Source organism: Ochotona curzoniae, unplaced genomic scaffold, assembly GCF_017591425.1.
Source record: "Ochotona curzoniae isolate NIBS_2020 unplaced genomic scaffold, NIBS_Ocur_1.0 contig_605, whole genome shotgun sequence".
Lineage (NCBI taxonomy): Eukaryota > Metazoa > Chordata > Mammalia > Lagomorpha > Ochotonidae > Ochotona > Ochotona curzoniae.
This window is the reverse complement of record NW_024466491.1, coordinates 1,741,287-1,965,227: the sequence shown is the minus strand read 5'-3', so window position 1 is coordinate 1,965,227 and position 223,941 is coordinate 1,741,287. Positions and strand designations below refer to the sequence as shown.

The 223,941-nt window shown below is 66.9% G+C and overlaps 19 protein-coding genes and 1 long non-coding RNA gene across 54 annotated transcripts in view; 12 read left to right on the top strand and 8 right to left on the bottom strand.

The window, feature by feature from the left end:
• Nucleotides 1-8,011: 8,011 nt before the first annotated feature.
• On the top strand, nucleotides 8,012-18,838 carry GNA11 (G protein subunit alpha 11). Its single transcript, XM_040990510.1, has 7 exons — nucleotides 8,012-8,258; nucleotides 13,959-14,143; nucleotides 15,391-15,545; nucleotides 15,641-15,769; nucleotides 16,470-16,599; nucleotides 16,683-16,836; nucleotides 17,484-18,838. Exons 1-7 carry the CDS (start codon nucleotides 8,123-8,125, stop codon nucleotides 17,672-17,674), a joined length of 1,080 nt encoding a protein of 359 aa, XP_040846444.1. The 5' UTR covers nucleotides 8,012-8,122; the 3' UTR covers nucleotides 17,675-18,838.
• A 2,176-nt stretch (nucleotides 18,839-21,014) lies between these two features.
• Nucleotides 21,015-31,070, top strand: GNA15 (G protein subunit alpha 15). 2 transcript variants are annotated; one of them, XM_040990509.1, is made up of 7 exons: nucleotides 21,015-21,321; nucleotides 26,906-27,090; nucleotides 27,862-28,013; nucleotides 28,103-28,231; nucleotides 29,774-29,903; nucleotides 30,357-30,510; nucleotides 30,773-31,070. In XM_040990509.1, the coding sequence occupies exons 1-7, from the start codon at nucleotides 21,168-21,170 to the stop codon at nucleotides 30,976-30,978; spliced, it is 1,110 nt and encodes a 369-aa protein (XP_040846443.1). In that variant the 5' UTR covers nucleotides 21,015-21,167; the 3' UTR covers nucleotides 30,979-31,070. The 2 variants fall into 2 exon arrangements, with proteins under 2 accessions (XP_040846443.1, XP_040846441.1); XM_040990507.1 differs by having other exon boundaries at nucleotides 27,859-28,013.
• A 1,791-nt stretch (nucleotides 31,071-32,861) lies between these two features.
• On the top strand, nucleotides 32,862-39,622 carry NCLN (nicalin). Of its 3 annotated transcripts, none has more exons than XM_040990480.1 (15): nucleotides 32,862-33,211; nucleotides 34,480-34,670; nucleotides 34,955-35,099; nucleotides 35,344-35,438; nucleotides 35,788-35,868; nucleotides 36,005-36,108; nucleotides 36,286-36,374; nucleotides 36,622-36,761; nucleotides 36,854-37,032; nucleotides 37,176-37,263; nucleotides 37,387-37,425; nucleotides 37,531-37,694; nucleotides 38,311-38,364; nucleotides 38,465-38,543; nucleotides 38,855-39,622. In XM_040990480.1, exons 1-15 carry the CDS (start codon nucleotides 33,028-33,030, stop codon nucleotides 38,912-38,914), a joined length of 1,692 nt encoding a protein of 563 aa, XP_040846414.1. In that variant the 5' UTR covers nucleotides 32,862-33,027; the 3' UTR covers nucleotides 38,915-39,622. The 3 variants fall into 3 exon arrangements, with proteins under 3 accessions (XP_040846414.1, XP_040846416.1, XP_040846415.1); XM_040990482.1 differs by having other exon boundaries at nucleotides 32,972-33,211; nucleotides 34,480-34,664; XM_040990481.1 differs by having other exon boundaries at nucleotides 32,972-33,211; nucleotides 37,534-37,694.
• On the top strand, nucleotides 34,543-63,010 carry CELF5 (CUGBP Elav-like family member 5). 22 transcript variants are annotated; one of them, XM_040990483.1, is made up of 13 exons: nucleotides 34,543-34,547; nucleotides 44,449-44,722; nucleotides 48,316-48,398; nucleotides 56,038-56,089; nucleotides 56,935-57,063; nucleotides 57,745-57,824; nucleotides 58,561-58,707; nucleotides 58,992-59,133; nucleotides 59,485-59,631; nucleotides 59,763-59,825; nucleotides 60,101-60,181; nucleotides 61,401-61,544; nucleotides 62,502-63,010. In XM_040990483.1, the coding sequence occupies exons 2-13, from the start codon at nucleotides 44,470-44,472 to the stop codon at nucleotides 62,627-62,629; spliced, it is 1,449 nt and encodes a 482-aa protein (XP_040846417.1). In that variant the 5' UTR covers nucleotides 34,543-34,547; nucleotides 44,449-44,469; the 3' UTR covers nucleotides 62,630-63,010. The 22 variants fall into 22 exon arrangements, with proteins under 22 accessions (XP_040846417.1, XP_040846425.1, XP_040846428.1 ...); XM_040990493.1 differs by lacking the exon at nucleotides 34,543-34,547 and adding an exon at nucleotides 56,506-56,510 and having other exon boundaries at nucleotides 44,578-44,722; nucleotides 56,038-56,092; nucleotides 56,919-57,063; nucleotides 61,401-61,484; XM_040990496.1 differs by lacking the exon at nucleotides 34,543-34,547 and adding an exon at nucleotides 56,506-56,510 and having other exon boundaries at nucleotides 44,578-44,722; nucleotides 56,038-56,092; nucleotides 56,919-57,063; nucleotides 59,763-59,831; nucleotides 61,401-61,484.
• Nucleotides 63,011-85,078: 22,068 nt separating this feature from the next.
• NFIC (nuclear factor I C) lies at nucleotides 85,079-108,695 on the top strand. Its single transcript, XM_040990479.1, has 9 exons — nucleotides 85,079-85,173; nucleotides 89,862-90,393; nucleotides 100,582-100,653; nucleotides 102,014-102,088; nucleotides 102,640-102,763; nucleotides 102,981-103,105; nucleotides 104,866-104,991; nucleotides 105,187-105,371; nucleotides 108,366-108,695. Exons 1-9 carry the CDS (start codon nucleotides 85,144-85,146, stop codon nucleotides 108,381-108,383), a joined length of 1,287 nt encoding a protein of 428 aa, XP_040846413.1. The 5' UTR covers nucleotides 85,079-85,143; the 3' UTR covers nucleotides 108,384-108,695.
• Nucleotides 108,696-112,820: 4,125 nt separating this feature from the next.
• Nucleotides 112,821-114,288, bottom strand: SMIM24 (small integral membrane protein 24). The gene is made up of 4 exons (XM_040990309.1): nucleotides 114,180-114,288; nucleotides 113,867-113,978; nucleotides 113,707-113,772; nucleotides 112,821-113,256 (listed from the first exon to the last, which is right to left on the bottom strand). The coding sequence occupies exons 1-4, from the start codon at nucleotides 114,244-114,246 to the stop codon at nucleotides 113,139-113,141; spliced, it is 363 nt and encodes a 120-aa protein (XP_040846243.1). The 5' UTR covers nucleotides 114,247-114,288; the 3' UTR covers nucleotides 112,821-113,138.
• A 3,812-nt stretch (nucleotides 114,289-118,100) lies between these two features.
• On the bottom strand, nucleotides 118,101-121,599 carry DOHH (deoxyhypusine hydroxylase). 3 transcript variants are annotated; one of them, XR_005884868.1, is made up of 6 exons: nucleotides 120,575-120,879; nucleotides 119,358-119,646; nucleotides 119,100-119,176; nucleotides 118,758-118,995; nucleotides 118,297-118,671; nucleotides 118,101-118,242 (listed from the first exon to the last, which is right to left on the bottom strand). XR_005884868.1 is itself a non-coding variant. In XM_040990478.1 (5 exons), the coding sequence occupies exons 2-5, from the start codon at nucleotides 119,629-119,631 to the stop codon at nucleotides 118,352-118,354; spliced, it is 909 nt and encodes a 302-aa protein (XP_040846412.1). In that variant the 5' UTR covers nucleotides 119,632-119,646; nucleotides 121,574-121,599; the 3' UTR covers nucleotides 118,101-118,351. The 3 variants fall into 3 exon arrangements, 2 of the variants coding, with proteins under 2 accessions (XP_040846412.1, XP_040846411.1); XM_040990478.1 differs by lacking the exon at nucleotides 120,575-120,879 and adding an exon at nucleotides 121,574-121,599 and having other exon boundaries at nucleotides 118,101-118,671; XM_040990477.1 differs by having other exon boundaries at nucleotides 118,101-118,671; nucleotides 120,575-120,878.
• A 985-nt stretch (nucleotides 121,600-122,584) lies between these two features.
• FZR1 (fizzy and cell division cycle 20 related 1) lies at nucleotides 122,585-133,686 on the top strand. Of its 2 annotated transcripts, none has more exons than XM_040990476.1 (14): nucleotides 122,585-122,722; nucleotides 129,735-129,820; nucleotides 130,397-130,522; nucleotides 130,606-130,669; nucleotides 130,744-130,871; nucleotides 131,543-131,625; nucleotides 131,815-131,998; nucleotides 132,091-132,156; nucleotides 132,331-132,433; nucleotides 132,519-132,703; nucleotides 132,788-133,021; nucleotides 133,106-133,210; nucleotides 133,328-133,420; nucleotides 133,515-133,686. In XM_040990476.1, the coding sequence occupies exons 2-14, from the start codon at nucleotides 129,752-129,754 to the stop codon at nucleotides 133,554-133,556; spliced, it is 1,482 nt and encodes a 493-aa protein (XP_040846410.1). In that variant the 5' UTR covers nucleotides 122,585-122,722; nucleotides 129,735-129,751; the 3' UTR covers nucleotides 133,557-133,686. The 2 variants fall into 2 exon arrangements, with proteins under 2 accessions (XP_040846410.1, XP_040846409.1); XM_040990475.1 differs by having other exon boundaries at nucleotides 129,735-129,862.
• Nucleotides 133,687-134,488: 802 nt separating this feature from the next.
• CUNH19orf71 (chromosome unknown C19orf71 homolog) lies at nucleotides 134,489-137,216 on the top strand. Its single transcript, XM_040990473.1, has 4 exons — nucleotides 134,489-134,725; nucleotides 136,391-136,629; nucleotides 136,726-136,851; nucleotides 137,009-137,216. Exons 1-4 carry the CDS (start codon nucleotides 134,643-134,645, stop codon nucleotides 137,185-137,187), a joined length of 627 nt encoding a protein of 208 aa, XP_040846407.1. The 5' UTR covers nucleotides 134,489-134,642; the 3' UTR covers nucleotides 137,188-137,216.
• Nucleotides 137,217-137,313: 97 nt separating this feature from the next.
• On the bottom strand, nucleotides 137,314-144,401 carry MFSD12 (major facilitator superfamily domain containing 12). The gene is made up of 10 exons (XM_040990472.1): nucleotides 144,081-144,401; nucleotides 142,014-142,224; nucleotides 140,866-141,001; nucleotides 140,598-140,780; nucleotides 139,717-139,809; nucleotides 139,259-139,351; nucleotides 138,682-138,852; nucleotides 138,372-138,466; nucleotides 137,717-137,847; nucleotides 137,314-137,601 (listed from the first exon to the last, which is right to left on the bottom strand). Exons 1-10 carry the CDS (start codon nucleotides 144,382-144,384, stop codon nucleotides 137,579-137,581), a joined length of 1,440 nt encoding a protein of 479 aa, XP_040846406.1. The 5' UTR covers nucleotides 144,385-144,401; the 3' UTR covers nucleotides 137,314-137,578.
• A 4,513-nt stretch (nucleotides 144,402-148,914) lies between these two features.
• On the top strand, nucleotides 148,915-153,769 carry HMG20B (high mobility group 20B). Its single transcript, XM_040990308.1, has 10 exons — nucleotides 148,915-148,974; nucleotides 149,306-149,350; nucleotides 150,391-150,490; nucleotides 151,200-151,403; nucleotides 151,776-151,896; nucleotides 152,124-152,173; nucleotides 152,353-152,425; nucleotides 152,790-153,005; nucleotides 153,180-153,312; nucleotides 153,408-153,769. Exons 2-10 carry the CDS (start codon nucleotides 149,322-149,324, stop codon nucleotides 153,418-153,420), a joined length of 939 nt encoding a protein of 312 aa, XP_040846242.1. The 5' UTR covers nucleotides 148,915-148,974; nucleotides 149,306-149,321; the 3' UTR covers nucleotides 153,421-153,769.
• A 2,257-nt stretch (nucleotides 153,770-156,026) lies between these two features.
• Nucleotides 156,027-159,218, top strand: GIPC3 (GIPC PDZ domain containing family member 3). Its single transcript, XM_040990202.1, has 6 exons — nucleotides 156,027-156,218; nucleotides 156,590-156,775; nucleotides 157,068-157,248; nucleotides 158,368-158,480; nucleotides 158,836-158,917; nucleotides 159,016-159,218. Exons 1-6 carry the CDS (start codon nucleotides 156,027-156,029, stop codon nucleotides 159,165-159,167), a joined length of 906 nt encoding a protein of 301 aa, XP_040846136.1. The 3' UTR covers nucleotides 159,168-159,218.
• Nucleotides 159,219-159,956: 738 nt separating this feature from the next.
• On the top strand, nucleotides 159,957-160,788 carry LOC121163167. Its single transcript, XR_005884867.1, has 3 exons — nucleotides 159,957-159,981; nucleotides 160,276-160,366; nucleotides 160,553-160,788. It is a non-coding gene; the product is annotated as an uncharacterized LOC121163167 (long non-coding RNA).
• Nucleotides 160,789-162,123: 1,335 nt separating this feature from the next.
• On the bottom strand, nucleotides 162,124-165,830 carry TBXA2R (thromboxane A2 receptor). Its single transcript, XM_040990471.1, has 3 exons — nucleotides 165,723-165,830; nucleotides 162,865-163,680; nucleotides 162,124-162,541 (listed from the first exon to the last, which is right to left on the bottom strand). The coding sequence occupies exons 2-3, from the start codon at nucleotides 163,639-163,641 to the stop codon at nucleotides 162,293-162,295; spliced, it is 1,026 nt and encodes a 341-aa protein (XP_040846405.1). The 5' UTR covers nucleotides 163,642-163,680; nucleotides 165,723-165,830; the 3' UTR covers nucleotides 162,124-162,292.
• Nucleotides 165,831-168,062: 2,232 nt separating this feature from the next.
• Nucleotides 168,063-175,510, bottom strand: CACTIN (cactin, spliceosome C complex subunit). The gene is made up of 10 exons (XM_040990201.1): nucleotides 175,407-175,510; nucleotides 173,353-173,761; nucleotides 172,350-172,445; nucleotides 171,930-172,075; nucleotides 171,134-171,296; nucleotides 170,598-170,712; nucleotides 170,136-170,328; nucleotides 169,638-169,760; nucleotides 169,157-169,458; nucleotides 168,063-168,628 (listed from the first exon to the last, which is right to left on the bottom strand). Exons 1-10 carry the CDS (start codon nucleotides 175,508-175,510, stop codon nucleotides 168,138-168,140), a joined length of 2,142 nt encoding a protein of 713 aa, XP_040846135.1. The 3' UTR covers nucleotides 168,063-168,137.
• Nucleotides 175,511-177,212: 1,702 nt separating this feature from the next.
• Nucleotides 177,213-196,951, bottom strand: PIP5K1C (phosphatidylinositol-4-phosphate 5-kinase type 1 gamma). 6 transcript variants are annotated; one of them, XM_040990466.1, is made up of 19 exons: nucleotides 196,858-196,951; nucleotides 190,619-190,650; nucleotides 189,700-189,792; nucleotides 189,251-189,381; nucleotides 188,089-188,206; nucleotides 187,447-187,599; nucleotides 186,095-186,394; nucleotides 185,630-185,835; nucleotides 184,895-184,978; nucleotides 184,325-184,373; nucleotides 182,851-182,935; nucleotides 182,475-182,636; nucleotides 182,203-182,341; nucleotides 182,081-182,113; nucleotides 181,858-181,962; nucleotides 181,308-181,416; nucleotides 180,637-180,714; nucleotides 178,080-178,163; nucleotides 177,213-177,940 (listed from the first exon to the last, which is right to left on the bottom strand). In XM_040990466.1, exons 1-19 carry the CDS (start codon nucleotides 196,949-196,951, stop codon nucleotides 177,938-177,940), a joined length of 2,058 nt encoding a protein of 685 aa, XP_040846400.1. In that variant the 3' UTR covers nucleotides 177,213-177,937. The 6 variants fall into 6 exon arrangements, with proteins under 6 accessions (XP_040846400.1, XP_040846401.1, XP_040846402.1 ...); XM_040990467.1 differs by lacking the exon at nucleotides 180,637-180,714; XM_040990468.1 differs by lacking the exons at nucleotides 178,080-178,163; nucleotides 180,637-180,714.
• A 6,016-nt stretch (nucleotides 196,952-202,967) lies between these two features.
• Nucleotides 202,968-212,947, top strand: TJP3 (tight junction protein 3). Its single transcript, XM_040990306.1, has 22 exons — nucleotides 202,968-202,985; nucleotides 204,461-204,517; nucleotides 204,607-204,722; nucleotides 205,323-205,425; nucleotides 205,591-205,942; nucleotides 206,160-206,263; nucleotides 206,629-206,794; nucleotides 206,891-207,018; nucleotides 207,913-207,952; nucleotides 208,355-208,439; nucleotides 208,532-208,688; nucleotides 209,058-209,166; nucleotides 209,414-209,645; nucleotides 210,056-210,267; nucleotides 210,487-210,582; nucleotides 211,190-211,260; nucleotides 211,405-211,615; nucleotides 211,691-211,791; nucleotides 211,951-212,062; nucleotides 212,105-212,259; nucleotides 212,526-212,572; nucleotides 212,796-212,947. Exons 1-22 carry the CDS (start codon nucleotides 202,968-202,970, stop codon nucleotides 212,896-212,898), a joined length of 2,775 nt encoding a protein of 924 aa, XP_040846240.1. The 3' UTR covers nucleotides 212,899-212,947.
• A 68-nt stretch (nucleotides 212,948-213,015) lies between these two features.
• APBA3 (amyloid beta precursor protein binding family A member 3) lies at nucleotides 213,016-218,357 on the bottom strand. Its single transcript, XM_040990459.1, has 11 exons — nucleotides 218,125-218,357; nucleotides 217,037-217,627; nucleotides 216,911-216,950; nucleotides 215,948-216,093; nucleotides 215,772-215,858; nucleotides 215,489-215,650; nucleotides 215,214-215,387; nucleotides 214,915-215,127; nucleotides 214,672-214,791; nucleotides 213,334-213,474; nucleotides 213,016-213,241 (listed from the first exon to the last, which is right to left on the bottom strand). The coding sequence occupies exons 2-11, from the start codon at nucleotides 217,598-217,600 to the stop codon at nucleotides 213,170-213,172; spliced, it is 1,719 nt and encodes a 572-aa protein (XP_040846393.1). The 5' UTR covers nucleotides 217,601-217,627; nucleotides 218,125-218,357; the 3' UTR covers nucleotides 213,016-213,169.
• Nucleotides 218,358-218,640: 283 nt separating this feature from the next.
• Nucleotides 218,641-220,137, top strand: MRPL54 (mitochondrial ribosomal protein L54). The gene is made up of 3 exons (XM_040990464.1): nucleotides 218,641-218,768; nucleotides 219,363-219,519; nucleotides 219,943-220,137. Exons 1-3 carry the CDS (start codon nucleotides 218,651-218,653, stop codon nucleotides 220,073-220,075), a joined length of 408 nt encoding a protein of 135 aa, XP_040846398.1. The 5' UTR covers nucleotides 218,641-218,650; the 3' UTR covers nucleotides 220,076-220,137.
• Nucleotides 220,138-222,959: 2,822 nt separating this feature from the next.
• Nucleotides 222,960-223,941, bottom strand: part of MATK (megakaryocyte-associated tyrosine kinase) — a 6,267-nt gene continuing 5,285 nt past the window's right edge. For all 3 annotated transcript variants that reach the window (XM_040990462.1, XM_040990463.1, XM_040990460.1), the window contains 3 exons: nucleotides 223,697-223,892; nucleotides 223,419-223,505; nucleotides 222,960-223,318 (listed from right to left, as the gene is read on the bottom strand). In XM_040990462.1, the coding sequence (XP_040846396.1) occupies nucleotides 223,064-223,318; nucleotides 223,419-223,505; nucleotides 223,697-223,892 (538 nt within the window). In that variant the 3' untranslated portion in view covers nucleotides 222,960-223,063. The remainder of the gene's footprint in view (nucleotides 223,319-223,418; nucleotides 223,506-223,696; nucleotides 223,893-223,941) is intronic.

Here is a 223,941-nt window from a genome sequence, read left to right as displayed (position 1 = left end):
CCGGCCCGCCTCCCCAGGGCCGGCCCCCCGCCGCCGTGACCTTGGGGCACCCCCCGGGGCCGGCCTTGCCGGATGCGCCTCGGGGGGTCCCTCTCTCCAACCCCACGACGCGGGTACGGGGGAGGGATGGGAGGGGGTAGCGTGTCTACACCGCCTGCCGTGTCATGGCCGCGCGCCACGGACGCGCCGTGTGACCTTGGCTCGGTGCTTCTCGGTTTCCTGCCGTGTGCAGTGGGGTGGGGGTGGGGGGCAGCGGGCGCTCCGCCATTCCACCACCGCGCAAACACACACAGAGTGGGCGCCTACTGTGTGCCAGGCCCCAACTCCGCCACTTCCCTGCTGGGAATGCCCCAAGACAGACACAGGAGCACCAGAGGGCCCGCTGGCCACCACCGTGGACCCCCGGGTGTGTGCGCGTGAGCGAGCCAGGCCAGAGGGGCTGCCCGAGGACGGAGCCTGGTGAGAACGTCCATCTCTGGAGCGCTTGTGGCCACTTGGGGAGCACCCTGAGTGACCCGAGCAGCTGTCAGCAAGACAAACACCCCCCCTACATCGCCTCCACAGCCAGCACTGCGCCTACCAAAGCCAGGAGCCTCTTCCACACGGGTGCAGGTGCCCCTGGAGGCCTTGGGCCGTCCTCCACTGCTGTCCCAGGCCACAAGCAGGGAGCTGGATGGGAAGCTGGGCTACCGGGATTCAAACCGACATTCTCACAAGCGATGCTGGCACCTTGGGCTGGCTGAATCCCCCTGAGCGCCGTCCCTTCACCCTCCCCTCCACGTGGCAGGTTGTTGTAAATTGCTTGACGTTCTGGAGGGGCCACAGCTTGTAGCAGTCACCCCAGCCTGGGGCCCTGGTGGCCTTTCCCTGGGGGTGAGGGGGCAGGAGGGCTAGAGCTGACCCCCATTCCGGTTGTGGGGGGGATGCTGAGCTGTGACCCCAAACAGCAAAGCAGCAAGCGGGGACCGGCACGGCACCCCATGTCAGGGTGCGTGTTCCAGTCCCACTCGGTCCTGCACATTTGAACCCTGCGTGAAATAAGAATAATGATGCTAACCCAGTTAGTGTGTGGGGGTCGCTACAACCTTGAAGGGCCAGCGGACTTGTCTGTTCTGAGTTTGAAAAAATATATAAAGTTTTATTCCACTGAAAGGCACAATTTGAAGGAGAGGCTCTTCTGTCGGCTGGTTCCCTCCCCAAGTGGCCTCAAAGGCCACTGAGCTGAGCAGATCCAAAGCAAGGAGCCTGGAGCCTCCTCCGGGTCTCCACATGGGTGCAGAGTCCCAAGACTTTGGGCCGTCCCCCACTGCTTTCCCAGGGCATAAGCAGGGAGCTGGATGGGAAGCGGGGCAGCCGGGATACGAACCGGCGCCCCTATGGGATCCCAGTGTGTGAAAGGCAAGGACTTTAACTGCTACACCATCACGCCGGGTCCCTAGCAATGTCTTAAAGACGAGAGAATGCGGGATGGGATGGCTGGGCCAGGGACAGATCTGGGTCTGGGTTCACTGTGCATGCCGCCCTCGGGGGTGACAGGATGGCAGAGCCAGGCAGCAGGAGGCCCTGGGTGCTGTACACAAGGCCTGGCTTTGTCCTGGCAGTTTTAGGGCGAGGGTTTCCCCAGTCTCCGTCCCTCTCTGATGGGGCCAGGCTCCACGTGAGTCGTGACAGCCACGTCACAGTTCCCAGGCATGGCTAGCATCGAGCGCTGGGCGGCAGGACGGCCCCCTGGCTGACGCCCCCCCTACACCACGCTGGGAAGGAACGGGTCCCTTGGAACACCGGCGAGGGACTGTGCCACGCCCATCCCCGACCCCGCGTGCCCACCACCTCCCTGTCTTCCTGTCCCTAGAGGCTACGGGGGTCAGGCAGGGGCCATCGGGCAGCCGGGGTCCAGCAGGCCTCTCACAGTAACAAATGAGCATGGAGATCCCAGGCCCCGGGGGCAGAGCTGGGCGCTACTGCCAGGTAATGGATGAGGCTGCCGGGCCATTCATCAGAGGCCGGGAGGAAACAGGTGGCCGTGGTACGCTGGGGGGACCTCCCTCGGCCAGGCCTGCAGGACGATGTGGGGCGGGGGCTGCTGGCCCGGCCTCCTGGGGCTGTGCACCGTGTGTGTGTGTGTGTGTGTGTGTGTGTGTGTGTGTGTGTGTGTGTGTGTGTTTACAGCCCAACCCCTGGTCCCGAGGAGTCGTCATTCATTCATTTCTCAGATGAGCGTGCATGGAGCACTTGCTGTATACCGGGCTACTGGGCACGGGCAGGCCAGGGGACATCACAGCTGTGACCGAGGTGACAGCAGCGTTACTTGCACAGCTGAGAAAATGAAAATCAGGGTGGGGTGGGGACCCACACTATGCATCGCAGGCACCGGGATCCCATGGGGGGGCACCGGTTCTAATCCCGGCTGCTCCGCTTCCCATCTAGCTCCCTGCCTGTGGCCTGGGAAAGCAGTGGAGGACGGTCCAAAGCCTTGGGACCCTGCACCCGCGTGGGAGACCCAGAAGAGGCTCCTGGCTCCTGGCTTTGGGTCAGCTCAGTCACTATATGTATGTGTATATATGTATATATATATAAATAAAAATATATTTATTTATTATTTCACTTCATTTTGAAGGCAGAGGGAGAGAGAGAAAGCTCTTCCACCCTGTGGCTCACTCCCCAGCCCTGGGCTGAAGCCAGGTGCCCCCCATGGGCTTCCCACGTGGGCAGCGGGGCCCCGGGCGCCTGGGCCTTGCCGGGTGCTTCTTGGTGGGGAATGGGGGACACAGCAGCAGGAGCAGCCACCCCGGGGGGACCCAGCCCAGCAAACACCGCTCCCCGCCTTCCAATGAATGTAACGTTGGCCTAGAGATGTGTATATATGGAAATAAATGCAAATATGCCCTGGGCCCTGAGACACATGACCCCACGTGGACACGGGAGGATTTTGGAAGTCCTGGGGTCACTTTGTCTTCAGACCTGGACTGTCCCATGCAGCCCATGGGGGGAAAACTTGGATTCCAGGTTAAAATTCAGTTGCATACACTTCAGCCCCAAGGGCCAGGTGTTCTATGGAGAGCAGTGGACCTGAACATTCCAGAACCTTCTCGAACGTTCTAGAACGGGGCAGCTACTCAGTCCTAAGGGATCCTTTCTCAATGACCTGGGCGCCGTTTCTAGGGACATCGGAGGTTGACAGATCTGGGGGTGCACCTGCTGTGGAGTAAGATGGGGCCTGCGGGTCCCTCCCGAAGAGGGCAACGCGCCCCAATGTCTGTATTACCCGGGCAGGGGCTTCTGTCCGGCTGTGGTAGCCCCAAGCACACAGAGCCCGCGCTGCCAGGGCTGAGCGGTCACAGGCGGCCCCTCTGTACTGGACGACACCCCTGCACCTTCGGGGCTCCCCACCCCATCCGTGCTGCAGTTCCAGCACAGTCCACGCGAGGGCAGCGTCTTCCAGCACCTGCACCCCAGGAGGAGCTGGGGTGAGCCGGCCAGGCAGGGTGGCTGCCACTGCAGGGGACCCCTGCATCTATCCCCTCCCTGCGCGGGGGGCCTTGGGGCGCACAGTGAGCCCGGCTTCTGTCTAGATCCACTGCCCAGCGCCCAGCAGTCAGGGGTGCCACCTACTCCTTGTCCCCAGACACGGCCCAGCGTGCTCCCCTCAACCGCCCAGGGCAGGGTCACCCAGGACAGAGCTGGCATTCTTAGGAATCGTCTCCTCACACATTCCATTCAGAAATGGGAGGCACTTCCACTCTTAAAAAAAAATGCATAGCCCTGGCGCAGTGGCTCATTGGCTAATCCTCCTGTCACACACGTGGGGATCCCACAAGGGTACCAGTTCAAGTCCCGGCAGCCCCACTTCCCATCCAGCTCCCTGCTTGTGGCCTGGGAAAGCAGTGGAGGACGGCCCAAAGCCTTGGGACCCTGCACCCGTGGGGAACACCCGGAAGAGGCTCCTGGCTCCTGGCTTCAGATTGGTTCAGCTCTGGCCGTGGTGGTCACTTGGGGAGTGAACCAGCAGGCGGAAGATCTTCCTCTCTGTCTCTCCTCCTCTCTGTATATCTGACTTTGCAATCAAAATAAACAAATCTTTAAGTGATAAATAAAGGTAAAATTGTCTTACTTGGCTGACACAGCCCTCTGTCATGTTCCGTGACCCAAGCTTTGACCCCTAAGTTTTTCCTGCACCTGTTGCATTTCTCTAAGCTCTTTTTTTTTCATTCTATCTAAGAGAATTCGGGCTATGCTTGCCCTCCTCCATGCCCACAGGCAGGCAGGGCTGGGCCAGGCTGAAGCCAGAAGCCAGGAGTGCCATCCAGCCGGGCACTGGCTGATGGCTGGCTCGGCCGTGGAGCCAGGCCTCAGGTCCCGGGGAACCCAGCCTGCCCCACAGCTAAACGGGCCACATGGAGACTTCCACCAAGAAATTCGAGTCCCGGCTCCTGCCTCAGCGTCCTGGGGGGCAGCAGCGACACCGCGGGTGCGTGGGTCGGTGCTGCCCATGGGAGGCCCCAGGGCACTCCTGGCTCCGGGTCTCACAGCCGTGGCGGCCACCTGGGAGCCAACCAGGGGCTGGAGATCTCTTATTTCTTCTGTTTCTCTAACAGTGATATTTTAAAAAGTTATTTATTTTTATTGGCAAGTCAGACATACAGGGAGAAGGAGAGACAGGAAGATCTTCTGTCCCCTGGTTCACTCCCCAAGTGATCGCAATGGCCAAAGCTGAGCCAATCCAAAATCAGGAGCCAGGAGCCTCTTCTGGGTCTCCCACGCGGGTGCAGGGTCCCAAGGCTTTGGGCCGTCCTCCACTGCTTTCCCAGGCCACAGGCAGGGAGCTGGGTGGGAAGTGGAGCCTCTGGGACTCGAACTGGTGCCCATATGGGATCCTGGCAGTTGCAAGGTGAGGACTCAGCCACTAGGCTACCGCACCGGGCCTTGTAATGATGATTTTTTTAATGTAACTCTCTTCTGTCTAGGGAGCAGCTCAGGGTGGGAGGTCAGAAAGGAGGAAGGGTGGTGGATAATCCTGTTCCTGGAGAGAAGGGCTGGGCCTGTGGGTGCCTGGGGGTGGGGTGGGCTGTGACAACTCCAGTGGCACCTGCCCTGGGCCCTGCAGCCTTGGTTCAGTGTCCGGGGCGACCTGGTGTCCCTCGGAGGAACCCGTCCGCCTGCCCGCCTGCTCTGCCTTGCACCTGGGCAGGTGTGTCCCAGTCCTGGCCTGTTAGAGCCGGCGGCAGCCGTGGAGCTGGGGGTCCCCGTGGGCCGCCAGGGCCCTCACCCAGGAAAGCACAGGGCGTGCTTGCACTTTTCTCCCTGTGTATCTTCATGTAAAGGGCACTGGCAGGAAAGGCAATTGAAAGATGAATTCGTTTCGCTGTAAACTTTTTAAAAAGATTTCTTTTAAATTTATTCTTTTTTTAAAAAAATTGATTTATTTTTTACTGGAAAGGCAGAGTCACACAGAGAAAAATCTTTCATACTCTGCTTCACTCCCCAAATGGCCACAGTGGCCGGAACTGAGCCAATCCGAAGCCAGGAGCCAGGAACCTCCTCTGGGTCTCCCACACGGGTGCAGGATCCCAAGGCTTTGGGCCGTCCTCCACTGCTTTCTCAGGCCACAGGCGGGGAGCTGGATGGGAAGTGGAGCCTCTGGGACTAGAACTGGCACCCAGATAGGATCCTGGTGTGTGCAAGGCGAGTATTTAGCCAATGCGCTGGGCCCTGATGTAAGCTTTTCTTTAAAAATCATCAATTTAGGGCCCCATGTGGTAGCCTAGCAGCTAAAGTCCTCGCCTTGTACCCGCCTTGGTTCCATATGGGCACTGGTTTGTGTCCTGGCTGCTCCACTTCCCATCCAGCTCCCTGCCTGTGGCCTGGGAAAGCAGTGGAGGACGGCCCAAATGCTGGAGACCCTGCATCCGCATGGGAGACCCGGAAGAGGTTCCTGGCTCCTGGTTTCAGATGGGTTCAGCTCAGTAGCTGTTGCAATCACTTGGAGAGTGAACCAGAAGATGGAAGATCTTCCTCTCTGTCTTTTCTCCTCTCTGTATATGTCTGACTTTCTAATTAAAAGAGAGAGAGATGCCATTTAGAAAAAAAAAAAAATCCATCTGAAAGACAGACAGAGAGGGAGAGAGATCTTCCACCTGCTGGACCCCTTTTCAGATGCTTGCACTGTGAGGCCAGGCGGGAGCCAGGAGCTCCGTCTGGGTCTCCCACATGGGTGCAGGTGCCCAGCGCCTTGAGCCCTCACAGGGTGGGCGTCAGCAGGCAGCTGGGTGGGGAGTGGAGCAGTTGGGGAGCCCCACGCCGGGCAGGGCCCTGGTGTGCCAGTTGGAGCCGGCCGGGTGGTGCTCACCCCAAGCTGACCCCGTACTGCCTCCCTCGTGGCCTTGGACCCTTCCTAAGTCTCGGCTCCTCCAGATCCAGGGGGCCAAGGCCATGATCCAGGGAGGAGCCCCCCTATCCCCCAAGGCCACTAGGCCCCGGGTGGCCCAGACTTTGTCCTTCTGGGTGGGGCAGCTAGCGTCTGTCAGCTCCTGGCCGGGCTCCAGGGCTGCCCCCGTTTCCCACCGCAGCCGGCTGCTGGGCGGCGAGCAGACACCCGCCCCTGTCTTTCTGCACCTGTACAAGGCCCAGACGCAGCCTGGGGTGGGAAGGCAAGGGTGTCTTGGGGTTCCTCTCACAAGGCCTGTGGCACCGGTTCAAGTCCCGGCTGCTCCCCTTCCCATGCAGCTTCCTGCCTGTGGCCTGGGGGAGGCAGTGGAGGATGATGGCCCTTGGGCGCCTTGGGACCCTGCACCCGCGTGGGAGACCCTCCCTGCCGCTGCATAGCTTCTGTCTTCCCAATCTATAATCAATTTATCGCTTGTCTGTTGCTGATGGGCAGGAGATCTTCTTGGCTTACAGCTCCCCTCGTGTATTTGTGCTGTGTCGCCAAGGTGCGACTTTGGGGTCCCCCGTCCTGGCTGGGAGTGTCAAAGTAGCGTGCTGTCCTACCCTCATCAAGTAATTAATGGAGACTTTGACCGCGTCTCCCCAGGCCCTTATCTGTGCAGGAAGGAGGGCTGGGCAGCAGGATGGGTAGGCACCCACGTCGGGGGAGCCAGGGCCTGGGGCAGGGCAGGGCAGGGCAGGGCAGGGCTGGGCTGGCCGTCAGTCCTGCATGCCTAGCAGCATGTTCCTTCTCTGGATCAGAACATGCTGAGTGAGCACCTAGGGCAGCGGGGTGCCACGTGTCCTTCCCCAAGGACGTGGGGTCACGTCGGGGAACATGGTAGAGCAGCAGGCCATAGGTACTTTGTTGCAATGTCCCAATGCCTGCCCTAAGCGAAGCCAGCCAAATCGGGTGCATGCGTGCATGCGTGCCGTGGGCCCGGTGCACGTCCACACATGGACAGAGATGACCACACGCGGTGCCACCATCGTGCCTGACCCAGGCCTGGCTTCCAGAGTTGGTCCTTGGCTCCTCCACGGCCATGGAGCGGGCCAGGCTGTAGCTGGTGTGGACAGGTGGCACAGCAGGGGCCTCGGGCCCGCTGGCCAGCAGCTCTTCCAGCAAGGAGTGGCCTTCCGCGCCTGCTCCGTGCACACAGGCTTCCCAGGAAACCCTGAACTGCTGCCCGCCGCCCCCTCTTCCCTGCCTGGGGAGTGGGAGGACCCGAGCGGAGCCGAGCGGAGCCGAGCGCACCCGAACCGAGCGCGCCCGAGCCGAGCCGAGTGCACCCGAGCGGAGCCGAGCAGAGAGGAGGCGAGCCAAACCGAGACAAGCCGAGCCAAGCGCTCCGAGCCGAGTGCACCCGAGCCGACCCGAGCGCATCCGAAGTCGCTGCCCCGAGTCCGCCACGCTCCCACAATCCCCGGCGGCCCCGCCCCGGAGCCCCGCGCTGCGCAGGCCCCGCCCTCGGCCCGCGCGCTCCTCCCATTGGCCGCGCCGCCTGTCCGTCCGCCGCGGGCTCGGTCGTCCGGCGCTGGCGCTCGGTGGCGGCGGCGGCGGCGGGGACGCGGGTTCGAGCGCGGGCGGCGGCGGACGGCGGCAGGCGCGGCCGGGCGGCGGCCGGAGGGGCGGCGGACGCGGCCGGGCGCAGGGCCGAAGCGGAGGCCGAGAGCCCCCGGCGGGCGGACGGCCGCGACGATGACGCTGGAGTCCATGATGGCGTGCTGCCTGAGCGACGAGGTGAAGGAGTCCAAGCGCATCAACGCCGAGATCGAGAAGCAGCTGCGGCGGGACAAACGCGACGCGCGGCGCGAACTCAAGCTGCTGCTGCTGGGTGAGCGCTGGCCGGGGGCGGCGGGGCCCTGCGGTGGTCAGCCTGGGGCCGTGGGCAGCCCGGGGCCTTGCAGCGGTCAGCCCGGGGCCGTGGTCAGCCTGAGGTCCTGCAGTGGTCAGCCCGGGGCCGTGGGCAGCCCAGGGCCTTGCAGCGGTCAGCCCGGGGCCGTGGTCAGCCTGAGGTCCTACAGCGGTCAGCCCGGTGCCGTGGTCAGCCTGAGGCCCTGCAGTGGTCAGCCCGGTGCCGTGGCCAGCCTGAGGTCCTGCAGTGGGCAGCCTGGTGCCATAGCCAGCCCGGTGCCATGGGCAGCCTGAGGCCCTGCAGTGGGCAGCCCGGTGCTGTGGTCAGCCCGGGGCCGTGGGCAGCCCGGTGCCGTGGCCAGTCTGAGGCCATGCAGTGGTCAGCCCGGTGCCATGGCCAGCCTGAGGTCCTGAAGTGGTCAGCCCGGTGCCGTGGGCAGCCTGAGGTCCTGCAGTGGGCAGCCTGGTGCTGTGGCCAGCCTGAGGCCATGCAGTGGTCAGCCCGGTGCCATGGCCAGCCTGAGGCCCTGCAGTGGTCAGCCCGGGGCCGTGGCAGGCCTGAGGCCCTGCAGTGGTCAGCCCGGTGCCATGGCCAGCCTGAGGCCATGCAGTGGTCAGCCCGGGGCCGTGGTCAGCCTGAGGCCCTGCAGTGGTCAGCCTGGTGCCATGGTCAGCCTGAGGCCCTGCAGTGGTCAGCCCGGGGCCGTGGCCAGCCTGAGGCCCTGTAGTGGTTAGCCCGAGGCTGTAGGCAGCCTGGGGCTGCAGGACACTGGCTATGGTCAGCTTGAACCGTGCAGTGGTCAGCCCAGGGCTGTGGTTAGCCCAGGGCAGCAAGACACTGGCCACTTGGGGCAGCTTGGCAGTGGCAGTGGGGTCGTGTCAGCCTGGGGCAGCAGGGCCATAGCCGTGGGCAGCCGGTGGGTTCTGGGTTGTGGGCAGCCCAGGGCAGCATGGCAGTGGCCGTGGGCAGCCGGTGATGGCGGGGTCGTGGGCAGCCCAGGGCAGCCATGGGCAACCCTCTCCTTCATGCCCATGGGGTTCCCTCTGCTCCAGCCACTGACAGGCTTATTCCTCCCTGAGCCGTTACCTGAGGGGTCACCTCATCTGAATCCTCAGTGGTCAGTCCAGCCCTGCTGCCCTCCAGGCCGGGCCAGTGGTCCGTCTCACCCATACATGCCGGGTAGCCCCAGAGCTAGCCAGCTGCTGCCCACTCGGCCCGGCCAGGTCCCTCGCCTGCTGGGGTTCTTGTCTAGCCCAGCGCCCTCCCCTCGCATGCTGCTCCCCGATCTGGCTCCCTGCCCCTCCTGGAGGGGGTTCACAGGGATGTTATCACCCCAAATAAGAACCCCACCAGCGTTTATACAACAGAGACCCCCCAGCCGTGGAGGGTGAGGAGGGGTGCAGGCCACCGTGTGTGTCGGGCCAGCAGGGTGCCCTGTCTGAGGGCAGGGTAGTGGGCCTGGCCAGCCTGTGGGGAGCATGTTGCCAGAGCTCAACCCTGCAGTAGAGAGGAGCCCGGCACCCAGGGGTGCATGTGGTGGGGGCCGCAGCACCCGCCTGGCCCTGTGTGGCTCCACCCCCGCAGCCTCCACTGCCCACGCCCAGCCTCCTGTGGATTTGAGATGGACCCAGGGTCAAGGCCGTGGGCCTGGCGCTGATAGGGGCCCGCCTGGGCCCCTCGTGCCTGGGGCGTGTGTGTGTGTGTGTGTGTGTGTCTGTGTGTGCACGCTGTGGAGTGGCCCAATGGAACAGTAAGCTGGGGAGCCTGTCCCCAAGTAGGGTGTGTGCAGGTGCCAGGCGCGGTCCCATGGCCCCAGGAGAGCAGGCGTGGACATGGGGCTCCTACGGGGCCCAGCAGCCTCGGGTCTGGATGGAGGAATCTGTGCCCCGGGAGTGGGGGGGCTGCAGCCCCCTGGCCCCCAGAACCCTCAGGATGTGCAGGCATGGGGGCACGCAGGGCTGTGAGGGCGGGGGAAGCCTCAGGCCTGTTCCCCACAAAGTTTGCCCCAGGAGAGCAGGCAGCTGCTGAACCCACCTCCTGTGTTCCCCATGGCCTGTGCCAGGGCAGCTGACCCTGGGCAGGGTGTAGGTTTCCACTAGACTGCCTCTGGGGGCTCGGTTGTCCCCTAGTCCCTCTCCTTCAGGGGGCACCTGCTAGCGCTGTGGGCATCAAGGCCGGTCTGGGCACTGCAGGCCAGTGGAGCAGTGCGCCCATGTCCACCATGCCCACCCAACCCACACCGGCACCTGTCATGATGGCCTCAAGGCTCCTGGGCTCTCTGGGGAGGCAGAATTATGGCTTTTTCCTTTTTGTTTTTTCTTCAAAAGATTTATTCATTTTCACTGGAAAGGCAGATTCGTAGAAACAGATCTCTGTCCCCTGGTTCACTCCCCAAGTGGCTGCAATGGCCGGAGTTGAGCCAATTTGAAGCCAGGAGGCAGGAACCTCTTCTGGGTCACCACACAGGTGCAGGGTCCCAAGGCTTTGGGCCATCCTCCACTGCTTTCCCAGGCCACAGGCAGGGAGCTGGATGGGAAGTGGAGCAGCCAGGACTTGAACCTGCATCCACAAGGAATGTCACACTTGGGGTGGAGAATTAGCCAGTTGAGCTATTGCACCAGCTCCTCCTGTTGGTTTTTAAAAATATATTTGAGGAGAGATCTTCCATGCTCTGAGTCCCTCCTCAAACGTGTGCCCAGTCAGAAGGCAGGAGCCGGGGGAGCTGTGTTGGGCATTCAGGCATGCAGGGGTCCAAGCCCTCGGGCTCCCCCAGACAGGGGTCAGCATCACGCCCTGGCCCACTGAGCCTCAGAACTTCCATCTGTGGGCCCGCTGTGGGGGTGATGTGTGTGTGTGTGTGTGTGTGTGTGTGTGTGTGTGTGTGTGTGTGTGTGAGGAGCTCAGATTTGGGGTGTCCTGTCTGCCGTGCCACTGCACCCCTGTCACTGAGTGTTCAGAGAGCCTGTGTGTGGCTGCACGCTGATACTCCGGTGGCCAGCAGGAGTGGGAACTCGGTGTCCTCGCTCCTGAGCCACAGGGCCAGGCCCTGTTCCCTTTGCCCCGCCGTGGCGGAAGGCCCTGGCCTGGGGAGGCTGCAGGCTCCCATGGGCCTGCCTGGCCACTGCTCCCCAGCGCTGCCCATTGGTTTGCCTGTGATTGGAGAACCCCCGACCCTGGGTTGCCAGCCCAGGAGGCCCGCGTCGGGCCGGGCCTGCTAAATAAAGCGGGGTGGTGGCTCGCTCTGGAGGCTTCCTGTCCGGCCCGTGCTGGCCGGGAAGAGGGCAGGATTTGGCGTGGTATGGGCGGCAGGCAGCCCCGTGGGGAAGGGGTGGGGCGGGGACCGTGGGAGCAGGAAGTGGCCCTTTGTGGCCTGGGCGGCTCTGGACCCCCTGGCGGCCCCTGGCCCAGGCCTCTGCCCCGCCCCTGTTCCAGCTGAGCCTGCAGTGGCCATGGAGGAGCCCAGCACCACGCTTTCCTGGCCCCGTGCTCCCAACTCCGGCTGCTGCGGTTACTGCCGACGAAGCACTTCCCCTGTGATGTTGAGCCGTGGGAAGTTTCACTTGCTGATTTCTATGGGGGCCCCACGGTGGAAGGGGGTGCCCTGTGCCCTTCCCTGTGGATGGAGGGTTTCCTGAGGTGCCCCAACCTCAGGATGGGGATTTATGCCTTTGGGTACCCGGCTGTGTGGTCTCCCGGGCGCAGCTGTGGCCAGGAGGCCCCAGGGCAGTGTCACCAGCTCTGGTCATTTATGAGGCTCATGCTATCATCCAATCCACACACTCTTCCCGCCGCGCTGCCTGGCCCTTCAGGGCTGTGCCCAGTCCCCGGCCGTGCATGGTGAGGCTGGGTGGGCTGTGGATCCAGTGCAGGTGCTATTTCAGAGGCCCCTCAGGAGCTGTATGGCTGCAGGTCTGCTCTTGGCATGCCCTGCCCACGTGCCCATGAGTGCTGTGTGTCCATCGAACCCGGGCACCTGGGTCCTGTGGGTGCATGGTGCAGTGGAAAGAGTATGGTGGACATTTGGCCTGGCCACCTCGCGGCATGCCCTGGGCACTTCCTGGTGCCCCTCACCCCCTGGATGCTCTCATTGTGGGCCCTGGGTGAGCCAGGCAGGTGTTCCTACCCATATCTCGGGGCTACAGGGCACCCCCAGTGTGGGGATAAAGGAGTGTGGGCTCCGGGAGGCGGATTCAACCCTGAACTCTCTGCCCTTTGCTCCTGGGGGTCTGCTGGCTCCTGTGTCCACACCCCCTTCTGTGTCTTCCTGGGGAACTGGGTCCATGATGAGTGGCCGTGGGTGGGGGCCGGTTCTGTAAAGAGGACCAGATCGGCTGCTTCTGCAGAGGGGCCACAGGGGACTGCCTGTGACACAGGAGGGCCTTAGGTGGCGTGGGGCCCGCCTGTGACATGGTATAGGGGGTTCTGGGTGGTGTGGGGCCCGCCTGTGACACAGGAGGGGCTCTGGGTGGTGTGGGGCCCGCCTGTGACACAGGAGGGGCTCTGGGTGGTGTGGGGACCGCCTGTGACATGGTATAGGGGGTTCTGGGTGGTGTGGGGTCCGCCTATGACACAGGAGGGGCTCTGGGTGGTGTGGGGACCGCCTGTGACACAGGAGGGGCTCTGGGTGATGTGGGGACCGCCTGTGACACAGGAGGGGATCTGGGTGGTGTGGGGTCCGCCCTGTGACACAGGAGGGGCTCTGGGTGGTGTGGGGACTGCCTGTGACACAGGAGGGGCTCTGGGTGATGTGGGGACCGCCTGTGACACAGGAGGGGCTTGGGTGGCGTGGGGACCGCCTGTGACACAGGAGGGGCTCTGGGTGGTGTGGGGTCCGCCTGTGACACAGGAGGGGCTGTGGGGACCGCCTGTGACACAGGAGGGGCTCTGGGTGATGTGGGGTCCGCCTGTGACACAGGAGGGGCTGTGGGGACCTCTCTCCCTCCATCTCCCGTGACGGGTGCAGGACGGTTCCCAGCTCTGCCTCCGTAATCTAAGTCCTGGGTGAGGGTGAGGGCTCTGACTGGGGACAGCCCACCCCAAGGCCCCCTCTTCACGGTGTCTCCTGGGGCCAGTAGGCGGCCATGGGACCAGCTGTCTGGCACCTGTTGGTTCCTGGTGCCTGGAGAGACAGAGTGGCCATGTCCATCTCTTTCCCCCACCAAGTCCCGGACCCACACGGATGAGGCAGAGCTGTGTAGGTGCCCACCTGCTAAGAACCCAGAGCCCCTCTGAGCCCAGCCACTGCAGGTCTAGGGTGCCCAGGCATGAGAAGCCACTCGCCAGTCTTGTTGCTGGGTGACCGTGGTGGAGAGCCCTGGGGGCTGTAGGGACTGGGCAGGGCCAAGAAATGCTAGGTTGGTGTAGGTGTGCTGTGTGACCACAGGGCATGACCAGCCCAGGCACTGCCCACAGCCTCATCTTGGGGCCTGGCATGGCTGAGTGCCCTGGGGCAGCAGGAGCCCCGAAAGTGGAGGCCGTGGCCCAGCACTCTGCTTCCTGACTGGCCGCTCTGTGCCCACGGGCACCTCCTCCCCCTGGATGCCCATCGCATGGCAGGGAGCAGGCGTGAGGGCAGCAGGTGTGGTGAGCTGGTGGGGACCAGGGCAGGGCTCGGGCCCGGGAGCCCCCCCCCCGTGCCTGGGCTCACGCCTGTGCCCGCCTGTGCCCCTCCTGCCCCAGGCACGGGCGAGAGCGGCAAGAGCACGTTCATCAAGCAGATGCGTATCATCCACGGCGCCGGCTACTCGGAGGAGGACAAGCGCGGCTTCACGCGCCTCGTCTACCAGAACATCTTCACGGCCATGCAGGCCATGATCCGCGCCATGGAGACGCTGAGGATCCTGTACAAGTACGAGCAGAACAAGGTGAGCGCGGCTGCACGGCCCCGGGACGCGGGCACAGTGACGCGGCCCCCTCCACCCCTGCCCCTGGGGGACCTCGAGGCCCCTCCTGACCCTGGAGTTCCCCGTGCTGGGCAGTCTGTGGAGCTCACGCTGGGTGCTCAGTGTGAGCACTCCCCGAGCACGCGTGTCTGAGCTGTGTGATGCCCTGTGCGGAGGGACCCATGGTGACCCCTCCCCGGATAGCATGCCGAGTTCTGCCCTCCTGTTGGCTGCTGCGACTGAGTGTGTGCAGATTGTGTCTGTGGACAGGGATGTGTGTGTGTGTGTGTGGACAGGGGTGTGTGTGTGGATGGGTGTGTGTGTTTGTGTGGATCGTGTCTGTGGACAGAGGTGTGTGTGTGTGGGCACAGGGCTGTGTGCGGGCTGGTGAACGTCCATCCCGTGCCGTCCGGGCTCCGTCTGCCATCCCGGGTGGTGCTGCTGCCCCTGGGCAGGGCCTGGTTGCTGCCCGGGTCTTGGCACAGAGCTGCTGTGTCCGCTTTGGTGGCAGTCAGCAGGCGCTCTGCGGGTGACAGCACTGCCTGTGTCGAGTCCCCGCTCCTCAGCTTCCGGTCGGCTTCCTGAAGGCTCCGTGCCGAGCTGGAGCTGTGGCTCGTGCGGAGGGCTCAGCTGGCATGCCGGGGGAAGCTGAGGAGAAGCGTGTGGAGCAAGCTCTCGCCTGGCAGCGGGGCTGGACATGGCATGGGACTCCAGTCCCACAGCTGCCCACGTGGACTCGGCCGAGTCCGTGCCGTGCAGTGGGCCGCAGGGTCCTTGCTGGCGGGCGTTGAAGATTGGCTTGTTTTGATTCGAGAGAGTTCCCTCTGTAGGAGAGACAGACAGAGAAGTCTCCCATGTGCTGGCTCACTCCTCAGACGCCCACATAACCAGGAGCTCCATCCGGGCCTCCCACGTGGGTGCAGGAGCTGTCCTCCGTGTCCCTCCTGGGCCATCAGGTAGCTGGATGGGAAGTGGAGCAGCGGGGAGCTGAGCCAGCCCCTTGCCTGGGGGATGCCAGAGGCTTAGCGAGCTCTGCCAGGTCGCCAGTCCCGTCCCCCTCACTTGGACTTGGAGAAGAATGAGTTATAGTTTGTTCCTGCTGGTGCCTCCCCGCCAGCAGGTGCAAGGGCCGCCCCACCCCGCCTCTCCCTGGCACACCCTCAGCCCGGTACCCCGTGAGCCCCCCTGTGAGCCCACGGCCTCTCGGTCCGCCCCCCCCCCCCACGCAGGCCAACGCGCTGCTGATCAGAGAGGTGGACGTGGAGAAGGTGACCACATTTGAACAGCAGCACGTGCAGGCCATCAAGACGCTGTGGGAGGACCCCGGCATCCAGGAGTGCTACGACCGACGGCGCGAGTACCAGCTCTCGGACTCGGCCAAGTAGTGAGTGCCCGGTCCCGCCCGCGCCGCTGCCCGCTGAGCCCACCCCACTGCCCTCCCTGGCGGGCAGCCCACTGAGCCTGCCCTGCTGCCCACAGCTACCTGAGTGACGTGGACCGCATCGCCACCTCGGGCTACCTGCCCACCCAGCAGGACGTGCTACGGGTCCGCGTGCCCACCACGGGCATCATCGAGTACCCCTTCGACCTGGAGAACATTATCTTCAGGTGCCCGCGGCCGGGGCTGGGGGATCCCGGCTGGGAGGGAGGGGCCGAGGCCGTGGGCCTGGGGGGTGTCAGTGTGGGCTCCACGTGACGCTGCGCCCGTGTCGGCAGAGGCAGCAGGATCAACAGCTCGGGCTAGGAGTCGCTGGCAAGAGCGGCAGAGCCGGCTCCTTCCCAGGCCCCAGCCGCTTCCACTCAGCCCCGGGTGCCAGTGCCCAGGTCCCGACCAGGGAGAGAGCCTGTCCGCTCCTGGTGGCCGCACGCCGGCCAGCTGTCCTGGCAGACCCCTTGCCAAGTGGGTGCCTGCCCCGGGTTCCATGGTAGCCACCCCAGCCCTCCCATGCTGGTTGGTGCTGATGCTGGCGGGGAGGCAGTGGCCGTTTCCCCAGCCTCCTGTGGGCTCAGTGAAAGCTGGCATCCCCTCAGGGCAGGGTGGTGTGGCTGGCACCGTTTGCTGGTCTTTCAGCCTTCTTGGCCTGTGGTCCGAGGCCATAGGGCGCTGGCCAGGTGGCCCTGCTGGAGGGCTCCAAGGGCAGGGTCCCAGCAGCCAGGCAGCGGGAGTGTCTGTGCAGTGGTGCCCGGTGCTGCAGGCGGCTGCTGGGGCAGGGCACAGGCCCTCTGCGGTGTGGTGGGCACAGACCCCCGGAAGCCAGCACTCCTGGGGACGGCCCTCCCGTGCTGAGCGGGGGGTGCCCTTTTGCAGGATGGTGGACGTGGGCGGGCAGCGCTCCGAGCGGAGAAAGTGGATCCACTGCTTCGAGAACGTCACGTCCATCATGTTCCTCGTGGCCCTAAGCGAGTACGACCAGGTCCTGGTGGAGTCGGACAATGAGGTGGGCGCAGGGGCCCCCGGGGGCGTGCCGGGCAGGGCGCCTGGACCCCAGGCCCCGTCCCAGCCGCTGTCCGCCCCCCCCAGAACCGCATGGAGGAGAGCAAGGCCCTGTTCCGCACCATCATCACCTACCCCTGGTTCCAGAACTCCTCCGTCATCCTCTTCCTCAACAAGAAGGACCTGCTGGAGGACAAGATCCTCCACTCACACCTGGTCGACTACTTCCCCGAGTTCGACGGTGAGCAGGGCGGGGCGAGCAACGGTGTGTGTTGCGGGGCAGGGAGGGGGCGGGCAGGGAAGGGTGGGACAGGTAGGGCAGGGGCAGGTGGGGCAGGAAGCATACGGGGCAGGGGGCTGCTGGGGCAGGGCAGAGCAGGGCAGCAGGGCAGGAGGCATATGGGGCAGGGTATGGTAGGGGGCATGCGGGGCAGTGGGCAGAGCAGGGCAGCAGGGCATGGTAGGGCAGAGCAGGGCAGGGTAGGGCAGAGCAGGGCAGCAGGGCAGGAGGTATGCATGGTAGGGGGCAGACAGGGCAGCAGGGTAGGGCAGGGGGCAAGCAGGGCAGGTGGGGCAGGGAACTGCTGGGTCGGGCAGAGCAGGGCAGCAGGCAGGGGCAGGCGGGGGCAGATGGGGCTGGTGGGGCAGGGCAGAGCAGGGCAGCAGGGTAGGGGGCAGCAGGGTAGGGCAGAGCAGGGCAACAGGGCAGGAGGCATATGGGGCAGGGTATGATAGGGGGCATGCAGGGCAGGGGGCAGAGCAGGGCAGCAGGGCAGGAGGTATGCGTGGTAGGGGGCAGCAGGGCAGCAGGGTAGGGCAGGGCAGGGGCAGGCAGGGCAGGGGCAGGCAGGGCACCCCGGGTGCCTCACACCCGCCTGCCTTCCCCAGGGCCACAGCGGGACGCGCAGGCGGCCCGGGAATTCATCCTCAAGATGTTCGTGGACCTGAACCCCGACAGCGACAAGATCATCTACTCGCACTTCACGTGCGCCACGGACACGGAGAACATCCGCTTCGTGTTCGCCGCCGTCAAGGACACCATCCTGCAGCTCAACCTCAAGGAGTACAACCTGGTGTGAGGCCGCCGGACCCCACGGGGCTAGGGGCGCCCGCCGGCCACCCGGACACGGAACCCCCCCCGCCTGGGGCTGCACCCCCAGCCCCGCGCCCACTCCCGGACCCCCCAAGGGGGCAAGAGGCGCCCGCCGCCTGCCCTGGGAAGTGCCTACATTTTTTTTTTTTTTTTAATTTTTATTTGTTCTCTTTTTCCGGGGAAACAAAGGCAGCCTGGCCGTGCAGCGTTGCGGGCACCCCAGGTTCCGGGCGTGGGGGGTGGGCAGTACTTTTCCTCGTGGCGTGACCAATGTGGGGCTGGTGGGGATCACGGAGGCTTCTTAGGTGTGTCCTGGAGAAGCACGGGGACCCCATGGCTCTTAGGCTAAGGGCCAGTCCCCTGGGGTACCCCTGTACCCCCGAGGCCTGAGCCAGGGCGGGGGGGGGTGGTTCCCTGGGGCACCCCTGTGTCCCTGTACCCCCAGGTCTAGGCCAGGGCAGGGGGCACCCCAGGATTTTGAGCACTACAATGCCTCCTTGCTCTGGGGGCTCAAGTTTTCTTTGCACAGTCACAGGCAAAAATGCCAAGTGGCGCTGCCCAACAATTGACTCAAAAAGATCCCAGCCTGGGGTCATCGGCGCCCCCTTCCCACAGCCCCGGTGGGGGCAGCGGCGCTCGGGCGGGGGGGGGGGGCCTCTGTGCCAAGCATCCGCCCCCCGGTGGCGGGGAGCGGCAGGTGCTGCTGGTGGGGCGGGGGTTGGTGGTCCCACCTGCATGGCCAAGGAGGCTTCTGGGATGGCTGTACCGGCAGCTCGGAGGCACCCAGCTCGCCAGTGGCCTCTGAGATAGGGGCGACCAGCACCCATGTGGGCCAAGCTAAGTGCATGTGCCAACGCCGCCCACGGGGTGGGGAGTAGGGCGCCTCCCAGGAGCCGTGTGCCCCAGGGCGGCCAGGCCCCTTGTGCAGTGCCCCCACTGGCGGCTGTGTCCGGGGCGCAGCCAGGCGGCACCTATTTAAAAGTACCCCGTGCGACGCTCCTTTTAATAAACCTTTTGTCCTCGGAGACGCATGTGCTGTCTGTCAGGTGCCGAGGGGCCCTCGCCCAGCGCTGCCTGGCGCCCACTGACTTTTCATATCTTTCTCCTGAAATGAATTCTGTTTTAAATTGGAATAAATTGTGTTCCTAAACTCTGTGGCCTTCTTCCGTGGTGGACTTCCCGTTCCTGGGCCTCAGCAGCTGCGCAGCCCTGGGGTGGCTGTCCCCCCCCCGCTTCCCAGCTCGTGGTCTCCCTCCCCACGCACACGCAGAAATCGTGGCATCTCCTAGCCACCTGCTAGCCCACCCGTGCACGTCTAGGACAGGGCCGAGCCACAGACAGGCAGAGTTTCCGTCCGCTGGCTCACTGCCTGAATGACGGACCCGGGGCTAGAACCAGGGACGTAGCCCACTGCGCCATAGCCATTTCTTACTGCAGGCCTTAGCAGTAAGTTCCTTGAGTACGCTAGAGGCACACTTGGAGGGACAGATAAACTTCCCCTCACAACTCCACTCCCCAAATGGTTCCAACAACCCTGGGTTGGGCCAGGTAGGAGCCAGGAGCTTCTTCCTGGTCTCCCACACGGGTGCAGGGTCCCAAGGCTCTGGGCCGTCCTTGACTGCTTTCCCAGGCCACAGGCGGGGAGCTGGATGGGAAGTGGAGCAGCTGGGACTCAAGCCGGCAAAGCAGTGCCCCTGTGGGATGTGGCTCAGCGGGAAGCAGCCTCCTTGTCTGTGCATCTCTATAAAACTGGCTCCACTTTCCAACCTGGAGCTCTGTTAAGGTTAGGTTCCCCCATCCCCAGATGGCTTCTTGCCTGGGACCAAGGACCCCCAGGCTGTCAGCATCCTCTGGGAATATTTGCCTGCATCCGTTTTCTGCACCCACATACCCCTTCCTGAGGTGTCCCAGAACCTGGGTGCCTGCTGGAGCCCCACTCCTGATCACCACCTAGGATGGGGTCCCCGCACCCGCCAGTGTCAGGGTCTGCATGCCACCTGTGTGTGGACCCCGTGAGCAATGTGGACGGGCTGCTGACCCCGGGGTGGTGCCGAGGCGTGGCAGGACTGGGCCCAGGCTGGCAGAGGTAAGGGGGTGGAGAGCCCCGGGGAACCCCCTGAAGCTGAGGTGGAAGGCGGTGTCCTGCCACCAGCATCCAGCAGGTGTCGCCCGAGGCAGCGCCTTGATCTGACCCTAAGGCTCGAACCCTGCGCGCGTGTGCACTCCCTGGGAAGGGGGGTCCCTAGGGCTCCACCAGCTGAGAGACCCCTCCTGGGTATTGGGGTACCCAGAATTGAGACTGACCTCCCGAGCTGTGTGAGTGGCGGTGCTGGAAGGGAGTGTCATGAGCATGGGTGGTATAAGATGGGGGCAGCCCAGGGGTGACCCTGGTGACCCTGAGATGCTGAAGCGGAGAGGGAGGAATCTTGCCGTAACATCATGGCCACTACAGTGACTGGACCGGGCAGGTGTGTGACCGGAAGGCAGGACCAGTGTGACAGGTCCCCAGGAGAGGCAGGAGAAAGGGGCACGTTGCAAATTCTATTTTAAGAAGTTGTGATACTTCAGGGTCCCCAGTGGTCTTATACCCCAATACTGTCTGCCTTTAGCCCCCCAACACCCAGCTGGAGGCCAGGCAGGCACCCCACCCGCTCACCCCAATAACCCCGCCCCGGTGCACTTCCCACGTGCTGCTATGAATCAGCATTGTCTGTGGGGAAGCCACACATGCTAACCAGACAAGCGGGGGCACACCCTCTCTGCAAAACCTCAAAGCGCCAGCCGCAGGGCTCCCCCACCCCCAACGGTAGGAGGTTGATCCAGAACTTTCTAGAACTTTCTAACTTCCAAGTTCCCATGGGCTCATTCACTCTTCAGATATGCAGAGCTGAGCGAGGCCAAAGCCAGCAGCTCCATCTGGGTCTCTCCCGTGGGTGGCAGGGCCAGGGACCTGCCCTGGTGTGAACCAGCAGGGAGCCGGGGTCAGGAGCTGGAAGCGGGACTTGAACCCCGGGTCCCAGGCGGTGGGCCCATGAGGACTTCAGCACTGGCTCACTCACAAATGGTCCTGTGAGGTTGGTCACGTGTGTGACTGACTAGTGACCCCAACCCCACAGGATATACAGCCGGCGCTGGCTAAGTGCCCCCTCCTGGAAGCCGCAGTGATGTTGGGATCTGGGGAGCTGGGTGTCATCCCCCGCCCACCCCGGGGTGTGGCAGAGGAGGCAGCCCCGCGGTGGCGTCACCTCTAGGGCAGAATGAGGAAGGAGGCCGGGCAAGCCCCGCACGACCAGTGTGCGTGCAGGCCAGCTTCCGCCCCACCCCACTTCATCCAGGGGCCCCGCCTCACCCCTCCCGGGCACCCTGGGACCTGCCAGGCCCGGTCTGGGCAGGTCGGGGCGGTGGGGTGTTGGGGGAGTCGGCTCCCCTAGTGCCTTCCTGCACCCGAGGGGGGTAGCAGCGGGGTCCCCCACGGGGTTATGCCACCCGGCATGGCCTACACCCTGAGCTGGCGTTGCTGCTGGTGCCTGACGGAGGAGGAGAAGGCAGCGGCCCGCGTGGACCAGAAGATCAACAAGTTATTGTTGGAGCACAAGAGGCAGGTGCGAGGCGAGCTGAAGCTGCTGCTGCTGGGTGAGTTGGTGGGCACCCAAACTGCAGATGTCATCACTGAGACCCTGCGGAGCCAGCAGGGCCCCTGTGTGCGAGGGGCAGGCAGGGGCACAGGCAAACCCAGCCCGTCCTACCTGCTTGGATCACTGCGAGCCTAGGCCCGCGTGGGAGGGACACGGCAGCTGCCCAGGGCCCAGGCCACGCTCTGCTGCTACAAGGGGCAGGGGAGGGGGATCCGGCCAGGGTTGGCTGTGGGTAGGCTTTTGCCGACGTGAGGAGCTGCTGCGTGAGCCCCGGGGCCCCAGGCGTGAGCTCACCCTGCACCCAGGCAGACAACATAAGGGAATGCGGTCATTTCCGCGGCAGGAAGGGCCAGGAGGGAACAGCCCTGCTGGGGCGGGCCGGCTCACCGCCCTGCGTGTTTCTGTGGCTGGAAGATGAATCTTGCATGCCTGCTTCATTCACCGAGCACCCACATCAACAGCCGGGGCTGGGGTGTGCCGTGCACACGCAGGAGGCGGCAGGGAGAGCTGGGGGCTCCCTAGGGAGCTTCCCCATGGGTGGCAAAGGCTCCCGGGCATGGAGCTGCCACCTGCCAGGACTGGCAGGACTGCCCCTCGTCCCGCCCCGACCCAACCTCACAGGTCCTCATTTCCTGGGAGACACGGGGTCATATCGGACCCGGCTACCACCTTTAGGAGTCCCAGCCTTGCTTCCCATCCAGCTCCCTGCTTGTGGCCTGGGAGAGCAGTGGAGGACGACCCAAAGCCTTGGGACCCTGCACCCGTGTGGGAGATCCGGAAGAGGCTCCGGGCTCCTGGCTGGCCATTTACGGGAGCCCTCTCTCTTTCTCAATCACTCTTTCCAGTAAGTCTCTCATAGAGAAGGCCCGCCCACTCTGGTCCCAGGCCCGGTACCTGCAAGCAGCCGCCCTGCAGCTCTCCCAGGAGCTGCAGCCAGATTGCGGGCACCAGGCATATCATTGTGAAACCTTTTAAGCTATCTCCTCTTTTATATTCATTTCTCTACATTAAAGATACACAGGATCTTCCATCTGCTGGGTCACGCCCACAGATGCCCACAGGAGCCAAGGCTGAACCTGTCTAAAGGCAAGAGCTCTACTCGCCTCCCCGACTTGGGTGCAAGGCCCCCGGCTCTGGGACCGTCCACTGCCCCCCACACACACCGGGTGCATGGGCAGGGGGCTGGATGGGAAGTGGAGTGGCCGGGATTCAACCCCTGCGCATCCAGCACAGCACACGGGGTGGAGGGCGTCTGGCTGGCAGGACAAACACCCACCCGTCGCTCAGGGACCACTTGCAGGCAGGAAGCGCCGGCCGCACACGGCCTTCCCGCCTCCCATGGCCCTCAGCCCCCTTCCTTCCTCCTACGGCGGTTCCGTTTTCATGCCTTTTTAAAAAGACTTATTTACTTTTATTGGAAAGTCAGATTTACAGAGAGAAGGAGAGACAGAGAGGAAGATCTTCCATCCATTGCAGCCACAACGGCTGGAGCTGAGTTGATCCAAAGCCAGGAGTCAGGAACCTCTTCCGGGTCTTCCACACAGGTGCAGGATCCCAAGGCTTTGGGCCGTCCTCCACTGCTTTCCCAGGCCACAGGCAGGGAGCTGGATGGGAAGTGGAGCAGCTGGGATGTGAACCGGTACCCTTACGGGATGCCGGCGCCATGGCTGTGGTTTAACTTGCTATGCCAGCTCTCCTTTTGTCCCTGGCCACAGTGGTGAGGGGCTTGTTGCCTGCTGTCCCCCTCCGTTTTCTTGGGCTCCTTGCACCAGCTGCTGCCCACCGTCTGTGGTCATAGCCTCCCTGTGTCACCCTGTGTGTGGCTTCGCCTAGGGAGTGTGCCCCGGCCACCCTGGCTGCCGTGGAGCCCGCCCCAGCTCCCTCCTGCACCCACACGGCCTGTCGCTGCTTGCGTGGCCTGCCTGGTCACCCAGCGGACGACACGCATGTGTCTCTACCCCCACGGACCCTGGCGTGAGCATGTGGGGACCTGGGCCCAGCAGGTACTCAGCCAAAGCTTTGTGAACAATGACGGAGTGACTGGACGAGGGTCCCTGTCCTGACCACCCGGCATGGGAAGCCCTCCTGACGGGGCCATGAGGGCGAGGGTGCCACTAGCCTGCCAACACCCTGGCCCCATCACCTGGAAAATGGGAACTGAATCCAGAAGTTGCTTTTTCCTGCTCTGTTTGAGGAAGGTGCAGAGAGTGCTGGGGAGCTGGGGGGCAGGGAGGGGTCCCAGCAAGGCCATAGGGGGCTAAAGGTAGCCCCCATATGGAGTTTCTGGCCCAGCTGCCTGCTGGTGTGCACCCAGGAATCGGCAGTTAAAGGCCCAGGTGGTTGGAGTCTCCGAACCCCCAGGGAGATCCCAATGGGGCTCCTGGCTTCCGCCTTCCATGTGGCCCAGCGCTGGCTGCGGTGGCATTTAGGGAGTGAACCATCTGATGAAAGATCTCTCTCTCTCATTTTTCCATTTAAATATATGAAGCAACCAAGGGCGGCTAGGACCAGCCAAGCCCCTAGCCCTGACCCATGGCTGCCCAGGCGGGCCCCAGGTTCCCATCATGGGCAAGGTGCTGACCCACACGATGCCCAGGGGCCTGGCACGTTGCCCCCGGCTCCTCCCTGGCAGCTGCCTGGCAGGCCCTACTTCCCCCTAGGCCCTTGGGACAGAAGCAACCACTTCCCAATGTCTGGACTGCACGCCCCTCGTGGCATCTTTCTGCCGCCGGCCGGGACCCCTGGTGTCACTGAGTCTAGCTCATTTGGCCATGCCCAGGCCTGTGAGTGACAGGACACGGCAGCCTGCTCACAGTGTGACATCGCCATGGCCCGGCTGCCTCATTTTGCACCCCTCGGCTGGACCTGAGGCCTGAGAGCTGGGGTCCACAGACCACACTCCTTTTTTGTTTTGTAAAAAAACATCTTCCGCCTACTGCTTCACTCCTTAAGTGGCTGCAGCAGCAGCCGGAGCTGAGCTGATCCGAAGCCAGGAGCCTGGAGCTTCTTCTGGGTCTCCCCCGTGGGTGCAGGGTCCCAAGGCCTTGGGCCGTCCTCCACTGCTTTCCCAGGCCACAGGCAGGGAGCCAGGCGCCTAGGTCGTATGCTCTGACTGCTTGGGGGTCCCCGTCCCCCACCAGCTCTCTTTGGGGTAGAACCTGCAGGTCCTAATTTTGCTGCGTGAGAAGCTGCCCAGGGTGTGTCCAGGGGAGCCAAGCGGGGCGTTGGGAGAGCTGAGAGGCCCATGTGGAGTGTCACTGTGGAAACCGCATGAGGAAGTCCAGACACACGGAGGGAAGAGAGGTACAGCTTGCCATGTGGTGGCACATAGTTCTCAAAATACAGGGTGTGGGCCCAGCTCAGTAGCCTAGCGGCTAAAATCCTCACTTTGCACGCGCTAGGATCCCATATGGGCACCGGTTCTAATCCCAGCTGCTCCACTTCCCATCCAGCTCCCTGCCTGTGGCCTGGGAAAGCAGTGGAGGACGGCCCAAAGCCTTGGGATCCTGCACCCGCGTGGGAGACCCAGAAGAGGTTGCTGGATCAGCTCCGGCTCAGCTCAGCTCCGGCCATTGTGGCCACTTGGGAGTGAACCAGCAGACAGAAGATCTTCCTCTCTGTCTCTCCCTCTCTCTGTAAATCTGAATTTCCAATAAAAGTAAATAAATCTTAAAAAAAAAAAAAAATACAGGAGGGCGTGGGTCTGGGGCTGGCAGGGTGGGTTAAGCCTCCAGCTGCAGCACCGGCATCCCATGTGGCCGCTGGTTTGAGTCCCGACTGCTCCACCTCCAATCCAGCTCCCTGCCCATGCGCCTGGGAGATGGCCCTGCCTCCCGCCCCTGCCTCTCACTCTACCCCGGGAGACCAGGATGGAGCCTGCTGGGACCTGGCATCCCGCTGGAACCACACCGGTCGGTTGTCCTGGGCTGCCCACCTGTCGGTGCGTGGGCGACAAAAGCAGCAAGAGCGGGTGAGAGCCGGGAAGTTGGCCGTGAGAGCCGCTGGCAATGGAGGGGGGCAGACAGGCCACAGCAATCGCCGCAGGTGCACAGGCACGGGACAGGCGACTGGGTCATAGAAACCCCTGGTCACGGTCATGACACAGCGCACACGCACCCCCACGCACCCCCAGCGGGACGCGCCCCCAGCGGGAAGCACCCCCAGCGGGAAGCGCCCCCAGCGGGAAGCGCCCATGGGCTCTGGAATGCACAGTTGCATCCACGCATCCATGCATCACGTCACGCACCTACAGAGAATATGTCCGCCTTTGGTGGAACTTTTTATTATTATTGGAAAGGCAGATCAGGTTTGAGAGACAGAGAGGAAGAGCTTTCACCTGCTGGTTCACTCCCCACGTGGCCACCATGGCCAGAGCTGAGCCAATCCAAAGCCAGGAGCCTGGAGCCTCTTCCGGGTCTCCCACATGGGTGCAGGGACTAGGCAGGACTGGTCCCCACAGGCTGTCCTGGTGGGGCAGGGCATCCCAAGCAGGTGCGTGAGTCTTCCTGTCCCCCAAAGGCAGCAGCAGCGGGCCAGGGATGGGGGCAGGCCCTAGGCACCCCTGGCCCAGACCCGCTTCTCTGCTGCCCTGCAGTCCCTCGCAGGAGGGGGGGTTTATGCAGCCAAGGTTGGGGGGTCCCCCTGGCTGACTCCTCCTGCACCCTCACCCCAGGGGGAGACACAGGCCGTCCTACGCTCCCGCTCTCCGGCTCCTGGCTGGCCCCACGCCAGGGTGCCCACACCTCCCTTTGCTGGGGGCGGTCTGCAGAGGCAGGCTCAGGGCTCTGATGTCTGAGAGCTGACTCCCCAGAGCCCCCCCCCCAGCTGAGTGCCCCCCACGCCAGGCCTGGTGGGCTCTGTCCCCTGAGACCTGGCGGGCTGTGTCCCCTGAGACCTGGTGGGCTGTGTCCCCTGAGACCTGGCGGGCTGTGTCCCCTGAGACCTGGCGGGCTGTGTCCCCTGAGACCTGGCGGGCTGTGTCCCCTGAGACCTAGCGGGCTGTGTCCCCTGAGGCCTGGCAGGTTGTGCCTCCTGAGGCTTGGCGGGCTCTGTCCCACCCCTCTGATACCAGCTCCCACCGTACCCCTCTGTCCATCTGAACCTCTGGGGGTCAGCTCTGCCCGCTGCATCTTTGCCTGGCAGGCTGGCACCCCCAAAGTTCTTTTGTCTGCTCGGCTCGGGTCACTTGGCCACCCTGAGCCTCCTTCAAGATCTAATTCCCAGTTTGTCCCCACAAGTCATTGCAGAAGATGAAAGAGCCCCAGGCCCCACGTGACCTGCCCTGGGCTGGGGTCCACATGCTGTACAGACGGGGCAGGGTCTGCTCCCAGCAAGGCAGGGGGCACGGGCCTGTGCTCCCAGCAGGGTGGGGGTCTCAGGTCTGTGCCCAGCGGGGTGGGGGTCTCAGGTCTGTGCTCCCAGCGGGGTGGGGGTCTCGAGTCTGTGCTCCCAGAGGGTGGGGGTCTCGGGTCTGTGCTCCCAGCGGGGTGGGGGTCTCGGGTCTGTGCTCCCAGCAGGGTGGGGGTCTCGGGTCTGTGCTCCCACGGTGCAAGCCTGAGGGGTCACCCGGCCCGCACTTCCAGGGCCCGGCGAGAGCGGCAAGAGCACATTCATCAAGCAGATGCGCATCATCCACGGCGCCGGCTACTCGGAGGAGGAGCGCAAGGCCTTCCGGCCGCTCATCTACCAGAACATCTTCGTGTCGGTGCAGGCCCTGCTGGACGCCATGGGGCGGCTGCACATCCCGTTCAGCAGGGCCGACAGCCAGGTGGGCGGGGCCGACAGCCAGGTGGGCGGGGCCGGGAGTCGGGTGGGCGGGGCCAGCCGGGCCGGGAGCCAGGGGCGTGGCCAGCCAGGGTGGGCGGGGTGGAGAGCCAAATGGGGGCGGGCCTGAGAGTCAGTTGGGGCGGGGCCGAGAGCCAGCCGGGGCGGGGTCAGCCAGGGGCGGAGCCAGCAGCGGGGGGGGGAGGAGAGCCGGTGTGGGCGGGGCTTGTGGTCAGGGCGGGGCCAGCCCGAAGCCCCGCCCTCCCACCCCTTTCCCTCTGGAATCCCGGTCCTGCGGATCTAAAAACAAAAGTTCTCACTTGTTATGATTGTTACTTGAGAATGTTCTAGGCATTTCCTAAGAAAGAAAGGACTTTCTTGGAGATTTTATTCTGAAGTTTGAGAGACAGTAAAGGAACCGTCCGCTGGCTCACTGCCCAAGCAACCATAATGGCCTGAGCTGAGTTGATCTGAAGCCAGGAGCCAGGAGCCTTTGCTGGGTCTCCCACACAGGTGCAGGGTCCCAAGGCTTTGGGCCGTCCTCCACTGCTTTCCCAGGTCACAGGCAGGGAGCTGGATGGGAAGCGGGGCAGCTGGGACACGAACCGGCGCCCATGTGGCATCCCAGCACACATGGTCACTTGAGCTGACCACCCTGCTCCGAGCTGCCTGGGCAGGAGGCCAGGGAGGCTGGCAGGCAAGGCTGGGCAGGCCGCTCCTGTCCCCCCCCCCAGGCCTCACCCGGTCTGGCCCTGCCCTGTGCTCCCCACAGCAGCACGCCAGGCTGGTCATGAGCCAGGACCCCTACAAAGTGACCGTCTTCGAGAAGCGCCTGGCCACGGCCATGCAGAGCCTGTGGCGGGACGCCGGAGTGCGGGCCTGCTATGAACGCCGGCGTGAGTTCCACCTGCTCGACTCGGCCATGTAGTGAGTGTGGGGGTCTCAGGATTCAAGGGCCGGACAGGGGGCTCTTCCCGGTCCACCCTGTGAATCCAGCAGCACCCCCGTCTGTGCAGCTACCTGTCCCACCTGGAGCGCATCGCGGAGGAGGACTACGTGCCCACGGCGCAGGACGTGCTGCGCAGCCGCCTGCCCACCACGGGCATCAACGAGTACTGCTTCTCAGTGAACAAGACCAACCTGAGGTGAGCAGACACAGAAGGTGCCCGGGGCAGGGCCAGCGCCAAGGCCAGCACCCGAGGAGCCGCAGGCTGGAAGGGATGGCACCGAGGGCTCTGGGGGACAGCACAGGGCAGAGGGTGCCCGGGGCAGGGCCAGCGCCCAGGCCAGCACCCGAGGAGCCGCAGGCTGGAAGGGATGGCACCGAGGGCTCTGGGGGACAGCACAGGGCAGAGGGTGCCCAGGGCAGGGCCAGCGCCCAGACCAGCACCCAGGCCCACCCCCTGGAGCCAGCCGCATCAGGCAGGGGCTGGGCAGGTGGACGCTGGGGTTCTGGAATGCAGGGTGCAGCAGCGCTCAAGGGGAGGCCTGCCAGGGAAGGCATCGCAGCTGGTGGTAGGCGACGCTGTTACCCAGCTGGGAGTGTGGACAGTGGAGCCAGGGTGAGGGCAGGAGTGTGGTGCTGGAGCCAGACACAGGGGTACCTGGGGATGCAGTGCGGGCGAGGGGCCGGTCCATGGGCGGGGCGAGCGGAGGAAATGAGACAGGGTGGTTGTTAGTGACCCAGTTTCTTACACGAGTAGACAGGAGGAGAGGGGGTGCAGGCTGCTGCTGTGTTGTGGGGTGTGAGTGAACCTGAATTAACTGCCTACCCCACCACAGCGGGAAGGAGGGTGCACCTGCCGGTGAGCAGAGAGGAAAGCTGAGCGTTAGAACTGGCAGCACCCCAGGGTGGGCCTGCTGTGGGCCACCGTGCCCTCACCTCAGCCTTCCCATCCTGGGAGCCCAGCCCCCCTCAGCCCTGCACCCAGCCCCCCTGCACTCCAGCCCCCCTGCACTCCAACCCTCCTCAGCCCTGCATCCAGCACCCCTGCACTCCAGCCCTCCTCAGCCCTGCATCCAGCCCCCTCAGCCCTGCACCCAGCCCCCATCAGCCCTGCACCCAGCACCCCTGCACTCCAGCCCCCCTCAGCCCTGCACCCAGCCCCCATCAGCCCTGAACCCCACCCTCCCTCAGTCCTGCACCCCAGCCGCCCCCCTCAGCTCTCAACCTCAGCCTTCCCATCCTGGGACCCCTGCCCCCCTTAGCCCTGCAGCTCAGCTTCACTCAGCCCTGCACCCCAGCCCCCCTCAGCCTTGCATCGAGCCTCCCCAGCACCCGGAGGCCTGGACGACCTTCCACCGTGGGGTACGGGCCAGCAGCCCAGGGTGTGTGCTCCTGTGTGTACAGTGTCTGCCGTCCTCCCTGGCACAGCCCGCATGCAGCCCGGGGTCCCCGTGAGCTCCGAGCTCCGAGTGGGCCCCGGTCCCCGTGAGCTCTGAGTGGGCCCTGGTCCCCGTGAGTTCTGAGTGGGCCCTGGTCCTCGTGAGCTCCGAGCTCTGAGTGGGCCCTGGTCCCCATGAGCTCCGAGTGGGCCCCGGTCCCCGTGAGCTCCGAGTGGGCCCCGGTCCCCGTGAGCTCTGAACGGGCCCTGGTCCCCGTGAGCTCTGAGTGGGCCCCGGTCCCCGTGAGCTCCGAGTGGGCCCCGGTCCCCGTGAGCTCTGAACGGGCCCTGGTCCCCACGCAGGATCGTGGACGTGGGTGGACAGAAGTCGGAGCGCAAGAAGTGGATCCATTGCTTTGAGAACGTGATCGCCCTCATCTACCTGGCCTCGCTGAGCGAGTACGACCAGTGCCTGGAGGAGAACGACAAGGAGGTGAGAGTGGGGCGGGGCCTGAGGGAGGGCGGGGCCGGGGCAAGGGGCGGGGCCTGGAGGAGACAGACCAGGCGGGTGGGGGCGGGGCCAGGAGGGAGGGCGGGGCCTGCAGAACAACCAGGTGATGGTGGGGCGGGGCCTGAGGGAGGGCGGGGCCTGGAGAACGACCAGGAGCTGAGGATGGAGGCGTGGTCTGGAGCAGAGGGTGGGGCCGGGTCAAGGGGTGGGGTCTTGAGGAGAGGGCGTGGCCTGAAGTGGAGGACTGGGCCGAAAGGGAGAGGCGGGGCCTGGAGGAGGGGAGGGCGGGCAGGAAGTGTGGGCGGGGCCGGAAGGGGAGGACGTGTAGTGGGCGTGGCCTCGGCTGAGGGGGGGGGTCCCTTCTCCACGGGCTGTGTGTGTGTGTGTGTGTGTGTCTGTCTGTCTGTCTGCACTGAGCTGGCCCCTCCGTCCCAGAACCGTATGAAGGAGAGCCTGGCCCTGTTTGGCACCATCCTGGAGCTGCCGTGGTTCCAGAGCACCTCCATCATCCTCTTCCTCAACAAGACAGACATGCTGCAGGACAAGATCGCCACCTCCCACCTGGCCACCTACTTCCCCAGCTTCCGAGGTGAGTGCTTCCAGAATGTTCCATGCCCTCGGCCCCTGCACCGCCCCAGCTCCCTGAGCCTCAGGCTTCCCCACTGTCTCTGGGGCTAACACCCCCTAGCACCTGTCCCCCGCCCCCCCGCCTCCTACTCCCTGGACCACTCCAGGTCCTGTGGGCTCCTGGGAGCACCTGCCCTGATGCCCTGGTTAATTCGGGCAGCACCCTGTGTGACCCAAGCAGGGTTCTTGAGCCCTCCCACCCTGCACCCCACTTCCCCACTCAGGCCCCAAGCAGGACGTGGAGGCCGCCAAGAGGTTTATCCTGGACATGTACACCAGCATGTACGTGGGCTGTGCCACCGGCCAGCGCTCACGCCGCCTGTTCAGCCACTACACGTGTGCCACGGACACACAGAACATCCGTACGGTGTTCAAGGACGTGCGTGACTCCGTGCTGGCACGCTACCTGGATGAAATCAACCTGCTGTGACAGCCAGGGACCCCACCCTGTGCACCGCCAGGGTCGTCCCAGTGGACTCTGGGTGCTCCGCATGGCCAGCGTGGCCAGCAGGAGGGCAAGGCCCCCTCTGAATCTGTATTTATTTCCCCCCTCGGCATGGCCCCTGCCGGATACACGTTTAAGAACAACATTGGGGAGTTGGCGCGGTGGCCTGGTGGCTAAAGTCCTCGCCTTGCACGCCAGGGATTCTCTATGGGCACTGGTTCTAATCCCGGCAGCCCCACTTCCCATCCAGCTCCCTGCTTGTGGCCCGGGAAAGCAGTCAAGGAGGGCTCAAAGCCTTGGGGACCCTGCACCTGCATGGGAGACCCAGAAAGAAGCTCCTGGCTTTGGATTGGCTCAGCTCCGGCTCTTGTGGTCGCCTGGGGCGTGAACCACTGGACAGAAGATCTTCCTTCCTCTTTGTCTCTCCTCCTCTCTGTATATCTGACTTTTCAATAAAAATAAAATCTTAAAAAAAAATAAAACAAACGACATTGTGGGCTATGACACGGGGTGTCCTGTTTGCCCCCTGCTGATGCCCCTGCTGGGCGACTGGCCCCGGCCAGGTGTGTGCAGTGAGAAGCGGGCGCTCCCCACTGGGAGCTGCTGTACCCCACCATTTGGGCAGTGACCCTGCCGGGCTCCCTGGCCGTTTAACCTGGTGGCAGCAAGCAGTGCCTGCTGGACGACACACGTTGGGCACCTGCTGCCGGCTGGGCTTGGCTTGGGAAGCGGTGGGGGGGCTCAGGGTGCCCACGGGGTGACAGTTCAAGATTCATTCCCTGTAGGGTCCCCCTCCTTAACAGGAAGTGATAGACCAGTAGGAGGGACCCAGTGTGCAGGCCAGGCAGAGCAGGTGGCCAGCCGCCTACCTGGGGACAGCTTCGTCTGCACATGAGAGCCGCTGGCCAGCATGTCCATGAGGGCGAGGGTCACCACCTGGCCTGAACCCAGGGGAGTTGTGGGGGGTGCTTGCCAGCAGGGAGGGGGACGCCGGTGGCCGCTGGCCGCCTGCAGCCACCAACAGGAAACACCTATAATTCTGCTTTTCCGCGTATCCCCTTGGCTGGCCCTGGACTCCCGTGGCAGATGCACCTGCTCTCTGCCCTCCTGCATCCACCCCGGGGGTTCCTGCCCCTCTTCTCTGCACTTTCTCACCTCCAGTCAGGGCTGCATTCCGGGGTCCCTGGGGACAGAGTCGGAGTGTGAACCCCAAGACTGGGGCCCCTCTCTCTGTTCCTGGGAGGGTCCTTTCCTGCCAGGAACCCCAGGACCCCTTCCTGGTCCTGCTCGGAGCCTGGGGCAGCTTCACCTCCTCCAGGAAGCCTCCCAGGTTCTTCCAGCCTCCCTGGGAGGGGAAGCACCCCGGGTGGTGGTGGGGGGGGGTCTGGCCCCTCAAGGAATGAATGATTGAGTGAATGAATGAATGCGCCTGGTCCCTTGCTCTCCGCGCCCAGAGGGGTCCCATGTTGGCGCCCCTTTGCGCCCCCGGGCCCACCAGGACAAGGACACCGGCTGCAGACCCCAAGTCCCACAAGGACCCCCACACGCGCGCCCTCGATGGACAGAGTACCCCAACACTGCGCCGGCCTCGGGGGGCTCCGAGGAGACCCCGACACTGCGCCGGCCTCGGGGGGCTCCGAGGAGACCCCGACACTGCGCCGGTCTCGGGGGGCTCCGAGGGGACCCCGACATTCCTCTCGCCAGTCTGAACTCCCCTCCCTGCTCCTTCCAAGTCCCCTCAGCAGCTGCAGAAACTTCTACGAGGACTACAACTCCCACGAGCCCCTGTGCCCGGGCGACTACAGCTCCCAGCAAACAGCGCGCTCGAGCCCCACTTCCCAGTCCTCCCCCACTTCCGGCCCCCGGCCGGCGGACTACGAGTCCCAGGCGGCAGCGCGGCTCGGGCGCTGCCCGCGGCGCCCGCAGGACCCCGGCGTGCGGAGGGGCTGCCCGGCGCGCGCCTGCAGGACCCCGGCGGCCGTGCACGCCGAGCCGAGCGCCCGGTCGCCGTGCCCGGTTCCCCCGCCGACCACGATGCTGGAGGAAGCGGGCGAGGTGCTGGAGAACGTGCTCCGGGCGTCGTGTCTGCCGCTCGGCTTCATCGTCTTCCTGCCGGCCGTGCTGCTGCTCGTGGCGCCGCCGCTGCCCGCGGCCGACGCGGCGCACGAGTTCACCGTGTACCGCATGCAGCAGTATGACCTGCAGGGCCAGCCGTACGGTGCGTGTCGGGGGGGACCCCAGCCCGGGACCGATCCCGGGACCCCGCGGACCCAGAACCCAGAGCCCCTGGACCCCCGGGACCCAGAACCCCTGGACCCTGAGACCCCCGGGACCCTGATCCCCCGAGCCCCTGAGACCCCCGGGACCCTGAGACCCCCGGGACCCAGAACCCCTGGACCCTGAGACCCCGAGCCCCTGATCCCCCGAGCCCCTGATCCCCCGAGCCCCTGAGACCCCCGGGACCCAGAACCCCTGGACCCTGATCCCCCGGGACCCTGAGACCCCCGGGACCCAGAACCCCCGGACCCCGAGACCCCCAGGACCCCCCAGTTCCCCCTGGATCCCCAATCCCCAGGACCCCAACCCATGCCTGGTCCCCCACGTCACCAGGTACATGCCTGGTCCCCCCAGGTCCTCCGTGTCCACTCCCACCTCCCGTCCCTAGCTGCTGTCCACTGGCAGCCGGTGTCCCCACTCCTAGGCCCGGGGTAGATGCTGTGGCCCGTCCCTGGTCAGCTGGTCACTCATAAGCTCGTCCCTGGTTAGCCTGTCCCTGGTCATCCAGTCCCTGGTCAGCCGGGCCATGGTCAGCCCGGCCATGGTCATCCAGTCCCTGGTCAGCCCGGCCCTGGTCAGCCCGGCCATGGTCATCCAGTCCCTGGTCAACCCGGCCATGGTCAGCTGGTCACTCATAAGCCCGTCCCTGGTCCCGGCTTCCTGCACACGGACCCCATTTCCCACCCCGACGGCCAGCCACTCAGCTGGGCAAAGCTGCGCCTGCATGCGGTCGCCCAGGTGGCTGTCGGGTGTGGCTGACCCCGAGTCCCTGACCCTGAGTCCCCGTCTGACCCCGAGTCCCTGGCTTACCCTGAACCCCCTGGCTGACCCTTAGCTCCTGGTTGACCCCGAGTCCCCGACCCTGAGTCCCTTGGCTGACCCTGAGGCCCCATCTGACCCCGAGTCCCTGGCTGACCCCACTGCCCTGACCCCAAGTCCCTGGCTTACCCTGAACCCCCTTGCTGACCCTTAGCTCCTGGTTGACCCCGAGTCCCTGGCTGACCCCGAGCCCTTGGCTGACCCCGAGTCCCTTGTTGACCCCAAGCCCCTGACCCTTAGCCCCTGGCTGACCCCGCTGACCTGATCCCGAGTCCCTAGCTGACCCTGAACCCCCTGGCTGACCCTTAGCCTCTGGCTGACCCCGAGTCCCTGGCTGACCCTTGGCCCCTGGCTGACCCCGCTGCCCTGACCCTGGCCGCCCCTCCCCAGGCACGCGGAATGCCGTGCTCAACACCGAGGCGCGCACCGTGGACGCGGCCGTGCTGAGCCGCCGCTGCGTCCTCATGCGCCTGCTGGACTTCTCGTACGAGCGCTACCAGAAGGCGCTGCGGCAGTCGGCGGGCGCCGTGGTCATCATCCTACCGCGCGCCATGGCGGCCGTGCCGCAGGACGTGGTGCGGGTGAGGGGGCGGGGCCTGCGGGGTGGGCGGGGCCGGTGTGGGGGCAGGGCCTGCGGGGTGGGAGGAGCACTGAGGGGGCGGGGTCATGGCGGACGTGGTGCAGGTGAGGGGGCGGGGCCGGTGGGTGGCTGGGGAGGAGCCATTACTTGGTGGGTTGGACCAGGGAAGAGTCAGCGTGGTGGGCGTGGCCATAGCAGGTGTGTCATGGTGTAGGAGGAGCCAGTGCTTGGTGGGCGGTGCCAGAGAGCCTGCCCGTCACCCCGCCCTGCCCTTGTGTCCTGCAGCAATTCATGGCGGTGGAGCCCGAGATGCTGGCCATGGAGACCGTGGTGCCCGTGTACTTCGCCGTGGAGGACGACGCCCTGCTGTCCATCTACGAGCAGACGCAGGCCGCCTCGGCATCCCAGGGCTCGGCCTCGGCCGCGGAAGGTGGGTGCCGGGGATGCAGCACCCTGAGCCAGGCTGGGGCAGGAGGGGCCGCGTCGGTGGGCGTCGGGGTGGAGGGCTTCCAGAAGGTGGGGTGCCCAGGGTGCAGCACTCCGAGCCGGGCTGGGGCAGGAGGGGCCGCGTCGGTGGGCGTCGGGGTGGAGGGCTTCCAGGAAGTTCTGTGCCTTGGTCGGTGGGGTGACCCCCACCCTGGGGTCCCCATGACCGAGACTGCATCCCCTACCAGTGCTGCTGCACACGGCCACGGCCAACGGCTTCCAGATGGTCACGAGTGGGCTGCAGAGCAAGGCCCTGAGCGACTGGCTCATCACCAGCGTGGAGGTGAGCACTATGCCCGGGCACCCCATCCACCCCTGCCCCACCTGCCTTGCCCTGCCCTGCGCGCCCCATGCCCCCTGCCCTGCCACCCCACACTCCCTGCCCTGCCACCCCACACCCCCTGCCCTGCCCTGGACGCCCCATGCCCCCTGCCGTGCCATCCCACACCCCCTGCCCTGCCCTGCCATCTCACACCCCCTGCCCTGCCACCCCACACCCCCTGCCCTGCCCTGCCATCTCACACCCCCTGCCCTGCCACCCCATACTCCCTGCCCTGCCCTGCCACCCCACACCCCCTGCCCTGGCTCCCTGCCCCAGCCCCAGTTCCCCTGACCCGCCTCCTCCTCCTCAGGGACGGCTGACAGGCCTGGGCGGAGACGATCTGCCGACCATCGTCCTGGTGGCACACTACGACGCCTTCGGAGTGGCCCCCGTACGTCGGCCCTCCTGTCCCTGGGACCCCGTGGGGTGGCCGGGTCAGGGGTGGCCCCATTCCCACCTTGGGCAGAGGCCCTGGGGCCGGCTGTGCCCTGTGCCTGCTGACCGGCGCCCGGCCCCCCGCCCCGCAGTGGCTGTCGCTCGGTGCAGACTCCAATGGGAGCGGCGTCTCTGTGCTGCTGGAGCTGGCGCGCCTCTTCTCTCGCCTCTACACCTACAAGCGCACGCACGCTGCGTGAGTGTCCCGAGTGTGGCCGCCTTGCACCCGGGCTTCGGGACCCCCTTGCTGCACGTGCAGGCTGGGGGCGTCCCTGCTTCCGGGAAGGTGGGGGTCGCCCAGGGGCAGCCCAGGTCCTGCGCGTCCTTGGACAGGCCGGTGACCACTGACCCCACTTTCCCCTCCCCTGCGCAGGTACAACCTGCTGTTCTTCGCTTCCGGAGGGGGCAAGTTTAACTACCAGGGCACCAAGCGCTGGCTGGAGGACAACCTGGACCACACGGGTGAGGCGGGCGGGAAATGAGGGGATGGGAGGAGCTTGGCTCTCGCCCCGCCCCCAGGGCCCTGGCCCCGCCCCAGCAGCCCCACGCACTCTGGTCACGCCCCTCACCTCTGTTTCCACCCACGCTGGCCCCGCCCTTGTGTCCTGGCTCCACCCTCGGGTCCTGGCCTTGCCCACAAAGGCCACGCCCTCCTCGCCACGCCCCCATCCTGGCCCCGCCCCTGAGCCCGCCCACCTGCCGCCCGCAGACTCCAGCCTGCTGCAGGACAACGTGGCCTTCGTGCTGTGCCTGGACACGCTGGGCCGCGGCAGCAGCCTGCACCTGCACGTGTCCAAGCCGCCACGCGAGGGGACGCTGCAGCACGCCTTCCTGCGAGAGCTGCAGACGGTGGGCGCCGGGAGAGGGGGTGTCCCCGGGGGTGCGCTGGCCCCTGATCCCTGACCCCTGACCCTGAGCGAGCCCTGACCCGACCCCCGCAGGTGGCCGCCCACCAGTTCCCAGAGGTGCGCTTCTCCATGGTGCACAAGAAGATCAACCTGGCGGACGACGTGCTGGCATGGGAGCATGAACGCTTTGCCATCCGCCGCCTGCCGGCCTTCACCCTGTCCCACCTGGAGAGCCACCGCGACGGGCAGCGCAGTAGCATCATGGACCTGCGGTGAGCGGGCGACGGGCCAGGGCCTGGAGGGTGGCCAGGTGACCAGGAACTGGACCCAGGGTGGGTGCCGCAGCCCCCAGAGCTCACCCCACCACCCTAAGCGTCAAGCCCCCCCGAGTTCACCAGCTGCTCTCCCCAATCAGGTCCCGGGTCGACTCCAAGACCCTGACCCGTAACACGCGCATCGTGGCTGAGGCCCTGACCCGTGTCATCTACAACCTGACGGAGAAGGTGCGCCCGGCCCTGGCTGTCCCCCATCCCCTGCCCACCCCGCCAAGCGCGTCCCCCACATCCCCCCTCCCTGCCCGCCCTGTCCCCAGCTGGCCTGCAACCCCATCCCTGCTCTCTCCCCAGGGCACACCCCCCGACATGCCTGTATTCACGGAGCAGATGGTGAGGCCTGGAGGGGTCAGGGGCTGGAGGGGGGTGCCTTCTGGTGGGCGGGGCAGGGGTGGGGCAGGAGGCGGGGCCAGGCGGTGACAGCCGCCCACCCTGCAGCAGGTGCAGCGGGAGCAGCTGGACTCGGTCATGGACTGGCTCACCAGTCAGCCACGGGCCGCCCAGCTGCTGGACAAGGACGGTACGTTCCTCAGCACGCTGGGCCACTACCTGGGCCGCTACCTGAAGGACGTGAAGCAGCACCACGTGAAGGCTGACAAGCGGTGAGGCCACCGGGCCCTGCGCCCCACAGCCCTTCTGGACTGTTCACCTGCTCCCAGCCCATTAGCCACAGCCCTTCTGGACTGTCCCACCTGCTCCCAGCCCGTTAGCCCACAGCCCTTCTGGACTGTTCCATTAGCTCCCAGCCCGTTACCCCACAGCCCTTCTGGACTGTTCACCTGCTCCCAGCCCGTTACCCCACAGCCCTTCTGGACTGTTCACCTGCTCCCAGCCCATTACCCCACAGCCCTTCTGGACTGTTCCGTCTGCTCCCAGCCTGTTACCCCACAGTCCTTCTGGACTGTTCCATCAGCTCCCAGCCCATTAGCCACAGCCCTTCTGGACTGTTCCGTCTGCTCCCAGCCCGTTACCCCACAGCCCTTCTGGACTGTTCCGTCTGCTCCCAGCCCGTTAGCCACAGCCCTTCTGGACTGTTCCGTCTGCTCCCACTGGTGTTGGGAGAAAAGCAGCCAGCAGGCAGGTGCTCCAGTGAGAACCAGGAGGGGCTCTCGCGCCCTCCCAGGTGTTCTGCCTCCTCGGGGGGCCCGACTCCAGGGGACCAAGGTGGGGGAGAGCTCGGAGTCCCCCAACTCCCCAGCAGCCCCCATGTCTCCCCAGGGACCCCGAGTTCGTCTTCTACGACCAGCTGAAACAGGTGATGAACGCATACAGGTAGGTGCCCTGGGGTGCTGGTCGCGTGCGGGGCTGCCCTGCTGGGAACCCGGCCGGGGTGCCTGTCCTGCCCTGACCCCGACGCGCCACAACCTCACAGGGTCAAGCCGGCCATCTTCGACCTGCTGCTGGCCGTGTGCATTAGCGCCTACCTCGGGCTGGCCTACACGGCGGTCCAGGTGAGTGGACCAAGGCTGAGCGGGCTGTAGCCTCATGGCACCCCTTCACGGCACCCCTCTTCATGGCACCCACTCCTCATGGCACCCCTTCCTCATGGCACCCACTCCTCACGGCACCCCTCCTCATGGCACCCACCCCTCATGGCACCCCTTCCTCACAGCATCCCCTCCTCACCGCACCCTTCCCTGCTCCCTCCTCACATCACCCCTTCCTCACAGCATCCCCTCCTCACCGCACCCTTCCCTGCTCCCTCCTCACATCACCCCTTCCTCACAGCATCCCTCCTCACTCACCCCTTCCCCACCCCCAGCACTTCGACCTCCTCTACAAATCGGTGCAGCGGCTGCTGGTGAAATCTAAGGCTCAGTGAGCGTCACCGCCCGGGCCTCGCTGCCTCCTGCCCAGCCATCGGCCTTGTGAGAGCCGAGCCAGCCAGGGACCCCAGGAACAGCGCCCGGAGGAGCCCCGGCCCCACGGTGACTGGGGATGCCTGTGGACTCTGCAGCCTCGGGCGTGGGCATGACCCGGCCTGTGCCCCAACACCACACCTGCCCACGACCTAGACGGTCATCATTGCTCAGCCCTGCTCCTGTGGGCAAGGAGACGGGGTGACCCCCAGCCCAGCGCCCAGGGTGCCCTGCTCGCCTCTGCTGTGCCCAGGGACCCGCCGGCCCAGCCCACTCCACACCTCTGCACTCCCAGCCTTGCCTGAGCGTGCGGTGGGGGGGTGGCTGCTGGGGAAGGCACGTCCCACTGCCCCCCGAGGAGGGCAGGCGGAAAGGCAGGCCTGGCCCAGGTGGGGGCGCTGACCTCAGGGAAACCCCGGTGTGTGGCGTCCATAGCAATAGAACTGGCAAGGGTGCGCAGCCCCGCAGGTGGGTTCTGGGGTGCCTGGCTCCTTGGCCGGCTGCAGCCTGGGTCCTGTGCAAACCAGTAGGGCTGTCCTGGGACCTCAAGTGCACTGAATGCCCAGGGCAGGGCCACTGCGTGGGAGAACCTCCGGGTTGGCCCGGGAAGGCAGGCCTTGGCTGTTTGGGGGTCCCAGGTGCGTGATGAGAAATAAAGCCATACTGAACGAGTGAGGCCCTTGTTGGGGAGCCCCAGGCTGCGGAAGGCCAGGACGGTACTGGGTCATGGGGACTGCGGGCTCCGGGAGGGTTAGGCCATGGACCACAGGGGCAGCGGGCAGCAGTAACCTCTGAGCTGGGGCCCCAGCAGGCGGGCACGGCCGTGTTCGGCTCAAGGGGGCCATGTTGCCTGTGGTCAGCCTGACCCTGGAGTCTCCCTGTCTGTGGGCAGGGTCCTCAGCTCCTTGGGGGGCTCAGGAGAGATGGGGGTGGCTCCCCTCAAGGCAGGCCGGGCCCCAGGACACCAGGGAGGGCAGACCTGGGGGTTGCTGAGGGCAGAGCTGCACCCGGACTCCAGTCCAGGGGAACAGAGGAGAGCTGCCCCCAACTCCAGTCCCCACAGCACCCCCTGGTGGCTGGGCTGGTCCTGGGAGGAGACAGACTGAGATCCTGAAGGGATCATAACCTGAGGGTTCCAGGGCTGTGTCTCCCCTGCCCAGAAGGGAGCCAGGCCAGCATGTGGGGTGCAGGGCAGGGCTGGGGGCGTCTTCCACCTCGGGTCAGACAGGGGACCTGGAGGAAAGCAGGGAGACCACGCGGGGTAAGCTGTCAGAGCTGGCCCGGGGGGAACAGCCCTAGCACTGATGATGTTACTGGTGGGATGACTCTGCCCTGCACCTCCCACTGAACCTGGGGTACAGCCCTGGCAGGTGCCCTGGCCCTGGCTGGGGCAACTGGATGGCTGGTGGCAGGCTGCCAAAGCAGCCACCTGCTGGGGAATGGTTGGGGGGTATGTCTGCTCCTCCCCCAGACATATGGTCCTGTGGTGCACCCAGACGGCCAGCTACAGCCAGGAGCCCCATCGAGGTCCCTGCGCCTGGGCCGTCCTCCACTGCTCTCCCAGACGCACCAGCAGGAAGTGGAACAGCCAAGACTTGAGCAGGTGCCACGTAGGGTGGAAGGGGGCATCTCCACCCGCTGCACACTCACCCCGCACGCACAGACGTGGGGTGCAGAGGGAGGCTCTGCGTGTACCCAGGCTGCAGTGGGGGGGTCTCTGAATGACAAGGACATACAGGGATCAGCCAGTGCCCCCAAGGCAGCACGGTGCCTGGACACCCCAGCCGTGTGGTCCAGGAGCAGCAGCTGCAAGGACACCCGGGGAGGTGGCGGCCAGTGGCTGTGGTCACTTCCTGAGCAGAGGTCTCCAGCAGGGCCCTGCCAGGGCATGCATGCTGCACATGCGAGTTCAGGACTCAGTGATGTCACACACACAGCAGGGGCCCTGGGCCCTGTGAGGGCCTTCCCCGGTGGTGGGCACACACAGGTGCTCATGAGGACCAACTCCTGTCCTTGCCCCTGCCCCTGCCCTCCCCTTGCCTCTGCCCTGTGGAGTCCCAGATGGCGCCCCTGGCTTCCTTCCGCCTGGCCCCTTGTGGGCAGGCAGGGGAGTGAACCAGTAGAGAGAGAACCCCTGTCTCCCTACTTTGGCTCTGTGTCCTGAGTGACACACTTCCTCTCAAGGGTCCCGGATGTGAGCCCACAAGTCCAGTGGGAGCACGCCGGGGGGACGGAGCTGTGTTCATCCCTGCATTCAGGGTGCTGAGTCCCAGAAACCCAAGGACCTGGGGTGCAACAGGCTGGCTGGACCCCACCAGGCCTAGAGGGGCTGGGGTTTGGGGTGGGTGGGCCTCGCGGGCTTAGGGGGACACTAAGGCCTCTGGAATGTGCTAGAAAGAGCTGTGGGCAGCCTGCTGTGTTCCATTGCCCTGGTAACGGCTGGCGAGCTGCTGCTCCCCAGGGGTGCAGGTCCTGTAGGTGGCTTCCAACAGTAGGTCAGCGGGTCGGGGACCCACGGGTGTCCAAGGCCACAGGACGGATCCCCCAGCCACAAGGCAGCTGACAGAGAGCACTGTCCCCCTCTGGTCTCCTTGGAGACACCGCTGCCCCAGTGCCTGCATCATTCTAGAATTTCTATGAAAAGCAGAGTAGTCTTTCTGGGTCTCCCACATGGATGTGGGGACCCCAGCACTCTGGGCATCCTTCGCAGGTCCCTTCGTGGGGGGAGCTACACTGGAACCCGCACTGTGACAGGCCGTGGCAGGCTGAAGGCGGGACCTGCGCTTGGACCCTGCCGTAGAAGCTGCGTTTTTGGGGGGACATGGTACTACACCCCATTTGGCCAGGGCACCAGGAGGTTGGTCTATGGGCTGGGGGGGTTCGGCTCCCCACACCCATGCTGTGTAAGCACCCTGGGCACCCTGGGACAAGGGTGGCCAGGCGGCCAGGTGGCTGGGCAGCCTAATGGCCCTGTCTCTTTCCAAGTTCACATTTAATGGAAATGCAGGAAAATGGAAACGTGAGACCAGGGGCCAGTGGCTCAACAGGCTAACCCTGCACCTGCACTCACAGGATACCATATGGAAACTAGTTCAAGTCCTGGCTGCCCCATTTCCCATCCAGCTCCCTGCCTGTAGCCTGGGAAAGCAGTGGAGGACGGCCCAGAGCCTTGGGACCCTGCATCTATGTGGGAGACCCAGAAGAGGCTCCTGGTTTTGGATCAGCTCAGCTCCGGCCATTGCGGTCATTTGGGGAGTGAATCATCGGATGTAAGATCTTCCTCTCTACCTCTCGCCCTCTCTGTATATCTGAATTTCAAATTAAAAAAAAAAATGCCTTTAAAAAGAAAATGAGATGCAACTCGGGGCGGGCACAGCTGTGGATTGCGGACCTTGGGTGTAGCTGCATCTGGGGTGTCCCGGGGGCTTCTGCAGGGGCCCCCGTTATCTGATTTATTTGAGATTCAGAGTCTTCGTTCCCCTGCTTCAAGCCGCAGCTGCTCGCAGCATCCCTAGGCCAGGCCTGGCCGGACCCAGGAGCTGGGAGCTGCAGCCAGCTCTGCCGTGTGGGTGGCAGGACCCAGGCTGCTACCTTCCAGGGTGGGCGTCCATGGGCAGGGAGCACCCAGCCCCGAGAGCTGTCTGTGTCCATGCTGGAAGAAGCTGTGAGGAGGCCTGTGGGACGACAGCAGGGCCAGTTGAGGGGGTGCAGTGAGGGGGTAAGCCAACGGAGCAGCCATGAGCCTTGGGGGAATGATGGGGTCAGGGGAGCTGTGTCATGTCTTTCAGATGGGTGAATGACCAGGGACACAGCCTGCAGCTAGGGGGCTGCACTGTGACGTTGGGGTCCTGTGCAGTGTTGTGCCCAGAGCATCTGCCCGAGGTGTCCCTGCTGCTGCTCATGCCACTGTGGCCACAGGACTGCAGGTTCCAGGGAGCCAGGGTACTGGGGTGTCAGGGTACCAAAGTGCTGGGGTATCAGGGTGCCAGGATTTCAGGGTACTGGAGAGTTGCAATGCTGGGATACGTGCCCAGGGTGTGGGGTTATCGGGGTGCACACCTGGGGTGCCAGGATTCCAGGGTGCTGGGGTACCAAGATGCCAAGATTCCAGGGTGTGCAGCAGGGGAGCGGTGATATTGGGATGCAGGGGTGCTTGGGTGCCTATACTGGGGTGCATGGGAGGGCTAGGATGCAGTGGAGCTGGGGTGCGCACCCAGGGAGTCAGGGAGAGCTGGGATGTCATGGAGCAGGGGTGCAGTGGAGCTGGGATGTGGTCGAGTTGGGGTGTGCACCCAGGGAGTCGGGGAGCTGGGGTGCAGTGGTCCAAGGATGCGTGGGGAGCTGGGGTGCATTCCCAGAGAGCCAAGAAGCTGTGGTATTGGATAGCCCAGGTGCCATGGACCTGAAGTGCATGCCTGGGGTACCGGCATGTGGGCAAGCTGGGGTATGCGTCGGGCAGCCAGATGCCGGAATGTTGGGGAACTGGGGTGCATGCTCAGGGTGTGGTGGTGTCAGGGTGTCGGAGAGCCCGGGTGCTGGGCTGCTGTGGAACTGGGATACATGCCCAGAGAGCCAGGGAGCTGGGGTATTGGGGTACCAGGGTGTCAGGGAACTGGGGTGTACACCTGGGTTACTGGGGTATCAGGGTGCCTGGGTATCAGGTTGCTGTGGAGCTGGGGTATTGGGGTGTTGGGGAGCCCTTGCTGTGGTGCCAGAGTGCCATGGAACTGGGAGCCTGGGTCCCGTGGTTCTGGGGTGTGAGAGAGCTGGGGTGAGCGCTGGGGGTGCCGGGATACTGGGGTATTGGGATGCTGGTGCCAGGGTGTCGAGGTGCCATGGTGCTGGGGTGCCGATGTGCTGTGGAGCTGGGTGCGCGCCTGGGGTACTGGGGTGCCGTGGGGCTGGGTGCGCGCCTGAGGTGCCGGAGTGCTGGGGTGCCGGGGTACCGGGTTGCCAGCGAGCTGGATGCGCGCCTGGGGCACAGGGGTGCTGAGGAGCTGGGTGCGCGCCTGGGGTACCAGGGTTCTGGGGAGCTGGGTGCGCTCCTGGGGAACCGGGTTGCCAGGGAGCTGGGTGCGTGCCTGGGGTGCCGGGGTTCCGTGGAGCTGGGTGCGCCTGGGGTACCGGGGTGTTGGGGTGCAGGGAGCTGAGTGTGCGCCTGGGATAGGGGGGTGCTGGGGTGCCGGGGAGCTGGGTGCGCTCCTGGGGTACCGGGTTGCCAGGGAGCTGGGTGCGCGCCTGGGGTGCCGGGGTGCCGGGGTGCCGTGGAGCTGGATGCGCGCCTGGGGTACCGGGATGCTGTGGAGCTGGGTGCGCACCTGGGGTACCGGGGTGTTAGGGTGCAGGGAGCTGGGTGCGTGCCTGGGATAGCAGGGTGCTGGCGTTCGGGGGAGCTGAGTGCGCGCCTGGGGAGCCGGGGAGCCCGCGTGCGCGGCCGGCAGAGGCCGCTGCCGAGCCGCCTTTGTGGTCCCGCGGGCGGCGGGCGGGCGCGGGGGAGCCGCTCGGTCCCGCGCCCGCCATGGCCCGGCTGACGGAGAGCGAGGCGCGGCGGCAGCAGCTCCTCCCGCCGCGGCCGGCGCCCCTGGGCAGCAGCGGAGGGCCCGAGCCCCCCGGCCGGCCGGCCGGCATGAAGGACCTGGACGCCATCAAGCTGTTTGTGGGGCAGATCCCGCGCAACCTGGACGAGCAGGACCTCAAGCCGCTCTTCGAGCAGTTCGGCCGCATCTACGAGCTCACGGTGCTCAAGGACCCCTACACCGGCATGCACAAAGGTGGGCGCCCGCCCGGCACCCCGGCCTCGTCGTCGGTCGGCGGCCCGGCCAGCCGGGGACATGGACGGACCGACGCCCCCCGGGCGGTGACTACAAAGGGAGAGGCGTGCGGGGCGGGCGAAGGCCGCGGCTGCGCCCCCTCCAGTGGACCCTGGCTGAGGCCAGCAGGACAATGAGCGAGCCTGGAGCAGCCTGGGCTGGGCGGGCGGAGGCGGCAGGCGAGGGGGTGCCCAGCACCCCGGCTCTGGCCATGGCTTCTCCTGCTGGGGTGCGGTGGGCCGTGCTGCCCAGGAGCGGGTGGGGGGCACTGGACGGTGGCTTCGGGGAGGGGGACCCAGGGCTGGACCGGCTGGTGACCCAGTTCACACCCGGCTGACCCCCGGGGCTGCCCCTGCCCAGTGCACTTGCAAGCTGTTTGTTGAATGAATGATCCAGCGCAGGGGTGAGGAGGGGTGATGCCCCCCGCCCTGCGAAGCATGTGGAGGGGGGAGGTGGGGGAGCGGCTCTCCCATCCCCCTTCCCTCCATGGGGCCTGGGAAGCCGCTGGGGTGGGGTGGGGAGGAGGAGCCCAGCTCTGCTGGGGGGCATGCTGCTAGGTGCCTGCTGGTTCTAGAAGGATTCCCCTGGGCCTGGGGGTCGGGTGCCTCAGGAGGGCAGCAGGGGAGCAGGGCCTGGGTCTGTTGGGGGGATCAGACTGCACTTTGGGATGTCCCCAGGAGGGCCACACCCCTGTCAGCCCTCTGCCCCTTGGGCTTGGAGTGGTGGTCTACCCCTCGAGCGAGGCCTGCCAGTGGGGGCTTGGGGGCAACCTCTGGCCCACACGTACCTGGTTGGGTGGCTCCCCCAGGGTGGCCCTGGGAGCCGGGGTGGGGCACACCGCGGGACAGGAACCAGTGCCAGGACAGGCTTCCAGTGCCATCCAGCCCCACCCCGCTGGGGGGCTATTGGGTCTGCCTCCCCACGGGAGCTGAGCTGGGTTTCAGGGCCAGGCACGTGTTGAGGAGATGGAGGCGCCAGCAGGGCGCCCACAGGCACCCATCTCACCTGTCTCCCAGACAGCAGGAGGCAGATGGTGTCTGTGGGCGAGGAGGGGTGTGACAGCTCCCACCCCAGGGGGCGGCCCCCTGAGATGGTGATGAGGAACGGAGGGCTTGAGGAGTTAGAGCAGCCTTCCTGTGACTGAGGGACCTGAAAGGGCAGGGCAGGGCAAAGGGCAGGGCAGGGCAGAGCTGGACAGGGCATGGCAGAGCTGGACAGGGCAGAGCTGGGCAGGGCAGGGCTGGGCAGAGCTGGGCAGGGCAGAGTTGGGCAGAGCTGGGCAGGGCAGGGCAGGGCAGAGCTGGACAGGGCATGGCAGAGCTGGACAGGGCAGAGCTGGGCAGGGCAGGGCTGGGCAGAGCTGGGCAGGGATGGCAGAGCTGGACAGGGCAGAGCTGGGCAGGGCAGGGCTGGGCAGAGCTGGGCAGGGCAGAGTTGGGCAGAGCTGGGCAGGGCAGGGCAGGGCAGGGGAACCCAGCGTAGCTGTGTGGTCTTTGGGGAGATGGAGTCAGGGTGAGCATGGGGCTGCTCGTATCTGTGCCAAGCCTTGACTACGGATGATGGATCCAGGTCCCTGTGCCGCCTGGGCTGGTTCCCCTCCTGCGCCCTCCTCCAGGGACCTCCCTGGGGTGGCAGGATGCTGAGCTGTCCCGGCCAGGGATGCCCGGGTATCCCAGGCAGCCACTGGCCTCCACGCGCAGCCCTGTGGATGGTAATGGCGTTGGAATTTGCATGTTAATGCTAATATTTGTCTTAAAGTGGAGGTTGTGCTGGAGGCTGGGGGTCGGTTTCTATGGGAACAGTAGCTGCCAGCTCAGGGCAGTCGCCAGGGGCCGCTGTGGGCTGCACGGGTCGGGGCAGCAGGGCCTACTGGGCTGATGGGCAGAGCTGCTTCCCCAGAGGCCATTGTTCAACTCTGAACCGCCATCCACGGGGACCTGTCAGAGAGAGAGTGTGGGGAGGGTCCTACCCACGACCTGCCCCCATGCCCACAGCAGCTAGGGCTGGCCAGGTGGGAACCAGGAGCGCCACCCTGGGCAGAGCAGCTGCGCCTGGCTCAGGGTCTGAACTGAGGACCTGATGTGCCAGCCCCTGCCTCTCACTCAGGCAGGGGACAGGCAGCATCTACCAGGGGTCGGCCCAGGGCGGGAAGCGAGGTGCGGGGGCTGCGTGGTCATCTACACATGTGACCCCGTGTATTAACCACCGGCTGGGTACCAGGCTCAGCTTTAGACCTGGGGGTGGGGTCCCAGCGCTGCTTTCCCAGGCGGCAGGGGTGAGGGTCCCTCCCTGGTCCTGGGGTGTGTGTGTGGGTGGGGGCAGTTCCCAGGGGCTTCTTTAAAGGGGACATGGGACCTTTCACTTTTTTACTCCTGTCCCTGGCCAGTGAGGCCTGACCTTGGAGGTCACCCTGTAGGGTCCCCCAATCTATCCATTCAGCCAGTGCACTCTCAGAAAACATCCCAAGCCCCTCCTGGCTGAGCCCGCCTCTGAGGGGGGACCAAGAGCAGAGGGAGGGTGAGCCGGTAGCGGGTGGGTGGGGCAACACCTCAGGCTGCAGGGGCAAACCAGAGAACCCCAACACGACAGCTGGGAGAGACGAGGGCAGAGGAGCTGTGGGCAGGGGTGTGGCTGGACGACATTGTCCTGCCGAGCTTCTGGTTGCCCTGAGGACACAGGGCTGGGGTGGGGGGCAGTGCCCCTTGCTCTGCTCAGGGCTCCAATCCCTTCACCCCACAAACTCAGGTCTTGGGGCAGAGGGCAGAGGCTGGCTTAGCTTCAGCCTTGAGAGCCACCTGCTTCCTCCCAAACCATGGACGTAGCTGGCATCCTGGCGACTGACACCTGCTGGTGTCAGTGCTGGGGGTGAAGGTGTGGGCAAGGCTGGCCTCTCCAAGACTGGGAGACCCCAGCAACCCTGGGGGTGTAACTGCAGCTGGCAGAGGTTCACCCATCTCTTCTCCTCCCATGTCTGTGTGCCTTATTCGCTGTGGCTGCCCCGGGCAGCTGGGCCAGAAGGGCAGCGATCAGCACCGAGGACAGCGGCCCCAGCCCCGGCTGGCCCCTCGGGCAGCTGCAGGGGCGCTCGTGGGCTGTGCGGAATGACCAGGGGGTGTGTGTCCCACTCCCCCAAGGGGCTGCTGGGCCCCATGGGCCATGGGGGCCACAAGGGGAGGGACACGGATGGCCATTGGTGACCCCTTCCCTGCCGGTTGTCAGGAGGCGTGTGTGTTTTCCTGTGTTATGTAGCAATCACAGTCTCAGTTTCCCCAGCGTGGGTGGGCAGTCCCCTTCCTGGGTGTGGCCACTTCCACTGGGCAGTGGCTGCATCTGCGCTGGGCCCCTCTGGCAGCATCCTCTCCCCTCTGCCAGCGTCGCTGCCCCTGTCCTATCACATCCCTCACCCCTTCACCCCCTCACTCCCTGGCCCCCTCACTCCCTGTCACCCTCACTCCCTGGCCCCCTCGCTCCCTGGCCCCCCGCCTGGCCTCGCTCCCTCACTGGACAGCATCCCTGGCCGTCCTGGCCCTCACTGCCCTCCCCTCTGCCCTCAGGCTGCGCCTTCCTCACCTACTGCGCCCGTGACTCGGCCATCAAAGCGCAGACGGCGCTGCACGAGCAGAAGACCCTGCCCGGGGTGAGTGGGGAAGAGGGCGGGGTCAGGGGCGGGGCCTGTCGCTGGTGGAGGGCGGGGCCGCAGAGGGGCAGGGCAATGGGCTGGGTGAGGACTCTGGGCTGAGCAGGTGCGACCCCAGGTCCTGACCTGCAGGGAGGGTAGACACTGAGGCCCCCTGAGCAGGGCAGGGAGGGTGGACGTGGGGAGGCAGAGTGACTGGAGCCAAGGGACAGGCAGGGGATGGGCAGGGGACAGGCTGAGGATGGGCAGGGGTCGGACAGGGGATGGGCAAGGGACAGGTAGGGGACAGGCAGGCTGTGGGCAGTGTGGACCCCGTCCAGGGCAGAGACGGGACAGGCAGGGGACGGGCAAGCTGCTCAGCTGGCACCTTTGGTGGAGGGGCCCGGCATTTGCTACTGGGCTCTGCAGGGTTGGGACAGAGGATGGTCTCCCAGGGTGATTGGTGCCATCCATCCCTGGGAGGGGCTGGGAGCCACAGCGTGGCTGCCGGCTTCCCCCATGGGGCGCCCACAGGGCAGGGTGTGGAGCAAGGGCGTGAACGAGGCCACTGCTGAGGGTGACAAGCAGGGGCTTGATCTCAGGGCCTGGGGGAACCAGCTTGGTGCTGACTTGGGAGGGTCCAGGCAGCTGGCTGGGGGCAGGGCAGGGCAGCTGCAAGCCTCAGGCTGTGAACAGGCCCGCTGCCTGGGCCCTCTGTGTCCAGGGGCTGGACGCTACTCCCTCTGGGTGGATCCCGAGCTGGGTGGGAGATCTGTCAGGAGGAGGGCAGGTGGACAGATCAGAACAGCGACAACCACACGCCCCCACCCCCAGGGCCCTGCCTGCCTGCCTCGCCAGGCCGCCGTGGCCCCTGTAGGCTGAGAGGACGCCACAACGGCTCTTCCCTGTCAGCCCTGAGCGTCCTCTGTCCTCTCCCTGCAGATTATCCTGAGGCCATCCCATTGATGAGATGCCATCCACGCCCATCTTCACCTGTGCTCATTCACCACCCAGCTGCCTGTGTGACCACTCCCCTACCGACCGCTCTGCCCACCCATCTACTCACCAACCCACCCACCCACCCATCCATCCACCCACCCACTTGTCCATCCACCCACCCACCCACTTGTCCATCCATCCACCTACCCATCCATCCACCCACCCACCCATCCACCCACCCATCCACCCACCCACCCATCCATCCACTCACCTAACCATCGACCCACCCATCCATCCATCCATCCATCCACTGCCGTTTTTCCAGCCACCAAATGTCATCACCATTTCTGACTGAGCAACTTGGCAGACCCAACAGGGCTCCGACTGGCCTGACATCGCGCTGGACCAGCTCTTCCTGCAGCTCTGGGCATCACCACCCTGGCCCCTCTTCGCATTGCCCCATAGCCTGTGCCCTCCCCCACACCATGGCACTATAGGGCTCCATGCTTGTCACATCCCTTCTCGGCCTCTGAGCGCCCTGAGCCCCAATCCCAGCCCCACCCTCTGGAGTGACATGGCTCCCGCCAGCCAGCACATCACCTCCTTCCTCTGCCCAGACTAGAGGGAAGAGTTCAGGAGGCAAGGGGAGTGTGGATGCCCACTTGTGGGGAGGACCACCCCTTAACATGGGTCTCTGGCTGCCTCTCCCTGGACCCTGAGGGCACATGCCCGACACCAGCACCCAAGGGCTTGTTTTTCCTACCTGGGAGATCCAGCCAGGGTGAGGGGACAGGGGGCAGAGGCTGGGTGGCAGTTCATGCATGCCACCCGGGGCTGGAGATGAGCTTAGTGGTATCCAAAGATCTCAGGTTAGGATGGGTCAGCTGTCACTAGTCGGGGCAGCCCTGTCTCCCAGGGAGTGCTGGGCAGAGCCTGTGCCCGTGCGGGGCTCATGGTGGGGAGTGGGTAGGGGCTCTGCACCTTGCAGTGTCCAGCACAGCCCCACCCCAGGGCCCGCGATGCGAGCAGCAGGGCCTGGACTTAGCAGAGGGAGCACTTGAAGAACATTCCAGAACTCGGCTGCCTTAGCTTGGGAGCCACATGTTGTTACCTAGCGTCATGTGGGGGCAGGCGTGGGAAGACAAGAAGGCAGCAGCAGGTCAACTCAGCTCCCCACGCACCCGGAACCTTCCCATCTCGGCATGCAGCCGCACAGAGTCACGGCAATGCCGTCTGTGACATTCCGGCTTGCTCGGAATGCTGAATGCAGCATGCAGCCACTGCCAGAAACAAGTCCCGCCCCCACCCATGCATACCCAGGAGGCGGCAGGGACGGTCGGGATGCTCGGGCCCCCCGCACACACGGGAGACCCCAGCATGGAGTCCCTGGCTCCTGGCCCTGTCCTGGCTCAGCCCTGGCTGCTGTGGGCATCCGGGCAGGGAGCCCGTTGCATGCAAGGTCTAGCAGGCTCTGTCAAATAAATAAAACGTACATTAGATGTAAATGAATAATATTAACAATAGAGAAAGTGCTGTTATGTACCCAAGCTGTTCTTTCCATTTTTTCTTTGTTTGAAAGGCAGATCAGGAGAAAGAGGGAGAGACAGAGAGAGAGCGGGGTTTCGCCCGCTGGTTCACTCCTTACATGTCTGCAGCAGCCAGGGCTGGGCCCGGCAGAAGCCAGGAGCTCCATCGGGGTCACCCCAAGGTTGGCAGGGCCCAGCATGTGGGTCAGCTCCTTTCTCAGCCGCATCCCTGGCAGGGAGTCGGGTCAGAAACGGAGCAGCCAGGCCTCGAACCAGTGGCTTGTTTTGGCTTCCCAGACCACACAGCTCCGGGGCAGCACGTCAGAGGTCACAACTTATGGCCAGACTGGGTACCCTCGATGCTTCAGCCAGGACAAGAGTCAGCTGGGGTCAGGTCAGTCAGGGCAGGGCTATCTGGGGCAGGGTCAGTCGGGGCAGTGTCAGGCAGGGCAGGGTCAGCTGGGGCCAGCTCAGCCGGGGTCAGGTCAGCCAAGGCAGGGGTCAGCCAGAGCAGGGCTACCTGGGGCAGGGGTCAACCTGGGCAGGGCCAGCTGGGGCAGGACCAGGGCCATGGTGTACCCAGCCCTCTCCAAGTTGACACCCCATGCTGGGGAGAAGCTCCCAGCTCCGTGAAGCGGCCCGTGAGCCCATTGACCAGGCTAGTGGGTGCACGGATGGAGCCCAGGTAACTCCGTAACATTCTGCATTGCACGTGGAGAGAGCACTACCGCGTGGGCATGGGACTGGTGGGCACATTCCTGGACAATGCGGACCTGCGTGTTACCACAGTGACTCAACTCTGATTCAGAATGTTCTAGGCTGGGGTCAGCTGTGTGTTAGCACTGTCCTGGATGGAATGTTCTAGACTGGGGCCCTGTTGCCATACTGGACAGTGCTGGTCTTGGGGCTCCGGCTGTGGGAGCCATGCAGCTCCCGGCCATTCTGCACCCAGCTCTGGGTCCTCTCATACGGTCAGGTCCTAGAGCCAGAGACAGCCCAGTCTGTAGCCGCTGGGCTCTGTGCATGTCTTTAATGAACCTGCCCGACCCAGCTGACCTGCCCTGCAGCCACTGACATGCCCCATGCATGCACGGTGCTGGGCCCCTGAGGTGGTGCCCTGTGGTGACGTCATCATCCCAGTGATGTCACGGCCGTGTCGCTCCAGGCACCTTACAATGCTCTCGCCACCATAGACCCACACACCAATGCCCCTTCACGCCTGTTACCCTCGTGGGTGGCCTGTGGCCGCAGCACCGTGGGAACACAGGGTCCCTCCAGGATGGGGCTCCAGATCCCTGCCAGCTCAGGCCCTCTTTCTCTCTGTGAGCTGTTGCCCAGCCCTCACTTAGGTGCCCAGTTCACCATCCCCTGGCAGTCCTTGGTAGCCACATCCAACAGCTGTGCCAGCCCGGCTGACTGATGCCAGCTCACTGGGCTGGGGAACAGGAGAGGGTGCTGTGTTTGGCTCAGTGACGCGGAGGGTGACCAAAGCTACCCAGCCCTGCCTGTTGGGGGGGCCTTTCCTCGGCGTGTCTATCCCAGTCTTCTGCAAGCAGGGGTGCTTAGAGGGGCCCCGATCCAAGGCCCAGGCAGCCGGCTCTGCGAGTGGTGCTTGGGATGGTAGAAGCAGGTGCAGCCACCAAGCTGGGGCTGGGGTGCCCATGTTCCCTGCCAGGGGTCTGGGTCCCATGCCTGCTGTGTTTCTCATATAGTTCCTTGCTCATGCACACCTGGGGGCAACAGGGGAAGGTTCTAAATTGGAGCCCTGCACCCACATGGGAGGCCCAGAGGGAGCTCCTGGCCCCTGGGCCTTAGGCCCCGGCCCAGCCACGCAGATGCCTGGGGCACAAAGCGGTGAGTGAGAGGTGCCAGCCTGCCTCTCCAGTGGGTTCTGTGTATGTAACTTACCCCTCTTGACGGGGTAAGCAGGCACCCTGGTAGCAGTGTTGGGGGTGCCTGGGAGGTCCAAAGGGGCCCTCTTGCTCCTGGCTGCTGGCTCAGCTGCCTCGGCCCAGGTTCCACCAGCGGTCAGGGTCAGCAGTGGTGACCAAGCAGGGAGCAGGGCTGGGCCCTCAGGGTGCTCTGTGTGTCCCCTCCCCTCTTCTTCCTATCCGACCCTCCTGGTGGCTGAGTGTGACAATGGCAGGTGTCAGTGGGGGATGCCATTTAATCAAACTGCAGCCTTCTGGAATCGCGTCCTAAACTGACTATCACAGAATACAAGCAGGGCCATGCGGGGCCTGGGAATCCAGCTCGCCGTGGCCTAGGCACCAGCTGGGCTGTGACCCCTGCCCGGGCCGCCTGCTGATCATCTGAGGTAGACGCTGTGGCCTGGCTGGGACACCCTGTCCTCCAGCCTGCACAGGGAGGTCCCTGAGGGGACACTCCACATGAGGCTGCAGAGCTTGGCCCAGCTGGGGCCTCACGGTGCCCAGGTCATAGGATTTGACCTCCATGGGCCTGTTTGCTCATCTGTGAAATGGAACAGCCCAGGCATGTCCTCAGGGCTGGACCCTTGGGGTCCACATGGACACGGCCGAGCTGTCAGGGTCACTTGTGCCCACAGCAGCTCAGTCAGCCTGGCTTCCTGGGCTCCTGGGGTGTGCACACCGAGCTGGGCTCCTGGCGGGCAGAAAGGCTCATTACTGGTCGTGGGGGCGTGCAGAGCCGGGGTGGGGGTGCTGGCAGGGGGCTGGACTGGGCAAGTGGGCCGCGTCAGGGAGAGGCTGTGAAGTCACCCCTTTTAGAAGGCTCCGTGGCTGGAAGGGCAGCAGGGCCCTCAGGTTGTCCTCCGCTCACAGGGTGGCCCCGGCTCAGATGGGAGATGAGTCGGCTGGGGACATAGGAGCGCTCCAATATAGCGCCCCATTCCCCCCCCCCCCGAACTCCTACCCCTACTGCAGAGCCCTCAGCGGATGTCTCCATCTGGGCCAACCCCAGAGATACTTCTGGCTTGCGGCCCATCTGCCCCCCAGCGTGCCCATCCTGGGAGCCCTCCTCTTGGCCGGCCCCCCTAGGAGCACCCCTGTCTGGCAGGCAGTGTCCTGGCTACTGGGGCGCACCGCAAATGTTGCTGAATAAATGTGCAGGGGAAGGAGGGAGGGGGCCCGCGAAGCTGGGGGAGAGAGGCAGGGCCTCGCAGGGACCTCGGCGGGACAGATGGAGAGAGGGAGCCGGAAGGAGGTGGGCAGGGCCAGATGGGCGGGCTGGGGGAGGGCCGGCTCCCTGCCTGGTGCGGCGCAGGGCGCGGGGCCCGGCGTGCGTGCGGCGTGCGCGCCCGGGCGGTGCTGGCGGCACGTGGGTGCCAGCCTGGTGCGCGTCTCCAGGCCGGTGGGTAAGGCGGGCGCCGGGCCGCGGGGTGGGCAGGGCAGGCCTGGGGTGGCAGGTGCAGGGCGCACAGGAGGGGGGGCTGTCCCGCCAGGGCTCTGAGAGGAACGGGGCACCAGGAGACCCCCTGGCCACGGCCGCCGCTGCCGGGCTGCTTCGGGAGGTGGGAAGGGGCTTGCCTTCTCCCAGTGCAGGCCCAGCGGCCAGCTGGGGGAGCAAGGCCCTCTCTGACCCCCCACGAGAATGAGAGCAGAGTGTGGGGGGCACCGACTCCGGCCCCCCACGACCGCCCACTCGCCCTCCCTCCCGGGGCCCATCCATCTCCACGAGATTATATTTAAATATCTCTTTTGTGCGAGGCAGGAGCTGGGCTCGCCCCTAAGAGGCGGTTTCCATGGCAACAACAATTGCCGGCTTCCGTGTGGTGAATCAGTGTTGCCGTGGCAACCCCATCCTCTTCTGCCCAAGGTGCTGGGAGGGGGGAGGTGAGGGCCAGCGGAGGCGGGGTGGGAGGGGTGCGGGGAGCCGGGTGCGGGGTGCGGGCAGGTGCCTCCCAGCTCCCCGCCCAGGAGCTGGTCCTAGCCGTGAGAGAGCTTCCCTCCTCCCTCCAGCCAGTGGGGTGTGGTGCTCAGGTGGAGGGGTCCTGGCGGGAGGGCAGTGCATGGGAGCGGGGAGGGGGTGAGCCCGCTGCAGGGCTGCAGGTGGCCGGGACCTCTGAGGGTGTGGCTGGGCAGGGGGGAGGGTGCGTGGTGGACAGAGGCCTCCCTGGTGCTGGGGCTGCCAAGCCTGAGCTGATTCTGGGACCCACACTCAGAAACGGGGAGGAGGGAGAAGGAGGCGGATGGGGGAGGGCTCGGGGTTGACCTGGGCTGGGGTCTGGGGAACTAACAGAGGCAAGACAGGGTGCTCAGTGAGAGGGATGGCCCTTCCCGTGGGAGGTCTGAATCGGCATCCAGGAGCACACCTCCCGAGCCCTCTCCAGCCTTGAGCTTAGCATCTGTGGGATGGGTGACTGTGAGGCGTGCTGGCACACCGGAGACTCGGAGCCTGGGCCCCGGGCACGTCGGCTGCTTCCTCCTGGTCCTCGCTGGTCAGCGGCTGCCTGGAACTGCTCCAGACCCCCCACCCCCACCCCCCGGCCGTGTGTGTATGTATGTGGGAGGGGTGACGGGTGACAGCACAGCTGACCAAGCAGGAGGTGGACATGTCCAGAGGGGCTATTCGAGGGGCCCCCGCCAGGGGGCGTGTCAGCTGGGTTTTGCAGGAAGAGTAGAAATTTACTCCCGGGTCTCCCATGGCTGCCCGGCAGGCTCCATGTTCGCTCGGACACAGGCCTGGGCAGTGCACGCAGGGCCGGCACGCAGTGGGGCAGCAATTCGGGGGCAGTGCCCCCAGCAAGGCTGGTTTTTGGGGTCAGGGGTGCAGTGCAGGCTGGGTGCTAGGGCATGGTAGTCACCCCACCTGGGGCCCAGCTGGGAGTTGGCATGTCAGACCCCACCTGGCTGTGCCTGTCGGCATGCTCCGTGGTTCGGTCAGTTCCAGGTGGGCTCCTGGTGGATGGGGCCCTGCCCATCTGCCCGTCTCAGGGTTCCTGGGGAGCCCTCCCAAGGCTTTCAGCACACGCCATGGGCCGTGGTTCCCAGGCCGCGGTGTTGGGATGAGGCAGTGGGCGCCGCTCTTGGCAGGAGCTGGAGTCCCGTGCCACCCATGAGGACCCACCGTCCTGCTGAGGCTGTGTCACGTGGGGGAGGCAGGGGCTTCCTGGAGGAAGGGGTAGTCCTGTTGGGTTTTGAGGGCTGGATAGGAGTGTGCGCTGGGGTTGACAGTGTGGGTGGGCCGGGGTGGCTGACTCTACGGCTCTCCTGCAGATGGCCCGTCCGATCCAGGTGAAGCCTGCCGACAGCGAGAGCCGCGGAGGTAGTTGTCATCGCTTCGGGGCGTCTCTCTGAGCTGGGGGGACAGAAGTCACATCTGTCCTGCCCTGCATGTGGGGGGAGGGCTCCCTACTGTGCAACCCAGGGGCCTTGGGCTAGGCACAGGTGGCTGCTGGCCGGGGCAGGGGATGCCCCGGGGTTAGGGGAGGCAGGGATCTCCCTGGCTTGGGTTGGGAGTGCGGGGCAGGGCTGGCAGGACCCCCGTGCGTATGTAGGAGTCCGGAAGGCCGCCTGGGCTGGGAGCCACCTGCACTTCTTCCGTGGCTGGTGGAGGGGCTTGGCAGCGGCAGCCCCAGCTCTGTCCTTCCCTCTGGCTGTCTCTCTTTGTCTTGTTTGCCTCCAGTTCCGTTTCCATCTCTCTCTTCTCTCTCCTCCTTTTCTGGTTTCTCTCCGTCTCCCCAGCCTGTGCCCCCCTCCCTCCCACCGCCCTGACTGACAGCTGCTGCTGCGTGGTTTCCATAGTAACCGGCTTGCAAATCCTGGGAGCCCTGGCTGCCACGTCCCTTGGTTACCAGGCAGCCAAGCAATTACCCGCGGGGCAAAGGTGGCCATGGCCTCTGGCCTTGGCCGGGGTGGCGGGGGACAGGTCCCCAAGCTGGCTGGCCAGGAGAGTGCTTGATGGGCACCGTGAGGGTGCCAGGCCCAGCAAGGCAGCCCCTGCTGCTGTGTGAGGGTTGCCATGGGCTGGGGGCGCATCGTGGGAGGGGTCTTGTGCCCGAGACCGTGCACTCCCACGCATGCACGCAGGCATGTGCACAGCCCGGGTACCCCGCATTTCCTGGGAGAGCGGGGAAGCCCCGGACGCGGCTGAGGAGGTGTCTCCACCCCCAGGGGACCGGAAGCTGTTTGTAGGCATGCTGAACAAGCAGCAGTCGGAGGAGGACGTGTTGCGGCTCTTCCAGCCCTTCGGGGTCATCGACGAGTGTACGGTGCTCCGGGGGCCCGACGGCAGCAGCAAAGGTGACGTGTGGGTGCCGGGGTGCGGGGCAGGACGTACAGGCTGGGAGGGCTCCTCAGGGCAAGTGTGTGTGTGTGTCAGGTGGGAAGGGGCTGCAGGGAGAGCTGGGGCTGCTGGGCCAGGCCCCTCAAGCCTGGGCAAGGAGTGCTGGGGACAGGGCCAGTTCCTGGGTGTGAGTGGAGCTGCTGCCCACCAGGCCGGCCCCTGCAGGGTGGGGACTGTGTGTCCCCCTGGCTCTCGTGTCTGGGGATGTCGGCCTGTGGTGCCAGGGGTTGGACCGGCCACCTAGCGCGTGTGTCTCTCCCCACGGGTGTATGTTTTGAAGTTGACATCCAATTGCTGTAAACCCTCATATGCACGCAGTGTTTGGGCTCTTGGCTCTTCCGCAGCCCCCTGCGGCCTCTGTCCTCCCGGGTGCCGTGGCTCTCCCATGGCACAGGAGGACTCTCTCCATCCCTCCCCGGTCGTTGTGCCACGCCTCGCTGCCGGGGCGTCTGGCACACGCTCCCTGACCCTGGCTTGGCTGACCTCTGCTGGCACAACTCGCGGGAGGGAGCTGTCTTGGTCTGTTTGGCCGTCCTGGTGCCTGGGCACGTGTGTCCTGCTGACAGGTTCCCCCAGCTCCCTGCCCCCTCTGCTGTGGTCCTGGGTCACCCCTCACCTCCTGTTCCTCCCCGCCGCAGGCTGTGCCTTTGTGAAGTTTGCCTCCCACACGGAGGCGCAGGCGGCTATCCACGCCCTGCACGGTAGCCAGACCATGCCGGTGAGTGGGCTGCACACAGGCGCAGCCTTGGCTGTGTGAATGTGCTTGTGTGTGACCACATAGGTTAGCATGTGTGTATTAGGTCTGGGTAAGCCTGCGTGTGGGCATGTGTGTGTGGGCGTGCAGGTGCGAGCTTGCCTGGGGGTCCTGGGGACCCCTAGGGGGTGAAGCAGAGACCCAAGTGGCAGTGGGGGAAGGCCCTGTGCCACGGTCCCTGGACAGGAAAGGCCCCATTAGCTTCTGGCTGGCACCCCGAGTCCAGCTCAAAGTTGCACTGGGGTGCCAGCAGGCCTCGTGGGGTGTGAGGTGTCCATCTAGCAGGTACCTTGGCCGCATCAGGGAGGCCACGGCCTGGCTCACCAGGAGAAGCCTGGAGACAGGATGTGGCGATGGCCGGGCCTACCCAAGCTCAGGGAACGGGCTGCCTGTGGCCCCCAGGCCCCACCCTGCTTCAGCTGGAGGGCAGTCTCCCTGCATTCACCCCGTGCACTCCTGACTGAGCCAGGATCCGACACCCTGTCTTGACTCAGCTCTGAGCCCTGAGCCCACCTAGCTCGGCTCCAGGAGTGGGGGACCCTTGGTCAGCCACATGAACCCCGCCCCGCCCCCTGACACAGCTCCCCGAGCCAAGATGGTGCAACTGCACAGCCGTGGCTCCCAGGGGGCCAGGCTGGGAGGGCTGGGGTCCCGCAGCCACCTCCCGCCCCTGCTTCCCGCCTGCTGCTGCCTCCCACAGGGAGCCTCCTCCAGCCTGGTGGTCAAGTTCGCGGACACAGACAAGGAGCGGACCCTGCGGCGTATGCAACAAATGGTGGGCCAGCTGGGCATCCTGGCGCCGTCCCTCACCCTGCCTTTCAGCCCCTACAGTGCCTACGCCCAGGCTGTGAGTGGCCACACGAGCCCCGTCCGCGGGGCTCCAGGGACCAGGTTAGGGGTCTGGCTGGGTCCCCCGCCCCTAGCCCCCTTCCCGCAGAGGCCCCAGCAAGGGTGGCTGACTGCTGCTGACTGCGCCTCCCCCGCCTGGCCCTGCCAGGGAAGCTGGTCCCGTCCACGCCCTGAGCCTCCTGGCTGACCCTGAAGGCTGAGCCTGGATCCCTAGCCTGAGCCTGGATCCCAGGCCGGCCCTCCCCGCTGCCTGAGCCCACTGGCTTGCCCTTCCTCCCCCAGCTCATGCAGCAGCAAACCACGGTCTTGTCCACCTCGGGCAGCTACCTGAGCCCCGGCGTGGCCTTCTCGCCCTGCCACATCCAGCAGATCGGGGCTGTGAGCCTTAACGGGCTGCCTGCCACCCCCATCGCCCCTGCCTCCGGTGAGTGGGTGGCAGGGATGGGACATGGGATGGGCGGAGTACGGGATGGGAGGGCGGGGCCTGGGATGGGAGGGCGGAGCATGGGATGGGAGGGCGGGGCCTGGGATGGGAGGGCGGGGCCTGGGACCCGGTGGAGTAGCTGTTGGAGGCAGGGTTGTGGGAGGGGGCGGGGACAAGGCTGTGGGGGGCGCGGCCCCCGACCCTGGTATCCCCCGACTCGACTCTGGCGCCCTGTGACCCTGGTGCCCCCTTACTCCTATGCCTTCTGACCCCTATGCCCCCTGACCCCAGCACTCCTTGACCCCATGAGCTTGGCACCCCCTGATCCCGCACCCCCTGACTCCGGTGCAGGTCTGCATTCGCCACCCCTGCTCAGCACTGCCGCCATGCCCGGCCTCGTGGCGCCCATCACCAATGGCTTTGCAGGGGTGGTGCCCTTCCCCGGTGGGCACCCGGCCCTGGAGACGGTGTACGCCAACGGCCTCGTGCCCTACCCAGGTAGCTCGGGGTGAGGGAAGGAGGGCGGCAGATTGTACGGTGCATGTGCAGGGGTGGGCAGCAGGCAGCTGGGGCCTTGCTTCAGGAGGGGCGGCTGTCGGCCCCCACTCAGCCCCTTGCTTGCCCCGCAGCTCAGAGTCCCACAGTGGCAGACACCCTTCACCCTGCCTTCTCCGGAGTGCAACAGTACACAGGTACTGGCCCTGCCCTCCAGGGGCTCCCCTGCACCCCCAGGCCCGCCCGCCCCCAGCCCTGCCCTCCAGGGGCTCCCCTGCACCCCCAGGCCCGCCTCCGCCTCTGCACGTGGACTCAGCCCGTATCCCTACCAAGGCCCCTCGGACCCCTTCCTTGGTCTTGTGTCCTGCTGTCCCTGTGGGGGTCACCCGCCTTCACTCCTCCACGCATGTCCCCGCCTCCTCGCACCTTCTTTCCATCCTGGCTCCGCCCTCACAGCCCGCCCCGTCCACAGCCATGTACCCCGCCACGGCCATCACGCCCATCGCGCACAGCGTCCCGCAGCCGCCGCCGGTCCTGCAGCAGCAGCGAGAAGGTGAGGGGCCCGATGCCCCCCTGCCTGGCCTCGCAGGCCCCTGCCCACCCTCACAGCCCACTGCCCACCCTCACAGGCTCCTGCCCACTCTCACAGCCTCCTGCCCACCTTCGCCAGCCCCCTTCCTGGCCTCGCAGCCTGCTGCCCACCCTTTGAGCGTCCCTGCCCAGGGGGCATCGCAGAGCACACCTGGTTTGGGGGAGGGGACAACCATCGCCTCCAGGTTGAGGGTCGGGGGCTTCACTTCCGGGGCGCACAGACAGGGTTACGTGTATCCCCGTTCCGTCCGGTGAGGGCCTGGGTCAGGGAGGCGTGGATGGGCTCCTGACTGCCTGGGCTCGTGGGTTGGGGTGGGCGAGGGGCTGGCAGGCTCAGGCCGTCGGAACACGGGTGTCCAGCACGGGGCCTGTGGGCACTGGGAGGGTCGTGCCAGCGGTGTGGGAGATCCGCCGCCTTGGGCCGTCCTTGCCGCTGGCCCCTATGTTGCCCAGCTACACCCAGCTACAGTAGAAATGTGTGGGTCTGATGCTGGTCCCTCTGTGTCGGGCCTCCCGCTGCCCTGTCTCACTTGATTTGGGGAGCATGATTTTGGGCTGAGCAAGCATGAGCTGCTTCAATGTCCAGTTGGGGTCAGTGACCAGCGATGGAAAAGGCAGAAGCAAGAGGCTAGATGCAACCCAAACCCCTTGTCATTCTCCCAGCTCTGGACACATCGTGGGTCCCATCTGCTTCCCAGAGGGACTGACTGGACAGCTCAGACCGGGTGGGCAGCCAAGGGGTGGCCACCGGGCATGGCCAATGCTGTTGTCACGCTGTGGCCACTCCCGTGTTCCCGGGGCCGTGCTCAAGAGGGGTATAACTCTGGTTATACTGTGCCAGACGCCCTGCGCAGCCCGGGGCAGGGGTTGAAGGATGCTCTGTGACCTTGAAAGCTCAGTGTGGCTCGTGCGTGATGTCACGTCTACACAGCCTGGGGCCGCGGGCTGGCCGGCCTTGGCGAGGGGACAGTCGCCTGTGGCTGAGCGGGTTTGCCTGTGAGCCCCGGCAGCTACACCCTGCTCGCAGGTCCCGGGTGGTCCCGGCTGAAGGTCAGCATGGATGGGCTGGGCCCTGGGGTGTGGAGTCGGATCCCTGTGCCCTGCCCGCCCCTGCCCGTCCCCCCACCCGCAGGGGGCCCCCTCCCCTCCTGGGAGTTTATGTCTGTCTCTCCCACCCGCAGGTCCCGAAGGCTGTAACCTGTTTATCTACCACCTCCCCCAGGAGTTTGGAGACGCGGAGCTGACACAGATGTTCCTGCCATTCGGCAACATCATCTCCTCCAAGGTGTTTATGGACCGGGCTACCCACCAGAGCAAGTGCTTCGGTGAGTGCCGTGGCCCCACCCCTGCGGGGCCAGGACACGCCTCCTTCCACTAGCTCCTCCCCTCCACGGACACGCCTCCTCCCACCAGGCCCCTCCTGCTAGGCTCCTCTCCCTCCTAAGTCCCTCCTCCTCCCTTAGGCCCCTCCTCCTCCTCAGCCCCTCCTCCTGCTAGGCTCCTCCCCCTCCCATAGATCCCTCCTCCTCCTCCCCAGGCCCCTCCCCACCTAGGCCCCTCCCCCTCCCAGGCCCCTCCTCCACCTAGGCTCCTCCTCTCCTGGTCCCTCCTCCTCCCTTAGGCCCCTCCACTCCCCTAGGCTCCTCCCTGGCCCCTCCTGCGGCTAGGTTCCTCCCCCTCCCCCACCTAGGCCCCTCCTCCCCAGGCTCCTCCCCTCCTTGGCCCCTCCTCCTCCCAGGCCCCTCCCCACCTAGGCCCCTCCCCGGCCCCGCCTCCTGCGGCTAGGCTCCTCCCCTCCCCCACCTAGCCCCTCCTCCCCAGGCTCCTCCCCCTCCTAGGCCCCTCCTCTCCCTGGACACGCCTCCCTGCTCTGGGCCCAGCCCGGTTCGTGGGAAGGCAGGTCGGGTGTGAGAGGCCCCCATGTCACCCCATGTCACCCCATGTCACCCCTTGGTTTCTCACACTGAGCTTAAACACCTGCAGGGATTGGAGGTGCAGTTTTCAGGCACCGTGTCCTACTTAAAACCCAAAGCACATTGCATCCTTCTTGTTTGAGAGCGAGTTCCCATGTGCCAGTCCACTTCTGGAATGGGCAGCAGTGGCCGCTGGGCCAGGCCAGGGTCCCTCAGGCCCGGGGTGAGCCAGAGCAGACTGGGGCTGGCCGACCATGCAGGGCAGCCCTTGGGTCCGGTTCCTGGCTGTGTGGTGGGGTGGACAGGGAGGGAGACAGGCCCAGGCAGGGTCCTTGGCCCACATAGCTGCCGGCCCCGCGGTCTCCGCAGGCTTCGTGAGCTTTGACAACCCGGCCAGCGCCCAGACGGCCATCCAGGCCATGAACGGCTTCCAGATTGGCATGAAGAGGCTCAAAGTACAGCTGAAGCGGCCCAAGGACCCGGGACACCCCTACTAACCCCTCCCCAGGGCGGGTCGGACACAGACCCCCCTCAACCCCGGCCCCCTGGAGGGAACGGGAACCAGGGTCCACGGTGTGTGTGTGTGTGTAGAAGCGGGGGGCCAGGCCTGCAGTGCTTTTGAGAGCTGAATCGGACTTGATCTTGAGGCCTGGGGGGGGTTACGATTTCCTTCCGTTACCCACAGACACACGTAGGCTGCCCATCCTGGACCCCGGCACACAGGTGACTGCCACCCAGGGCCCACACTGGGGGCACGGGGACTGACCATGCTGCCTGAGCTCACAGCCACCCCCATGAGCCTCGGCTGTGGAAGGGGCAGGTGGGGCCGGCCCTGGGGACCCTGGCTGAGCTCAGGCCCCACGGGAGCTCCCCGCAGGCCCTGGCCAGCCCCAACCTCCTTCCCTTGCCCCCTAGCACCTGCCGCCTTCAGAGAAGATGAGGGTCCTGGGAGTCCTAATGCCACCCCCCCTCCCCGCCCCATGAAATGTGAAGTCCCCAGCGGGGCCGGGTTGGCCGGGCCACCGTCCTCTGTATATATGCACATAGCCGCCAAGCGAGAGAGACGCTAGATCTATTTTTTGAGTATGAAATCACGGGACCAAACTTTTTCTCCTAACTCCCTTTGAGCACCCTGTGAGCGAGGACCCCCGGGCTGGGGTGTTGGGGGGTGTGTGTGGGAGGGGTCCAGGCTGTTCACTGCCAATGCCAAATACCTGACACACCCCCTCCCTCCCTCCCGGCCCACACCCCTGGAGTCGCTCCAGGCCTGCCCACCCTGCTGTGTCCCTCCATCTTGGCCTTACTCTGCGACCACCAGTCCTTAGCTTCTGCAGGGTTGGGGTGGGGGGGGTGCGGGCCGGGCAGCCCTCCCTGCCCCGCTCTGGGCGGGTCACCACTCTTCTTCCAAGCCTTCTGATCACCAGCCTCGAGTTTAAGGTCGTGTAGCCCAGGTTGCCCGGGCACCCCCTGGGAACACAGTGAATTTAATCTTCATACCTCTGCAGAGAAAAAGAAAAACTTTTTTTTTTTTCTTTCCTTTTTAGTCTTTCTGAGCAGGTATAAAGAAGAAACAGACAAACCAGTGTGGGGGGGTGGGGTGGGGATCAGAGTGGATTCCTCTTTGCCCCGGGAGGGGGTGGGTCCCGTGGGCACCTGTACAAAAGCCCAGCCCACCACACCCACGGCCAAAGCACATACCCGGGCCTCGAACCCACGGAGCCCTAACAGAATAAGCTCAAAAAATTAAAAAAAAAAAAATCTTTCCTTTGTTTCTGCCAAAATGTGTGGACTTGACCTGGAAAAAAAGAAAAAAAAAAAAAAGCCAGCTCACCAGTCTGAGCGTGTGTGCGTCCCACGTGGTCCCTGGCGACCACCCGCTGTACATACCGTCTTACACACCTGCCCCTTCCTCCTCCTCCTCCTCCTCCTCCTCTCCTCCCCCTCCTTCCTCGCTCCCTCGCCCTTCCATCCTCCCCCCCCTCCCCGCCCCATGGTTTGCACACTGAACCCCATTTTCTGCTACCAAGTCACTTCAAGCTCTCACTTGCACACGCACACACACGCCAGGAGAGGGCGCCTGTGGCCGGCGTGTCCAGGGAGCCCCCAAGCGCGGGGCGGGAGGGTAGGGGGTGTCCCCACGGTTCTCCCTGGTCTAAAAAAAAAAAAAAAAAAACCCTCAAAAAGTTTATTTAATAAAAGTCTTACTTGCTATAGGGCCGGCTCTGCCCCTGACTCGTCCTGCTCCCTCAATGAGGGTCCTGGCTGGTGCCATCCTACGGGGGCATGGGTTTGAATCCCGGCCGCTCTGCTTGCCTGGCAGCTCCCTGCCTGTGCGTATACATATATATATAAATATAAATATATATTTGTGGAGGCCTCAGTCCAGCCCAGCAAGCATTTGTTAGACCCCAAATGTGGTGCCAGGCTCTGCACTGGGGAGGTGGTGCCAGCTGGAGTGGGGAAAGGCAGGTGGCTGCTCTCCACTAAAGCTCCCCCATCTGGCCTCTGCACACTGGGCCGGGCCTGGTCACGTGCTGGGAGCACCCCCAGAAAGGCTGGCCAGGGCAGAGACACCCCGATCGGCCAGTACAAGGGCCCTGAGGTGGGAATCACCCAATTGGGAGATCCGAGCTTCCCTTCTATTTTGGCCCGCAGGGCGTGCGTGTACCCAGATCTGCTGGCTGGACACACAGGGGACAAAGCTGGCAGGAGCTCCCGGTCCTGTCCCCAGCGCACCCCCAGCTCAGCAAGCACATCGGGGGCTCGGTGGAGGCACCTTGGGGTGCCTGCCATCCCAGTGGTCTGTCTTGCCAGCAGCACCCGAGGCTGATGTCCACCCAGAGCCCTCAGAGTGCGGGTGGTGGCCAGGAGTTGGGGTACGCAGCCACGGCCTGCACGGGGATCCGCAGGCAGAAGCCGAGGTGGAGCGCTGGTTCGAGTCCCAGCAGCTCCGCTTGCTGTCCAGCTCCCTGCTGGCCCCACGATCTTCCGTGACTTTCCCCCTTCCAGTCAGGGTCATGCTGCTCTCACTGGCGTTTGCCGAGTAGCCCAGGGCTTGCTCTTCTCAGACACTGCTGGCCATGGCGACAGGGGCGGGGCAAGGGCAGGGATGGACTGGACAGGGCAGGGCAGGGCAGAGCTGGGCAGGGCAGAGACTGGCAGGGCAGAGCAGGGCAGGGCAGAGCTGGGCAGGGCAGAGCTGGGCAGGGCAAGGTAGGGCAGGGCAGAGACTGGCAGGGCAGAGCAGGGCAGGGCAGAGCTGGGCAGGGCAGGGCTGGGCAGGGCAGAGCTGGGCAGGGCAGAGCTGGGCCGGGCAGGGCTGGACAGGGCAGGGCAGAGCTGGGCAGGGCAGAGCTGGGCCGGGCAGGGCTGGACAGGGCAGGGCAGGGCTGGACAGGGCAGAGCTGGGCAGGGCAGGGATGGACAGGGCAGAGCTGGGCAGGGCAGGGCAGAACAGAGCTGGGCAGGGCAGAGCAGGGCAGGGTTAGGCAGGGATGGACAGGGCAGAGCAGGGCAGGGCAGGGCTGGACAGGGCAGAGCTGGGCAGGGCAGGGATGGACAGGGCAGAGCTGGGCAGGGCAGGGCAGAACAGAGCTGGGCAGGGCAGAGCAGGGCAGGGTTAGGCAGGGATGGACAGGGCAGAGCAGGGCAGGGCAGGGCTGGACAGGGCAGAGCTGGGCAGGGCAGGGATGGACAGGGCAGAGCTGGGCAGGGCAGGGCAGGGCAGAACAGAGCTGGGCAGGGCAGAGCAGGGCAGGGTTAGGCAGGGATGGACAGGGCAGAGCAGGGCAGGGCAGGGCTGGACAGGGCAGAGCTGGGCAGGGCAGGGATGGACAGGGCAGAGCTGGGCAGGGCAGGGATGGACAGGGCAGAGCTGGGCAGGGCAGGGCAGAACAGAGCTGGGCAGGGCAGAGCAGGGCAGGGTTAGGCAGGGATGGACAGGGCAGAGCAGGGCAGGGCAGGGCAGAACAGAGCTGGGCAGGGCAGAGCAGGGCAGGGTTAGGCAGGGATGGACAGGGCAGAGCAGGGCAGGGCAGAGCAGGGCAGGGTTAGGCAGGGATGGACAGGGCAGAGCAGGGCAGGGCAAGGCAGGGATGGACAGGGTGGGCAGATTCCTTTCTCAGCATCTTTTCTCCCTCCTGTTGTGGTTCTGAGGAAAGTGGGGCAGGAGGAGAGGTGGAAGGATCGACAGCCCGTCTGGAGGGTAAACTGAGGTGTGGGCTGCTGGACGAGGCGCAGCCTGGCCTCCCTCCCCGCCTGTGTGCTGTGAAAACACGTGTTTATACTAGAGAAAAATCGAGATTGTTCCACCCGCTGGGTCGCTCCCGAGGGGCGGGGCCTGGCGCAGCCCCGCCCACAGACGCCAAGCATCACTTACGCACGCCCCTGAGCCCTTACGCACGCACGCACGCACGCACGCACGTAAGCTGTCGCCCACGAGGCTCTCCCGCCATTTTGTACGCAGCCCGTGGCGCCTGCGCACTGCGCCCGCTGTGTCCCGGATCACCCGGGCGACTTCTGGGTCCTCGGGGCGGCTGCAGGCGGAAGTGAGGGGCTCGAGGGTCCCAGATGAGCAGAGGGGTCAGGCCTGTGTTCCCCATGACCCCGGGGTGAGGAGCAGGGTCAGACCCACGTCCCCCATGTCCCGGTATCACCGTGTCCCGGGGTGAGAGGGGCCAGGCCTGTGTTCCTATGTCCCCCTGGATTGAGAGGGGTCAGGCCCGTGTCTCCTATGTCCCTGGGGTGAGGAGAGGGGCCAGGCCGATGTCCTCCATGTCCCCCTGGATTGAGAGGGGTCAGGCCTGTGTCCCCCCATGTCCCCGGGGTGAGGAGAGGGGTCAGGCCCATGTCCCCCGTGTCCCCGGGGTGACGTGAGGGGCCAGGCCGATGTCCCCCGTGTCCCCAGGGTGAGGAGAGGGGCCAGGCTGATGTCCTCCATGTCCCCCTGGATTGAGAGGGGCCAGCCCATGTCCCCCGTGTCCTCGGGGTGATTCGAGGGGCCAGGGCCATGTCCCCCGTGTCCCTAGGATGACGCGAGGGGCCAGGCCCATGTCCCCTGTGTCCCCGGGGTGACGCGAAGGGCCAAGGCCATGTCCCCCGTGTCCCCAAGGTGACGTGAGGGGCCAGGCCCATGTCCCCCGTGTCCCCAGGGTGACGTGAGGGGCCAGGCCGATGTCCCCCATGTCCCCGGGGTGAGGCGAGGGGCCAGGCCCATGTCCCCCGTGTCCCCAGGGTGAGGAGGGGAGCCAGGCCGATGTCCCCCATGTCCCCGGGGTGAGGCGAGGGGCCAGGCCGATGTCCCCCTGGGGAACAGGGCAGCCCTGCAGAGCCCAGAACAGCATGCCCGCTACCCGCTGTGCGGGCTGCTCTGGCCAGGCACGGGCTGTGGGTGGGCGGTGGGGGGCGGCGGCCAGGCCCCGGGGAGCGGGCGGGAGTTCCGGGGGGCGGGCCCCATTGGAGCAGCCACGGCCTCATTCACACACGCGGCTTGGCAGGCGCTGGGTGACTGGGGGTGCGCAGCCTGTGCTGCCTTCCCTGCTCAGCACCTTGCAGCCCTCCATCCCTCCCTGCTCCATACCTCACACCCCTCTGCACCCCGGAGCCAGGCACCCTCCTCTGCCCGAACAGCCCTCCCTCCCTGCTTCGCACCCCACACCCCTCTGCACCCCGGAGCCAGGCACCCTCCCTGCTTCGCACCCCACAGCCAGGCACCCTCCTCTGCCCCCACCCCGGGGCCATGGGCGCCCGCCACCCGTGTCCCAGTCCCCTGGCTCCGCACGCACCACTATCCGGGTGACAAGCCGCCCCGCTCCGGCTGCCCCAGCATGGAGGTGCCCGGGCCCCCCGGAGCCAGCAAGCCCGGGGAGACAGCAGTCAAGTGGCAGCTATGCTACGACATGACGGCCAAGATGTGGTGGATGGTGAGTAAGGGTGGGTGGTCTGGGACATTGCTGTGTTTCCATGGTGCTAGGCTGTTGCTCCCCACACCCCAAGAGTGGGGGCTCAGCTGGATGTGGGGCGGGTGGGAAATAGTGATTCCAGGGCAAGCCTGGGGTCCTGGGAGCTGGTGGCCGGGCCTGCTGGCCTGGTGGGCATGCTATGGGACCCCACGTGGGGGCTCGACCTCTCTGAATTCCTTGGTGATTGGAAGGGTTCTCAGGGTGCCTCGGGGGGCCAGACAGGCCTGGAGGTGGCATGAGGCACTTGGGGACCTGCCCTGATCTCCCCCCACAGTCGCCGCCTGTTTGCAGGGGTGGGGTGGGGGTCACCCTCGGTTTGGTTTGTTCTCCTTGGGCTGGCATGTACGATGTACCTACAGTATCCCAGCATGGAGGAAGGCAGCAGGAACGGGGTCTGGGGGTGCAGGGGCCTGCGTGGCTGTGCCCGGGCTTCCAGTTTTAACAGTTCCTTAAGCTGTTGAGGGTCACCTCCGGGGGAGCCAGTGACGGCCGCCTTGCCCTGATGTGCAGTCGGCTGGCTGAGCTTCGAGAGGGTCGCGCAGAACTGGGGTTTTCAGCGTGGTCCTGGGGTGTTATCGACAGCACCTGCTGAGGGCCCAGCTGGGAGTGGGGGCGGGCAGCACCCAAGCCAGGAGCTGTGGATCTGCACACAGGGAAAGCGGGGACACAGATGGGGTGCTGGGCCGTCCGAGTGGGGCTGCAAGGACTTTGCAAGTTGTGGGCAGGGGTGTCTGTGAGGCAGGCCCGGGGTCTGGGGGCAGCGGGCAGAGCCGTGCAAACGGCCTGGGGCAGAATGGAGGTACCCAGGGGGAGGGGAGGGCTGGGGTGCCCCATCTCCCCAGCCCCCCGGCCCGAGCCCGCCTGGCCGCCGCCCACTCTGCCCACATCTGAGACTCCAAGGAGCCGGCCAGTCTGCAGCAAACCACGGAATGTTTCCCGGAGCGCCGGGGCCGGGAATGTCGCGGCGAGCAGGGCAGGGTGGGGAGGTTGCAGGGGTGAGGCAGGGATGCAGAGCAGGGGTGAGGTTCGTCTGACAGGGGAGGGCCATGTCCACTCGTCACAGTTGTCACAGATGAGGTGGCGTGGGGAGCAGGTGGTGGGGGCAGTGGTCGGGGGCACAGGGCGAGGTGGCCATTCCTGAAGCCCAGGTGTGTCTGACTCGTGTGGGCTGGACTCTGGGTCTCTCAATGGAAGCTCCTGGTGCTGGGGTCTGGGATGGCCTGGGAGGTGCTTTAGGGGGGACATGAAGGCCCCACTCGTTTTGGCTGCTGAGAGGAAGAGGGGGCCGCACCCCAAGGTTGGGGAGGAGGAAGTGAGCGAGACGTGTCGGGTCGAGGTGTGTGTGGGGGTAATGGCCGAGGGGACGCCGGCCAGGGTGCAGTGGATGGTGGGGGGCCCCAGGCGGGCAGAGAGAGGGTGTTGGGGGCCTGAGGGTGCCCTGGACAGGGGCTATGCATAGTCACGGATCCCAGGACAGCGCCTGGCGCGTCCCACGGGCCAGGGATCTGTCACTGTGGTGGACACGTGATGGACACGTAGGTGGGGGGGTGCAGAGGGTGGGGGAGGAGCAGCCCTTGTGTGTGGGTGCAGGACCTGAGCCCCCCTGCCGCCCCCCGCCCCGGCCATGCTCTGGGGGGCCCACCGCAGACAAATCATGGAAAATTAAAATAGTGCCTGTCGCCGGCCATCGCTGCGCGGCCCGGTGCGTAATGACCCCTTCTGGGATTGCTACCAGCTGCAGGGGCTGGGGAGGGCACAGCGCCCACCCAGCCTGGCGTGGGGGGGGGCAGAGGGGGACTCGGGTGCATGGCAGGCCCCGTCTGGTACGTCACTGCCTCGGGGCAGCCCACCCGGGTTAGATGCCCAGAGGCCATGGCCTGGCCTGCTCACCTGGACTTGGGCAGGGGTGTGTGAGGGAGCAGGCACCCGCCCCTCTTGGCTTGCTGCCCTTGGTGGGTGTGTGGCAGGACAAGGATGTTCTGGGCAGACCACAGACATGGACTACACATGGAGGGACACGCGGGCACACAGGCCCCAGCCATGCCAGGCCCGGGTGACGTGAGCAGGCTGTGTCATCAGAACGTGTGGAGTCGGAGCTGCCGAGCCGCCGCCCGGGCCAGCAGCCTCCCTCCTGTCCCCAAAGGGCACCTGAGACAGTGGCCACCCCTCACCCCGGGCTGCGGCCCCTCTGCAGGAGTCGCGCCCCCTGCCACCCGTGCCCTAGCTCTGTCTCAGGTCCTGCACCATCTGCTTGTACCTGGTGACCCAGGGCAGCGGGGACACTTTCCAGGTGCCCCGAGAGGATGCAGCAGGCACCCCTGGGTGCCCGACTCTTAGCCCCACCATGTGGGGCATGCGGCAGTGGCTGAGTATCCCCCCAGCTCCACCGTTATGTGCCCCCCACTGTGTGTTCTGAGCTCTGTGTTGGGGTGAAGCTCCAGCCCCCTGTGTGGGGCTATTGCAGACAACATGGTGGTGGGGTGGTGGCAGGTCCAACAGGTTTTAGGGGTGACCTTGGCAACCTGGCGCTTCCTGTCCCTGCGTTCCCCACACCCCCAAGACACTCCAGTGCTAAATCAGGCTGGGAAGCAGGAGGGGGGCGTCGCACCGCCGGGCCGCCTATATCCCTGCCCAGTGGGGGCTTGTGTCAGCGTCAACCTGGGATTCTTAATTAACCTGAAAGGCGGGCAAGAGAGGATTCCATCTGCTGGTTCACTCCCCAGAATGATGCAATGGCTGGGGCTGGGCCAGGCCAGGAGCCCCACGCTGGTCTCCCATGTGCGTGCAGGGGCCCATGGTCTTGGTCCGTCACCTACAGCTTTCCCACAGGCAGAGAACTGCATGGGAAGTGCAGCAGCCTGGGCTTGAACTGGTGTCGGATGGCATGCCGGTGCTGCAGGAGGCACTTAAATGGCCTTGCCACAGCAACAGCTCCCGGAACATGCATTTTTTAAAAAAAAAAAAGATTTATTTTTATTACAAAGTCAGATATAGAAAGAGGAGGAGAGATAGGAAGATCTTCCATGCAATGATTCACTCTCCAAGTGAGCGCAGCGGCTGGTGCTGCACCAGTCCAAAGCCAGGAGCCAGGAGCCTCTTCTGGATCTTCCACATGGGTGCAGGGTCCCAAGGCTTTGGGCTGTCCTTGACTGCTTTCCCAGGCCACAGGCAGGGAGCTGGATGGGAAGTGGGGCCACTGGGATTAGAACCGGCGCCCATATGGGATCCTGGCACGTTCAAGGTGAGGACTTTAGCCACTAGGCCACACCGCTGGGCCCATGAACGTGCATTTTCTATGATGGGTGTACATGTGTGCTTAGTGATCGAAACGGAGGGGAGGAAGGCTGCGAGACACGCCCTCTAGCAGCCGAGCAAGCGGGCTTTCCAGTTTACAGTGGGGTGGCCGCAGTCACAGAGCCACCCCCGTCCCCCGTGTCTGGAACTGGGAGCCACGGGAGAGTCTCCCCAGTGGACACAAGGCCACCTCTGTCCCCCTCTCCGCTCCTGTCCCCTCTGTCCTCTGTCCCCTCTGCCCCTCTGTCCTCTGACCTGTCCCCCTCTGTCCCCTCTGTCTCCTCTGTCCTCTGACCTGTCCCCCTCTGTCCTCTGACCTGTCCCCCTCTGTCCTCTGACCTGTCCTCCTCTGTCCCCTCTGTCCTCTGACCTGTCCCCCTCTGTCCTCTGTCCCCTCTGTCCCCTCTGTCCCCCTCTGTCCCCCTCTGTCCTCTGACCCCTCTGTCCCCTCTGTCCCTTCTGTCCACTCGTCAGCTGCCCGGCAGAGCTGCGTCGATGGCGGCGGCCGGCAGAGGGCAGCAGGGGACCAAGAGACTGACGCAGGATCCCTGATCCTGTGGACACCTCGGGCTCCGACGGGAAGCTCCCCACGTTCCTGCCCCGTGACCGGCGGGCGGACAGACAGGCCGGACGGCACTGCGTCCGAGTCCGCGAGTCCGCGGGCCTGCTGCCCTCCTGGGTGTGCGGTGTCCCGGAAGGCGAGAGGCCCAGGCCCCTAGCGAGGGGCGCGGGGGAGAGATGTGGGTGGGCCTGCCTGGTGCCCAAGCCTGCAGCCCAGACCCGCGATGCCCTGGCCCCGCCCCGGCCCTGACCACACACCCTGGCCCCGCCCCGATGCCCTGACCCCGCCCCGGCCCTGACCACACACCCTGGCCCCGCCCCATGCCCTGACCCCGCCCCGGCCCTGACCACACACCCTGGCCCCGCCCCATGCCCTGGCCCCGCCCCAGCCCTGACCACACACCCTGGCCCCGCCCTGATGCCCTGGCCCCGCCCCCAGGCCCCGGCCCCGCCCCACTCCTGTCCACCCTGCGGCCACCGGCGGAGGAGCCGACCTGGGAGAACAGGTCGGGCTGGGCCGCAGTCCGTCCTTGGGCCCCAGCGCCCCAGGCAGGGCCTGATTCCCAGACAAGCGCCCGGCCACTGCTCGGTGACCGCTGCTGCTCTCAGTGCCGAGTCATCGGGGAGAAGGGGACAGCGGGACAGACACATGTCCACACGCACACATGTGTCCACACACACACCCTCACAGACACGTGTCCACGCACACCTGCACACAGACACGTGTCCACACACACCTGCACACACAGACACGTGTCCACACACACCTGCAAACACCCAGACACGTGTCCACACACACCTGCAAACACACAGACACGTGTCCACACAACCTGCACACACAGACACGTGTCCACACACATGTTCCACACAGACATGTCCACACATATGTTCCACACACAGACACCTGCACACACAGACACGTGTCCACACACATGTTCCACACAGAGACATATGTCCACATACACTTGCACACACAGAGACGTGTCCACACCATGTTCCACACACGGACACACATTCACACAGAGACATGTCCACATAGACACGCCTTCACACAGAGACCTTCCTAAACACAGGGACACACGCACCCATTCCACATACATGCCCTGGCTGTCTGGGTAGGTGTAAGCTGGAGGCTGGGAGCTGCATCTGGGGCAGCCCCGTGGGTGCAGGGGCCTGGCAGCCCCTGTGACCCCCACCCTGTAGTTTCCTTGCTTGTGTCTCCTGTGGCGTTCCTGGGCCCCTTGTCTGCGTGTGTCGGGAAGAGGCTGGGGCCGCCCAAGCCCACATCTTCCCCACGAGCATGCCATGCCTGCTGGCAGCCTCGGCCCCAGACACAGGAACACAGCCCACGGCCACTCCTGAACTCCAAAACTGAACTCCAAAACTGTGGTCAGGTGGCACATGATGGGGCCGGCAAGGAGCGGCAGCTGCTGTGATTTAGCACCGACTGTATCCCAGGTTCCAAAACCCCAGAACCCCCACAGACCTACAGGGCGGGCCTTGGGCTGGTGCGCTGGTGATGCAGGCGCTGGGGGTCACCCCTTCCCCCTCCCAGCTCAGCCCAACTCCTGGGAGCCTCCCTGGGCCGGCCGCCCCACCCCACCCCCCAGGCTGCCCAGGAAATGCCAGCATCTAAGCCCAGCAGGCCCTGGGCCCCTGGGAGGAGAGGACGCAGTGTCCCTGTGTGTGTTTGTCTCCCTGGGGCTGGGGGCGGGGCACGCGGCCAGCCCAGGTCCAGGCAGGGGCTGGAACGGGCGGAGGCGCCACTGCAAGGACCCTGCCCTGGGGGAGGGGGAACTCAGGGCCAGCTCTGGGATCCAGGACTGACGTGGCGGCGGTGGGGTCAGCCCGCCCTGGGGCTGGGGGAGACGGACTCTGGGCAGGGTTTTGCTTTTCTAAAGATTCATTTGTTTAGAGTGAGCAGGCAGATTGCGCAGAAAGGAGAGACAGAAAGACCTTCCCTCTACCGGGCCACTCCTCAAGTGGCTGGAGCTGAGCCCACCAGGAGCCAGGAGCTTCTTCCGGGTCTCCCACATGGGTGCAGGGTCCCAAGGCCTCAGGCCGTCCTCCACTGCTTTCCCAGGCCACAGGCAGGGAGCTGGCTGGGAAGCCGAGCCCACCAGGATTAGAACTGGTGCCCACATGGGATCCCGAGGCTTGCGAGGGAAAGACTGGCCAATTGTGCATCATGCTGGGCCCAAGGATTTTTCTTAAGACCAGGGTGAGAGTTATGGGAGCATTTGGGTTGGCTCTAGGACCACCATAGCGTCTGACTCCCCTCAGGCAGACAGAAGTGGGGTCTCCCTGGATGTGACAGCCCCCTCTACCCCGCAGGTCCCTGAGAGCAGAAAAACCAGTGAGGACCAAGCAGGAGACACCTAGGTCACAGCCCATGGGATGCCGAACCCTGCCCCTTCCCTCTGGTCCACCTGTACCTCAGTTTCCCCATCTGTAAACTAGGGACTCAGAGGGGACCCCCTGTTCCTAAGGGGTCACTGAGTGGCACACTCAGGCAAGAGAGAACGTGCACCAGGGTGGCCCGTTCCAGACCTGGGTTCACCAACGCTGGTGGCCAGAGGCAGGTCATGGGCTGAGCTGGGAGTTCGGAAACTAAGGCGGGGACCCCCGTACCGCCCCCTGCCCTGATGCAGCCTGCGGGGTACATGGAGTGGCACATCGCAGTGTCCAGTCAGTGGCCACCTCCCTGGAAGCCTGAACGGCTCTGGTGGGCTATCATGTGGGGTGCCTGCAGCCCCCACCCTCACCTCCCTGCTGCCAGGCAGGAAGCCAGCCAGTAACATACTCTGTGCCCGCCAACTTCCTGCCGTTACCCACCCCGCTGCTGCCAACCGCGTACCTGCCACCAGACCTGCCGCCAGACCCCAGACCCGTGTTTGCTAGTCCTCCTGGCCTGGGACACCCATCCGGGTGAGGCTGCATGCTGAGCGCCTCTGAGTCAAAGGTGGGGGTTCAGGGGGCACCTATCCAGGTGCAGCCCAGCTGCTGAGGGAAGACTGCCATGCACACCCCGTCCTGGGAAGAAGCAGGGGCTGGAGTGGCGGGGTCACCCAAGGGCATCCGAGAGCCATAGGCACATGGCAAGGTGGTCCCCAGTTTTGGATGAGCACACAGGCACGGTGTCGGGGCGGGGTGGACTCCTGAGGGCTGAGGCTGAGCCCTAGAGTCCACTCTGGCGCGCGTGCTGGGCACAAGGGGATACGGCTGCCAGGTCTAGCCCAGTGGCTGGTCAGCAAGGGAGGGTAGCTGGCTCTGGGTGCCTGCAGCTGAGCTCACATGGCAGGGTGAAGCTGGGAGTGGCACTGGGGCCTCCTCTGCCACCCTTGGTCCCCTTCCTCTGCCGTCTGCGCCTGTGCTCCTCACCCCTGGGCCAAGCCCCATCCCTGCTTGCAAGGTTGTGGGAGCAGAGCCCCAGGGTACTCAGACCTGCCGGCCATGCCTCCCCATGCCTGGAAAGCCAGGTGCTGTGGTCACTGGGTGATGCGGAAGATGCAGGCCAAGCCTCAAGTGGTCCCTGGGCTCAGGCTCAGGGTGATCCCGGGCAGGTGTGTCTGGAGGGGGTTTGGGGGGGAAAAGCCCTGAGGACTCACCTGCCAGGGTCATGCGGGAGTCACCATGGTAAGACATGGAAGCTTCCATGGTGGCCCCATCACATGGAGCTGGGGAGCTCAGTAACAGTCCCATGTGCCCCCCCCCCAATCCACCCTGGACGTGAGGAAGACCTCCACCATGTCCAGCGCTCCCATTTAGCAGAGGGGAAGGTTGAGCCCCAGAGAGGGCTGGGCAGGGCCTCAGGCCGACACACCTGGCTCGGCCAGCCTTCCGGAAACTGGCAGCAGGGCAGGCCGTGCTTGCGACATCCGAGGGCGGTGAGCAGCAAGCCCGGGCACTGGCCGCCCCGGGGCGCAGGGGCCGGAAGCAGCCCAGCGGGGAGTACCTTGCGGTGCCGCCCTCGTGCAGTGAGCCCATGCTGCAGAGCGCACCTCCACCCCAGGAGGCAGCACATTGGGGGCTGGGAGTGGGCTCAGCGTGGGAGTGGCATTCATGGAGCACCTGCTGTATGCCAGGTGCTGTGTGCGGGGTCGGCGACGGCCACAGGACCTTTGCACACGATGACATCAGGTGCTGCTGTGGGGCAGGAACCTAGCAAGGATGGGTCTGGGGTCCCAGTGCCTGTGGTGCCTCGGTCATTCTCTGCAGGGTCCTGGCACCAATGACGCCCACCCTGGGAGGCAGCTGAGAGCATGCTGCTCCCATGGGGGAGCACGGGCTGTGGACTCTCACATGAGGCAACGCTGTTTAGTAAACCACGGGGAGGCTGGGACGGGGTCTGGAGCTCGCAGATCCGCCCTCTGTGCCACCCAGGGCAGGGCTCAAGGATCATGGCGTCCACCTGCTGGATACTTGTACATGGTGTCCAGGGGAGGCCGGTCCTGCCCCTACCAGGAGATGGCCTTGGGAGGAACCAGCAGGGACAGCGCCGTCTGCCCACATAGTGCAGGCCTCAACTTCCCAGTCTATAAAATGGGCACGGGAGGCTGGTTCCTGTGGGTCCTCCCCTGCCACTGCTCCTAGGAGGGGTCACCTAGTGAACTCCTGGGGCTCCTTCAAGGGGCAAGTCCACCCAGCTGTGCCCCCCTCCCCCCACGGTCCCCAACGTCTCTGTGTCTGCATCGTCTGGGTGTGGACCTAGGGCAGGCTGCGCGGTGTCCACCAGGGGCAGGGGGCAGCCCCTCTGTGCAGCCACAGCGGCCTTCTCGCCTCTCCTTTCCAGTGTTGCTCTTGGAAGCCTCGCTTTTTTTTTTTTAACAAAGAGTAATTTTCATTGGAAAGTCAGATACACAGAGAGGAAGAGAGACAGAGAGGAAGATCTTCTGCCCATGGATTCACTCCCCAAGTGACTGCAATGGATGGCGCAACGCTGATCCAAAGCCAGGAGCCTCTTGCAGGTCTCCCACGCAGGTGCAGGGTCCCAAGGTTTTGGGCCGTCCTCCACTGCTTTCCCAGGCCACAGGCAGGGAGCTGGATGGGAAGTGGGGCAGCTGGGACTCAAACTACTGCCCCTCTGGGATGCTGGAGCTGCAAGAGATGGCTTACCGCACTGTGCCACTGCAGGTTCATGCAGACAGCGGACACCCTGAGGGCCCAGTGTCTCCACCCAGGATCTGGACCGTGAGGTCTGTGTTTGCCCCGGGCCTGAGCCCCGTACTCTATCTGTGTGCTGCCTGACCTGGAGACCCCTGCTGAAATGACGGGGTGCAGCCCCAGTCTGTGGCTTCCTGGGGTTGTTAGAGGGCAGGGCTGTGGGTGGGCCCTGTGCCAGAGCAGACCCACGGCCAGGCCACCTGGGGAGGACAGCGGAGCTCGCAGGAGCACGGAGGTCAGGGCCCATCCCGGAACCACATGCTGTCCCCCTGCAGCCGGGCGCATCCTGCCACAGACCGGCTGCTCTGGTTGTTACGGTTATTCTGTTTATTTGGAAGGTAGAATCAGAGAGAGAGAGAAAGAGAGAGAGGGCTCTCCCCAAAAGCTGCACAGCCAGGGCTGGGCCAGGCCAAAGCAGGAACTCTGTCTGGTCTCCCACGCGGGTGCAGGGTCCCAAGGCTTTGGGCTGTCCTTCACTGCTTTCCCAGGCCACAGGCAGGGAGCTGGATGGGAAGTGGAGCAGCCGGAACAGGAACCAGCACCCATTGTAGGTAGCCAGCATTTCAGGTGGTGGCTTAACGAGCTATGCCACAACAGCAGCCTCCCATTGAATGCAGTTAGTGTGTGTGTGAGCGAGGGGGTTCCTGTGTGTGTCTCTGTGTGTATCTGTGTGTATGTGTCTATGTCATGGGGTCCCTGTGTGTGTATTTGTGTGTGTATCTGTGCGTGTGTCAGGGGGTCCCTGTGTGTGTGTCTATGTCATGGGGTCCCTGTGTGTGTGTATGTTTTCTCAGTTTTTTCTGGTACAATCTGAGGTGCTGGAAGGCAAGTGAGGAGGGGTGTGGCTTCTGGATGTGGCTGCTTCTGGGCAGTGTCCCACTGAAGTCCCAACTGCACCCCAGGAGGCTGTGGTGCCAGGCCCCTGGGCCCCGGCTGGAGCTCCGTCCGCCCCATCTCTCCCTCCCTCTCAGCTGTAACACTTTATAAAAGTGACCAGGTCTCTGAGAAAACACACACACAATCAAGGGATGCCCTGCTGTCCCAAGGAACACTGCCTTGTAAGCCGTGAACTTGGGGCGCTGTGCTGCAGCTGTTTCCAAGACGGGGGAGGAGGGACCCAAAAGACCTGCGACCCCCTTTGCAGATCCTAAAAGACACAACAGAACCACCAGTGCTGTAAACCCATCTGGGAAGTGGGCCTGCACAGGGTGGAGCGCCCAGGCCGGCTTCCTGGGGGTGCCCTCCCCAGCCCTAATTCCCCAGGGATTAGCAGGGGAGATTAGAGTGTGGGTCTCTAACCACTTAACCCTTGCCTTTCCAGGCCCGTTGCTATCACAGTGGGTGAGGTGGCTCTCCCCCTACCAGTCCTGGGTGGGGCACTCCCCCCCCAGCACCAGGACCCCCATGGCTCTCCCACACACATCCCAGGGTGGGGCACTGCCCCCCCCAGCACCAGGACCCCCGTAGGTCTCCCACACACATCCCATGGTGGGGCACTGCCCCCCCCCAGCACCAGGACCCCCGTAGGTCTCCCCCACACATCCCATGGTGGGGCACTGTCCCCCCAGCACCAGGACCCCCGTGGGTCTCCCCCACACATCCCATGGTGGGGCACTACACCCCCCAGCACCGGGACCCTGTGGCTCTCCCACAGACATCCTAGAGTGGGGCACTGCCCCCCCCCAGCACCAGGACCCCCATGGGTCTCCCCCACACATCCCAGGGTGGAGCATCAGGACCCGTGGCTCTCCTCTGCCCCGCGGGAGGGCAAGGGGGTCAGCCAGTGTGTCAGTGAAGTTAGAGCAGACCCGGCCCTGCGAGTGTGGACATGCAGCGTGCAATAACTCAGCGCCTGCTGTGCACACGAGACTCTCCCCTCTGCGTCCCAAGTGCCCCCACCCACCCTGTGCAGCCCCTCGGGGTGCCCAGCTCGTCTCGCCCCAGCCCACTGGCGGCAGCCCCCTCTCCAGCCTCTTCCTGGGGTGTCGTCTGTCCTCAGCGCCCCCACCCCTGCAGGAAGATATGGGGGTGTTCCTGGAATGCTGCAGCCCTCGCCCCCGAGTGAGGGGCGCTCCCGATCATAGGGTCGTGGGCAGGAAGCCGTGGTGGCTAAGGGATCCCCCTCCCCAAGCTGCGCCAGCCGCAGAGCAGGGGGTTGGGGGGAGAGGGGGCGGCGCCAGCTCTGCGGCTGCCGAAGGAGGGGGGCACTGCGGGAGCGCGCTGCGGGAGGGGGCGCTGCGGCAGCGGGCGGCGGGGTCAGCCCGCCGCGACCGGCCCCTCCCCCGCTGCGGAGGCCTCGGCGCGCAGCCTCGCTCTCCCCCCACTCCCTGTCCCCCCATCCCCCCGTCTGGAGTCCCAGGGGAGCCCCCCGCCCCCAGGTCTCTCGTCCTCTGCGTCTGTGTCCCCGCGTGTCCCCGTCTCCGCCGCTGCGCGCGTGTCTGTGTATACGGGACACCTGCGGCCTCCCACCCCCTCCAGCCGTGCGCAAGGGCCGGGGTCCTGGCTGGGTGGCGTGTCTGCTGGGGGGGACAGCAAGTGCCTGGACTGTCCCTGTCCCTCCTGGGACTGTCAGGCGGTGTGAGGGTCGGTGTGTGTGGGAGAGGGCTGTCCCGCAGGCTCAGTGCGCTCCTCGGGCCGGGGGTGGCCCGCAGGAGGTGTGTTCGGGGATCCGAGCCCCCCTCCACGTCCCCAGGGTTTTGGGTTTGCATCGCTGAGCCTGCGGGTGGCGGGGCCGGGGCCGCGAGTGTCCCCGAGTCGCCTGCGTGTGTCTGTGTGTGGGGCGGGAGGAGGAGGGAGCGAGCGCGCGCGCGCCGCGGCCAAGGTGGATCCGCGAGCCGAGCCCGGGCCTGCGACCCGCCGCCTCCGCCGCTCAGCCTCCCCGCGAGCGCGCGGGCCGGGCCGGCCAAGGGATGCAGCCGCCGCAGCCACCGCAGCCGGAGCGCGGAGCGGCCTGAAGCGCGCGGGCCCGGGGGGAGGGCGGGTCGAGGGGAGGGTCCCGCGGGCTGGGGGGGCGGGCGCGGCGCGCCCCCTCCCTCGCGCGCTCGCGCCCTCCCTCGCCGCCTCCGGCCCCCCCTCGCCGGGGACCGAGCGCGCTCGCTCCGGCGCGGGCCTCGCCTCCTCGCAGCAGCGCCATGGTACGTCGCCGCCCCCACTTTCGTTTTCGCCTGGGGACTTTTTTGGGGTGGTGCGTGGGCTCCGGGCGAAAGTTGCGAGGCCTGGGGCGGGGGGTCACAGGGCCCGCTCGGAGGAAGGGCTGGACCCCGGGACGCCCCTGTTCCGCCGGTAGCCGCGGGACCCCCACCGGCTGATCGCCAACCTACTCCTCCTCCTCCCCCCCCCCCGCCGCCGCTCTCCGGGTTGGGGGAGGCGGGGCGCAGCGTTGAGGGGGGTACCCCAAGTCGGGGGCTCCTTGCAGGCGCCGCGGAGTTGGCGCGGAGGGCGGGACTCCCAGGAGAAGCCCCCCCTCCTGCAGCCTGGGGCTCCCGCCCCCTCCCCCGGCCCGCCCTGAGGCGGGAGGGCGCGGCCCGGGGTGCAAGAACCCCACTGAGCGCGCAGCTTGCGGGGGAGTCCCCCTGGCCGAGGAGAGGGCAGCAGGAGGAGCCGTGTGGGGGGCGAGGGTCGTAGCGGCCCCGGTCGGGTGCCCGGGGCTGGCAGAGACCGGCGCGCCAGCTAGCGGAAAATGGCCGCTGCGGCGAGGGGCGGAGAGCGCGGCGCGGCCGCCGCCGGGCGCCGTGAACTTGGAGCCGGGCAGGGGGCTGCCCTGGCGAGCGCCCGAGCCCCGCCCCCCACCGACCCGGGCCCCGCGGCGGCTGCGGCAGCGACGCACCCTGGGTTCCAGCCGCCAAGGGTCGCGGGGTCTCTGCCCCTCCCTGTCAGCTGTGGGGGCTGCACCGCTCCAGGCGGGATACAGGAGGGGTCGGGGAGGTGTGTGCCTGGACCCCCGGTCTGGGCACCCGCCGGAACGGCCGTGGTCCGTGGTCCCGGCCGCGCACTACTTGTGCATGAGTATGAGCTTCCCCACGCGCCGGGGCGCTCCTTTATGTTCCGCGTGTTTCCACACACGTGCTGCGTGTTGTGTGTGTGAGCTTTGTGTGGCCATGGGGCATCGAGGCCCTGTGTCCCCGGGTGACTGGGTTGTCGCCCTGTGAGTCTGTTGAGAGGGAGAGGGGCTGCGTCCCAGGGGAACAGCTGAGGGTGCGTGCCTGGCCAGAGGGTCCTGTGCCCTGGGATGGGTCCTCGCGCCTTGCCTCACCCTTGCCTCTTCCCTAGTTCCCGTTTTCCTATAAGTAGTGGGGGCCAGCTGTGGCCCTGCCTCCAGCGTGGTGACGCTGAACTCCTCCTCCGCCTGCCCCTGAAGGCACACCCTCCCTGGCCTCCCCCAGCCCCATGGCCCGAAGTGGTGCCCGGCTTGGGCACGGGTGCGAGGTGGCGCCGGGCCGGGAGCCCTGAGCAGCCGCGATGTCGCCTGCTTGCCAAGGGCTGCGCGTGCGCGGGAACCTGCTCCGGAGGGGGCGGGGCACCGGTCCACCCCCCCTTTGCCCCAAGAAGGCTACAGGACTGGGGGGTACTGGCTATGGAGCTCAGGGGCCTGGTGGGATGCATCGGGCAGGTGAGGGTACCCTCTGTTATTGCCCCTTGGCACCGGGGACACCCTAAACGCGCCCTGGCGCGGTTCTTCCAGGGGAATCCCCGCCGCGCCCTGCCCCCCCATATGAGTTTTACATAATTTCCTAAACAGCTAAGCTCTGAGACCAAGCTGGAACACCGCCTCCCTCTCCAATCCTAGGTTTGCACTTAGCCGTGCGATGGGGGCAGGGAGATCCCTAGGAGGGGTAGACCCTCAGGGTATCGCACACTGCAGGGTCCGGCCCAGCCCTTCCTCGCGCTGGGGGTCCCTCACCCTGCTGGCCACTGCCTGCCATGTCTCAACCTGGGAGCGGGCCGGGCTTGACCACGCTCCTAAGCCCAGGACACACCCTCCGGCCCGCGTGTGAATTCTGTCACACAGGTGCACACGCAGGTGCGCACGGGCTGACCCGCGCCTGCACGTGCGCGCGTCTGTGTGCGTGTGAGAGAGAGAGAGGGAGGGAGGGAAGACCTACATGGTGCTGCTCCCCTTTGCTGCCGGTAACGATCTGCCGAGCCATGAGCCAGGGGAGCTTGTAGGGGGACGGGAGGGGTAGAGGGTCTTGTTCGGTGTGCGATCCCCGCGGTGCGTTCCGCAACTTGTATGTGCGCCTGGGTGGCGTTCCCACAGAATTCCTTAGGGACGATGGTGGGGCAGAGGAAGGGGGCAATGGGAGGCTGGATGCGAGCCAGTCGCGTGTCTGCGTGTGTGTTCGTGTGCGTTGTGGGGGGCGGTCTGTGCTGTACGGCTCGGCCTGAGTCCCTTCCTGCCCGAAGATCCTGGACTGGGTCGGGGTTTCCCACCGGTAACACGAGCGGTGGCGCGCCGGGGTCCCGGGAGAGGTGGCCTGTCCCATGAAGTTGCTCCCTCCCGTGTTCCATGTACTGTCGCACCCTCCACCACGCCGTGTACTCACTTTGTACAAGTTATTAAACACGATATCATAGAACCGATCCGTGGTGGAAACGGTCTCCGATGGCGCTACTCGCCCGAACCGGGTACACCAATATTCCTGGGAAAAGATACAGCGCCTGGCGCGCACCCTCGGAGCAGCCCGCATGCGCACGGCAGCGCCAGCCGGGGTAGCGCTCCGGCAGAGCGCCCGGCGCGCGCATGCGTGTGGGTGGAGTCGGCTGCAGCCGCTCGGTGGCCGGAGGAGGGACTCGGGCACCTGTTACACGGGATGCAGGCGCGCGTTCCGCTACAAGGTGCGCCGCGTTTGCCGAAGGTTTACAGGTGCACGCTCTCAAAGCGGGACCCTCGCTTTGCCCTCCCGGGGTCGTACGGTACATTTCCACCCCGTGTGCTTCTCCGAGGGGTCTGGGCCGTGTCCGGGGACATGTGTAGTTGCCCACTACCATGTTCGCCGCCGAAGAGGGTGGACACGGAAAAGCGGGGGTGTCTGGAGAGGAGGGCGCGGCCCTGGTGGCTACCGCGGGAGCTCTCGCTGTGTGTCCGGCGTTGGGAATCGCTGTCCTTTGGCGCAGTCTGGGCCCCTTTTGGAAGGGTGTTTGCGCTGCTCTCCGCGGTCCCGCGGCCGCGCTGGGAAGATACCGCGTGCGGCCGCTACTTGTTCTGAGCGGTCCGTATGTAGCGTGTCGCCGGCTGGAAGGCGGCACCTCGGCGATCCTGTGTCCTGGACAAACCACAGAAAAGCCCGGCTGGGTCACCTTTGTCAAGCGTTGAGCACGTGCACCCCGTGTAGACCCCGTGTTCCCCTTCCAGTCCCCCCACACGCAGGTGCACAACCAGCGATGCTACCGCTGCCTAGGGGAAAGGGCTGCCCCTATTTCGCAGAACAGTAAATGGAGGAAAGAAGACGCGAAGGGGGCGACGGCCTGCGGCCCCCCGTCCCCCTGGGCTGGCGCGGAAACGCGGCGGGCGTGCCCTGCGCGCACTGCTGTGAGTTCTCGGCGTTCACACGCGTGTCCGTCGCATGTTCTCTTAGCGTGTTAGGAGTGTGATGTTAGCACCCGCATCCCAAAACACACACCAGCGCGCCGCTTTCGATGTTGCCCCCCTGCAGTTGCAAAGTGTTTTTTTTTTTTCCCCTGCACATTTATTTATTTATTATTAGCTCGCCAGGCGGGGAGAAAGAGCGCGCACCCCTGCGCACTGGTTCAGTCCGCACAAGCCGACATTTCGGGCCGGGCCGGGCTAAAGCTGAGCGATGGGAATTGTCCCCCAAGTCTCCCATGTGAGTGGCAGGAACCCAGGGACTAAGGCTGCACCCCCTGCTGCCTCCCAGGGTGTGTAGGTTAGCAGGGAACTGGGCCCTCGAACCCAGGCCCTGCAAGGGTAGGACATTTACACGTGGCAGAGCTGGCCCCCGAGGGAGTGGCCTGTGTCCTGCGGGCTGTGGCAGGGGAAGGTCGGGGCCGCTGCGCCCCCAGGCCAGAGGGTCCACTGCGGATTTAGCAGGAGTTACAGGTCTGGCCGCCAGTGGGAGAGAGGCAGGCCGGAGGTGGCAGTGACCGCGGGGGTGGGGGCGGGAGCCTGGAGGCGGAGGGGGAGCAAGCAAGCTCTGGGGGGTGGAGAGGCGGGGGCTTGTTCCTGGGGAGCCTGTGGCCTGGTACCTCAAGTTTCTGGCTCTGTGCAATGGGCACAGACACCTCCTTCCTGGGAAGGACCCCTCTGTGGAGTCAGGGGTCCCATCTTCCTGAAGCTACCCTCTTGGGGTGCTGGGGGTCACCAAGTGGTAGAGGCCACGCCTCCCCACCCTCCCCCCAGGAATGCAGGGCCCCAGGGAGCCTCTGGGACTCCTCCTGGCCGAGGGAGAGGTGGGCGGCCCCGGAGATGTGGTGATTTTGGGCTCGGGGGCTCCGTGGGGCCCCGGGCCGGGGAGGGTACGAGGGTCGCTGAGCCCTGCCGCCCGCCCGGGTCGTGCGTCTTTAAGGGGAAAGTCGCCGGCGGCCTCTGCGCACGTCACTTCGTTCTGTCCCTCCGCCCCCCCTGGCTCGGGTCCTGCCACATCCAGGCCAGCTCCAAGATGGGGGGGGGTGGGGGACCATCTGTCCCAGGTCCCCAAAACCATCCAGCGACACCCCCAGCCCGTTTGCCCCAGTGTATATGTGTGTGCGGTGGTTGAGGGGGGAGGCAAGGTCTCCGAGGAACCTGGGGTCGCGTCGGGGATCGGGGTGCTGGAGGGTGGGGGGCGCGCGGTTGCCTCGTTCGCGCTTTTTTTTTTTCCCTCCTTTCTTTGAAAGTTGGATGCGGAGAGGTAGGAGGGGAGAGAAATTGGGGAGAGGCTGCCAGCGGGCGGAGGAGAGAGGGGGCAGGAGGGGGGGGAGAGGCGGGCGCTGGAGAGAGGAGGGAGGGGCGGGAGGGGGGGCGGGAAAATGACTCAGTGAGTCCCGCGCGCGCCGCCCGCTCCGGCCGCCTGCGCCTCCCGCCGCGCCCGCCCGGGATGTATTCGTCCCCGCTCTGCCTGACCCAGGTATGGCCCGCGCACCCAAGCACCCCGGGGCCCCGGGGTACTGAAACCCCAAGAGGCGGGACCGGGTGCTGCCGTGTGTCGAGGCGGGGGTGGGGGAGAAGACACTCGCGTCCCTCGGGCTACTCTGGGTGGAAGGAGCCAGGACACCTCTTGCCTGCAGCCAGCCCGTGGCTGGGGCGGGTGGGGGATGGGCTGGACACTCCGTGGGCCCCACGATCGCCAGAGATTTCCGCATAGCCCCCCTCGACTGTCCCATCCACCACCCGCACACCCCGCACACCCCGGGGCTGCCTTCCCAGCCCGGACCTGGAGCTCTGGCTAGCCGCTTCTGCCCCCTCCCCACCCGGGCCAGGTGCAGGACAGCACCCTGGACCTGGTCCCCCAAGCACCCCACCCTAGGCAGAGGTTTCTGGCTGAACACTGCTCACCCCTCTCCCCCCAGCTCCCTATAAACGGGGACCCCGCGTGGTGTCCCCCCCCCACCGCAGCGCGAGGCCCGCTGCTCGCTCTCCCCCCACCCCTGGCCCACGTGTGCGTCGGGGCGGGGAGGGGGGCGCCTGCGAAGTTGGAGGCCGGGGCGAGGGGCGAGGGGCGAGGGGGGTATGTGGGCGCCGGGAGGTCCCGTCGATGTCCCCCTCCCCCCAGCCCCCATTTCTTTTTTTCTCCGCCGCATCGATTGTGGATGACTGAGTGGCCGCTGCTGCGGGGCGGGGAGGAGCCGGAGGCCGCGGGCGCGCGCGCGGGTCCGGCTCGGGGCCTTGCCACTGCGGCGCTGCGGCCGGCCGCCCTGTCCGCTCCCTGCGCCCCGCACACCTGCCCCTGCCCCCAACCCGCAGCCTCTCACCCCTGGCCGCACTCCCAGACCGCCCTGGGACTGAGCCTTGTGCAACCGTCGACGGCCTAGGCACAGGCAGGGGGAGGGGATGGCCTGGGGAGGGGGCGCCATCTCTCACCCCACCCCACCCCTGTAGCAGGCCCTGTCCCTGGATCTGGATCTTGCTGAGCGTCCTTGGGCCACTGTGAGGGGAGGGGGTCCCATGCAGGAATGTGAGGGGCTTCCACAGGTGCTGGGGGTGGGGGCGGTGAGGGAGGCAGGGGTCTGTGGCCTTCCTGCAGCCCCTCCCACAGGCCTGAGGCCCAACCACCCCCACCCCCACCCCCGTGGGTGACCTTGGACAAGCCCCTGTCCCTGCGCGGGCCTCCTCCCGGCGGACCCACTGGACTGGGGGTGGGGCTGCTGTGTGACCTCGGACAGGCCTGGTGGGCTCTCTGGGCCTCCTGGGTGGCTTCCGCTGCGCCCGCCCCCTGCGCCCCAGCCTCATCGGGAAGGCCGCCTTTGGCGCTGGAATTCCCCCCGGCCAGCAGGGCCGCCAGGTCGGAAGGCCTGGGTCCTGGGCGCCAGCGGGCGATGGGTTAGGTCGGGGGGGCTGCGCCTCGGTCACCCTGGGAGCTAGAGGGGCTCATGGTGGGTGTTGGAAAGGTAGCAACTGGAGGAGTCACAGCCGTCCAGCGTGGCCATGTGCGAGTGAGCGAGAGGGAGAGAGGAAGGAGGAGAGAGAGAGAGATAGCGCGCCTGCGCGCCTGGGCCAGGGTGGGCATAGGGCAGGGGGGTCCCCGCCCCCACCGCAGCCTGTCATGGGCCTGCAGCTGGCTGAAAGGGCCTGTCCCTTCACCTTGGCCTCTGCCCCCTGCTCTGGGCTCTCCCTGTCTCTCCCTTCTCTGTCTCTCCTTCTCTGTCTCCCCCTCCTTGGCTGGCTAATTTTACAACCTGAGCGCAACCTAAAATAGCTCCTTTTGGCTGATCCGCCTGCACCTCCCGTGCCAGCCCGCCCTGTGCCACCCCTCCCCTCCCCCCCAAGCCGGGCACTGGCCCCGGAGGATCCTGGGACCCCCCATCCCCTGGGGGTTTTCACTTTTCCTTCCAAGAGGAGCCGTGCAGGGCGCTTGAGCCCCCATAAATCCTGCCGCGGGAAGCGCCCCGCCCCGCCCTGGCCGTCCTCGTCACTGCCACGTTACTTATTCCGGGTTTGGGGCCAAATCCATCTTGGCTGCGGCAGGCAGGACTCCCCGGGCCTGGGCCACCTCGGCGGCGCCTGCCTCCCGGCCCCTCCTCCCGCATTCCTCGGCCGGCCAGCGCACCTGGACGGACAGGCGGCCTGTCCTCCAGCGGCTGCGGGGAGAGGCTGGGGTGCCCCGGGGTGCGCAGGGCCCCCTCCCGTGGCCTTGGGTGTTGCTCCCCTTGGAGCGTGGTGTCCCCCTGGCCCGGGTATGTCCATCCCCGCCCCCCACACTGCACCACAGTGCCTTCTAGTAGGGCCAGGCGCCCGGTAAATCACCATGTGCGATTCTGGCCCAGTCAGCGTTCTCTCCCGCTCTGCTCCTTTCTCCATCTCCCTCCCTCCCTCCCTCCCTCCCTCCCTCCCTGTCTGGACTGGAAATGCTGCCAGAGCCTCCTACCCCCCCATCGCCGCAGGTGAGGGCTTCCTCACCTGGTCCCCAGGTCGGAGACCCGCTGCCCTGAGCCAGACTCACCTCCTTGGGCCTGGTATACAGTGGGTGCTTAATAATCACTGTGGGGGGCAGTTTGGTGATTGACAAAGGGGAACCCTGGGTTGTCCCTCCCTCCTGCCCTGGGGACTTCACTGTGCCCGCCCTGTCTTACCCCCAGTACAATCCCTGGCGCCAAATAAATGCTCTGGTGTGGCTGTTGCTGAACCTGTTGCATGGAAGCATGAGCTGGGTTTCTAGTTCTCTTGACACCTTTATTCCCTCACCTGGGGGAGCCTGAGGAGGGGATGGGCGGCCTCAGGGGCCATCAGGGTGCAGGGAGCCAGCTCAGCTCCCTCCTGGCCATATGGCTTGGAGTGGACACCTTGAACCTGACTGGCCCACCAGGGGACACATGAGTCTTGGGGGGGGCACCCAGTTAGGGTCTCCCACATTCCCTGACCTGTCATATGTCTGAGTGAATCTGAGTGAATGTGGACTCTGTCCTCCAGGAGTAAATGAGAATTTGAGGGGGAGGACTGGGCTTCATGTGCACCCAAGAGGTCTGGGGTGGAGGGGGAGCCCCCCACTGGCCAGCCGCGTGCTCTGCAGGCACCATGAAGGGAGCAGGGGCTAGGAGTGACTGGGGGGCCCATCCCCAGAGCTGAGGCTCTATGCCAGGCCAGGAGGACCCCGGGGAAGGGGTCCGGTGGGGCATGCAGGAGTGTGAGAAGATGGCAATGTCCGCCAGCCTTGGTTATCAGCTCTTGAGGGCCCAGGTGGGCATGGGGCCTGGCTGCAGGCTGTTCGTGGTCAGGACCCCCGGGGTCAGTGGTCAGCGATGAGGAGGGCCGCCTCCCCGGGACCTGCCCCAAGAGGGCACAGGGGGCGGGGCCGAGAGCGGGAAGGGGAGGAGGGGATGGTTACCCCTCCCCCCACAGTCCCAGGAAGCACATAGCTGGGGGCTGGGCTTTAGCCCCTTCCCAATCGTCCCACTGGACCCTGAACCCAAACTCCACCCACCATGGGTCCGAGTGACCAGGTGGGGGCAGGGGCCTGGGTTGGGTGGTACCCTGGAGGTGGCAGCTGTCTTGGTGACGCACGCTGGGGACAGTGGCCTAGGGGGGTGCTTGCCGAGCCCTGCCCGCCCCACCCTGGCCTCAGCAGGCCCCAGGGCTATTTCCAGATCTCCAGGGTCAGGCTGCACGGGCACGGCTGGGAGGTGGCTCCAGGCAGGGTGGACAGAGCCCAGAAGGGCTGGAGCAGGTTAGGTGCCCTGAGTGTCCAGGCCTGGGTGATGTAGGGGTTGGGCACTGACCCCTGGCCCCAAAAGCAAATCGGGGATCTGCTCACAGCTACTCTGACAAAGGGGGTGACATTACTTCTCCGCCTTTTGGCTAAGATCAAGCGAAAGGGGCGACAGCCGCCGAAGATGGTTGGTAGGGGAGACCTCATCCAATGGGGGTGCCACCCGCTGGGAAGATGGGGTGACCCCAGCAGCAGCACTCACAGAAGTGATGCATGTGGGGAGACGAGGACCCGCAGCTCAGGGGGACCCACGCATGTTGGAGCTTCCTCCTGCCCCCCAATCCAGCCCTGCCAGCTACACCCGTTTCTCCTGGTCTCAGTGTTGTTGCCAGCAGGATGGGCGCGTGGGCCGCCCCTCTGTGGAACCGCCCACTCTTCCCGCCGTCCCCCCCGCCCCCCAGCCTCTCTGCCTGGACTGCGGAGCTCTTGGGGCAGTCCCTTGTTCTCACTCTTCATTCGCACACAGAGCTGGCTGCTTTCTCCTGTGTATATTGAGCACCACTGTATACCTGGCCCTGCCCTGAGGAGGGGGAGGGAGACTTGCATATCACAGGCCTGGACGCCTGATACTTTTGTCTGCCAATAAAATTTTATTGGGATCCACCACATGGTCATGTGGTCCTTTCCTACGCGTGTCCGCTGGCCTTGGTCTCTCGGGTCCCTGGACTCGGGGTTGCCCATCTGCAGAATGGGTCCTCCTCTGCAGCAGTCTGCTCCGCGCTGGAGATGCAGGACCACCAGTCCAGGGGTTTAAGGTCAGCTGCAACCCTTAACGGCAATGCCGGGGAGCAGCCGGTGGCTCCTGACTCTGGCTGCGCCCGGCACGGGCATTGCACGGGCATTGGGGGACGGGGTGGCACCCGCTGAGCCCCGCTGTCTCTGTGTCCTCCTAGGATGAGTTCCACCCGTTCATCGAGGCGCTGCTGCCGCACGTCCGCGCCTTCGCCTACACCTGGTTCAACCTGCAGGCGCGCAAGCGCAAGTACTTCAAGAAGCACGAGAAACGGATGTCCAAGGATGAGGAACGGGCGGTGAAGGACGAGCTGCTGGGCGAGAAGCCCGAGGTCAAGCAGAAGTGGGCATCCCGGCTGTTGGCCAAGCTGCGCAAGGACATCCGGCCCGAGTGCCGTGAGGACTTCGTGCTGGCCATCACGGGCAAGAAGCCGCCGGGCTGCGTGCTCTCCAACCCTGACCAGAAGGGCAAGATGCGTCGCATCGACTGCCTGCGCCAGGCCGACAAGGTGTGGCGGCTGGACCTGGTCATGGTCATCCTGTTCAAGGGCATCCCGCTCGAGAGCACAGACGGCGAGCGCCTGGTGAAGGCGGCGCAGTGCGGCCACCCCGTGCTCTGCGTGCAGCCCCACCACATCGGCGTGGCCGTCAAGGAGCTTGATCTCTACCTGGCCTACTTCGTGCGAGAGCGTGGTGAGTGTGCGGGGCAGGGCAGGGCTGGGCCGGGCGGGGCCGGGCGGAGCGGCCAGGGGGTGTGTGAGGGACACCCGGAGGTCTCCGCAAGGACCGGATGGCCAGAGGGGGTCCGAGGGTGGCAAGGCACCACGTGCAGGAGATGGCACAGGTCCGTGGGCACAGCCCGTGTGATCGTGGGGGTCTGAGGGCGGCATGAGCGGGGCAGGTGAGTGCAGGTGAGTCCAGGGCCTTGGGGGTCTGTGCGGGGTGGGGGGAGGAGGGAGAGGAGAGCCGACCCCACCCCCCGAGACCTGGGTGTGGGGCTTGTGCCACCTGCTCCAGGTTGGCGCCTGAGCCAGGTGTCTGTGCAATGGATCTTGCATTCCAAATTCAGTTTCTGCCCCCTAGCACATGTGCACACGCACACGTGCACACACGCACACGGATCTGATGCAGCCCTGGCGGGGCTGGGAGGGGAGTAGCGGGAGGAGCAGGGTGTCCACCCCAGGCCGCTTGGCTGGCGACGCCATTGTGTGCACACAGCACACGCCCCCGCCCACCCAGGACACAGACCCTGGAGCACGTGTGAACATGGATGGCTTTGCGCAATCTGACAGGAGTGGGGTGGGGGGTGGGAAGGCTGCGGCTGCACACGCCAGTCCTCCCAGGCCCGACCTTGAGCCCTGGCCCTGACTCCGGCCCCGCCCCCACCGCTGGACAGAGCCTGCCGCGGCCGCCATGCGGGGCCTGGCTCCGGGCTCCCGCCCCCGCCTCCGAGCTGCTACCATTTTCAGAGCTAGTTTTCTGCCGGCAATCAGCCGGCGCCGGCGCCTCCCCTGCCCCTCGGGCCCCCAGACCTCCCCCAGACACCTTCAAGTCCAGCCCCAGCACCCCCGCAGGAGGGCTGCGCGAAGGTCAGTGCTGCTGCAGGCCCCAGGGGAAGCCCGGCCTGGGGCTGACCGCACGGCTCTCCTCCCATCCCTGATGCACGGCCCCTCCTCCGGGCCCCAGCCGCCTGCCAACCGCTGGCCTCTTGCTCTGTGAAGTGGGAAGCTCCTGGGCAGCGGTTAGCAGGGCATCCCCCAGGAGGAGGGGGGGGGCACCCTGGCTGCTCCACTTCCCAGCCAGCTCCCTGCTCATGCGTAGCTGGGAGGCATGCAGGTGAGGCCCCTGCCCCCTGGGGCAGACCCACAGCTCCTGGCTCCTGGCTCCAGCCCGGTTGCAAGCATTTGAGTGAACCAATGGATGGAAGATCTCTTTCTTCCCCACCGCTGAGAGGGGAGAGAACCCAGCCCCCCTGCAGGGAGCCGGGAACTGCCATGCGGGCGCCTGCAGCCTCTGCAGGTGCAGGCTGGCCTCTGTGCCTGCCCCGCTGTGGAGAACCAGGCGTTCCCAGGCCCAGCCCTGCCCCCAGCCTCCTTTCTCCTCCAGAGTCCCAGCTACCGGCTGAAGCCTGATCGACTCTGAGGGCAACACAACTCGCTCTCTCTTTTTCTTTCTTTTTTTTAAAATTTTTTTTTTAAGATTTATTTTTATTATTAATTTATTGGAAAGGCAGATATACAGAGAGGAGAGACAGAGAGGAAGATCTTCCATCCGATGATTCACTCCCCAAGTGAGCGCAACGGCCGATGCTATGCCGATCCGAAGCCAGGAGCCTCTTCCGGGTCTCCCACGCGGGTGCAGGGTCCCAAAGCTTTGGGCTGTCCTCGACTGCTTTCCCAGGCCACAGGCAGGGAGCTGGAAGGGAAGCAGGGCTGCCGGGATTAGAACCGGTGCCCATATGGGATCCCGGGCGTGCAAGGCGAGGACGTTAACCACTGCGCCACCGCGCCGGGCCCTTTTTCTTTCTTTTTTTAAAAAAAATTATTTTTAATGGAAAGGCAGACTTATAGAGAGAAGGAGAGGCAGAAAGAATGACATTTGGTTGGCCGGTTCACTTCCCAGATGGCTGCCATGTCCAGAGCTGAGTCAATCCGAAGTCAGGAGCCAGGAGCTTCCGGTGCAGGGTCCCAAGGCTTTGGGCCGTCCTCCACTGCTTTGCCAGGCCACAGGCAGGGAGCTGGATGGGAAGTGGAGCAGCCAGGACAGGAACCAGCATGCCAATGGAATGCTGGTGCTTGTAAGGGGGATTAGCCATTTGAGCCTCTTGGCATTTCTTTCCCACTTTAAAGATGGGGCAGTAGGGTTATACCTGCTGGCCCTGAGTCCTCCATGACTGGCAAATGATCACAGATGGCCCCTGCCCCTGCAAAGCACCACAGGCTGCGGGCAACACCAACACGGCGTGTGTGGTTGGGCACCAGGCAGAGCCCCTGCTCCAGGGCCCCCATCCAGGAACCCTCCCCATCCTCCATCCAGGGCTGTAGGACCAGCAGGTGTTGGCTGGGCTGGGCACTCCAGGAGCATTGGGGGGTGGGGGAAGTACCCCCAGAACCGTATAGCTCCAGTGGACAGCAGCTGAGGGACAGTCACAGGGTGGAGGACAGGCTTATGTGAACCCCTGGCCAGCCCTGGCCTCAGCATCAGATGGAGCTGCCTCCTCAGAGCTGCCATCTTCCCCAGCCCCCCGACTCCTGGGGCTGCAGCTGTACAGGGCGCTGTGCCCTACTGGGGAACCTTGGCCCCCAAGTCCCCCAGTGTGATCCCCAGATCAGTTGGTATGACCTGGTGGAGCTATCAGGGCAGAATGTGGCTGCCCCAGGCGGCATCAAGGTAGTGTCCTGTGGCCACAGGGGCCTGGAGGATGTGGGGGAGAGGGCAAAGCCAGCCATGGGGTTCAGTTAATGAGGGAACTTGTGCGTTGGCGAGGAGCCCTGGGGTGAGGCAGTGCAAAGGCCCGGAGGCCACTGTGCAGGGAGCAAGGCTGGGGGCACGAGGACTCCCCCGTGAGGGGGGGAGTGGGACCCCAGGCCCCAAGAGTCAGGCTGCCTGCCCTGGGCCACAGCCCAACCGGGCCGCCCCACCCCCTCGCGGCAGCCTGAGAAACCCGAGGCGCGGGCGGGCACCATGCCAGGGCTGGGGGGAGGGGCTGCCAAGCCCGCCCCGGCAGCTGCCAGCCCGCCTGCCTGCCCGCACCGGCGGCCCAGATGGTGGCCATCTGCTGAGGCCGCCGCGGGCCAGCGCCCCGAGTGGAGATGTGGGCAGGGGGTCTGACCCCGAGGAGGGTGGCAGGAAGAACGAGACGGCCTGGGCAGTGGGGGTGGTCCACCATGCAACAGGGGGTGGGGGGTAGGAGAGCAGCAAGGCAGGCGGCAGCCATGCCAGTTCAGGCCTGCGCATGCCCATCAGGTCTGCTCTCACAGCAACATTGTAGCAAGACCTGCTCCTGGCTGGCAGACAGAGCCAGAGAGGCCAGCCACTGGCCCAGGATCACACAGCAGGAATCCTTAAAACTCCAGCAAAAAAAAAAAAAAAAAAAAAGCAAGTAAAGAATGCAACAGGGGCCACACCCCAGAGGAGGCGGGACCCAGTGAGAAGCAGGCCTTGGTGGCCTAAAGAAGGGAGTGAGCCAGCCACTGGAGAAGGAAGACGGGCTGGCACGCCCTGGCCTGCTGCAAGCCCTGCCCTGCTCCGGCCTCACTGTGTGACCTCTCTGGTCTGTGCCAGAGCAGGGGCAGACTGCACAGTGCCCCCGAGCCTGCTGGGTCATCCACTGCCCAGTGGCCAAGGGGCTCCTGGGGACACCCTGGCACCCTCCCCAGGCTAGATGACCAGGTGTGCCAGCCCCCCGTTGACCTATCCATCCGGCTGTGCACCCAGACACCAGCTGAGGTGTATTTATAACCCCACGGCAGCCCCCGGGCCTAGGGCAGCAATGGAGGGAGGGGCAGGGGGCACAGTGTGGGTAGCAGGTGGGCTGCCCACGAGGGCTGAGTGTCGTGCCAGGAGCGGCTAAGTCCGGGTACCGTGCCCTCCCCTGCCAGCCGTGTGGCCTTCGGCAAAGAACTCCGCTGGCCTGACTGCCTGCTTCCTGCCTGGTACAATGAGGTGATTTAAACTATCTATTCATTTATCTGACAGGCAGAAAAAGGGGGAGATGGGGATAGAGGCCCTTCATGTGTTGGCTCACTCCCCAAGTGGATGCAATGACCAGAGCAGAGCGAGGTGCTCCATCCGGGTCTCCCCCAAGCACCTTGGCCGCCTTCCGTGGCTGCCCCAAGCGCATCAACAGGGAGCTGGATGGGAAATGGAGCAGCCGGGACTCGAACTGGCACCCACAGGGGATGCCAGCGTTACAATCGGAGCTTTATGTGCTACACCACAGCGCCGGCCAACATGGGGTGATTTTAACAGAGTGGGTGGCTCTGCATTAAGACCATGTGTACCAAGAGCCAAACATCCTGGAATGTGCCCGTCCTCGGTTCTCAGAGCGACTTGTCCTAACATGGATTCCAGGCTCAGTGAGATGGCGCAGCTGGCTAATCCTCCCCCTTTAAGCACCGGCAACATGGAGGCACTGGTTCATCTCCCGGCTGCTCCACTTCCCCTCCAGCTCCCTGCCTGTGGCCTGGCAAAGCAGTGGAGGACGGCCCAAAGCCTTGGGGACCCTGCACCGGTGTGGGAGACCCGGAAGAAGCTCCTGGCTCCTGACTTTCGGATTGGCTCAGCTCTGACTGTGGTGGCCATTTGGAGAGTGAAACAGTAGATGGAAGACCTTTCTTTGTCAATCTGCTCTTCCAGTTTAAAAAGGGCGGGTAGGGATTCCATCAGTTCGGCCTGGGGGGGGGGGGGACCCTGGACTGTGCTCAGGGAGCGGGCACGCCCCCTGCAGGGCCCAGAGAGAGAGGGGAAGTGGACGGGGTGTGCGGGCAGAGGTGGGGCTGCCCAGCTGCTCCCACGGCGAGTTTTAGAGTCTTCATTTCACCGCAGCTTTTTATGTTGCTGCTCTTTGCTGTTCATGCTAAATAGTGAGGTGGTGCATCACGATGCCATAAAAACACGTGACTCGGGCAGGCTGCAGCTACAAGCACAGCAAGCAGGAGCAGGTGACGTGGCCCCCCCACATCCTAGCCGTCCCACTCTGGACCCCGTTTCCGTCAGCCTGGCCCTCACCTGCCCAGATCAGTCAGCCCATTACACATGCATCTCATGCCACAGGGCCGGGTTCAAATCCTACCTCCAGCTCCCTAGCTCCCACATGGAGGCTCCGGCAGGACCACTCCCCTGCAGACCCCCAGCAGGACCCCAGGATGGCTCAAGATGCCAATGACACGAACAGCCAGGGCGGCAAAGGCACCTCCAGCCCCATGGATGCCCAGCCACCTGTCCCCAGGGCACTTCCCCTGGCGCCACTGTTGGGGTGTTACGCTGTACCTGCAGCTGCCATCATTGCGGCGGGCAGCAGTTGCCATACTGGCCCCAGGCCCAGGAGTCAAGGGGCAGCTAAGGGCAGCTCCGGACAGCTGCCAGGTCAGCCCCTCTCTGTCCAGCTGGGTGTGTGCAAGTCACGGGTGACCATGACAGGTGTGTGGATATAACATGGGGCACCTGGGGACCCGAGGCGCCAAAAGGGGAAGGAGTAGGCCAGGGACCCTCCGCATGGTCATCAGCTGGCCTCAGGAGTACCAGGGCAGGCCCTTGAGGGAAGAAGGTTCTAGAAGCTTGAGGCCAGAAACCTGGCATGACCACAATGTGGTGGGTTCACACTTTGAGGTGTCCCCACCAGGACATGTGCGCTGCTCCACAGGAGCCCCCGGGAGGCGCTGTGTCTGCAGCACACACTTAGAACTCCCAGTGGGTTCTAGAACATTCCATAGATTGGGCGTGTTGAGACTGCACACCTGTGCTGAGAATGTTCCAGAAAATTTCCCACAGATTTTGGTAGCCCGGGGCTTCCTTGTGTGTGGGAGGGTCCCCACTGGTGCTATGGGGCTGGGAGGAACTGGGATGGAGGGGGCTGGGGACACAGGCGAGTGAAAGTGTACTCTCACGCATGCCAAGGGGCTGCCCACGCAGCCCAGGGCACAGCCGCAGGCCTGACCCCTGCTGGCCTCGTCCCCATCCAGGACTGTGTCCTGGCGGCCAGCAGGTGCGGCTCAGTCCCGAGGAAGGTAGGGTCTCCTGGAGTCGGGGCTCCCACCCCTGCAGGCCTAGCCAGGCCCCTCCCTGCCCGTGGGCTGGCAGCAGGCAGCTGAAAGAGCCCCTTGTTCCTGGCCACACCCGCCCCTTGGGGTCACCCGGGGACAAGCCTGGGCAGCCAGCTCCCTTAAAGGGCCAGCGCCCCAAAGGGAAGGCGGGATGAGAAAAGGGGGTGCCCCTGTGCTGGGGAGGGGTGTTGGGCTGCACCTTGAAATAGCCGCCCCCTCCCGCCTCGCCTCAGTTCCCCCTGTAAGGCTGCAGCTCCCTCATGGCGCAGTGTCCAGCAGCCACAAGGCCTCTGGCAGGCTGCTGGAGGGAATTATAGAGCATCTCCTCCAAGCTGGGCCCGCCAGCGCACATGCATACATAGAGCGCCTGCTGCATACCGGGCCATGTCAGAGGTGGTCATGCCACCGAGCGGCCCTGGGCGGGCTGCTGCCCGATGGACAGGCCCAGTGCTCGGCCGCCTTATGTAAGCGGCTTGTGTAAGGGCGGCCGGGCACTTACATAAGGGAGAGGCGGCGCTCGCGGGGCGAGGAGGGCTTACAGGGGTGCCTGCCTGCACCCCCAGGTCCACTTGGGGCATGGCATGTGTGTGCGGGTGCAAGCTCCCTGTGACCCTCCGAGCTGTGAGCAGGAGGCGCCTGGATCGCTGCCGCTGGGCCTTACTGCCCCGTAGCACGCACATCCTCCAGGCTTGGCCATGGGGATCCTGGGGCACCCCAGGGGTACAGCCTGGGTGGCGACCCACACACACACACACACCGGCCCCGGGTCCTCCACGTGGCGTAGACAACCCCCTCCGAGTCTTTTTTTCCTGCCCAGCATTTAGTATGCGCCTACTGCATGCCAGGCCCCGTCAGGGTGGCAGCTCCGCCCTCCCTGGGCACCCCCGGCTGCGGAGGAGCGCGCGCCGTCCCCGGGGAGGCAGGCCTGGCCCGGGCCGCCTGCCCAGCTCGCTCCCGCCTTCCGGGCTGGCCTCGGAAGGAAGCGGCGGCGGCGGGGAGGGGTGGCCCCCCGCGCCCACCCGCGCCCCGGGCACTTCCGGCGGCCGCGTCCTCCCCCGGGAAGGCGGCGGCGGCGGCCAGGAACCGCGCGCGCCGTGTAAACAAGCGGGTTATTTTAAGCCACCCCTCCCCCGCGGCGGACACGCTCGCGCGGGGCGGGGCGCGCGCCGGGAGGGTTCCCCTTCGTGCTTCCTTCCTCTCCTGTGGCGGGGCGCCCCGAAAGCCCTCGGCGGGGACTCCCGCCCGCCTCCCCCGGGCGCAGCAGGGGCGGCTGGCTGGGTGGGCTCGGCTCCCGGGGCCCCGTGCCAGGCGCTGCTCCCGAGCGCACAAAATGGCCGCCCCGGGGCCCAGAGAAGCATCTGGAACTGGGGGGGGATGGGGGAGGGTGGAGAGGCGGAGAGAGGGAGAGAAGAGGCGAGAAAATGGCCGCCTGGTGGTGATGTCACGGGGGCGGCGTGGCCTCCCCCCGGGGCCGGGCCGGGCCGTGCGTTGTGTGTCCACGCGCCGGCCGGACTCCCCGGCGTGGGCAGCGCGCACGGGACAGGGACCCCGGGGCTGCCCCCCGGGGGCCGGTGTGGGTCGGGGAGCCGAGGAGGCCGCGCTGCGCCCCCGCCCTGGCCCCGGGGCCTGCGCGCCGCCTCGACCCTGGCCCGCTGGCCCGAGTGTCCACGGGCGAGCGAGCGCGCAGGGCCCGGGCCCAGGCCACGGAGCCGCGTGGGAGGGGAGGGACACTCTGACAGTGACTCGGAGCTGCTGGCTGGAGCCCAGGCCGCCCGGGCGGGGAGAGGAGCTGCAGACGGCGGCCTGGGGGCCTGGGAGGCCGAGGCAGCGGTGCACGGAGGGCTACGCGTCCGGGGCTTGTCCATGCAGCCCACCCCACCCGCCCCAGGAGCAGCCCCGGTGGAGGGGTCCCCCGTGGGCACAGGGGCAGGGGCTCGGACAGTTGGAGGACCAAGGCCAAGTGGGCGGGATCCTCTCCGGAAGCTGGCCAGGGCCAGTCCCCCCCCCCCGGTCACGTGGACGCTTGCCACGCCGGCATCCCAGGCGGTACAGCAGTTCGAATCCGAGCTGCTCCATTTCCCCTGCAGCTCTTTGCTCATGACGTAAAAGATAGCGGGGACGCCCCAGGTCGGGCACCCCGTCCCCCCACCGGGGCGACGACTCGGATGGACTCTAGCTTTTGGCCTGGCCTCGACCCAGATGCCCCTGTCTCTGTGCCTTTCCGACACATCAATACATTAAAGAGGCCTGCGACGGCCGGAACCCGAGGGCTTGGCTTTGGCTGGGGCCGGAAGGGGTACGTGGGGAGGGGGGGTCCTGGCCCAGCTGCCGGGGGAACCCTGTGTTTGGAGACCCGTGGTGGACATCCCTGGACTGCCCCCCCCAAGTGCTCGGACCCATCTGCTTCCAGAGCCTTTTCCGGAAGCCATGAGGCTGCAGCTGAGGGCTGGGGCGACATACGGCCCCTCTGTGCTGCGCCCCCATGCTGGTCTCCTTCACCTTGTAACTCTCAAGACGACCCAAAAAAGTAATTTATAAAATCAGCTGCATTCCTGCTGGCTAGCAAGGGCAGTGGGGCCCCAGGTCAGGGTAGGGTCCCCCTCCCCTCCCAGCACACCCCCACAAAGTGGGCTTTTGTTTCTATGTGATGGTCTTATATTTTACTTGAAAATCAGAATCTTCTATCCACTGACTTAGGAGCTTCCATCCTGGTCTCCAGTGTTGGGGGTGGGTGTCCAGGGACCCCCCAAGTGTAGGGGGGGGGCTCTCACAGCACCACCCAGGGCATGCCAGAGCAGGACTTGAACCTTCCCCTGACACCCCACGCGGTCACCACCCAGGAAGTGCAGCTCAGGCTGGGGTGACTGTCCCCCCAGGGCACAGCATAAGAGAGCTGTGAGTATGGGCTCCTAGCTGCAGCGGGCAGAGCTAGGGGGCCAGGGTCCTGCATACGTCACGTTGTAGCAGCAAGGTGACAGTGAGAGCCAGGCAGGCCGGCCAAGCCACACTTGAGTTCCTGTCGGCCGCGGCCCCCTTGGCAGGTACAGGGGTGGGGGTGGAGGGGCAAGCCTGCCTGCTGGACGGGAGCCGTGAGGCCAGGATGACCCAAGGGGATGACTGGGTGCCCATCTGATTCCATGCTGCTCGCTCTGGCTGGCGCAGGCGGGGGCCAGCTGGGCGCCACTGCCTGCCGAGGCCTGGTGGATGCTGGCTTCCCGTGCCCGAGCGGCCGGCTGCCCAGGCTGGGTCCTTCCCCAGTGGGGCAGCCAGCCGTGCCCAGCCTCGAGGCACTCCAAGCAGGACTGGCCAGCTCAAGGGGCCGCTGGCTGCCCTGCCTGGGAGCAGCGACAGGGCTCAGGGCCGAGCCGGGCACGCTCCCCGCGGCCACTGCCCAGGATGCCCCGAGCCCAGTGGGCCACGCTGGACAGCGAGGACTGCCCCTTTGCTCGGGGCATGAGGGCTGGACCTGCACGCCTGGGGACACCAGGACCCGGCCACCATTCTCACCCTCACTTCCCCCCCACCCCACTGTCTCTGAGATGGGATCACGGGGTCAGGTGTTTGGGGCCGGCTCAGGTTCCCACACTGGCTCCCCACTCACCTACCCGGCGGGGGATGGAGTGGGGTGCAGGGTGGCTCAGGCACTTGGGCCCTGCCAGCCACAGGGGAGTCACGGGTGCAGCCCCCCGCTGTTGGCTGCGGCTGGCCCAGCCCCCATGGTTACCAGCGTTTGGGGAGTGACCCAGTGGACGCCCCCGTGACGCTGCACTCACATCAGGTCCCCCCCCAAAACCCCTCGCTGCTGGGTGGGGGAGCGGGGGGGGGTGCTCCCTGGAGGTGGGCCCTGCCCTGCCCCCTGCCCCCGGCCCCAGGCCGCCTAACAAAAAGCGCTGAGCTCAGCGTCTGCTGCCCGGCGCCCGCTTGCAGCCAAGGAGCCCGGTATTTTTAGATAAGATGGGGGTGGGGGCAGGGCGCAGCATCACTTGGGGCTGCTGGCACTGAGGCCCAGGGCCAGGTCCACTGTCCCCCGCCCGCGTCTGTGAGATGGCCCTGTGGCGCCATGGTGCCCTTCCCACCCGGGAGCGGCTGGTCACCCCTGTCTCCCCTTCCCCTGCAGACACAGAGCAGAGTGGCAGCCCCCGGGCAGGCATGGGGACCGACCAGGAGGACAGCAAGCCGGTCACGCTGGGTGAGTCTGAGGGGCGGACCCCACAGCTTAGGAGGAGCAGAGGCGGGGCTGGAGGGGACGGGGCGGGGCCTGGGGGATTGACAGGGCAGGAGTCTGAGGACGGGGCGGGGCCTGAGGGATTGACAGGGCAGGAGTCTGAGGACAGGGGGCGGGGCCTGGGAGATTGACAGGGGGAGGAGCCAGGGAGAGGGACGAGGCGGGATCTGGAGATTGACAGGGGGAGGAGTCTGGGGAGAGGGGCGGGGCCTGGGAGATTGACAGGGGCGGGGCCTGGGAGAGGGACAGGAGGAGGAGCCTTGAGGGGTGGGGCCTGGGAGAGGGACAGGGGCGGGGCCTGGGAGAGGGACAGGTAAGGGATGGAACTTCAGGGCAGGGGGAGGAGCCTCGGGGAGTAGGATGCTGAACCTGGAGACAGGAGCAGCTGACCACGCCTTCCAGGAGGTGGTCTGTGCTGACCAGGGAGTCCCTCTCAGCCACTGCACAAACAGGAAACCCAGAGGGGTGCGGCCAGCAGGAAATGACCACTACCACTTCCTTTGCTGTCCAGGGCGCCATAGGGCTGTGGCCTGAACAGAGCACTGGGCCTGCCCGGGGCCCCAGGCTTGGGTTCCCCTCCTCCCAGCAAGGCGCTGGGCCCACCAGGCCCACAGGTGTGGGTCTCTCGCCTACCCTGAGCAGGGCGCTGGGCCCACCCGGGCCACATGCGTGGGTCCCCCTCCTACCCTGAGCAGGATATTGGCCCTGCAGGGCCACAGATGTGGGTCCTGGCCATTGGTCCCCTGCAGTCCAGGCTGCCCCCAGACCCTGCTGACTGCCAGCCTAATCCTACTGCCCCTGCTGCAGCCCAGGACAGCTCTGGCCCCTGCTGGTCTGACTGACCAAACGAACTGTAGAAGCACAGGGGACACGTGGGCACGAGGGGCTGGAACCATGCAGGTGCACCCTGACAAATGGCATCCCATGCTGACCTGAGGCTCCATTCCAGAACATTCCATCACCTCCTGTGCACACATCCCCTCCCTGTCCCTGGGACTCCCCTGTCAGTGTCCCCTGAGTGGGGTGTCCTCACCTGCCCTACCTCCTCCAGCCTCCAGGCGTGGGGTCCACGCTGCGTCCACTCATTCCTTGCTGGACGTCTGACCTATAGTGTGGCCTGTGTGGTCACCCGTCATTGTTACCAACCCCTCCCATGTGGGGTTGTCACCCTGGCCTGCCTGTGTGGAGGGGCCTGCCCATGCCCTGCCCCATGTCCGGCTGCCTCAGGGCACAGCTGGCCCAGGGCCCTGCTGTCCTGGGGCTGTCCCCCAGAAGGGCCCAAGCGCCCGGCAGCCCCTCACGGGCCCCTCCCTCTCCCCTGCAGACACCACTGACTTCCAGGAGAGTTTCATCACCTCCGGCGTGTTCAGCGTCACTGAGCTCATCCAGGTGTCGCGCAGTGAGTATCAGGGGACCTCCCTGAACGCACAATCCCGTGCTGCACCAGGTCCTGGGGACATACACACACACACACAGCCCGTGCTGCACCAGGTCCTGAGGACACACACACACACACACACACACACACAGCCCCATGCTGCACCGGGTCCTGGACACACACACACACACACACACACACACACACAGCCCCATGCTGCACCGGGTCCTGGGGACACACACACACACACGCACACATACATACAGCCCCATGCTGCACCGGGTCCTGGGGACACACACACACACACACACACAGCCCGTGCTGCACCGGGTCCTGGGGACACACACACACAGCTCCCTCCTGGGTGCGCGCACACACACGCTCCTTGCAGGCACCCCCGCCCCGTCCATCCCTGTGGACCTGCTGGAGACCCCTGCACCCCATTTCCTCCCGCCTTGGGATCTGAATGGCCTCTGCCTGGCCGTGCCCACTGCTCTGCTCACTGCGGGGTCTCTGCGCTTTGGGGGCGCACCCCGGGCTGGCCCTGAGCGCCCCGCTGTCCCTCCCTGCAGCTCCCGTGGTCACCGGGACAGGCCCCAACTTCTCTCTGGGGGAGCTGCAGGGGCACCTGGCCTACGACCTGAACCCGGCCGGCACGGGCGTGCGACGGACGCTCCCCAGCACCTCCTCCAGCGGGTACGTGCCAGCGCCCCGGCACCCCGAGATCGCAGGCCGACAGGCCCGGGGGAGCGAGCTGATCCCGCGTGGACCCCGGCTGTCCTCCCTGGGAACCGGGGGCGGCGGAAACGGCTGTTCCCCGACCTGGCCGGAAGCTCGCCCCACCCCGAGCCGGAAGTTGGCGTCTCCGTGGTAACCGGCCGCCGCTTCCCTCCCCCGCCCCGCCCCCCCCCAGGAGCAAGCGGCACAAATCCGGCTCGATGGAGGACGACGTGGACACGAGCCCCGGCGGCGACTACTACACCTCGCCCAACTCGCCCACGAGTAGCAGCCGCAACTGGACGGAGGACATGGAAGGAGGTGGGGCGGGCGTGCGTCCCCGAGGCCGGAACTACAGGTCCCGGCAGGCCCTGCGCGGGCGCCGGGTGCCTGGAGCGGGTCTGGGGCCGCGAGGCTTCCTGGGAGCTGTGGTTCCCGTGGGCTGAGGCGCCGTGTCCGTGAGGCGGACACTGGGAAGCGGGAGGACGTGTGTGTACCTCACCCAGGGTGTCCGGCGCAGGGGACGTGGAGGAGCTGGCGCGGAACCCTGCGTGCCGCGCACACACCCAGGGAAAGCGCCCCTGGTGTGGCCCTGGGCAGCCCTCCCCGCTCCCTGCCCTGCAGAGTTCCCGCCAGGCTCCTGGGGGGGCCTGGGCTCCCCGGGGTGCCCCGCAGACAGGAAGGGGAGCTGGGAGCTGGATGGCCATGCCCTGTGACCCCATCCTCTAATCCTGAGCCACCAACATTGCCCGGGGGCTGTGAAATGCCTGCTGCAGACACCTGTGGGTGCTGTGGCTCCCACAGAGCCGTCCCCAGGGTGCCCAGGTTGGGGGGTGCTCTACCCCAGGCGGAGCCCCCCACGAGCCCAGCGACTCCTCCCCACTGTGCCGATTTCTGCAGGCCCCATGCCAGCGTAGGGAGATGCATGGGGTGCACACACACACAGAGCCCAGTGCACACAGATACACGGCCCATGTGCACACATGCGCACACGGCCCACGTATACACAGATACACGGCCCATGTGCACACACACACCCACAGCCCAGTGCACACATGCACACACAGCCCACATGCACACAGATACACGACCTATGTGCACACACACCCATATGCACACACATACACACCTATGGCCCATGTACATACACGCCGCCCATGGTCCCAGTACACACCCATGCATGCACAGTGCCCACGTACACACACGATCCACATACATGCACACATACACACATGGCCCGTGCACATGCAGCCAGTGTACACATACGACCCACGTACACACAGCCTGTGTGCAAATGCACACTCCACGTGTACACACACAGCCTACATACACACAGCCCATGCACACACATATGGCCCATGTATGAATGCACAGCCAATGTACACACATATGGCCCATATACACACAGCTCATATGCACACACATGGCTCAGATGCACAAACATAGACCATGTACACACATGGCCCACATGTACAGGCATAGACCGCGTACATACATATGGCCCACATGCACACATACAGCCCATGTACACACAGCCTATATGCACACACATGGCACACATGCACACACACAGACCATGTCCACACATACGGCCCATGTCCACACACACACGGCCCACATGCACACACAGCCACATGCACGTGGGCTGTGTAGGGCCAACCTAGCTTCCATCCCCTTTAGGGCCCCTCAACTCCCTTTCCAAGTCTCTAGGAAACCCCAAGGCTGGCAGACTGGGCAATACCCAATGGCCCCATGCCAGCACAGGGAGATGCCCAGGGGTGAACACACCCATTGCCCTTGTGGTATCTCAGCTTTTAAACCTGGCTGGCACCTGCGCAGGGTGGGGTGTCCTGGGGTAGGTGTACACTGCGACCCCTGCCTGGGGTCGGGGTGGGGGGCAGAAGATCCCACCGCAGCAGGTGCCCCAGGAGGCTGCCTGCCTGGGTAGGGAGTACAGGGGATGGTGTCACACATGGGGACGCTAATGGGAACTTCTGGTGCGCGGTGGGCGGGCCCCAACCCTGGCACCAATCCCCGGGGGTGCTGGGCAGGCCCTGACCCCGGCACCTGCCCCTACACAGGTATCTCTTCGCCGGTGAAGAAGACCGAGATGGACAAGTCGCCCTTTCACAGCCCGTCGCCCCAGGACTCGCCCCGTCTCTCCAGCTTTACGCAGCACCACCGGCCGGTGATCGCGGTGCACAGCGGTGAGGGCTCTGGAGGGGGCACCTGCATGCCAGCCCTGACGGATGGGCGCTCCCTCCCCCACTTTCTCACACTGCTCAGCCCCTGCCTGCGGAGCGGTCACCCGGATGGGAGGTTCCTGTGCCCACCACCCCACCCCACCCCACCCCGGGCACGGGCAGACCCCCCCTGACCGCCTCTCCCTGCCATCCCTGCAGGCATCGCCCGCAGCCCCCACCCGTCCTCGGCCCTGCACTTCCCCACCACATCCATTCTGCCCCAGACGGCCTCCACCTACTTCCCCCACACGGCCATTCGCTACCCGCCTCATCTCAACCCTCAGGACCCGCTCAAAGATCTCGTCTCGCTGGCCTGCGATCCGGCCAGCCAGCAGCCGGGCCCGGTAAGTGCGCGCCGCAGAACCTGCCAGAACAACCTGGGCTTTGCCGTACGTGCAGCCTGTCCACACTGCAAGGCTCACGGGGCCACATGGCAAGGTCACGGAGGGCTACATGGGTTAGGACAGGAGAGGGAGATGGGGTGAGGTGCGATGGGGTCCCTGCTGATTTCTGCTGTGGCCAGTGTCAGGCTGCCCAACCTTGTGGCCCTGCCAGCGCCCTAGTCCCTTACCAGCCACCCCAGATGGGCCTCCTAGCCGTGGCTCTCTGTGTCCCCACAGTGGGGACAGCTCCTGCAGCCTCACACCTCTCCCACCCCTGCTTCCTGGCCGGCCTGGCTGGGTCCTGGGCAGGGGGCTGCGGTGTATACCCCGGTGGACGCGAGACCTGTGCTGGCCCCAGGTTCGGGACAAGGTGCGGGCCGACCTCCATGCCTGACTCCCAGGGGAAACGCTGTGGTGGCCCGTGCCCTGGGGTGGCCACCACATGCTTCAGCTGTGGGTGATTGAGCCGACAGGGCGAGAGCGGGAGAGGGCCCTCCACCGGTCCGGGTGGCTGCGCGGGGCAGGCTGGAACCACGAGCCCCGGCCGGGTCTCCCACCAGGGCCTGGCATCTGTCACTTCCCCCCGGGGGGGAATGCGCAGGGAGTTGGTTGGGACGTGGGGACCTGCGTTCCTGGGACGGCTCCAATCCCAGCGCCCCATGCCCACCCCTGACCCTGGAAGCCCCCCACCTCCACCCCTTCTAGACTTTTCTGTCTGGGTCTCTTACTCCGTCCTGTCAGGACAGACGTCCTGGCCTCCTGTGTGACCTTGGGCATGGGCCTGCCCGTCTGAGCTTGGCCTGACGGGTCCCGACCCTGCGCCTCGCGGGCTTGAATGAGGCGGTGACGGCGTGAGCACGGTAAAGTGGGGAGGCCACCAGGATCCCGGGGAGACGCCGACGCAGGCGGCCAGGGCTCTGCCCAGGCCCTGGGCTACAGTAGGCACTCAATAGCTGCACAGTGAACAGAGACCCCCCCCTCCCGTTAACCGCAGGGTCCCCCCAGTGTGGCTGCCCCACTACTCCCACTCGGGGAGCCACTTGGTGCTGACAAAAAGCAGCGGGCGAGAGTAAAGTGAGAGAGGCCTGGAGACTACACCCCCCCACACGCCCTCTGCAGGAGGAGAATTAATAAATAAATGCCCTCAATAATTGATGCGGGCCCGCGGGTAGCGCGGGCTATGCCACGGCGAGAGGCGAGGCCGGCCGCGGTGAAAGCCGCTGCATAATTCATGGCGGCCAGCTTCCCGGGGAGGGCCGGCTGTGTGACCCTGGGCAGCGCACAGCCTCTCTGGGCCTGGCTGCTAACGGGCTCTCGGTGTCTCTCCTCCCCGCAGCCTACTCTACGCCCGACACGTCCCCTGCAAACCGTTCCTTTGTGGGATTAGCAACAAGGGATTCTGCGGGCGGTGTTCAGGCACAGGTAGGGGCCGAGAGGCCGGCCGCTGGGGGGGCGGGGGGGCAGGGCCCCAGAGCTTGCCGGCCAGAGCCGGGGGCTGCTGAGACCCAGAGAGGCAAGGGCGTCTGCCCAGAGCCACACAGCGTGGCCGCCGGAACCTCCCCCCCACACATACCCTCCTTACCCTGCCAGCAAACCCGGCCCAGACAGCAGGGGCCAGGGGGGCGAGGCCGGGGCTGGGGGCGAGGCCAGGGCTGCACCCCAGCCCAGCCCACCCCCAGCCCCGGCCTCTGGGGGCGTCCCAGGGAGAAGGGGCCCAGCCAGGGCCGGTGGAGCTGCCGTGGCCTCTGCCCCTCCCGCCGGGGGCCGGGAGCTTGCTCCCCTGGGTGCTTCTGTAGGTAAAGTCAAGCTAACAGAAGCCCCCCGGGGCGTTGGCCCGGCCCCTACGCCCCCCTCCCCATGCCCCTTGCAGTGCCCCCCACCCCCCAACCCCGGCCTCAAGTGGGGACCCAGCTTGGACACAGCAGTGGACGTGCAGGGCCGGCCAGGCAGGGGGAGAGGGAGCCCGCCCCCACGGCCGGGGCCTGGGCAGCCACGCCGCGGTAGAGGGAGGGGAGGCCTGCAGAGTGAAGAGCAGGGAGGGAGGAAACCGCCCGCAGGCCCCTCGCTGCCATTCCGCCTCCGTCAGCACTTCCTGCCTCTGACTGTTATTCCTGGCGCCCCGCCCTCTCTCCTTCCTTCTCCCAGCCCCCACCACCGATCAATACTGATTGATTCCACTCCCCCGTGGGGGCGTCTCGCCTGTCTGCGCCCCCCGCCCCACCCTGAGCCCCCCCCCCGACCTGGGCCTGCCACGTGGGCTGCACCCCGCGCCCCGGCCCTGACACCTGCCCGGGTCACGTGCCCAGAGCCCCCCGAGGGCCGGGGGAGCCTGTCCACCGTGGGGGAGGGTCACGCCCAGGGCCTGTCTGGTTGCCAGCGGAAACCAGACATGAGGTAATGGCCAGGACGAACGTGAACTTGGCTGCAGGGTGGGGGCTGGGAGCTCGCACTTCCTCGGCGGGATGGCCGGGGACTTGCCTGGTGGGCGGGAGCGCCCCCCGGACGCCCCGTGCGCCCGGACGCCCCGTGCGTGGTGGGGAGTGTGTGCGCGTAGGGGGCCACATGCCTGTGTCCCACTCCAAGCCCGGGGAGGGAGAGCCACCCGCCGCAGTCTGCTCCGTGCCCAGGTCCGCGCCCGCGTCTCCCCTTCTCTGAAACAGGGTGCCCCCCCTTCTCCTGGGGAGACCAGGGGGTGCGGGCAGGACCCTCGGGGCTGGGGTGGCACCGTGGGCCCGGCAGAACCTCGGCGCTCCTCGTCCCCTTGCAGCCTGGGCGAGGGGTCCACGCAGACGCGTCCGCTGGTCACGGGGTGGGGGCCCCCCAGCACCCCCAGGTTGGGCAGCCTGGTGCAGGAGGCAGAGCCCGGGGCAGGGAGAGGGTGGGGGCGGCCGGGACGGCGCCCGAGCCTGACCACTCTGTCTTTCTCCATCTCTCTCCTCCCTCGGACCCGCGCAGTCCTGGTACCTGGGATAGCGAAGGTCCTCGCCCCCCCACCCAACGCCCCTTGTCATCACCCAAGGAATCCCAGGGGGCACCCCAGCCAGCGCCCCCTCCCCCACGCCACTCTGTCGGTGGAAAACTAGAGCGAGCAAGAAGAGCCCTGTCACCTCCCAGCCCGGCCGAAAAGACAAAACAGCCACACGGACGCAGGAGGAACCGGAGAGATCCCCCGTGGGAGGGGGCGCGGCGCAGACCCCCCACCCCCCGCCGAGAAGGCGGAAGGCGCGGGCGCGGCGCTCGAACTCGGTCCCTCCTGCACCTGCCGCGCCGCGCGCCCCCGCCAGGCCCAGGTGAGCTCCGCCCGGCCGGGCCGCCTCTCCTGGGCCCCCGTGGCGGCTCGCGCGATGGTGCTGGAGGGCAGGGGGTCGGGCAGCCGAGGGGGCCTGGGGAGACCCGATCGCGGGGGTGGGGTGATCCGGCCTGCCCGCTCGCTCTGACCACCTCTCTCTCCTCTCTGCGCTCTCTGTCCCCGGGGACCGAGGCTCTCCATCCTCCCGCCTGCCCTGTTCTATGCAATTGCCACCCCCAGCCGGCATGGGAGGCCCCGCCCGGGGGACCCCCTCCCCTCCCCCGTTGCACACTAAGAAATGCACTTTCCGAGGGAGGGAGGGCGGGGGCTGGGGGAGGGGAGGGGGGGCGGACACCAGAGCGAGCGGTTCAAGTGCCTGACCCCCCCGCCCTTCGTCCAGCCGGGACACCGAGTGGCCGCGGGGCGTCCTCCCCCACCCCGCCCACCTCGCCCCCCACCCCGTCCCCTCCACTCATTGCTGCCGCCCCCTCAGAGCTCGAGCTGGGAGCCCAGGGGGGCGCGGGGCACCCGGCCCGCAATGCTGGGGCGCGGGGGTGGGACGTGGGGGGAGCCGGCGGGCACCCCCGTGCGCCTCCTCCGCCAGTGCCTTACAACCCAGAGCGACCCCTCCCAGGAGCCCCCGCCCCGCCGGGGGCCGCCCGTTTGCACTTTCATCCCCCCCACCCCACCCACCCACCAATGCCGGGGTGCAGCTGGGGGTGGGGGGTCCCCAGAAGGAGAGAGAGAAGGCCGGAGGGCGCAGAGCCGGAGCGCGCGGCAGGGGCGCCAGCATCTTCCCTTTGAGCCGCCCCAGAACACTAAGCCGGGGGGGCGCCGGCTGCCCCCAACCCCTCCCCGTGCCCGCCCCCACTGACTCCCTTCAGCCCGGTGCGCGGAGTGCACCCCAACACTCCCGCGCCCCGCTGCTCCCCCACCTAGGCCAAAGTCATGGTCAGGGGCGCCCCCCGCCCCTCCGGCGGGCGGTGCGGTCCATCCGTCCTCCGGGCAGCGCGGGCCTGTCCCCCCAAAAAACATGCATGGTGCTTAGAGCGGGAGAACCGCGGCCGCCGCGTGCATGGCAGACCCTGCCCGCCCCCCGCCCCCCAAAAGACAAAAACTTAGGAAAAAAAAAAAAAGATAAAAAAAAATCCAGAAAAGCTTAAAAAAAAAAAAAAGCTCCATGTTTCCTAATTTGCACGAAGTTTTATACCACATGACGTGCCTTGCCTTGGAGAATAGTATTCCAATATCAGCGCACAGGAGCTGCATGCCTGCTTGTAGTTAACCAACGCCGAGAGGCGACCGCCGGGGAGGGAGGTGTTTTTAAGTAAAGCAGAGAGAAACCTTTTTTGTTTTTTTTTTTTTTAAGAAAAAAAAAAAAAAGAAAAAAACGGAAAACTGTGCTGGAAGCGAAGTCCCCCCCCCTCCCCGTCCGCCCCGTCGTCCCCACGTGCCCATCCGGCGCTGTGGGGCCCTGGTGCTCCCGCGCCCCCAGCCCACCGACCTCAGGGGCCAGTCGCACCCAGGCAGCCCCTGCCCCGGGGCTGGGGAGTCCCCCCCCCCCAGGCTGCAGCCCCGGCCCCATCCCACGCCAGGCCCTGCGCCCCCTCCGCGCTCCTCCGGCCTTCCCAGGGGCTCTGGGGGGGCAAGGGGGTCACATATGCAATAGCGTCTGTCCCCGCGCGGCCAGGACCAGGGAGGCTGGCCGGGCGGCCCCTGTCGTCCTCATCTTGAACTTTTTTGTGTTATTCTTTCAAGTTCTGGTTTCCTTTGCTTTCCACTCGACCAAAGCTAAGACAATAGCCAGATTGGGGGGGGGGCGGGGGTTGGGGGGAGGTGTGTGGGGAGGCGCCCCCCCCACCCACCCCCGTGGCGGCGTCAAGGGTGGCCACCCTGGCCCCGCCGCTCGCACTCATCCCAGTGCATCCCCCACCCCCCGGGACAGTGCAGCCAGCCTTGTGGGGAGGGGGATGAGGGGCAGCCACGCGGGGTGCAGGGGACCCCAGGGTCCCCCACCGTTGCTTCCACACCCCGGGCCAGCCGTTCCCAGGTGGCCATAGCCCCCCTCAGAAACCTGACCACCACAGACCCCCGAGTTTGGGGGGCGGGGCTGAGGGGTTTTCCTTGTATGAGATTGACATGTTGTCAAACCCGGTGCCCACCCCCCCACGTTCCCCGGGGCAGAGGCTGGTGTGGGGGTCCCTGAGGCGGGAGATGGGGAGGACCCCCCACTCTATGCAAACCTCCCTACCACCCCCCACGCCCGCCTTGGCGGGCGGCCATGAGAACGGAAGGGCAGGGGGCTTCTGGGAGCCCCCACCCCCCAGGGCTGGACAATCAGGGTGGGGGAGACCCCACCGTCCCCTGAGACAAGGGCCGGGGGTCCCCCGCCATCCTGCGTGTGTCTCCCCTTCCCACCCGGCCACACGGCGAGGAGGCCCCGCTGGGCGGCCTCGGGCAGGGCCGCCCGTCCCTCCACACACTCACCTAGGCGTGTATGTCCATCGTCCTGGAACTTTCTCTCTCACTTCCTGAGCCTCGGCCCGTCCGTGCAGCGGGGTTGGGGTGCCGGGGCTGGGGGAGCCACAGCCGCGCCAGCAGCATTTGTCACCAAACCAAACCCAAGTCCGCTAAAGCAGTGCCTGGCGTCTGCTGGCGCGGCTCTGGGGGCCGCCTCCCTCGGCACCCCAACAGGGCCACGCTCCCACCTGGGAGAGCGGGGCCGGGGGAGACGGCGCCCCACACCGCACCCCGACAGTGTCAGCCCAGGGAGCCCCCTGCACCCCCACGCAGGGGTCGCGCCACCCCGGGGAAGAGCGAGAGAGACAGGGGTTCCTGCTATGTTTCTTTTTTTTTTTTTCTTTCTTTTCTTTCGAGATACTATTTTTTTTTTGAGATTTTTTTGTTTCCATTTTATATTTTTCTGATATTACCAGAATAGCTGTCTCCTGCTTGCCGCACACACAGCACACGCATGAACACCCACGGACACGCACGCACTCACACTGACATGCACACACACACGCGCTCACCCCCCTCCGACGGGAGAAGCCGCCCTCGGGGTCCGCCAGCACCCCCTGCCCCCTCCACGTCGCGGATGGGGCTGGGGGCTGCGGGACCCCTCCCCGCCGAGCCCCCTCATAATCTTGTATATTATGCGTCATTTTGGTTTTCAGTTGCGCCTACCTAGGTACCATTTACAGAAAGTCTCTGCCTGTTGTTTGTTTCCCTATGCAAAAGAAAAACAAAAAACAACAAAAAAAAAAACCATGGGGGTTCCATAAAAGATTCAATAAAAGGCAAAAAAAAAAGAAAGAAAAAAATGTATAAAAATTAAACAAGCTATGCTTCGAGTTTCTCTGTGTTGAGTTGTCCTTTCTGGGGTCCCATTGGGCCCAGCAAGTGCCAGCGAGACATGGGGAGCAAATGTTTCCCTGTAGGGGACAGTGGGCAATATGGGGGCTGGTGCCAGGGGGATGGGTGGGTGGGAGAGTGGGTGCAGGGATGGATGGATTGGTGGGTGGGTGGGTGCAGGGATGGATGGATTGGTGGGTGCAGGGATGGGAGCATGTGTGGTGGGTGCAGGGATGGATGGGTGAGTGGGTACAGGGATGGGAGGGTGGGTGGTGGTTGAGTGCTGGGTTGAAGTGATGAATTGGGGGGGAAAGGAGGGTGACAAATGGAGAAGCGGTGATGTGATGGGGTGGTTGCAGGGATCCAGTTTGGGAGGCGTGTCCGGGTTGGTGAGGTCGGAGGGAAGAACACCCCCGCCCTCCCCAGCACCCTCCCTGACCCCAAAGGCGCCCCCATCCCAGTGCCGAACTACCTGGCAGAGCCCACTGTGACCACCAGCTGAAGGGAAGGGAGCCCCGGGTGTCCTCACCCTGTGCGAGCAGGGCAGGCTGCAGCAGGACGTGGTGCAGGGGGAGCAGAAAGGGCGAGGAGGAGCCCGGCTCCCCCTCCCAAGATGCCCACCCTGTGGGGGACAACCGGGGAAGGACAGGGGAGACTCCTGGCCAGAGCCCACCCGGAACGCCCCTCTTCCTACGCCGCTGGGCACCCCCCACCCAGAAAAGTGGGGTCCTACTGCACAGCTGCCAGAGGACAGCATGGGGGTACCCTCAGGGTTCCAGCTGTTTATTTATGTTTTCATACACAGGCAGGGGGTCTCACAGAAGCCCCTGTCCCCCACACGCACGGAGCTCGCACGTCACTGGGCACAAGTCCCCGAGACCGCACCAGGGCTCAAAGTCCAGGAGCAGGGGGCAGGTGGGGCGAGGCGCAGCAGAGCACCGCATCGGGGCATGGGGTGGGGCACCCCAGGGAGCCCCAGAGGCAGGAGGGAGAGGCTGAGCCCGAGGTGCCCGGTTGGGGGGGGGGGCGGAAGCAAGTGCAGCTGGGAGGCAGTGGGGCCTCCAAGGACCGTGGGTGTCCAGGCCTCACAGCTGCGTCATCTTGGCGATCTCATCTTTCGGATCCATCCCCATGTTGTTCTCCCCGGCCTCCTGAGCCTTCTTCCCCTTTTTCTTCTCTTTCTTCCCCTTCTTGGGTTCCCCGCTATGGAGAAACATGGCAGATGGATGGGTGGACAAGTGGGTGGATGGATGGGTGGGTGGGTGGGTGGATGGATGGGTGGACGAGTGGATGGATGGGTGGACGACTGGATGGATGATGGATGATGGGTGGGTGGGTGGGAGGGCCTGGCTGTGTTCTCTCACAGCACCTGCCGTCTGCCAGGCCCCAGGAATCCAGCACCCAGTGCTCCTCACCCGGTGATGGACCGAGCCAGCTCCCACTGGTGTGAAGCATGGAGAAAGAGTAGAATCCCTAGGCCAGATGCCCGGATGGCGAGGGGTGGAGGGAGAGCCACTGCCCGGAAGGGGGAGCAGCAGGGGGTGGCGCCCAGGAGCAGGGACAGTGGCCGCCGCAGGGCTCAGGGCAGGAGGAGCAGTCCCCCCCCACTCCACCCCCTCGCAGTCTGCACGCGCACTGCCTAAAGCCAGCTACCTCAGCTGCGTGTCCTCGTACCAGTTGTCATCCATGTCGATGCTGGTCTGCTCCTCATCCTGAGCTCTGAGGACAGAGTTGGGGGTGAGGGTGGGGGACGGTGGCGACAGCCTGCGTTTGGTCCCCCACCCCGGGGGGCACACCGAGAGCAGGGCCCCACCTGGTCTTGGAGCACCACACGCGGTTCACCAGCAGCAACACAAAGACGATGAATAAGAAGACCACCACAGCCGTCAGGCCCACCAGCCACGGCTTCAGGCGGCGCCCTGTGGCTGCTGAGACGGACAGGGGGCGACTCAGGGGTGGTGCAGGGCAGGGCACCCCTGGGAGACATGTCCTTGGGACTGCCCGCCCCCACCTTTCCCTCCCTCCCTCCCTCCCTCCCTCCCCGCTCCAAGGCCTCGGTCTTTCAGGCTGGAAGATGGGAGACATTCAGATCCATGAACCCGTAGGCGGGGGGGGGGGGTCCTTACCCTGCTGGGCCTCCGCAGGTGCAAGGAGCAAGGCCACCAGGACAAGCAGGGTCCCCAGGGTCTCCATGGTCACGGTAGAGCCAGTGGTGACAGCAGTGGTGACAGCAGTCCCTGGCCAGGGTGTGGGCGAGGCCCTGATAAGGCAGGGGGTGGGGCTGGGCGGGGTGAGGGTGGACCTAGGACCCGGGGAGGGGAGGTGGCACCTGCCCGAACCCCTCCTTCCCACTGCGAGGCAGACACCCCTGCACCTGCTGCAACAACCTGGGGGCGTTCAGCCCCTGCCACCCAGGCCGGGGGGGGACCCTGCTGACCGGGTGGGTGTAGGGGGCCACCAGCCCGGCCGGACTGTGTCACAAAGCCTGGAGAACCTGGGCCATCGGGGTCAACTTCCCTGCAGCCTTAACCTTGGTCCCCACCTGATCAGATAAAGCAGTCCTGCCTGGGCAAAGGGAGACCCCACCCCGGCTGGCTGCCACGGGGGCAGCTGCCGCCCAGCACGTGGCCAGCACAGGGCGCCAACTGTTTACACTGGAAAGAGGGACAGGACTGAGAGCCCACCCCACCTCGGTGCGGCAGTCCAGCAGGTGCAGGGCCCGCTCTGCAGTGTCACCCACCCGGGTCCCAAACACCACACAAGTAGTGCCCGGACTTGCACTTTATTTGACCAGGAATCCCCCAGATGTCCAGTGTCCCGGCAGGGTCCCTGAGTAGGCGGCAGGAAGTGCAAGACGCGCTTGGTGGCCACGCACACCCATGCGGGGACCCATCATTGCCCATTGCCCGGCCTGCCCGCCTCGGGCTGCACGCCCTCACACCAATCTGACGCTTTGGGCAACAAATGGAACTCCGCTTTTCATGGCAATTCCCCCCAGACTTTGTCAGGAAACAGTGTCTATTTCCAAGCAGAGAGTGGCCGGCCCAGCACTGAGCAGCCCCAGGACCTGCAGGCACTCTCCAGCAGCTTGGCTTTCCAGGAGGGACCGGAGCGCCCTGGCACTGTGCTGCCCCTCACAGCCCCAGGGAGGACTTTATTAAACGCCTTCTGTGTACTCGACCCAGGGTAAGGCTCGAAGTTGAGACCCTCCCTCCCGCCGAGCTGGGGAGGGGGTGGGAGGGATGGGGGGCGGCGCGTCCAGGCTAGGTCCCCGCACCGAACTGAGGGCTCCGAGGCTGCTGCACGCAGCTCCAGGTCGCTTTGGGGTGCAGCTGGGGGCTCAGTCCAGCTCCCAGAAGGAGCCGCTGGCGGGCGGGTCCTTGAAGGCGATGGACGGGCGCCGTGGGTCGGGGGCGGAGGCTTCTGCTGGGGTCGCCTCGCGCTCGCCGTCCTCGTCCCCGCGCCAGGCCAAGGCCAGCTGCAGGTCCAGCTCCTCCAGGTCTTCGCCGGCCAGGCTGGCGCGCAGCTCGCGGGGGCCTTCCTCCAGGTCCGGCTTTGGCCCGAAGGCCCAGTCTGCAGAGGAGACGCAGCTCAGGGCACTCCAACGACGCCATGTCACATGGAGGGGCTGGGGGTCCCCACCAGGCCGCCCCCTGCATGGGGCATGTAGACCCGGGGTGCTTCCCCCTGCGTGGGGCATGCAGACCTGAGGTGCCACCCCCTGCCAACCCCCCAGTGTGCGGTCCTGGGGCACAGCTCACCGGCCAGGTCATGTGCAAGATCCTTGATGAGGTGTCCGACAATGGCATAGGCCACGGCCACCACCAGCAGCGCGGCCATGAGCAGGTAGAGCACGTAGCGGGGCAGGCGCACGGCGTCCAGCGGAGGTGGCCGGTACTCCTCATACAGTGGAGGGGCGCGGCTCGCATCCTCGGCCGCCGCTGCCATGGCGCCCACCCGCGGGTGACCCACGCCGCGGAAGTATTAAGAAGCATTAAGGAACACGCAGCTAAGAGGATTCATCCGGTCGCTGCCCTGCAGCCGCCATCTGCCCAGCTTAGGCACCCAGGAAGTCACTCCCCCTGCAGCTGACAGGCTGGCCAGGGTCGGGGGGACAGGCAGGACGTGAGGGGGACAGCCCAGAGGAGGTGAGGGTGGGCAGGACATGAGGGGGTCAGCCCAGAGGAGGTGAGGGGACAGCCCAGAGGAGGTGAGGATGGGCAGGACATGAGGGGTCAGCCCAGAGGAAGTGAGGGGACAGCCCAGAGGAGGTGAGGATGGGCAGGACGTGAGGGGGACAGCCCAGAGGAGGTGAGGATGGGCAGGACATGAGGGGGTCAGCCCAGAGGAGGTGAGGGGACAGTCCAGAGGAGGTGAGGATGGGCAGGACGTGAGGGGGACAGCCCAGAGGAGGTGAGGGGACAGTCCAGAGGAGGTGAGGATGGGCAGGACGTGAGGGGGACAGCCCAGAGGAGGTGAGGGGACAGTCCAGAGGAGGTGAGGATGGGCAGGACGTGAGGGGGACAGCCCAGAGGAGGTGAGGATGGGCAGGACATGAGGGGGTCAGCCCAGAGGAGGTGAGGGGACAGCCCAGAGGAGGTGAGGATGGGCAGGACGTGAGGGGGACAGCCCAGAGGTGAGGGGACAGTCCAGAGGAGGTGAGGGTGGGCAGGACATGAGAGGTCAGCCCAGAGGAGGTGAGGGGACAGCCCAGAGGAGGTGAGGATGGGCAGGACATGAGGGGTCAGCCCAGAGGTGAGGATGGACAGGACATGAGGGGGTCAGCCGAGAGGAGGTGAGGACAGGGCTGCTCCCTGGGCGGCTCTCGTGTGCCCTCTGGTGGCTGCTGCTGGGAACACATGCCGCTCTTGGAGAGGACAGCACTGCCCTTTGTAGGAGACACCGGGTGCCCAGGTGGGGTACATGGGTGCTCTGGTGGGGTCACAGCCACCTTGGGGAGACACTGCTGCCCCCCAGGGCGGCCTCTGTGGCCATGTGTTGTGGAACAGCCGAGGGCTGGCGAAAGCATGGAGGCGTTCAGGAGATGTGGGCCGTGTCTCACGGCAGTTGCCACGCCACGGCCACTCTGGCCCAGTGTGTGGCGTGGGCTCATCCGGCCACGATGCCGCTCAGCGGCGTGGAAAGCTGCCAGCAGCCACGGCTGGCCTGCTGCTCTGCCCCATGGCGGGCGTCCCCCCAAGGCACCAGGGTCTCCCCAGAAGGTGCGCCACACTCATTCGAGCTTCTGTCACAGGAGTTGGCCGTCCCAGGATGGTCTGCAGCTGGGGGTCCCCCCCCCCCGACACCCCAAGCTGGTGGTCCCCCTGCTTCAGCTGTGACCAGCAACTCCTGTGTCCACCAGCGGCTGTTCCTGCATCCCGCCTGTGTGCCCACGGCAGGGCCCGGACCCCCACGGAGGGACCCCGACCGGGCTCCTGCCTGACCCAGCTCGCAGCTTGCAGGTAAACGGGGTGTCTTCTGTGGAGGTTAGTGGTGGGACCCTGCCCCCACAAGGAAAATGCACAGTCAGCAAGTTCACATCACCGGGTTCAAAAAACTTGAAGTATTTAATTATTTAAAAAGGAGGAAGACAGAAAGATCTTCCCTCTGCTGTTCACTCCCCGAGTGACCACAACAGCTGGAACTGAGCTGATTCAGAGTCATGAACCAGGAGCCTCTTCCGGGTCTCCCATGTGGGTGCAGGGTCCCAAGGCTTTGGGCCGTCCTCCACTGCTTTCCCAGGCCACAGGCAGGGAGCTGGATGGGAAGTGGGGCTGCTGGGATTCGAACCGGCGCCCCATGGATATGGGTGGCTGGGATGGGAGGAGTCGCCTATTGAGCCATGGTGCCAGGCCCTTGGCAGCCACTTTACAGAGGATGCGCCAGGACTTTGTCTTCTGGAAGCCGGGCAGGTGGCACCTCCCGGTCACTGCGAGGGAGGCCCAGGTGACGACCTCGCAGTGTCTGCAGGACCCCTGGCCACCACTCCTGGGCCCTGCCCGCCCCCAGGGCAGCCCTCCCCACCCCACACACAGAGGAGTCTGCACTTGCGCAAAAATAATTTATTGTTCCCCTGTGGGCAGCACCCTGGCCGCCGTGGATCCCTCTGTGGGCTCCAGCACCCTGGCCCAGGCCACTTCCTAGGGCCCTGGTCCTGCCCTGAAGACCCTCCACTGCCCAGAACAGCCACTGGGTCTTCCAACGTCCACCCCTGGTGCTGGGGCAGCGGCCCACGGACAGCCAGGTCACCCAGCTAGGCTCTGGGTGGCGCAGGCACCCGCTGAGCACCCTGGCACCTCTAGCAGGGGCGCGCGCGCACGCGCTCCAGCCCGTCGGCGTACTGGAAGGCCTGCCCGCGCTCATGCTGGTACATGTCCAGGGCCACCTCACAGCTCTCCCGCACCACGCGCTCGGGGTCGGCCGCGTGCGCCCGCAGCGCTGCCAGGCAGGCAGGCTGCGCGATGGCACCCAGGGCCTCGGCGCACTCATGCCGTACCATGGCGTTCTCGGCCCGGCGCGCCAGGGCCGCTGCCAACTCGGGAATAGCCGCCTCGTGCTGCAGCTGACCCAGCACGTAGCCCACCTCGTGCCGGAACAGGGCACTGCCACAGCGCAGACCTGTGGGACAGGAAGAGACGGGGGTCACGCGTGGGGACCTGGACCCCAGCCACCTGCCCGCCCTGGGACCCATTCTTTTTCCTCACCCTCAGCCAGCGCCAGGGCGGCCTCCTCACCGCCCACATTGCGCAGGGCGAACATGGCGCGGTAGCGGTCGAAGAGCGGCAGGGCCTCGTCCAGCAGTGTTGCCCGCAGGCGTGCCACGTCACTCTCTTCGGCTGGTGGCGCGGGGTCCACGGACAGGTAGGGCCCAACTGCTGGCTCCCGGCCGTGCTGCTGCAGCCACTCCAGCCGCCGCACTGCCAGCTGGCACGTCTCAGCCACCTGTTGGGCGAGTGGGTGGGCATGAGGGGCCACAAACGGGGCAAGGAGCATCAGGGTGGCCTGGATGCCCTGCTCCACCCTGGGACAGGGAGAGGCCTGCTCACCTCTGGCACTGGGTCCGCGGAGTATTCCTTCAGCAGCTCCAGGACCTGGGGGTCCCCAATAGCTCCCAGGGCCTCCCCTGCAAAGGGGGCAGGACAAATTCAGGGCTGCATAGGACCAAGGGGAGAGGGGTTCCTGCCCGGGGCCACTTCTGCTGGAGCGGCAGTGGACACACGCTGCAGGCCAGGATCTGGAATGGCACCTGTCAGACCTCCCCGGCCACAGCCCGTGCCAGGACACGTGTCCTTCCGGCCACTCACCGGCCTCGTGGCGCACCATGGGCTCCTGCGCCCGGTCTTGCAGCACGGCCACCAGCACGGGGATGGCGCTTGTGTCCTGCATCTGGCCCAGGCAGTAGGCCAGCTCGTGCTTGAGCAGGGCCGAGTCATCCCCAAAGGCCTGGCTGATCCAGGAGATGGCGCCGGGGCCCCCGAGCCCACGCAGTGTGAACAGCGCCCGGAAGCGGGCCTGCAGGGGCTGCCCAGGGTCCACCAGCGTGCGCCCGATGGCCTCCAGCTCCGACTCCGTCACCATGGCGTCCACTCAGACCTGCAGCCAAAGGATGGAAATGGGGGTCACAGACACCCCGGCCCCCAACCCTGCTCGGCTGCACACCCTGGGGAACAGGGGCGATGAGCCAGCAGGCAGGACCACTTAAATACGAACACATTTGGGGGTTCCTTCAAGTTTCTGGGAGGCCTTTTCAAAACCCAAAGTTTAGGGGTGTGGGCAAATGAGAACTGGGCTAGTCTTTTTTCAGGGGGTACAGTCTTACAAGGTTCATGTCCCTCTGGCTTCAGGGAGTCCAGGGTGGAACTCCCGGCCACTCCAAGCCCCCCATCTCACACCATGGGAACGGGGATGTGCCCTGGGCCTACAGGGTGACGGGGCTCAGCACCCCCATACACACCAACCCCCAACACCATCGTACCCCACTGACCCAGGGAGGGCACCCCACACACACCAGCGTCACCCCACAGACCGGGGGAGGACACCCCTCAAGGGCAGCACCGGGGAAAGGGGGTACCCCGCATCGGGGGACAGGGATCCGGACTTCGGGACACCCAGACCCCCAGATCCCCTTTCCCTGACACCCCATCCGCAGATCCCCCTTCCCCGGCCCCAGGTCCCCCTTCCCCGGCCCCAGGTCTCCCTTCCCCGACCCCACACCCCGATCCCCCTTCCCCGACCCCATGTCCCCCTTCCCCGACCCCATGTCCCCCTTCCCGGCCCCAGGTCCCCCTTCCCCGGCCCCAGGTCTCCCTTCCCCGACCCCACACCCCGATCCCCCTTCCCCGACCCCAGATCCCCCTTCCCCGACCCCATGTCCCCCTTCCCAGGCCCCCATGTCCCCCTTCCCCGGCCCCAGGTCCCCCTTCCCCGGCCCCAGGTCTCCCTTCCCTGATCCCCAGGTCCCCCTTCCCCGACCCCAGGTCCCCCTTCCCCGACCCCACACCCCGATCCCCGCTGGACTCACCGACCGCCCGGGGCCGTTCCGCCTTCACTCACGGTGCGCCCTGCAGGCCGCCATCTTCCGCCCACGTGACCGGCGCGGACGGAACCAAGGCAGGCGGGCGCGGGGGGTGGGCGCGGCGGCGGCGCCGGGCCCGGATGGCCGAGGAGCCGAACCCGCCGCCCGGCGGCCTCCGAAGCCGGGGACGGTGCTCGGGGAGCGGGCCGGGGCCGCGTCGGCCTTTCCTCGCCGGCTTCGCTACCGCCTCCCTCCCGCGAGCGGAGATGGCACTGCCCAGCCGGACGGGGCGGCTAGCCACGGCGCATGCGCGGAGGCGGGGCCAGGCCTGTCGGGTGGGGGACTCCGGGGCGCCCCAAAGGCCGGCGGGGTGTCCTCGCCCCGGACAGCCGGGCCCTCGGTGCTGGGGGACCCCGGTGGAAGGACCCTGCCCTGCCCTGCCCTGCCCTGTCCGGGGTGCAGGTGGACCCCGGTGGAAGGAGCCTGCCCTGCCTTGCCCTGTCCAGGGGTGCAGGTGGACCCCGGTGGAAGGAGCCTGCCCTGTCCAGGGGTGCAGGTGGACCCCGGTGGAAGGAGCCTGCCCTGCCCTGTCCAGGGGTGCAGGTGGACCCCGGTGGAAGGAGCCTGCCCTGCCTTGCCCTGTCCGGGGTGCAGGTGGACCCCGGTGGAAGGAGCCTGCCCTGCCCTGCCCTGTCCAGGGGTGCAGGTGGACCCCGGTGGAAGGAGCCTGCCCTGCCCTGTCCAGGGGTGCAGGTGGACCCCGGTGGAAGGAGCCTGCCCTGCCCTGCCCTGTCCAGGGGTGCAGGTGGACCCCGGTGGAAGGAGCCTGCCCTGCCCTGTCCAGGGGTGCAGGTGGACCCCGGTGGAAGGAGCCTGCCCTGCCCTGTCCAGGGGTGCAGGTGGACCCCGGTGGAAGGAGCCTGCCCTGCCCTGCCCTGTCCGGGGTGCAGGTGGACCCCGGTGGAGGGAGCATTCTGGCCTGCCAGGTCTGCCCAGGGACCCCACCTCTGGCCCGGGTCTCAGGGTCCTCCCAAGGCCTGTGGACGGTGCTCCAGGCGCTCATGCATGCCACGGGGGGTGGGTGCGACCTCGTCTGCGAACACACACCCTCTCCTGCCGTCCCCTGAGGGAGCCAAGCAGCCAAAGATGGTGTTGGGGTGCAGTGGGTCGAGCCCCTGCTTTGGTCCACCCGTCCTGCCGGGCAGGGGCGCCAGACCTCAGGCCTGGCTGGTCTGCTTCCTGCTGATAGGGGGGAGGCCAGGCCTGGGTGCTGAGTCAAGCTTGGGCCACCCTCCTGGGAGGGACGCACATCAGTGAGTCAGCGGGCAGGCCCTCACTATGTAAATAAAAACAAGTTTGTTTTTAAAGGTGTGTGTGGGGGGGGGCAGCCCCAATGGCTAAAATCCTCACCTTGCACGCCCGGGATCCCATTTGGTCGCCGGTTCGGATCCCGGCTGCTCCACTTCCCATCCAGCTCCCTGCCTGTGGCCTGGGAAAGCAGTGGAGGACGGCCCAAAGCCTTGGGACCCTGCACCCGCGTGGGAGACCCGGAAGAGGCTCCTGGCTCCTGCCCTTGGATCAGCACAGCTCCAGCTGTTGCGGTTACCTGGGGACTCAACAGCAGCCTCTCCTCCTCTCTGCAAATCTGCCTACCCAATAAAAATAAATCTTTTTTATTGCAAACTCAGATATACAGAGAGGAGGAGACTGGGAGCCAGGAGCCTCTTCCGGGTCTCCCACGCGGGTGCAGGGTCCCAAGGCTTTGGGCCGTCCTCCACTGCTTTCCCAGGCCACAGGCAGGGAGCTGGATGGGAAGTGGAGCAGCCGGGATCCGAACTGGCGCCCATATGGGATCCTGGGCGCGTTCAAGGTGAGGAGGACTTTAGCCACTAGGCTACAGCGCCGGGCCCCAAAATAAATAAATCTTAAAAAAATGTCAGCCTCTAGTATGGGGACCAGGTGGGGTCCATCTGCCCCCTTCTGATGTGCCTGGGAAAGCAACAAAGGACACCCCAAGTCCTTGGGCCCCTGCACCCCTGTAGGGAACCTGATGGAGCTTGTGTATCAGCCGCGTCCAGCAGCGGTCAGTGTCCTGCGTGGGCCCAACCTCCCGGGGCAATGTCCACTGCCCCCCTGGCTGCAGTGCTGAGCAGCGTGGGCAGTGCGGCCTGAGAGTCGGGCTGCAGGAAGGAGGGAAGAATGGGCAGCTGGGTGCCAGGCCTTGGGGTCCAGCTGTCCGCGTGGCCTGGTCAGCAGTGTCGGGGGTCAGCAGTATCAGGGGGTCAGATGTGTCAGGGGTCAGCCGTGTCGGGGGTCAGCCTTGTTGGGGGTCAGCAGTGTTGGGGGATCAGCCGTGTCGGGGGTCAGTCATGGTCAGGGGTCAGTCATGGTCAGGGGGTCAGCCATGGTCAGGGGGGTCAGTCATGGTCAGGGGGTCAGTCATGGTCAGGGGGTCAGCCATGGTCAGGGGTCAGCTGTGTCGGGGATCAGTCATGGTTGGGGGGTCAGCTGTGTTGTGGGGTCAGCCATGTCGAGGGTCAGCTGTTTTTGGGGGGTTCAGCCGTGTTGAGGGTCAGCCGTGTCGGGGGTCAGCCGTGTCGAAGGATCAGCCGTGTCTGGAGGTCTGTCATGGTCAGGGGGTCAGTCATGGTCATTAGGTCAGCCATGGTCAGGGGTCAGCGTGTTGGGGGGGTCAGCCCTGTTGGGGGGTCAGTCATGGTCAGGGGGTCAGCCGTGTCAGGGGGGTCAGTCATGGTCAGGGAGTGAGCCGTGTCAGGGGGGTCAGTCATGGTCAGGGGGTCAGCCGTGTGTGGGGGGGGTCAGTCATGGTCAGGGGGTCAGTCATGGTCAGGGGGTCAGCGTGTCGGGGGGGTCAGTCATGGTCAGGGGGTCAGCCTTGGTCAGGGGGTCAGCCGTGTCGGGGGTCAGCTGTGTCGGCGTCAAGGGATGCAAGGGTCCGCAGTCCTGCCGCCCCGCCCCAGCTCGGTCCAAGCTCTTCCGGCCGCCGTTGCCCTGGGCAACGCGTGGGGGCGCGCTTCCTGTATTGATTCGAATCGGTGTGACGTCACTCTTCCCGAGATGCCCGAGGCGCGCAGGCGCCGTGGCGCCCGAGAAAGGGGCGTGTCCGAGAAAGCGCGACACCAGGGGGCGTGGTTGCGTGCGGCGCCGGGGGCGTGTCCGGCCGCGGGGGGCGTGGTTGCGTGCGGCGCCGGGGGCGTGTCTGGCGGCGGGGGACGCGCGCGCGTGCGCGGGCGGCGGCGGGGACGCGCGCGGCGGCGGCGGCGGGCGGGAGCCGGGCGGCCGCGGAGCAGCGACGCCGCCATATTAAGGCAGCGCGGAGAGCCGGCGTCCCGGCGCGGGGCTGAGGCGACGGGGCCTGGCGGAGCGGCGGGCGGCCCCGAGGCGGGAGCGGCGCCACGCCTGGCGAGGCGGGGCCGGCGGGAGGCCGGCGGGAGGCCGGCGGGCGGCGAGCCAGGTAAGGACCCGCCCCCCGTGTGGGCGCGGCGGCGACCCCCAGGACCTGCCCGGGACCCCGCTGCCCGCGACCCCCGGGTGTCCCTGCTGGGCTGTCCCGGCCCCCTGTGTGCCCCGTGTGTCCCTGCTGGGCTGTCCCCTGCCCACTGCCCAGGACCCGCTCCCCAGGACCACACTGCCCAGGACCCCCTGCCCAGGACCCCCTGCCCAGGACCCCGCTCCCCAGGACCACACTGCCCAGGGCCACACTGCCCAGGACCCGCTCCCCAGGACCCCGCTCCCCAGGACCCCCTGCCCAGGGCCACACTGCCCAGGACCCCCTGCCCAGGACCCCGCTCCCCAGGACCCCCTGCCCAGGGCCACACTGCCCAGGACCCGCTCCCCAGGACCACACTGCCCAGGACCCCCTGCCCAGGACCCCCTGCCCAGGACCACACTGCCCAGGACCCCCTGCCCAGGACCCGCTCCCCAGGACCCCCTGCCCAGGATCCCCTGCCCAGGACCCCCTCATCAGGACTACACTGCCCTAGCTGCCCAGGACCCCCTGCCCAGGACCACACTGCCCATGACCCCCTGCCCAGGACCCCGCTCCCCAGGACCACACTGTCCAGGACCCCCTGCCCAGGACCCGCTCCCCAGGACCACACTGCCCAGGGCCACACTGCCCTGGCTCCCCAGGACCCTCTGCCCAGGACCCCCTGCCCAGGACCCCGCTCCCCAGGGCCACACTGCCCAGGACCCCGCTCCCCAGGACCTCCTGCCCAGGACCCCGCTCCCCAGGACCCCCTGCCCAGGACCACACTGCCCAGGACCCCCTCATCAGGACTACACTGCCCTAGCTGCCCAGGACCCCCTGCCCAGGGCCACACTGCCCTGGCTCCCCAGGACCCTCTGCCCAGGACCCCCTGCCCAGGACCACACTGCCCTGGCTGCCCAGGACCCCACTCTCCAGCATACACTGCCCTGCCTCCCTGCAAGCTGGGCCTCTTCTGACGGACCTCCCCACCCTGAAGCCCCCCGCCGTGGCCGGCTGGGCCTGGGTCGCCCACACCCAGGCACCTGCACCAGGTTGGACTGCTCAGGACCCGGAAATGCGCTACTTCCTGGGTGCCCGGGGCTCCGGGGTCACCCTACCTGCCTACTGCCTTCATGGCCCAGACAGGTGTTAGCAGGGACCCCCTCCACACACCTGTCAGTCATGCCTGGGGGTGCAGGTGTGCGACCCCCCAGGGAGCCCCACACACAGGCACCCTGGGTGTGGGGTGCTGGGGAGCCTGGCTGGGGTTCTGCAGCATCTCCCTGGGGGTGCCCCCTCCTGCCCAGCCGCCCTGTGACTCCCATGCTCGGCGTCCCTGACTCAGGCGGCAGAGGCACCTGGGCTGCACCTGTCGTGGCTCAAGGTGGTTGTTGACACTGGGGGTGTTGCTGGCTGAGAGTGAGGGGTTGGGGATGCTGCTCCACGCCCCACAGTGCCCGGCAAGGGTCCCCACCCTGGAGGGCTGCATGGGGCTGGAGTGACCACTGGCCACCTGCAAGTGACCCGGCTTGTCCCCATCCTGTGTGTGGTTGGCGGGTCGTGAACCCCGAGATCTCATTGGGGCTTTGGGCACCTTGGCTGCTGGTTCTGCCAGCCCCATGTGTCCCTCCTGGACTGTCCCCAGCCCCCTGTCTGTCCCTCCTGGGCTGTCCCCCGGCCTCCTGTGTGCCCTTCCTGAGCTGTCCCCTCGGCTCCCTGAGCCCTATGTCCTTCCTGAACTGTCCCCTTGTATGTCCCATGTGTCTCTCCTAGGCGATCCCCCGGCCCCCCTGTGTCTCTCTTGAGCTGTCCCTGGCCCCCTGTGTGCCCCATGTACCCCTCCTGAGCTGGCCCCCTGGCCCCCTATGTGTCTCGGTGTGTCCCTCCTGGGCTGTCCTCTGACCCCTGTGTGTCGCTCCTGGGCTGTCCTCTGACCCCTGTGTGTCCCTCCTGGGCTGTCCTCAGCCACCTGTGTGTCCCTCCTGGCTGCCTCAGCCCTGTGTGCCTCCTGGGCCTCAGCCACCTGTGTGTCCCTCCTGGGCTGTCCTCAGCCACCTGTGTGTCGCTCCTGGGCTGTCCTCAGCCACCTGTGTGTCCCTCCTGGGCTGTCCTCTGACCCCTGTGTGTCCCTCCTGGGCTGTCCTCAGCCACCTGTGTGTCGCTCCTGGGCTGTCCTCAGCCACCTGTGTGTCCCTCCTGGGCTGTCCTCAGCCACCTGTGTGTCCCTCCTGGGCTGTCCTCAGCCACCTGTGTGTCCCTCCTGGGCTGTCCTCAGCCACCTGTGTGTCCCTCCTGGGCTGTCCTCAGCCACCTGTGTGTCCCTCCTGGGCTGTCCTCAGCCACCTGTGTGTCCCTCCTGGGCTGTCCTCTGGCCCCCGTGTGTCCCTCCTGGGCTGTCCTCAGCCACCTGTGCGTCGCTCCTGGGCTGTCCTCTGACCCCCGTGTGCCCCTCCCGGGTTGTCTCCCAGCTGCATATGCAGGGGAGCCAGCCTGGGCCACTCTGTGTGTTCAGTCCTGCCATTTTAGAGGGGTACCCAGCACCATCACCCCCACTTCCTGCCCCTGGGTCTCCCATATGGCGTGTGAGGTGCCTGCGGTTACCCCGGGACCTACCGGTTGCCCCTTCCCGCCGTGCGCAACTCCTGTCCCTGGCTGTGTAGTGCTCCGCCATGGCTGGGTCCTGCCCGGGGCTCTGCCTGGGCCGAGAGGGTGGCCATAGTGGCCGGTCCTCGTAGGCAGCGCTGGCGCCTGCCTCGGGGAGTGCTTCCCTGGTTGGGGGCCCCTCCCGGGGTCTCGCTGTTGTGTGTGTCCACTGGCTGTCCTGTGCTCCGGCCACAAGCTGGATGGCTGGGTCCTCTCATGGACTGGGTGGGAGTGGGAGCCTCCATATCCCACCGCCCCGCCAGCTGTGGGGTCTGCAGCGAGGGGGCACGCCGGCCTGGCCTGCAGGGCAGCGCCCTTGCTCCACAGCTGCTGCGGGTCCTCTGGGGCGTGGGGCTAGGTGGGACCAGCTGGGAAGCGGGCAGTGCCCAGTGAGCGAGCGAGTAGGCCTGGTGCTGTGGGCTGTGGGATGCTCCAAGTCTGGCCCAGGCCAGCCTGTGTATGCCCGTGGCTCGGGGGGGAGGGACGCGCAGAGGACCTCAGGGCCAGGCAGGAGCCAGGGTGGCAGCCAGCAGGTGGGCCAGGGCAGGTGTGGGTGGTGTGCAACTGCTGTCCAGAACAGGGAGGGGCCCGGGGCCGGGCTGCGGGTCACAGGTGCCTGCCGGAGGCTGCGGGAACTGGCCTGCAAATTTCAGCAGCAAGGCCTGCCTCGGGGCCGGGTCCCCAGGCGGGGTGGTGGCCAGCAGGGTCTGGGCTGCATGTCCCCACCCCCACTCGGGACTACAGGGGTTCCTCTGATTGGGGTGCTGGCCCCCCGGGAGTGCCCAGGCCAGACCCTAGTTGCATTGCCCGATTCCGGGCGCTCGCTGCCTCCTCTCGATCCTTGGAGACAGCCAGCCAGCCAGGGTCAGTTCTGGTGAGCTGGGTCTGAGGGACTCTGGTAGAAAGTTCCAGAGCCCTGGAGTTTAGATCTGGAACTGGACTGGGTAGCAGGGAGAACCAGAGCTCACAGCCCCCACCTGGCTGGGGGCCCCTGGCCCGGGAAGCCACACACTTGTCACTGGCTGGCTCAGATCCACCAGCCCCATGGCACAGCCTGGGGGCACAGGGATGAGGCAGAGCAAGTCTGGCCAGTGGACAGCCCAGGGCGGTGGGGGGGGGTGGCCTTTGGCCCTACTTGAATTCCAGCCACTCTAGAGCAGCTCTGGAAGGTCTGTCTATATACCTGGAGCAGTTAGAGACGGAGGACAGCCATCTTGCACCTGCTGGTCCACCCCCGATGGCCACAGCGGCTGGGACCGGGCCAGCACTGGGGTCAGCTTGTGCATTAGCGCACAAACGGATGGGAAGTGGAGGAGCTGAGATTTGAACCAGCGCTCCTGTGGGATGCTGGAACTGTGGGGCCACAGCGCCTGGCCCACTAGACTGTTTTGAAGGAGCTAGTTCATGGCGTTTGTGACGGTCAAGTGTCCGCGTGGCCCTTGGCAGAGGGAAGGCCCCTGGGCGAGGGGGGCACTGTGGCTAAGAGGGCTGCCCTGACCCAGCAGCTCATGCTGCGCCCCGGCTGGGGGGCGAAGGCTCAGGGCTGCAGGCCTGCCCGTCCAGGGAGCCCTGGTCTTCAGCTATGCCAGGGAGGGGAGGCATGGGTTCCTGGCCATGGGGATAGCACAGAGCTGGGGTTCCTGGCTGGGGGGTGGGGCAGGGCAGCAGGGAGCTGGGGTTCCTGGCCGCAGGAGGCCACAGGGAGCCAAGTTTCTAGGGAGGATTCTTAGAAGCCGAGCCGGCTGCCAGGGCGCGCTGCTCCCACATGCTGGGGGGCTGAGCTGCTGCCTGAGAGTGTTCACAGCTCCTGCTTGGGGGGGGGGGTGGTGTGTGTGTGTGTGTGTGTGTGTGTGCGCGCGCGCGCGCCTGCCTGCCTCTATGTGTGTGTGTAGGCCGCAGCCCTTGGGCTCCGCCCTCAGGAGGTGAATGGCTGCCTGGCCGCGTGAATGCATCTTTCTCTTTTTTAAAGATTTTGAAAATGTACATGAAAGAGTTGCAGAGAGGGAAAGAGATTTCGTGTCCACTGGCATACTCCCCAGGGCCAGCGTGGACACGGACACTCACACGGAAGCTGTGAGCTCCATCCGGGTCTCCCACGCGGGTGCAGGGTCCCCAGCACTTGGGCCGTCCTCCACTGCTTTCCCAGGCACAGAGGCAGGGAGCTGGATGGGAAATGGAGCAGCCGGGACATGAACCTGTGTCCACATGGGGTGCTGGCGCTGCAGACACATCACTCCTAAACATCTTTTTGGGGAGGGGGCATCTTCTGTTACCCTCCCAAATACCTTCAGCGACAGGGCCGGGCCCAAGGGCCTGGGCTGTGTCCGACCCCCTACCCCACCCCCTAAGGGTTGCAGGGCTGAACCCGGGAGCTGGGCGCTGTGTCCGGCCCCCTACAGGGGTGCAGAGCCAGGAGCGCTGAGTGGCCCCATGGCCCCTAGGGGGGTGGGTATCAGTGGGCGCCCTCACTGGCCTCCTAACAGACTGTGGCCCTAGCATGTTGCTGGAGGCCTGGAGCAGCCAGGACAAGGACTCGAGGGGTCCCCGGGCCCCTAGGCCCGTCGGCTCGGTCACCTGGTCCTGTGCTTGGACATGGCCAGGCCACATGGTTAAAGTGCTGGGGACCAGCTTGTCTGCGGTGCTGGGTCCTGGAGTCAGCACTGGCCTCTCTCTGATCTGCAGAGCAAGCCCTGGGAGGGGGCACCCCCTGCTCCGCCGCCTGGCTGGAGGAGACTAAGGCCCCCAGGGATGGGCCCCCCAGCCCTGCTGCCCTCCCCGGGTGGCCACTGTGTGTCCCATCCCTGGGTGACGAGGTGCCCATGGGTGCAGAGTGGACGGGTGGGCTGCACGTCCCTGACCCCTGGCCATTCTGCGCTGGCTGTGCCCCCCACTTCTCCATCCCTTCCCGTCTCCACTCTCCGGCAGCCTCCTCTGAGAGGCCCACCGGTCCCGCGTCCCTCCAGGCCCTTGGGACAGGCCAAGGCCTGGGCTTGGGGGACACAGGCCTGAGCCCACCTGCCCTTCCCACTGCAGCTGGACGAGGCCCCGCCATGGACCAGGACTACGAGCGACGCCTGCTGCGGCACATTGTCACGCAGAAAGAGAACACCATGCCCTGCGTGAGTGCCCGCGTCCACCCTGGGCAGCGCCCCCCGCCCTGCGTGAGTGCCCACGTCCACCCTGGGCAGCGCCCCCCACCCTGCAGGACCTCCCTGGGCAGTACCCCTTGCCCTGCGGGACCACCTGGGTAGCACCCCTTGGTTTGCCCTGCGGGACCACCCTGGGCAGTGCCCCCCGCCCCACCCCCACAGGATCACCCTGGGCACACACCCACCCAGCGGGAGGGACCAGAGACCCAGCCCAGCCCTGCCGGCACCTGTGCAGTCCCGTCCTGAGCCCCTGGGCGAGCTGTGGGGTAGAGCTGAGGGAGTTGATGAGGCAGGCGGGGTCAGGGCCCCTGAGGGATGGGTGCTGGGGTGGGGGTGCTGAAGCAGGGCGCCCTGTATTGCATCCTCACACAAGGTCCTGCCCACTGCTGCCCCTCCACCTGCAGCCCCAATGGCAGTGGGCCCTTCCTGCCCAGGACCACTTTGGTGCTGATGTGGGGAGGCCCCGGGTGACAGCGTGGCCTGCCCTCGTGCTGGCATGGGGGGTTTGTGGGGGGCCCGGGGTGACGGCCCGGCCTCCTCCTGCAGGTCTCTGAGCTGCGGCGCACGCTGACGCCCTCCAACTCGCCGGTGTCCTCGCCCAGCAAGCACGGGGACCGCTTCATCCCCTCGCGGGCTGGGGCCAACTGGAGCGTCAACTTCCACAGAATCAACGTGAGTGCTGGGCGGACAGCGGGCTGGGGGACGGGCCGCAGCATGGGCTGGGGGCCCCCTCACGCTTGCTCTCGGCTCCCCAGGAAAACGAGAAGTCTCCCAGCCAAAACCGGAAAGCCAAGGACGCCACCTCGGACAGCGGTAAAGGTGAGCACGGTCGTGCCCCGGTGTGGCCCGCTCCGGTCCCCAGCCACAGCCACTCACGTGTCTGCTCCCCGCAGATGGCCTGGCCTACTCGGCCCTGCTCAAGAACGAGCTGCTAGGTGCCGGCATCGAGAAGGTGCAGGACCCGCAGACCGAGGACCGCCGGCTGCAGCCCTCGACACCCGAGAGGAAGGGGCTGTTCACAGTGAGCCGCCCGCTGTGGGCTGCCTGCGGGGGGAGGGCTGCCTGCGTGCGTGGGGAGGGCTGCGTGCGTGGGGAGGGCTGCGTGCGTGGGGAGGGCTGCGTGCGTGGGGAGGGCTGTGTGCCTGTGGGGAGGGCTGTGTGCGTGGGGAGGGCTGCCTGCGTGGGGAGGGCTGTGTGCGTGGGGAGGGCTGCCTGCGTGGGGAGGACTGTGTGTGTGTAGGGAGGGCTGTGTGCCTGTGGGGAGGGCTGCGTGCGTGGGGAGGGCTGCGTGTGTGGGGAGGGCTGCGTGCGTGGGGAGGGCTGTGTGCCTGTGGGGAGGGCTGTGTGCCTGTGGGGAGGGCTGCGTGCCTGTGGGGAGGGCTGCGTGTGGGGGGAGGGCTGTGTGCCTGTGGGGAGGGCTGCGTGTGTGGGGAGGGCTGCGTGCGTGTGGAGGGCTGCGTGTGTGGGGAGGGCTGTGTGCGTGGGGAGGGCTGTGTGTGGAGAGGTGCTGTCTGTTGGGGGGCTGTGTGCCTGTTGGGGGGCTGTGTGCCTGTGGGGGGCTGTGCACGTGTACATGCACACACGTGGAGTAGCTGCAGCCGGAAGCCTGTAGGTGTTGCTCCATGATGCTGCTTCCTGGCGGGGCCCCCCCACCCCGAGAGCCCGCCCACTGAGCAGGTGCTTGTCCCCCAGTATTCCCTCAGCACCAAGCGTGCGAGCCCCGACGATGGCAACGACGTCTCCCCCTACTCCTTGTCCCCCGTCAGCAACAAGAGGTGGGTCTAGGCCAGGCGGCGGCCAGGCTGGCTCTGTGGGCCTGTGGGCGGGCGGCCGGGCTCCGTGGGCCTGTGGGCGGGCGGCCGGGCTCCGTGGGCCTGGTGGCGGCTGGGCAGCCGGGCTCTGTGGGCCTGTGGGCGGGCGGCCGGGCTCCGTGGGCCGGGCCTGACCCCCTTTGCCACCCGCAGCCAGAAGCTGCTGCGCTCGCCGCGGAAGCCGGCCCGCAAGATCTCCAAGATCCCCTTCAAGGTGCTGGACGCGCCCGAGCTGCAGGACGACTTCTACCTGAACTTGGTCGACTGGTCCTCGCTCAACGTGCTCAGCGTGGGCCTGGGCACCTGCGTCTACCTGTGGAGCGCGTGCACCAGCCAGGTGCGGCCGGGCAGCCCACGCCGGCCCGGGCCCCGGGTGGACGGGAGGGCATCCCCGCGGGCGGTGCTGACCTTGCGCTGGGCTGTCCCCAGGTGACCCGGCTGTGTGACCTCTCTGTGGAAGGCGACTCGGTGACCTCGGTGGGCTGGTCCGAGCGGGTGAGTCCCCCGGCTCCGGGCGCGGTGGGGGAGACCTGGCGAGCACCGCCCGGCCACCTCGTGTCCTACGGTCACCCGTGTGTGGCTGCGGGTCCAGGAGTTTGACTCCAACAACGTCTGCCCTGCTGGGAGCCACAAGGGGTGCCCGCGTGTGACCCGACCCCACTCCCACAGGGGAACCTGGTGGCCGTGGGCACACACAAGGGCTTCGTGCAGATCTGGGACGCGGCGGCTGGCAAGAAGCTGTCGGTGCTGGAGGGCCACACGGCGCGTGTGGGTGAGGCCCGGGCCCCACTGGGGGGAAACGGGGGGCATGGGTGCCCGGGCCCGGCCGCCTCGCTGAGCCCGCTCTGCCCTCCCAGGGGCGCTGGCCTGGAACGCCGAGCAGCTCTCGTCCGGCAGCCGTGACCGTGTCATCCTGCAGCGGGACATCCGCTCGCCACCGCTGCAGTCCGAGCGGCGGCTGCAGGGCCACCGGCAGGAGGTGTGCGGCCTCAAGTGGTCCACGGACCACCAGCTGCTGGCCTCGGGGGGCAACGACAACAAGGTCAGGGGGCGTCGGGACTTGGGGGCGGTGGGCTGCGGGTGTGGGGGGGGCCGCTGACCCCCGGCCCCCCTCTCGCCGCCCCAGCTGCTGGTGTGGAACCACTCGAGCCTGGCGCCGGCGCAGCAGTACACGGAGCACCTGGCGGCGGTCAAGGCCATCGCCTGGTCCCCGCACCAGCACGGGCTGCTGGCGTCGGGCGGCGGCACGGCCGACCGCTGCATCCGCTTCTGGAACACGCTCACGGGCCAGCCGCTGCAGTGCATCGACACGGGCTCGCAGGTGTGCAACCTGGCCTGGTCCAAGCACGCCAACGAGCTGGTGAGTGTCACGGGGGGCCGGGGCGGCCAGCCCAGGGCCTCGCCTGCACCCCTCTGACCCCCCCGCCATCCCCTGCCCTCCCAGGTGAGCACCCACGGCTACTCGCAGAACCAGATCCTGGTGTGGAAGTACCCGTCGCTGACCCAGGTGGCCAAGCTGACCGGGCACTCGTACCGCGTCCTCTACCTGGTGAGTGGGGACCGCCCGGTGCCTCCCTGTCCCCCCACTCCGCCCCGGGCACGCACCACCTCCCCCCCCGCATTATCCCATGCACGTGCCCCAAGTGACCCCAGCCCGGCCCCCTAGGCCATGTCCCCCGATGGGGAGGCCATCGTCACTGGTGCTGGAGACGAGACGCTGCGCTTCTGGAATGTCTTTAGCAAAACACGCTCCACGAAGGTGCGTGAGGCTGCGGGGTGCCACGGAGCGGGCGGCTGAGCTCCCCCAAGGCCGCGTGGTCTCAGCAGCCCCTCCCCCCCGGTCCTGCCCACAGGAGTCCGTGTCTGTCCTCAACCTGTTCACCAGGATCCGGTAAAGCCGGGACCGCCGCGCCCTCGGCCTGCGTGGCCCCGTGCTCCCCGCACGCGGCCCAGGACAGGCGGCGGCCGGGTGGGGGGAGCTGGCCCGGAGGGAGCCGGGGAGTCCGATTAAACACCTGATTGTGAGCCGCGGCCACCGTGTCTGGGGGGACTGGGGACCCTCGGACCACCGGGCACGGACCCCACGACCTCCGGCATCCGCTCCCCGAAGCACACAGCCCATCGCTCGAGGAGCGTCGGACCAAGTGCAGGACGCCAGCGGCCGTCGCGGCCGTGACCTTGAGGACTCGTGGTGTGGACTTGTCGCGGTGGCCAGAGTGCCCCCACGGGAACGGGCGCTGTGCGTGTGCTCGCTTGCGTTTGGGACCTAGCTGGGGTCTGTGGCTGGAAGCGGGGTCCTGGAGCCGAGCTGGCCGACGAGGGCGACCGTGACCCTGACAGCCGGCGGGGCCACGTGGGCGGGGTGAGCCAGGGTGAGGATGATGGCTCTGCTGGGTGGGGGCGCCGAGCCCCAAGGAAGGAGGCGGCCAGGTGTGGGGTGTAGGGGACGAGAGCAAGTGGGGAGGGGCCGGGACCCCGGGACCTTCCTCCAGGCGAGGCGGGGACCGGGGTCACGGGCAGAGGAGCAGTGAAGGATGGGCAGGGTGCCAGGGGGCTCAGGCCCCCCCGGCCCGAGCAGGTAGGTGGGCGGGAGGAGGCTGGCCCGTTGTGTTTACATATCTCTGTGGTGAAATACACTGACACAACACGCCTTCCGGAGGTGCATGCCTGCCATGTGTGCTGCGCCATCCCCCTGGGTGTGTGTGTGTGCGTGTGCTGTGCCATCCCCACCCGGGCGTGTGTGTGTGTGTCCCCACTCCAGATGGCTCCCTGTCCACGGGGACACGTCAGTGGCTCCCCATCCCGGCTCCCACGGGAGCCACAGACCCCAGCCATGGCCGTGCTCTGGAAGCCGCAACAAGGACAAGGCAGGGAAGCGGGCAAGGGCGGGGCTGGCGTTGCCGAGACACCCAGCGGCCTTTGTCACGTCAGCAGTGGCCCTGGGAAGTTCTGGGTTGGTGCTCCAGGCACCTGAGGCAAACATGCAGACCCCCTGGTGGCCAGCTGCCCGGCCCTATGTCCCCTTGGGGACTTTGGAAGTGAGCTTCCCGGCCCCTCTGTACAGGTGAGCTGCTCCCTGGGCCATGCCACCCGCGGCTGTCACCGTGGACTGGAGGGCCCTCCTGCCCATCTCAAAACCAGTCCCAGGCGCCCACTGGCTGGGGTTCTGGGTGCCTGGGAGTTGAGCCTAATGGTGCCTGTTTGAGCCACAGCAAATACCTCGCAGCTGTGACAGGAATGAGTGCAAACCTTTCCCTTGTCTTCCAAGACACCAACGGGGGAGGGGGACCCCGGCCTTGGTGGCCATCTGGGGAGTGACCCTGCCAAGGGAGCCGGCACTCACTCCCAGATGGAGAAGCTGTGACTTGGGCAGGGTGACCCAGGCACAGGCAGACCCCCGGCCTTCTCTGCTTTAAGCCTTCCATCTGCCATCCGGGTCTCTCACGTGGGTGCAGGGACCCCAAGCACTGACTGGACCATCACTGCTGCCCCCCAGGCCAAGAGTGGGGAAGTGGAGCAGCTGAGACTCAAACCGGTGCCCCTGTGGGATGCCAGCACCATCACAGGTGCCACTATACCATGGCACTGACCCCAAACTGCCAGCACGAGACCAAGTGTGTGGGGTCCTTTGACAGGTGGCCAGATGGCCAGGCACTGGAGCCCAAAGCCTGCTGACCCTCCCAGGCAAGGCTGTGTGATGGGTCACCCCTCCCTGCCAGGTACTCCCCCAGCCTGTTATTTATTTTTATTGCAAAGTCATAGAGAGGAAGGGAGACAAAAATATCTTCCCCAAGTGAGCAATTCACTCCCCAAGTGGGTGCAGCATCCCAAAATTTTGGGCCGCTGCCGGGACGCGAACCGGCGTCCATCTGGGATCCCGGTGTGTTCAGGGTGAGGGCTTTAGCCGCTAGGCCACGGTGTCGGCCCTCCCACCCACCCTTCTAGTGCGTCTGATGTTTCACTCCCCAAGTGGCTACAATGGCTAGAGTGTACTCAGCAGGGACCCAGGAGCTCGGGTTCTCTTCCATGTCTACCCACACGGGTGGGTTCATCTTCCATGTCTGCCCACACGGGTGCAGGGTCCCAAAATGTCGGGCCGTCCTTGGCTGCTTTCTCAGGCTGTGGGTGGGAACTCGGTGGTGGGTTCTCTTCCATGGAGGTGGTGGGAGCTGCCGGGGCGCGAACCGGCGTCCACATGGGATCCTAGCGCTTTCAGGGTGAGGGCTCTAACCGCTAGGCCACTGTGTCGGCCCACCCACCCTCCTGTTCTATCTGATAGTTGACTCTCCAAGTAACCGCGGGGCCCACAAAATTCTGAGCCATCCTGACCTGCTTTCCCAGGCTGCAGGCAGGGAGCTGGAGCTGCCGGGATGCGAACCGGCACCCACGTAGGCTCCGGCGCGGACTCTAACCGCTAGGCCACGGTGCCGGCCCTCCCGCCCCGTGTTTCGGGAGGAAGTTGCTCTAGGTTTTCTAGTGGCTTCATCAGCTCTGGGCTTTCTTGGAGGCCCAGGAGTCTCTGCCCCTTGGCTCCCATGGTCTGCCCACTGAGGCCACAAGTCCCCTTCCTCCTGGGGAACTGGCCGAGCCTCCCTGGGAGCCCACTTCCTGCTGGCCAGAGGGCCTTCCTGGACGAGGCATGAAGCATCCCGACCCTCGGGGAGGCTGGGTGCGGGCTGAGGTCGCCTTGCCGAGCTGGCCGCAGGCTCAGTCCTTCGCGGTCCCTCAGTGATGACTACCTGTCCCTGGAGGGGCCCCGCTGGTCGCCAGCCATCCAGCAAGCCACGCGCTGGAAGTCCACACCCATGGGGAGGGATGCGGCCGGCCAGCTGTGCTACACGGGCCTGACGAACCGCGGACCCCGCGAGGCCTGGCACATCCTGGCCGGGCTCCCAGAGAGCCCTTACCGAGAGGCCTACCACCGCTGGCACGAGTGCTTTGGGCACCGGCAACGAAGTCTGCCCGCAGGTGAGTGTGGCCCGCCCTGCCGCGGGGACGCCCCCGGCCCCACGCCACAGGGGCGAGCTTGACCTGCCCCCCGCCCCCTGCCCCCCGTGCCCGCAGCCTACACACAACACCTGCGGGAGACGGCCTGGCATGACCCCATCGTCCCCCCCCAGTATGAGAGTACCAACACCCGGTGGGGCAGCACGCTGTGGAAAGACAGGCCCACGCGGGGCAAGGAGTACGGTGAGGCTGGATGCATGCGTGCAGGGGCTACAGGGCACAGGGTCGGGGTGGGAGCAGGGCCAGGGCCACACGGGGTCGGGGTGGGAGCAAGGCCAGGGCCACACGGGGTTGGGGTGGGAGAGGGGCCAGCCGTGCGCTGACAGCTCCTTGGCCCCAGTCATCAACAGGAGCCGATTCGGGGCGGAGCCTCTGTGGCGGGCACCAGACTACGTGCCACACCTGTCGGCGCCCCAGCGGCCACCCTACACGACGCAGAGCTTCCGCCACTGGGGCCTGGGACACAGCCCCTCTACTGGCCAGCGGGCCCTGCCCACCTACATGCCCACTTTCTCATAAAAGTCCTGTTACCCAGCTGGCCCTGGAGCCCTGCGCCGCCCCGGGGGGCTGATGGTCAAGGCAAATCAGCAGGGCCCAGACACACCTGCCCGCCCCGTCCCCCAGGCACACAGGAGCCAGGCCCAGTTGGCACCAGCCAGCAGTTCTTTATTCACACAGCAGGGTCCTCAGAGGACTGGCTAGCCCCCGGCCACGCCCACGGCCACGTCCAGCTTTGCTGGGGCTCCTGGTGGGCCCAGTGGCCAAGGCCGACCTCAGGGGGACTCACTCCTGAGAGAGGGGTGCCAACACACACAGCCCCCGCAGGCAGCCTTGCGCAGACACCCTCATGATCCAGGGCAGCCCTGTGCCAGCGTGAGCTCCAGGGCCTCGCAGCCACTGCACGGAGGGCTCAGGGTCGCTCCTCCAGGTCCCCTGCAAGCCGGGCCGGAGGGGCTGTGAGGGGTGGGAGAGGGCCAGACCCCCACCCTCCCCATGGGGGGACCTGTCACTCCTGGACCCCTGCCCTCCCCATGGACCTGCCACTCACGGTGTCGCAGATGGATGGGCCACAGCATCAGGCTGCATAGGGCCAGGGCGGCCACGACACCCACGCCGCCGGTCACGGCCACCATCACCCAGTGGTAGAAGCCCACGCAGGCCTTACAGCACAGCTCAGAGCTGGGGGGACGGGAGGGCACTGGGTGGACACGCCCCGACGCCAGCCCAAAGCAGGGCCTGCAGTTCCCCCGGCCAGCGGAAGGCCCAGCACCCGCATGCCACAGCCTGGCCACCACCCAGCCTGAGCGCAGATCCCAGACCCTGCTACACCTACCCCCCCGGGGCATGCTCAGCCACCTCCCACAGGCCACCCCACACACGCAACACCCCACACACAAACGGGACATCTCCCACACGGGTCACCCAACACGGGTCACCCCACACATACATGGGCCACCCCACATGGGTCACCCCACACACGGCCACCCCACACACAGGTCACCCCACACACGCAACACCCCACACACAAACAGGACATCTCCCACACGGGTCACCCAACACGGGTCACCCCACAACATGGGTCACCCCACACAAGGATCACCAAACACGTGGATCACCCCACACACGGGTCACCCCACACACGGGTCACCGCACACAAGGGTCACCCCACACATACACGGGACCCCGCTGGCCCGGGCACTCACGGACAGGGGTGCAGGCTTTGGATGGCCATGACAGCCAGCCCGTTGGCCACCTTGTCCGAGAAGCTCATGGCGCCATACACGAAGGCTCCGCTGTGCTGGGGGAGCCGGGTGGGGGGTGCAGGGGTCAGCGCCCGTCCTTGCACACCCTGCACCCTCCGTGTGCACCCCTCACCCCTCCGTGCACACCCGAACCCTCCGTGCACACCCCACACTCTCCATGTGCAACCCACACCCTCCGTGCACACCCCACACTCCGTGCACCCCGCACCTTCCGTGCACCCCGCACCCTCCGTGCACACCCGCACCCTACCGTGTGCGGCCCGATGAGGTCCGCCGTCATGGCCAGCGAGGTGACCAGGATGGTGGCGCAGCCAGCGCCCAGCAGCACGGCCCCCGCGTACACGGCCGCGCCCATGGCGCCCACCAGGGCCGCCCAGGCCGCGAATGCCAGGACCACCAGCAGGCCCAGGAAGTAGGTGAGCTGCGGAGCGCATGCGCAGGTCAGGACGGGCCACGCCCACTCGGACCCAGCCACGGAGGGACCCGCCCACCGCGGACCCACGCCCTCGGAGGCCACGCCCACCTAGGACGTGCTCCCTTGGAGGCCACTCCCACTTGGACCCACCCACCAAAGACCCATTCCCGGGGGGCCACGCCCACTCTGCCCTGCCCAGAGAGGTCACGCCCACCCAGGGCTACATCCCTCCGCAAGCCCCGCCCATTCAAGGCCCCTCCCCAACAAGCCCCGCCCACCTAAGGACACTTCCCCCAGCGTGCCGGGACACCAGGCTCCGCCCCCTCGGCGGCCCCGCCCAGTTAAGGGCCGCCCACCCGCAAGCCCCGCCCCTGGCCAGCCCCGCCCACGGGCTCTGGCCCCGCCCACTCACGTTCCGGCCGAGGCACCTGTTGACCGGCTTCATGAGGAAGGACGCCAAGAAGCCGCTGAGGTACATGACGAGGGGGATGGTGGCGATGAACCTCTGCAGGGAGCGGGGGGCTCCAGGAGCGGCTGGGGGCACCCCAAGACCCCGGGGGGACCCCAAGACCCCCAGGACACCCCAAGGCCCCGGGGACACCCCAAGACCCCCAGGACACCCCAAGACCCCGGGGCATCCCAGGTCCATGTGAGGGCACCCCAAGACCCCTGGGACACCCCAAGACCACCCGAGGCATCCCAGGGCCACCGGGGGTGTCCCAGGGTATACCACGAAACCACTGGGGGTATCCCAAGACCACCCGGGGCATCCCTGGGCCATGTGGGGACACCCCAAGACCACCCAAGGACCCCACCCAGAGGGTCCAGCCCCACCCACCGGGTCCTCCCGCCCCGCCGCGGCCCACGCACCTTGGGCAGGTGGAGAGAGTAGGTGAGGTACATGGCCATGTAGGCCTGGGACAGGTTCACGATGAGTCTGGTGCTCATGTACAGAACGCCCACCTGTGGGGACAGTCCGGGGTCCTCGCGTCCTCCGGGGCAGCCCCCTGCCCACCCCCTGCGCCCCTCCCGGGCAGCCCCCTGCCCACCCCCTGCGCCCCTCCCTCCCGCGCAGCCCCCTGCCCACCCCCTGCACCCCTCCCTCCCGCGCAGCCCCCTGCCCACCCCCTGCGCCCCTCCCGGGCAGCCCCCTGCCCACCCCCTGCGCCCCTCCCGGGCAGCCCCCTGCCCACCCCTTGCGCCCCTCCCGCGCAGCCCCCTGCCCACCCCCTGCACCCCTCCCTCCCGGGCAGCCCCCAGCCCACCCCCTGCACCCCTCCCTCCCGCGCAGCCCCCTGCCCACCCCCTGCGCCCCTCCCGGGCAGCCCCCTGCCCACCCCCTGCGCCCCTCCCGGGCAGCCCCCTGCCCACCCCTTGCGCCCCTCCCGCGCAGCCCCCTGCCCACCCCCTGCGCCCCTCCCTCCCGGGCAGCCCCCTGCGCCCCTCCCTCCCAGGCAGCCCCCTGCCCACCCCTTGCGCCCCTCCCGCGCAGCCCCCTGCCCAACCCTGCGCCCCTCCCTCCCGGGCAGCCCCCTGCCCACCCCCTGCGCCCCTCCCTCCCGGGCAGCCCCCTGCGCCCCTCCCTCCCAGGCAGCCCCCTGCCCAGCCCCTGCGCCCCTCCCTCCCGGGCAGCCCCCAGCCCACCCCCTGCACCCATCCCGGGCAGCCCCCTGCCCACCCCCTGCGTCCCTCCCGGGCAGCCCCCTGCCCACCCTTCAGCAGGGCCCTGGCTGCCAGCCGGCCGGCCCCACCTGGTAGAAGGCCGGCTCCCGCAGCCAGTGCTTCCAGAGCAGCAGCGAGGGCCGGGCCTGCGGGGCCAGCAGGGGGCTCTGCTCATCCGGAGCCTGCACGCTGAGCCCTCGGCGCTCACGGGTGCCCAGGTGGAACAGCAGCGAGAAGACGGCGCCCACGCCCACCACCAGCAGGGACAGGTTCTACGGGCGGGCAGAGGTGGTCAGCAGCAGCGGCTCCTACCGCCCCACGCCCCCACCCCACCCTCAGCGGGGACCCCCAGCTCACCCGGAACACGGGCACGTCCTGCGGGCCCAGCTGGTCACCCACGTCCGGCGTGGGTCCTGGGCCCTTGCTCTGCAGGTGCAGCAGGAGCCAGGCGGCCCCAAACACGGCGATATTGGCCACCACAGTGAAGGCGTACCTGGTGGGCGGGGTGGCCGGGCGCCCTCAGCAGCTGGCCCGGATACCCCAAGGCCACAGGTGCCCCCTCTGTCCCCTGGGGCAACTGTGGAGCCTTGCGTCATGGTCCCCAGCCTGTGAACCATGTGCCCCCCACCCCCCCATGACCTGCAACAGCCTCTGGGGACCCAGGGCTGGGCACCACCCCAAAGCCCCGGAACCCAAGATGCGGCACACAGGGTCCCCTCTCAGAGCCCACCCAGGAAGGTGGGGGTCTGCCTCTCCACCCCCAGGGAGCCCTGCCCTCAGCACCTGAGCTGGGAGCAGAGGGGCAGGTGGAGGGGGAGAGACTCCACGCCTGCCCTGCCCCACGTGGGGACCCACACAGAGCTCCCCGCTTCTGCCCAGCCCGGCCCAGCCCTGGGGATGAAGCAAATCAGTCGCTTCTGAAAATGCTCATGGTACCGGAGACAGCCTCCCTCAAGGCAGGTGGCTGGCAGAGCCCCCCACAGTCCCCGGGCCAGAGTGGGGGAGGTCCTGCCGTGTCCAGGGCGCGGTGTGGGGCGTGGGCAGCAGGAACTGCCATCCTGGCCAGGAGTGGGTCCCTCTGCCGCTCCAGCCGGGGCTCCGCACAGCCGCCCCAGGACGTAGGGGACCCCCAGCCTCCATGGCCCCCAGGGATTAGGGACCCCCAGCTTCCACTGCCCCCTGGGGCTCAGGCAACCCCTGACCACCAAGGTCCCCTGGGAGGCTCAGGGGCCCCCTGACCACCAAGGTCCCCCAGGCTCAGGGACCCCCTGACCACCAAGGTCCCCCGGGGGCTTAGGGACCCCCTGACCACCAAGGTCCCCCAGGCTCAGGGACCCCCTGACCACCAAGGTCCCCCAGGCTCAGGGACCCCCTGACCACCAAGGTCCCCCGGGCTCAGGGGGCCCCTGACGACCAAGGTCCCCCGGGGCTCAGGGACCCCCTGACCACCAAGGTCCTCCGGGCTCCGCGGTCACCCCGCCTCCAGCCTCCACGGCCCACAGTACCTGAGGGCCGTCAGCTCCACCTTCTCGTGGTCACTCGTGACCAGCTCGGGGATGAGGCTGAGGTGGGCGATCTGCGTGGCGGCCCAGCCGAACTGGAAGACCACGATGAAGGGGCCATAGTAGAGGAGGGCAGCCCACTCGGGCGTGGCCGCCCCGCAGCCCAGGCAGGGGCTGAAGATGAAGGGGAAGGAGAGGAGGACGCAGATGGTGCCTGGAGGGAGATGGGAGCAGGGCGCGTGCAGAGGGGGACAGTGAGCTAGGGCGCCGGGTCCGGGCCCTGGGCCGGGGGAGCCCTGCCACTCCGCAGTTGCCTCCCCGAGACCCCAGGAGTCCTTAGAAGCCTGGCTGTCCCCATGGCAACTTCCCCGTTCCATGTCTGAAGGCCCGAAGGGGGTGACACCATTATCCCCATTTTACAGATGAACTCATCGAGGCCTGGGGAGAGAGAGCTGGGGTCCCCCTTTCTCTCCCTGTCTGGAACAGGTGTTGGGGGGAACCCTGGGCTGGTCCCTGCTCGTCAGCTGTACCCACTGGCTCCATCCGACCACAGGCCCTGCCACTGCAGGCCAGGAACTAGGAAATGAAACCACAGAGACCATGGCTCATTCCGCGGAAACTGGGGATTTTGAGGGGGCGCCCTCCCCCCCCACCACCCCCCGGCCAGGGCGGCTCTGAACTGTGGACTCAGCGCCTCTCTGGCACCCAGGCCGGTTAACCATTGCCGGACAGGCCACGCCGTGGGCCCTCAGGCCAATCCCTAGCCACCCAGGGCCTCAACTTCAGACCCTGGAGGAAGCTCCCGGGGCGCAAGGGCAGCCTGGGGGTCTGGCGGCTGAGTGCCACTCACAGCGGAGACCCAGATGGCGCTGCCGCTGCTGGCACCCCGCGGAGTCAGCCAGGGCGAGAAGGGGGCCAGGTTGGCACGGGCCCCTCTCCTGTGCTCCGGCCCAGCCCACAGCTCCGAGAGGGCTGGATAAGGGCAGCAGTGTGCCAACACCCACAGACTTGGGGTGGGGGAAATAGAGAAGTGGGCACCCTGCCAACGTGCCTGCCCTGCAGGCCTTCCGGGGTCTCGGCTGGGCCCTCCCCTCCGCCCCTCCTTGGAAGTCAAGTCTGGAATTTCCACGAGTGGGCCGTGTTGGCTTGGCCTCGGCACTGCCCGGCCTGTGGCACACACAGGAGGCGGGGCAGACGCAGGGCTGGCCGGGGAGCAGGGGAGGCCTGGGCAGGCACACCCACCACCTTATCAGCGCGCACCACCAGGCAAGAGAGTCCCCTAGGCAGGAAGTCAGCCGGCCAGGTGGGGGGCACAGCAGCGCTGACACCCCAGCCCACGCCACGGGAGGCAGCGGGCCAGGTGGGGGGCACAACGGGGCTGACACCCCAGCCCACGCCACGGGAGCCCGCTGGTCAGGTGGGGGGCAGACCAGACACCCCAGCCCACGCCATGGGAGCCCGCTGGTCAGGTGGGGGGGCACAATGGGGCTGACACCCCAGCCCACACCACAGGAGGCAGCAGGTCAGGTGGGGGGCACAACAGGGCTGACACCCCAGCCCACGCCACGGGAGCCCGCTGGTCAGGTGGGGGGCAGACCAGACACCCCAGCCCACGCCACGGGAGGCAGCGGGTCAGGTGGGGGGCAGACCAGACACCCCAGCCCACGAGGGAGCCCGCGGGTCAGGTGGTGGAGAAGGGGGCTCAGACATCTCCCACCCTGGAAGCCAGCAGGTCAGGGGGCGGAGAGCACGGCCTCCACACCCTCCAGTCCCACACCCCATGTACCAGTCTGGACCAGAGACTGGGTGGGGGTGTGGACAGAGTCCTGACCCTGCCTGCTTGGATACGGCCGTCCAGGAAGGGCAGACGGCCAGCACGGGCTGGACCGCGCAGACTGACAGGTCCATCCCGGGGAGGGCTCGGGGTTTACGGTGGAGGCTAGGCCTGTCGCACGGAGGGGGCTCCCGATGGGGAAAGGGGGTCGGCTCACGGGTCAGGCAGGGGATGCTGGGCAGCGGGGGACAGCCACGGGGACAGCACGGGGCCGGCCCGGGCAGGGGGGCGCTTACCGACCAGATGCCAGGCCTTGCGCGGGCCGTAGCGGACGCAGCGTCCGGCGGCGCGGTCGGCCTCGTAGCCCACGAGCGGCGTGCACAGCCCGTCGGCCACCTGGCCCAGCAGCAGCAGCAGGCCGGCGCCGCGCGAGCTGTAGGAGCGCACGGAGTGCAGGTAGAGCAGCAGGTAGGTGAACCACATGGACGCGCACAGGTCGTTGAGGAAGTGGCCCACGGCGTAGCTGAGCCGGGCGGCCAGAGTCAGCGGCCTCGGGGTGCCCCCCGTGCCGGCCGGCAGCGGCGGCGGCCCCGGGCCCATGGCGGGCAGCGCCCCGCGATCCGCCCCGTGCGCCCCGCGCCCCGAGGTGGCCTCTGCGCCCGCCGCGCCCACCGGGAAATTGAGGCCGCGCCGGGGAGCGACGGCCGTCTCCGCCAATCGGGCCCGTGCGCCCGGGGCTCGGAGCCAATGGGCAGCGCGCAGGGCGTGGACGCGCGGCTGGGCGGGTCCTAGCGCCGGGCGGGCAGCCGGGGAGGGGTGCGCGCCCTGGGGTCCCCCAGCCGGGGAGGGGTGCGCGCCCTGGGGTCCCTCAGCCGGGGAGGGGTGCGCGCCCTGGGGTCCCCCAGCCCGGGAGGGACGCGCCCTGGGGTCCCCCAGCCGGGGAGGGGTGCGCGCCCTGGGGTCCCCCAACCGGGGAGGGGTGCGCGCCCTGGGGTCCCCCACCCTCACCCCCAGCCCGGGAGGGGGACGTGCCCTGGGGTCCCCCAGCCGGGATCGGGGGTCCCTGGGGCTCCAATTCCCCGACCCGATAGGGGGCGAGATGCGTGGTCGAAGAAGGGACGGGAGTTTTGAGTTTCGAGGAGGTGTGGGGGACTCTTGGTCCTGGGCCACCTCGGGTAGCGGGGACTTCATAGCCCCGGGGAGACCCCACACGGAGCGCGTGCTCCTCCCAATTAGTGACTCATTAGGAGTAATAATGGGATAATCGCACCCTCATAGCCGTCCCCGCAGGCCCCACGTGGCCTCTGAGTCAGGTGAGCGCCCCTTGGCCTCGCCGCCCACACCGCCATCACCAGATGCGGTTTCAGTTTCTGCACCGGGTGGGCGCCCCTGCCCCCCCCAACCTCCTCAGAACTTGGAAACTTGGGGGGCTGGCCTCCTGAACGCCAGGCCCTGGGGCGCCACCGGCCTGCCACCCCATCCTGGGCGAGTCCCTTCCACCGAGCCTCAGTCTGCCCGGCTGTAGGATGGGCTCTGGGGTGTGTTAAAATCCCAGCTGTTCCACTTCCCATCAGGCTCCCTGCTAAGATGCCTGGACCCCCACTTCCACGGGGCAGCCCGAGGAGGTCCTGGCTCCCACTGGCCCAGCTCTGGGGAGTGGACCAGCTGATCCCTGAACCGCCTGCGGGGGGTAGGAGCCCACCCAGGCTCTCCGATAGCGGGTCAGGGGACACCCCAGGCTCTCCAATGGCCAGGGCAGGGGGACACCCCAGGCTCTCCAATGGCCAGGGCAGGGAGACACCCCAGGCTCTCCGATGGCCGGGGCAGGGGGACACCCCAGGTTCTCGGATGGCCAGGGCAGGGGGACACTCCAGGCTCTCGGTTGGCAGGGGCAGGGGACACCCCCAGGCTCTCCGATGGCCAGCCAGGGGCAGGGGGACACCTCTGGGGCACCTGCCTGCCTGGGAGGGTGTTGGATCCCCCTTGAAGGGGGCTAACTTGTTTGCTAAGATTGATTGATCAATCAATCGATTTGAAAGGCTAGAGCAGCTGGCACCGGGAGCTGCCAGGTCACGGGTCCTGGCCCGGTACCTCCCACTGGCCCAAGACAGCACGCCTTCGGCCCGTCTGGGTCCCTGCTGCGTCTGTCCAGTGCCTGGGCAGGACAGGTCGAGGCCGGCTGACCACAGCCACCAGCGGTGCTTCCCCGGCCTGGAGCGGCCCACGAGGCATGGGCCTCAGGCACGGGGCCAGGCAGGGCAGGGCAGATGAGAGATAGGGCGCCCAACCCCAGTGGGGCGATAAGAGCTGTGTGGCCTCTTCCATTCATTTCTCCATCACAAGGTGCCCTGGAGGCCACCAGGCCCTCGAGCCCCAGGATGGCCAGCGGCTGGAGGACGGGACCTGCGGGGCAGGAACCTGGGGGGGGCCCACGGCAATGGCTCAAATGACTGATCCTTCCCTTACAAGTGCCAGGACCCCACAGGGCCGCTGGTTCGTGTCCCAGCAGCCCCACTTCCCATCCAGCTCCCTGCCTGTGGCCTGGGAAAGCAGTGGAGGACGGCCGAGAGCCTTGGGACCCTGCACCTGCGTGGGAGACCCAGAAGAAGCTCCTGGCTCCTGGCTTTGGATCAGCTCAGCTCTGGCCATTGGGGCCACTTGGAGAGTGAATCAGCAGATGGAAGATCTTCTTCTCTGTCTCCTTTCTGAAAATCTGACTTTCTAAGAAAAATAAATCCTTAAAAAAGATTTTAAAGAAGCTGGTTAGGCAGGCTGTGGATGGGGTGGGCGGGGCCTGGGCCTAAGCCAGCTTGCCACCCTAGCCGGGCTACCGCTCAGCTGACACCTGACCTGCCGCCAGGGCTGGGGGGCGACCGCTGGGGATCCGGCCGGCAGCCTTTGATGTCCCCGCAGTGTCCCAGCCGCCTTGGACACGGACGCCGAGCTGGCCGCGTCCTGCCTCGCGTGGCTGGAGATCGGATGTCCCAGCGGGCGCCGTGCAGCCCCAGGGCTGGCGCGCGGAGGGAAGGTGGGGTGCCCCCCCATTCCGGCTGGCTTTGATGGACGTGTCAGCTCCCCGGAAGCCTCCTCAGATCTGAGAGAGACCGAGCCAGCTGGGGTCACAGCTAGGTGGCCCACCAGGAAGCCACAATGCTCTATTTCATTCCCACTTCCCTGGCCAGCTGAGGGCTGGGGGAGATGGAGCGTCTGCCCGGCCCTGCACCCTCGTGGGGAGCCTCAGTGGAGCCCCCAGCCTCTGCCCGGCCCTGCGCCCTCGTGGGGAGCCCAGACTGAGCCACCCGCCTCTTCCCGGCCCTGCGCTCTTGTGGGGAACCTCAGTGGAGCCCCCGCCTCTTCCCGGCCCTGCACCCCCTGTTGGGAGCCCCGGATGCGGCCTCTTGCCTTTGCCAGACAATGTGTGTGTTAGGCGAGTGCTGGGCGCCCATCCTCGGACCTAATTAGGAAGCAGGGACCGTGGGGACGGCAGACGGGTGAGGTCATGGGGCAGCTGCAGCATGACGCACGCCCTCACGAGGCGACACTGGGACACTGACTGAGTGGGGGGACAGCCTGTGCGCCCACAGGCTTGGCTGGAGGTGACCCGGCCACGGCCAGTGGCTCCCTGCTTGCGCACACCCGGGGAAGCAACACCGCTGGCCACACACCCACCAGGCCTTCGTGTGCCAGCAGGGTGCCCGCTTCATGTGTGTGTGTGTGACCGTATGTGTGGGACCCTCTGCGTGTGGGACCCTGTGTGTGTGTGTAGGGGACCCTGTGCGTTAGTGACCCTGTCTGTGTGTGACCCTGTGTGTGTGTGACCCTGTGCATTAGTGACCCTGTGTGTGTGTGACCCTGTGCATTAGTGACCCTGTGCATTAGTGACCCTGTGTGTGTGTGTGACCCTGTGTGTGTGTGAGACCCTGTGCATTAGTGACCCTGTGTGTGTGTAACCCTGTGTGTGTGTGAGACCCTGTGTGTGTGTGTGTGACCCTGTGCATTAGTGACCCTGTGCATTAGTGACCCTGTGTGTGTGTAACCCTGTGTATGTGTGAGACCCTGTGTGTGTGTGTGTGACCCTGTGCATTAGTGACCCTGTGCATTAGTGACCCTGTGTGTGTAACCCTGTGTGTGTGTGAGACCCTGTGTGTGTGTGTGTGACTGTGTGTGTGTGACCCTGTGTGTGTGTGACCCTGTGCATTAGTGACCCTGTGTGTGTGTGACCCTGTGCATTAGTGACCCTGTGTGTGTGTAGGGGACCCTGTGTGTGTGGTCAGTTTCTATGGCAACACCAGCCTGGCCATCACTTCCCCAGCCCCCGCCGTGCTGAGGCTGACCCAGCCGAGCTGCCCACGCCCTGGCCAGGAGACCCAGGGGCAGCTCCCTCCTGCTGAGAGCTGACGCGGACAGACCCCCGCACACGGGACATGGTCGCCAGCACCCCGAGCCCCGGGTGTCCAGGCGGGTCCAGCACCCCGAGCCCCGGGTGTCCAGGCGGGTCCAGCACCCCGAGCCCCGGGTGTTCAGGCGGGTCCAGCACCCCGAGCCCCGGGTGTCCAGGCGGGTCCAGCACCCCGAGCCCCGGGTCCCCGGCGGGTCCAGCACCCCGAGCCCCGGGTGTTCAGGCGGGTCCAGCACCCCGAGCCCCGGGTGTCCAGGCGGGTCCAGCACCCCGAGCCCCGGGTGTCCAGGCGGGTCCAGCACCCCGAGCCCCGGGTGTCCCCGGACCCCGCCGTGGAGGGGCCGTCAGGGCGGCTGCAGCCCGGAGCACACGCAGCGGGAAGCTCGCCCCTGGTTCTGCCTCCCAGGGCTGCGGTCCGCGGGGTGACCAGGGCCTGCAGGCCGCGCGGTGCAGCCCGAGCAGGGCGCGCGCTGGCCCTTTAAGAGGCCCCGACGAGGGGCTGGGCCCGCCCCCTCTTCCGCCCCGAGCGCCGCCGATTGGCCCCGAGCGCGGCCGAGCGCAGCCGAACTTGACGCACCGCCCGCAGCCTCCTCGGTCCGCCTCCCCGACGCGACGCTCCGGCCGCTTCAGCCAATCGCGGCTCGTCGCGCCGACGCTCATCTGCATGGCCACGCCTCGGAGGCTGCGCCGCAGCCAATAGGAGTGCCGGGACAGCTGCGGGAGGCGGGGCGGGCAGGGCGCTTGGTTGGAGCGGCGCGGCCCGTGGAAGGTCCGGGAAAGTTTGTGTGGAGGTGAAAACTCGGGGTGCGCGGGGCCGGGGGACCCCGAGACCGGGGGGACGGGCCGGGGGGACGGGGGGGACGGGGCCGGGAACACAGGGGGACCCCGAGATCCAGGGGGACGGGCCGGGGGGACGGGACAGGAACACGGGGGGGACGGGGCAGGAACACAGGGGGACCCCGAGATCCAGGGGGACGGGCCGGGGACACGGGGGGACCCCGAGACCCGCGAGGACGGCCCTGGACTCAGGCTGGACACCCCAAATCCCGGCGGATGACCCCGAACCCCGAACCCCACTGGGCGCCCTGGGCCTGCGTGGCCCTCACGCTGTCTGCCTTGCAGGTCCAGCCGAGCGGCCATGTCCCAGGGCCCCAGGCAGGCCGTCCCGTGAGTGACCTCCTGCCTGCGACCCTGACCTGCGACCCCCGTGCCCCCTGACCCCATGTCTAACCTCTGCCCCCCGACCCCACATCCCCCGCTGACCCCTTGTCCCCTGACCCCATGTCTAACCTCTGCCCCCCGACCCCACATCCCCCGCTGACCCCGTGTCCCCTGACCCCATGTCTAACCTCTGCCCCCCGACCCCGTGTCCCCCGCTGACCCCGTGTCCCCTGACCCCATGTCTAACCTCTGACCCCCGACCCCACATCCCCCGCTGACCCCTTGTCCCCTGACCCCATGTCTAACCTCTGCCCCCCACCCCACATCCCCCGCTGACCCCGCGCCCCCTGACCCCATGTCTAACCTCTGTCCCCCTGACCCCGTGTCCCCCGCTGACCCCGTGTCCCCTGACCCCATGTCTAACCTCTGTCCCCCTGACCCCGCGTCCCCCGCTGACCCCGTGTCCCCTGACCCCATGTCTAACCTCTGACCCCCTGGCCCCGCGTCCCCGCTGACCCCGTGTCCCCTGACCCCATGTCTAACCTCTGCCTCCCTGACCCCACGTCCCCCGCTGACCCCGTGTCCCCTGACCCCATGTCTAACCTCTGACCCCCTGGCCCCGCGTCCCCGCTGACCCCGTGTCCCCTGACCCCATGTCTAACCTCTGACCCGCTGACCCCACATCCCACTGACCATACGTTCCCTGACCCCACGTCTTGTTGACCCCACGTCCCCTGACCTCATGTCCCCTGACTCTACATTCCCTGCTGACCACATGTCCCCTGACCACATGTCCGCTGCTGATCCCGTGTTCCAGACCCCTTATTCCCTGATCCCATGTCCTCCACTGACCCTACATCCCTCCTGACCCCACTTGCCCCACTGACCCCATGTCCCCTGACTCCCTGACCCCATGTCCCTGACCCCTGTCCCTGACCCTGACCCCGTGTCCCTGACCCCATGTCCCCTGACCCCGTGTCCCTGACCCCTGACCCTGACCCCATGTCCCCTGACCCCATGTCCCTGACCCGCATCCCCCGCCTCAGGCCCGCGGGCAGCAGGGCTCCGGGCCCCCACGGCTTTGTGGTTCCGGTCAAGCAGGAGCGTGACCCTCGGCCGGGAGAGAAGGGGCCTGCTGAGGAGGAGGTGAGCCCCGCCCCAGAGGCCCCGCCCACCAGGAGGCCACACCCCGGGATCCCCGCCTACCAGGAGGCCCCGCCCATGTGGAGGCCACACCCCTAGGGCCTAAGCACAGCCCCTCACTGCCCATGCCCTGGCCCCGCCCCACTGACTCGTCCCTCACTGACCACACCTCTCACTGACCACGCCCTCCTGCTCCTCGCTGGCCACGCCCTGACCCTCTGACCAGGCCCACATTGCTGACTCTGCCTGCCCACTGGCCATGCCCCCATTGACCATGCCCTGCCCACTGACTCCGCCCTCCCGTCCACTGACCACGCCCTCCCACTTACCCTGCCCTGCCCACTGACCCCACTCTCCCATCTGCTGACCCCACCCTCTGACCCTGCCCTGCCCTGCCCATTGACCACGCCCTCCCGCTGACCACGCCCTCCACTGACTCCACCCTCCACTGACTCCACCCTCCCACTGACCACACCTTCCCATCCACTGAACACACCCTCCCGCCTGCCCAGGCTGACCCCGCCCCTGTCTGCTGACCCCGCCCTCCCACTGACCCCACCCTCTGGTCTGCTGATCCCGCCCTCTGACCATGCCCTGCCCACTGACCACGCCCTCTGTTGACCACGCCCTCCCACTGACCCCACCCTCCCGTCTGCTGACCCTGCCCTCCCGCTGACCACGCCCTCTGTGGCCCCGCCCCGGCCCCGCCCAGCCCGTCAAGAAGCGCGGCTGGCCCAAGGGCAAGAAGCGGAAGAAGGTGCTGCCCAATGGGCCCAAGGCGCCGGTCACCGGCTACGTGCGCTTCCTCAACGAGCGGCGGGAGCAGATCCGCACGCGCCACCCCGACCTGCCCTTTCCCGAGATCACCAAGATGCTGGGCGCCGAGTGGAGCAAGCTGCAGCCGGCCGAGAAGCAGGTGGGCGCGGGGGGAGGGCCTCGGTGGGTGCAGGGAGATCCTGGGGGTGCAGGGAGACCCCGGGGGTGCAGGGAGACCCCAGGGAGGGCGCAGGGAGACCCTCGTGGGTGCAGGGAGACCCCGGGGGGTGCAGGGAGCCCCTCAGTGGGTGCAGGGAGACCCCAGGGGTGCAGGGAGACCCTAGGGAGGGCGCAGGGAGACCCTCGTGGGTGCAGGGAGACCCCGGGGCTGCAGGGAGACCCCAGGGAGGGCGCAGGGAGACCCCGGGGGTGCAGGGAGACCCCAGGGAAGGTACGGGGAGCCCCTTGGTGGGCCCAGGGAGGGCCTGGGGTTGCCCCACCGCCTTGCTCCAGCGCCCCCGCCCGCCCCCAGCGGTACCTGGACGAGGCGGAGCGGGAGAAGCAGCAGTACATGAAGGAGCTGCGCGCCTACCAGCAGTCAGAGGCCTACAAGGTGTGCGCCGAGCGGCTGCAGGAGAAGAAAATCAAGAGAGGTGGGCAGGGGTGCAGGGAGCGGGGCTGTGGGGTGCAGGGTGGGGCTGTGGGTGCAGGGGTGGGGCTGTGGGGTGTGGGGCTGTGGGTGCATGGTAGGACTTGGGGTGCAGGGGTGGGGCTGTGGGTACAGGGATGGGGCTGTGGGTACAGGGGTGGGGCTGTGGGTGCAGAGAGCGGGGCTGTGGGTGCAGGGCTGGGGCTGACCCTCCCCTCTCCTGTCCCCCAGAGGACTCGGGCTCCCCCGGCCTCCTCAGCGCGGTGCTCAATGGACACAAGGTGAGCATCCGGACCAGGGGAGCCGCCCAGAACTGTCTGGAAGCTTCCAGGCCTCCAGTGGCGGGGGCAGCCTGGGGGCTGGGGGGCTCCCTGCACCCCAGGACACTGACCCTGGCCTGGGGAGCAGTGGTGTCGGGGTGGGGGCTGTGCCCACAACATGCCCCGTTCCTCCATCCCAGCCCGGGGACTGCGATGGGCTGTCCACGTTCGATGTGCCCATCTTCACCGAGGAGTTTCTGGACCAAAACAAAGGTGGGCGTCCAGGGGAGGGTGGGCGTCCTGGGTGGGTGGGCGTCCAGGGGTGGGTGGGCGTCCCCTGTGCGTGGGCGTCCAGGGGAGGGTGGGCGTTCAGGGGAGGGTGGGCGTCCTGGGTGGGTGGGCGTCCTGGGGAGGGTGGGCGTCCAGGGGAGGGTGGGCATCCTGGGTGGGTGGGCGTTCAGGGGAGGGTGGGCGTCCTGGGTGGGTGGGCGTCCTGGGGAGGGTGGGCGTCCTGGGTGGGTGGGCGTCCAGGAGAGGGTGGGCGTCCTGGGTGGGTGGGCGTCCTGGGGAGGGTGGGCGTCCAGGGGAGGGCACCGGGCCTGGGCTGTGGCGTGAGCAGGCCTGACCATCCCTGCAGCGCGCGAGGCTGAGCTGCGGCGCCTGCGCAAGATGAACGTGGCCTTCGAGGAGCAGAACGCGGTGCTGCAGCGGCACACGCAGAGCATGAGCAGCGCGCGGGAGCGCCTGGAGCAGGAGCTGGCGCTGGAGGAGCGGCGCACGCTGGCACTGCAGCAGCAACTGCAGGCCGTGCGCCAGGCGCTCACCGCCAGCTTCGCCGCGCTGCCCGTGCCCGGTGCGTCGGGGCGGGGGCAGCGCGGGAGCCGGTCCATGTTCGTCCGGGGGGCTCGTCCCGGCCCTGCCCTGCCCTGCCGGGAGCCCCCGCCCTGCTCGGGTGGCCCATCCCCTCCCCAGCGACCCTACCTCCCTGGCCTGGCTGACCCTCTGACCCGGTCCCTGCCACCCACAGGCACGGGCGAGACGCCCACGCTGGGCACCCTTGACCTGTACATGGCACGGCTGCACGGTGCCATTGAGCGTGACCCCACGCGCCACGAGGCCCTCATTGCCCGCATCAAAGAGATCCTGGCTCAGGTGGCCAGGTGGGTACCTCGTGGGGCCCTGGGGTCTGTGGGCCGCGCGCTGGGAGGCGCAGGGCTGTGAGTGGGGAGCTCACGCGCCCTGCCCTCTCCTGCAGCGAGCACCTGTGAAGGGGAACCTGGGGCAGCCCCTTCCCACAGCCGCCCACGGAGCAGAGGCTGCGGTCTGCTGTGGGGGTCCGCTACGGGGACCAGGCCCCGTCCTGCACCTTGGGGCTCCAGCCCCCCGAGACTAAGCTCCCCCCAGGCACCGGTTCCTGGGTCACCTGACGGGGCAGGGGGTGGAGGGGGCACACGAGTGCCCACCCCCAGGCGGGGACAGGGGGCTCGCTCTGGCTGTGCCTCCCTGGCACCTGGAGGACTCCGCCTTCCTCACCCTGGGGTGCCCACCGGGAGTGGGGGTGCTGGTGCTGACGGGGCGACGGGCTCCACCCACTGCGCAATAAAGCTGTGGGCATTTCCTTCATGGCTGTGTCTGTTTCTGGGGGTGTGCCCGGGGGGCCCCCACACCTCTGCCCCCAGCTCAGGTGTGAGACACTGCAAGCTCGCCCAGGGAGCGTGGGACAGACAGCCGCCCCGCTTCCCCACGGCATCCGTGTCCCCACCCCAGCCCCGCAACCCTGGGGCCGCGCTCAGGTGCCCCATGCCAGGGCGCTTTTCAGCACGGCTGGCTGGCATCCAGGACGCCCACCATCTTGTGTTGCCCCACAGAGCGGCCCACCCCTCCCGGTCGGGCACTCCCCTGCCGGGGCCTCTGGCGGCCAGTGGGGAGTGAACCAGCCGAGGCCAGACTCTCCGTGCCTTTCCTGTAAGTGAATGGAAGCAGTTTGCGGAATCCCTTGGCCCGCAGCCCACGCGCTGGGGGACGGGTTTCCTCCCCGCCTGGGCCTCGGCTGCTCCCAGGCCTTATTAGGCAAGCGGGCGGCACAGGGAGTTAGTGGAGATGAGCTCATGGCCGGCCAGGAGGGCGTAGGCGACCCTTCCAAGTCGGTCCACACACAGTGCCCGAACGTGACCGTGGGGCGGACGCCAGGCGCAGGCGGGTCGGTGGGCCGGAAGCCCCCGTGGATGTCACCTGTGTGCCGGAACTGGGGCTGTGAGGGACACGCGGCCGGCCCCGGGTCACAGCAGCATTGATGCATCGCTATGAGACACGTGTCAGGCTGTCCCCAGCCCTGGGGTGGACACTGGCCACCAGGACGCTCCCCCCGCACGGCAGCACAGCGACAGGGGGCTCAGCTAGTCACAGCACTGCACCCCGTGTCACGCGCTACGGAGGGGGCAGCAGGTCCGTGGCCCCACAGCCATGTGGGAGCCCCCCGATGGAGCTCCCCCCGGCCCTGCTCGCCCGCTGCAGCAAAGCTGCATCTCAGCAAAGCAAAACTAAGTGGAAAGAAATCTTTCCAGGAACTTTTTAAAGGAATCCTTTATTATTATCGATAACACAGATGTTGCATCTGCTGGTGACTTCCCAAATAGCCACAATGACCTGAGGGGACACGGGCGGGGCCTGCGTGAGGCTAAAGCAGGGAGCTCCATCAGGGTCCCATGGGTGCCGGCGCCGCGGGAACGGGGGCTGAGCAGGGTGCAGGTTAGCGGGGCCTGGAAGGAAGGAGGAGCAGCTGGGACTCGAACTGGTGGACTGTTACAGCAGCTACACTCACTGCCAGCAGTGTGTGTGTGTGGGCTGTCCAGGGGTTCCTGTGTGTGTGTGTGTGTGTGTGACTGTCCAGGGGTTCCTGTGTGTGTGTGTGTGTGTGTGTGGCTGTCCAGGGGTTCCTGTGTGTGTGTGTGTGTGTGTGTGTGTGTGAGACTGTCCAGGGGTTCCTGTGTGTGTGTGTGTGTGTGTGAGACTGTCCAGGGGTTCCTGTGTGTGTGTGTGTGTGACTGTCCAGGGGTTCCTATGTGTGTGTGTGGGGGGGCTGTCCGGGGGTTCCTGTGTGTGTGTGTGTGTGTGTGTGTGAGGGGGGCTGTCAGGGGTTCCTGTGTGTGTGTGTGTGTGTGTGTGTGTGTGAGGGGGGCTGTCAGGGGGTTCCTGTGTGTGTGTGTGTGTGTGTGTGTGTGGGGGGGCTGTCAGGGGTTCCTGTGTGTGTGTGAGGGGGGCTGTCCGGGGGTTCCTGTGTGTGTGTGTGTGTGTGTGTGTGTGTGTGTGTGTGTGTGTGTGACCAGGGGTTCCTGTGTGTGTGTGAGGGGGGCTGTCAGGGGTTCCTGTGTGTATGGGGGCTGTCAGGGGTTCCTGTGTGTATGGGGGCTGTCAGGGGTTCCTGTGTGTATGGGGGCTGTCAGGGGTTCCTGTGTGTGTGTGTGTAGCGTGCTGTCCAGGGGTTCCTTGTGTGGTGGGATCCTTGGTGTGGTGGGGACAGAGGTCATTACTGGGGTGAAGGGATGGGGACCCTGTGTGTAGGGGGTCCTTGCAGGGCTGAGGGCGGAGGTCACGGGGTGGGGGTTCCCTCCTCTTGCACAGGCTCCTTGTTTGCCAGTCTTGTTACCAAGCCGTGGCCCAGGTCCCCGGGGAGGGCGCAGCTGGCCCCGGCAGGGCCCCCGGTCCCCGCGGTATCACCTTCCCCCCCAGGCATCGGGTTCCCGGATCCCCTTACCCCAGGGGCGGCTCGGCTGTCGCACTGGGCCAGGGGGCGGGGAGGCCGGCTGCAGGAAGTGGCAGATCCGGAGGCAGCGGCGGCCGAGGCCCCTGGTGGGTGGCGGAGCTTCCCGCGGCCATGGAGAGCCCTGCGCCCCCCGAGGCCCCGCGCGCGCCCCCCGACGCCCCCGCCGCGCCCCGCGCCCGCCCGCGCCTCGTCTTCCGCACGCAGCTGGCGCACGGCAGCCCCACGGGCAAGATCGAAGGCTTCACCAACGTCCGCGAGCTCTACGCCAAGATCGCCGAGGCCTTCGGCATCGCGCCCACCGAGGTGAGCGTCCCCCCCACCCGGGGACCTGGGGCCTGGACAGTTGGGGGGCCCCCCCAGCACCCCGGCTCCAGGCTGCAGTGCCACCCGCTCCCCATGGCTCTGGGGGGACACCCCGTCCAGCCCTGCGCTCTCCCTGCGGGTCCCTGGGTCTGCTGGACCGGGCGTAGCTCCCAGCCTCAGGGACCCCTCGGCGGCTCCAGGGCGGCGGTGTGGGGGCGTCGTGGTCTCCAGGGGCCGCCGGCAGGTCCTCGCCCCTCCCCAGGACCTGCCGAGGTCCCCGCCGGGCGTCCAGGGTCGGGGTACAGGGGTCTAAGCCTGGGGGGGGGTTGCTGGCAGGTGCCTGAGCGTGCGTCCCCCACCCCTGCACGCAGATCCTCTTCTGCACGCTCAACAGCCACAAGGTGGACATGCAGAAGCTCCTGGGCGGCCAGATCGGCCTGGAGGACTTCATCTTCGCCCACGTGCGCGGCGAGACCAAGGAGGTGGAGGTCACCAAGACGGAGGACGCGCTCGGGCTGACCATCACGGACAACGGGGCGGGCTACGCCTTCATCAAGGTGTGCAGAGTGGGGACCCTGCCCTGGGGTGCTGACCCTGCCTTGGGTGCTGACCTGCCCTGGAGTGCTGACCACACCTTGGGGTGCTGACCCTGCCCTGGGTGCCTGACCACACCCTGGGTGCCTGACCACACCCTGGGGTGCCTGACCACACCCTGGGGTGCTGACCTGCCCTGGGGTGCTGACCTGCCCTGGATGCCTGACCACACCCTGGGTGCTGACCTGCCCTGGGTGCTGACCTGCCCTGGGTGCTGACCTGCCCTGGGTGCTGACCCCGCACCCGTTCCCACAGAGAATCAAGGAAGGCAGCATCATCAACCGCATCGAGGCGGTGTGCGTGGGCGACAGCATCGAAGCCATTAACGACCACTCCATCGTGGGCTGCCGGCACTACGAGGTGGCTCGGATGCTCCGGGAGTTACCCAAGAGTCAGCCCTTCACCCTGCGCCTCGTGCAGCCCAAGCGGGCCTTTGGTGAGGCCCCCCCAGACCCGGGCGAGGGGGCGGAAGGTTCTAGATGCAAGGCGGGTGTGCGTATGCAAGGCGGGTGTGCGTGTGTTGGGGGGGGGTCCTTCTCCAGGTCACCGCAGAGGGAACACACAGCCAGGCAAGAGGCCATGAGCTGGGAGACGAGCCTGGCTGGCAGGTTGCTTGCAGGATCTGATGTTTTCTAGAAAGTTCCAGAAACTTCTAGAATGCTGCTTTCCAAAGCAAAGCCAACCCGCGCCGGGTCCAGGGGTGAGATAAGCAGGGGGAAAATGCCACCTGAGATGCCCGTATTGCATGTCGGAGCTCCTGGTCCCGTTCCCGGCTCCCTGCCGACCCACAGCCTGGGGAGACGGTGCTGATGGCTCCTGCACCCACACGGGAGACCCAGAGCCGCCCTGCCGGGCCCAGCGCGCCTGGGCATCTGGGAGTGAATCCGCAGATCAGTTTCTAAGATATATATATATAATTTTTAAGAAATAGTGTCTGTGTGAGAGAGAGGAGCTGGCTGTGGCGTCCCCCAGGCCTCAGGGACATTGCACCCCATCCTCCTCTCCGACGGGGTGACCTGCCACCCCCACTCTAGCCAGGAGCGCCTCCCGGTCCTGCACGTCCCCCCCCCCCCGCCCCCTGCTCAGCCCCACGACGGCTCTGGTTCCATTTAGGCCAGCAGGCGCGTGCTCCTCCCTCCCCAGCGAGCGACCTTCTAGAACATTCCTCCCGGGCACTCACTCGGAGCGCCTGGTGGGGCTGGGGAACGGGCTGGGTGTGAGGGGCCCCCCGAGGGTCAGGGCCAGCCCATTCTCCCAGGGCAGACGTTTCTAGAACACTGAGCTGCAGCACAGGGCTTTCGCCTTCCCTCCCAGACGGTTAGCTTGTTCATTATTTATTCACTTGAATTTCACCTGCTGGTCGGCTCCCCCGGTGCTGGGCCAGGAGCACAGCCAGGCGCCCCATCTCCCCCGTGGGGGTGGCCAGGGACCCCGACACCCGGGCTGTCCACTCCGGAGAGCTGAGTGTCCGGGTGCAGACTGCCTCCCGCCTCGGGTGGGCAGAAGGTTCTAGAACAGCCGTGGTGGTGGGGGGGCCCCTGCTTCGTCCCCTCAGATATGATCGCTCAGCGGCACCGCAGCAGCAAGGGGCCCACGGAGGCCAAGGTGGCCAGTGGCAGGGAGACGCTGCGGCTTCGCGCCGGCGGCACGGCCACCGTGGAGGAGGTGGTGAGTGAGGGGCCGGGCTGGGAGTGGGGGTGTGCACCCCTGGGTGGGTGGGGGCCAGGGGGGCAACGGGGCGCCCCTCACGGGCCAGGGGGGCAACGGGGCGCCCCTCACCCCCTCACCCCTTCATTTCCTCACCCGGCCCTGGCGCCCCTCACCCCCTCACCCCTTCATTCTCTCACCCCCTCACTCCCTCACCCCCTCGTCCCCTCACCCCCTCACCCCCTTGCCCCCTCGTCCCCTCACCCCCTCGCCCCCTAACCCCATCACCCCTCACCCCCTCACCCCTCGTCCCCTCACCCCCTCGCCCCCTCGCCCCTCACCCCCTCATCCCCTCACCCGGCCCTGGCGCCCCCAGCCCAGCGCGTTCGAGGAGGAGGCCTCGCAGAAAGTGGATGAGCTGCTGGAGAGCTACATGGGCATCCGGGACCCCGAGCTGGGTAAGGGGCCAGGGTAAGCTGGGGGGCGCCCCCGGGGGAGGCTGGGCCAGGGACCCCCCGGCCCCCGCACCGCCACCACGGGCTCCCGTCCCCCGCAGCGGCCACCATGGTGGAGAGCGCCAAGAAGACGGCCAGCGTGCGGGAGTTTGCGCGCTGCTTGGATTCCGTCTTGGGCGAGTTTGCCTTCCCGGACGAGTTTGTGGTGGAGGTGTGGGCCGCCATCGGCGACGCCAGGGAGGCCTGCGGGTAGAGCGGGCCAGCAGGGGGCGCACGGCCGGGCAGGAGAACCGGGGGCCGGAGGCCACGCCCCGCGGAGAGGCCACGCCCCGCGGAGAGGCCACGCCCCGTGGGGAAGCCACGCCCCGCGGAGGGGCCACGCCCCGCGGAGAGGCCACGCCCTGCCCCAAGACCACGGCCCAGTCCAGAGCCACGCCCCGAGCACAGGCCACGCCCCCCTGTGCAGAGGGCACGCCCCACTCCAAGACCACGCCCCGCACAGAGGACACGCCCCGCACATGGGCCATGCCCTGTCCCAAGACTATGCCTCATGTGGAGGCCACGCCCCGTGCAGAGGCCACGCCCTGCACAGAGGACACGCCCCATGTGAAGGCCACACCCTGTGCAGAGGCCACACCCCATTCCAAGCCCATGCCCCACACAGAAGACACGCCCCATGCAGAGGCCACATCCCACTCCAAGACCACATCCCGAGCACAGGCCACGCCCTGCTCCAAGACCACGCCCCCAGCACAGGCCATGCTCCACCCAGAGGCCACGCCCAGATCACAGGCCCCACCCCACTCCAAGACCACACCCGGAGCACAGGCCACGCCTCATGCGGAGACCCCGCCCTCTGCAGAGGTCATACCCTGCAAGGAGGCCCCGCCCCACTCCAGGACCACGCCCTGCAAGGAGGCCACGCCCCAGTCCCAGATCACGCCCGCTGATGAGGCCACAGCCCCGTCCAAGGCCCTGCCCAGCTCCAAGACCACGCCCCACCACAGAGCTGTGGACAGCCCGCCCAGCCACATGACCACACTCAGCCCCAAGGTCAGCGGGGTCAGGTCTGAGGTCAGTGGGGTCAGGCCTGAGGTCAGTGGGGTCAGCCGCAAGGTCACCAGGGTTAGCTCCAAGGTCAGCGGGGTCAGTCCTGAGGTCAGCGGGGTCAGACACAAGGTCAGTGGGGTCCATCCTGAGGTCAGCGGGGTCGGCCACAAAGTCAGTGGGGTCAGCCACAAGGTCAGCAGGGTCAGCTGCAAGGTCAGCGGGGTCAGTCCTGAGGTCAGTGGAGTCAAGCCTGAGGTCAGCGGGGTCAGCCCCAAGGTCAGTGGGGTCAGTCCTGGGGTCAGTGGGGTCAGCCCCAAGGTCAGCGGGGTCAGTCCTGAGGTCAGTGTGGTCAGTCCTGAGGTCAGTGGGGTCAGCCCCAAGGTCAGCGGGGTCAGCCCCAAGGTCAGCGGGGTCAGTCCTGAGGTCAGTGGAGTCAAGCCTGAGGTCAGCGGGGTCAGCTCCAAAGTCAGTGGGGTCAGTCCTGTCAGTGGGGTCAACCCTGAGGTCAGTGGGGTCCATCCTGAGGTCAGTGGGGTCAGCCACAAGGTCAGCAGGGTCAGCTGCAAGGTCAGCGGGGTCAGTCCTGAGGTCAGTGGGGTCAGCTCCAAGGTCAGTGGGGTCAGCCCCAAGGTCAGCGGGGTCAGCCCCAAGGTGAGTGGGGTCAGTCCTGAGGTCGCCCACACAGAGCCCTGCTCAGCAGCCCAGACAAGGCCGGACGCCCAGCCCTGTGCCCGCCCTGGGGCTCAGGTCACCCCGGGGCCACCGCTCAGCCGCGGTGTCCAGGCCACAGGGACCCGGGGCAGCCCCAGATCCCAGGTCCCCACTGCCAGCCTGCCCCGCTCCCGAGCCCAGCCTCACACCGACTCCCGTGCTGGGCGCCCTGCCGTGGGGACTGGTCCCCGGGGGAAGTCCAGCACCCATGCCCGGCCTGCGTGCAGCAGCTCAGGAACCCAGACCGACTTCCCGACCTGGCCCAGGGCAGCTCGGCTCTGCACCGGGGCACAGACGGGGCCCCCCAGGGCGGCTGGGCTGAGCTCCCAGAGCCCGGCTAGGGCCGACCCCAGGCCCAGCACGGGAACCCAGACTTGCCCGGCGCCCCCCAGCTCCCGGCCTTCACCCCAGGCTCTGCCTCCACCAAGCCCGGGAGCCTCGCCTGGCTCCAGCCCCGCAACTCAGTCCTGGCCCGGGCCCCGACTCGGGCCCAGGAGTGGCCTCCGCCCACAAATCCCAGTCCCCAGAGCCCAGTCTCCAGCCCTTGTGGCTCAGCCTGGGCAGTTGGCACCCCTGCCCGGCTCCCCAGCCTCCCACATGGCCCGCCGGCATCCAGCACTGACCCCTGAGCCCCAGATGGAGACCCAGAAATCTCCCCCACGCACCACGGCTGTCGTCCCCCAACCTGCTCCCAGTGCAGCGCCCCCAGGTTCCCCCAGCTCCCCAGCTTGGGGTCAGACCCCCTCACCCAGGCCGGGGGCGCCAGGGCCCCTGCCCCCTAGCACGAGCCTTTAGCTTGAGTGTGATGCCGTGGCCCCCTGTGCAGCTGCAAGGAGGGAGCAGGTGGGGGAACCCGCTTGGGTTTCAGCGGGCATGTCTGCGATGGAGACACCGGAACCGGCAGGCTCCACACCCCAGCCCCACCGCTGCCTGGGGGACACCCGGAAGCACAGAGCACGTGGGCCCGCGCCCTTGCCCCACCTGCTCAAAGTGGGAGCAGGGAAAGATTCCACCTGCAGCACTGGAATCCCTTAGGGGCGCCGGTTCAAATCCCGGTGGCACCACTTCCCTGTTGATGCGCCTGGGAAAGCAGCTGAGGACGGCTCGAGGGCCTGGGCCCGTGCGCCCGTGTGGGAGGCCTGGCTGGAGCGCCTGGCTGCCCCTGGCCCAGCCCTGGCCGCGGCGACCACCTGGACAGTGAGCCAGCACACGCAGCGTCTCCCTCCCGCCCTCGCTGCCTCTCTGTAACTCTGCCTTTGAATAAACAAACCACCTGTTGTTCAGTCGCGCGCAGCAACTTCACGGGGGTTCAAAGACCACCCCAGGCCCTCAGCAGATGGGAAAGGGGGTATCCCTGTTGCCCCTTCTCATTCCCCAGCCCCTGCCGGGCGCACGGAGGCCCCAGACCACAGAGAGAGGCAGCAAGACGCGAGCTGGATTCTTGCAGGTGGCAGGAAGACCTGCGTTCATTTTTGAGACCGTAGCTTTGGGGTGAGGGTCAGGTGCACCCCAGGAGGCAGGGCCTGGTGCCCCTTTTAGGAAGGGGAGGCCTGGCCCCTCGGAGAGCCCCAAAAACTGCTTCTTGGGGGGGGGGTTCAGCACCCCCACCGCTCGACCCTACCGCAGTGCTGCCGTCTCGTGAGAGAGCTGGGGCCGCAGGGAGAGCGCCCGGGCGCGGGCACTGGCGCGGGGCTGCAGGCGCCTCAGCACGGCGCGGCGGAACAGGATGTACACCCAGGGGTCCAGGATCTGGTTCCAGGTGGCCACGCGCAGGTAGATGAGCAGCTGGCGCTCGGTGGCACGGGGCAGCTGCCCCTCGGGGCCCATGGCCGGAGGGGCAAGCACCACCGTGTGCGCGATGAAGACCTGCCGAGCAGGGGCAGCCGTGAGCCGGGGTGCATGCGCCCACCCTCTCCACAGCGCGCCCCACCCTCAAGCCTGACCTCGGTCTCTCCCCCACCCCGGGAGGGGCTGGGCGGAAATCGGGGATCCCTGCTCCTGCCAGGGGTGACCCTTGCGGGTGGCCCCGGGAAGTGGGGCTGGGGCAGCCTGGGCCGCCACGTCTCCATCCCACATGGGCACCGGTTCGAGTTGGGCTGCTCCACTTCTGATCCAGTTCTGTTCTGGCGCCGGTGCGTGGGAGACCCCTGCAGCGCGGGGCTGTTGTGGGGGTCCCCGGCCCCACTTACCAGTAGCGGCAACCAGCACGCGCTGGCCACCAGCATAATGCCCAGGAGTTGCACCATCATCTCCACCTCACAGTCCCGCGGCCGGGCGGCCTCCCGGCCGTGGTAAACATGGCAGAGCGTGGCCACGCTCACGGTGTTGAGCACGAAGGAAAGCGCCACCGACAGGCTGCCCAGCAGTGCAAAGATCAGACCGAAGGCCACGTCGCCCGGCCCTGTGCCCAGCGTGAGGAAGCACCAGGAGCCCGGGTACTGCACCGAGTAGCGGCCCAGGCCCAGCAGCGGCAGCAGCCCCAGTGCCAGCGCGGCCACCCACACCAGCGCCACGGTGGCCCAGGCGCGGCGTGGCGAGGCGGCCGCTGGGCGCGAGAAGGGCCGCGTGATGCCCAGGAAGCGTTCCGAGGCCATGGCGGCGCCCAGCAGCAGCGGGCACAGCCCGAAGAAGACCATGACGACGCCCATGAAGTGGCACAGGTGGCAGTCGGGGTCCACGGTGCGCCAGTCCAAGCGGGCGGCATGCTGGGCCGCCACGATGACGCCTGTCACCAGCAGTCCCAGGAAGTCGGTCAGCACCAGGCCGCCCAGCAGGGTCAGGAACGAGGAACGCTGCGAGCCGCCACCCCGGGCGCTTGCCAGCACGCTCAGTGCCAGCAGGTTGGAGGCCAGGCCCACGATGCAGAAGGAGGCGGCGAACCAGGGAGACGCAATGAGCTGGCGCTCCTCCAGGCTGAGGTTGGTGGGCCGGAAGCAGAGCCTCAGGGAGCTGTCGTTGGACCACATGGCCCCGGGCCTCACGGTGCCATCAGGCTGCAGATGCACCTGCAGGCAGAGAGAAGGCAGGGCTTGTCTTGCAGGGCTCCCACTTGGGTTCAGGGCCCAGGGGGGGCTCCCATCCCACACGGGAACTTGGGGGGGGGCACCTCCACCCTTCCTCACAGATCACATGCGTCAGATCCTACAGTGGGAACTCGTGCCGTTTTCGCCTTGTCACCCATATCACTTTTTGTCACAGAAGCCCAATTCCATTTTTAGGAGCAGAAACAGGAATGCCAGCTCCCTCTGGGCACGGGCTCCCTGGAGACCGGCTCCAAAGGGCACCAGGGTGGGATCCGAGTGACGGGACAGGCCCGCCACGCAGCGACACGAGGCCACGTGAGGCAGAGCCAGGGACGCGGCCTGAGACTCTTGCAACACACGCCCCAGTGCCCAGGGCCCCTGACCCGGTTCCCTGCCCATGCATGCTGCCTTGGGCAGGGGCCGGAAGTGCTCGGGCACTCACACCCCGAGAGATGCCTGCATGGGAGCTCCTGGCTCCTCCGATGCCCAAGATAGCCCGGGCAGGGCTAGGCCAAACCCTGCTGGGAGCTGGGAGCTCCATCCGGGCCTCCCACGAGGCTGGCAGGGGCCCAAGGCCTGGAGCCAGCCCTGCTGTGCGTCAGTGGGGAGCTGGGGGGGGGGGGCGGAAAGCAGGGGAGCTGGGACTTGAACTAGGTACAGGAGGGAGGCTGGCACGGCGGGCAAGAGCCAGGCTGTGTCCCAGGTCAGGCCTTCGCCCCTCCCACTCCACAGCCCAAGTAATGCAGCCATGCAGCTGATCTGGGTGGGACCCTCCCAGTCCAGGTCTTCACCCTGAACCCATTTCCTTTTGTGGCCACACAGGGCTGCTGCTGCACACACAAACTGGGGGCTGGGTTTGCAGGTGTGTCTGGCAGGCCCGGTGCCCGCCCCACCCCGCACCCGCCTTTAGGAACCTGGGCAGTCTGTGGTTCCTGCTGGGCTGGCCCAGCGTCCCTGCTGGCTACCGGCTGTGCTGCCTGTGGCTTGGGACAGGGAGGGGTCCTCCCTACTGTGAGCACCGGGAGTGGGGGGTCCTTCCGGGGCTCAAGTGCCCTGACTCTGGTCTCCACAGTGGAGCCCTCAGCTGGGGGAGGCTGGGGAACCAGCCCGCCCTCCCCCTGCCCCAGCACTGCCCTCTGAGGGTTGGGGGGGGGCGGACAGCAGCTATTTTGGGGTCCCTGGTCCAGGACCCAGCTCAGCCCCCAAGCAGCAGCACTGTGACGCCTGTCTCCTCCACTGCACCTCGCAGATTCTGCAATACTAAATAGACGGGGACTAGGGTGGGATTGGGGGTTGGGTCCTGGAGTTCCCCGAAACTACGTACGCAGTTGCCAAGGCCCTGGGTAGAGGCCGGCGCGTCCCTACAGTGACTGGCTGGTCCAGGGCCCTGAGCCGTCCTCCCCCCTGGAATGCGACAGTCCCCTCCTCCATCAGTTTGTGTCTCACCAGGCGCCGCCGGCCCCCACCGCCTGGCCCTGCGCCCTGGGCCCACCCAACTCCCTGGACGGCAGCCTCGCCACATCCCTGTGAAATGGGGCCGGCCAGGACCCCTCACTGCTGGGACCGAGCCATCCTGGCCAGGTACAGGGGGACCCCGTGATCTCGACCCCCGCCCACACACATCTCCAAAGGCCCCCGTGGCCTGACACTGTGGGGGCTTGTCACACGTGGACACGCACACACATGCTCAGCCCCCACCCCAGCTCCCAGCGCAGGGGGTCCCTGTTTGAACACACTTCCTGTTTGTAGCAGCAGGAGGCTTCACAGCTCCGTGTCAGCCCTGCCGCGGCTGGCTGGGGCACAAGACGCAGCGCCAAGGACCGGAGCGAGTCCCGCCAAAGCGGCGGCCACGGGAGACGGACGCGCGCGCGCGTGGGCTCGGGGCTTCACAGCCCCCTGCCCGCCCTGGCCGGAAGCAGGGGTCAGCCTGGGCGGCCCGGAGCCTGCTGCCCACCCACCCGGCCCAGGCGCCCAGCCCGGAACCGCCCACCGACACACCCACAGCCCGTGCGCCCCGAGCTCACCTGGACCTGCCGGCCGCGGGGTGGGAGCGCAGGAGGCCGAGTCGGGTCCGCGGCCGTGCAGGGGCTCCCCGGGGAGGCCGAGTCCCGTGCGCCCCGTCGGGGGCTGAGCGACCCGCGCGCGCCGTGGGGTCCCGCCGGCTGCCTCTGCCGGCTCCGCCCCGGGTCCGCCCCTTCCCGGGCCGCGGCGGGTGGGGGGCGGGACCCTCGGGGTGCAGCCGGGGCGCCCGTGGGACCCTCGGGGTGCAGCCGGGGCGCCCGTGGGACCCTCGGGGTGCAGCCGGCCTCTGGGGCGCCACGCCACGCTCCCCGCAAGCCCCGGGCCGCTGCTTCCCGGCACTCCCGCCGCCAGGCCCCCCTCCCCGCGTTCTTGAGCGTCCGGGCAGCGCCCCAGGCTGCAGGGGGAGGGCTGGCAAGGCAGCTCGCTCCCCGAGGACGCCGGGCCGGCATACAGCTGGTGCTCACTAAGCGCAGGGCCCGTTCAGCAGCGTGTATGTGTGGGGGGGCGGGGGACCTGGTGCTGTGTGACACCTGAGGCTGGGGTGAGGGTCCTGGCAGGTGCCTGGGGGAGTCCCAGAGGAGCCTGGGGTGCTGGCACACCCCCCTCCACACTCGGGGTTCACTCAGGACTCCCGGTTGGGGGACGGGAGGCCGAGGGGATCCCGGCACCAACTGCTCGGCCAAGGTTTGCTGGTGGAGCAGATGCGATCTTGGCCCTAAGCTGGGGCTCCAGTGGGACGCCCACCCTGTCCCAGGACACTCTAACTGCTGCCCAGCCAGCCGCCTTCTCCCCTGTGCCCGGTCAGTGCCTCCTGCCCCCCGAGGGTCCCCCATCCTGTCTACATCCCCTGCACCCTGAGGTCCCCCATCCTGCCCATGTCCCCCATCCTGTGTCCCCCTGCCCCCCGAGGGCCCCCCATCATGTCCATGTCCCCCTGCCCCCTGAGGGTCCCCCATCCTGCCCATGTCCCCCTGCACCCTGAGGGTCCCCCATCCTGTGTCCCCCTGCCCCCTGAGGGTTCCCCATCCTGTCCGTGTCCCCCATCCTGTCTGTCCCCCTGCCCCCAAGGATCCCACCCCGTCCTGCATGTGTGTCCCCTCCCTGACTGTCCCACTGCCATCACCCTGTGACCCAGCTCTGCCTAAGGACCCAGGCTGATGGGGAGCAGAGCAGAGGGTCCCTGTGGGCTGGTGGTGAGACTGGGCCGCAGGGCGAGGTCCAGCGGAGGGCTCCTAGGAGCGGCTCCGAGGGAGAGGCTGGTGGAGGCAGGGCGGCTGTTCCGGCCCCACTTCCTGCATCCCGAGATAGGACAATGTCCAGCCTGCTGGGAAGCAGCTGGGCAGGGGGCCCCTCCGCGGGGCAGGGCTCCGGATGCCTGGTTCATTCTCTGGTCCCTGCACATCCGGGGCACTGACTGCTTGGCCGGGGCCCGCCCCTGTTCCCACGGGCTCGGGTCGCATGGTGTGTGGAGCTGGGCGGCCTTGGGGGCCGCAGTGGTGGGTGGGAAGGCGTTCTTCAGGATGCGCCCCCCGTGGCTGCGGTTTCCGGTGGCGGCAGCACGTGCGTGGCTATTCTTGGTCTGGATACAGCCGGTCAGGAAGGGTGGCAGTTGGGGGTCAGCCACCAGGATGCCAGGTGTGCCCGGGTCACGGGGTAGCTGGGTGGGACCCACGAGGGTCCTCTGGGGGGGAAGGACCCTGGCGGGCACGGGGTGCCAGGACCGCTGCATGCAGCCCTGCGCCCGGAGGATGCTGGGAGCCCATGGCCACCCAGCCAGCGCTTCCCAGGGGCCCAGGTGGGGCCGGCCGTTACCAGAGACGAGACGTCAGCCTTGGCGGGGCGCGGCCCGTCTGTGAACCTACGATTATTCTAAAATAAAACATTTATTAGAAAAACATGTTGTTTCACAAGCAGACGATTCTGTGAAAATAATGGATTTTCCACCTAAGAAAAAGTCTGTAGAGAAACAGAAACGCTTCCAGCTGCAGGCAGCCAGCCCGGTGGGGTGGGGTGGGGTGGCCTGTGGGCGCTGGGCTGGCAGGGTGTGTGGGTGCCTGCAGGACCAGGCCAGCGTGGGGAGGTCCGGACGATGGGCCACAGCCCCTGCACGCCCACCTGGGGCAGCTAAGCACTGCAGGACCTCAGGGTGCTGGGGCCGGGTTCTTGCAGGCCCCCAGCAGTCCTGGGGTGCCCCCTGCGACGGCCCAGCAGTCCCGGGGTGCCCCTGTGATGGCCCAGCAGTCCCGGGGTGTCCCTGTGACGGCCCGGCAGTCCCGGGGTGCCCCTGTGACGGCCCAGCAGTCCTGGGGTGCCCCTGTGACGGCCCGGCAGTCTCGGGGTGCCCCTGGGACGGCCCGGCAGTCCCGGGGTGCCCCTGGGACGGCCCGGCAGTCCCGGGGTGCCCGGTGTCCCCCAGCTCAGCGGCGGTAGCGGTAACGCTTGAAATGGAACCAGAGCTGGAAGATGCCGTTGGCGAACTGGCAGCGGAAGCCGTGGCGGTGCGAGTACTCCCACTCACGGTTGACGATCTTGAAGGCGATGTCCTCGTAGGGCGGCCCCGCGTGGAAGCGCAGCACGGCGAAGTCGCGGTTGTCGGCGCACGCCTCCAGGAAGTACTCGGGCGTGGCGCGCTTGTCGATGAGGTCGGGGTAGAAGATGTTGAACTTGTAGCCCTGCACGATCTTGGGCGGCGGGTTGTCGAAGTCGTAGTGCGTCTGGTTGTACTTGTTCCACTCGAAGCCCGTGTGCACGCGGTTGAAGAAGCGCGGCTTGCGCGGCCGGTACTTGTCGGCCCACAGGTAGGCGCGGCCGCTCAGCGGCATCTCCACGCTGAACTGCGCCTCGTCCTGCCCCATGCCCTCGCGCGCGCGCCGGAAGAAGATGTCCTCGGCGCTCTCGCTCGCGTCGCCTGCGGGGTCAGGGTGGGGGTCAGGGTGGGGGTCAGGGTGGGGGTGAGGGCCGGACCCAGGCCACCCCGCTGTCGGGCCCCGCCCTCGTCCTCCCAGGCCACGCCTTTCCTGTCTCAGCCCCACCCTCCTCAGGCCCCGCCCTCTCCCCAGGTCCCGCCCTTTCCCCCCCCTAGGCCCCGCCTTCCCAGCTCAGGCCCCGCCCTCTCCCCAGGCCCGGCCTCCCCGGCTCAAGCCCTGCCCTCTCCCTCCCCAGGCCCCGCCTTCCCCTTCTTAGCCCCGCCCTCCCCAGGCCCCGCCCTTTCCCTCCCTAGGCCCCGCCTCCCCGGCTCAAGCCCCGCCCTCTCCCTCCCCAGGTCTCACCCTCTCCCCAGGCCCCACCTCCCCGGCTCAAGCCCCGCCTCCCCGGCTCAAGCCCGCCCTCCCCCTCCCTAGGCCCCGCCTTCCCAGCCCAGGCCCCGCCCTCTCCCTCCCTAGGCCCCGCCTCCCCGGCTCAGGCCCCGCCCTCCCCCAGGCCCCGCCCCGCGCACCCGTGACCTGCAGCTGCTGGCGGGACAGCTGCAGGCGCTGCAGGTCCTCGTCGGGCTCCAGCACGTGCGCGTCCAGCGGCAGCTCGTGCGCCGACAGCAGCCGCGGGCTGTACTTGCCGGCGTCGTAGTCGTCCAGGCTCTGCTGGATCAGGTCCTCCTCCATGAGCACCGCCTCCCCGTCGCCCTCGCCGTCGCCCTCGCCCTCGGCCGGGGGCGCCGCGTCCTCAGCCTCGGGCTCGGTCGGGGGCCCGTCGGTGCCCGAGGGTCCCGGGGGGCTGGGGGCCGGTGGCTCGGGCTGCAGGCTGGGAGAGGCGGAGGGCGGGGCATGAGGGAGGGCGGGGCCTCGGAGGTGGGCGGGGCCACGGGAGAAGGCGGGGCCTCAGGAGAGGTGGGCGGGGCCTTGGGGGAAGGCGGGGCCTCAGGGAGGTGGGCGGGGCCTTGGGAGAAGGCGGGGCCTCAGGGGAGGTGGGCGGGGCCGTACCTGTGGCTGGGGGAGTGGGGTTCAGTCTTGATGATGGGGAACAGCGGCTGGCTCTCCACGCCCTGCTCCTGCTTCAGCTTGTACAGCTTCTGGCGCAGCACGTCCTGGTGGCGCTCACGGAGCCTGCGCAGGGGCCAGGAGGGCTTGGCTGGGGCCTGGGGCCCTGTCCCTTCCCCACCAGGGGCCACGGGCTCTGTCCCCCTGCCTCGGTCCCAGATACCCCCACCCCAGCCAGGATGCTCCCACCAGCCCGGCTGGGCCACAGCAGGACGTGTGGCAGAGGGGCCAGGCAGCGGCGGGCCCGTCCCAGGGCGCACACTCACAGGCGTGGGCCGAGGCCAGGCCCGGGCGCCCGAGGCCCGCTGAGCTGCAGCTGGCTGGGCCATGAGCTGAGTCCCGGGACGGGAGCCGAGCCCTGGGACGGGAGCCGAGCCCTGGGACGGGGGCCGAGCAGGCCGGGGATCCGTGCTCACACCCTGCCGTACGCGCAGGGCTCACCTGGCCCGGGCCATGTGTGCGCGCAGCTGCTGCAGCAGGCTCTCCCAGTAGCCCATGTCCAGGTTGGGGCCGCCCGCCCGGATCTTGCCCTCGATGCCCTGGAAGATGACCTGCAGCTGGCTGTACGTCTTGCCCTTGAACACCGACTGCACGTCCGAGCTGACGGAGGCGTTGACCCCCTCGCGGCGCTCGCCTGCGGGGACGGGGGGCCGCTCAGCACGGCCATGCAGGGGCCCGGCAGGACCATCCCGGCCCCACCGCTGCACAAGGCCCACCCGGACCCACCCTGGAAGGTGGCCAATGCCGGCATCTGTCGCAGGAACGGGGGATGGCGGGGAAGCTGCTGCTGGGGCCCCTCTGGCCACGCGGGGTTCCCCCTCCCCGGCCCCCACCCGCCTGGCCGTGACCATCCCACAGGGCGGCTGCGAGGGCAGCGGGGCTGGCAGGGCCTGTCCGGTGCACCTGGGCCCTTGCCCGAGGCCTCCAGCTTCCGCAGCTTGGCCGTCTCGTCCTCGGTGATGATTGTCATGTCCCGCCAGAAGTCGGCATTCTTGCCCTGCTCCAGCTCCATGTAGACCTGCGGGCGGGAGCGGGGTGAGGGGAGGGGAGCGGGGTGAGGGGAGGGGAGGGGAGGGGAGGCCCTGCCCTGTGGGGGAGCTGAGGCATACAAGGGGAGCCCGGCCCTGTGGGGTGCGGTGTGCGGGGAGCCCGGCCCCGTGGGTGGGTGTGCGGGGAGCCCGGCCCGTGGGTGGGTGTGCGGGGAGCCCGGCCCGTGGGTGGGTGTGCGGGGAGCCCGGCCCCGTGGGTGGGTGGGTGTGTGGGGAGCCCGGCCCCGTGGGTGGGTGGGTGGGTGTGCGGGGAGCCCGGCCCGTGGGTGGGTGTGCGGGGAGCCCGGCCCCGTGGGTGGGTGTGTGGGGAGCCCGGCCCTGTGGGTGCGGTGTGCGAGGAGCCCGGCCCCGTGGGTGGGTGTGCGGGGAGCCCGGCCCGTGGGCGCGGACCTGGATGTCCTCCAGCAGGTCCTCCATGTCGGCCACGGTGAGGCCGTTGAGGAAGGTGTAGGGCTCGTGCATCTCCACGGCCAGGTCGTCGTCCTCGGCGCTGATGTACTTGGCCAGCAGGTCGATGGGCTTGGCCCGCCCGTCCCGGATGCGGATCTTGGACCTGGGGGGGCGGGGGTGTCAGCCGGCGGGAGGGCCGGGCACAACCCACGGGCTGTGCGCCCCCTCACCCGCACGGTCCCGCACCTCCCCATGTGCCCACACCCCTCAGGGTCCCGCACCCCCTCACGTGCCCTCACCCCTCACGTGCCCGCACCCCTCACGGTCCCGCACCCCTCACGATCCCTCACCCCTCATGATCCCTCACCTCTCACGTGCTTGCACCCCTCACGTGCCCACACCTCTCACGTGCCCGCACCCCTCACGTGCCTGCACCCCTCACGTGCTCGCACCCCTCACGTGCCCGCACCCCTCACGTGCCCGCACCCCTCACATGCCTGCACCCCTCACGCGCTTGCACCCCTCACGATCCCTCACCCCCTCACGTGCGTGCATCCCTCACCCCTCACGTGCCCGCACCCCTCACGATCCCTCACCCCCTCATGGTCCCTCGCCCCTCACACGCCCCTCACCCCTCACGGTCCCGCACCCCTCACGTGCCCACACCCCTCACGATCCCTCATCCTCTCACGGTCCCTCGCCCCTCACCCCCTCATGGTCCCTCACCCCCTCACACGCCCCTCACCCCTCACGGTCCCGCACCCCTCACGTGCCCGCACCCCTGCACCCCCCGCACCGCAGCTTGGCCTGCTGCAGGTGGAAGTTGTCCTCCTGCTCCTCCCACGTCTTGAAGTGCTCGGCCTCCTTCTCCCGCTGCAGCAGCTCCAGCTCCTGCTCCCGCATGGCCTTCTCCCGCTCGCGCTCCAGCCGGAGCTGCTTCACCTGCGGGCGCGACGGGCGGTGGGCGGGGCGTGAGGGCGGGGCGCGAGGGGCGGTGGGCGGGGCGTGAGGGCGGTGGGCGGGGCGCACGCCTGACGCAACGTGCGCGTGGCCGTGACGCGCGTGGGGCATGGGCAGGGTGTGAGAGCGTGCGCGTGTCCGGTGGGCGTGACGCGTGGGCGTGCCAGGTCTGGCGGGCGTGGCGGCGTGTGGGCGTGTCCACGGCCTGTGGGCGTGGCCGTGGGCGTGTCGCGCTGGGGGCGGGGCTCCCGCTGACCTTCTGCAGCTCCAGCCGGTTGTCCTCCTGGATGCGCTTGTTGCGCTCCTTCAGCTCCTTCTCCTCCAGGTGGCTGATCCCTTTCTTCTCCAGCGCCTGCGGGGACGCGGTGCTCAGGGGCGACCCGGCCCGGGCAGGGCGGGAGGGGAGGCGTGCCACGGGGTGCCAGGGCGCCAGCACCATCCCGGGCAGCGTGGGGACGCTCGGGGCGCCCGGGCTGCCAGCTCGGCGGGTCCCACCAAGTGCAGGCGGGCACAGAGGCTGGCTGGGCCCGGGCCATCCTGCAGGGAATAGGCAATGGCACCCTAAGGGGGGACAGAGCAGGCCACGGCACCCTAAGGGGGACAGAGCGGCACACGGCACCCCGAGGAGAGACAGAGCAGTACACGGCACCCCGAGGGGGGACAGAGCAGCACACGGCACCCCGAGGAGAGACAGATCGGCACACGGTACCCCAAGTCAGGACAGAGCAGGACACAGCACCCCGAGGGGGGACAGAGCAGCACACGGCACCCCAAGCCAGGACAGAGCAGCACACGGCATCCCCAGGAGAGACAGAGCAGGACACGGCACCCCGAGGGGGGACAGAGCAGCACACGGCACCCCGAGGGGGGACAGAGCAGCACACGGCACCCCCAGGAGAGACAGAGCAGGACACAGCACCCCGAGGGGGGACAGAGCAGCACACAGCACCCCAAGTCAGGACAGAGCAGCACACGGCACCCCGAGGGGGGACAGAGCAGCACACAGCACCCCAAGTCAGGACAGAGCAGCACACGGCACCCCGAGGGGGGACAGAGCAGCACACAGCACCCCGAGGGGGGACAGAGCAGTACACAGCACCCCGAGGGGAGACAGAGCAGCACACGGCATCCCCAGGAGAGACAGAGCAGCACACGGCACCCCGAGGGGGGACAGAGCAGCACACAGCACCCCAAGGCAGGACAGAGCGGCACACGGCACCCCGAGGGGGGACAGAGCAGCCCAAGGCAGCCGAGCCCACCTTGTTCCAGATGAAGGTGCCCAGCAGGTTGTTGTCCCCGAAGGGGTTGTCGGTGTTGGTGTAGCCCAGGTACTCCTCGCCCCAGCCCATCTTCTCCCGCTTCTTGCGCTCCTTGGCCTCCTTCTTGGCCAGCCGGCGTGCGCGCTTCTCCTCGGGCGTCTCGAAGGCCTTGAGCAGCTCCTCCTGCTGCTTGCGCTCCTGCCGCAGCCGCAGCCGCTCCTGCAGCCTCTGCTGCCGGCTCAGCGCCTCCTCGGCCTCGGTGGGGCTGTGCGTGCGGCTGCCCGAGGACGAGCCCCCGGACCAGGAGCGCCGCGCCCGCCGCGCCTCCCGCGAGCCCGAGCGCGACCGCCGCCTGTGGGGCCGGGGGCTCCGGCTGCGCCGATGCCGGCGCCCGTCCTCGGAGCCAGACCTGGGTGACAGGGGCAGGTCAGGGGACAGGCCCCCAGGAGCACAGCCACCTGCTGCAGGGAGCAGGGGGAGGGCACCGGATACGGGTGTGTGAGCACGGGGTGTGAGCATGGGGGGTGTGAAGACGGGGTGTGAGCATGGGGGGTGTGAGGACAGGGTGTGAGGACAGGGTGTGTGAGCATGGGGTGTGAGGACGGGGTGTGTGAGCACGGGGTGTGAGCACGGGGTGTGTGAGCACGGGGTGTGTGAGGACGGGGTGTGTGAGGACAGGGTGTGTGAGCACGGGGTGTGAGCACGAGGTGTGAGCACGGGGTGTGAGCACGGGGTGTGTGAGCACGGGGTGTGAGCACGGGGTGTGAGCACGGGGTGTGTGAGGACGGGGTGTGTGAGGACAGGGTGTGTGAGCACGGGGTGTGAGCACGAGGTGTGAGCACGGGGTGTGAGCACGGGGTGTGTGAGCACGGGGTGTGAGCACAGGGTGTGAGCACGGGGTGTGTGAGCACAGGGTGTGAGCACGGGGTGTGTGAGGACGGGGTGTGAGCACGGGGTGTGAGCACAGGGTGTGAGGACAGGGTGTGAGGACGGGGTGTGAGGACGGGGTGTGTGAGCACGGGGTGTGAGCACGGGGTGTGTGTGGATGGGGTGTGAGCACGGGGTGTGAGGACAGGGTATGAGCACGGGGTGTGTGAGCACGGGGTGTGAGCACGGGGTGTGTGAGCACGGGGTGTGTGAGCACGGGGTGTGAGCACGGGGTGTGTGAGGACGGGGTGTGAGCACGGGGTGTGAGGACAGGGTGTGAGGACAGGGTGTGAGGACAGGGTGTGTGAGCACGGGGTGTGAGCACGGGGTGTGAGGACGGGGTGTGAGGATGGGGTGTGAGGACGGGGTGTGAGGAGGGGTGTGAGGACGGGGTGTGAGGAGGGGTGTCTTGGAATGAGGTGTCTACAGGGTCGCGGTGTCTATAGGGACGGGGTGTCTACAGGGTCGCGGTGTCTATAGGGACGGGGCGTCTATAGGGTCGCGGTGTCTATAGGGACGGGGCGTCTATAGGGACGGGGTGTCCACAGGGTCGCGGTGTCTACAGGGTCGCGGTGTCTATAGGGTCGCGGTGTCTACAGGGACGGGGCGTCTATAGGGTCGCGGTGTCTATAGGGACGGGGTGTCTACAGGGTCGCGGTGTCTATAGGGTCGCGGTGTCTATAGGGACGGGGCGTCTATAGGGTCGCGGTGTCTATAGGGACGGGGTGTCCACAGGGACGGGGTGTCTATAGGGACGGGGTGTCCACAGGGTCGCGGTGTCTACAGGGTCGCGGTGTCTACAGGGACGGGGTGTCTACAGGGACGGGGTGTCTACAGGGTCGCGGCGTCTATAGGGTCGCGGCGTCTATAGGGTCGCGGTGTCTACAGGGACGGGGCGTCTATAGGGTCGCGGTGTCTATAGGGACGGGGTGTCTACAGGGTCGCGGTGTCTATAGGGACGGGGTGTCTATAGGGTCGCGGCGTCTATAGGGTCGCGGCGTCTATAGGGTCGCGGTGTCTATAGGGACGGGGTGTCCACAGGGTCGCGGCGTCCCCGGGGTCTGGGTTCGGGGTCCCGGACGGGCCGTCTCGGGTCCCGCCGCCTCTGCCCTCCCCTCGGCGCCCACCTGCGCTCCCGGCTCCCCCGCCGATCGTGCGCCCCGCGTTCCCGCCGTCGTCCATGGCCCCGGCGCCCGGGCGAGCGCGAGCGGGAGCGGCTGTGCCGACCCATCGGGCAGCCGGCCGGCCTCGCGCCCCGAGCCGGGGGCCTTCCGTGGCCGCGGCGCACGCCGGGCTGCCCTCGTCGGCGCCCGCCCCGGCACAGCCCGCGCTCCGGCCCGCCTAGCCCGCCTGGATGCCCGGCGCCCGCGGACGTCGCTGCTGCCGCTCTCCGCAGCCCGAGAGCCACAGAGGACAGCAGCCTCGGCCTCCGCGGGCGGCGCTCGTGCGTCAGGCAGTGCTGGGGGCAGCCCCGGCAGGGCCCTGCGCTTCCTCAGGGGTCCTGAGGCGCCGAGTGGGAGGGACGGAGGGCGTGGTCACGCGTGGGCGTGGCCGGCGGCGCGGTGTGGGCGTGGCCGGCGGGAGGCGTGCCTGAGAGCCGGAGTTCAGCCAGGTCGCAGGTTCGAGCCCAGTCCATCCCGGGAGGTCGCCGAGCCGCTCCCACCGTCCCCATCCCCGCGGCCTTGGCGCTGTCAGCCGGCCCAGCTCTGCCCCCTGTTATGCCAGAGCTGACAGTACTGGTCCTGGGATGCAGGCTGCCATGGTGCTGGGAAGACGTGGTCCTGGGCAGTCCCTGCGTTTCCCCTTCCATGACTGCCACTGGGACACGTGGAGGCGGGCAAGGCCTTGTGCTTGTTCAGTGCTGTTGGGGGCATCACCGTGGTGGGAATGGGGTACCACCCCAGGGTGCCAGTGTCACCTGGATGTCAGAAGCTTCCAGCTGCAGCCCAAGGCCAGTCATGGCTGTCTGGGCTCTGCACCCCAAGATTCTGTTCAGTCCTCCAACCCCAGCCAGGTCCCCAGGGACAGAGCGCATGAGCAAGAGCCAGAGGCAAAGGCAGGGGCAGCTGGCTGATGGCAATACCCAATTTATTAATCTCAACGTAAAAAGAGGGACTGTGGGGAGGGTGGCCGGGGGCCAGGGCTGCATTCGGGTATGTGTGGTCTGGGGCCAGCAGCAGCGTGCTGGACCACGGGGTCCCCTGGCCCTGGGCACCCCAGCTGGATTGTCACGTCCCAGACCGTTGGGGGGGGGGAGGACACAGGGTCCCTGGGGGACATTTAAGACACAGATTTGCAGATTCATTTCAGAATCGGTTCAGACGCAGAAACGAGGGCGGGCGGGAGTGATGTATTTGAACCACTGGAGAAAGGGAGGCCGGGGGCCAAGGGGCCGCGGCGACAGTACCATAGCGGGGGCCGGGGGCTGGGGGCCGGGGGGGCCGTATTGCACTGAGCCAGGTGTAAGGGGAGGGTGGCCAGGGCAGGGGGACAGCGGAGTGGCCAGCTTGTCAGTCTTCAGTATTACAGTACAAAGATTCAGACCCCTGGGGGGGGCGAGCGGGGATGGGGTCCTTGGGTGTGACATCACTCACGGCCCCTCCCACCCCTGGACGCCCCCACCCCCCACCAATCAGGTCTCTGGTCCTCAAACAGGGGCCCGCTCAGGACCTCCGTGATGTCACACACACACACACGTATAGTCACACACGCACACACACACAGGACAGTCAGGGCGGCAGGGTGTCCCCTGGCCCAGGCCAGCCTCTTGGCTCTGGGCAGGCGACACGTGGCTCCCAGGACCTGGGCACGGCCTCCTCCATGGTCCCTGTGTGTCCCTCCTGGCCCCGAGCTGGAGGCCGGCGGACGTGGGTGGACCGGGGGCAGCAGCAGAGTGGCCAACGTGGGGGTGGGGGGGCGAGGGCAGCACTGCGAGGAACTAACCAAGCAAATTCCTGGATGGGGAATTCCTCGGGCTGGTCCCTGCTTCCTCCAGAGCCGCCCAGCACAGCTCCCCACAAACACAGCAGTGGCCCAAGGGCCACTGGGCCCCTTGGGCCTGGCTGCGTCCCCGGAGTGGCTGCCCCTACAGGGGTGCTTCTGCTCCAGCGTCCAGAGGACACTTCCAGGGCCTGGGGTACCATCGCTGCCCCCTGTCCACTCACTCCGTCCGCCCTGGGTCGCACACTCCGGCCTCCTGGCAGTCAGGGGGCTGCTGGGATCCAGCTGGGACAGGGACGCTGGCAGGACACACTGTGAGGACGGGCCTGGCGCCACGGGTCCCCAGACCTGAGCGGAGGGAGGGATGACCTGTAGGGGAGTAGGGGTGGCCCTGGATCCTCTGGGTTCAGAGCTGCCCAGTGGGCAAGGTGGGGACCGGGGCGCCAGCTCCCAGGAACTGAGGCAAGGAGCCTGAGGGTGCAGCCCCCTCATCCTCTGTCGCTGTGCTCCACTGTGCGGCAGGAGGGACCCAAACAATAAATACGGGGTAGGGGGGTGGCGCACGGGGAGTCAGCGGCACGGGGCCCATGGGCGCTGCAGCCCGGAGCTGTGTGGCAGGGAAGGGCACAGCCGGCTGCCTCTGTCCAGGGGGCGGCCTGGGCCTTGGAGGGCGGTGGCGGGCAGGCGCTGGGCTCCGGGTCCAGGAACTGCATAGAAGTTACTGCAAGGGAGAGATGGGGCAGAGGTGAGGCCATGGGGGCAGGCAGGCAGGCAGGCGAGGGCCCTGCCCGCCGGGGCCACCTGCAGCCAGGGACTCTCCAGGGAGCCTGGGAGGCCCCAGCTGGCCGGGCCGCACTTACTGTGTCGCTCTCGCCGTCCGAGGCCGGCTGGGCCTGTGCGCTATAGTGAAGCGGGGAGTACACCCAGCTCCTTTCATCGGTGGGCTGTGGGCGGGCGGGCGGGCACGTGCAGGAAGAGCAGGGTGCAGGAGGCGCGAGAGGCAGAGGGAGGAAGGAAGAAAGAGGAGAAAATAAAAAGAGAACCCGAGGGCGGCTGAGCAGCGGCCCCGAAGCCCGCCCCGCTCCCGTGGCTGAACCTCTCTGACCCGGACCTGCCCCCAGTCCGTGGCCGGCCCGGCTCAGCTGGCCGGCGAGCGGGGTTGGCAACAGGAAGCGCTTAGCTGGGTCGAGGCAGAGGCCTGAGACAGTGACAGACGGAGGAAAAGGCAGGAGGGGGGGGGGGGATGTGTTAGGATGGGGCTGGGCTGCCTCTGGGACCCATCCTGGCCCAGCTCCGGGAGCCCGGGGACCCCTCGGCCACACGCTGGTTTCTGGGGGCCACTGGGGGGCCTGGCCCAGGGTCAGATCCAACCCAGCTCTCCCCACCTGGCCTCAAAGCTGCCAGCCACACCCCGCTCTTCCAAGGGCCCCGTGACACCACCAGCATGGCAGCTGCTGGTCTGAGCTCAGCCAGGCCGGCCACATCCAGCTGAGTGGCCTTGGCTGTGAACACGCAGCCAGTATGAACGCGTCCAGGCTTCCTGCACCCCTCCGGCCCCCCGGCAGCCAGGGACCAACAGCATCTCCACTCGATCTGGGCTCCGCTCACCTGCCTGCTCAGGGCGCTGCTGGACCCCCACTTCCCCAGCTCCACATGTACCTGCAGCGTCATCTGTGCTGGCCCACCTCCCCTTGTACCCAAGACAGTCTACTGCCTGCTACTAGGCCTGACTTCACAGGCCCCACGCGGCCCAGCCCCGGGTGCCCAGAGCAGGTGGCCCCCAGCCGTGGCTCCCTGTGGTGAGTGATACCCCCAACCCTGGCTCCCCACAATGGGCGCCATCCGGCCCAGCCCTTGTTCCCCACAGAGGTTGCCAACCCCCCAGCCCCTGGCTCCCTGTGACGAGTGATGCCCTCAACCCTTGCTCCCCACAGCGGATGCCCGTCTCCGAGCCCCTGACTGCAAGCGTGGGAGCATTGCCCAGCCTCTGGCTGCCTACATTGGGCGACACCCCCAGACCCTGGCTGACCACAGTGAGCAACACCCCCAGACCCTGGCTGACCACAGTGGGCGACACCCCCAGACCCTGGCTGACCACAGTGGGTGACACCCCCAAGCCCCTGGCTGACCACAGTGGGTGACACCCCCAAGCCCCTGGCTGACCACAGTGGGTGACACCCCCAAGCCCCTGGCTGACCACAGTAGGCGATGCCCCCAAAGCTCCTGGCTGACTACAGTGGGCGACGCCCCCAGACCCTGGCTGACCACAGTGGGTGACACCCCCAGGCCATGGCTGACCACAGTGGTTGACACCCCCAAGCTCCTGGCTGACCACTGTGGGCGACACCCCCAGACCCTGGCTGACCACAGTGGGCGATGCCCCCAAAGCTCCTGGCTGACTACAGTGGGCGACGCCCCCAGACCCTGGCTGACCACAGTGGGCGACACCCCCAGACCCTGGCTGACCACAGTGGGTGATGCCCCCAGACCCTGGCTGATCACAGTGGGCGATGCCCCCAAGCCCCTGGCTGACCACAGTGGGTGATGCCCCCAGACCCTGGCTGACCACAGTGGGCAATGCCCACAAGCCCTGGCTGACCACAGTGGGTGATGCCCCCAGACCCTGGCTGACCACAGTGGGCAAAGCCCCTGGCCTTTGGCTGCCCACAGCAGGCATGGAAGTAGTGCCCAGCCCCTGGCTTGCTAAAGGCAGCTCAGGCCATCTTCCAGACAGCCGGCCCAGGCCCCATGGGCTGCTCTGTTCCAAACCAAGGGTAAAAGCAGCCGAGCCTAAGGGATGAGACAAGGAGCAGCCGCTGCCCCAGTGAGTCCCTGGGGAGCTACACTAGAGGGGTACCCCATTTGCATCCTGCCTGCCTGCTGCTACATGCGCCCCTACCCCTGCCAGCCCCTTGGGGAAGCTCTGCCTATGGCTTTGGGCTGGTCCACCCAGCGCACACCTGGCAGCTCTGAAGGCTTAGCTGAGGGCATGGGGGCGACACAGCTCTAAGGGGCTCCGTGTCAGGGACATGGACTCCGGCGCAGGCCTGTGCCCTGTCCCATTGCCATGCGCTTCTGCCTAAACCGCACTGCTTCTCTAGGCCCTGGGCGAAGTGTTCCCTGGGTGCACGACCACGTGGTGGCCGCGCCAGGCGCCCAGGCCCGGCTGCCCCAGCTGGGCAGCGGCCCTCAGACCGCAGCCTCTGGCCGCCAGTTGTCCTGTGGCAGTGGGAAGTGTCATGCCCCACACTCCACCACAGCAGCGGCTGTGCTGGGGTCTGGGCAGACCCCAACACACGTGGGTGCACTTGTCCGTGCCTGCGGTGGTGGGTGACGGGCAGCCGCAGCCTGGACATCCCCGAGGCGGACGCCGGGGGCCGGGGAGTCAGGCCAGGGTGGCCGGCTGCGGTCACTTACAGCGCCCGAGGAGCTCGGGGTCACGGCCCGCAGTCGGCGATGGTGGGGAGAATAAATCCAGTATCTCCCGTCCGTGAACTGGGCGGGTGCGGGGGGGGGCAGGAAGGAGACAGAGAGCGGGTGAGGCGACAGGAGCCCAGCAGGCAGGAGGCGGGAGCATAAGCAGGGGTGCTGGGGAGGTTTCTCGGGGTGCCCTGCCACCTTCGTCTGCCCCCTCCACCCCCATGGCAGCACGGGACCGGGCCACCTCGCCCAGCGTGCAGATGCCAGAAGCCCATAGCTCAGCTCTGGCCAGGTGGTGGGGTGCAGACTCACAGTCCCTCCTTCCTTCCGCAGAAGGGAGCCCCGCCTGGCCCAGCCTCACCCCTGGCCGGCCTCGGGCTCCCCCGCTGCCTGGCCCAAGCTGAGCCCGACCGGACCTCCGGCTCCCCAGGTGACAGGCTGCGTCTGGCACAGGGTCACGGGTTCAGTCCCACATGGGGTGGAATCCCCAAGGAGCCAGCAGAGCCTCAGTCCCGGCCTGGCTCTCCTGTGGGGTGAGGGGCGAGTTGGGCAGGGGGGACGCAGCGGCTGCAGCGCCTGAGTACACGGCCACGCAAGCGGGTTCGATGTGCCAGTGTGAGTGCAAGCAGCTGTGTGTGCAATGGGGCGGGGGCCTGTGGGGCACTCACAAAGTAGATGTCTGGGGCCGGCGTGTCCTCCTCGTCCGAGGCCTGGCTGGCGGGCTCCGAGGCCTGGCTGGCCGTCTCTGCCTCCACAGTAGCCGAGGTAGCCTCCACCCTGGGGGACGTGGGGCAGATCGGATCGGGCTGACCTCAGCCCACGCGCCTGCCGCTGCTCACACGCCTCGGCTGCACCCCTTCCCTCTGAGCCGTCGCCTGCCTGTGCCCTGGGCCCAAGCCTCTCTGTGGTTGTTCCAGGTGTGTGCAGGCGTGCGAGCGTGTGTGCAGGTGCGTGTGCATGTGCGTGCGCAGGTGGGGCGCCAGGCAGAGCCCGGGGTCGTTGAGTGGGCACAGTATGCGTGGGCAGAAGGCAATGAGTAACAAGCAAGCAAGGACAGGCTCTAGGGTCCAATCCCCTGTGGATGTACCCGGGACCCCCACACCCACGGGGGAGACCCCGATGGAGGTCCTGGCTCCTGGCCCAGCCCTGGCTGTGGTGGGCATGTAGGGAGGGAGCCAGCAGGTGGAGAACTTCCGCCCCGGCCCACCGCCAGCTCACCCTGCAGCCGCCTCCGTGGGCTCCACAATCTCCACGCTGCAGGCCGGCTCCACCTGCACGCTGAGCTGCTGCACGTCCTCCTCGGCCGGTGGTTCCTCGGGAGGCCTGGGCGAGGGGGCAGCCTCAGTGAGGCCTGTGGGAACCCCCGTTACCCTGGGGACCTCCTGATGCCAGGGAAGGACCCCTCCTCCCCATGGAGAAGCCCAGGGCTGGGGTGTCTCACCGGCCATCCTGTCCCGACGACTGCGTGCGCCGCCTGCAGAGATGCCAATGGCAGCTGGTGAAGTGAGGAGGGCACCCACTTGCCCGCTCGCCTGCCCACGGTCCCCCACACGGCCCGCCCACCTGTACCGCGGCTGCTCCGACGTCTCGGACGGCGACCGCTCTGGGAGGGACAGGGAGGTGGACGACAGGGTCGTGGCGATGGAAGCAGTGGTGGCTTCCTCAAAAGACGGCGGAGTGCAGGGCAGGAGGTCTGGCCGGCCTGTGGACAGGGGTGCCAACCACTCAGGCAGTGGATCTACCCCTGGCACCTGCAGAGGCGTGTGCCGCTGTCCCTCTGCAAGGTCCCCACCTTGACCTCAAAAAAATCAAACCCAGTCCCCGTATGCCATCACCTTCATCCTCCAGCGTGGGGTAGCTGCGTGCCCCCCGCAGGTCATACTGTGCCTCATCCCGCTCACTGGGGATCTGGCTGGCTGAGAAGGCGGCTGTGGGCCCCAGCGGCTTGACCGCCAGCAAGGCACCGCGCCCCTTCTTGGAGGGCGAGGACTTCAGAGCTGCAGGGGCAGGGAGCAGAGGGCGGAGTGGTCAGGGCTGCCCGCAGGCCCCCGCGGCCTCCCCTCTGTGTTCAGGCCTGGAATGCATGCACGGCTGCTCTCTGCCCGCACAGGGGCACCGGCTCTGGGCTCTGCAGGGGCTGGCTGGGCTGTGAGCCCAGGGACAAGGGCCTCCCTGACCCCTCGCTTTGCGGCATCCCTCGGGGTGGCTCACAGGAGTTCTTCCGGAACACGGTGTTGCTCATGAACTTGAAGAAGCGCTCGGCGTAGAAGCTGGGCCGGTGGACGGAGACCGTGTCCTGCAATAGAGGGCGGTTCAGCTCTGGGTGTGCCGGGGGCAGGCTGGGACGGGCTCCTTCCTGCACTAGCCTGTTTGCCCTCAAGCATTTTGAACCCACTGAGCAAAACCAGGACCAAGGCGTGAACCAGCCGCAGCAGTGCGCAGCCTCTGACCCAGGCCCACAGCAGGGCACAGCCTCCAACACAGGCCCACAGCAGGGCTCAGCCTCCAACACAGGCCCACAGCAGGGTGCAGCCTCCAACACAGGCCCGCAGCAGGGTGCAGCCTCTGACCCAGGCCCACAGCAGGGCACAGCCTCTGACCCAGGCCCGCAGCAGGGCGCAGCTTCTGACTGTACAGAGCCCCCCAGGGGCCTGGATCGGGCATGTCTGTCTGCAGCGAGCCCGCCCGAAGCCTGGATGAGTGGTGTCCGTCTGTATGGAGCTGCCCGTTTGAGGCGTGGCAGCGGGGAGCCCGAGGCCTGGATCTTTCCATCCTCTGACACCCCACGTGCTGGGTGATCCCACGTGCCTGGCTGGGGCAGAGCAGTGTCCCTGCCCCCATGTATGCCATTCCAGGGGCTCACCCGGACAGGACCCAGTGTCCCGGGGCAGGCAGGCCAGCTGCCCCTGCTAAACCCCCGCAGGGGCGCACTAGAACCCAGGAGCACACACGGCCTCCTGTGGCTGAGCTCTGGCTACGGGACCTGGGCCTGGCTTGACAGGCTTTCTACCCCGGCTGAGGCCAGCCCAGCTCCCCTGCCCCACCCTGCCCTGCTGCAGGGGCCAGGGTTCGAGGCTCACCCAGGGTGGAGAGCCAGGGCTCAGCAGTGCCACGGGGCCTTGGGGAGGTGGCGCATGGGGATGTACATGTGTGTGGGCACGTACGGTCTCAAGCTGCAGGCTGAGAGAGACAGAGCGCCTTCCTGAGTACTCCAGCCTGCCCAGATGCTCACAGCTCAAGGGCCAAACCAGGGGCTGGAGCCTCAGCCAGGGGCTGGAGCCTCAGCCAGGGCCCCTCCGGGCAGCCCGCAGCACCGGGCACAGGGCTCTGCAGCTAAGGCTGTCCCCACAGCCAGGCACTCGGGCGAGGCTGCTACGGAGGGCTGCACCCTGACCTTCTTGAAGAACATTCTGGAACCCCCTGCTCGGCCCCACCCCGTCTCCAGGGTCTCCTGAACTCTAGACAGATTCTGCACAGGCAGAGTGGGGTCTGAAGTGTGGCCAGGGCAGCGGAGGGGCACCCCGTCCCCACCAGACCCTGGGCCTCAGGGGTGCAAACAGGCCCTCAGGGGTCCGCGCCGATGGATGCCACGAGCGGACGAGCCAGCGCGGCAGTGAGTCAGTGAGAGAATGAACGAACGAGTGAGCGAGAGAACGAGCGAGCAAACGAGCGGGCGGCCACTCACCCCATCGTGCACGAGAGCCTTCCAGGTGTGCTCGAGCTTTTTGATGAACCTGCGGGGACAGGCATCGGCTCAGCCCAGATGGGACCAGCCAGAGGCGGGCGGGCACCCCATGTCCCCGCTCCAGGGCCAGGTGCCGAGGAAGCCTCAGCCCGCCCACCTCCTCCCCGCCTCGACACCCAGGACCCTCAGTGAGGACGTGTGAGAGAGGACGGGGAGTGAGGATGGGAGACAGGAGGAGGTCCTAGGCTTGGCGGTGAAACCTAAATGCCATCGAGGTGCGGCTGTCGCCAGCTTCCAGCGCAGCAGGCAAGCCACCTGCGTGGACAGCTCGGGACTGTCCCGCTGTCAGCAAGGGGCGTGGAGCTGGAGGACAGTGGAAGTGCCCGCCACCCGTGCCTGCATGTGCGGTGTGGAGGGGAGCAGCCGGCAGGCAGCACACAGCACAGGGAGGGAGCTGCGGGCAGCGGGACCTGCTTCCTGGGGCCCTGCCCTGCCCTGCCCTGCCCCACGCGGGAACCACCCTGCCCTCTCCCCTGTGGCCCGCCCCACCCGCGCGGCCCTCCTCCACACCTGTAAGACTGCAGGATGTCGATGATCCCGATGTGCAGCAGCAGCCGCTCTCCGCGGCCGTTCACGGCGGGGATGCCGCCCATCCTGCGGGAGAGGCTGTGGTCGGCACCGCAGGCAGGGCCTGGGGCGGCGCCAGGGTCTCCGGGGCAGAGCATCGGGGCCCAGGCATGTTTCCCAGCATGCACCATGGTGCACCCTGCCCACGGCAGGCGGTGGACGTGTGTCCACACAGGCACGCCCTTGCCCAGCAGGGCCACGGCAGGCTCAGGGCCCGAGGGGGAGTAAGTGGGGGCCAGGACAGCTCCCACCTGCGCCCCATGGGCCCAAGCATCCCCAACCCAAAGGGCCCAGCACCCCTGCTCCTGCCCCATGGGCCCAAGCACCCCCACCCCAAAGGGCCCAGCACCCCTGCTCCTGCCCAATAGGCCCAAGCACCCCCACCCCAAAGGGCCCAGCACCCCTGCTCCTGCCCCATGGGCCCAAGCATCCCCAACCCAAAGGGCCCAGCACCCCTGCTCCTCCCCCATAGGCCCAAGCATCCCCAACCCATGGGACCTGGTGCCCCTACCCCCATCCCCATCCTAAGGGAACCGACGCCCCCCACCCTGGCCCCATGAGGCCCAGCAGCCCCTCCCCTGGCTCCATCGGGCCGTACCCCACGCCCATTCCAGCCACAGCACGGCCCACCAGGCTCCCCTACGGCCCCCATGTAGCTCCTGGGCCCGCGCCACCTACGTGTCATCCGTCCCAATGGCCTCCCCGCGCGCTGCCCCGCCCTGGATGGACTCCATGGCCGTGGAGTAGAGCGCCTTCTGGCCCACGGGCCGCTTCTCGTCCAGGGGGCTCTGCGCGCCCTCGGCCTGGCGCTCGCGTTCCTGCTGGTCGATGTTGTGCACGCCCAGCAGCAGGCTGTAGTCCATGATCTTGAAGCTCTCCAGCACCTGGGGACGGCGGGGGGGGGGGGGGTCAGGCTATGGCACAGGACCACGCAGGGCCACCCGCGCCGTCCCTCCGCCCGCCACACACACGCAGGGCCCACAGGCGCTCTGACCCGAGCCTGCCCACACTGAGGGCAGACCTGGGACCCTGTTCCTGCACCAGATCTTCCTGGGTCCCAGGCACAGGCTCCACGCACCAGGCGCAGGGTGCCCTGGCATCCGCCCAGCCCCACCCCGCCCCCCCCCCCGGCAGGTGGCCCACCAGGCAGTCCCGCTGCAGAGTCTTGAGCAGGGCGCTGAAGGTGTCGGCGTCCAGCAGCAGCCCCTCCGGCATGTCCTGCATGAAGTCCAGGTCCTTGTAGGTGGGCGCGCCCTTCTCCTTCTCCTTGCGGCTGGCGCGCCGCTTGTACGTGGAGCCCTTGAGGTCGAACTTGAGGTGCATCTTGACCACGCGGGGCAGCACGTTGTTCATGACCACCACGCGGATGTTCTTGCCGCCCGACTGCACGCAGTACAGCCCGTAGAACTTGGGCAGCAGCGTGCGCGGGTTCTGGTTCAGGTTCTGTGGGGCACACGTGGCCGGCAGGACGTCAGGAGAGCTCCCGGCTCCGAGGGACCCCCCCCCCCCACACCGCACTGTCTCCCAGGGCTGGCTCCGCTCCCCGGGGCTCCTGCTCTCGTCCACATGAGCGTGGACCGCACGGGCTCCGCAGGCCCCGGGAGGCACAGGCCGGCAGCCAGCTCCCGTCCACAGATCACGGCCCTGACTTTGTTAATCTCCAGGAGCCAGGAGCCGCGTGTGGGTCTCCCCGTGGGTGCAGGGTGGGTGTCACAGGGAGCCGCATGGGCAGTGCAGCCCTGGGGACTCGAACCCAGGGACTCAGATGAGGGACGGGGGTCCCAAGGCGCTTAAGAACCACCAGGTCACTGTCCAGGTCACTGTCTGTGGGTCAGCCTGTTGGGGGACCCTGGCCCACGGGGGGAAGGGCGTGGCCTCAGGGAGGGCGTGACCTAGGGAGTCACGCCTAGGGAGAGGAGGGCGTGGCTTCCGGGAGTGGAGGGTGGGCCTTAGGAAGGAGCAAGGCATGGGAAGGGGAGGCGTGGCCTAGCCTGGGTGGGTGTGGCCTGGGGAGGGGCGGGGCTTAGCCTCAGTGAGGGGCGGGGCTTGGGATGGGTCAATCCTGGGTGGATGTGGCCTGGGAGGGCGTGGCCCAGCCTCAGTGAGGGTGGGGCTGTGGGTGGGTGTGGGTTGGAGGGGCGTGGCCCAGCCTCAGTGAGGGTGGGGCTGTGGGTGGGTGTGGTTTGGAGGGGCGTGGCCCAGCCTCAGTGAGGGTGGGGCTGTGGGTGGGTGTGGTTTGGAGGGGCATGGCCCAGCCTCAGTGAGGGTGGGGCTGTGGGTGGGTGTGGTTTGGAGGGGCGTGGCCCAGCCTCAGTGAGGGTGGGGCTGTGGGTGGGTGTGGCTTGGAGGGGCGTGGCCCAGCCTCAGTGAGGGTGGGGCTGTGGGTGGGCGTGGTTTGGAGGGGCATGGCCCAGCCTCAGGGCGGGGCTGTGGGTAGGCGTGGTCTGGAGGGGGCGTGGTCTAGGAGGGCGTAGCCAGGCCGGCCAGGAGCTCACCATGTAGTAGCCGGGCAGCAGCTTCTGCAGGAACTCGGCCTCCTTGTGCATGACGGTTTTAATGATGAACTCGTCATCGCTGGTGACGTAGAACAGGGAGCCGCTGGCCCCGGGGTTGGACAGCTCGATGAGCGGCTCGTTGCAGAGCGAGTACTGAGCAGGGTGGGTGGCCGTGAGTGCTGGGCATGTGGCCACAGCGCACTACCCCCACCCAGGCCACGGAGCAACCCCGGGGGCCCAGGCTGAGCCCGGTGGTCACCCCTTGCGCTGACCAGGGACAGGGTCGAATCCCAGCTGGATGTGTGTTCAGTGACTGCCTTGACGCTGCCAGCAAATGCTGAGAGCCCCAGGGCACCCGGGGCCAACCCCAGCCCCCCACAGGCCCTGCAAACCCTCGGCCCTGCCACGCTGCAGGGGCTGCCAAGGGCCCCCCCCCACAGGCCTTCCTGCAGATCCTTAGCCCTGCCACGCTGCAGGGGCTGCCAAGGGCTGCCCCCACAGGCCCTCCTGCAGACCCCCGGCCCTGCCATGCTGCAGGAGCTGCTAAGGGCTGCACCCCTCTCCAGCCAGGAGTGTCTGAATCGGCACAGGCATGTGGGCGTCAGCCGAGACCCCCCCCCCCAGCCTGCCCACCCTGCTCACCAGGTAATCATCTGGCCGGATCCCAAAGAGCTCCCGGAAGTAGCGGAAGGCGACGGGTGCGTAGGTCTTGAAACGGAAGTCCTGGAAGTGGTGGGCAGGGGTCAGGTTGCTGCCTTCGCTGAAACGAAGCACACAGAGGCGTCTGTGAGTCATGGCTGGTGCGGGGGGGGGGCCCTTCCCGGCTTGCGCCCGTGCAGGCGCCCCCAGCCTCCAGCTCCGAGCAAGCGCTGCAGTGGGAGGGAGGCAGGGCTGCACTGGTCCTCCTGGCCTGGCAGTGGAGCCCCTGGATGCTGGGCAGGGCTGGCCTTGCTTGGTAGACCGTACTTAGCCAATGAGGCGCCAGTGGGGCAGAAGCCACGTGGGGGCTTCCTGGCTGCGCCCTTCTCTACTCCTTGCTGTGAGGAGGCAGACCCGATGGCGGGAGTCTGGGCAACCACCTGAGACGGGGAGGCGGAGGGGCCTGCTCCATGGGGTCACCTGACTGTCCCACCTTCTTCCTCTGAGTGCAAGAGGTCAGTGTTGTAGCATTGTGGGTAAAACCCAGGCCTACAAGTCCTGCATCCCATGGGGCACTGGTTCTAATCCTGGCAGCTCCACTTCCCATCCAGCTCCCTGCCTGTGGCCTGGGAAAGCAGTGGAGGACGGCCCAAAGCCTTGGGATCCTGCACCCGCATGGGAGACCCCGGGGAGGCTCCTGGCTCCCGGCTGGCTTAGCCACAGCCTTTGCAGCCATTTGAGGAGTGAACCAGTAGGTGAAAGATTTGTCTTTTTCTGTCTTGCTTTTCGATAAGGAAACCTGTTCTTCTGTGGGAGCTAAGCAGCAAGCAGCAGCCAAGCAGGGCCGGGTGGGACCCCAACCGCAGTGTAGGCCTAGGGCCTGGGCCAGGCTGGGAGGTGGGTGGGGCCAAGGAAAGGGTGGGGTGTGGGCGGAGCCAGAGAGAAGGCAGGGCCAGGGAGAGGGCAGAGCCAGGAGAAGGCGGGGCCAGGGAGAGGGCAGAGCCAGGAGAAGGCGGGGCCAGGGAGAGGGTGGAGCCAGAAGGCGGGGCCAGGGAGAGGGTGGGGCTGGGAGAGGGTGGGGCCAGGGAGAGGACAGGAGTGGGCAGAGCCAGAAAGCAGGGCGGGGCAGGGTGGGCAAGGCTGTATCCCGGCCAGCCGCTCCCACCTGGGGAAGAAGATGCTCTCCACCACGTAGAAGTCCTGCATGAGCACATCACGCTCCGGCTTGGAGCTCAGGTTGCCCACGGTGTAGCCGATGCCCAGCTGGATGGCACCCTTCAGGGTGGACGAGGTGGTCTGTGGGCGAGACCGGCTGTCAGGACCCCTCCCCACACAGCCTCAGCGTGGGCAGGGCCTGGCAGACCTGCCATGTGTTGCTTTGTGGTCCAGAAGGTGCCAGACCAGCCGCCTGGAGAGGATAGCGTCCACCAAGGGGCCGAGGGAGGGCCCGGCCCAGCCCACCCAGGCGCTAGGACCCCCAGTCCACCAAGGGGCCGAGGGAGGGCCCAGCCCAGCCTGCCCAGGCGCTAGGACCCCTAGTCCACCAAGGGGCCCAGGAAGGGCCCGGCCTGCCCAGGCACTGCGGCCCCCATTTCCCACCCAGCAGCTCAGTACCTTCTTGTAGGTCGTCTCCCCAGATGCGTCCACACTGCGATGGCCCAACTTTTTCCCATGGCCCGGGCCTGGTTGCCCAGTCGTGGACAGAACCTGGTGACAAGGAAGCAGGACATGTGAAGTCAGCAGGGGGCCCAGAAGGTTCTGGAAGCCTGGCAAGACAGGGGTCATGATCAGAAGTGCGTGCAGGGAGGCGCTGGCTGAGGCGGGCTGAGCGGTCAGCAGGGCCCTCATCCCATTGTTCAGGGGCAGATACAGGGTCCCTCAGGAGCAGGCGACCCCGGCCCACCCACTCCACACTGGGAGCTCCCCCCGACGGGATGACCACAGCGTCCAGAGATGACAGGGGGCTGTGGGAAGCTGACAGGCCACCCCCATCCTGCCATGTCCCCGGAGCGCCAGCCAGGCCTGCTCCCAGCGAGTTGTCCACCATGCCACCAGGGGGCAGGCCCAGGGCCCACTCTGTCTCCCATGGTCACTGCTGGGGTTCTAGGACATGTCATGCAGACCCCACAGGGGGTTCTTAGGGCCCCCCAAGCCTCCCCTGGCTCCAGCTCCTTTTGGGGACAGCACTGTCCACAGCCCCAAGGGTAGCTCAGGCCTGGGGATCCTGCACAGGATAGCAGAACAAGACTCAATGGACAGAAACGGGGGGCATCACAATAGCTCCCCACATATGCAGGACCACTTAAGTATCCAGCAGCCCACCCTGAGCCTGGTGACCCCCGAGGGGTGAGTGTCCAGGCAGAACCCCTAACCTGCCAGCAGCCAGTCCCGGGCCCTGTCCTCGGGGCACTGGCTGGAGGGTCCCGCAGGGCTCTGCGGGCAGGTAGTGCTGGCAGTACCAAGGCCCCACGGTGCCAGTGATGACCCCATGACCCCGGGGCCCCAAGCCCCTTCGCTCGCTCCCAGAACTCACCTCTAACACAGCTGTCTTCTTCTGGCCGAGACCTGTGAGGGCAGGGAGAAGCTTGGCTCAGGCACGTGGCCAGCCGGGTGCACAGGCTCCCCGCGGGCTGCAGCGCCCCGGGGGGCACAGGGCTCTGGGAGCAGTGCGGGCAGAGGTCACCCGTGTGGGGGCCCCAGACCCCCAACACCAGTTCTGGGCCTCCGTGCTGCGTGCTTACAGGGCCGTTGAGATGGCATAAGCAGGGTGGACCTGGCGCAGGCCCGGCTGGGGAACCGGAGTCGTGCAGGTGGCCTGGACCGGGGGAATGTGTGTCCCCTACAGGTCATGGCCATGCTGAGCCAGCAGTAGCCCCAGGGAGGACGTGCAGAGGGGCCCCCAAGATATGAAACATGGGGGTCGAGGTCACAGCACCAGCCCTGGGTTCCCCTGCATCTCCTCAGGCCCCCAACGCCTTACGGGGTCTTTACCACCTACCCTGGCGCTCTGACAGGTTCAAGGTCATCCCCACCCCCACCTGGATGCCCACACAACAGCAGGAGAAGTGGGGAGAGGAGGGGGCGGCACAGACCCAGGCCACGTCGGGGGGGCTCCAGGGCCAAAGCCTCAGCCTCCAACTCTTCCCCACCTGTGTCTACGGCCTCTCCCTCAACAACCCCACACCCCGCGTGCACAGCCCTGGGTTTCCCATGGCCCCCAGCCCTCTCCCCCAGTGTCAGGGGTAGGCAGGAATCCTCCTGGGCCATATGGGCAGCCTGGGTGGCAGTGAGGTCCCCGGCCCCGACTTCCGGGCGGCAGTGAGGTCCCCAGCCCCGACCCAAGGGTGGCAGTGAGGTCCCCAGCCCCCTGGGCAGCCGTGGGTGGCATTGAGGTCCCCGGCCCCCCACCCCCTGGTGGCAGTGAGGTCCCCAGCCCCCTGGGCAGCCCTGGGCGGGGGCAATACCAGGAAGGAGCGGAGCGGAGCTGGTCTGCTCCCACCAGTGCACACCACCCTGTACATGACCCGGTAATGATCCAAGACATGGCTACAAAGTCCCCCCCCCAGCCCTCCAAGCAGAGACGGGGTCCCTGACAGGGGTGCCCCCAGAGGCCCAGGCTTGTCTGATCCTGCAAGAAGCCCTGCAGAGGCGGGATGCACGCCCAGAATCCATCAGGTGCCCAGGCCAAGGCTGCACGCCAGCAAGAGGGGCAACCTCACCCTAGCCGGCCAGTGCTGCTCCTGGGCGTCCAGCAGGAGTCCAGGCTGGGCACCTGGAGGGGCACTGCCAACCCTCAGGCTCAGTCGGGCAGGAGCAGGGCTAGGGTCGGGGTCAGGGCCAGCATCAGCATCAGGAACAGGACCAAGGCCAGGGCCAGGTTCGGGGTCAGGGTCAGGGCCAAGGTCAGGGCCTGGGGTCAGTGTCAGTACCAGGACCAGAGCAGGGTCAGGGTCATGGCCAGGGTCAGGGCCAGGGCAGGGTCAAGGTCAGGGTAAAGTACCAGGACCAGAGCAGGGTCATGGCCAGGGTCAAGATCAGGGCCAAGGGCAGGGTGGACACATGCTACTCACAGCTAACTGCCTTGAGGTGGAAAGGACATGGGACATGACCAAGGGGCAGCGGATGGCTGGGCCTGATGGCAGGAAGGTGTCAGGGAAGACCCACTGGCTGGCTGGCTGGCCGGCGGGCAGCAGAAGTAGAGGAGGGCAGAGGAGGCAGCCGGCGGGCAAGGCAGAGAAGGGCAGATGGCCGGTGGGCAGCTGATGGAGGGGGCAGCCGGCTGGCGTATGCTGCCACGCCTCCACACTGTCTCTCTCAGGGGCCGCCTATGCAGCGCAGCTCCAGGGAGCAGACCAGGACACGGCTGGGTACCTCGCAGGGCCTGCTCACCCGGCACGCGGCGGGCCCTGCCCTGACAGGAGCAGCCCCGGACGTGATGCCTGGCACGTGGCGGGCAACCGACAAACATCCCCCAGCAGGAAGACACCGTGGGAGCCGCTGGTTGAGCCCCGAGGTGGGTGCCTGGGCCTCAGCAAGGGAGCGGGGGACCACAGCATCCCCAGGACCAGGGGCACCAAGCTGCCCAGGAGGGATGGGCCGAGATGTCCACCTGTACCACCTTGAGCACACGTCCCTCCCCCAGCTGGGCCCACAGATGAAGCACGGCCGGGGCACAGGGCCAGCAGCCCAGGACCACTGGCTCTAGAGAACCCCTGTTCCCCCACAGGCCACACACCTGGCATCGCGGGTCGGGCACGCAGAGAACTGCTCCTTCCCGGCCCCAGGCTGACTGTGCCCGCCCATCTCCGGCCGCCCTGCTTCCCCTCTTCCCGCTGGCCACTAGGGAGCCCCTGTCCCCACCCTGCGTCTGCAGTCTGCAGAAGCAGGATGTCCCCGCCCAGCCCTGTTTCCGCAGCCTCCCAGCTCCCGGGGAGCTCCCTGAATGGCCACCTGTCCAGGCTCAAGGACGAGGCCCCTTGGAGCCCACGCCGGCTGCCGCCCTGCAAGCCCCGGTGAGCCTGGGGGACAGCTAGGCCTCCCAGCAGCCTTCCCCCACACACTGGCTCAGGCGCCACCAAGAGAAATGGGGGCCCAGGAGCCCACCCACCCACCCACCCACCACCCCACTGTCTGCCTCGATGCTGGCTGAGGACATTCCTGGTGAGCAAGGCAGCAGTTGCCAAGCCCTGGGTTCCCTGCCCCCATCCCCTGACATGAGGCCTCAGACAAATATTGGGGGTGTCATGCAGAGACAGAGCGCGGCCCGGCCACTGCCCCCTGACCGACACAGCTGAGGAGGGTAGGATGAGGGCTCCAGGCCGGGCTGCACCAGGGCTGACCAGCCCTGACCTGAGAGAGAGGACCCATTGCAAAGTCACAGGCAATCTATGCTGGCCACGAGTCTGTCCTGCTGTGTCCCCCTGGAGCGCCAGGGGCCGAGGGACCATGGCCACAGGGGACAGGAGGACGCATCGCCCACACGGACCCCTTCCTGCCAGGGACAGTCCCTCTCAGGTGGGTGCTGGTGGCTTCCTGGCATCGGGCTGGGCTGGGCACCCACCCTCCTCCCCACGCTCAGGCCCGTGGCTCCTCTCCCAAGGTGACAGATGGCTGGGGCGAGCTGGCAGGAGCGGCCAGCCAGCGGATGCCCACCATGGCAGGGTGGACAAGGTGTTCTGGAGGGCCACAGGCCAGAGGTCAGAGGTCACCCTTCCCCCACACGCCCTGAGCTCGTCAACTCCCAGCAGGTACAGGAGCCCCCCCACACACACATATCCAGGTGCAGGATCCCCACACACATCCAGGGGCAGGACACCACACGCACGCACACACACACACACCCCACAGGGGCCATCGTGTGCACCAACAAGCTGGGTGGCCCTGGGAATAGGCCCTGGTTGTGGTCAGCTACCCTTCCCAACCTCTGTCCCTGCAATGGCCAAGGTGTCTGTGCTCCTAAGGGCCCAGCCCTGCAGTGGGTCCCGGCCCGGCCCTGCAGCGGGTCCCGACCCGGCCCTGCAGCGGGTACCGGCCCGGCCCTGCAGTGGGTCCCGACCCGGCCCTGCAGTGGGTAACAGCCACCATCACATGTGGCTACACTACGCCTCTGCAGCAATGATGTGGGACAGTGGCAGGTGGGGTCATGTGGGGCCCGGGGAGTGGGCAGTAGCCTGCGGAAAGACCAGGAGCAAGGTAAACGGCTGCTTGTAGCAGCCACGGCCCTGACACGAGGGCTGGGGTTCGAGTCCTGGCTCCGGGGCCCAGCTCCCTGCAGGCCATGGCTGAGGTGCTAAGGATCCTGTCCCTCCTCCCAGCCCTGCAGCTGATGGCTGCACGGCCCCAGCCTGGGCAGGGGCCCGAGCCCAGATGGCAGCGGGGCCTGGGGGGCTGCTGAGGTGCACCCCAGGACAGGGAGAGGAGAAGTGTGCTGTGCAGTCCCAGCAGTAAAGGAAGGCAGCGGTGACAGCTTCCCCACCACCAGCAGGAAGAGCTTGGCTGCGGACACCATGTCCCAGTGCCAGCGCTGCCGTATCCCAGCGGGCACTACCACCACCCAGGGACTACGACCTGCACCCGGACAGCCACCCACCATGTACCCCAAGCCCCCAGCGTCCACAAGCAGACGGATGCCCTGCGGAATGCCTCATGGTGGCAGCAGCCCCCTTCCCAGCGCAGTGGGGAGGTGTCCTTACCCCCCCCCTTAACTTAATGTTATTTCAAACAGATACAGAGCGCTCCTCCCCTCACTGGTTCACCCCCAGATGTCCACCCCATGCAGCTGGAGGGTCCCGGCGCTGCAGTGTACATGAGCGGGGCCTCCGGACTCCCAATGTGGACACAGGCGTCCAAGCTGTGCCCAGCGCCTCCTCCACCCCAGCAGAATAAGGAAGTAAAATGAGAAATGAAATTACCCAAGCGCTTCTTCCTCATGCCCGCCGTGACCCCAGGCCCACATTACAGGCAGGGACCTCGGACGCCCGCCCTGCCCCAGGGCCGGCCTGGCTAATCCCGCAGGTAATCCCAGCAGTACCAGCCCAGGCCTCCAGCAGGCTGGCCAGCAGCAGACCTGGCACATGGGCTCCCTGGCCTCCCCCAAGGCCTCTATCTTGCCCCAGGGATGGCAGGGCAGGCTAGGCCCCAGCCACACTCCAGGCCCAGCACAGGGGGCTCAGGTGCCTGACCCAGCGGGTGCATCACATGCAGAGGGAGACCACACAGCTGCTACAGGGCTAACCAGAGGCCTGCCCTCAACTGCAGCCCCGCCCTTGCTCTGGCAGGGCACCACACCTGCCCCTGCACCTCGGGGTCCCCTTGTGTGCTGGGGAGGAGGGGAGGTAGGTGGGCAGGGGCTGCTGGGCAGCAGGAGAACCCGGGCTCTGATCCTAAGAGAGCTGCCGGCATGTGGAGAAAGAGGCAGCCAGCAGGTGCATCCCCAGTCCGAGCTGACACATCACCCAGCAGATGGGACGTGGGCGGGCGGGCGGGCAGGAAGCAGCTCAGGCCAGAACTCCCATCAGCACAAGCCAGGGTCCGCTCTGCCCGGCCTCCCCTGTGCCCAGGATCCCCACACAGCCTGCCCTGTGCCCACGGTCCCTGTACCACCTCCCCTGTATTCAGGATCTCCACACGGCCTGTCCTGTGCTGTCTCTGCACAGCCTCCCCTGTGCCCACGGTCTCTGCACCACCTCCCGTATGCCCACAGTTCCTGCACGGCCTCCCTTATGCCCATGGTCCCTGCACGGCCTCCCCTGTGCCCACGGTCCCTGCACGGCCTGCCCTGTGCCCACGGTCCCTGCACCACCTCCCCTGTGCTCACAGTTCCTGCACGGCCTGCCCTGTGCCCACGGTCCCTGCGCGGCCTGCCCAGGGTCCCCACAGGAGGCAAAAACCAGTCTCAGCTGCATTCCCCAGGTCCCTACACAGGCCCTCCTGACACGGACACTCTGACACGGGTGGGGAGACCCTGCAAACCCCGTGGGGCTCCCAGTGCAAGTGGCATCAACTGGGTCATCCACCACCAACACCTCCCAGTGGAAGCTTCCGGAGGCCAGAGGGCGCCCTGGGGCCCAGGAGGGGGGACACGGAGGCCATCACACCGCAAGAGGAGCAGCCGGCCAAGGAGGGGTCCCCCGGGGGGAAGTAGCTGAATGGGGCTCAGTGGCTTCCACAGGGAGGACCCCATGCCTGCACCCCAGGAGGGAGACACAGGGCACCCCCACAGCTGCACCCCAACAGGGAGATGTGGGGCATCCTCACAGCTGCCCCAGGAGATGTGGGGCGCCTCAGGCCTGCACCCCAGGAGACGCGGGATGCCCCATGCCTGCACTTCAACAGGCAGACATGGGGTGCCCCATGCATGCATCCCAACACAGATGCGGGGTGCCCCCACAGCTGCACCCCAACAGGGAGACGCGGCACCCCCACAGATGCACTCCAGGAGACGTGGGCACCCCTATGCCTGCATCCCAAGGGGAGACACGGGACCCCACAGCTGCACCACAACAGGCAGACGCTGGGCACCCTACAGCTGCACCCCAGCAGGGTGACGTGGGGTGCCCCATGCCTGTACCCCAGGAGACGCGGAGCGCCTCCAAGCTGCACCCCAAGAAGGAGACGCTGCACCCCAGCAGGGAGACGCGGCGCTCCCACAGCTGCACCCCAGCAGGGAGACGCGGGGTGCCCCGTGCCTGCACCCCAACAGGGAGACGCGGCGCCCTCGCCCCGTGTTGGGTCGCCACCCCCACCCGGCCGGCCTGGCCCGGCCCACGTTACCTGCGGCCGCCCCGCTGTCCGCCGCCCAGCCCGCGTCCCCGCCCGCCGGCCCCGCCTCGGTGCTCTCGGCCCCGTCCGGCAGCTCCGGCTCCATGTCCGCGCGGGGCGGGCGGAGCCCGAGGGCCCCGAGCTCGGCCGGGCCGGAACAACAGGGCGGCGGGGGCGGGGCCGGGGCCGGGCGTCACGCGCGGGGCGGGGCCGCGGGTGCGTCAGCGCGCGGGGCGGGGTCAGACGTCATGCGCAGGGCGGGGCCACGGGCGCGTCAGCGCGCAGGGCGGGGCCAGAAGTCACGCACGGGGCGGGGCTATTGGCTGCGTCAGCACGCGGGACGGGGCTACTGGCTGCGTCACGCGCATGGGGCGGGGATACATTACGTCAGCGCGGAGGCGGGACTACGAGCTGCGTCAGCGCAGGGGGCGGGATAGAATGCGTCAGCGCGCATGGGCGGGGCTGCGGGGTACGTCACTCTAGGGGCGGGGCCTACATGGGGCGGGGTTTGTCGGCGCGGGGCGGGGCCTACACGGGGCGGGGTCTGTCGGCGCAGGGCGGGGCCTGCATGGGGCGGGGTCTGTCGGCGCAGGGCGGGGCCTGCATGGGGCGGGGCCTGAACAGGGCTGGCTCTCGCGCGCCCTCGTGTGTCCCAAGGCGGCACGACAGACGTGTCGTCAGGTCTCCCGGTTTCACAAACACAAGCTTCATTCATTTTAATTTATTGTGATAAAAACAATACGTACAGCAGCTCAGGTGTTGGTGACATCCTGCACTTCCGCTCCATCAAGCTGTGTTAACGTCATGTCCACGATAGAACTGCTGACATAATACAAACATGAAGTGTCATTTTTGATGTCACAATGAAAAGTATGTCATCACACGATCAGTATAATCATATTTATTTGGCTTACATACCGTGCTACACGGCGAATTTGGTCTTAAAGATTTTATTTTTATTGGAAAGTCAGATATACAGAGAGGAGGAGAGACAGAGAGGAAGATCTTCCGTCCGATGATTCACTCCCCAAGTGAGCTCAACGGCTGGAGCTGCACCAATCGGAAGCCAGGAGCCAGGAGCCTCTTCTGGGTCTCCCATGCGGGTGCAGGGTCCCAAGGCTCTGGGCCGTCCTCCACTGCTTTCCCAGGTCACAAGCAGGGAGCTGGGTGGGAAGTGGAGCCGCCGGGATTGGAACCGGCGCCCCATGGGATCTCAGCACTTACAAGGTGAGAACCCTAGCAGCTAGGCCACCGCGCTGGGCCCGCTGCACGGTGTATTAAGCATATGTCTGCATGTACACATGCTTGTCATGGAGTGTGCCGTCCGTTGTGCTGGACTATTTTGTACTTGCTATGTAAATCAGGGCAGCCCGTGGACATCTTTCAGTTTCTTAAGATGTATTGATTTTTATTGGAAGGGCAGATAGACGCACACGGAGCAGGAGAGACAGAAAGATCTTCCGTCGGCTGGTTCCTTCCCAAGGGACCCCTGCAGGTGTCTGGGGTCGCAAGGGCAGCCCTCGCCCGCCTGTCCCGCACCAGGAACCGAGGCCGGGGACGGAGAGAGGCCACTCCAGGTGGACACACCCCCCGCAGGACACCCACCTTTCCCAGGACCTCAGAACCCACGCAGGAAGTGGGGCCCGGGAGCTCCCTGCTGGAAAAAAAGAAAGTTCTGGAAGCAGCTCCCCTGGGGCGGCTCGGGGACCCTGAAGGTCAATGCCCACCTGGCCCGGCCGGGTGGGGGTGGCGACCCAACACGGAGCGAGGGTGTCTCCCTGTTGGGGTGCAGCTGTGGGGTACTGGTACCCCCGGGGCCCCCTGCTCAGCAGGCAGACTTCCAGGGCCTGGGCTGCCCCGAGCCCCCTGGCCCAGAGGGTGAGCAGGGACAGTGAGTGGGCAAAGAGCGTGAAGAGGAAGTAAACTCAGCTTGGAAAAGCTAAGAATTAAACCCTGAGAACGGGGAAGTCCAGGGCAGGGGAGAAACTTGGCCGCAGGAGGAGGAAGGGGCCTGGGGCGGGGCGGCAGAGCCTTTATGGCCGGGGGGCTGGGGGGGCAGCGATTCCTCAGACAACCCTGAGAAGTGACTCAGAACTTCGCAATGCAAGCCCGGGGGGCGGGGGGGGGGGGGGGGGTTGGGAGCTGGGGCCTGTCCTGTCGTCCCATTTTGCAGAATCAAAAAACTGAGGCCGGCCGTCTGCAGCCGGTTGTCTGGCGTCTGGCACCCACTGGTGGCCTCGGCGGCGACCCCCGACAGCACACGTCCAGATGAGGGGGAAACGGTATGGGAACATAGGGGCTCGCTCCCAGCTCCCCGCCATGCAGGCCGCCGGCCCGCAGGTGTCCAACCCCTGCCCAAGGTGTGTCTCTGGCTTGAACGGCAGAGCTGGGGCACGGCAGCTTCCAGCTAAATGGCCCATGCAGCCAGCTGCTCCTCCTGGGGCTCCCATGTGGGTGCCTGGTAGCTGCTCCATCCTGGAGTGTCCCCCCGACACTGAAGAGGTGCAAAGCCACAGACGTATTCCCGGCTCAGGGGATGTGAGGGGAGCAGGGGCACGCCAGTGCCAGGCTCGGCTGGGCAGCCCCGGGGGCGTGGAGCGCCGGGCCAGCAGGGGTTAAGCGCGGCACCGCCCACTTGAGCACACCTTGCAACACTGCCACCAGCCCTGCCCGTCGGCCCCCCGCCAGCCCCGGGGCCCCCTGTGCTGGCCACGGGCACAGACCCTGCCTGCTGCCGCCACCACCAGCAAGGAGCCGCCGGACTAGGGGGTGACCGCGGCGGCCAGCCCCCCTCCCAGCCACCCGCCACCCAGGCCAGGTGAGCACCCAAGCTTTGACTCTCGCCATCTGCCCAGAGGCCACCCCATCCTCAAGGGGACAGGTGAGCCTCCATGCCTGCCAGCAGCTCCCCCCCCATGCCTGCCAGCCATCACACCCTCATCCCAACCGTGGTGGGGGGCTTCCCACAGCCCAGGGTTCTGCCCCTGCCCCCACCACCACACCACCGGGAAGCAGGAAGCCAGCTCCCCGGCGGGCATCGGCACACTTTCCGAGGGATTATCTGACTGGCAGCTAGCACCACTGGCACGCTGCCCAGGGTGCCGGGCTGGACGGTGAAAGCAGGCATTGTTGGCTCTGGGGCAGCAAGGCTGCAGGGGCCGGGAGGGCTGTTCCCGGAGCAGGGAACGGGGATGTAGGCGGGACAGAGGACAGGGGGCAGGTGGGACAGGGCACAGGTGGGACAGGAGGGCAAATGGGTCGGGGGCAGGTGGGCAAGTGGGACAGTTGGGACAAGAAGCAAGTGGGCAGATGGGGCGGGGGGACAGGGGAGACAGGGGGCAGGCGGGCAGGCAGGCAGCTGGGCGGGCAGGCAGGCAGCTGGGCGGGCAGGCAGCTGGGCGGGCGAGCTCCTGGATTCAGGCCTGCCCCGCCTGACCCGGCTGCAGCCGCCCTGGGGCGGGATCCTCTCCCTTACCTTGGTCAGTTCCCGGAACAAACCGGTGCAGCCTGGAGACGCAGGCTGGGCCAGGGCGGGGTGAAGAGGGGAGGCCGGCCTCGGATCTCGGGGGACGTCGGGGGTGGGGGGGATGCCAGTCCCGGAGGGCCCACAGACGGTGGTGGCTTCAGCTTGCTTCCTTCATTTTTTTTTTTTTTCTGGGTCATTTGTGCCCAGAGCGGAGTGTCTGATGACACCCGAGGAACCTGGGACCCGCCTGGGCTGTACCGGGAGACAGCAGGGCAGGGCAGGGCAGACTCCTCCTTACACCCCCCGGGAGTCACTAAGAGCCTCAGTTTCCAGGTATATGAAATGGGCGCCGCCAGCTGCCCTAACATAGGGCAGCGGATTTCGGAGGTCGGCGCCCCCAGAACCCACACCCCGGGCCCCAGACGCCGGGTGCCTGGCAGCAAGAGAAAGTCCACCGAAAGGAACTGGGTTCAGGGTTTCGGCTGAACCAGGGCCTGGCTGAGCACCCAGGGAGGGATGTTTGCCCAGGGTGGGGCCGCACCCTTTGGAACCCACGCGGGTGGGTGGGAGGCGGGGCCGCAGCTGCTGGGGAGTGGACACTCATTGATTGCTTACTGTATGCGGTTGCGAGGAAGCTGAGACACCAGCCAGGGTGAGTGGATCGTTGAGTGCATTGACCAGCGTCCCGGGTGTCCTGTGATGGCCATGGACCCGGGCACCGGCTGACAGGGTGGTCCTGGAAGGGGCGAGCCTGGGGTGCCAGGAGGGAGGGAAGGAAGGGAGGCCGAGAGGTGGTGGGTGTGCCTAGGTAGGGGGGCTTCAGCTCTCAGGGAGGTGGGGGCCCTAGGGGGCAGGACTGAGTGGGGGGCAGGACTGAGTGGGGGGCAGGCCTAGGTAGGGGGGCTTCAGCTCTCAGGGAGGTGGGAGCCCTAGGGGGCAGGACCAGGACTGGGAGAGGGCAGGTACTCACGCACGCCCGCTTGTGGCCAGTGCTGGGAATGCATGCCATGAGGGGTCAGAGGTGGGAGCCGGGGCAGGTGGCGGGGGACAAGGGGATGGGGGTGAGGCCTCTTACATGGCTCAGGCAGGGGCAGGTGGCTGGGGCCTGCACCCACACCCGCACCCTAGTCCGACCAAGCTCCCACACGAGAAGTTCTGGGTCCTCGCCGCCTGCCTCCCTGGAGTGCCTGGGCAGGGGACGGGGTGGGAAGTGGAGCTGCTGGGACTGCGGGGGTAGGAGAAGCTGGCCTCCGTAGGGTGTGCAGCCTGTGGTCCTACCCAGACCTCGGGGGCACAGACAGGGGTCCCCTAGCACCGGCATCTCCATGCCGGAGCGGTGGGGAGAGGGGTGCCCCCGCATTACAAACAGGAAAACTAAGACAGCAGGTGCCAATAATTGGCACTGGGCACTCCCTCTTTCTGGATCCCCATCCAAGACTCTGGGCTTCTAGAGTTTTCTATCTCGCTGCCCCCTCCCACGCCCCCCTCCCGCCGCCTCCCTGGCGGCTGTGCGGCCTGGGGTCCTCGCTCACCGCTGTCCGCAGCACGCAGTGGATTTGCTGCCAGAGCCCGGACGTTATTCCCTCCACACCGGTCCCACCTGTTATCCGTCCAGGCGGACTCAGCATCCGCTCCTCCAGGAAGCGGTACCACGGCCTTGCCCAAGCCCTGCCTGACCCCAAGGGCTTGCACCACCCCCCCCACACCGGCCCTGCTCCTGGGCTGGTGCATGCTGGCACTGCACCTTCAGGCTAGAAGAAGCTGGTCTCTGGGCCAGCAGGTGCTGGGTCACTCCCCGGATGGCTTCCTCTGGGCCAGCCCAGAGCCAGGCGTTAGGAACCCCATTTGGGTCTCCCATACGGGTACAGGGTCCCAGGCGCTGGGGCTGCCACTTGGGTGGGCTGTTAACCCCAGCTGCTCTGCCCCTCTCCTGTTGGAAGCTGTCCCTGACCCCTCCGTGCCTCATTTCCTGTCCCTGGCTGCCTGGTCACCATTGGACGAGGCTGGGAAGGGGTGTGGTCACCTGGGGGTCACCCTTTCAACCCTGGCTTGGGGTGGGGCTGGGTGTTGTTGGAATGAGTGGGTGGGGTCACCTCTGCCAGCTCCACCCCCCGCCCCACACACACACACAGGTGTTTCCCAGCTGCAGGCGCTGGCCCAGCCCACCTGGGGAATCCAGCTGGACAGGGAGAAGGCAGCTAGAGCGCCCCCCCACCAGACCCCGGGGGTGGGGTGGGGGACAGGCTGGGAAAGGGCAAGGGAGGGGACCCCACAGGGTACCTACGGGCCTCATCCAACGAGACCCCCACAATGCGCCCATTTCACGGAGGGCAAGCGCAAGTCGCAGGCTCTGCTCCCAAGGTGGACGGCTTCCCAGCCGGGTCTTCCTTGCAGCCCAGTCCAGCCAGGGCCAGGACATTCTGCCCCCGGGGGCCAGGATCACTGGGTGGGTGCTGAGGCCCCTGGCTTCCCAGAGGCGTGGCTGCTCGTGGGGGCGGAGCCCGTGGAACCCAGGAGGAGGAAGAGGAGCAGGTGCCGCCGGGGAGAGAAGGAGAGACTAGACTCTCTCCTCCCCCTGGGGTGGGGGCCGGCTGACTGATCTCGGGGGTGCCCCCCATCTCGGACAGGGGCTTGTGGGGGAGCCCCGGGGTGCACCATGGCCGTGAGATTCCAGGCAAGTAACGGGTGTGGACTGCGCCGGGCTGTCCCCACCTCCCAGCACCCTGCAGGCCCCATGGGGAAATGGAGCTTGCCCCTTCTCCACCCAGAGCTGTCTCCTAAGCACCCCTTGACCCCGCTCCCCTCCACCGCCTCGTTGCCCGCTCCCCCCCACTGCCGGGCAGACCTGGGTTCAGATTCTGCCCACGTGGTTCTGGGCCTCTCCCTTCCTCTGCCCCACCTGTGATATGGGCCAGTGTCCTTTCCAGTGGGGCACCCCGTGCGTCCTTCAGGGTGGGCTCCGGGCTGAGACTCCCGTGCGGGCTGGAACCCGTTTATCAGGTGCCTGCTGTGTACACACGGTCACGGGGCTGCGGGAAGCTGGCCTGGCCTGAGGTTCAGCTTTCTTCAGGCGTGCAGTGGCTGGCTGGGGTTGGGGGGGGGGTGGTCTCCCACCGCATGGAATGCCCCCAGGGTGGACCAAGACAGCCAGGCAGGCTGGACCTTGGTTCCTGATCCCTCACCCCAGGGGCAGCTCCCACAATCCCCTTCGTCAGGGAGAATTCCTTGCCCCACCTCCCGCTCAGACCATTGTCTCCATGTGGGTGCCTGGGAAGGCATCCCCATACTTCGCTGTTTGTGTCCTGCAGGTGCCTGAGGGGGAGGGGATGGAGGCCACGCCCCTTGGGCTCACCTGGCCGAGGGCGGGACCAACACGCACCTGTCCCAGTGTCCTTTGTTCTGCCCCGTGCTTGGTGCCGTGAGGGCCACGCCTCCCTACCGGGACCCCCGCTGAGCCTGCCAGGGGGCCAGGGGGTGGGCTCGCTACACAGCGGCCTGGGGATTTGGAGGAGCAAGGCGATGCCCCTTGGGCCCCTGGGCTGTGGGTGGCGGGTGCGCTGTATATCCGGGGCGACTGGACAGAATCTGCTTGTTTTCACAGTTGCTGGCGATGGGCAGCAGCAAGGCGGGGGTGGGGGTGGGGGAGCTCGATGGAACAGAGGCCACGCAAGCTGGGACAAGCCCAGGCCACCTGCGCCACCCCTCCACCCGCCAGGGCCTGGTTCCCAGGGCGCCAAGTCCTCCCGTGGTCCCTGGAAGCACAGTTCCGGAGCTAGAGAGCTCAGCCCCCCACACACCCCCAATCCCTGGGCAGCTTTGAGCCTGCAACCTTGAGGGGCCCCTGTGGCTGCTTCAGGGGCGCCAGGCGCTCCGCCCTCCCCCCCAGTAGTGGCTGTGGGATGTGCAGGGGTTTGGGGATGAGAGCAACAGCTGGAGGACCTGAGCATGGAGGGCCAGGCGTGGACGCCGAGGACGCCGAGGGACACAGACTTGGACAGAGCAAGGCACCCCACTCAGGGGCACCCCTGGGCCTCCACCCTGGGCAAGAACCCCTGACCCAGACTCTGGGGTGACCCTGGGCTTGGGTCAAGGGAGGATCCAGCTGGACTGTGTGGCCCTTGTGCCCACCTGCCCCCGTGTCCCCCGCAGGTGGCCAGCATGGAGGAGATGACCATCTGGGAACAGCACACTGCCACCATCTACAAGGTGAGGCACGCCCTCCTGCGGGCGTGGGGTCAGCCCCTGTCTAGTGCGGGGCGGGGATGGTCCAACTCTCCCGCCTGCTGCTCCCGCAGGACCCCCGCCGAGGTTTTGGCATTGCCCTGTCCGGAGGAGGCCGCGACCGACCCGGTGGTGGCTCCGTGGTGGTGTCCGACGTGGTGCCTGGAGGCCCAGCCGAGGGCCGGCTACAGTGAGTTCTGGGCAGCGGGCCTGGGGCGGGCCATGGCCGCTGCCTGGCACCTGCCTGCTCGGTCAACACTCGCACGGCTTTGGCCAAGAGCCAGCCCAGTTCCCCTGGGACACTTCCTGGTCCATCCTTCCCAGAATGCCCCAAGAGTGGGCAAATTGACTTTGGGTCCCAAGGGGCTGTCGGGTGATACTGCTGAGCCCCTCTGACCCAACAAGCAGGCTTAGAGACACAGGCTGGTTCGCCCCGCAAGTGCCTACACCAGCCAGGGTTGGGCCAAAGCCAACAGCTCCATTCAGGTCTCCTGCTTGGGTGCAGGGCCCCAGCACTGGGACCTTCCTCTTCTGCCTTGCTAGGCACAGGAGGAGCAGGGAGCTAGATTGGAAGTGCAGCAGCTGGGACTTGAACAGATGCCCACAGGGGATACTGGCACTGCTTATGGCAGCTTAACCCACTGTGCGATGGCATCGGCTCCAGAACTTTCTAACAGTTAAACAACAGTACATGTCCCTATGTCCGCCCCCACCCCCCCGCCGTCCTCCTCCTGGGGGTCACTTAGACCAGACGTCACCCAGGCACCAGAACCCCACCCTCCTCCGGCAGGACCGGCGACCACCTCGTCATGGTAAATGGCGTCTCTATGGAAAATGTCCCATCCACCTTCGCCATTCAGATCCTGAAAACCTGTGCCAAGATGGCCAACGTGGTGAGGGACCGCGGGGGAGGCTGTGGGTCTGGGACCACACAGGGGTTGGGGGGCTGAACCGGCCATGGGCGCCCCCAGGCAGCAGGTCTGGGACCACACAGGAACCTGCCCAGGACCACGCAGGGCATCCCACTGACTCTACTTCCTTGTCTACGCCCCCCACAGACGGTGAAGCGGCCACGGAGGGTGCACTTACCCGCCACCAAGGCCGGCCCCTCGGGCTCCGGGCGCCTGGATTCAGATGATGAGGATGGGCAGCAGTTGGAGGAGGCTGATCACGGCCAAGGCTACGAGGGCGACTCCTCCAGCGGCTCAGGGCGTTCCTGGGGTGGTGGGCGCTCCCGGCGGCAACGGGCCGGCCGCCGTAGCCAGGTGGGCACTCACGGGCGCAGGAGCCCCGGTGCCGACTCCGAGGCCAACGGGCTGGCCCTGGTGTCCGGCTTCAAGCGGCTGCCCCGGCAGGACGTGATCACACGGCCCGTGACGTCGGTGCTGGTGAGGCGGAAGGAAGAAGAAGGTGAGGGCGGAGCACCGTTGGAGACCTGGGGCAGGGGACGGACACGGGGACAGGGAGGGCCACGGGGGACCTGGTCATCACCTCCACCCCTCCCCTCCCCCACTGCTCTGAACTGTTGGCATTGCAACCCAGGCAGGGGCGGGGCATGTGATGTCATGGGGTGTTGGGAAGGGAGATGTGGACCCTGCCTCAGTGTCCACCCCACGCCTCCCCTCAGAGTTCGGGGTCCAGCTAGGCAGTCAGATCTTCATCAAACACATCACAGAATCGGGCCTGGCCGCGCGCAGCCAAGAGCTCCAGGAGGGCGACCTCGTCTTGCAGGTGAGCCATGCGTGTGGGGTCAGTGGGCACGCAGACCGGGGCTCACAGCCATGCTGGTTGGCCCCACTGGAGCCGGCAACCCTATGGCCCTGCCACCTGCCCCCACCCACATCCCCAGCTGCCAACGTCTGCATCCAGTGCCTCCTGGGGAGTAGCTGGTCATCCCCCTCCTCCCGTGCATTCCAGGGGGGCCACCGCGGCTGGTGGAGGGAGCTGCCAGCTGACTCCCGAGGCACCTCTGGGGCAGGGGAGGGACCCCGTTGTGCTCCCCCAGGAAGTGTCTCTTTTCAGCAGGCTGGGGATGTGAATATCCAAGTCCCCCTCACGCACTCTCTGCCCCTTCACTCCCGGGTCCCCCCCCCCAGATCAACGGGGTATCCAGCCAGAACCTGTCACTGGACGACACACGGCGCCTGATTGAGAAGTCGGAGGGCAGGTTGACGCTGCTGGTGCTGCGGGACCGGAGACAGTTTCTGGTCAACCTCCCGCCGGCTGTCAGCGACAGCGAGAGTGACAACTCCCTTCTGGAGGGTGAGGGGCCAGGCCGGAGACCACCCCCACGCCCCCACGTTCCTGACCAGGCCATGGGCCCAGTCGGCTGACAAGGCATCCCCTCTCCCCACACAGACATCTCAGAACTCGGTTCGGAGCTGTCACAGGCGCCGCCGTCCCACGTCCCACAGCCACCCCGGCACGGACAGAGGAGCTCAGATGCCAGTTCGGCCGGCTCCCCTCGGTATGACCCCCCACCATGGGTAGGAAGGGGAGGGGACGTGGCTTGGCCCACCACTCTGGTGTGGCCTCTGCAATTCTCCTAGCCAAGCCAGAACCACAAACCCCGTGGGGGGTCAGCGTGGTACCCCAGCCCCGGCCTCCGTGGCTCTCCCAGCCAAGCCAGAGCCACACCCCTGTGTCTGGGCAGTCACACCCAGTCCTGGACCCAAGCCCTGGCCTGGCCAGCTGGCGCCACCACAACAAGACACACCTGGCTGGCAATGGGTCAGCCCTGGAGGCACTGAGTCCACCCAAGGTCAGATCCTGGCGTGCAGCTGTCTCCCTGTGCCCTGCTGCGGCTGGGAGAGCTGGAGAGAGCTTCCACTTGCTGGCTCCAATCCAAGCCGCCAGAGCTGGGCCGGGAGCCAGGAGCGCCATTTGGGACCCCTGTGGGCACGGGGGCCCTTGCTGCTTCCGGGGTATGTTGGCAGAGGGCTGGATGAGAAGTGAGGCAGCCGGGACTGGAACCAGCCACCAACGTCACAACACCGGCTCCTCTGTAGCTTTCGGATACAACAGCCACCGTGGTTAGCCGTACTTGGATCCTGCATCCCATAAGACGAGGTCACCTAGCGTAGGATGCGGCATGCTGCCGAGGAATCCCACCGGTGCTGACACAAGCCCGCGTGGAGGAGACGCCCACAGCCCACATTGAGGGCCTGGATTCAAGCCCTGCTCCCCGCTGTGTGCACCCAGTCCCGGATGGAGCGCCTGGCTCCCGCCTGGCTGATGGGATGATAGGGGAGTGAACAGGCAGATAGAAGATTTTTGTGTTTGCTTTCAAATACGGTGTCTTTAAAAAAAAAAAAAAAAAAAAAGTCCCCTCTTGTTAATCTGTCTCTACCAGGGAGCGTCGGGCACCTCCACGACGACAGCGGGAACGGTCAGTGGATTCCAGGACCGGGACAGGAGCAGGTGAGCGGGGCTGGGGGTCCCTGAGCAGGGCCCTGGGCAGAGAGCTGGGGAGGCAGGCAGGGCCATGGGCAGAGAGCTGGGGAGGCAGGCAGGGCCAGAGCTGGAGGGCCAAGGTCGCTGGGCAGGGCCCTGGGCAGAGAGCTGGGGAGGCAGACAGGGCCAGAGCTGGAGGGCCAGGGTCACTGGGCAGGGCCATGGGCAGAGGGCAGGGGTCGCCAGGCAGGGCCATGGGTGGAGGGCCGGGGTGGGCATTGCCAGGTGAGGGGGCTGGAGAGCGAGATTGTGTCTGGCAGGGCAGGTTGAGGTCCACCTAAGCCTTTGTGAGGGCAGGGAGGACATTGCTGAGGGGGGCAGGAAGGGACAGGACCCCCCAAGAAACCACCGCCCTGCTGGCCCTTGCAGATTCGCCCGGGCACGGTGGCTACGACCTCTACAGGGTGCCCAGCAGACAGAGCGTGGACAGTGCAGAGAGCACGCTGGACCGCGGGTGCGCACACTCCCAGCCCTTCTGGGCGCCCCATGGGGCAACATGCCCCACCCCCCAGACCTGACTCCGTCCCTCCCCATGTCCCACGGCAGGTACAGCCCGGACACACGGGTCGTCCGTTTCCCCAAGGGCACGAGCATCGGGCTGAAGCTGGCCGGGGGCAATGACGTGGGCATCTTTGTGTCCGGGGTGCAGGCGGGCAGCCCGGCAGACGGCCAGGGCATCCAGGAAGGCGATCAGATCCTGCAGGTGACTGGGGACGGGTGGTCCATCCCCTGCCCATCACCGTGAGGGACTGACCAGGTCCCGAGGGATAGCGGATTTTTGAGATGTCCCAGCTCCTGCTGGTTCACTCCCCAGATGCCCACAGCAGCCAAGGCTGGGCCAGGCCAGAGCCAGGAGCTCCATCCGGGGTCTCCCTCGTGGGTGCAGGGCCCCGGTGCGAGCAAGGCTGGGTCTTGTACCATGCAGGGAAGGTGGGCGTCCCCCCTAAGCCATCTTCAGGGCTGCCTGCCTGAGCACCTGCACGCATGTCCACATCCGCCCAGCACTCGGCGCTGACCCCTGCAGCCCCGGCTGGGCAGCTGGAAGGCATAGGACTCACTTGACCCCCGGCAGGTGAATGAGTTACCTTTCCGAAACCTGACGCGGGAGGAGGCCGTGCAGTTCCTGCTGGGACTCCCCCCGGGCAAGGAGATGGAGCTGGTGACACAACGAAAGCAGGACAGTGAGTGCGTGGGTGTGCGGGGGGTGCACCTGCGTGCGGCCGGGCCCTTCCCGTGCCCCTGGGGTGTACCAGTGCTTAGCCAGGTCCTTCCCATGTGCCCTGAGGTGGACCCAAACGCGGCTGGGTCCCTCCCCGTGTCCCCTGGGGTGACACCCCATGTGTGCTCTCCCCACCACCGCCACTCCCTGGGGAAGCGCAGTGGCCCCCCCAGAGGCTCACCCAGCTGCCCCTCACCCCAACACTCCAGTCTTTCGGAAGATGGTCCAGTCCCGCGTGGGTGACTCCTTCTACATCCGCACGCACTTTGAGCTGGAACCGAACCCGCCGTCCGGCCTGGGCTTCACGCGTGGGGACGTCTTCCACGTGGTGGACACGCTGTACCCGGCCGCTGGACACAGCCGAGGGGGATACTGGCTGGCGGCGCGCATGGGACGTGACCTCCGTGAGCAGGAGCGTGGCGTCATCCCCAACCAAAGCAGGTAGGCATCGCCCCTCGGGCCACCTGTGCCCTCAACTGCTTAGTCACACCCATGGGTGGGGGGCCCCCTACACGGCTCTCCTCCCGGTGACCACACAGTCCTTGCCGGGCAAGGGCCTCCTGGGGTTCTCCCCTTCCCTTCCCAGCTGCCAAAGGTGGTACCTCCTTGGGCTCCTGCCCCCAGGAATGGTGGACCCTCTCCCGTGTCCATGCTATGTCCCTGGGGGTCACACTCAGGACCCTCGCCCATCTCCCTGTGGGTCCCTGAGCCCCCTGTGCCCCGGGGATGCAGGACCCGCAGGACCCTGAACCCCCCTCTGCCCCGGGGATGCAGGCATGGCCAGCCCTGGTGGGCCAGTGGACCCCTGCTGCCCAGGCCTTCAGATGCCCCGTCCCCCTCTTTCTGCCCAGGGCCGAGCAGCTGGCCAGCCTGGAGGCCGCCCAGCGTGCCATGGGGGCTGCGCCTGGCTCAGCCGGCAGCGCCAATGCCCGGGCCGAGTTCTGGCGGCTGCGGGGTCTGCGTCGCGGGGCCAAGCGGACCACCCAGAGGAGCCGCGAGGACCTGTCCGCGCTGACCAAGCAGGGCCACTACCCGCCCTACGAGCGAGTGGTGCTGCGGGAAGGTGAGGCCCGAGCTGCTTGAGTTAGTCAGAGGGGCAAAGGGGCAACGCGAGGTCGGCCATGCGCCTGGTCACTTGAGCATCGCGCTGCAAGGTCTGCTGGGAGTTGTAGTCCTGCTGGGCTGCCATGGACACTCGGGGGTTGGTCACTGGAGTGGAAGCGGGAAGGGGGACCTGGTGGGAGTCCTGAGGTGGGTTGTTCCTCTGTCACCCTCCCCCCAGCCAGCTTCAAGCGCCCGGTGGTGATTCTGGGGCCTGTGACGGACATTGCGATGCACAAGCTGGTGGCCGAGATGCCGGACCAGTTTGAAATTGCAGGTGGGAAATCTCCCTGCATGGGGACAAACAGACCCCCCTCCTGCCCCAGCCCCCCCAGAGGTGGACGGCTCCGAGCCCCTTCTTCCCCAGCCCCCCCAGAGGTGGACGGCTCGGAGCCCCTTCTGCCCCAGCCCCCCCAGAGGTGGACGGCCCGGAGCCCCTCCTGCCCCAGCCCCCCCAGAGGTGGACGGCCCGGAGCCCCTCCTGCCCCAGCCCTCCCAGAGGTGGACAGCTCGGAGCCCCCTGCCCCAGCCTGGTGGGTGTGGGTCTCCATCACAGCCCCAGTGCCTGCTGGGGGCCATCTTGGTGAGGTGGCAGAGAAGGGTGAGGCTTGCATCTGTGGGGTGTCACAGACTGGGAACCAGGTTTCCCACAGACATGTCCGCTGAGGGCGAAGCTGCCTGGGGGTTCCCACCATGGTCAGGCAATGTGGTCCACCCCCACACTGCACTGTGCCCCTCCCAGGAGCATGGCACCTGCATGGAGGGACCCTAGGGTGTCACACTGCTGACAGAGAGGGCAGCAGTGGAGTGGGTGGGAGGGTATACGGGGTCAGAGCTGCGCTTCGACCATTGCCAGTCCTTCCACCATCCCCCCCCATCCCCAGAGAGCGTGCTGAGGCCCGACAGTCCCTCGAAAGTCATCAAGCTGGACGCCGTGCGGGTCATTGCCGAGAAGGTGAGCAGGGCCCTGCCCGGGCTCCCTCCCCTGTAGGTGGCAGAGGTGGACCGGCGGCAGGTGTGAGCGCAGGCATCCCAGATGGCAGGTGCGGGCAGCTGGGGTCTGCTCAGACTCCGGACTGCTCTGCGTATCCCACCCCAGGACAAGCACGCGCTGTTGGATGTGACTCCCTCGGCCATCGAGCGCCTCAACTACGTGCAGTACTATCCCATTGTGGTCTTCTGCGCCCCCGAGAGCCGCGCAGCCCTCAAGTCCCTGCGGGAGTGGCTGGCGCCTGCCTCCCGCCGCAGCAGCCGCCGTCTCTATGGGCAGGCCCAGAAACTGCGCAAGCATCACAGCCATCTATTCACGGGTAGGCTGGCGTGGGACATCGGGGGAGGTGGCCAGCACGGGCCTGGGCTCATGGACGCTCCCTGCCTGCCCGCAGCCACCGTCCCCCTGTTGGGTAACAGCCAGAGCTGGTTCCAAGAGCTGCAGGCGGTCATCCGGGAGCAGCAGGCACGGCCCATCTGGACGGCTGAGGACCAGGTACCGGGCTTGGGTGCGAGAGGGGTTGCGGGGCTCAGGTCTGCTCCTGGGGCTGCGGTTACGGTTCATCCTTGGGTGAGGGGTGCGTGTGGGCGGGTGGCATCTTGTGGCCAGGCGCGGGGCTGGGATGGAAGTCTTGCCCGTCTGCGTGTCCTGCAGCTGGACACCTCGGAGGAGAACCTCGACTTGCCCCGCCGCGGCCTGGCCGACAGCTCGGCTGACCTTAGCTGTGATAGTCGGGTCAACAGCGACTATGAGACGGACGGCGAGGGCGGCGGCTACACGGATGGCGAGGGTTACACGGACGGCGAAGGCTACACGGACGGCGAAGGCTACACGGACGGCGAGGGCGTAGATGCCACGGGGCCCCCAGCTCCGGCCCTGGCCCGCTCCTCGGAGCCTGTGCACCTGGCAGACGAACCTCAGAGCCCGAGGCATGAGAGAACTCCAGCTCCTGAGGAGGCCCAGGTGAGCTGGGGGAGGTCCTGGCCATGGGGTATATGCATGGACTAGTCTGGAGTTCTGGGGGTCTCCGCCTGTGACTCAGCTCCCTGCTCACGGACCTGGCATACAGCAGTGACACTGAAGCCTGTTGGAGCCGTGCACTGCGGCCTGGTCCAGCCCTGGCTGCTGAGGGCACTCAGGGAGTGAATCAGCAGGTGGGAGATCGGGCAGCCTGTGGGAGGTAGTGCTGGGCGAGGGGCTGGTGGGTCTCAGCCCCGTCTCTGCTGCAGGTGGACGGACGCCACGCCCAAGGCCAGAGGAGACAGGACAGCATGAGGTAGGAGCCGCCGGCCCTTCCCCTGGGCGGGCAGGAACCTGCATACCCTCGGGCTTAGGCTCAGGGGTGTGGAAGTTTCTAGAACAATTGTGTGCCCAGAGCCAAGCAGCCGGGACCCAGGCATGGCTGGGAAGGCTTCCCAGAGGAGGGATGTTTGGCCTGGGGCTTGGGTCTGGGGCCCCTGGCCTCCCTGTTCAGCTGCAATCCCTCTCCCTGGCCCCAGGACCTACGAGCGGGAGGCCCTGAGGAGAAAGTTCACGCACGCCAGGGACGCCGAGTCCTCCTCGGATGAAGCCTACAGCTGGGGCCCGGCCACCGACCTGTGACCCCGTCTCCTCCTCTCTCCTCTCTCACTCCATCCCCTCCCGACCCGGCATAAACTATTTTCGCAGTACCTACCGGCTTCTAGTAGCTTCCAGAGGAACAGCCGCGAGACCGATGAGCTTTTAGGATTTTTATATCAGAAAATAATTAGGGCCAGGATTCCTCTGGGGCCCCGGCCAGCCGAGGAGGGGCGGGCAAGGCACTTCAGGTGGGCAGGGGGCGGCCAGCCGAGGAGGGGCGGGCAAGGCACTTCAGGTGGGCAGGGGGTGGCCATCACAGGTACACTGGCTGCTCCTGGCCCGTGAGCAGGCGGTAGGTGGCGGCCGGCATGGTCCTGATGTGGACCTGGGGTGGCGGGGAGGCGGAGCTCAGGGCTGGGCCCAGGGCTGGGGGGGGTGTCCCGGTCTGCCCAGCCGCGCCCGCCTGCACATGCACACCTCGTCATGGGCCTCGGTGAGCAGTTCCACGATGCGGGCGTGGGGCGTGGCCACCACACTCTGCCCATTGATCTCAATGATGCGGTGTCCCACGCGCACGCCCCCGCGTTCAGCGATGCCCCCGCGGAGAAGGCTGCAGATCTGGGGGGAACCAGGATGGGCATGGAGGTGAGGGGAACCAGGATGGGCATGGAGGTGAGGGGAACCAGGATGGGCATGGAGCTGAGGGGAACCAGGATGGGGCATGGAGCTGAGGGGAACCAGGATGGGGCATGGAGGTGAGGGGAAAGGCTGCAGATCTGGGGGGAACCAGGATGGGCATGGAGGTGAGGGGAAAGGCTGCAGACCTGGGGGGGAACCAGGATGGGGCATGGAGGTGAGGGGAACCCAGGATGGGCATGGAGGTGAGGGGAACCCAGGATGGGGCATGGAGGTGAGGGGAAAGGCTGCAGATCTGGGGGGGAACCAGGATGGGGCATGGAGCTGAGGGGAACCCAGGATGGGCATGGAGGTGAGGGGAACCCAGGATGGGCATGGAGGTGAGGGGAAAGGCTGCAGATCTGGGGGGGAACCAGGATGGGGCATGGAGCTGAGGGGAACCAGGATGGGCATGGAGGTGAGGGGAAAGGCTGCAGATCTGGGGGGGAACCAGGATGGGGCATGGAGGTGAGGGGAACCCAGGATGGGGCATGGAGCTGAGGGGAACCCAGGATGGGGCATGGAGGTGAGGGGAACCCAGGATGGGGCATGGAGGTGAGGGGAACCCAGGATGGGCATGGAGCTGAGGGGAACCAGGATGGGCATGGAGGTGAGGGGAACCCAGGATGGGCATGGAGGTGAGGGGAACCCAGGATGGGCATGGAGCTGAGGGGAACCCAGGATGGGGCATGGAGGTGAGGGGAAAGGCTGCAGATCTGGGGGGGACCAGGATGGGCATGGAGCTGAGGGGAACCCAGGATGGGGCATGGAGGTGAGGGGAACCCAGGATGGGCATGGAGCTGAGGGGAACCCAGGATGGGCATGGAGGTGAGGGGAACCCAGGATGGGCATGGAGGTGAGGGGAACCCAGGATGGGGCATGGAGCTGAGGGGAACCCAAGATGGGGCATGGAGGTGAGGGGAAAGGCTGCAGATCTGGGGGGGAACCAGGATGGGGCATGGAGGTGAGGGGAACCCAGGATGGGCATGGAGGTGAGGGGAACCCAGGATGGGCATGGAGGTGAGGGGAAAGGCTGCAGATCTGGGGGGAAGGGTGGGCAGAACCCAGGCAGGGCATGGATCTCAGGGGGGCCAGGCAGGAGGCACCTTTCCCCTTTCCCCCTCATCCCACCACACTCACAACGCCATCTTCCACGCAGAAGCCCAGCTGCTCCCGTGAGTGGAGCCGGCGGATGATGGCCGTGGTCACGGGCGGGCAGTGGACAATGCTCAGGGTGACCGCTGTGTGCGACTTCACCTCCTGCAGGCCGCGAGCCAGCTTGGACCCAGCTTGGCACGAGACAGCACCCCACGCCCCCGTTCACCCAGGGGCACACGGGCTAACGGGGAGGCAGAGACGCCTCCCCTCCCCATGGGTACTCACACGGATGGCGGCCTGGCAGGCGGCCAGCGGTAGCCCCACCAGGCTGGCCCCATTAATGGCGGTGACCCGGTCCCCAATGCTGAGCTCCCCACAGCGCTCAGCCGGCCCACCATGCAGCAGGTTGGCGATGACCGCCGTGGGCAGTAGCGAGCCCCAGCCGGATTCCACCAGGGCCACGCCTAGGCCCTCACCCCGCCGCTTCTCAATGTGCACCTGCCGAGGACACGGGGATCCCCAGAGCTGAGGGTTGTCCACCCCTCCTCCCCCAGCCCCGGCCCGCTCCGTGGCAGCCGGCTCACCTCCCGGCAGTTCTCACTGTTGGAGAAATGGTCCAGGTCCCCATTGTGCAAGTGGCCGGGGCTGGTGGCCCGGGGCCGGGAGCCCACCTGGCTGGGGTCAATGCCATTCTCCCGCAGGAACTGGCTGTAGGCCACGGCGAAGGCCTGGCCGATGGCCTGTGCAATGAGCTGGGCCTGCGGGCAGTGTGGGGAGCAACCGTGTCGGGAACAACCGTGTCCCATGCCTGCCCCACGGAGCCCCGGGTGGACCCTGCTGGGAAGCAGCCCCCGCTCACGTCCTCCGCGTGGAACACGTGGCACAGCATCTTGTAGAGGCGGCGTTCACGTTCCTGCGGCCTGGTGCTCCGGGCCAGCCGCCGCCGCGCCATCAGCACGAGCACCGGGCCGATGTCAGCTATGTAGGAGATGGTCTGCAGGGCGTGGTCCATCAAGGCCTCCTGTGGGCGGGAGATGGGCTGGGGGGGGCGCTGCCGGGAAACCTCAGGGACCCCCACGCTGTTCCCGCCGCCCCCGGGGACCCCCAAGCTGCTCCCGCCGCCCCCATGCCGTGGTCGGTACCTGGGCGTTGGCCATCAAGACTTTGATCCTCTTGGTGGACACAAAGAGGTCTACCGGGGTCATGGGCTGTGTCTCCCCATCGGGCGCCTGAGGAGCACAGGGGGCAAGGGTGGGGGTTCCGCCGGCCCCGCTGACTCTCGGAAGCCCCGCCCACAGCAGGTGCAGTCCAGCCTCACCTTGACGCGGTCCACAGCTTCCTGGGCCTGTGCCATGCGGGTGCTGGGGGGCGGGTTCCGTTCCGACAGCAGCTGGGTGGAGCCCAGGTACTTGGCCCCGAACAGGACGCCGTCCAGGAGGTCCTCGTGGTCGCAGGGCCCGGGCACTGGGGGTAGCAGCGAGCAGAGGGTCAGGGTAACCGGCCAGCTCCGCCCAGGTGGCTGTGTGCCCACGCGCCTCCCTTCCCAGGGCGGGATCTCCCAGTCCGGCTCCCCATCCCAAACACAATCGTGTGGAGCCGTAGCAACCCCCCTGGATGGCCAGCTGCCCCATGTTCTAGAATTCTCAGCTAGGACTGCTGGGCCAGAGTTCCAGGCCCCCAGATGTCCCTGGCATTGAAGATTCTCGGGGCTCCCGGTGGCCCACGGGGCCACACTGTCCATGTGGTACTGGACCTGGAGTCCCAGTGGCTGCAGGAGCACGCTCCTTCCCTCTCAGCCCAGCTTGGAGCCCCAATGTTCCAGGACTCCCAAGCCAGCCAGAACCAGACAGAATGTTCCAGCTCTTTAGTTCTAAGTGGGACACTCCATGGGAAAATGTTAACCCCGGCCACTGCTGCCCGGTCCCAGGACTACATGCAACTACACTATAACACTTCGTGCTCACAGCATAGCTGGGTTTGACAGACTCTGGGATGGCCCACGTGCACAGGCCCCTGCCCCCATGGGGGAGACCAGATGGGCTCCTGGCTGCAGCCTGGCCCGGCTCCGACTGCTGTGGCCATGTGGGCAATGCACGTGTGGTGGCAGGGGGGGGTGTGACTAGAACTCAGACAGATGACGGCACCCCATTCACTTCAGAACATTCCCCAGGCCGGCTTTTGTCTCTCCCCCAACCAGGAGGGCTGTCTCTTGCCCATGTCCACACGGGCAGGCACTGCGGCCACAGGCCCCCCAGCACCCCAGGGTGGCAGGGACACTCACCATGAGGCAGGGCAGGGCACGAGGCCAGGGCCTCAGGGCTCTGCAAGAGGACAGAAGAAACCAGGCACTGAGCGGCCCCCACTCGATTCCGGGACAGCGAGGACCGCACGGCAGGGTGGGCCCTACCTGGGTGCCGGCCCGCGGCTCCTCTGGCCCCACCAGGGGCACCGTCTCCAGCCAGGGTTCCGGGGAGCTGCTGGAACTCCGGCTGCCGTCCCCCTCCGCAGCGGCCCTCACCGTCCACTCCGGCGGGATGGGCTCCTCGGGTGGGTCCTCGGGGGGCTGCAGCAGGTACAGGGGGGGCTCCGAAAGGCCCTGGGGTCCGGGCAGGGAAGGCGCACTGTCACACCTCAGCAGGCTCAGCAGGTCGTCCCGGCCGGCCTCGGCTGACAGCAGCCCGTGGGCGTCGGCGGGCCCCTGGGACGCCTGGCCCAGGCCTGTGGCCACATGCAGGGGGCAGGGCGCTGCATCCGGGGCGAGGTCCCCCAGGTTCCCCGGCAGTGCCTCGAAGTGCCGCACCAGGTCTCGCAGGCCTGGCCCGTCTAGCTCCATGTGCCCTGGGCTGCCCGACTCTGGGTCCCATTGGCCTGTAGGGGTGAGGCTGTCGCAGGGCACAGGAGCATCCGCGGGTTCCTCCAGGTCCATGGGCGGAGGCCCGGCGGCGGGCGGCGGGGTCGTCAGGAAGTCCATGGCTGGAGCCCGAGCTCATGCCGGCATCTTCATGAAACAGAGAGAGTGCAGGGGTCAAGTGGGTTGCCTGGACAAGCACACTGGGAAACACCCTTGTACTGGTCAGCCTACAGACACGGTCAGCAGGTGCTGTGTCAAGCCACCAGGATCAGCGGGCCCCACATCCCCCACCCGGGGTCAGGAGGTACTGTGTCACGTCACCCAGGGTCAGTGGGTCCCACATCCCCTACCCGGGGTCAGCAGGTCCGTGCCCCCACCCGGGGTCAGTGGGCAGGGTCAGCAGGTCCGAGCCCCCACCCGGGGTCAGTGAGCAGGGTCAGCAGGTCCGAGCCCCCACCCGGGGTCAGTGGGCAGGGTCAGCAGGTCCGAGCCCCCACCCGGCCTCCCGGTCCTCCCCGTGACGTGGACCGCAGCCCCGCCCAGCGCCCTGTCCACTCGGGTCCAGGCCCCCAGCCCCGCCAGCGCGGACCCCACAGCAGGACCTCCCATGCCCCCCACGTCCACGCCGCGTCGGGGACACTCACGTCCGTCACTCCGCGGCCCCGGCCGGTCCTGCTTCGACCCTGTGCGCCCCGAGCCGGCGCGGACACCACGTCCGTCAAGCCCCGGCTGGCCGGCTCCTCCGTCCTGGCAGAACCCGGCCCAACGAGCATGCGCGGCCCGCGGCGCCTGCTGGGAAATGTAGTTCTCGCAAGTGCGTGGCATCGCGGGTTCTAATCCTGCCGTGGGAGATCGGACTGGCCCTCAGATTTACTAATAACGTGGGGTTGGTCTTCGCCGGCCTGTGTGCCATGATTGTGTCGTTACCCCAGGGGAGGGCAGAGGGTCAAAAACAGGGCTGGAAAACGCCACAGAGGAACAACCAGCAGTCGCGACAAGCGGACTTCCGGTCAGGGAGACAAGATGACGCGCCCAGGGGGAGCCGGTTCAGACCAGTCACAGCAGGAACACAGCGAGGACTACATTTCCCAGAAATCACCAGGCGGCCTACAACTCCCACACAGCTGCGGACCAGTGACGTAAGCGCAGGCGCGCACACGTGCAGACGTCATGGCGGGCAGGAGCCTTGTCGGGGCCGCCCGGGCCTGCGCCGGCTGGGGCGTCTGGGCGCCCCGAGTTGGCGTCTCGCCCGCGTCGCTGTCGGCGCGCGGTTACGCTAAGAAACCGGGTGAGCGGGTCTAGCCCGGGACCAAGATGGGGATGGCGGGTTCTCGGGGACGGGACTAGTGCGCAGGCGCCGCATCCTGGAGTCACGTGGCGCCACTCAGGCGGAGGGCAGGCCGCTGCGCAGGCGCAGTCCTCGATACCAGGCATCCTGAGTGACAGGTGTCAGTGTCCTAGCCCCGCCCCCCCAGAGGCTCTGTGCGCAGGCGCGGTCCGCGGGACCAGGCATGCTGAGTGACAGGTGTCAATGTCCTGGCCCCGCCCACCCGCCCAGGGATGTCCCCGGTGAGCCCGGACACCTGCTGACCCTGGGTGGGGGACACCGACCCGCTGACCCTGGGTGGAGGACACCGACCCGCTGACCCTGGGTGGGGGACACGGACCCGCTGACCCCGGGTGGGGGACACGGACCCGCTGACCACGTCCGTGCGGTGGGCCTGTGGGTGGACGCCTGCTGCCCGCTGTGGTCGGGTGTGCCTGTGGGTGGGTGCCTGCCGCCCGGTGGGGATGGGTGAGTCCCAGTGGGGATGGGTGGGCCTGCGGGTGGGGGCAAGGTCCAGCCCCAGCTAACACCTGCCACCACACCCCGTCTCCCCAGTCTCCAAGGGCAGCAAAGGTGGCGCCGTGGGCGAGGCCCTCAAGGACCCAGAGGTGTGCACTGACCCCGTGCGGCTCACCACCCACGCCATGGGTGTTAACATCTACAAGGAGGGCCCTGACGTGGCCCTGAGGCCGGATGCCGAGTACCCAGCATGGTGAGTGAACCCTGTGGGTGGTGGGACCCCCTGGGGGGATGGGGACCCTCAGTGAGGGCTGGGGTCCAGGGAGGAATGGGGGCCTAGAGAGGGATGGGGGCCAGAACCAGCATGGGCAGTGGGGTCCCCTGGGAGGGACGGGGGTCCGGGAGGGGATGGGGTCCCTCAGTGAGGGCTGGGGTCCTGGGAGGGATGGGGACCAGGACCAGCGTGGGCAGTGCGGTCCCCTGGGAGGGGATGGGGGTCCAAGGAGGGACGGGGGCCTGGGAGGGGTTGGGGTCCTGGGAGGAATGGGGGCCAGGACTAGCGTGGGCGGGAGTGCCTTCCTACCAAGATAGCAGGTATACCTGGGGGTCAGGAAGGAGAGGTGGGGTGGCCCCTGGGGTCACCCCTCAGCTCTGAGCCCCACCTGCACCCCTCCAGGCTCTTCGAGATGAACGTGGGGCCCCCTAAGAAGCTGGAGGAGCTGGATCCTGAGAGCCGCGAGTACTGGCGGCTGCTGCGGAAGCACAACATCTGGAGGCACAACAGGCTGAGCCGCAACAAGAGGCTGTAGGGGGACCGAGGGCTGGGGGGGACGGGCGCCTCCTCACTCCCCAGTAAAGCTCCGTGTGTGCACCCCGAGGCCCCAGTGTTGTGCTGCATCCTGCCCACTCCTGCAGGGGAGTCTCAGCGAGGCCTGCCTAGACCCACATCCCTCGCTTCTAGCCCCGGCCGGCCCTGGCCGCCTGCAGCCTCACCTGGTTCCCTGGCCCGGCCCTGACCGCCCACGGCCTTGCCTGGTGCCCCGGCCGAGTTCACCTCCCACCCTGTCCAGAGGCGTTCAGTGGGTGAGCGGAGGCCATGGACCCGGCAGCAGCCCTGTGGGGTCTGCCTCCAATCCATGATGGGGCCTCCCTGCCTGGGAGCCTCCTCAGCTGACCCACCCAGACACGTTGGACGGACAGGGGAACCAGCAGGCACCCAGGAGTCTTGGGTCACATCCTGCCCCTGTGAGGGTGGCCCGGGGCAGCGGGGCAGGGACACTGGCCGGCTGAGTTCCTTGTCGTCAGCGGCCAGGCCCTTTGTGAACCCTGTGCGTGCTCCTTGGCCAGCAGCCGCAGAGATGCTGCCGGAGGGCTGGCCGAGGGCAGGCTGGGGTCTCAGATACCCACAGGCCCCAGGCTGCACCACAGCTGGAGAGCGGCGGGGGGTTGCTGTGAGTGCACCTGCCACCTGCCACCCACCCTGTCCCCTCACCCTCCCTTGTACCTGCCCTGTCCCCTTGCCCTCCCCTGCCATGTTTCTTGCCCCATCCCTTCGCCCTTGCCCACAGCAGGTGCACCCCACCGGCCACCAGCTGGTAGGTAGTGCCAGGCTGCTCCACCTGGCGCAGCTGGTGCGTGTTGAAGGTCGTGTGGCTGCGGTGGCACTTGGCCCAGCCGACCTCCTTGCACCTGGCCTGGCCGCCAGCCTCATGCTGGGGCTCGGGAACCTGGTCGGAGGGACCGTCCTGTTCTCCTCTCCCCCACAGTGGCTGTCATTTGTCCATCTCCCACCTCCCATCCCCACTCCTGTCCACGCTGGACCGGCTGGGCCCCCCATCCCCACTCCTGTCCACGCTGGACCGGCTGGGCCCCCCATCCCCACTCCTGTCCACGTTGGACCGGCTGGGCCCCCGGAGGCCTCTTCCCCCATCTCTCTCTCTCTCCCATCCTTTACTCGCCTATGCCCAGGACCGCCTACCGCCCTCTGCACACCTGCCAAGCACCCATCACCCATTTCCAGTGGCCTGGCCATCAGTCTGTCTGCTGGGTGGTCGGGGCCGCAGGATTAACCTGAGGTGATTCACCAAGGTCCCCCATGTGGCTGCCCCAGGGCAGGGCTGGGATCTGGCACCCACGGTGGAGACCACGGGCAGTCCTCTTGTCACACCTGTTTCCCCAGGACCCAACCATGTGAGCAGCGAGCAACAGAACATCTGTCCCCTGGCTCACTCACGGAGCTCCAGGGGCACAAGCATAGTGGGGGGCTCAGCCAGGACTGGAAGCAGTACCCACATGGGAGGGTCCCCTCGGAGGGCTGACCGCCCGCGCATACGTGAAGGTCCCCACGGCACTCCCAGCTCCTGGTGCGGTCAAGATGCAACACACAGCTCTCTGGAGCCTCAGTGGGAGAAGCTAGGACCAAGAGATGGATCCTTCTAGAACGCTGGCTTGGAAGGCGGCAGCAGGGGCCGCCCACCCACCCACCAGGAACACACAGAGACTGGGGCTCCAGAACACCAGGGCTGGCGGCCTGGAGGGGATGAGGGTGGAAGTCATGAGGCTTGGGGAGAGGGCAGTCCTCTCCGTCTCGCACTTCAGTGCCCTGCTTTCTTTAAAAAAAAAAAAATGCGTTTATTTGAATGGCAGAGGGAGACAGCACGCTTCCATCTGCCAGTTCCCTCCCCAAATGCCTGCTGCAGCGGGGGCCTGGTCAGGTAGAAACGGGACGCTCCATCCGGGTGTCACACAGGTGCAGGGACCCAGGCACCCGAGCCACTCCTGCCACTTGCCAGGGGCCCATGCACCCAAAACACCTGCTGCCACTTGCCGGGGGAAGGGCCATGGGCTACCTGGGACCTCCTCCAGCTCTGGGCTCCCGGGTGGGATGTGCCCGTGGCCAGAGCGTCTCAGGACCTCCAGGTCTCTGTGCTGGGCTGGCTCTGGGCACGCGCCTGCCCCCGCCACCAGCTCACCCCACAACCTGATGCATCACGGGGCCCTCCCAGACCTGGCACCCAAAGGCTTGGGGACTTCCTGCCACAGCCCCCGGTGGCAGCGGCTCAGGGCCAAGCCGGTTGGCCGTGGGTGGGCATCAGGCCCACAGGCCCACAGCTCGGGACTGAACCCTGCTCACCATGGCTGAGTGTGGGCAGCCAGCACGGCTCAGCGATTCCAGCCCTGCGGTCCTGGGTCTCTCTACCACGTCCCCAGGGAAAGGTCAGCCCTGAGCTGGCTGGTGCCTCAATGAGGGGCCCATCTCACCGTGGGTGCAGAGCAGAGTGGGTGGGTGGGGGAACGCAGGGTGTTGGAGAGCCCAGGCCAGTGACCTCCAAGCAAGCCTTCCTGTCATTGTGATGACGCAGGCTGGCCCAGACACACCTTCTCTACCCAGTGTCCTGCCAACCCTCCACCTGATGGGCTCAAGCACCCCAGGCAACCTTAGGGGACCCCCCACAACATCCTCTCCATGGGACATGGTGGGGGCTGGGACCCTGAGGGGCTCCTGTTCTACAACCCTGACACTCCTAGCTGGATCCCCCTATTCCTGTCTCTTGGGGCTTGCATCTGGAAGTAGCAGGTTGCTGGGTGTGCTTATGGCAAGGGATGTTGGGGGCCCCTGGAACCTCCAGACCACCAGCAGGTAGCACCCAGAATCCTTCTCTGGTTGGGGGGCAGCAGGGCCAAGGGGTGAGGAGGGACAGAGGCAGCCCCGGGGGACAAAGAGACGCAGAGGGCGCGACCTGCAGTGATTTCTCAGTGTGCACGCTGCCCTGCCCATTGGGCAGCATCCTGGGGGGTCACGGCTCCTGGCTCCGGGGCGCACTGGAGGAGGAGGCAGGGTCAGCGTCCTGCCCAGCACCGGGCGCCTGGGCCGGGGTGCCCGCAGCCCGCAGTTCCCGTGCCAGCTTCTCGGCCAGTTTGCGGAAGGGCGGCCTGCGCGCGGGTTCCGCCTCCCAGCAGCTGCCCATGAGAGCGTGCACGGTGCCCGGGCAGCCCTCGGGGGGCTCCATGCGGTACCCCTTCTCCACAGCTTCCGACACCTCCTTCAGCGACTGCGGGCAGAGCGTACCGGGCCGGGAGCGGGGTCAGGCCACAGCACCCCAACAAACGGACCCTTGTGGGGGAGGTCCCCCACCCCGCAGCCCTGCTCACCATCTTAGGGTACGGAGCTCGGCCGTAGGAGAAGACTTCCCAAAGGAGCACCCCGAAACTCCACACATCCGACTTGCTGGTGAATTTCTGTGGGCGGAGGCCCAGTGAGCAGGCGTCCCCTTTCTCCCCCATGCCCCCCGACCCTCTGGCTAGACTCTGAATCCCACCAAGGAGGGCAGTGGTCACCCTGCCCTGGGGGGTCAGGGATACTCGGCAGGTCTGTCCTGCAGGACCCCGGCCCCCCCCACATACACCCTGGGGGACGGTGGGAGGCTCACCCCTTGCTTGAGCGCCTCGGGCGCCGTCCACTTGACGGGCAGCCTGCTTGAGTCCAGTCCCTTGCGCTCAGCCTTGGCCAGGCCGAAATCACTGACCTTGGCCACCAGGTCCTCGGACACCAGGATGTTACGGGCGGCCAGGTCGCGGTGCACCAGCCGCTTGCTCTCCAGGTACTCCATGCCCTCGGCCACGTGCCTGTGGGGGACGTGGCACGCTCCGAGGAGGCGCCCCCTGACCTGGGCCA

Bases quoted from the DNA above. Each gene is read 5' to 3' on its own strand.
- APBA3 (XM_040990459.1), bottom strand. From the start codon at position 217,600: ATGGACTTCCTGACGACCCCGCCGCCCGCCGCCGGGCCTCCGCCCATG. The intron at 216,094-216,910 runs GTGAGTGTCCCT...TGCTACCCCCAG, and splicing joins GTGCCCTGCCCTGCCTCATG to TGCCCGGGCCCTGCGACCAC. The intron at 213,242-213,333 runs GTGTGCATGTGC...CCGCCACCCCAG, and splicing joins TCACCGAGGCCCATGACGAG to GTCCACATCAGGACCATGCC.
- HMG20B (XM_040990308.1), top strand. From the start codon at position 149,322: ATGTCCCAGGGCCCCAGGCAGGCCGTCCC. The intron at 150,491-151,199 runs GTGAGCCCCGCC...GGCCCCGCCCAG, and splicing joins AGGGGCCTGCTGAGGAGGAG to CCCGTCAAGAAGCGCGGCTG. The intron at 153,006-153,179 runs GTGCGTCGGGGC...TGCCACCCACAG, and splicing joins CGCCGCGCTGCCCGTGCCCG to GCACGGGCGAGACGCCCACG.
- CACTIN (XM_040990201.1), bottom strand. From the start codon at position 175,510: ATGGGTCGGCACAGCCGCTCCCGCTCGCGCTCGCCCGGGCGCCGGGGC. The intron at 172,446-173,352 runs GTGGGCTCGGCT...GCGTCCCCGCAG, and splicing joins GCACCTTCATCTGGAACAAG to GCGCTGGAGAAGAAAGGGAT. The intron at 170,713-171,133 runs GTCCGCGCCCAC...TCCCGCCCGCAG, and splicing joins ACCTGCTGGAGGACATCCAG to GTCTACATGGAGCTGGAGCA.
- TBXA2R (XM_040990471.1), bottom strand. From the start codon at position 163,641: ATGTGGTCCAACGACAGCTCCCTGAGGCTCTGCTTCCGGCCCACCAAC. The intron at 162,542-162,864 runs GTAAGTGGGGCC...CCTGCTCGGCAG, and splicing joins CGTGCTGGTTGCCGCTACTG to GTCTTCATCGCGCACACGGT.
- CELF5 (XM_040990483.1), top strand. From the start codon at position 44,470: ATGGCCCGGCTGACGGAGAGCGAGGCGCGGCGGCAGCAGCTCCTCCCG. The intron at 57,825-58,560 runs GTGAGTGGGCTG...TGCCTCCCACAG, and splicing joins ACGGTAGCCAGACCATGCCG to GGAGCCTCCTCCAGCCTGGT. The intron at 59,632-59,762 runs GTAGCTCGGGGT...CTTGCCCCGCAG, and splicing joins CGGCCTCGTGCCCTACCCAG to CTCAGAGTCCCACAGTGGCA.
- NCLN (XM_040990480.1), top strand. From the start codon at position 33,028: ATGCTGGAGGAAGCGGGCGAGGTGCTGGAGAACGTGCTCCGGGCGTCG. The intron at 37,033-37,175 runs GTGAGCGGGCGA...CTCCCCAATCAG, and splicing joins AGTAGCATCATGGACCTGCG to GTCCCGGGTCGACTCCAAGA. The intron at 37,264-37,386 runs GTGCGCCCGGCC...CTCTCTCCCCAG, and splicing joins TCTACAACCTGACGGAGAAG to GGCACACCCCCCGACATGCC.
- MFSD12 (XM_040990472.1), bottom strand. From the start codon at position 144,384: ATGGGCCCGGGGCCGCCGCCGCTGCCGGCCGGCACGGGGGGCACCCCG. The intron at 138,853-139,258 runs GTGAGTGGGCGG...TGCGCTCCGCAG, and splicing joins ACAGGTGCCTCGGCCGGAAC to CTCACCTACTTCCTGGGCCT. The intron at 138,467-138,681 runs GTAGGGTGCGGG...CGGCTCCCCCAG, and splicing joins ACCTCATCGGGCCGCACACG to CACAGCGGAGCCTTCGTGTA.
- FZR1 (XM_040990475.1), top strand. From the start codon at position 129,752: ATGGACCAGGACTACGAGCGACGCCTGCTGCGGCACATTGTCACGCAG. The intron at 129,863-130,396 runs GTGAGTGCCCAC...CTCCTCCTGCAG, and splicing joins GGCAGCGCCCCCCGCCCTGC to GTCTCTGAGCTGCGGCGCAC. The intron at 132,157-132,330 runs GTGAGTCCCCCG...CCACTCCCACAG, and splicing joins CGGTGGGCTGGTCCGAGCGG to GGGAACCTGGTGGCCGTGGG.
- DOHH (XM_040990478.1), bottom strand. From the start codon at position 119,631: ATGGTGACGGAGTCGGAGCTGGAGGCCATCGGGCGCACGCTGGTGGAC. The intron at 119,177-119,357 runs GTGAGTGGCCGG...CCCCCTTTGCAG, and splicing joins CATGGTGCGCCACGAGGCCG to GGGAGGCCCTGGGAGCTATT. The intron at 118,996-119,099 runs GTGAGCAGGCCT...CTCGCCCAACAG, and splicing joins CCGCGGACCCAGTGCCAGAG to GTGGCTGAGACGTGCCAGCT.
- CUNH19orf71 (XM_040990473.1), top strand. From the start codon at position 134,643: ATGCAGACCCCCTGGTGGCCAGCTGCCCGGCCCTATGTCCCCTTGGGG. The intron at 134,726-136,390 runs GTGAGCTGCTCC...GCGGTCCCTCAG, and splicing joins TTCCCGGCCCCTCTGTACAG to TGATGACTACCTGTCCCTGG. The intron at 136,852-137,008 runs GTGAGGCTGGAT...CCTTGGCCCCAG, and splicing joins CACGCGGGGCAAGGAGTACG to TCATCAACAGGAGCCGATTC.
- NFIC (XM_040990479.1), top strand. From the start codon at position 85,144: ATGTATTCGTCCCCGCTCTGCCTGACCCAG. The intron at 100,654-102,013 runs GTGAGTCTGAGG...TCTCCCCTGCAG, and splicing joins CAGCAAGCCGGTCACGCTGG to ACACCACTGACTTCCAGGAG. The intron at 103,106-104,865 runs GTGGGGCGGGCG...GCCCCTACACAG, and splicing joins GACGGAGGACATGGAAGGAG to GTATCTCTTCGCCGGTGAAG.
- TJP3 (XM_040990306.1), top strand. The intron at 208,440-208,531 runs GTGCGCACACTC...GTCCCACGGCAG, and splicing joins GAGAGCACGCTGGACCGCGG to GTACAGCCCGGACACACGGG. The intron at 211,616-211,690 runs GTAGGCTGGCGT...GCCTGCCCGCAG, and splicing joins TCACAGCCATCTATTCACGG to CCACCGTCCCCCTGTTGGGT.
- GNA15 (XM_040990507.1), top strand. From the start codon at position 21,168: ATGCCACCCGGCATGGCCTACACCCTGAGCTGGCGTTGCTGCTGGTGC. The intron at 28,014-28,102 runs GTGAGTGTGGGG...CCGTCTGTGCAG, and splicing joins CTGCTCGACTCGGCCATGTA to CTACCTGTCCCACCTGGAGC. The intron at 28,232-29,773 runs GTGAGCAGACAC...GTCCCCACGCAG, and splicing joins GTGAACAAGACCAACCTGAG to GATCGTGGACGTGGGTGGAC.
- MRPL54 (XM_040990464.1), top strand. From the start codon at position 218,651: ATGGCGGGCAGGAGCCTTGTCGGGGCCGCCCGGGCCTGCGCCGGCTGG. The intron at 218,769-219,362 runs GTGAGCGGGTCT...CCGTCTCCCCAG, and splicing joins CGGTTACGCTAAGAAACCGG to TCTCCAAGGGCAGCAAAGGT. The intron at 219,520-219,942 runs GTGAGTGAACCC...GCACCCCTCCAG, and splicing joins GATGCCGAGTACCCAGCATG to GCTCTTCGAGATGAACGTGG.
- PIP5K1C (XM_040990465.1), bottom strand. From the start codon at position 196,951: ATGGAGCCGGAGCTGCCGGACGGGGCCGAGAGCACCGAGGCGGGGCCG. The intron at 182,637-182,850 runs GTGAGCCACCCC...CTGCCCCTGCAG, and splicing joins CGTGTTCCGGAAGAACTCCT to CTCTGAAGTCCTCGCCCTCC. The intron at 182,114-182,202 runs GTGGGCGGGCCG...GCATCTCTGCAG, and splicing joins TCGGAGCAGCCGCGGTACAG to GCGGCGCACGCAGTCGTCGG.
- GNA11 (XM_040990510.1), top strand. From the start codon at position 8,123: ATGACGCTGGAGTCCATGATGGCGTGCTGCCTGAGCGACGAGGTGAAG. The intron at 14,144-15,390 runs GTGAGCGCGGCT...CCCCCCACGCAG, and splicing joins ACAAGTACGAGCAGAACAAG to GCCAACGCGCTGCTGATCAG. The intron at 15,546-15,640 runs GTGAGTGCCCGG...TGCTGCCCACAG, and splicing joins CTCTCGGACTCGGCCAAGTA to CTACCTGAGTGACGTGGACC.
- SMIM24 (XM_040990309.1), bottom strand. From the start codon at position 114,246: ATGGAGACCCTGGGGACCCTGCTTGTCCTGGTGGCCTTGCTCCTTGCA. The intron at 113,773-113,866 runs GTGGGGCCCTGC...CTCTGTCCTCAG, and splicing joins GTGTGGTGCTCCAAGACCAG to AGCTCAGGATGAGGAGCAGA. The intron at 113,257-113,706 runs GTAGCTGGCTTT...GTTTCTCCATAG, and splicing joins TACGAGGACACGCAGCTGAG to CGGGGAACCCAAGAAGGGGA.
- GIPC3 (XM_040990202.1), top strand. From the start codon at position 156,027: ATGGAGAGCCCTGCGCCCCCCGAGGCCCCGCGCGCGCCCCCCGACGCC. The intron at 156,776-157,067 runs GTGTGCAGAGTG...CCGTTCCCACAG, and splicing joins CGGGCTACGCCTTCATCAAG to AGAATCAAGGAAGGCAGCAT. The intron at 158,481-158,835 runs GTGAGTGAGGGG...TGGCGCCCCCAG, and splicing joins CGGCCACCGTGGAGGAGGTG to CCCAGCGCGTTCGAGGAGGA.